Genomic DNA, 288,358 nt, shown 5'->3' with positions numbered 1-288,358 from the left:
AGACTTATTGTAGAGGTCACAAGGAGAAGTAGTAGAAATAAAGAACGCCCTGGACCACAAACCTGGAGATGCTACAAGGATAAGCAAAGTCCTAAACTCCAAGGAAAAATATGAGCTTGAGTAATTCAACATTGAGGATAGAACTAAAGTTGTCTTGGAGGCCAGAAAGCTTTTAACAAAGATAAATTTAACGCTACAACTCGAGAACAAGTGTCATACTTGGAGGTTCAGATTAAGAAATTTCACAGGAATTTCAATGCTTTACATCATTAAGGACTTCTAGCCTTGCAGGATAGAAGTGGCAAATTGATTCCACTTGAAGAGTATCAATAAAGGCTACATGATATAGCGGTGGACAAGTCCAAATTTTCCAAAACCAGAGGAGTTATTATAGGGAAATCCTTCATTGAAGGTTTAAGCTATGATTTATTAATTCAACATGAAATTATGCATTTTTTTCTAACCAAGCCCACTTTTGAAAAATATACTGAAGTCGATGAGTCATATAGAAAATTGTTAAAAAAAAATTATCCCTGATGAAAAGAGATGGGAAAAACTGTGTGAACTCATTGAATAAGAACAAAATGCAAAATTTCAAGAGAAGACAACACAATATTAGCAGCGAACAATAGAATTCCAGGGGAAATGAACATAAAAAAATAAAAAATAAAAAATTTCCAGTTACAACCATCAACAACAACCCTCGAAATTAGTTCAGATCCACTATTTTTGGTTCTATTGTTGTAATATCCAAAATATTTTTCATGATATTATATTTTGTAATAAATTTGATTCTAATTTAGATATGTTAGAAAGTTGAACTCTATAAATATTTTGTATTTCAAACAAGAAAGGGTTGAACCCTTATGATGAACCATCAAACATGCTTGTAATTTTATGATCTATTTCTAAAGATTAATAGAAGGATTATGGACTCATTCTAAACTCATTCTGAACAGCTTGTGTATCTCTGTGATTTCTTCTTATATTCATTTACGTTATCATTTTATATTTTCTCTTCACATGTTCAAGGTAACATAAAAGTCTGGGTAAGATTAGATTGAATATCAATCTATCTGAAAGCTCTTGCAAAGTTATCATTATTTAAAGAAATTAATTAATTGAAACTATTATTCTTAGTTAATTCCTCTAAATCAATAAATTGTTTCCTTTTGTCATCTCTTGCACATTTATTGTTTGTCTATAGAAAATTTCTATATGCATTTGTTATATATAAGTAATTATATATTCAGTTTGAATCTTTAAGAAATTATATATCTTATTTACTTCTAATTTTCATATCATTTTAAAGATTAATTTTGTGAAGAGTGAAGAATCAACCCTCCTGTTTTTTCATAAATAGTTAAGATTTACATTTGTTTTAAAGCTTAAACATTGGTCATCCATTAAAAATCAAAAACATTATTTTAGATGCTTTGGCATAGTCCCTTATTCTAGGACTATCTATAAAGGATAACAAGCCGGTCAGTTTAGCAAGGACTTCATAGGCTTCTCCACAGATGACAGTAACTCCGGAAGCAAAAACAACAAAATGCAACAATCTCATGGAGGAAAAGGGAAAGAGGAAGATTTCTGACAGTCCAAAGGGAGAACAAATTTGCAAGATGGAATCGGATCATGTTATCACTGAAGAAGCTTTAGCAGCAGCAGCAAAGATGAAGCAGAGGATACAGAGAGTAGAGCCAAGGAAGAGAGAAAAGCAAAGGTTGCAGGAAGCAGAATTGAAGCTGCAGGAAACAGAGCGGAATCTAAAGGAATATCAGGAGTTAAGGAGGAGAGAACAAGAAGAGAAGCAGAAGAAGAAAGAAGAACAAAGGTAGGGCACAATGACAGGGGAAGCAATGTTGATACAAGTTGAAGAGAAAGAACAAAACCAACCAGCAGCTGAGGAGGAAGGTGGACAGATGCAGGATCGGGAGCTTGCTCAGTAGATTTAGAATTTGATTGAAGTAACAGACATGGAGATGGAACAAAATCCGAAAAATGAAGATGTTCATTTGATGACGAGTGCATCACAGGTCATCCCTTAGTCTCTACCACCTCCAGTAGCAGAGCCAACCCTGAGCAAGCAAAGGAGTATTGTTTGCCTTGATGATGATCCAGTAATGGATGTGTACAATCTGTCATTTGACGAGTTCCAAAAGAGGATTGTACAAGCACGGAGAAAGAACTTTTCGGATGATCACACATCACCTGCATTTGTTAGAGAAAGGGTGATAGTGTCGAACACCAAGAAACATCCAAATTCCATTCCCGAAGCCATTTTGGCCTATGTAGGAGAAACATGATTGAACATTCAGTATTTTATGGCTGAGAATGAGAAATTGGCACAGAACTTGAAGGCCGCTAGGCAAGAAGCAGAACAACTCCGCGCAACTGCGCATAATGTATTTTCCGCACAGGTTTACTTAGAGGATATGAGAGCATCTATACTTGCTGAAGTATCAACACTTGGAGAAACCATGCAAAAGCTCTATGAGGGGTCTATCACCATACATAAAGAAGTTTTCTGTTTGCATGGCTGCAAAATAAGAGCAAAGAATTTATTAAAATTCTCATGAGCATAGAAGATTCCATTGCTAATGTGTAAGAGTGGAAAATGTGATACAAAGGGGGACCGCTTGAATTAGTAAAGAAAATGAAGCCACGGGCAGAGCTGGAGAAAGTGAAAGTTTGAATGTTGATTCAAAATAATAAGAAACTTGCCTCATTCATTGGTAGCATTCATGCCTCATATGTACTGTTGTTCAGTAGTTGTGATGTCTTGGTGAGAACATACCAGATTCCATTAGTGGATTCACTCACCAAAGCCAAACCCAAGAACCAATTCTGGTAGGAGATCAAAGAGTACTTGGAGCAACTGAGACAAAATGGTACCAGGGAAGACTTGGAGCTGAACAGATAGAACATGTTGAATTACATCAGTGGTCCTATCTAAGTTAAAATAATGTTTCTCATGCTTCAGAACAAACTTGAAACTGGTTCCAAGACATTGTACTCGGATGTCATGGAGGCGAGAGTCTGCTTCCAACCAAACACCATCATGCATATTGGGGACATCATCACACGGTACCAAGCTTGGCACCAATATGTGACTGAGAAGTAGTAAGTGGAGGTTATGAGCTAGATTTCTCCCAAACTCAAGAATCATAGTGTTATGTCTTGTTAGGTTGTCAAGTTGTCTCTACTCTTTTTTGTCTTATATGGGTACAAGTGTAAAATGTTATATTATTTGTAATGTTGTAAGTAAAATTCCAAGTGTCAATATTGGAATATGAAGAGTCATCATGTAATGTAATGAGCCATTTTTGTAAAGAAGTTGAAGAGTTGTGAGGGTAGTCCAAAGGTCACAAAGGGGAGTTGAAGATTCAGCCCCTCTTGTTATAAATAGAACCTCATAACTCTTGTAAAGGGCTTTAGGGAGCCAAGATTTTGGCTAGGCTTAAGCTTAGAAGGAGCTTGGGAGTATTGTGAAGAGCCTCGGCTTCTCCATAACGTAGAGTGAGTATACTTCTTTGAAAGAGAAGGTGTTCTTGACTTTAATCTTTCATTATTAGGGTTAGTGGTCATCAGTGGTGTATGTGTGAATGGGACTTTCACTTATAATAATAAAATCAAAGCTGACATTCTTTCATGCATATGTTGTGAATATAGTAGGACTATTTTTGTTGTATTTGCAATGTATGTTATTTAACTTACACTTATGCTTATGAACTATTTTGTTTGCATTTGTATGAATCTTGTTGAATGTGTGTTGTTGTATTAATTCATCACTTTAACTTGTGGACTATTCTGCATCTTAGCTTGTGATGTCATTATGCTCGTGTGTTCCTTTCTAGTTGTGTACTATTACAGGCTTCCAAGGGGTGCACTTCCTTTTCCCTTCGTGTGTTGGAACCTTCATGCATCACACTTGACTCTCTGTAGGGTCACACACTTTCTCTCACCCAAAGTTATCATACTTCACTTTGTGTTTTTTCATAGTCAAGGCATAATATTACCACCCACTGATGGGGCTCCTACTCCAAATGGTGTGAGGTCTAATTGGGACTTCATATCAGAGATATCCCCTAAATGTTGGTGGGTCTAGCACTATCAACACAACTCCTGGAAGCTTATAGAAGAGGAATATTCAGGATTCATTTTATTTTTCCTAAATTACTAAAATTAGCGCACCCCCAACAAGGGGAAACCTGCTCTGATCAGAGCAGGTGAAAAACTAAGCAACCTATTACTAAATGCAAGTCCTGTTGATGGTGTTGGACTCACCAACATTCAGGGGATCTCCCCAGTATGAAGTCCCAACTAGACCTCACACTGTTTGGCGTAGGAGTCCCATTCGATATGATGGCCTGGTTGCCATTATCTTAGAGATATGTCTTAGCTCTTGCTTGTCTGCACATGAGAGTGGTATACTTAGTCTTCAAACAGCGAGGTTCGTGTGTCTAGTGAGTGCTTAGTGTAACTTGTCTAATTTCTTTCATTGCAGAGGGAGAGGGTGAGAATGAGTCTCAAGTCGAAAGGGAATAGTCCCAACTTAGTTAGAGACACACAACACAACAGGACATGTGCAACTTCTGGCGGAGTAGTCAACACAGATGCGACAGTCACAAACACAAAGTGAATAGATAGCATGTACAACACCCAGCAGAATAGTCCACACGAGTGAGATGATTGTTATAACAAGTTTGCAAGGATGAACCTGTTGAGTGTCTGGTGGAGTAGTCACATGAGCGAGACAACCTTAACAACTGATAAAACACATTTCCAATAGCATATGAACTAAAACAATTGAAATAGTTCAATTTTCTTAATACAGGTTAACACAGCATGCATTACAAGCGTCCCAAGAATAGTCTTACAAATGAATACAATACATGTGTGAAAGCATGTTGGCCTGTTAACAGGCTTCTGAATTAAGTCAAAGTTCCAAGACACATCCGTACACCATACATCTCTAAACCCGATAGTGGGGCATTGGAGCCATTGTTTGCTCCTTAAATAAAAGACTACAGACTCTCAAGGCTATGTGGGAGGAGCCAAGGTGAAAATTCTTTTACATGTACAAATGAGGGGTATATATAGCCAAGGGTGCAACTAATTCTTGTGACTCTTCGAATTCCCTCATGACTGTTTGACTTACATGTCTCTTCAACTAACATGACTCTTAAACTTCGTATGTGGGTTTCTTGGACTTCCACGTTACATTACATTGATTATAGTAGTATGTCCCACAGTAGTGATGTGACCGAGATGATTCATGACATGAATCGACATGACAGTGTTGGTATGTTCATGCTAATGGTGGTTTCAATGTCGAGCAACATTGTTGTTGAATGATGAGTGTTCTCTTGGTCTATCATAGCTTCACCTCTGCATGACAAGGTGTGTGAAGTCTTCAATGTTCTTGGAGTTCACTTGATACTGCATGTGCATGTATTTCCTTTGCTGGTACTTGGCACGCTTCATGTGTTCATCCATTCGCGAACAAGTATCCTAGCATGCACTCCTTATTCATCCCCTTCGTCGTCGTGCCATGTCTCATCCATGTACCTATATCTGTAATCACTCATGAAAAGACGACATCAAACCCAAAAATCCCCTAGTATACCATGAAACATCATCTTTTGCTTTTGGGTGTAGGTGATCAAGAGAGAGGACAAGGATTTGAAACTACGAAAATCACATTTTAGGTCGGGATGCGGGACTTTGAGGCACTGTTAAGAAAACCCACACAGAGGTCATTGAGAGGTTGGGTTGAGCAGTCCAGAATAGAAATGACATTCTGCAGGATCTGGCTTAGCTGGGAGGTAAAATTGCACAATTATTTCCAGGAAGGCAATGCAGGCAGCAGGGAGCATTGGCAGTGAAAACTGCACAGATTTTCAGAGGAGGATGGGAGCGAGTTGCGGTAGCTTGCTGGCCAAAATTACGCAGAACTCGGAGAAAATTCATGCAGGACATGTCTGCATAGTCTCTGGGCTAAGCGGGGTGTCGAGCAGTTGGTGGACATTCCAATAAAACTGCACAATTTTCTGGAGGAGCAGCAGGTTGACTGGCAGTGGGACTGACTGATAGAACTGCACAATTTTCAGAGACAATATAGTGATAGGTGTTGGTTTGAGGGGTCCTAACCCAAGTTCAAAGTTAGCTGTGCCAAACAACAAAACCCTAAACTGTTGGCCCTTTCGGCAACAACCCATGTAGCGTAAGCTGCAGTCTCACTTGAAGCAGTATTGGGGGATGACAAAACCAAGTTTATGCATCCATAGGTCTATTTGATGGGTTTATGATACTTCTAGTGTTGGAAATAATACTAAGAGGGGGGGTGAATCAGTATTATCATATCAATAATTTGATTTTCCAAACAAATTTTTATACGCTATTTCAGCTAAGTGAACTAGCATGTATATGCGACTTTACTTAAGGCAACCAACGTATATGCAGAGAACTTTTGATTTACCCAATTTATCATGCATTGAACTTTAACCAGTATATCAGAGATTTATTAGACAGTGTAGTAAAAGCAGAATAAAGCATCACACATAAGCAAAACACATGAACACCAAGATATAAGGTGGAAACCCAATGTGGGTGAAAACCACCTACTGTTGTCATCTCTGTCTTCTTTTAATAATAAGAAAATATGTTTACAATTTTGTACTGGTGCAGAATTATACCAGTACACAGGCTTCTACCTGCAGAAGGTTACAACCTTCTCTCATTCTCCAGCTTCTCCTGGAAGGGAGCTACAACCCCCTAACTCTTATACTAGCCGATATGTTTACTAGTATGTAGGCTGCAACCTACAGAAGGCTACGACTTTCTTTATTCCTTCAAGGACCACGTTTCATAAATTTTTAGACTGGATCCATCAACAACATCATTACTTTAATTCAATCATCAAATACATCTGCATCAATCAATCACTTTCTGAACCAACCATAACCGAATCAATCAATCACTTTGAAAACCCATCAATCTAATCATTTAGAATATTGTTACCAGAATACAGTAACCAGATTCCAAACCAGAACTCAGAACTCTGCAACAACAAACAAAAACAACTAAAACATATTTTATAAGGTATACGCTACTTCCATGTGTCGAACTTGTGTGTATACGCGCTTTTCCCAAAGCCAACCAACGTATACATCTGCAAATATTAATTCATAATTCTACAGCTATTCCAGACTTCAATTATACCCAGATCATAATATTTACAGAACAACACATGTTTCAGTATACAGATCTAGAATAAACATGATCAAACCATAAAAGATAATTAGATCTCGATCCATCATTAGATCTTATTCTCCATCAACTGCTAAGGTTCATCCCTGGTTTAGATCAAGCACAACACCATAAGCCAATAACCTGCATGCTAGATCTCACACTTCATTAGATATTTGATACTTGCACACTTTGTCCTAATGATCTTCTCCTCCTTTTATAATTTTAGGCCTTTCTCAATACCATGGACCAAAACCACTTAGGACCAATACCTTGGACCAAATACCTAGGGTCAATACCTTGGACCAATACCATGGACCAAAAACTTAGTTTTCCAAGGTATACGCGCTTTTCCTTCTGTGAAAGTGCGTGTGTACATATACGCTACTTGAGGTCAGTGAACCTGCGTTATATGCACCTTGGTCAAGGTGAACCTGCGTATACCTCTCTTTCTTCATTCTGTGTAAACTGATATGTAATTATTTGTTGTTAACCTGTTGTACTGTGATCTTTCATCTAAGTGAGTTGCCATCAAGGACAATACCTGTATCATACTTCCAACAATCTCCCCCTTTAGACTTGATGGAAACAACAACACCAAGTCACTCTCCCCCTTTGACATCAAGAGAAAAGGGTCATGCTCCCCTTCTGACATACATTATGCTAGTCATGCTCCCCCTGAGTACATGCTGAATTCTCTGATATGCTGAAGTGTACTGATTGAGCTCCCATGATTGAGTCCATGCTCCCCCTAAGCACAAACAAATTTTGCAAACATGACTCTATACATACATCACCAATGACCTTCCTATCACCAATGACTCATACATACATCCATCTCCCAACCAAGTGGGGATATACCAAATTTGACTCATCCACCCAACCAAGTGGGGATATACCAATTGTTTATCCATGACAAAAACAAGAAATATTACATCATCCATCCCATGCATAGTGGGGTTACAAATTAGGACTTTTCATGACCTTTACATTAAATGATATACATGACATTTATAATAAGGACAACCGATCTAAACAAGACCATGATAGTCATCAGCAACTACCATGCACCATCAGCAACATCAGGATCAACAGCCTGTATATTTCCATCATCAAAAGAGTCACCTGAATTAAAACAATTATGGCAATTTGTACCAAGATCTTCTAAGATAATGCCAACAATGCATTATTAGAAGCATATGCTCCCCCTGAACCTGTACCAAATGTTCACTGTCAGATCTGATTATTGCATATATCAGTAAGAAATATCAAAGCATCATCATCAATCAGATATACATCAAGTTATCAACAACTTATGAGGACCAACATATTTCCACATGTTATCAGCAGATTGTATCCATCATCAAACAGAGTAGATAATTGACAGAACCATATCAGACCCCTTTTTCCTGAGTCTGGTCGACTTCTTTTCCTCAAACCAACATATACGCGACTGTGCCCACAGAAACCCGCGTATGTATGCGACTATGCTTTATGAAACTCGCGTATAACAACCTTTCTCTGAAAAATAGGATTTAACAACAGGATGATGCAGCAACTACTCCCAGCTTTTTTCTAAGATATTCAAATGTCTCTCTGGGTAGTGGTTTAGTGAATATATCAACAAGCTGTTCTTTGGAGGGAACATACTCCAAGTTGGCCTTTTGTTCAAGCACTTGTTCACATAGAAAATGATATTTGATGGGTATGTGCTTGGTCTTGGAGTGCATGATTGGATTCTTTGAAATATTGATGGCACTTGTATTATCACATAGAATGGAGATGGGTGGAGTACATGTGATCTGAATGTCTTGCAAGGTTTGCATCATCCAAAGTAGTTGTGTGTAGCAAGATGCAGCAGCCACATATTCTGCTTCAGCTATAGATAATGCAATTGAACTTTGTTTCTTGCTGAACCAAGACACTAACCTGGAACCCATATAGAATGCACCACCACTAGTGCTTTTTATGTCATCAACACTTCCTGCCCAATCTGCATCTGTATATGCATGAAGAGTAAGATCTGTATCTCTAGGATACCATAAACCAAAGTTCTATGTTCCTTGAAGTTATCTGAAAATCCTTTTGACTGCCTGCAGGTGTGATTCCTTTGGATTTTCTTAGAATCTTCCAATTATTCCTACTTCATGCATGATGTCAAGTCGGGTACCTGTTAGATAAAGTAGATTTCCAATCATGGATCTATAGGTTGGTTGATGTACTATTGTTGATTCATCATTTGTGCTGAGATTGTATCTTGTTACCATTGGGGTACATACTGGTTTAGAATCTTCCATGCCGTACTTTTTCAAGATCTGTTTGAGATATTTGGTTTGTGAAAGAAAAATACCATTTTTATTTTGTTGAACTTGCAGACCAAGAAAATAGGTAAGCTCACCAAGCAAGGACATTTCAAATTCTTATTGTGTTACTGAAGCAAAATTCTTACTCATGGATTCTTCATTGCTACCAAAAATGATGTCATCAACATAAACAACAATTATTAGCAATTTATCAGTGTCAATCTTTGTATATAGATTGTTATCTGCGGACCCCTTTGAAAAACCATGTTGGTGGAGATATTTGTCAAGATGGTAATACCAAGCCCTTGGAGCCTGTTTTAGACCATAGAGAGCCTTTTTGAATCTGCATACAAGTTTTGCATCATTTCCAAGAATGAATCCTTCTAGTTGTTTAATATAGACTTCTTCTTCTAAGTCTCCATTAAGGACGGTAGATTTTACATCCATTTGGTATACTTCGAATTTTTGAAAACTAGAAAGAGCAAGAAACATCCTTATGGCTTCAAGTCTAGCAACAGGTGCAAAAGTTTCTTCAAAATCTATACCTTCTTGTTGAGCATATCCTTTACAAACAAGTCTGGCCTTGTTTCTAATAACTTCTCCATTTTCATTCAACTTGTTTTTGAATATCCATTTAGTTCCTATGCTATTCTTTTCATGAGGTCTAGGAACTAATTCCCAAGTAATATTCTTTTCAATTTGCTCAAGTTCTTCATTCATGGCATTGACCCAACATTCATCTTTGCATGCTTCATTTACATTTTGAGGTTTGGTGGAGGATAGTAATGCTAGATAGCTTGGGGTTTCTGTAGTAGTCTTCTTGTTTGTACACCTGCCATTTTTTCCCCTAAAATTTGAGTTTCTGGATGATTTTTCTTAACATACCTGGACGGAGTGTTATCTTCTACCGTTATCTCTTCTTCTGGTGCTTCATTGGTGTTATCAGTGTGATTTGATGTGGGAAAATAATCCCCATCTTATTCATTGTAATAATCTTCGGTTTTTATCTGTTTTAGATTTTTGCATGCTTCATCAACCACAACATCAATACTTTCAATAATTTTCCCAAGTTTTATTATAACATTTATATCCTTTACTTCGGGAAGAGTAACAAAGAAGAATAGCTTCATCTGCTTTGGGTTCAAACTTACCAAATTTTTCATCAGTCCTTTTGATGTAACATTTGCTTCCAAAAACTTTAAAGTATTTTACAGTAGGAGTCTTACCTTACCAAAGTTCATGTGGAGTTTGAATGTTTTTTACCCAAACATTTTCTTCGTTGAGAATAGTGATGGCAGCGAATGCAACTTCACCCTAGAAGGTTGCAGGAGTTCCAGATTCATCTAGCATAGCTCGAGCCATTTTTTGAACAGTTCTGTTCATTCTTTCTACCACTCCATTTTGTTGAGGAGTCCTTGCGGTGGAGAACTACATTTTTATTCCATGTTGTTCACAAAATTCAATGAATTCATCCGAGTTAAATTCCCCTCCTCGATCAGATCTGGGGCATTTTATTTTGAGATCTGATTCATTTTCAACCAAAGCTTTGAAGGCTTTGAACTTTTCAAATACTTCATCTTTATGCTTTAGAAGACCTATCCAACACATTCTGGAAAAATCATCAATGAATAATATAAAGTATTCTTCTCCACGAGGTGACTTTTTCCTAGATGGTCCACATAAATCAGTCTGAACAAGTTCAAGAGGCTTACTAGCTGACCCTTATTTTTCAATGAAGTGAGATTTGGTTTTCTTACCGAATTGACATGGTTTGCATATTATAATTTCAGGAATGTTGATATCTGAAAGACCACGAACAACATGTAATCTACATGCTTTTCTTATTTGATAAAAGCTTAGATGTCCCAATCTTCTGTGCCATAGCCAGTTTTCATCATTTTTGCTTAGATAGCACTGTTGTTGTCCTCCCTTGAGTATGTATAAGTTGTTTGGAGTTCTTGTACCTTTCATCACGTTTCTTCTGTATCAAGCTCACAAACAACACATCCGTTTGATCGAAACACCACTTCATTTCCTTGATCACACATTTGACTGACACTCAACAGGTTATGCTTTAGACCATCTACATACATAACATTCCCAGCTTTAACCTTTTCTTTCAAGAAAATAGAGCCTTTACCTTTTATGACAGCAGGAGTGTCATTTCCAAATGAGACATTCTTTTCCTTTTCTAAGGCATTATATGAGTGAAGTTTTTCTTTGTCACCTGTCATGTGTTTTGAGCATCCACTGTCGATGTACCACTGATTTTCTTGTCCTTCTGCATACAAGGCTATACCACATATTTCTGTTTGTGGTTCTTTCTTTCTCCATATTTTGGTATTTAATGGAGTTTGCTCCTTTTGAGATATTTGCTGAAATTTACTTTTGCATTCAGATTCTTCATGGCCAAAGTTGTTACAGATTGAGCATTCTATTTCATTTTCAAGAAGAGAAAAGTTATTATAGGAACTTTTCTTGATCCCTGTCACATTCCTTTGATTTCGTGCTTCTCTAGTCATGATGGTTTTGTAAGCAACACATTGGGTAGCTTTGTGTCCAAAATTATGACATGAGAAACATTGACCATTAAAGAAGTTCATGCGATTATTGAATCTATTGACCTGGTGATTGTAGTTTCTATTGATATTCATCTTTGGAGAAAATTGAGTATGATTTACCTGAGGTTGGTTGTGTCTTCTTTTCATCCTTGAAGCAAATTGAGCCTAATTTACCTAGTGATCTACTTTATGCCTTTGCTAACGATTGTCATACTATTCGCTGTTTTTTGCAGCATCAAGATAGATTTTAGTGGAGGTTGATGGTTTATGTGATTGAGATGCTTCTTCAGTATATCCAAGACCTGTCTTTATCAGAGGAGAACATTGCACTTTCATAATTTCATTTAAGGTTTCTGATCCTTTAGCAAATCTAAGATTGAGAGATTTTTTTTTTTCAAGATCCTTTCTTAGACCCACAATTTCACATTCTGGTTTTTCATTGTGTTTTTCTCTTTCAGCAAGTTGGTATGTCAAGGTATCTATAATCATATTATTTTCTTCTAAACAGATTTTGAGTTTAGATATTTCTTCATGAAGGTCATCATCTTCTAAAGCATCCCAAAAATTATCATCTTCATAAGCCATTAGAAGTCTATAGTCATTACTATTTTCATCTTCATCATTATTTGACAAACCATTGCTATCTTCATGAGTATAGTAACTCTTTTTTACTTACACTTTGTTTTCTATTCCATTTTGCATATTCCTTCCCTTTATCATATTTATCTTTATGACGACATTTGGCAGCATAATGACTGACTCTACCACAGGCAAAACATTTGAAAGGTAGTTTACCTCTAAATCTTCCGAAACCCTGTTGAAGCTTCTTGACAAAATTTACTTCATCTTCTTCTTCTAAAATATGTCCCGATCCATTGAGTTCTTCCTTTCCTTTTGCTGAAGCTTTAAATGTGGCTTCTCTCATGTTTGATGGGCCTCCTTTTCTCATCTCAAAGGCAGTTAAGATTCTATGAAGCTATGTCATAGTGATAGTCTGTAGATCCTGTTTTTCTTCTATGGTAGATACTTTTGATTCAAATTTAGTAGACAAGGATCTTAAAACTTTCTCAACTAAGGTAACTTCCTTTATCTCTTCACCCAGATTCTTCATGCAATTAACAACCTCATCTATACGTAAAAAGTAACTAGCTATACTTTCATCATTGTGCATCTTAAGAGTTTCATATTGAATTCTGAGAGTTTGCAGTTTAGCACGTTTTACCTGAGAGTCTCCTTCGTAGCTTAGAATGATTTTGTCCCATATTTCTTTGGCTGATTTGAGGTGCATAACTTTGACAAACTTTTATTGTGACAGACTTCCCGATAATGTATTGATAGCCCTGGCATTGGTTTCATATTGATTTTTACCTATTGTATCTGTAGGAATTGCTGATGGAAATGTATATCCTCCTTCCACGATTTCCCAAACATCTGTTCCAAGTGATTGTAGATAGGTTGTGGTTCTTATATTCCAATAAACAAAGTTTCTCCCATCAAAGATTGGCGGTTTGATGGATCCCACACTTTCTTGATTACTCATGATGATGGATCTCCCTTCAAGCGATCAAGCTTCTTCTGAAGGACCTGCTCTGATACCAATTGTTGGAAATAATACTGAGAGGGGGGGTGAATCAGTATTATCAAATCAATAATTTAATTTTCCAAACATATTTGTATACACTACTTCAGCTAAGTGAACTAGCGTGTATACGCGACTGTACTTAAGGCAACCAGCGTATATGCAGAGAACTTTTGATTTACCCAATTTATCATGCATTGAACTTTAACCAGTATATCAAAGATTTATTAGACAGTGCAGTAAAAGCATAATAAAGCATCACACATAAGAAACACATATGAACACCAAGATATAAGTTGGAAACCCAATGTGGGTGAAAACCACCTGCTACTGTCGTCTCTGTCTTCTTTTAATTATAAGAAAATTTGTTTACAATTTTGTATTGGTGAAGACTTATACCAGTATGCAGGCTTCTACTTGCAGAAGGTTACAACCTTCTCTCATTCTCCAGATTCTCCTGGAAGGGAGCTACAACCCCCTAACTCTTGTACTAGCCGATATGTTTACTAGTACATAGGTTGCGACCTACAGAAGGCTACAACCTTATTTCTTCCTTCAAGGACCATGTTTCATAAATTTTCAGACTGGATCCATAAACAACATCATTTTTGTAATTCAACCATCAAATACATCTGCATCAATCAATCACTTTCTGAACCAACCACAACCGAATCAATCAATCACTTTGACAACCCATCAATCTGATCATTCAGAATACTGTCACCAAAATACGGTAACCAGAACCCAAACCAGAACTCAGAACTTTGCAACAGCAAACAGAAACATCTGAAACATATTTTATAAGGTATACACTACTTCCATGTGTCAAACCTACGTGTATACGCGCTTTTCCCAAAGCCAACCAGCGTATACATCTGCAAATATTAATTCATAATTATGCAACTATTCCAGACTTCAGTTATACCCAAATCATAATATTTACAGAACAACACATGTGTCAGTATATAGATCTAGAATAAACATGATCAAACCATATAAATATAATTAGATCTCGATCCATCATTAGATCTTATCCTCCATCAACCGCTAAGGTTCATCCCTGGTTCAAATCAAGCACAACACCATAAGCCAATAACCTGCATACTAGATCTCACACTTCATCAGATATTTGATACTTGCACACTTTGGCCTAATGATCTTCTCCTCTTTTTATATTTTTGGGCCTTTCTCAATACCATGGACCAAAACCACTTAGGACTAATACCTTGGACCAAATACCTAGGTTCAATACCTCAGACCAGATACCTTGGACCAATACCATGGATCAAAATATCATGGACCAAATACTTCGGACCAAAAACTTAGTTTTCCAAGGTATACGTGCTTTTCCTTCAGTGAAAGTGCGTGTGTACGTATACGCTACTTGAGGTTAATGAACTTGCGTGTATACGCTCCTTGGTCAAGGTGAACCTGCGTATACCTCTCTTTCTTCATTCTGTGTAAACTGATATGTAATTCTTTGTTGTTAACCTGTTGTACTGTGATCTTTCATCTGAGGGAGTTGCCATCAAGGACAACACCTGTATCATAATGCCAACATCTAGGGCTTATTCCCAACCTTCTCGAACCCTAACCCTTAAATTACAGAAATGATAGTAACTTAATATCAAGTAAACATGTAGATATACCACTTTCGCGCATCAATTAAGTGTTTCTTCAGATAAATGCATAAACAAAACAAATATACATAAATTTCATAAGTATAAAGGCACAAATACACAATTATTCTCCCAAAATAATCTTTATTAGATATAATCCTTCTGTTACAAAATCTTCTTCCCTGTGCACATAGTTGCAGGTGTTAGGATATTTCGACACGTAAGAAATAGTTAAGTATAACTTGGTCTAGTGTAGAGATAGGTAAAGTGTGTTTCTTTACTATGTGCTTTTGTAACTTACAATCCGACGGTCACGATGTGTAGTGATCCAACGATTCATTCTCTCCTCGGTATTACCAACACTTGATCCATGGCTTAACACCTAATTAGTCCATAATATCTATTTAAAGAGCATGGAGGGTCATTTGTACGGTAACTGTTCATGAGAGAAGCTTATGTAAATTTTCATTCTTTTATTAATAAATTGCCTGAAGTGGTTGCGTTGGCTCAGGCCGTGGACTGTTTCCCTCTTTGAGGGTTTTAACCACGTCAACAATACTGTTGTATTGATCTGTGATCTGTTTGTGAGCGGTGTCCTTTGGTGTTCTGTTTGAGGAACTTACCTTGTAACTTCCTACATGGTATCGGAGCTATTTGAGGGCCGCATCTATTGGTGATCGAAATCTGAAGCCAGTAGAACTACATTTGATTGTCGTTTCCTAGATCTATTGTTATTGACTGCTTTAGGGCTGAGAGGGGTACTCTATTGTGTTAGGAGAATCTATTCCAATGAGGAACCCCTTTTGTTTGATGCGAAAAGGTTTCCGGTAGCCCTAGCTACGTCACTTTTAAGATCTGGAGGTATACAATGTTATTTTGCAGTTTTTAGTTATTTTCTCTTTGTTTATTTCGGTTTATTTAGCTATTATTTTTTTTTATTACCGGATCTATACCTTTCATTTCTGCATATGCTCTTTGCCCCACGACTCTGTGTGATCTAGGCAAATCAGAAACAGAAAGGAAGGATTTTTCTCATGTGTATGCTCTTTTCTGTCGTAACTTAGTGTGATCTCGGAAAATCAGAAACATTGAGGAAAATATTTAGTTTCCGGCTAAAGCTAACTTCAAGCCGTGAGGTTTGTTTTTTTGTATGTCCGTGGGATTTTGTGTTTTTTGTTTTGTAGGCAAAAAAAGAGATTTCTCAAGTAAGCACGCACCCCAAAGCTTCAGTGACTTTAAAAAAAAAAAAAAAAAAACCCTTCCTCTTTTCCAAAAATTACAAACCTTTTAATCTAGCTCACTTGGTCCAAAGCTACTTTATGAGAGTAGAGGTCTTGAGTTCAAGTCTTTCTTTTTGTTGAACTAAGTAGATTAAGTTTGGAAATGGGGTGGAATTTTTTTTTAAATATAACACTATCATTCATTTCCGCACATTCCCACACTTTGTCGGCATCTTCAACAACTTTTCTTCAAAAAGCCATAAATTCTTCATCCGAAAGTCGTTTTCAGAGACGTTTTTTTTTTTAATCAGCCTAATTTTTCGAGATCTTTTCATTGGAACATTTAGTTTCAACATCTATAGCTTAATTTTCTGTTAAAATGGAAATTCCATGCCAAGTTATTCTTAACAGCACCAACTACTTCCAATGGTGGTCCTACATTGTGGATTTACTTATAAGTAAAAATCTTTACATAATAGCCTCAGGCTAAGAAACCAAACCGAAAGATGAAGATAAGGAAGCCAAATGGGAAAATAGGCAAGATCAAGCACGTGGGTTGATAGGGATGTCTATTTCTCTAGACCTTAGATTCCATATCGCATAAGTTGATACTCCTAATGAAGCAATGAGACAGATCACTAAAGTTTTTGGAATTAAAAATGAACTTAGAGCCCATCAACTCGAAAATGAGTTTCTTACATTGGACCCCAATAATTTTTCTTCCATTGAATATTTTTTGTCCAAGTTCAAGACCCTTAGACTTCTCTTGGAAGGTGTTAAGGTTAAGAAAGAAGATGGTAACCTTATCTATTCCATTCTTACTAAGTTGGGACCAGCCTAATCTGTGTTTGTTTCCACCTTCTTTTCTACAAGAGAAGCCTTCATTTCTCAGGGACAAGACTACAAGTCCCCTTCCTTTGATGCCTTTTGTGGTTCTTTGTTAGGATATTCCGACACATAGGAAATAGTTAAGTTCAACTTGGTCTAGTATAGAGTTAGGTATAGAGTTAGGTAAAGTGTGTTTCTTTACCGTTGTACATTTTGTAACTTACAATCCGACGGTCACGATATGTAGTGATCCGACGGTTCACTCTCTCCTCGGTATTACCGACACTTGATCCGTGGCTTGACACCCGATTGGTCCATGAGTTCTATTTAAAGCGCATGGAGGGTCATTGTTCGGGTAATCCGTGCATGAGAGAAGCTTATGTAAATTTTCATTCTTTGATTAATAAATTGCCTGTAGTAGCCACGTTGGCGCAGCCCGTGGACTGTTTCCCTCTTTGAGGGTTTTAACCACGTCAAAAATACTGGTGTATTGATCTGTGATCTGGTTGTGAGCGGTGTCCTTTTGGTGTTCTTTCTGAGGAACTTACCCTGTAAATTCCTACATGGTATCAGAGCGATTTGAGGGCCGCGTCCGTTGGTGATCCAAATCTGAAGCCGGTAGAACTGCATCCGACTGCCGTTTCCTAGATCTGCTGTTTCTGACTGCTTTCGGGCCGAGAGGACTGCTCTGTTGTGTTCGGAGCATCTGTTCCAGTGAGGAACCCCTTTCGTTTCACGCGAAAAGGTTTTGGTAGCCCTAGCTGCGTCATTTTTAAGATCTGGAGGTATACAGTCTTTATTTGCAGTTTACTGTTATTTTCTCTCGGCTTATTTCGGTTTTGGTTTATTTAGCTTTTTTGTTTAACCGGGTCTATACCTTTCATTTCTGCGTATGCTCTTTGCCCTGCGACTCTCTGCGATCTGGGCAAATCAGAAACAGAAAGGAAGGATTTTTCTCATGCGTATGCTCTTTTCTCTGCACCTTAGTGTGATCTCGGAAAATCAGAAACATTGAGAAAAATATTTAGTTTTTCGGCTAAAGCTAACTTTGAGCCGCAAGGTTCATTTTTGAAAATATCTAGTTTTTTGGCTAAAGCTAACTTCGAGCCATAAGGTTCGTTTTCTTTGCATGTCCGTGTTGGGTTTTGTGTTTTGTGTTTTGTAGGGAAAAAGAGCTTTCTCAAGGCAAGCACACAAACCAAGGCCCCTCCCTCTCTCTCTCTCTCTCTCTCTCTCTCTCTCAAATTTTTTGTATAGATCAATTGGTTCAAAGCTATTTTGAGAGAGTACCCCCCTCTCTCTCTCTCTCTCTCTCTCTCTCAAATTTTTTGTATAGATCAATTGGTTCAAATCTATTTTAAGAGAGTAGAGGTCTTGGGTTCAAGTCTCCATTTTGTGGGGGCGGATTATTTCATTCGCGCACTTTGCCGGCAACTTCAACAATTTTTTTTCAAAAAGCCATAACTTCTTCATCCGGAAGCCTTTTTCAGAGCCGTTTTTTTTTAAACAGCCTAATTTTTCGAGATCTATCCATTGGAACACTTACTTTCAGCATCTTCAGCTTCAGTTTTTTTTTAAATGGAAAGTCCATGCCAAGTCATTCTTGACAGCACTAACTACTTCCAATGGATATCCTACATGGAAGATTTACTTAGAAGTAAAGCTCTCTACAGAATAGCCATAGGCCAAGAGAAGAAACCTAAAGATGAAGACAAGGCTGCAAAATGGGAAAATAGACAAGATCAAGCACGTGGTTTGATAGGGATGTCTATTTCTCCTGATATTAGATTCCATATTGCAGAACTTGAAACTCCTCATGAAGCATTGGAACAAATCACTAAAGTTTTTGGGATTAAAAATGAAATTAGAGCCCATCAACTTGAAAATGAGTTGCTTACATTGGATCCTAATAATTTTTCTTGCATTGAAGATTTCTTGTCCAAATTCAAGACCCTTAGATATCTCTTGGAAGGTGTTAAGGTTAAGAAAGAATATAGTAACCTTATTTATTCCATCCTTACTAAGTTGGGACCAGCCTACTCTGTATTTGTTTCCACCTTCCATTCTACAAGGGAAGCTTTCATTTGTCAAGGAAAAGACTACAAGGCCCCTTCCTTTGACTCTTTTTGTGATTCTTTAATAAGAGAACAAGAAAAACTCTTACACCTTGGTCTTCTTAATCTTGGAAACTCTTCCAAGAAAGCGTTAGCCACCCAGCAGCAACCAAATTCAAAGAATCCTAAGAAGTCATATCCTAAAAAGAATGGTCCTAAACCAAACAAGGGTCCTAAGAAAACTCAGCCTCAAAATGAAAGATCATTTCAGCAAAATGATAAGACCAATAAAAACAAATGGAAGAAGACTGATAGACATTGTAACTTTTGTAATCGAGATGGCCACTTAGAATCTAAATGCTTTAAGAAGATGGAAACCTTGGAAGCCGCAATGAAGAAACATAACATCCATGTGGAGCATTCTTCAACTTCAACTTCAACTTCATCTTCAGGAATGGCACTTTCTACATGTCGTTGTCAATCATCTCAGTCTGGTTATGCATTAAATGTATCTTCTTCTTCTCATTCTCATGAGTGGCTCATTGATTCTGGAGCCTCTTATCACATGGCCAAAAACCAAGCCACATTTTCTTCTTTAAATGATTGTAACACCAAAAATATATATGTTGGTGATGATAGATCTCTTAATGTTGTAGGGACTGGAACTGTTCATCTAGACAATGGTCAGTTTAATGATGTATTATGTGTTCCAACCTTATCCTGCAACCTTCTATCTGTATATCAGATAACTCATTCAGGTGAAGGTAAAATTGTTGAATTTTCACCTCATGATGTTGTAATCAAGGATCTGAGAGATCCTAAACAGATTCTAGCTACTGGTATTGCTGATGATTCCACAAGGTTGTATAAGTTTCACAACTTTGGGTCATCAAATCTTCCCTCAGTATTTGTTGCTCATAATGATGAAGTGAGCAAACTTTGGCATGAGTGATTTGGTCACTTAAACTATTGCTCCCTTCAGCATCTATGTAAAGAAAATATGGTGACAGGTCTTCCTATGGTATCTTGCAGAGATGGTGTTTGTTCCGGATATGTACTCGGAAAACATCATCGGGACAGTTTTGAAAAATGTGCCTCTTGGCACGCCTCAGCCCCTTTACAGCTTGTGCATAGTGATTTATGTGGTCCACTTCCTGTTGCTTCATTCTCTGGCTACAAGTATTTCTTAACTTTCATTGATGATTTCTCCAGACGCACTTGGGTATACTTCTTAAAACTCAAGAGCAAAGTATTTAACACATTTTTGGCCTTCAAAGCCTTTGTTGAAAAACAATCTGGACATCAAATTCTTAAGCTAAGAACTGATAATGGTGGAGAATATGTTAAAACCACATTCATCAACTTTTGCACCGAAAATGGAATTCAAATGCAACATACTGTTCCATACACTCCACAACAAAATGGTGTAGCTGAAAGGAAAAATCGCACCTTAAAGGAAATGGCTAATTGTATGCTGCAATCTAAAGGACTCAGTCTTAGTTTTTGGGCCGAAGCAATTAATTGTGCAAATTATATAATCAATCGCACTCCTACTAAGGTTCTAAATAATATCACTCCAGAAGAAGCTTGGAGTTCCATTAAACCAGATGTAAGTCACTTTCGTGTTTTTGGAAGTGAAGCATGGGCCCATATTCCAGATGAAAAGCATAAAGCTTTAGAACCTAAGAGTGAGAAATGTACTTTTGTTGGATATTCTGAAGATGTAAAAGGTTATAGACTTATTCCATTTAAGTCCAAAAATGTTATCATTAGAAGAGATGTAAAATTTGATGAAAATAAATCGGCCTGCGAGCCTAGTCCGGCGGATGTGCCACCTCTTCCTATCTCTTCTACTTTTGAAAACATTTCTTCTTCAGATGATGAAAGTGAGGATGAAAATCCTCCCCCACCTTCTCAGGATCCTCAACTTCCAAGATGGGTCCGTGCTACTCGGGATGCAGCAGGTGATCTTGCCGGTGATCCTACAGATCAGCGACGTACACGTTCTTAGTTTGAAAGAGCCTCTTCTTTACTGGCTCAAGCTCCAGTAAATCATGATCCTGACACTTTTGCAGAAGCTTCAGGCCATCCACATTGGGAAGTAGCTATGAATGAAGAATATCATTCATTGTTGACAAATGATACATGGGATCTTGTTCCTCTACCAAAGGGACGCAAACTTGTTAGATGTAAATGGGTTTACAGAACCAAGTATGGACCAGATGGGAAAGTTGATAAACATAAAGCTCGTCTTGTTGCTAAGGGATTTTCACAGGTTGAAGGCATTGACTACACTGAAACCTTCTCCCCTGTTTCCAAAATGAACTCTATCCGCCTTGTTCTTTCCCTTGCTGCCTCTTTAAAATGGGAAGTCCATCAGATGGATGTTAAATCTGCCTTCTTGCATGGGGACTTGCATGAAGAAATCTATATGGAACAACCCATTGGCTTCATCCAAACAGACTCCAGCCTTGTATGTCGACTTAAGAAATCTCTTTATGGTCTCAAGCAAGCTCCTCGGGCTTGGTATGCCAAAATGGATAGCTTTCTTTTAGAATCGGGCGTTTCTAGGTGTTATTCTGACAATACTGTCTACACCAAGAAAGTGGGCAACTCTCTTATCATCCTTGTTCTTTATGTTGATGATCTTATTCTTACTGGTAGTGATCCCAACCTTATAAACCATGTGAAGTCCAGCCTTAAAAAGAAATTTGAAATGACAGACTTAGGACACTTACACTATTTTCTCGGTCTTCAAGTCTTGCAATCCAAGGAGGGTATTTCCCTTTCCCAGTCCAAGTATGCTTGTGATATTCTTCGTCATTTTCACATGGAAGACTGTAAGCCAGCCCCTTCTCCCTTTCAGTCTGGAGTCAAACTTTCAGTCTCTTGTACTTCTCCTAAAGTTGATGCTACCTTATACCGTCAACTTGTAGGAAAACTCTTGTATTTAACCCATACTCGTCCTGACATTTCCTTTGATGTTGGCCTTGTTGCTCGTTTTATGCAAAACCCCCGTGAAAGTCATTGGAAAGCAGCCAAAAGAATACTTCGTTATGTTCGAGGTACAGTACAGTTTGGGATTCATTACAGTGCCAAAGCAACTCCTCTATTAGTTGGTTTCACTGATTCTAATTGGGCTGGTGACCCTAATGATCGGAAGTCTACTGCCGGTTATGTCTTCACTCTTGGTTCAGGACCTATTACATGGGCTTGTAAGAAACAGGCTGCCATTTCTCTTTCGTCAGCAGAAGCAGAGTATCGTGGTGTCGTGGAAGCTAGTAAGGAAGCCTTGTGGCTTCGTCAAATCCTATCAGAGTTTGGCTTTGAGCAGCAGCATCCAACCACACTTTGGTGTGATAATCAAAGTGCCATTCAGCTATGCAAAGATCCAGTCCAGCATCAGCGCAGCAAACACATTGAACTACACATGAACTTCATCAGAAAGCTCATTCATGACCATGTTCTTGAAGTGCAATATTGTTCAACAGATGATCAGGTTGCAGACATCTTCACAAAGGCTCTCACAGAGGCGAAGTTCACTAAACTTCGATATATGCTTGGAGTTCAGGAAGTTGTCACTGAGGGGGGATAGGCTCTAGTGCCTCCTTCCTTCTCCTATTGTGTCATATTTGTAAATCCTTCAATCCTATCCCAAGTTGTTCTTAAGGGGGGATGTTAGGATATTCCGACACATAGGAAATAGTTAAGTTCAACTTGGTCTAGTATAGAGTTAGGTAAAATGTGTTTCTTTACCGTTGTACATTTTGTAACTTACAATCCGACGGTCACGATATGTAGTGATCCGACGGTTCACTCTCTCCTCGGTATTATCGACACTTGATTCGTGGCTTGACACCCGATTGGTCCATGAGTTCTATTTAAAGCGCATGGAGGGTCATTGTTTGGGTAATCCGTGCATGAGAGAAGCTTATGTAAATTTTCATTCTTTGATTAATAAATTGCCTGTAGTAGCCACGTTGGCGCAGGCCGTGGACTGTTTCCCTCTTTGAGGGTTTTAACCACGTCAAAAATACTGGTGTATTGATCTTGTGATCTGGTTGTGAGCGGTGTCCTTTTGGTGTTCTTTCTGAGGAACTTACCCTGTAAATTCCTACATTCTTTAATAAGAGAACAAGAAAAACTCTTACATCTTGGTCTTCTTAATCTTGGAAACTCTTCTAAGAAAGCCTTAGCCACTCAGCAATAACCAAATTCAAAGAATCCTAAGAAGTTATATCCTAAAAAGAATGGTCCTAAACCAAACAAGGGTCCTAAGCCATTTCAGTCTCAAAATGAAAAATCATTTCAACAAAATGATAAGGCAAATAAAAACAAAGGGAAGAAGACTGATAGGCATTGCCACTTTTGTAATCGAGATGGCCACTTAGAATCCAAATGCATTAATAATATGGAAGCCTTGGAAGCAGCAATGAAGAAGCATAACATCCATTTGGAGCACTCAACAACTTCAACTTCATCCTCAGGAATAACACTCTCTGCATGTGGTTTTCAAGCATCTCGGTCGGGATATGCACTAAATGTATCTTGTTCTTCTCATTCTCATGAGTGGCTCATTGATTCTAGAGCTTCTTATCACATGGCCAAAAACAAAGCCATGTTTTCTTCTTTAAGTGATTGTAACACCAAAAATATATATGTCGGTGATGATATATCTCTTAGTGTTGTAGGGACTGGAACTGTTCATATAGATAATGGTCAATTCAATGATGTATTATGTGTTCCAACCTTATCCTGCAACCTTCTATCTATATATCATATAACTCATTCAGGTGAAGGTAAAATCGTTGAATTTTCACCTCACGATGTTGTAATTAAGGACCTAAGAGATCCTAGATAGATTTTAGCTACTGGCATTACTGATGATTCTACAAGGTTGTATAAGTTTAACAACTTTAGGCCATCAAATCTTCCCTCGGTATTTGTTGCTCATAATGATGAAGTGAGCAAACTTTGGCATGAGCAATTTGGTCACTTAAACTATCACTCCCTTCAGAATCTATGTAAATAAAATATGGTGACAGGTCTTCCAATGGTATCTTACAGAGATGGTGTTTGTTCTGGATGTGTAATCAGAAAACATCATCGGGATAGTTTTGAAAAACGTGCATGTTGGCACGCCTTAGCCCCTTTACAGCTTGTGCATAGTGATTTATGTGGTCCACTTCCAGTTGTTTCATTCTCTGCTACAAGTATTTCTTAACTTTCATTGATTATTTCTCCAGGCGCACTTGGGTATACTTCTTAAAACTCAAGAGTGAAGTATTTAACATGTTCTTGGCCTTTAAGGCCTTTGTTGAAAAACAATGTGGACATCAAATTCTTAAGCTAAGATCTGATAATGGCGGAGAATATGTTAACAACAAATTCATCAACTTTTGTGCTGAGAATGGAATTCAAATGCAACATATTGTTCCATATACTCCACAACAAAATGGTGTAGCTAAAAGGAAGAATCTCACCTTAAAGGAAATGGCTAATTGTATGCTTCAATCTAAAGGACTTAGTCTTAATTTTTGGGAAGAAGCAATTAATTGTGAAAATTACATAATAAATCGCACTCCTACAAAGGTTTTAAAGAATATCACTCCAGAAGAAGCATGGAGCTCAATTAAACCAGATGTAAGTCACTTTCGTGTTTTTGGAAGTGAAGAATGGGCCCATATTCCAGATGAGAAACATAAAGATTTAGAACCTAAGAGCGAAAAATGTTTTTTTGTTGGATATTCTGAAGATGTCAAAGGATACAAACTTATTCCACTTAAGTCCAAAAATGTTATCATTAGAAGAGATGTAAATTTTGTTGAAAATATATCGGCCTACGAGCCTAGTTTGGTGGATGTGCCACCTCTCTCTATCCCTTCTACTTCTGAAAATATTTCTTCTTCAGATGATAACAGCGAGGATGAAAATCCTCCCCCACCTTCTCAGGATCCTCCTTCAACTCCTCAGCTTCCAAAATGGGTCTGTGCTACTCGGGATGCAACAAGTTCTCTTGCCGGTGATCCTATAGATTAGTGACGTACACATTCTCAGATCAATAGAGCCTCTTCTTTACTAGCTCAAGCTTCAGCTAATTATGATCCTAACACCTTTGCAGAAGCTTCAGGTTATCCAAATTGGGACGTAGCTATGAAAGAAGAATATCATTTATTATTGGCAAATGATACATGGGATCTTGTTCCCCTTCCAAAGGGACGAAAACTTGTTAGATGTAAATGGGTTTACAGAACAAAGTATGGACCAAATGGAAAAGTTGATAAACATAAAGCTCTTCTTATTGCTAAGGGCTTTTCACAAGTTGAAGTAATTGACTATATGAAACCTTCTCCCCTGTTGCCAAAATGAACTCTATCTGCCTTGTTCTTTCCATTGCCGCCTCTTTCAAATGGGAAGTCCATCAGATGGATGTTAAATCTACCTTCTTGCATGGGGACTTGCATGAATAAATCTATATGGAGCAACCTACTAGTTTTATACAAATATAATCTAGCCTTGTATGTCGGCTTAAGAAATCCCTTTATGGTCTCAAGCAAGCCCCTCATGTTTGGTATGCCAAAATGGATAGCTTTCTTTTAGAAACTAGATTTTCTAGGTGTCATTCTGATAATATTGTCTACACCAAGAAAGTGGGAAAGTCTCTTATCATTCTTGTTCTTTATGTTGATGATATTATCCTTACTGGTAGGGATCCCAACCTTATAAACCATGTGAACTCCAGCCTTAAAAAGAAGTTTGAAATGATAGACTTAGGACACTTGCATTATTTTCTTGGTCTTCAAGTCTTGTAATCCAAGGAAGGTATTTCCCTTTCCCAATCCAAGTATGCATGTGATATTCTATGCCATTTTTAGATGGAACACTGTAAGCTAACCCCTTCTCCCTTTCAGTCTGGAGCCAAACTTTTAGTCACTTGTACTTCCCCTAAAGTTGATGTTACCTTATACCGTCAACTTGTAGGAAAACTTTTGTATATGACCCATACTCGTCCTGACCTTTCCTTTGTTGTTGGTCTTATTGCTCAGTTTATGCAAAACCCACATGAAAGTCATTGGAAAGCAACTAAAAGAATACTTCGTTATGTTCGGGGTACAGTTCAATTTGGGATTCATTATAGTGCAGAAGCATCTCCTCTAATGGTTGGTTTCACTGATTCTGATTGGGCTGGTGACCTTGATGATCGGAAGCCTATTGCAGGTTATGTGTTCACTCTTGGTTCAGGACATATTACATGGGCTTGCAAGAAACAAAGTGCCATTTCTCTTTCTTCAGCAGAAGCATAATATCGTGGTGTCGTAGAAGCTAGTAAGGAAGCCATGTGGCTTCGTCAGAGTTTGGATTTCAGTAGCAGCAGCCGACTACACTTTGGTGTGATAATCAAAGTGCCATTCAACTATGCAAAGGTCCAGTCCAACATCAGCGCAACAAACACATTGAACTGCACATGCACTTCATCATAAATCTCATTCACGACCATGTTCTTGAAGTGCAATATTGTTCAATAGATGATCAAGTTGTAGACATCTTTACAAAGGCTCTCACAGGGGCGAAGTTTACTAAACTTCGATTTATGGTTGGAGTTCAGGAAGTTGTCACTAAGGGGGGATAGGCTATAATGCCTCCTTCCTTCTCCTATTGTGTCATATTTGTACATCCTTCAATCCTATCCCAAGTCATTCTTAAGGGGGGATGTTAGGATATTCCGACACATAGGAAATAGTTAAGTATAACTTGGTCTAGTGTAGAGTTAGGTAAAGTGTGTTTCTTTACTATGTACTTTTGTAACTTAAAATCTGACGGTCACGATATGTAGTGATCCAATGGTTCATTCTCTCCTCGGTATTACCGCCACTTGAACCATGGCTTAACACCCAATTAGTCCATGATCTCTATTTAAAGAGCATGGAGGGTCATTTGTATGGTAACCGTTCATGAGAGCAGCTTATGTAAATTTTCATTCTTTTATTAATAAATTTCCTAAAGTGGCTGCGTTGGCTCAGGACGTGGACTATTTCCCTCTTTGAGGGTTTTAACCACATCAACAATACTAGTGTATTGATCTATGATCTATTTGTGAGCAGTGTCCTTTGGTGTTCTGTTTGAGGAACTTACCCTGTAAATTCCTACATGGGGCCCATGCATTCAACTTGCGTACTTACCAAGGTCTCGGAGAACACAACTGTAGGAGCCTTCCCCTTCACCTAAGCATAGGAAATAGACTTTCCAGCCTTAAAATACTTGACCTTACAATGATCTTCAATTCTTGGTTACTTCCTATGACTCGCTATGACTTCTTTATATAGTTTCTTCCATTATAATACCATGGTTCGCGAACCATGGGCGGGTAACAAAACATCCTATCTTCTAACAAAATAAGGGACTAAATTCCCTTTTGACTCCTATGACCTTCGTGCTCCGCTCCCTCAAAATGCAAAGACTTTACATAATTAAAAAAATGATTACAAAATTTACCCCAGGAGACCCTATCCCAATAGGCCCCCAACACAATTTTGTGACTTGTCCTCGCGTTGCTCTACTCGTGGTGCCTCGATCTTCACCTATAGCTCATTAAAGTCAATATTTAACATCTGCAAGTCTGTTGTTCCCTGTGTAGCAGCTTGGCACACTTCCTCGACCAATTGTTCAGTGGTTGGGCCTTAAACTGCAAGGCCCATGGTCCTTTGTGTCTATTACATCCCTTTGAGCTTGCTCTGTATTGAGAATGTCAACTAACTGTCCTCATCTGTCCATGGTTGTGTCCTTGAAGATATGATCACTTCCTTGTAACGCAGCTCATCAATTTCATTCTAAATGAGCTTTCCTTCCTATAATCTAGTGAACATTTTTACTGGTGCCATGATTCGCGCAGTCGATCGGATTTCATTGAAATGACTCTGCTTTTCCTTGATATCTGCTCCAATATTTTGTAGAGTTGGCTCCTTCTGCAATGAGTTCCATAACTCCATGGCCTACTCAAATAGCTTAGTGCATCCCTTGACTGCATCTTCCAATGTGGCCACCATTCCTTCTTTGATAGAAACTTTGCTCTGCTCTCTAACTTCAGGAGGCGTAGTGGGTTGCAGCTTTAGTTGTAACTCTGAGATTCACAGCTGCAGCTCAAACCTGACTTGGCTGATTTCATCCTTAGAATCTTTAACTACAGTGGCTAGCTTTTGAAATTTCACTGTGGAGGCCGCTTCTACTGGGATCTTGAGCTATGGAAGCTCATTGCAGCCTTGTGCAATTATTGCTTCTAGATCTTGGCTTCACGTTGTGACCTCCTCCTTTTCCTTGATAGTATGCACCTTTCCCTCAAAGATATGTTGGTTATTAGTATTTACCTCATTGATTACCAATAGTGCACATTGCTCCCATATTCGTAGTTCATCTCATACAGAGTCTGAATCAAAAGAACAACCAAATTCAGACCCAGATTCTTCATCTGGAGCAGTTGTGCCTGCTCTTCAGCTGAGTCGTCGTGCAAGGACCCTTCTCGTAGTTGAACGTTGCGGAGATCCATGGTGAATTTTGCATCCAATATTGACCCACTCGCTTCTTGCTCACTTGTCCCACATTCACTTGGAGAAGATATGTTTGGTCCTACAAGTCCTGCAGGCCCTATCGTACCTTACTGAGTGACTACTAGTACCGCGCTTCGAAGTGGCTCATCATATCCGTTGTGGCATCACAGACCACATACCCAATCTCATCCAAGTCCCCCTCTATGAGGACCAAAGACATCACGCCCATTGTTTTGTCATACTTTTGCTTCTTGTCTTGCCCTATGGAAGTCATCTTTTTCCTCTTCTTGACAACAAAGGGGGACTCCAACTTTGCGCCCCCTTCTTCCACCTTTGTTTCTTCCTCCACTTGTGTTTTCTCAGTGTTAGACTCTTCGACGTCAATGGTGGTCTATAACGTAGTCTTTTCCTGTGCTGCTTCCTTTTCCTTGGTCGCTGCTTATTTATCCCTCGTAGCAACTTCTTTCTCCCTCACAACATCTTCTTTCTTTAGAGAAGCCTTTATCGAGTGGCAACTTTATGTTCCTCCTTATTCTTTTATGTTGTCGTGGTTTGCGTTGTTAAACCTTCAGCATTCGTGCTATTACCTGCGTCGGGATTAGAAGGGGTAAGCCAATCACTTGGCCACTTGCTGATAACCCCTACTATATTTTTGTCGGTAACCAAGTAAGTAAACTTGTGCCATATGCCCTGGGCATCCTTCTTTGCATGAATATGCAAATTATGGAAATCTGCCTTGAAATCAATGATGTTAGTGTATTGTGCATGTAAGGTGGGTGATGACCTTGGTTGCTGGTTGATCAACAACCTTATTTTTGTCTAAAAAAAAACCCATAATATGTTTATCTCTATTATGAGCGCGTGGTCTTTAGTAGCCCACATCGAAGTGAACTTCGTTGCCTCTGGTAGGTCCGAGCCTTGCTGAGAGAATTGGCTCTCTTCGGGCATCCTCCACGCCACTAAAGTGATCAACAACAACAACAAGGTGTAGTGAAACGCCTTGCCCTCATCTTCGGCCTCCCTGTAGTCCTCCAAAAACTCTCTACATAGATATTGAGCCCAGTTATACTGGACTCCTTTCACTCACTATGCAGCCAAAGAAACAACTGGCTCTGTCACTTCATCCGCGCGGCACTTTCTCATGATCTTACCAGCTAATATCTGCACAATAAACTACACCACACCATATGATATGGATTGAATAGAGTATCCACGTGACTTTTTGACCAGACCAAACTCACTCTTCATTAGGTTTGCCAACTTCTTCTCCTATGACTTTACACAAAAGCCTCCATAGGTTCCACTCCTTGGGATGGCAGCAACTTTATACGGTGGATCAACATGTCTATGATCGGGATGGGTTCTCCCAACCAGAGGCACCCATCATGCATTAGTGTTAGAAATTGGTGCACAAAAATTTTGTTAATAATGGTGTGACTAAAGTGCAACACACATAACATGTTTAGGAGCCCCATGCCCCCAACTCCAGCCACCCATTTCATTGGTTCAAGGCGCATGATGCCCAACTCCTCATAGTAGAACTTCTTGAGGTACTTGTTCGACACCAATTGTGGAAATTTCTCATGGTCCCCAAGGTCCCAATCCTCCATTTTTAGATTCGGTATACGGGCCAACAAGTTTCCCTCAAACAACACACTCTCTAGCAACAATGATGTGGAAACCATAAACTTCACATTGTTCGGATCTTTCAACACTTTAGTGGTGGCTTTTCGAGGTGGGATAGACTTCGACAACTGAGTTATTGGTTCAACATCTTATGCATCAATCTCTTGTATTCCTCCACATAGTTCTACCTCATCTAGATCCAATGTATTCATTGGTTGTTTGGTTGTTGAGGTTTCTTTTGCTTCATAGAAGTAGATGGCTTAGGCCTTGGCGACATAAGTGCAGTAGTAGGCACTCCTGTAGGTATAGGTTCGGTCGACATTGTCTCAGATTGGGCTGGCTCTATCTCAGGGTGAGTTGCAGTCATTCTCTCAAGGAAGTTATTACAATATCACTCAGGTAAGTTTATGAACACAGGTCGTGAAAGAAGTTCCTCCCAATTTGGATCAGACATACATCCCTTTACTTGGCGCAAAGAAAGGTGAAAAATCTTAAGGAAAAATCTCAGGAAATAATGTGTTCGAGTGCAGAGTGGTATGCCATATTTATAGACCAATTTTAATTCAAATCCAACCATTCACTCCAATTCCTAGTCCTTAATGCACATTTGGCGAAATATTTCCAAATACATGCTCCATAAATGCCCTCCCCCCCCCGGCTCCTATCAATGGAAAATTATCCATCCAATTAACTACAGTGCTTCCAACAGTCACTTTTTGGGCCAGCTGTGCGGGACCCACCATCACAGCGTAGCACCTTTGTCGCAACTCTCCTCTACACCTTGCCTAGATTTGTCACGTAGCCCCTTTGCTTCACCCAACCTTCCTTTTGGCGGTGTAGTTTAAAGTCCCTCGTTCCTTTAGCTGCCCAGTTATTCTCTTTTGTTTTATATACTTCTTAAGCATTTTTTATTTCTCAACAGGAAAATTATAAAAGGAGGCTTGGGGTTAGTTTGAGAATACACACAGAGAGAACAACACTTGAGCTAGATCAAAATTATGGGGCATGGTTTGCTGAGAATTTCAGAGTGAGCTTCTAGTGCGGATAGGGGAAGTTCGGCAGTGAGAATTTTTTCCAAGGCCGAGAATACATAACAGAGAGGCAGAGAAGCACCAGGGAGAGACAGTGTAGCTCCAGGAGGGTGACACATAAGCTAGAGGGTCTGACATAGTCACGCAGAGGTAGCGTTGGGGTTTCTGTGAGGCAGATCGGACATAGTCTGAAAGTAATTAGTCATAAGTTGGTCAAGCCATTTTGATGAACCTTGCTAGTGTCACATGCACAGGGGACCCGACATGCCTTGACTCAGGTGGATGCCCTAAGCGTGTGACAGATGGTATCAAAGTTTGTTACTAGGAAGAAGCAGCAAGAAGGTGCAACAACATGATGGAAGTATGTGAACCCGAAGGTATGTCTACATGTTTTGGTTTTCCTATGAGTATTGGTGTTCTAGGGGAGTAGAATGGCCAGTTACATAGGTTGTGTTTTGTGGACTTGGATATCCATGGGACTAGGAAGGTTGTACAAGCACTTATGGAGACAAGGGCCGTGTATAACTTCTTGAGAGTAGGTCTAGCGAGAGATATTGGGCAGAGTGTATCTTCCAGTGAAGTGGAGGTAAAGTCAGTGAACTCCGAGGGTAGACTAGTGAGTGGATTGGTTGTTGATGTGCTAGTTTAGACTGAAGATTGGAGTGGATCTCTTGACTTCATGGCCATGGAGATGGATGACTTTGATGTGATGTTGGGATAAGACTTTCTATGATGATATAAAGCAGTGATGGTTGTGAATAATCCATGATTGAAATAATTGGAAACTATTCTTCTAATTGATGCAGCTTATTTGTCTTCAATTCATTAACTAATGGAAAATAATGAATAGCTTGTGAAAAATCAGTTACCCGATTCCTACTGCAACAAATGATGTTAATTCTTCTAATCATTAATTTGATTAAACAATTTACTTGTCATGTGCTACAACAAATATCGAATTAACTACAATGTAGCCTACACCAATATACAGATCAAGTATTGAAAAATAAATGAGACAACCATGCAAAGGACACACTTATTTTTGGACTAAACATCCCAAGAAAAACCCATTGTGGGAAAACTCGTGCAGTAGATATGAGGGTTTTATTATTAAGCAGATTTATGAATACAACTAGGGTGTTAAATCTGGCTCGCCCAACAGAGAATAAACCCAATAGAAGTACCTCTATCAAGAGATAGATATTTTAGTGAATCTAGCAACTGGATGAACAAACCCCACAATTGACTGCGATGTCCCTAGTGTTGTGTAGTGATGGTTGCTCCCAGCTCTATGCTAGAACTGCATCACCTCCTCTAGGAGCTGCATCACCCTCCCAGTGAGTCTTCCTGACTTAGAAATTGATTTTGCTGAATTGATGTCTGATCTGCCTCATAGAAACCCCAACGCTACCTCTATGTGACTCTGTCAGCCCCTCTAGCTTCTGTGTCACCCTCTTGGAGCTGCGTTGTCTCTCCCTGGTACCGCTCTTCCTCTCTATTATGTATTCTTAGCCTTGGACAAACATCCCGCTGTCGAACTGCCCTCTCTGCACTAGAAGCTCACTCTGAAATTCTCAGCAAACCACACCCCAGACTTTCGATCTAGCTCAAGTGTTTCTCTCTCTGTGTGTATTCTCTAACTAACCCCAAGCCTCCTTTTATACTTTTCCTATTGAGAAATAAAAAATGCTTAAGAAGTGTAGAAAACAAAAGAGAATAATTGGCCAGCTAAGGATATGGTTGAAAGAAGCCATTAGATCCAGGAATTCGAAAGTAGAAAAAGAAACCATAGACAACCAGACATAACATTGTTCTGGAAAGGATGCTGAAACCCAAACTGAGGATATTTTGTCCTATCCACAGGAAACTTAGATAGAGCCATGTCTTGTAGAAGACGATGAATTGTAGACTGAAGACCCCTGTGTTTTCTCACAGGAGACCTAAATAGACTACCCTACCATGAATGATGTTGTTCAAACAGATGTTGAAGAGGACATTCAAATTGGTCCTTCCATGATTCAATAGGGAGTTGAAGCTATTGTTCAGACTAATCCCATGGAGACCTAGGATGGAGAAACCCAAACAGAGGAGACACCTACTTATATTCCCCTAGTAAGGGAGGCATTTATTAGCAGACTGCAGAATGAACTACTGAAGGTTCAGCAGGAATTAGCCTAGTATAAGGAGGAGGTAGTGCCCCTACGGATACATCAAGAGTTAAAGAAAACATTTGAGGCACTTACAGTGACTAAGGATGAGACCTTTGCTTAGTACAAGGCTGAATAGAAAAAGGTTGAGAAAGTACGAGACAAATTACAAAAGGCTAAAGAGCAATTGGAAACTGTCTTCTCTCTTTATTCAGACACCCTGTCATGCAGAGCCCCTGCTATAAATTATGCCTTATTCCTCCTAGAGAGATACCTCTTGCTGAAATTCAAAGTTGTTAAGGTTGGGAAGTCTATGGAAATCAAGACTACCCTGGATTTTGTCAAGTGCTTTAGAGAACAGAACGAGCAGGTACAACGCCTCCTTTGTGAACTTTATATGCACAATTTCTTTCTGAAAGATGACAGAGATAGCAACCCTGGCCCCTTTATAGGGGATGTACAACTCCAGGCATTTCTCTCTTTTGCCACTAATCAACTCAAGTGGGCTAAGGCTCACAATACTTTTAGGAAGCGTGAAGAAGAAATCAACCTATGGGTGAGAGGGGAACTAACCAAACTGCTGCATCTCTCAGTCAGACACAAGTAATTCATGAAGCGGGATGGTGTTGTGGGCCAACTGGGGCCATTTCAAACAGATATTGTACAAGATGGAAAGGAGTACTTCCAAGAGATTAAGGAGGAATCTTTGTCTGCAACTAGACATAGGTAGGAGGTCTCCAGCATTACTGTTAGAAATCGAGAACCATTTGGATATTGAAACTTTAAAGTTGCCTCCTCGTTTCTACAAGTACAATAACATGGTCTTAACCATGGGGCCTGAATGGATAGGATGTCGATATAGGACTCCAATTATATGGTATCCTCCAGAGAAGTATCATTGTGACTACACCTTGAAGGATCAAGACGTTACCCAGGTTTTTCTATACTAAGGAAGAAAAATGGCTTCAAAAATTATAAGGTGAAGTATATCTTTCCTATTCCCTAACTCAGCTACACATCAATTATTTAATTGCATGAGGACATGAAACAAGGTAAGTTGGGGAGTATGTTGGGTCAGGAAAAAGGTATGTTTTCTCTTCGTAAATAGCTTTATTCAACATTTATCATCACATGATTATCTTTGTTTATGGATCAAAGTAAAGGAAATAAAAACTAAAGTTGGGTAAAAGCACTTGGTAACAAATTAGATAAATCTAGCACGAGAAACTGACTTTTTGTTATCTTTATATGCAGAAGACGTGGATTGAACAATAGTTGTTCAATCGACAGAGCAACATCAAGCTGTAAAAGGAAAAAGATAGCGTCTAAGGCAGGCAAGGTAGCGAGAGACTAGGCAAACTGATGTTATTTCATGATAGAATCAGATTATGTATAGAGAAATCCTCAGGATCCCCTGATCTTGAGGATTCGCTTTTATCTATTTATTTTCTAAATGTAATATATAAGGTCGAAAGGAAAAATTGCACAGAGTTCAGAATTTCATAACTTGTAATTATTCTTTTGAGACATATAATATTGTTATCTCAGTGATGTTGTAACCGTGTTTCTTATTTTAATGAAGAAAGACTGCATTTGATCCATACTTATATTCTGAGTATTTCTTAGTGGAGACTTTTGGCGACTCTGGGCCCAGTCAAGAGAAGTTATACTGCTTTCTTGTGTTATAATATTTTCTATTTAGTCATTATTTATTGTTAATGTTAAGTTAATATCATTTCGCTTATTTGTGAAGATTGGCGATTCTGATTCATATTGCTATTCATTTAGATTCAAACTTAGTTGTGTGATATATCTAAGTAACGCTTTGATTGGATTGGTTATGTTAGTTTCAGTAGTAGACTGTTGTTCATTCTGAGTTATATTATCATAGATCTTAGAGATAGCATTAATAGATTTCCATAAATTGCTTCTATAAATCATTTGTTGTTTAGATATCATTTATCATTATATGTTCGCTTGTTGTTCAATTATCAGTTGTCGTTCAATTGAGATTTGTTGTTCAATTAGGATTTGTTGTTCAATTCGGATTTGCTATAGATTATCATTGTTGTTTAGTTGTTATAGTTCTCTTTCTTGATTGAGTGAGTTAGTCCTAATTCTATTTGAAGATTGTTGAGCATGATTCTTTGCACTTACATTCAGATTCATTTGATTTTGAAGTAAGTTAAATAGAGTTGCAGAGTGCGTTAAGATTTCTTTCAATAGTCACTTCCTCCATATTTATTTCTTTTAGAATTGTTTGGAGTGAGTTGAAGAAATAATTATTAGTGACTGCAAATATTTATCATTAGATAACCTCTGAATTCACTGCACATATAGTGTTGACACTCTTGAGATAAAAAGACTTACCTTGGGTTGATGATTAATGTAGGAATTAAGATTGCCTGTAAAAAGACATCTTAGTGCACCAACAACCTCTTCTCAATTTTCAAGTAATGTTGGTTTCGTAGCTCACTTGACGAACTGCGGAATACTGGTTGGAAGCGCAAATGTGTAATAGTCGACAGTGATGGAGTCATGAGGTTTAGTATCTTCTACAAACTTGTTCAATATGCGTAAAAACCTCTGATTAAGATCTTTCACTTTCTCCTTTGACTCCATCTTCAGACTGCCCAATAGTTTGGGCAACATGGCACAGGTCTTATCATCAACAAATTTTTCCAAAAACATTCTTTTGAACATACCCAAGTTCTGGATGGAATTGACAGGAAGGTTGTGATATCATACGGTTTTTCAGCCTTCCAAGGTACACAAAAACAATCTGCATGCAACATCGTCATGTCGTACCTCGAGTATCTGTAGTTGTAGGTAGAAGTTATCCAAGTGGTCTTATGCCTTCACTGTTCTGTCGTGGTCATACTTTGTCAACATCCTCTATGAATGCTTTGTGTTGAAAAATGTGCAACAAGAAATGTTAAATTTATAATGTGCTAAAAATAGACCTGCTAAAAATAGCAATTTGGCCAGTGAGGTCATTGGCCACATTAGGTGAGAGGTGAAACTGCTAAAAATAGAAAGTTCCAAAAATAGAATTTTTGGGTCCCTTCCTATTGATAGTAGTCCCTAGTCTATCTATAGGAAGTAAAATTAATTTTGGTCTTAACAATAGTTGGAAATATTAATTAATTAATTCAGTTGAGTTAATTAGTTAAGGAAATTTGAATTTGAAGTCTTTGTGAGCACGCACATGAGTTGTCCCACTGATTGAGGGAATAAGTATGAGTTCTATAATGAGAGAATCAGTTGACTTAGTTCTAACTAGTCAAGTCCAGTTAGATTATTTTAACAAGTTGTTAAAATAATAAAATATAGTTTGTTAATGCTTGCATGCATGTGACAACTATTATTTTAGATAACTGAGGATTCAGTCATGGATAATTGTTGCATGCCAGTTCTGTCAGAGACCCAATTGAGATCAGATGTGGGACAGTGTACTATCAGATGCTTGACTATTTCTAGTAAGTAGCTTTTGCATGATTGAGGAACTAGCGTCCTCGAGGATTGCGTAGTTGGACCATAGGTTGACTTGGTATGTTTGGAATTAATTGCATATGCTTTTGCTATTATTTCCTAAGAAAATTGTGCAAGGAAATAGGGATTGGACCATAGTTAAAGCCTTTATATAGAGGGCTTGGTTGGTTCATGAGACATATCTTCATATCTTCATAGTTCATTGAGAACTGAATAGCTTGAGAGCTAATTCTTTTTTTATTGTGAATAGGATTTCCACTTGATTGATAATACATGGTTGGCGTTTTATGTTGGTGCTTTCCCCTGGATATATCTTGTGTTATGTGTGATTATTTCTCTTGATCAGTTATGCATGTTTCTACTTGATGTTGCTCATGAATTCGATTATGCTTCCGCTTAATGTTTTGTAGAAGTAGAACAAGTATTATGCTTTAGGACATTGCATATATCGGTTTGTTCTACAGGTGAAATTTCTACATGGTATCGGAGCACAGGTGATCAAGCAAGAAAAATATGCTAGCAGGAGAAATTTGAAGTTTATTATTTGGGATATAGATCTCAAGTTATTATCACATCTATTTCGTTGATGGCGTTCTATGGTTTGAGGTTTGGGTATGCCCTTGATGGTAGCTCAAACTATATAGCTTGGAAGGATTGCATGGAGGTAGTTTTGGAAGATAATGGCCTTAAGGATTTCATTGATCAAGAAATTCCTAAGCCTACTGACAAGACTGAGAAGGTGGAAAGGAGGAAGTGTGTGGCTAGAGCTAGGAGAATTCTCTTGGAGGGAGTGCGAGATCACATTGTCTCGAGCCTCCATGCAAAGGAGACTCCGCATGCAATGTGGAAAACATTGAAAGATTTATACCAGAATAGCAGTGATCAGAGGAAGATGGCATTGAAGGACAAACTTCGAAAGATCAAGTGTGAAAGGGATGAGATGATCTCTATGTATTTGACCAAGCTCATCACATGCAGGGATGAGCTTGCAAGTGTAGGGGTCTTGACATCGGATGAGGATATGGTGAGTCTAGCACTCCTTGGCCTTCCAAAGAGCTGGCATAGCTACCAGGAAGGGAGAAACTGCCAGATTAGGAACGACTATGGTCGGATTTGATGCAGGAGGAGATCAGACAAAGCACCAGAGGCAGTTCTTCATCTATGCATGATGAGGAGAACTGTGCCTTAGCGAGTAAGGTGAAGAAGGGGAAGGAGAAGGTTTCTCTTTCCAAATCCAGTTCTTCCAATGATGGGAAGAAGGTTGATAAATCGAAAGTGCGATATCTGAAGGTGAGGCACTCGCTTCACAGTTTGAGTTGGATTTCACACTCTTCGCATGCATGGTTTCATCCATGATGGGCAGTGGTTGGTTTCTTGACAGTGGAGCTTCTTTCCACATGACCAACGACAATAGTTTGTTCAATACTTTGGAGGAGAAATATCTCCAGATACTCATAGTGATGGGTAATGATGAGAAGTATAGTGTCTCAGGTGTAGGCACGTTTATTTTTCAGAGGGAGCATGGAGCTCGCCTTACCTTGACCGATGTCAAGTATGTACCAGGACTGAAGAGAAACTTGGTGTCGATCGCAATGATTGAAGACAGAGGCTATGATGTAGTCTTCAGTAAGGGAAAGGTTTTCCTTAGACACATCATCACTAGAAAGGTGAAGCAGATTGGTTCACGGGTCAAGAACCTGTATGCTCTTGAGGTTCAAGATGCATGCAAAGCCTTGAGCAACAAGGCAACTGATGGAGACTTGGTGGTTGAGAGGGAGGGTATATTACCTCTTAGCATGCAGAGCCAGAATAAGTCTCAGACCATTGTGGAGGAGCCATGATTGGTGCAACAGCTTCAGGAGGTTGTGGAGCAACCACAATAGGGGAAGCTAAGTGGAGATCGAGTAGAGACATCTACTCATGCAGAGACCTCCAGTAGGGGGAAACTTCAAGCCAGGTGGGATAAGGGATCACATGCAGGCATACCTTGAGGTAGGAGCTGGGGCGATATAGAGTGATCGTCCCAAGGAGGAGGGGTAGGATCCTTGAGGTACCCAACCTCTTAGATGAGACCTTGCTACAGGAGCCTCGATGTGGAGTAGCAGGAACTGACTGATTGGGTAGAGACAGATGCGGATGGAGAAGTAGAGAGAGTGATAGTGCAGGGAATCCCAAGACAGTGCATAGCTAGCAGGCTACAGCAATGCGAGAGGCACAAGTGTTTTGCACAGTGCTAGGTGGCACAGAAAGGTCTGAAATGGTGCGAGATGCATGGAGATGTTGCAGTAGCGCAGATGTCAGAGAGGGAGCACTTTTCAGCAGCAGGTAGAGCTTCAGCATCATAGTATGTTCCTAGCCCAACAAAGTGGTCAGTTGGGAGTGTTTTTGTTCCAAGTGTTGTTGGAGCAAGTGGACCGGGTAGATGTGTTGCATGCAGAACATTCCAGAGTTACAGGATCAAGTTTGAGAGGAAGCCTTTCTTGTTGAGAGGAAGTGTTGAAAAATGTGCAACAATAAATGTTAAATTTAGAATGCGCTAAAAATAGACCTGCTAAAAATAGTAGTTTGGCCAGTGAGGTCATTGGCCACATTGGGTGAGAGGTGAAACTGCTAAAAATAGAAAGTTATAAAAATAGCATTTCTGGGTCCCTTCCTATTTATAGCAGTCCCTAGTCTATCTATAGGAAGTAAAATTAATTTTGGTCTTAACAGTAGTTGGAAGTATTAATTAGTTAAGGAAATTCGAATTTGAAGTCTTTGTGAGCATGCACATGAGTTATCCCACTGATTGAGGGAATAAGTATGAGTTCTATAATGAGAGAATCAGTTGACTTAGTTCTAAGTAGTCAAGTCCAGTTAGATTATTTTAACAAGTTGTTAAAATAATAAAATATAGTTTGTTAATGCTTGCATGCATGTGACAACTATTATTTTAGATAACTGAGGATTCAGTCATGGATAACTGTTGCATGTCAGTTATGTCAGAGACCTAGTTGAGATCAGATGTGGGACAGTGTACTATCAGATTCTTGACTATTTATAGTAAGTAGTTTTTGCATGATTGAGGAACTAGTGTCCTCAAGGATTGCGTAGTTGGACCATAGGTTGACTTGGTATGTTTGGAATTAATTGCATATGCTTTTGCTATTATTTCCTAAGAAAATTGCGCAAGGAAATAGGGATTGGACCATAGTTAAAGCCTTTATATAGAGGGCTTGGTTGGTTCATCAGACATATCTTCATATCTTCGTAGTTCATTGAGAACTGAATATCTTGAGAGCTAATTATTTTTTTATTGTGAATAGGATTTCCACTTGATTGATAATACATGGTTAGCGTTTTATGTTGGTGCTTTCCCCTGGATATATCTTGTGTTATGTGTGATTATTTCTCTTGATCAGTTATGCATGTTTCTACTTGATGTTGCTCATGAATTCGATTATGCTTCCGCTTAATGTTTTGTAGAAGTAGAACAAGTATTATGCTTTAGGACATTGCATATATCAGTTTGTTCTACAGGTGAAATTTCTACACTTTGGCATCTTGTGCAAAGCATCTGCGAGAGCCAATGGTCCCTGAGTCATCCATTCCAAGTTTTGGTCAGCCATGTCTTCTTCTTCTTCGTCCTCCTCCTCTTCTTCATAATCTTATGGTTCCACCTCTAAGTATGTTGGTTCATCTCTGCCTCCACCTCCTCCATTTCCTTCGCCTCTGTCTCCTATACTGGAGCCTAATCCCAAGATCACGAGAGTGTCCTGTTCTCCCTGTCGGAGACTGGAGGTTCCTCTCTATTCTCAACAGCTTCTGCGAGACCTTTGAGCATGGAAAGAATTGCTTCTTCCACTAATGAGACAACAACTCTTGTGGGAGAAGTCTTTGGCTTCTTTGATGCATATGGAAAATCTTGCATTCTTGGGATCAGTCTGACTGCTTTGGAAAACTGACGGGTGATGGGATGGCAGAGCGGAGGTGCTGATATGAAATTTCATTTTCACATCTGGGAGGTGAGGAGTAACCAACTTCAGAGTTGCGCGTATGTCAGAGGGATGAGTTACTGCCTTGACCAGATGATTGGTGAGTGGGAGTGAGAGGACATTCAGCCATAAACAATTGGCAACCCTCCTTCTAGCGCCAGAAATGTTGACAGTGTTGGACCCACCAACATTCAGAGGATCTCACCGGTGTGAAGTCCCAACTAAACCTCATAATGTTTGGTGTAGGAATCCCATCCGGTATGATGGCCCAGTTCCCATTATCTTAAAGATATCCCTTATCTCTTTCTTGTCAGCACATGAGAGTGGTATACTTAGTCTTCAAACTGCGAGGTTTGTGTGGATGGTGAGTGCTTAGTGTAACTTGTGTCTAAGTTCTTTCACTACAAAGGGAGAGGGTGAGAGTGAGTCTCAAGTCGAAATGGAATAGTCCCAACTAAGTTAGAGACACACAACACAACAAGACATGTGTAGCTTCCGGCAGAGTAGTCCACACAAATGCGGCAATCACAAACACAAAGTGAACAGATAGCACGTACAATACCTAGTAAAATATTCCACACGAGTGTGATGATCGTTATAACAAGTTTGCAAGGATGAATCTATCGAGTGTCCAACGAGTAGTCCACACGGACGAAGCAATGTTAACAAATGATACAACACATTTCCAATAGCATATGCACTAAAACAACTGAAATAGTTCAACTATCTTAATATAGGTTAAAGAAACATGCATTACAAGCTTCCAAAGAATAGTCTTACAAACGAATACAATACATGTGTGAAAATGTGCTAGCCTATTAACAGGATTTTGAATTAAGTGAAAGTTCCAAGACACATCCATATACCATACATCGCTAACCTTGATAGCAGGGCATTGGAGCCACTGCTCCCTCCTCAAAGAAAGGACTACAAAATCTTAAGGCTATGTGGGAGGAGCCAAGGTGAAAAATCTTTTGCATGTACAAATGAGGGGTGTATATAGCCAAGGGTGAAACTAACCCTTGTGACTCTTCGACTTCCCTCATGAATATTTGACTTACATGACTCTTCAACTTCATATGTGGGTCTCTTGGAATTCCACGCTACATTACATTAATTACAACAGTATGTCCCACACCAGTGATGTGGCCAAGATGACTCATGACATGAATCGACATGAAACGCTGGTATGTTCATGCTGATGGTGGTGTCCACGTCGAGTTGTAGTGCTACTGAATGATGAGTGTGCTCTTGGTGTATCATAGCTTCACCTCTGCATGACAAGGTGTGCAGAGTCTTTGATGGTCTTGGTGTTCGCTTGATGTTACATGTGTGTGTGTCCCCTTTGCTGGTACTTGGCATGATTCATGTATTCATCCATTTGCAAACAAGTCTCCTGCTCCTTGTTCATCTTGTTCGTCATCACGCCATGTCTCATCCATGTACTTGTATCTGCAATCACTCATGATGAGACAACATCAAATCCAAAAGTCCCCTAGTCTACCATGATGCATCATCTTTCACTTTTGGGTGCAGGTGGCCGGGAGAGAGGACAAGGCTCTGAAACTGTGCAAAGCACATTTCAGGCTGGGATGTGAGGCTCCAGGGCCTTGTCAAGAAAAACTGCGTAGAGTTCACTGAGAGGTTGGGTTGAGTAGTCTAGAACAATAGTGACATTCTGCAGAATATAGCTCAACTGGGAGGAAGAATTGCGCTATTTTTCCTGGGAAGGTAGTGCGGGCAACAGAGAGCACTGGCAGTGAAAACTAGGTAGATTTTTAGAGGAGGTTGGGAGCGGGCTGCAGTAGCTTGCTGGCCAAAATTGCGCAAAACTGGGAGACGATCATGCAGGACATGTCTACGCAGTTTCTGGGTTGAGCGGGGTGTCGAGCAACTGGTGGACAATCCAAGAAAATTGCACAATTTTTAGGAGGAGCAACAATCTAGCTGGTAGGGGGACTGACTGACAGAATTGCACATTTTCAAAGATAGGGCAGTGACAGACAGCGGGTGCCTGTCCCTCTTGTCTACACAATTTCTTCAGTCAGTGTAGGATGCTGACAGCTTCTACGCTATGTTTAGGAGGAGTGAAGCCCAGGGTCACTGCCCAGTTAAATTCTCTGGTTAACCAGCAGGAGGCTTGATGGATAAGCTTGCGTGAAACACATATTGAGATAGATTCTTGGGCAACTTTTACACCGTTTTGGGTGACAACCAACCGAGTCAATTCCATGATTGTGCAGTGCAAACTGCATAGGAGGAAGCCTCCAGCTCTGTGCAATTATGGGTAGTAGTACTTGGTCACTAAGGGTTGAGAAAAATCGACAGATCTTCAGAAAAATCGTCAAGTGTGTGAGCGAGTGAACTCGTGTATACATGACCTTGTGAACACACACTCAACATGACTTGACGACAAAACATCTCGAACCAACAAGACAACATATGCTCAATGTGACTGGCCAAAGGGTGTGAGCGACAAGCATGACACTTGAGATAGATTATTGAATGACCGTGATGACACTTGTCTGGCATTTCATATGACTTTGTGTGTGGGTGCGACAGATGATTACATAGTGAACACAACTTGTACACACAAAGATGGACCTTGAAGATAGCCATAACAAGACCGTAAACATGACATTGCAACAAAGATGTTAAAGATGACCGATGAACGATCAAGCAAAGAGGGTGTAACGACTCGACACGAGCTCATGGGATGAGCCTAGGTGCTTGCAAACATCAATGAAAACCTAAGCAAGGCTCTGAAATTGGATGCAGGCCAAAATTTTGGAGGGTGTTGCAGCCCTACAACAGGTCCCTAAAGGGTCAGGGTGCATTGGGCCTTAAAAGCACTAGAATGAAGCACTCAAGGTTAGAAACTTAGGGATTTCGGAGAGTCTACTTAGGGATTTTTTTAGGGATGATGACAAGGTGTTCATGGATGTTGATGGATTTAGTTTGTAGGCCTACAAAATCACCTATAACACACATCATCTCTAAGAGTGGAATCAATATTGACCTAGAAGGGTCAAGGTTATTACCCAGATCCCTTTTCCTGTGAATAAGAAAGAAATGCAATCTTTCTTGGGGAAGATTAATTTCCTACGTAGGTTCATCATTGACTATGCATAGATTGTCAAACACTACATGAGATGATGAAGAAGTATGCTACATATAAATGGGATGAGAGGTAAATATATGCTTTTGTTTGCATCAAGTAAGACATAGCTGAGGCTCCAACTTTATATAGCCTAGATTTTGGCAGAGATTTCGTGCTATACACTTTCACTTCTGATTCATCTATCGCAACCACATTGAAACATAAAGATAATCAAGGAAACAAAATCATATATCTTTCATGAGTGCTAGTTTATAGGGGTCATAATTGAATTATCCTACTATTGACAAGCAGACATACACAGTTTACAAAGCGGTTAATAATTTTAGGCCTTATCTCCTGAAAGTTCATATAATTATCTATGTGGCTCATCCAGCAGTTAGAACATTGTTTGTATAGGAAGAGTTGGGGCAGAGGAGGGAAAAATGGATGATGTACCTACACGAATATGATCTTAAGTTCAAGCTAATTCATAATGTCAAAGTCCATGGTCTTTGTTGACTAGCAGCTGAAGTGATGGATTCACCAAAAGAGGATACTTCAAGGTGAGAGCAATAAATATAATTGTATAATATTGAGAAAGTTCCTCCTACAAGTGCAACCACATCTTGTTATTTTGATATACGATAATATTTAGAGCATGGGACCTTGCATTCTCATAAATTGAATAAGTAAAAAATGGGAAAATGTCTTAAATATTTATCATACCAACTAATGCATAGTGTGCTCTATAGAAAACACCATAATGATGTCTTACTTAGATGCTTAGAGCAACAAGATTTAGAAAGGGTGTTAAAGGATATGCATGATGGACCAGCAGGTGGACACTTCATGGGATATACTACAACACAAAAATTTATGAGGGTTGGTTATTAATGGCCCACATTATTCAAGGATGCTCATGCCTATGCCAAAAAGTTCTTAATATGTCAAAGGTGTGTTGGTTGTGATCAAAAGTCAACGACCACATTGTTACCCATAGAATTTGAAGAACCATTCCAACAATGGGGATTTGATTTTATAGGTGAAATATTTCCTCATTTGTTAAAGAATCACTAATACATTCTAACCGCAACTGATTATTTCACTTGGTGGACCGAAGTAGTGCCATTAAGGTGATTTGATGATCAGGAAGTCATCCAATTTCTTAAAAAGAACATCTTAACCAAGTTCAACATTCCTACATTACTTATCTTTGATAACGCAACTTATTTTTCTTCGTTAAAGCTTTATGAGTTTGCATTGGAATATGGTATTGTTTTGAAGCATGCATCTAATTATTACCGATAGGGAAACAATTTAGTAGAGTCTACAATAAGAACCTTGTCTACATTATCAAGAAAACCATTTTCTCTTAACAGAAGAATTGGCACAATGCTTTGGTGAATGCATTATGGGCTAACCGTGTCACTCCCAAACCCTTGCTAAAAACATCTCCATACTTCCTTGTATATTGAAAAGAGGTTATCGTACCAGTGAACATTTACCTTCCCACATTGTAGCTTTTGCAAGAATCTCAAGGCAAACTCTGTCTCCTTGTTCAAATTCGGATAAACACTCTTCTTCAGCTTGAGGAAGAAAGGCTCAAAGTGAAAGAAAATTTTTCCATCCATCAGAATAGAATAAAATTTTGGTTTGATAACAAATCCATAGGGAATAAATAATTTAGTGTGAGTGACCTAGTATTGAAGTGGGACAAAGCCCATGAAAAGAAAGGCAAGCACACCAAGTTTCAACCCCTGTGGATTGGGCCTTATACCATGATTGAAGAACTTGGCTACCATTCATATAAGTTGAAATATTTAGATGGGAAGGCTGAACCTCTTCCTATAAATGGTTGAGACCTTAAACACTATTGCCAATAACAACCTCAGGTTGTGTTCCTTTTGTACAATTTTCTTTCTTTGTGTTTGTTGTTTTTTTTTTGCCATGTTTTGTTTCCTTTTATTGTTTGGTCAGTGTACATAAATAAGACCTATGTGTATGAATGTATAGCTCAAAAGGATTATGTGGTGAAACATTTAGGTATTTTGACAACTTCAATGCTTGGTTATCTATTAGTTATTCTTCTTTAATTGGGATGTGCCTCAAGTCAAGTAATGTCTAGACAGATAATACGATACATTCAAGAGGAAATCTTTGAGTAGAACTATGACACCTGCATCTACTTAACATCCTCATTCCTTCACTTGGTATTGAATTTCTTGGTGTTCTTCATGCTAATCCAATCAAGTAGAGAAGGGAAAGGGGAAAACCAATGGTTGGTAAACCTATACCAGAGGAAAATATACCCTTCTCTAAAGGAACAACCTCTTCTGCTCTTAGTAAGTTGGGATTCCTCTTCTACCCCATGAAATAATAAGTGCCTTAGCATAGTTACATATATAAATGAATAAAGAGTGATGAAGAGAAAGGATTCATGCACGGAGAGGTGAAGCAAGTAACTTCGTCGGGGTACTAAACATGCTCATTGGACGCGAAGCAAAGCTTGTGTTCCCATAGTGACTCGACAGGGGTATTGGACAGGCCTACTGGAAGCAAAGAAACACTAAAGATGAAAAATAAAACTTTGAATATCTTTAACTTGTAATTACATACTACCCTTCTGTTGGATCAAAACAGTTGTGAAACGACAAATTTTGTTGTGTGTGAAACCAAGAAAGGAAATGAGGGTACCACATCTATAACCGGTTTGAGTGGAGAAGCCAAGGAAAACCCCTTGGTGAATCAATACATCCTAAAGGGCTTATCCTTTGATACAAACTATTCCTAGACATAGAAGTTGAAGTTCGTCTAGTTTTCCAAGTGTTGTCGTTGCTACAATACTCTCCAAAAGTTTGCTATTTTCAAATTTTGGAGCCTACTTTCTGACATGTTAAGTGTCACTTCTAGTCGTCAAGTGTCATTTCATGTTTCTACACATATTCTAAGTGTCCATGTTACTTTACAAGTGTCATCACATCATCAAGAGAAATAATGGTGCACTTTAGGGTCATAGTATGCTTTCTAATCATAAAACGACACTTTTGGTCGCAACTGCACATAGTTTGTCTATTCTACTTGGAGAATGTTTGTAAACTGGCATTTTGATGTATAATTCTTAGTCTTAGGCCCTATATATGTTTTATCGATGATTTGATGTGTGTTGCACTTGATTTTACTTCTAACTTAGTGTGTTTTTCAGGGTTTCACCCTCCTAGACTTAGACAAATTTATGACTTTGCGAGCTATCCCTCTAATCTAGGAGAGTGCATTGCACACTCTCAAGGCTTAGTGGATCCCCCCTTGTCAGTTTTTACTATGCCCTACACCAAGAAATCCTTCCTCCAGTGCACAACACACTCTTAATCATTAAGACCCTTCCTTAATGCTTACTCCTACGCCTTGCACCAAGCCTAGCCCCAACCTCCAAGTTGAGTGCATTATGCACTCTCAGTGGGTAGTGGCCCCTTCCTTGTGCCTTATTGTTGTACCCTACAGCCTCTTTGTGGCCTTGGCTCTTCCTTCCAAGAGTACAAGGCATCATCAGTGGATAGTCATGATTTCTTGTCCCTTACAGTTGCGCCATATGCTCATTAGGCCTCCTCCTCCTCTAGTTGAGGACACAACACATCAACAATAGTCAATGAAGTGCCTCCTTGTTCCTTACAAGTGTGCCCTGCACCCAGAACCTTCTCTCTCTCCCCTTTGGCGCATTGTAGATCCACAAGCATAAATTTTGCATGAAACATGATAAAATAGGATATTTTCATGCTAATGTTTGCTTTCCATGAGTAATCTACATCTGTAGTTTTTTAATGAAGCATGGCAAAGATTTGTGAGGAGATTTGAAGAGAATGGTTTCCCAAGGAAGCATCCTGAAGATAATGGCACCATGTTGCAACAATTGAAAGAACAATGGATCCTGATGATCAAAGTGACTCATGAAGATTCCAAGATCTATATAGACCCTTTGGAGGGTAGATAGAAACATCAATGCAAGATCTGTTATGGGTATTGCCATAGTGGCAATGTTGTCACTTATCAAAGAACCTCATTGACAAGTCACCATGAGTCCAAGTCATCAATGTTACTGACTTATCATGTTGGAATCACATGATGATGTAATTATGGAAAATATTATAAATGTAAATATGTGTAAGTCCAAGAGTCATGTATGGACAAAGAGCCATATGGAGAAGTCCAAAAGTCAGATAGAAGTTCAAAAGTTATATAGAAGTCCAAAGGTCACATTAGAAGTCTAAGAGTCATGAGGAAGTTCATGAGTCATGGGAATAGGAAAGTCATTCCTCTTGTTATAAAATAGGCCTCATTACTCAAAGAGACAACTTTTAACCTTGGCTTCTCCATCCAAGTAGAGAGGAAGATAGTTCTTTTGGAGAGCAAGTAGTGGCTTAACACTCCACTATTGGAGCTAGTGGTGTTCATTGTATTAATGTATCTTGGAACTTTCGCCTAATATTTGAAGCTATTTGAGCCAACACATTTTCATGCGTATATTAGGAATGTTTTAGGACTATTCTTGGGATGTTTGTGGTATATGTATGCATTCATATGTACTGAAGAAATTGAAATATTTCGATGGATTCGGTGCTTATCTAATTGAATATGTGTTGTATTTGTTTTCATGAATGTTGCATCTATGTGAACTATTTCACTTGATGGCTAACGATTCTTTCATATGTATGTGTGTATATATTTATTAGATTAGTACTAATACTTCTCTTCTAAAGGCTCACTTTTTTTCCCTTCTAGTGAAAGAACCTTGATACAGATTACAATTGAACATTTCATAAGGCATACTCACTTGCTAATTCAAAAGTACATGTGCATTGCTCTCTATGCTAACAACCGCATCTTAGGAAAATATTTAAGTCAATGGAAGCCAAGCCATATTCTCGAATGGGACTCCTATACCAAATGGTGTGAGTTCTAATTGGGACTTCATATCTGGGAGATCCCCTGTATGTTGGCGGGTTTTGCACCATCAACACAAACCTAGGCCACAGAATAGGGCCTACCTTAGGCTTACCTTGTTGAAAGACCTTAAGTATTTTATTTATATCTAGATTGAGACACAGTGTTTCATCAATTTGTTAAGTGCATCAATCTCCCAAACACCTATTTTAGGTGTCAAAGCCTTGATCATTGAATTGAGGATTGTCTCTTTATGGTTAAAGGAAAAATTTCTTCTCCTAAAGATGCATTTGTACCCCGTACTTAGGATAACATTGTCTCGATAGAAGATGGGTGGTCTAGGTTGTCAAATAGTACTATTAGATTGTAAAAATTATTCTTGTATAGGAATCTCGATAAGTCAAGCCTTAGGCCTAGGGGTAGCACCCACGTAGTGCATGAGGGAAGGAAAGATACCCTCACTCTTCTTAGGCCACTAGCTCTCAAATGGATTGCTAAAGGGCTAGATCACCACCTTCATTAGTTCATTCACAAATAAATCTAGATGTTAAAGAATGTCCTAAATGATCAAGGAGATGTAAGCTTGATGATTGAATTCACCTTTGACTATAGAATGATTTTGAAATTCTAAATTAGATAGATGGATAATAATATATATACCTTCACACTTTTGGTTTTCCATGAAATTAGTCTTGGTAGATGTGAGAATCCTTGAGGGATAAAGGATGGATCGAAGTGACATTAACAAAAGACTAAGCTCACATGACTCTAATTAGTTCAAGAAAATGATTCATTTAAGTTATGGTTAACCTAATCAAAATTTTGAAAATGCCATTAGATAACGCTGAAGAAAATTAATAGAGCCATATTCTTGGAGAAAAGTATTTTCCTTTTTATAATATCTTAGGGGTTGTTGAAAAATGTAACTAGTTTTGGTCTTCGTAATTTGTACAATTGTGTATTTTATGTAAAAAGCAAAAGAAAATAAAAAGAAAAATTAGTATTATTTTCTAGATAAGAATGTTCTCCATCCTTCTAGGTTTTTGAGTCAAAGATTCAAAGTCCTATTTTGGACCTATTGTAAAAGAAAATGGAAAAAACAAAATTAAATGTAAATTTTGGGATAGAAACCCCTCTAGATGCCAAGTTAGCCTACATGTCATGTTGGTCTTGCCCCAATGTACATGTCTATTCACACCCCTCTAAACTGTATAAATAGAGGATGAATGGAGTTCATTTGGACACACACTTGGATGTCTTTGACCTGAAATAAGATAAAAGAGATAAAGGAGGCTGAAATTTGGAAGCAAGGGTTTCTTCTTAGACTAGGGTCAATGGTTGATATATCTCTGATTGTTGGCCTCTTGTTGTTGAATCTATTGGAAGGAAGGAAGGTTTGGCTTGGCATCTAGAGGTGGAAATTTATGTGGTTATGGGCCTTGGATATCTCATTTGATCAGATTCTATAAGAAGATAATTTTTGTGGGTTTTTCCCTGGATTGGATCCTATATCTTATTTTCTATTGTCTTCTATAATCTTCATGTTTTATGATAATTGCTTGATGAAAAAAAAATAAAAACATAATAATAAATTGCTAATAATCTCACAAATAATTATCATGTAATAGAAATGATTATCATATAAAAGAAATATGTTAATAAGATGAAATCGTCCCGATATCAGAGCTAAGGCTTGAGGAAGGAGGCCTGAAGATCACCCTGTTGGCATCTTGTCGAAGTCTCTATTGGACGAATTTCTGTGCTTACTATCCTGATCTCAGTAGTGATGCAGAAGTCTATCTTTGTCGCTGCTCTAGCTCGAATTTGCAATAAATAATGTTGTCACTCTATAAATGGCTTGCATTTGGAAAGTTATCAACACTTTTGGCATTGTTACATTACGCCAAGCATCGTTACACAGAAGTATGCAATTCTGGACTTATATTCACTATTTCGTATTGGAGTAGAAGTGGCACCTTATTATTGTGGAATTACCGAGTCTCGCTACTCAGATCCAGTGGATTGAATGAAATCATAGGGATGCTCAAATCTGAGATCGAATAGACTCACACTTAATTTCTCCATGGACAGCTTCACATTTTGGACCGCTTCACATTTTTATAGTGGCTCGATCCTAAAAGCTCGCATTCATGGCTAAATATTAAAGGCTTGTTTAACTTTCGTATAACCTCGGAGGCTCGCACAATCTGTGGCATCACAATTTATACACAGCTGTTCGACTAAACTACTATAGTTTGCACACAGTTCGGATACAAAATAGTGTGAAAGATGACTTACTCTGAATTGGCTTGCATCAATGTGTTTGATAGGATCATTGAAAACAATAAGACAATAATAAGGTCTTATGGATAATCTGTGATAGGGATCTATGACGATGATGGATTATAAAGCATGGGTGTCGACTAGAAGAAGTTAATACATTTGTTAAAGAAATGTTAACAATGATATATAGCAACTGTGAATAGAATACTGCGAAAAGTTGACTTCTTGAAGATTGTATAAATATCCTTGCGATTGTTTCTGTTCGTTCAAACTTGATGAACAATCAACGACATGAAGGCATATGTAAGAAACGTGATTGTATCATATATGACTATGACCGGATGGCCTTCATATCACAAAGACAGTGTTGTATGGCTTAACTATTGTTAAAAACAATGATTAATGAACAGTAGTATGGATCATCTCCAAAAGTGTGATCTAATTCAAGAAATGATGAGATCCATAAAATCGAAATAAAGCTTTGAAAGATAATTGATGGGCAGACGATTAAAGGTTTAAAATCGGCTCTATGAATCGAGAAGTTTATCCTTGAAGCAGTTTTGGTCAAAGCTATTTGAAGCACTTGTGTTGAAGAAATATAGAAGGACCGAATCTTTGGAAAGCATGCATGGAAAGAGGTATGTATATTTTTTAATTCTATGTCAATAGTCATTAGAAAGGTTGGTTGGGTAAAGTAATTAGGGTTTTGCAGCATATTTTGTATGATAAAATCTAGGGTTTATAGATCTTACATTTTTGCTGGATTTTGGTATCTATTGTTCATAAATTATAGAAAAGGTGAAAAACCTTAATTTTAATTGATTATTTTTTCTAAACTCTTGCTCTTAATGTTTAGGGTTTTCAAGAAGAATCTATGGTATATGGTAAAACCCTAGCAAGGGTTGAAGTGAAGAAATCCTTGGAATTGAAATTCGAAACTCTAGGGCTAATGTTTTCGCTAAAAGTAAAACCCTAAAAGGGTTTGTATCTAAAACCCTAAAGGTGAACCCTCTGAGAATCCATTGAACCCTAGAGGTGAATCCTCTGAGAATCAATGGAACCCTAGATTGACAATATTGACATCATGCTCCTATCTTTGTGTATTTTGCTTGGTTGTACTTGTTGGTAAAAATTGCAGGTACACAAAGGAAGCAAGATAAGAAGGATAACAACACTCATGCTTGTTGATTACTTCAAAATGATGAGCATGATGGAAGGAGGGAACTGTAAGGACAATGAAGGAATTAATTGATGATTAAGAGAGTAAGTATGCATCGTTGCATTTTCTAAAAGAGTCTTCGTTGTTATGAAACATGGCATCATGATTAAGTTGCTTTGGAAATAGTAATCTAGATGACATGAATGAGAAGATTTGAATCATCTTGCATATCACTATTCATTCAAGTATTTTCTAAATGTTAGAGGTAGTCATTTTGCAAAAAGGATCACCAAGATCCTCCGATGAGAATCGTCATTTAGGAAAGGTTCTTGGAAGAAGCATTATGACATGACTAAGTATATTCCATCTGGAGGGATGGAAGCATGCATATGATCGTGTTGCAACTTGAAGGGCATAATCGAAGTCTTTCTAAGGAAAGAAGTAACCTCATTCAAGGAAAGATGACTAGATAGGCATGTATAAGAAAGAAGGTAGAATTCATATCTATAAGAAGTTTGCAAAAAGAGTTGGTTATAAGAGCATAAGAAGTCTTCCATATACTTGGAATGAGGAGTTTGATATGCTTTAGATCAAGACTCTGTCATAAAAAAGTATGGCAAACATGATAATGTTGGTCAACATCAAGTATAGTATCTGAAAGAAAGAAAGGGAGTTAATATGACAACTCCAAGGAAGATATTACATCTTGGTAACTAAGATCGATCCATGGGCACTTTGATGACTGTATGGAGGAAGATTCATATGGAGATGAATCATGCAAAATGGTGTTGATCTCGAAGAACTCAATTAAGCTGATGCTTTTATGAGAAGGGCCATCATGACAAGGTAAGTCTGATATTTAACATTTTTGATATTGGTTATCTGGTTAAAATATTGTTTTTCTACCTGGTAAGATATTGCAGGAATGAATGATGATAGTTGAGGCAAATTCAACTATGGGTGCTAAATTCAATTCAACAAATACATGAATTGAGTATATGGTTTTGGAAATTAAATGTGTTAACATTATCACCTTGGGATTGAAAGGTAGTAGTGAAAGAAGATAACTTGATGTTCATCAACAGAGATCACTTTCATGAGGGAGCTACGATAGCTTGAAGTTTGAAAAGGCTCAATATAATGCCTTTATTGATGATGATGAAAAGAAAGTGATGTGAAAGGTTGATGGCCTAAACCCTATCAAAAGATTGAAAGAAAAAAGATGGATCTAGATGTCCTAGGAAGGAAGAAGTCTCGACATAATGAGATGCAAATGAAAGAGGAAGTAATGCAACTATCTCCATGAAGAACTAGTAGTTGATACATTTATGAAGAAAAGCTAGAGAGTGTGTGGCTATAACTTCCCAATTGAAAGGAAGTTTGGGATCTCCTCTCTAGTTAAGAGGGAGTGATGATAAACATCGCATGTGCATTCTCTTGTTCATGTGTCATGCACTTGATCGAGACTAACAACTGTAAGTATAAGTGAAGGTCATGGAGGGAGAATGGTGGAGGATTGGATAAGCATCTGTGGTTTTCTTGAGGATAGGAAACCCAAGACAGGAAAGGTGCAGACACTCTTTGAGGATAGAACATGTATCCAAGATAAGAGTGTTCGAAGAGGATCGATATTCTTTGAGGATTTGGGAAATACAAGATAAGAATAGTCCTAAAAGGACATACTCGGTGAACATTCAGATGGGGTATGTGCCTTAGAGGTAGTGCAGTATATCATGTAAAGCCTCCCAACATAATGCTCTTGAATGAAGTTGAGCTTGTCAAGTTAGGCCTCAATGAAAGTGTTGGTTATGATGTTGATGCTTATAGATGGCTTACCAACCCAACTCTTCTTATGAGAATATTTCAGTTTCAGAGTATCCATGTACTAGGCGTACAAATTGTGAATACCTCCCTAGTTAAGAGGGAGTGTTGAAAAATGTAACTAGTTTTGGTCTTCATAATTTGTACCATTGTGTATTTTATGTAAAAAGCAAAAGAAAAGAAAACGGAAAATTATTATTATTTTCTAGATAAGCATGTTCTTCGTTCTTCTAAGTTTTTGAGTCAAAGAGTCAAAGTCCTATTTTCAACCTATTGTAAAAGAAAATGGAAGAGAAATTTTAAATGTAAATTTTGGGATAGAAACCCCTCTAGATGCCAAGTCATCCTACATGTCAAGTCAGCCTTGCCCCAATGGACATATCTATTCGCACCCCTCTAAACTATATAAATAGAGGATGGATGAAGCTCATTTGGACACACACTTGGATGTCTTTGATATGAAATATCTAGAGAAGATAGAAAATATAAAGGGGGTCAAAATCTAGAAGCAAGGATTTCTTCTTGGGGCTAGGGTTTTTGGATGATCTACCTTGATATATATCTTGTTGTTGGTCTCTTGTTGATAATTTATTGAAAGGAAGGAAGGTTTGACTTGGCATCTAGAGGTGGAAATTTTTGTGGTTATGTGTCTTGGATATCTCATTTGATTTGATTCTATAAGAAGAGATTTTTTCTGGGTTTTCTCCTTGGAGGGGTTTTTCCCTAGCTTGGAGCCTATACTTTGTGTTTTATTGTCTTTTGCGATCTTCATGTTTTTTGGTAATTGCTTGATGAAAAAAAACATAATAATAAAACTACTAACAGTCTCACAAGTAATTATCATGTAATGGAAATTTGTTAATAAGATGAAATCCTCCCAATTTCCAACAAGCATTGCATTATTTTTTTTTTTTTGTGTAAATTTGACTACTGCTATTATATTATACAAAAATTGTTACAAAGGAGTACAACCGCCATGCTAAGATGGCCGCCACTGAACATTTGAGTGCGCTATGACTGAACATAAACCTGAAAACTGTGGAGCTAAGGAGTTGTCCACTGACTCTAGACCCGGACACATGACAAACTAGTTACACGCAGATAACAAACTAGTTACACGCAGATTGCTTTCTGTCCCTGCCAAAACGACACGGAACTTCCCAACGATCCAAAGACAAGACACGTAACAGACATTGAGCTATGCTACCCGCTCCCATTACAGACTCAGAGCTATCATTCATACTCGTCCCAAGACACTTGACCGACATTACATACGATGATAAGTATCGTGCAAAAACCATGGAGCCGCCATTCTGGAATTGAAAGCGCAGCCAAGCAGAGGACTTACTCATCCATGGAGGTGGACGGTTGTTCCTCCACCACTCGGCAGGCGTAGGGAACAGAGGCGCTCGTATCCGTGTGGGGAGGTTCATTGCGTGCAGGCTCGCTTGTTCCAGCCGTTGCTCCCGCAGCCGCACCCGAGGCCTCCGCAGGTTGCAGTCGAGAGCTTTGAACAGGCGAGGGTGGTCGTGGCTCCGCTGGAGCTGCTGGTAGGTCGGTGTGCTCGCATTTCTCGAGCCGAACAGTAACATAAAAGGTGGCGTTATCCAGAACACAGGGGAACCGGAACCGCGTGGAAGGGTGAGAGCCGAGCGAGCACATCGTTGTGCCACCCCGCCCTCGTCCTCTGCCGCGGCCCCTCCAAGCACCTGGAGAGTTAATTTCTTCGGAAGGAGAACCGAGTGAGGCTGAGGACCGCGGAGGAGAAGCTCGTCCACGAGCGCCACCTCTTGAGCCTCCCCGTCGGCAAGGTTGCCGCATTCGTTCTCGCGGCATTCTGGTATCGTGCTGCCTGGTGTACAAAGGAGCCTTTCGCCACACAAAAGCCGACCAGGTGAGGAAATATCAATTGAAATGACAGACAGGGAAAAACCAGAGCTTACCACCCCCGAATGCTGACCGAAGTGAACCAGGGCGACGCTGAGAGTATGGCACAGAGCCCAGAAACTTTGGAGCCAACGAGACCGCACAGGTGCCAAATTCTTTTGAAGCAGATAAACTAGAGAGCCAGAGCGAGCCAGGATGAAGACCAAGGCCTTCTGCACAGAGGGCCGAGGTCTAAAGCCTGGCACACTCGACCAAAACAATCTCATCCACAAGCTGAGCAAGTTGCAGGCTAAACCCCGAGACCAGTTACAGACCATACCCACCATTACCACCCTTGCATAATGCATCGTCGAGCCGATGGAGCCGAATGAAATAGAATGCCGCGTGACCATTCTCCCATGCGGAGTAATGGCTGCATTTAACTGAGCCGGACGAAGGAGGCGGTTTCGAGACGCTTCCGTCCACACGTCTGGAGCGGGCTGCCACTTGCCTTTTAATGAGGCGGCCCGTTCATTTATGGGCAGACTAATCACCCGCAGCCGGGGGTAGAAGGTCCTGATTTGCCAGAGAAAGGCAATCCTGTTGAAGTTGAGTGTCCTTTGATTCATTGAGATGACCTGAGAAGGGTGAGCTATTCAGATTAACTCCTTGGTTGGCCAGGCGATCTGCTACCTTGTTGGCGGATCTCTTAACATGTTGGAAGATAATGCTATTGGGGCTCCTGAGCCTGTCCTCTAGTGCTTCAAGTCTGCTGAGCAATCTCCAACTGGAAGCTACTTTGGCAGCAGGTGATCCTGCCTGAATTCGAATGGTTGCGTTGATGAGGATCAATGAGTCGCCTTCAACTACCAGCGGATAGTACCCTTGTTGATCGGCTATACAGATGCCTTTCCATAGGCCTTCCAGTTCTGCAACATTGTTGGTGTCATTACCTATGGAGCCAAAGATAATGTGCTGAATGATACCTTGATCGTTTCGAATGACACCTCCGTATCCAGCTGGTCCTGGATTTCCTTTTGCTGCACCGTCGAAATTAAGTTTGAAGACTGATGATACTGGGGGTGTCCAATGAATAGGGGAGCCAATCTTGGGAGGGGATGAAGAGGGGGCAGAAGGTGGGCAAGCAATGTGGAGATCCCATAATTTCCAGACCTGTAGCTCTTGTGGAGAAGAGGGCCAGTCTGTTTCTTGCCATGTTCTTATCTCCAAAGTTTCTTGGAAACTTTGTTTGAATAGTAGCCAAAGGATGTCAGGAGGGCGCTTTTTATTGTTGAATACTCTGTTATTCCGTTCCTTCCATAGGGACCAATAGAGGAATCCTGGGATGAGAGCCCACAAAGAGTTTAACAGCGGACTTTTATACGGCGATTTGTGCCAGGTTCTCAGCAGGTTTGCGATATCTCCCTGACGGTGTGCTCTTCGTTGATTGCATCGTTCTATTTGATTCCAGAGATGGGCTGCGAGGGGGCATGTCTCCATGAGGTGCAGTATGGTTTCCGACTGGAGAGCGCAATTTGGACATATTGATGGCCCAATGAATCCTCTTCTCTGCAAGTTGTCCCAAGTAAGGATGCGTTTTTTGCTCAACAACCATAGGAAGGTTGAAACTTTGGGCCAAAGTTTGGGCTGCCATATATTATTCCATAGCGGATCTCTGTTGTTTTGACTTGGAGCATATCGCAGTATATAAGCCTCTTTCGTGGTGAAGGTTCCCTTTGTTGTGTTCCCCCATCTCAGCTTATCCTGCTTATTTGACTGCTTGATTTTCCTATGGTTTAATTCTTCCTCAATATCTGCGTGGGTCTCTTCTTGCCATCCCGGTTGCCATGAGCAAGCTGGCTTCCATTGTTGGTAATCGCTGTTTGCCTGTTGTTGCCAGAATTGGGAGATGCGAACCAAACTGTGGCTCTGCATGTAAGTCTGCCAAAGTGGTTTGTGGAAAATCGTGGCAAGCTTTGGAAGTTGTTGCCACGAATCTTCCCAGAAACGCGCTGAGTTACCGGAATGAACTTCCCAGAAACTGTACTCCTGTATGAATGCACTGTGTAGCTTAGCCGCATTCCAGATCATGGAGCCAGAGATGCTTGGACTTATTCTGATGAGATCCTCCCATTGACTGCCAGGTGCATACTTGGCTTGCCAGAGTTTTGCCCATGGAATTAGAGGTTTGACCAGCCAGTTCCACCAAACTTTCGCGCCCATGGTATGATTACTTTGCATTGGATCCCGCAGGCCTAATCCTCCTTTTGATTTAAGTTGGCATACTTCTGACCATTTAACAAGGGCCCATTTCCTGTTGAGACCTGTGGATCCCCATAGAAAGTTCCGTTGAAGATTTCGAATGGCTTTGAGTACCCACTTGGGAGCAGCTAATATGGAAAAGAGGTAAAGAGGCATAGCCTGGAGCACGGACTTGATCATTACAAGTCGACTGGCTGTGTTTAGCGATCGGTATGTCCAGGATGAGAGTCTGGCTTCCAGCTTGTCCAGGAGCGTGCGCCAGGATGCATGCTTGAGAGCAGAGACCATAAGACGAGCACCCAAGTATTTGGATGGGAGCACTGCAATGGTGAAGCCAAGGATGCGCGCTATATTCCTTTGAATGGAGACAGGGGTATTGAAAAAGAAGAGCTGAGATTTAGAAGCATTGATGGAGGTCCCTGAGGCTTCAGAGAACAGCTCGAGCAAGGCTTTGAATGATTTAGCTTCAGAAGAAGAAGGATGGCCAAAGAGCATGGTATCGTCGACAAACTGTTGATGAGATAAGGGGGATAGGCCATGAAGCGTTATGCCTCTGATTGCTTGAGAGGAGATAGCATGGTGTATAAGGCGGCTGAGCCCTTCCGCCATCAGAACGAAAATGAAAGGCGAGAGGGGGTCCCCTTGCCGGATGCCTCGTGAGGAGCGGAAAGGCAAAGATGGGGAGCCATTGAGAAGAACCGAGAAACAGGGAGATGAGATAAGGCTCATGATCCATCTAGTCCATGTTGCATTAAAGCCAAAGGCTAGCAGCATCTTCTGAATATACTCCCAACTAAGCTTGTCAAAGGCTTTAGATAGATCAAGCTTCATAATCATACCAGGTTTCTTTAGGATTTTTAGGGAGTGGAGCACCTCATTAGAAAGGATGATGCCATCCATGATTTGGCGACCTTCGACATAACCCGTTTGTTCCGGAAGGACAAGAAGCGGCAGGAGGGGTTTGAGCCGATTGGCCACTACCTTGGAGATGAGTTTATAAATAATATTACAGAGGGCTATGGGCCTGAATTTGTCAGGCGTATTGGCTTCTTCCCCCTTGGGAACCAGAGCAATGAACGTGGAGTTGAGAGAGGGGAGGAGCCAGTGCATGGAGCGAGATTCTTCCACTAGTTCCCAGACCTCTGCGTGTATTAGTTCCCAGAAATCATGAAAAAAATTTGCAGTAAATCCATCAGGTCCAGGAGCCTTACCATCTTTTAACTGCGCCATTGCTTCCTCTACCTCTTGCTTTGTGACTGGTTGCAGCAAATTTTTGTTGTGTTCTTCTGTGATGAGCTTGGGGATGTGCCTAGTGACCTCTTGTATTGCTGTTGTTCTGCTTCTGGTTTGTTCCTTGAGTGCTTCCTGAAAGTAATCCCTTAGCTCTTTTTCCATATCTTCATGCGTTTCTAATTTCTCCCCTTGGTTATTGTTGATGAAGGCAATTTTATTGTGCATTCGCCGTTGAATGGTAGATCGATGAAAGAATTTTGTATTTTTCTCACCTTCTTTTAACCATTTTATTCTGGATTTTTGGCGCCAGAGGATTTCCTCTTGAGATCTCCGAGCTTCTAACGCTGTCCATGTGGCTTGCTCCTTGTCTGCCAATTCCTCTGTTCTGCCTTCTAGGATGATTGTTTGCTGTATTGTGCTCATTTCCTGTTCCAGTTTTTGCCTGGATTCCGTGATGTTCCCGAATTGAGTTTTATTCCACACCTCCAATACTTGCTTGAGACGTCGGAGTTTCTGTTGAAATATGAACATCTTTGCGCCTTCTGGAGGAGAGAATGATTTCCATGCCTCTTGGACCACCTCTTTGAATTTGGGATGACTGGCCCAAAAGGCTTCATATTTAAATGGTCGATTGCTGTGTTTACCAGGTCTCGTCCATTGCAGCATGATTGGCCAATGGTTCGATCCCCCCTGAGGTAGGATGGAAGCGTTAAAGTCTCCGCCCAGGTGGATAGCGTTGTCTGAGATGAGAAAGCGGTCAAGTCGCGAGGCAATATTGTGTACTCCCCTGCGCTTGTTCGTCCATGTGAAGGTGCCATTGGAAGTTTGTATGTCTATAAGCTGATTACTTCGAATGAAGTCTTTGAAACCGGCGCTGTCATCTTCTAGCTTCATGCGCCCGCCTTTTTTTTCTCCCAGATGAGTGATAAGATTGAAGTCGCCTCCACTTATCCACAATGGGAATTGTCTGGTTGAGTTTAGATCTGTTAATGCTTCCAGCACATCTAGCTTGTGGTGCATATCTTGCGGGAAGTATGTATTGGTGAGGAGTCCATGAATGTCCGTTCCAATAAGATGAAAATTAGCTTGAATGAAATGGTGGGTTGCATGAAAGTCTTGTAGCTTCAGGATCTGCGGATTCCATGCAATGGAGAGCCCGCCCGACGCCCCTACTGCGTCCATGGAAACTAATCTACTTCCGCTCCAGGCTTTGCGAAGGATCTTTTCAAGCGCTGTACTAATACTTTTTGTTTCTTGAAGGAATACCACTGCTGGTTTTTCCAACTGTATCATATTCTTCAACATTTTGTGTTTCGAAGGACTGTTGAGCCCACGCATGTTCCAGGAGATAAGCTTCATGGGGAACTTTGGGGGTGGGGTTTGTAAAACGTGGTCAACTTCAGAAATCTTCCAGATTCCATAAGTATTTCTCCTAGAATGATGGTTCTTTGCAAATCGGTTTTGTGTCCCCTTTTCTTGGTTTCTTTTTGGATTTTCTTGCCGTCCCATGGACTGCCTGCTTGTACTCCAAGACATTTGCTGTGCTGAGCTTTGGCAAGGACTCCTGCAAGTCTGTCTATTTCCCATGGGGGGATTGAATTATATTCTTTTTGCTTGCAGGCCTCTTCAAGTTTAAGTATATCCAGACCATCTATACTTACTGTTTCTTGATCTTCCTCCATAATAATGGGGATGTTCTGAGGGTCTTCTGTAGCCTCCTCATGCAAACTGAGGGCTAGTGCGGCATCAAGATCCATGGATGAGGGGTGTATATCAGCTTCTATGGTTGGCATTTTGGCATTCGAGTCAAGAGGAGCATTGGCCATTATAGAGGAGGAAGGATCCGAGGGGTTTTTTAGATCCTTGGATGATGATGGCTGCAGAGGCGAGGCAGGGGATACATTTGGCTGTGAGACTGAGGGATCTTGAGGAGCGAGGGCTTGAAATCTGTTTTGGGAGGCTAGCTTTTTGGGGCTTGAGGGAGTAGCAGCCTGTTTTTTAGTATGTCTGCGTCGAGAAGGCACTTTAATGAAACCCTCAGAGTCTTTGCTGGGTTCATTAACAGAAGATTTGAACTGGGAGGTCAGAGGGCAGTCTCGGAACAGATGACCATGTTCATGACATTTACGACAGCGGAATGGAATATGTTCATAATCAAGAGGTTGAGTCCATTCATAGTCATCGTGAAAAAGACTTACCGAGTCTGCAAGGGTCTTCTTGAGATGCATTTGGACGCAGAGCCTGGCATATGAGGTGAATCTTCTGTTCTTGGTTTCCTCAGCAACTTTTATAAAGGTGCCAATGCTATCGCCGATGTCCTTCAGCGTTTCTTCTCTCCAGTACTCCGTGGGGAGACCATACATGCGAATCCACACTGGAGCGTGACTTAGATCTTCTGTGTCTGGATTGAACCTCGGTTTCCAATCTCGCAGGAAGAGACCTGCGGAGTTGAAGAAGTAAGGGCCTCCTTCAAATACTCTTATTTTGTCCTCCAGGCAGGTGAATATAGCAGTGAAGAAGCCTTTAGGGCCTAGTAGCAGCGATACATGCCCTTTGGGTTTCCATTTGGAGGCGATCCATCCATATAAAGCTTTTTCTGTTGGCCAGAACCCGAGAAATTTTCCAATGAGTGCATGATCTTGCATGTATTGGATTTCGCCATTGATTCTATGGCTGGGAAGCTCAACTTTGATTCGTTCTGTTGCCTTGGGGATGCAAGTGGCCGATGTTGCCTTTCGCTGTGACGCCCTTGGAGTATTTGTCTCTTCCCCTTCCGTGTCTGGGTGTTGTACTGAAATGTCAGGTTGTTCGGAACTTTGGCCTTGTTCTAGAAATGAACCAGGTGGAGGCGAGGAGAACACGGGTGCGCCGTCATTCCGTTGTTGTTCATTTGAAGGAGGGGGGGCTTGAGATCTCGCCCCTCCCTTCTGAGAGGACATGACGCGGTGTCCTATATATTCCAGAATCGTTACTGCAAGCTATTCTGAGTATGATGAGATTCTGAGAAGGTCTGATAGCGCAGGGGCGCAGGACTGCGCATTGGCAGTAGGGTGCAGAGCTCAGAGCTCAGAAGCTAGGGTTTTTTTTGTCCTTCACTGAAGATATAACAAGCATTGCATTATTAAGTCATTGGGAAGCTACATTTTTAACCACTAGTTTACCTCTTTTTCCATCTCATGGGGAATTAGCTACATATGTTTAGAAGACCCAATTAGAAGATGACCTTCTTCTTAGACCACAAGGTTCTTAAGGTTGGATTACATGGTGGGGATATGCGCTTAATTAAATTATTGTTTTTCTCAAGGGATATGGGAGACAAATAGCCACAATAAGGGGAAAATAACACAAAATTGTAAAATAAGATATTAAAGAGATTAATTGAACATTGCAACTTACCTCTTTTAATAGATTAAGTGTAGGGTTGAGCCACCAAGCTCAAACATTTTCTAAAAATAGAGAATATTATATGGGCTCAAGGGGCTCATTTATGAGCCAACATTCATTGGATTAAGTTTGATGATGCATCAACCAAAGTTTTATTTAAATAACTAGCCACCAAAGAATCATTTGAGAAGATCACATGGATGCAATGTGTAGAAGGGAACCTAACTAATCTTAAAGAAATTAAAAGGGAAATTGTGTCTCATTATTGTATCATCTTCCAATCCATGGGATCACTAACGATAGGATAAAGGGCATGCACATGTGTCTTGATTTTACCCTTTTATGCTTTCTCTTGATAATGAAGAAATATATGAGTAGGAGCTAGCATTGGATGAGTTGACCACTTCTTTAAAGGAGATGGTTGGGGACAACTCACCTTGAGTTTATGGCTTCTTGTGTAAGTTCTATAAGTCGACCTGGGACTTTGTGTGTCCAAACTTACCCCAATTGAAGAAGAACTAGATAAACAATGTCTTAGAGAACATATTCACAGGGTCCTAATCATGTGTATTCCCAAAATAGGTTATTATGAACAAACTTCTAATTGGAGGCCCATTACTCTTCTTAATGCTTCTTATAAAATTCTATCCAAAGCCATGGCTTTGAGAATCAAACAAATAATCCTAGTGGTTATACCAATAGAGAAAAGTGGTTTTATTTGCAGTAGATTCACCATTGACAATGTTATTATAGTCCAGGAAAGGATGGAATGGGTAATATGCCTTGTTATTAAGTTAGGTTTTTTAAAAGAATATGACAAGGTGGAGTGGTTAATTTTTTCCCCATTTAAGACGCTTGGTTTTGGAAATCACTTTAGGTATGAAATTGGGATCTTATTTTCAAAGGTCTCAACCCCTCTTCTCATCAACTATGCCAAATATGATTGGTATTCTCGATTGATTAGACAAGATTGTCTTGTAGCACTTGCTTTGTATGTGATTGTAGTAAAAGTTGGCATTGACTACCTTATCCGTAATATAATGGCTTAAAGATTAATTATTACTTGGGCTTAATGAGAGGAAAATGATAAATTGGTAGTTTGTTGATGATTCCTTCTCGACCTTTTAGAGGGAAAGAGTTTAGTACATAACACTCTAACAATTTCTTTTTGGGTGAGGCCTCTTGATCCACAATCAAGAAGTAAAGGGTTCCATGTTATTTCCAAAATAAAAGTGAATTAACTAATTGATTGGTAGAGTAAGGTTGATCATGGATTCAACTAGCTCATATTTTTAAGTTTGTAGGGTTCCCATTTACCTATGAGACTTCCCCTAAGGAACTCTAAGAAGTGGTGATTAAAAAAAAGAAAACTAAGGCAAGATTGATAAATGTATTTTTATCTACTTTCTTTTATTGTTGACATTTTGGATTTGTACCAAGGTGTTTTTAGTAACCCATGTTTATTACTCCTCATATTAGGTTCCTTCCTAGAGTTCCTACTAAAGAATAGGGAAGATCCTTATAATTTTCCTTTAGTCCTATATTCAAGTTAATTTAGGGTTCACCCTCTACATTAGAATCTATGTTACCTACCAAGGGATTGGGGTGGGCTTGGAATTATCCACACACACATAGGGGCATTCTCTTTGTGCAAAATGGATCATTTTAGCTATTTATGGCAATGAGAACTAGAAAAATGTTCTTCGAAATTGCATTTCTTAGGGCACTTCCTGATGGGCAAAAGCATATGGAAGGCTTGGTAGGCCATTAAATTTAATTTATATTGGGAAGTAGATTCACTTTGGTCAGGGTCTCTTTCAATGATCATATCCTATGGTGGTGACATGTGGACCTCTTCAGTAACAAGCCTCAAGTGAGACCTGCAAATGATAACGAATATGTTACTTTTAGACCAAAGACTTGAAACATTGGCTAACCTTGAAAGAGGAATTTCATCTAGCTTATCTTAATAGGCTAATCTTAGATACGACTAAATTCCTTTTTCCTACTAGTGTCTTCATTAAATTTGGATTGTAGTCTCTCATGGCTTAGTGAGGCACTAACACTAGAATTAGTCCAAGGCCATATAACCTTGTTAATGGTTATCAATGGTTGTGCCAAAGCCAAATATTGACATTAGGCTAAACAAAACATGGCATCTTGAGTCAAAATATAGAACTTTTATGTTTTGAATCTCTTCCTTGTGGAAGTCTTTCATTGAGTCAATAACAATAATATTTGCTTTGTCCCAATGTTGGTAGGCCTTGCCTTAGTGCATATAGTGAAATATTTTAGAATCTTCAACCCAATATTTTCTTTATGGAAAGAACAAGACTATCAAGCATCTATGTTTCGTATTGTGATTTTGCTTAGTTATATTAGAAATGGGTTTACCTTATTTGTAGTTAAAACCTTCCCTCTCAAGTTTTGTGGAAGGTAGTTCTCTCAACAAACAAGCTTCTTTGTATTGATTTTCTTTGTTTCTTTCTTTATTTTTTAATTTGCAAATGTAATAATAGATTTTTTTTAAAGGTATTAAACATGAAAATAGGTTCACGTTTGCTTTGGTATGTGCTAATTCACACTTACTTTTATTTTTCTAGTTTTAAAAACTGTAGGTTAAGATGGATCATGTGCATCACTTGATTGAATACTAAAGTGGCTCTCATTGTACAATGATCAAGAAACCCCCTCCGAATAGTCCCTAGATGACACAACATGTATGTTCAAATTACACATGGCATCAAGTTGATCATAGTATGAATGGTGTCACAATTGCTTTGTCCTCTGTGACTAATTGAGGATAAGTTTCCAGTTATTCATAACCATCTTTGAAGGCCAAAAGCCTCACTCAAAGACACGATGGTGGAGGATCCATTGTTATAGATGTCAAACTAGCTTTTAGAGGATGGGGGCACCCCCACATTCGAATTTCTTCTTATTGTTTTGATCAAGTAAACTAGCCTTCTAGATCAATTACTTTAGCTTAGCCGAATGTGTTCATAATTTATATTCTTGGTGCTTCTGTAAATGTTGTATTAAGAGTAGAAAAATACATTTACAAACTAAGTAGATGTGAAACCACTCAATGTTAAGATAAATTGAAAAAAATGAGGTTCCAAAAAGTTAAAACACAACAACCATAATAATAATAATGATAATATCAATAATAATAAATGATGAATCTTACCAAGTTGTTTTAAGCACTGATAAATTTCTGTTTTGGATTTCTTTTTAATATATTTCTTAATATCTTCACAACTAAGATGAATATGTGTAGGTGTATTATGCTTGGCAAGCTCATAATCTCGTGACCATTTTTTAGAAGGTGGCAAAGTCTATTATAACATAGTTATCAATAGGGAGCGAGGACAACTATCACTAGTTGATACTAGTGAATTCAGGCTAACTCATAATCGTTATTCAAGAAAAATCACACCACTTAAAATGACTAATTGATAGCTCGTAAGGGGTTAGTGTCAACTGCCTCTAGGTCTTGGGTCATTAACTTATTTCCTTATGTCTAATGAAGACAAACTCTTAGTCAATCATGAGAATTTTTAGATCTTACTCCATGGCCAAAAGACAGTTTCAAGATAGATAAAATTTGAAAGAAAGTCAATATCCTTTATCGTCGTATGTGAAATTATCGTAATGAGGTCATATGCTTTCAAACAACATGTAACCTTTACTCGGTACATGAAACTATAGACTACCCATAATCACAATTTAACCACTTCTTGAAGAAAAATGAGGCACTCTAACCATTCAACATTTTTATCTTTTTGGTTGGAATCTAACTATAACATTTTTTGTGAGATTATGTATTTTTGTTATATAAAATGTATTTTCGAATACATAAATTGATTCAACACCCTGAAACCCCCTTGAACACCCAAATAGTGTAGATTATAGAACTCAAACTTAGCATTCCAAAAAATCCCCACCATATTTGAGGCAAAATCGACTAGAAAATATGCCAAAAAAATGTTTATAAATTAAACTAAGCTAAGAAATATCACAATCCATTTTTCATTCATTATAATTATTTCTATCTATCCTTCCATAATTTTAATTTAATTATCATCGATTATTAGGTGGATGGTAGACATTTAACCTCCATCAAATATGTCAGAATATTCACTCAAGGGTTAATATGTATCTCCAAGTTAGTTATGTTCTTTTAATTAATTTATCTCAAATTAATTAATTAAAAACAATGTGATATCAACACTTGTCCTATTGAACATGTGGTATTGATAAGCCATAATATTGTAACAAAAACTAATTACAAATTAAATATTTCCATAATAAAGTGGGAGTGAATCTCCATAGTTAAAAATATTATGACAAGTTTTTAAAATGAATATATGTTTAGCTCATAGTTAATTCTTTTTATAATAAATAGCAATAATAATTTAAAGTAAATTATAATTTAGTTAATTTTTATGGATTTTTTATTTTTTATTTTTTAAATATAAGCAATGTGAGATGTATTATAAAAACAAGTATTTTAGTATTTATCATATATTAATGACTATCTATATTTATCAACATTTAATTTATATAACTGCAATAATATTACTACACAAAAATATTTTATTTAAAAAAATAGTTATTAACAAAATTCACACCAAATGATAAACATGTCACTGTACTTAAAATTAACAGAGAGCCACAAGATTATTAAAATTATTAATTATTACATATCATAATCCATTTTTTATTTATTATAAATATCTATACCTATATTAATTTCATAAAATATGTTCTAAATATTTACTTATATTACTCCGGGAAAGCATTATATCTTTAAAAATAAAGTATGAAAGAGAGCCACCACATCATGCGCGAAGCAGCTGTCCCTGAATCTTATCATATCTGTACGAAGATCGTTAAAAATATTAAATTTACCAGATAAATCAAGTCAACGGTCTTGTCCATGAATCCTTCCTTCGGCTCTCACCCAAATTAGGAACCCCATCAAATATGACAAGGTTCCATAGCCAATACAAACACTGAGCAGGCAGAATATCAAGACAAAAGGATGGATATTCTCTGTAAATTTCCCATGCCTGCTATGCACCTCCGTTCTTACAGACTCAACAATCCCTGCCAGAGGTCAGGATTTCAATTCTCGCCGATAAAATTCGATGCTGTTATTACTAAGAAATCTTCGTTCGGAGCAGTTAAATTGCGCGTTCCATTCGTGGGGATCCGAGCTGCCGCTACAGTCGAAGCACCGGTACTCGTCATCCTCACTCACCCTGAACTCCCATGCGTATAAAATCCATGTAATATCAGTTATGCTATGTTAATGGAAATGAATATATAAACCATGAAATAAATTGGGTGCTTTACAAATTTGATAAGAACGTTAGTGCAATCGAATTGCAAAGCACCGGGTGTGATTGGCCTCAAATAGAGTTTGCAATTGCTTGCATTTCTTTTGAAATTTAAGGTTAACTGTTTCAAAGTTTGAAAGGCCTTAATTGCTCTATGTTCTAGATCAAAGTGAGCTTCTAAAACTCAATGCCTTTTTTTAATGATTTTATTTGGCGTTTGAGCTATGAAAATGAACTTGTAAAACGAAGTATCGAACTTGATTTTTATTTTAGTAGTTGAATTGGCTAATGCCCATCTTCTTAATGAGGTAGATTTGATTTTCAGATAGCAAAGCTCATAGCTCAACTGTTAAGGGCCCAAAATCCTAATGTGGAGCTCTGCACCTAAGTTACACGGTACCGGCACTGGTATACAGATTCCCAATCACAATATGACCTGTCTGTAAAAATATGTATGTATATGATAATTTTATGCAAATATTACAAAATTTATAAATAATATTTAAAAAATAAAATTATGCATAATTTTAACACTTCTCGACAGTCACTTTTATTCATATCACCATTCTCGCTCAATCTCAATCGACAACATACAAACAAACTTTAAACAGTTTTAATTTTTAAATGTCTCAAGGTCATGATTCAAACTAGAGTACAATAATTAAAAAGACACAATCGCCAAAGTTCAAACATGAATAGAAATCTATTCAAATGAATCTAAACATGTAGCAGGCCCTATACATCTAAACTTTTTGATGTTCATCTTTATACATAAAGCAATTTCCAAAATATAAATGCAAATAACAAAATGTTAAACACCAAGTAAAATTTATAGGGTGTGGTGCTTAGACTACTAAAGTTCAAAGGCAAGGGCTAGCAAATAAGATGCTTCCCATGTGCCCTAGCCATGGTTGCTCATGGTTGAGATATGCTTGAGGAACATTTGGAGGGATATTGTAACGTCCCTAGGTGTTCCTGAGCGCGCCCACCTTTGCACAATGACATCCCATCACAAACGAGTGCTTCGAGTGCTTGTGTAAAGCCACTGAGATGATACGAGGTAGAAGTCACACACGAGATGACTGAGATGTGGCTACGTGAGTGGTGCACGAGATGTGGCAAGAGACTGAATTGGGCGAGATGTGGCAACAGACCAAGTTGGGCGATTGAACACAGGTGACATGGGCAACCAGGTGAGGTCGTGCAAGGCGGGCAATTGAACGAGAATGCTAGACGAGGGTGCACAAATGGAATGAGTCGGCTTGAGCGCACGTCTAGATTGAGTCGACCCGGGCACCCAAGTGGAGTGGTTTGGCCCAAGTGGAACGAAGTGGAATGAGTTGGGTGGAACAGGGTCATACAAGGTCAGCCTGACCAAACCGCACACCTAACTACACGACCACACTGTTGAAAAGTGTAACTAGGTTCGGTCTTCATAATGACGTGTAATTGTGATTTTATGTCATTGATGCAAAGAAGAAACATAAAATTATTATTGTAATGCTTGTCTCATGGGTTTCATGAGCAAGGAATTTTATTTTTAGGTAAGGCTCCCATTGTGAGCCCTTAGGATTGGTCATAAAGTCAAATTGAGTCAATGTCATGTATGAAGAACCCTTCTTGGGCATGTTACATATTTGTATGAGTCATTAAAAGAATAAAAAGGTCCTCCAAGACCAAGGTAAATTATATCCTTCAAGTCGGCTTCAAGATGGAATAATGAAATTGCACCAAAAGACATGTCAACCTATTTGATGGGAAAACCACTATAAATAGGACAACTCGACCTCATTTCAGAGACATAATTTCAGTCAAGGAGAAGTCTGCAATAGAAAGTGCGAGAATCACTAAAGAAGGAGTCTTATAGCGAGCGAGAGGAAGGAAGGAAGAAAGTCATTTCAGATCTGTTCTAGGGCTATTTCTTGTCACACGTGCGAAGAATGAAGGCAACATTTGTTGCAGAAGAATCCGAGAAGATTGCTAGAAGAGTTGAGGCTAGTAAGATCACTTGTGAAGTCGAATCAAAGGAGAAGTCATACGAAGATCTCCTCTCCAAGTGAAGTGGTAGCGAAGTGCAGAAGTTGGTCACACATGCTGCAACTAGGGTTTCAAAAGAAGTTGTTGGTTGCAGGTCTGATCCTAGAAGTTGAGATCTAAGGGATAACCGAGAAGGAAGGAGAAGCAAGCAGTTTGACTATTGAAGAAAAGAGGTCTTGTGACTTGGTCTTGGAGAGGTCAATAGGTCAAGGGTCTTGGTCTTGGTATTCGTCAATTGAAGTCTCTATAAGAAGAAGAATTCGTTTGGGTTTTCCTCTCAAGTGGGAGAGGTTTTGGCCCTGGATGATAGCCTACATTCTGTGTCTCTTGTCTCTTTATTGTTTATGCTTTGGTAGTTGTTTGATGAAGAAGAACACTATAATAATCTAACTAAAGAGAAGATCCTAATCTATTGAAGTAAAAAGCATTCACAAGCAGTTATCATTAATAGAGAAATCACCTAATCTTGATGCCCTAGATTTCTCAACATGGTTTCAGAGCTAAGGTGACAAAGTCAAGGAAGGGCATCTTATCAAGGGACACTCAAGGATCAAATCTCAAGAAAGACATCAAAGCAAATCCAAGAAGATCATCAACAAAGTCAAGATCTACAAGGAAGTGACAAAACCCTAGATCGAAGAAAAGGTCTACATCAAAAGGAAGTCTTGGAACCTCCAGTCATCATCAAAAGACCACAAAGACCCTCATTAAGTTGAAGAGATCTACAAATCAAGGTAGCTTGAAGTTTATTCATTCAAGGGAAGCAAAGGATGTTGTCATCATCTTCAAAAGGTTCTAAGGCAATTTCCTCTCATTGAAGCAAGGATTTCATCCTTGAAGAAGATCATCCAAGAAGCATCAAGAAGTCATCATTGATCATCATCAACAAGGACAACACCATCAAAGGATCTAAAGTGATCTCCCTCCTTGTGGGGTCAAGGATCATTCTTGAAGAGTTCTATTTTCTCCAAGGACTTCTCTATCATCTATATTATCATCAAATTCAAGGAGGCAACAAGTGGAAGAAGCATCTTCACAAGTAAGTATATTTATGTCTGAATCTGTCAAAATGTCTTTTTGCAAGGAAAGCACAAATTGGCTGGGGCTTCAAACTATCTTGCATGGAAGAAGAAGACAGATCTGAATCTCATTGAAAATGAGGTTATGGAACATGTCAAAGGATCTATCACCAAACCAGCAAAAGAAGATGCTTAAGCACTTGCGAAATTTATGAAAGGGGAAGTGAGGGCTGCAACACCCTCCAAAATTTTGGCCTGCATCCAATTTCAGAGCCTTCCTTGGTTTTTTCCTTGATGTTTGCAAACACTCGGGCTCATCCCATGAGCTCGTGTCGAGTCTTTGCACCCTCCTTGCTTGACCGTTCATTGGTCGTCTTTTAGCATGTTGGTTACAATGTCATGCTTGCAGTCATGTTCTGGCTATGTTCAAGGTCCGTCTTCGTGTGTACAAGTTGTATTCGCTATGTAAGCATATGTCGCACTCACACACGAAGTTGTATGCAATGTTGTACAAGTGTCATCATGGTCGTTCAACGATCTATCTCAAGTGTTGCACTTGTCGCTCACACCCTTTGGTCAGTCACAATGAGCATATGTTGTCTTGTTGGTTCGAGGTGTCTTGTCATCAAGTCATGTTGAGTGTGTGTTCGCAAGGTCACGTATACACAAGTCCACTTATTTACACACTTAGTCATTCTGCCGAAAATCTATCGACTCGACCACAATACATCAGCCGGACCTCCGCTGAGCTGCACTACGCAGTCTCAGCCCTCAATGACCAAGTACTGCTGCCTAGAATTGCGCAGAGCTTGAGGCTACTTCCTAGGCAGTCTGCATTGTAATCCTGGAATCGACTTGGCTAACTGTCACCTAGAACAATGCAGAAGTTGCCCAAGAAGCCATCTCAATCTGCGTTGCCCGCAAGCCAATCCATCAAGCCTCCCGCTGGTCAATCGAAGAGTTTGACCGGGAAGTGACCCTGGGCTTCACTCCAAAAAATTGCGCAGAAATTGTCAGCATGCCGGCCTCCACTGACTTAAGAAATTGCACAGACATGAGGGACAGGCATCCGTTGCTTGTCACTGGACTGTCTTTGAAAATTGCGCAGTTCTGTCAGTCAGTCGCCCTGTCAGCCGGCCTGCTGCTCCTCCTGAAAATTGCGCAGTTTTCTTGGATTGTCCACCAGCTGCCTGACACCTTGCTCAGCCCGGAAACTGCGCAGGCATGTCTTGCATGACTGCCTCCCAGTTCTGCATAGTTTGGCCAGCAAGTGTCCCAACCTGAAATGTGCTTTTTGTAGTTTTAGAGCCTTGTCCTCTCTCCTGGTCACCTGCACCCAAAAACAAAAATGATGCATCATGGTAGACTAGGGGATTTCTAGATTTGATGTTGTCTCATCATGAGTGATTGCAGATACAGGTACATGGATGAGACATGGCGCGACAACGAACGGGATGAACAAGGAGCGCATGCTAGGAGACTTGTTCGCGAATGAATGAACACATGAAGCATGCCAAGTACCAACAAAGGGGATACATGTACATGCAACATCAAGCGAACACCAAGACCATCGAAGACTCCGCACACCTTGCCATGCGGAGGTGAAGCTATGATACACCAAGATCACACTCATCATTCAGCAGCACTGCAACTCGACATGGACACCACCATCAGCATGAACATACCAGCACTGTCATGTCGAGTCATGTCATGAGTCGTCTCAACCACATCACTATTGTGGGCCATACTGTTGTAATCAATGTAATGTAATGTGGAAGTCCAAGAGACCCACATACGAAGTTGAAGAGTCATGTCAGTTGAAGAGTCATGTAAGTCAAACAGTCATGAGGGAAGTCGAAGAGTCACAAGGGTCAAGTTCACCCTTGGCTATATATACCCCTCATTTGTACATGTAAAGGACTTTTCACCTTGGATCCTCCCACATAGCCTTGAGAGTCTGTAGTCTTTTATTTGAGGAGCGAGCAGTGGCTCCAACGCCCCGTTATCGGGGTTAGTGATGTAATGGTGTACGAATGTGTCTTGGAACTTTCGCTTAATTTAGAAGCCTGTTAACAGACCAACACGTTTTCACACATGTATTGTATTCGTTTGTAAGACTATTCTTTGGACGCTTGTAATGCATGTTGCTTTAACCTGTATTAAGACAAATGAACTACTTCGGTTGTTCTAGTACATATGCTGTTGGAAATGTGTTGTATCAGTTTTTAACGTTGTCTCACGCGTGTGGACTATTCCGCCAGACACTCGACAGATTCATTCTCGTAAACTTGTTATAACGACCATCGCACTTGTGTGGACTATTCCGTTGGGTGTTGTACGTGCTATCTGTTCACTTTGTGTTTGTGACTGTCGCATCTATGTGGACTACTCTGCCGGAAGTTGCGCATGTCCTGTTGTGTTGTGTGTCTCTAATAGAGTTGGGACTATTCCCTTTCGACTTGAGACTCACTCTCACCCTCTCCCTCTGCAGTGAAAGAACCTTGACACAAGCGACACTAAGCACTCACCAGGCACATGAACCTCGCTATTTGAAGACAAAGTAAACCACTCTCATGTGTTGACAAGAAAGAGGTAAGGCAAATATTTAAGATAATGGCAACCGGGCCATCATACTGGGTGAGACTCCTACACCAAATGGTGTGAGGTCTAGTTGGGACTTCAGACCGAGGAGATCCCCTGAATGTTGACGGGTTCGTCATCGTCAACATTTCTAGCGCTAGAAGGAAGGCTGCTAGTTGTTTATGGCTGAATGTCCTCTCACCCCCACTTATAAATCATTTGGTCATGGTAGTAACTCGTACTCCCTCTCACCTACGCGCAACTCTAAAGTTGGTTACTCCTCACCTCCTAGATGTGAACGCGGAATTTTGTATTAGCACCTCTGCTGTGTCCGTCCCATCACCCGTCAGTGGAAGAAGCAATTCTTGCCACGCTCAAAGGTTTGGCATAAGCTGTTGAGAACGAAGAGGAACCTTCAGTCTTCCGACAGGGAGAATAGGACACCCTCGTGATATTGGGCTCAGACTCCGATACAGGAGGCAGAGGGGAAGGCAGTGGAGGAGGTGGAGGCAGAGACGAACCAACAGACTCAGAGCTGGAACCATTTGATTCTGAAGAAGAGGAGGACGAAGAAGAAGACATGGTTGACCAAAACTTGGAATGGATGACTCAGGGACCATTGGCTCTGTTGGGCGCTTTGCACAGGATGCCAAAGAATTCGGAGAGGATGTTGACAAAGTATGACCCTGACAAAATAGTGAAGGCAAAAGACCACCTGGACAACTTCTACCTGCAACTGCAAACACTTGACGTACGACACGACGACATTGCATGCAAATTTTTTTCGTGTACCTTGGATGGCCAAGAAGCGGTATGGTATCACAACCTTCCTGTCAATTCCATCCATAACTAGGGTATGTTCAAAAGAATGTTTTTGGAAAAATTTGTTGATGACAAGACCCCTGCCATGTTACTTAAAGAGTTGGGCAGTCTGAAGATGGAGTTGAAAGAGAAAGTGAAAGATTTTAATCAGAGGTTTTTACGCATATTGAACAAGTTCGCAGCAGATACAAAACCTCATGACTCCATCACTGTCGACTATTATACGTCTGCACTGCCAACCAGTATTGCGCAGTTTGTCAAGCAAACTATGAAACCAACATTGCTTGAGAATTGCGAAGAGGTGATCACTGTGGAAAAAAACCTGCACACGATTGGAGTCGTCAAGGATGATGAACCTGCAAAAGACTCCAAAGATGTGAGCATGAAGCCCCAGGCTGTTGCGAGCAAGGGGAAAGACAAGGAAGCAAGTGACATTGAAACCCTTACTCGTCTTGTCAAGAACTTGACAACAGAGGTGTCTGAGCTAAAGCAATGAACGATCGAGACATCTGTGAGCAGTCGGCCTCCCAGACAATAGAAGGGGAGCATGTCATCAGGCAACAACCACTTCCCGGCTAAAATTGCGCAGAGCTCCAACTCAGTGTTCCAAATGAAATTGTGCATGAACGCCAAGTTTTGCTCATTCCATCAAGTCCATTACCCAGAAGAAACTTGTCCAGAATGGAAACGAGTTGTGGACTTGGTATGCAACAATATGAAAAATGCGGTAAACAATGTGCAGTGTCAACCAGAAGACGAAGATGATGAGGAAGATGCTGCATCTGATGAGGCACCCAACACTGGGCAGGTGATCAACATGTATCAATGCTCGCAAGAAACACAGAAAACGAACACCGAGAAGCAACCCCAAAATCAAAGTGGTCGATACAATCTCAGAAGTCAAGGGGCTCCCCCTACGATTGGGGAGATGCAAGAAAAGCTTGAATTGTTGAGGAAGGTTGATCCACCAGTCGTCCCAAAGCAGAAAGCAGAAAGCAAGCCCGAGAAGATAGCTGCAAACAAGAGTACGTCCATGAGCAGTAAACTTCAGAACACTCCGCCAGACAGTACAAACACGAGTCTAACCCCGGACATCTCGGTGAGTTTACCCACTCTTGATTACAATATTGTGGAAGATATGAAGAAAACTCGTGCAAACATCTCTTTGTTCGAGTTAGCTAAGATTCAGGGTCAACAAGATATTTTGCTGCGCGCATTGGGGCAAACATCCACATACAACATAACCTCTACTAGAAAGGGAGCAAGCACATCTCCCGGTTCACTCATAATTGTGCTCAACACACTTTGGATGGAAGAAGAAAACTTTGTTTTCCCTCCATTCTTGCTTTCATTTGAAATTTTTAACTGCAATGTTCACAACTGTTTGGTTGATTCTAGTGCATCAGCCAACATCATGCCACTCTCCATTGCCAAGCAGATCAATGTGCAATGGAGCAAGACATCTGCGCAGATCATCCAACTAGATCGAACGTGCGTACTAGCCATTGGTGAACTTCAGGATGTGATCATCCGATTATCTCATGATGGTCGAGTTCACCAGTGCATCAACATTGTCATTGTGGACATACCAGAAGCGTATGGCTTATTGCTTAGTCGAGACTGGTCCAACAAGTTGAATGGATACTTTCCCACAGACTGGTCACACTTATGGCTTCCTTACTAGGGTAAAATCAATCAGATCCGGGTGTTATCCGAGAGATACATGAAACACAATGTCACTCCCATTAATGCTGAGAACGAACAGTTGGCTTTTGCGGAACTCATGTTCGGCAACTGCCTCTTGGAAACACAGCTGGGGCGTCACTTCGCACAGCTAGCTCCAACCCCACCAGACACGCAGTTGGGTCTCCTTCCTTGCTTAACTGGTGGAAATGAAACATGTACAGTACATTGTAACACTAGTAGCAGTAGCAGTAGCAGTAGTAGTAGCAACAATAGTACTAGCGCATCAAGCGGTCCGTGTACAAACGAGTTGTGGACAATGTATTTTTATGGATCAAAGACACAGGATGGCTCTGGATCCGGGTGTGTCTTGATAGACTCGAAGCACAGGAAACACTTGATCACAAGCTGCTTGGAGTTCGACTGCACGAACAACACTGCTGAATATGAAGCACTCGTATTGGGCTTGCACAAAGCCATTAGCCTCAATGTTGCTGTGCGCAAAGTGGTAGGTGATTCAAAAATCATGGTACAATAGGTACATAACACCATACATTATTTATCACCTCATCTCAAAAGTTATCAGCAAGAGGTATGGCGACTAATCTCCAACTTCCAAGCATTCAATATCATTGTTATGCCAAATGCGTAATGCAGCTACTGGGATGTCAACGCTTAGGGATAGTTTTGTTATCACTCAGGTTGTTCCCTTTGACTCCTAAGGGAATACGACCTAGATAACCACAAACCAATCTTTGGATTGCAGGTCCTAACCTACCTGCAATCAGAGAGGGCTCTCTCTTTATGATTTAGCTTTGTTTTAGGGGTGATTTTAGGCTAGATATGATGTGCATGGGTTTGATTTATGTTTGGTGTATTGGTTGGTGTTTTTAGACAGAGTTGGCATGTAAAGTGTGAGAAGTTCAAACCATTGGGCATGGAGTCAAGGATAAGTGCTGCTGCTTCGTTTTCTTGGTCACAAGAGGAATACAGAGCAGGATAGCTACACATGGCACAATGTTAAATGTTGGAATTAAGATGAAATGGAAGTCAGGGGATGAGAGGCAATTAAGGATCTCTCATCCAGCCAAAGAGAGAAAGTGGATGAAGGCTAAATAGGAGCAATGAAGGATTCCTAGACAGCATTCAGAAGTGAGAGAAATAGCTTAAACATGATCAATTAAGTATGCATATTCATCACTAATTCAGAGGAAAACATATAAAACCACAGAAATTGAGCACAGAGCATATAGAAAGAGTTCTGAGCTATTCTTTCTTTCTGCAACTTAGATTGTGATATATAGATGATACAGACACATATAAACTGAAAAACAGAGGTAGGAAAGACTTATTGAACCATGAGGAAGCACGAGAATTCCATATTAAGCTCTTCAGCCATTAAAACCATAACCAGCCAGTTTAGAAGCAAATATTCTAGCAATCTTTGATTATAGAAACTCTCAGGCTTACAGAGCAAGTCTAGAATGAGAAAAATAACCAGCCAACCAACCCTTAATACATTGCTCAGGGTGGTATTTATAAGAAAAATATCTACAAAACAGATATGAGGGAAGATCTGGGGAAATAACTCTGATTAACCTAACTTCTGTTTGAAATAAATTCATAAAATATCTATCTAAGCTGCGCTGGAGGCAGCTGCATCAAAATGAGGCTTTGAGGTGTCCTTTTGGCTCTGTGTTGTTCATTCTTCAATAACTGTGCTTTGGGCTTTGCAGTGCTGCCCTTAGGTGGATTTGATGTGCATTAACTCTGGCCTGGTGAGCTTTCAATAGCTTTCACTGCTTCTTTGAATTTGCTGGGGGCCCTTTAATGTTATCTGCTTTGGAATTAAAGTCTTCCACTGATATTTCTAACTAATACTCTTTTACTGCTAAATCGGGGCCCTTTCTCCACTGCTGATACTCTTTAATCTGTCAAATCGCCCCCTTTCTGCTATTTTAAAGCAAAAATAGCTACTGCAATGTTTTCCATGGCCTTTAGAACTGTATCGGCGCTTGGCCGATCAAAACATCAAAAAAAATGAAGAAATCTTGCAAAAACGGCGGAGGAAACGCAACCAGATAACTGTGTTGGGCCGTGCTCGTTGTCCAGAGCAAAATCTGGGCTTGGAGCGATCAAAAATGGTTTAAAAATGCATGTTTTCCCTTGACTGGAGCGCGCACAGGCGCAGCTATGAAAATAGCCATTTTTCCTTTATAAAGAAAAAAGACCAAATTACACGTAAAATCCATGAAAAACCAAGGTGGGAGCGGCACTGTAGCTTAGAATTAATCCTGGCCATTGGATCGCGCGGAGGCAGATCCAACGACTAAGATTAAGTCGCAATATCGCTTATCGGCGGGGCGGCGGGGCGGGGCTTTATATATATGTGATGGAGCGATGGCCGATATCCCATTGACGATCGGCTATCGGGGAAGGCTTTTAAACATAAGCGATGGGCGATGCGATATGGGATGGAGCGATATGATCTGGACCGTTGATTTGGGCGGGGGCAATCGGACAGCTGAGATTAAGTCGCAATATCGCTATCGGGGAAACCCGGGGGGCGGGCCTTTATATATATATGCGGTAGCGATGCGATGAAGCGGGGTTTTGCGATAAAATGGGTTTTTACGATAAAACCTAAGTTTTATAAAAAACTTAGGTTTAATTGATAAAACGATAAAAAGGGGATTAACGATAGGAATGAATATATGCAGGATATATGGGAATATGCGGTAGGAAGGCTCCCGATAGCGATATCGCTTCGGATGCGATAGCGATATCGCATCGGGGCAAAGGGGAATGGAGGCATATATGTAAAGGGCCAATATTGCTACCACCTCCGACAGCAATATCGCGTCGGAGGGGGGGAATACCATCGGAGGAGGGTTTTTATAATAAAAAGGGGTTTTTTATGATCGGAGGAAGGGTTTAGTGCATTGGAAGGGTTTGTTTGCCTTGGAAAGGTAAACACAAGGTTTGAAAAGAGGGATTTTATATATGGGAGGAGGGATTTTATGCATAGGAAGAAGTCCTATGCATTGGAAGATGGTTTAAAGAGGAAAATGAGGGTTCTTACTAAGTTTCAAATAAACTTAGTAATTCCCAAAGCATATTTATGGTTATTTTTCAACCAAAGGGAGGGGATATGTATAAAAAGGGAATTTATCACATATCACATATTTCATTAAATATGGAATTTTTTTATTACAAGGACATCACTAGCCTTTGAGTTTTTTGGTAATTTTTAAATTCTAGATCCACCATTTAATTCCAAATTTAATGAAATATGTGTTACATATTTTTAGTAGGGGAAGGGAGAAATCATGGGATCTATATAATAAAGTTAGAAATTAATATGGAATTTAATCAGAAAGCGCTAAGGATAGAAATCTTAGGCTTCAAAGGGGAAATAGGACTTATAGAAGAAATATAAGCACTCCTAAGTAAAGCAGATCTTTACTTAGGCAAAAATGTTATGAAACATGATGAATTTTTAGAGATGTCAAGTAGATCTTAACATCTTTAGGGGAAGTTAGTGAATGATTTGGGGAAAAGGAAGAAGCGGAAGTTAGTCATACCTCGCTTGAGCTGCTCCAAGGGAAAAATTGCCTTGCACTTGTGATCTGAAGTCAATGAATACTTTGAAACACAAAATTGATCACAACTCTTCATTCTGCAACCTCAAAACTACCTACCCAGCCTACTTGCCTAACATTTTTTCTTCTTTTTGTTTGGGTGCACTTGAACTAGCAAACCCAACTTTTCATCTTTTCTTTTGGCTATGCTCCTATCTAAATCTACCCTTACTTTTTCCAGGGGCTCAGATTAAGCTGTTGAGCACCCTTGTTTCTCTACCTATCTAATAATCTGCCAAGATTAAACAGTTTGGAAAGATCTTTATTCTCTATCTTCTAAAACAAGCAATTTAAACCTAGGGAAGCCAAGATTAAGCTGTTTGACCTTCCCTTAACTGTGAAATCCTTCAAAAATGGAACTTTTGCAGCATGGAAAAGATGAACATTTTTGGCACTTCCAGTGTCAATCATGAAATATGAAACCTATTGGAATAGGAGGTTAACAGTGGCTCCACTTGGGGATGGCTTTTCCTTGTGAAAAGTCAAGAACAGCAGGTCAGATGGCCTTATTATTCAATTCTTGTTGTATTCTGAAAACTTCCCTTTGCTGGCTGCCTTATTTATATATATGACAACAGACTTGAAGAGCTTAGGGCCTTCACTTCGGGCTTCAACTGCAGCAAGCTTGCTATCCAAACAGAAAACTGAAATCCTACCTACTTACTCTAATCAGCACTTTCTTTGCTGGTTAGGTGAAATGAAACAGCCAATGCAGCCACTTAAGCATTATAAACATCAATGACCTTTGCTGCTTGTGTTTGTTGGTGCTTGAAATGGAGATCTTGCAATCTGATGTAGCTTTGTTAACCATTGAGAAGATCAGAAAAGTCCTGATCTCCTTTGCTGAATCTAAACACTGTACAAAAGGGTCCTGCAACATATATACACAATTGCTGAGCTGAATTAAAGAGTTGTACAAAGGTTTAGGATGACTATCATGCCTTTGAATTGGGAAATCACCAGCATCTTGATATTGAGCCTTACAGCCTGCTAATGGAGAAGAATTCTGATTTCCTCCATCATTCAACCTGTCAGCAGATGGATCATACAGAACCTGGAATGATACTTGCAATTCATTACATACAGGCTGAGATGGAACTTGGCAGATTTGCTCATGTTGCTCCTCCCTCTCTTTAGATAACTCAAAAGACTCAAAACAAAGCAGCAGGGAGTCATCTGGGGCTTGTTGGTCATATGTTGCTGCTTTCAAGTCTTCTTCTGAGATCTGACAGTTAGTGGCATTTTGGGGCTGCAAGACTAGAGGTAATGCATTATGAGCAAGGATTTGACTCTCCTCTAGATGGTCAGTATCAAAGCACGCTGACACTTGATTGTTAACTGCATGATAATTCTCCCTAATGAATTGAAAAGATTCAAAACAAAAAGGTAAAGTTCCTTTGCTGAAATCAAAATTCTCTGCATTTTCCTCCTCCTCTTCATAGCTGAAATGAGCAAGCTGATCACTGGGTTCAGGCTGCTGAACCTGAACTTTGCTTTCTGCCAAAATAGCACCTGATTCCTCTGCAAGGCTGATTTGGATTTGAGGCGCATAATCTTCATCATACAGATCATACTTGGGCAAACAACTGAAAGGAGAAAAGCTATCATATTCACACAGTATATCAGGAGACTGCTCCTTCACATATGGCTCTATGAATATGTCATCTGATTTGTGGTAGGTTTGTTCGTGAATATCACTACTTTCCTTCTGCAAAACAGATGTGTTCTGGTGCTCTACACATTCAACTTTCATTACGATCTGCTGCATCATTTCCTCTGTTTCTTTTAACAAATAAAGAAGTTTTTCTTCTTGCTCTGCCTTCCGCTTTTCTTCTCTAATCTTCAGATTAACCTCCCGTTTACTGCGATGTCCTGCATTTATTTCATAGTGGATGGGCTTCTTTCTCTTAGACGAAATTCAATCTCTGGATCAAAAGCTCTTGGATAATGCAATAGAGCTAAATCAGGGGGAGGCCTTATATTTAATGGCATTGAATAATAGATATGATTGAATCTGTCTGAAAATTGTTGAACTGTTTCATTTGGAAGCCTTTTTAACTGATTATATTCTTCTATGAGCATGAGGAAATTGACTTTGATCATCCATCTATCAAGGAAGAGTTTGAGAAACTGCTCAAGATTAGAGATGCTAGCCTTAGGCAAGGTCTTGAACCAAGTCCTAACTTCGCTTTGCAAAGAAAGGGCGAAAAGCCTAATACTAACATCCTCATCTTCCACTTCAAATATGTTAAGATAGTCTTCAAAAGCTTGGATATGCTTTTGAGCAGTAACTCCATTCTCTCCATCAAATCTCGGGAGATACTCAGGATGATCTTTAGGCAAAGGATTGAGCGTGGGAGGAAAAATGAGAGGCTTATATCTATCAGGAACCTTACGAGGCATGGGAATATGTACAGGGATTGGAAGATTGGGCTCGATTTTTGGTTCCTCCTTGACTGTGTGATGATCTTCAACAACAATAGAAAACTGCTGTTCTAATGTGCAAGGAGGCTTTTCAACAACATTTTTCAAAGGAAAATTATAAAAATTATCTCTTAAATACAATATACATAGCAAAATATTATGGATGAGAAAGAACATAATCTCTTGGATAACTATCCAGGTCAAAAGCCTGATCTTTTCATAGAGTTCTTTCGGGTTCATTTCTCCAGTGGAGTCTTTATTATGAAAATGATGTGGAGTCGCCAGGTGGATGATTTAACCTTGGTATGTCTGATCTCTGTCCACCGTCACAGATCAGATCTAAACGTGAAAATAACTCTGAAAAAAGTTTCACTTTCTCAAGAAAACAAGATATTTTAAAGATTTTTATGATTATTTTGACTTTTTGTGATTTTTCAAAAAACTGTTATGATTTATTCAAGAGGCAAACTGATCAAGTACTTAGATTTGCAGTGATAAACAAATGATTCAGTTCCCTAGTGGAGTCGCCAATGATGTTATCACTCAGGTTGTTCCCTTTGACTCCTAAGGGAATACGGCCGAGGTAACCACAGACCAATCTTTGGATTGCAGGTCTTAGCCTACCTGCAATCAGAGAGGGCTCTCTCTTTATGATTTAGCTTTGTTTTAGGGGTGATTTTAGGCTAGATATGATGTGCATGGGTTTGATTTATGTTTGGTGGATTGGTTGGTGTTTTCAGACAGAGTTGGCATGTAAAGTGTGAGAAGTTCAAACCATTGGGCATGGAGTCAAGGATAAGGGCTGCTGGTGCGTTTTCTTGGTCACAAGAGGAATACAGAGCAGGATAGCTACACATGGCACAATGTTAAATGCTGGAATTAAGATGAAATGGAGGTCAGGGGATGAGAGGCAATTAAGGATCTCTCATCCAGCCAAAGAGGGAAAGTGGATGAAGGCTAAATAGGAGCAATGAAGGATTCCTAGACAGCATTCAGAAATGAGAGAAATAGCTTAAACATGATCAATTAAGTATGCATATTCATCACTAATTCAGAGGAAAACATATAAAACCACAGAAATTGAGCACAGAGCATATAGAAAGAGTTCTGAGCTATTCTTTCTTTCTGCAGCTTAGATTGTGATATATAGATGATACAGACACATATAAACTGAAAAACAGAGGTAGGAAAGACTTATTGAACCATGAGGAAGCACGAGAATTCCATATTAAGCTCTTCAGCCATTAAAACCATAACCAACCAGTTCAGAAGCAAATATTCCAGCAATCTTTGATTATAGAAACTCTCAGGCTTACAGAGCAAGTCTAGAATGAGAAAAATAACCAACCAACCAACCCTTAATACATTGCTCAGGGTGGTATTTATAAGAAAAATATCTAAAAAACAGATCTGAGGGAAGATCTGGGGAAATAACTCTGATTAACCTAACTTCTGTTTGAAATAAATGCATAAAATATCTATCTAAGCTGCGTTGGAGGCAGCTGCATCAAAATGAGGCTTTGAGGTGTCCTTTTGGCTCTGTGTTGTTCATTCTTCAATAACTGTGCTTTGGGCTTTGCAGCGCTGCCCTTAGGTGGCTTTGATGTGCATTAACTCTGGTCTGGTGAGCTTTCAATAGCTTTCACTGCTTCTTTGACTTTGCTGGGGGCCCTTTAATGTTATCTGCTTTGGAATTAAAGTCTTCCACTGATATTTCTAACTGATACTCTTTTACTGCTAAATCGGGGCCCTTTCTCCACTGCTGATACTCTTTAATCTGTCAAATCGCCCCCTTTATGCTATTTTAAAGCAAAAATAGCTGCTGCAATGTTTTCCATGGCCTTTAGAACTGTATCGGCGCTTGGCCAATCAAAACATAAAAAAGAATGAAGAAATCCTGCAAAAACGGCGGAGGAAACGCAACCAGATAACTGTGCTGGGCCGTGCTCATTGTCCGGAGCAAAATCTGGGCTTGGAGTGATAAAAAATGGTTTAAAAATGCATGTTTTCCCTTGACTGGAGCGCGCACAAGCGCAGCTATGAAAATAGCCATTTTTCCTTTATAAAGAAAAAAGACCAAATTACACGTAAAATCCATGAAAAACCAAGGTGGGAGCGGCACTGTAGCTTAGAATTAATCCTGGCCGTTGGATTGCGTGGAGGCAGATCCAACGGCTAAGATTAAGTCGCAATATCGCTTATCGGCGGGGCGGAGGGGCGGGGCTTTATATATATGTGATGGAGCGATGGAGCGATCGCCGATATCACATCGGCGATCGGCTATCGGGGAAGGCTTTTAAACATAAGCGATGGGAGATGCGATATGGGATGGAGCGATATGATCTGGACCGTTGATTTGGGCGGGGGCGATCGGACGGCTGAGATTAAGTCGCAATATCGCTATCGGGGAAACCTGGGGGGCGGGCCTTTATATATATATGCGATAGCGATGCGATGAAGCAGGGTTTTGCGATGAAATGGGTTTTTACGATAAAACCTAAGTTTTATAAAAAACTTAGGTTTAATTGATAAAACGATAAAAAGGGGATTAACGATAGGAATGAATATATGCGGTATATATGGGAATATGCGGTAGGAAGGCTCCCGATAGCGATATCGCATCGGGGCAAAGGAGAATGGAGGCATATATGTAAAGGGCCAATATTGCTACCACCTCCGACAGCGATATTGCGTCGGAGGGGGGGAATACCATCGGAGGAGGGTTTTTATAACAATAAGGGGTTTTTTATGATCGGAGGAAGGGTTTAGTGCATCAGAAGGGTTTGTTTGCCTTGGAAAGGTAAACACAAGGTTTGAAAAGAGGGATTTTATATATGGGAGGAGGGATTTTATGCATAGGAAGAAGTCCTATGCATTGGAAGATGGTTTAAAGAGGAAAATGAGGGTTCTTACTAAGTTTCAAATAAACTTCGTAATTCCCAAGGCATATTTATGGTTATTTTTCAACCAAAGGGAGGGGATATGTATAAAAAGGGGATTTATAACATATTTTTAGTAAGGGAAGGGAGAAATCATGGGATTTATATAATAAAGTTAGAAGTTAATATGGACTTTGATCAGAAAGCGCTAAGGATAGAAATCTTAGGCTTCAAAGGGGAAATAGGACTTATAGAAGAAATATAAGCACTCCTAAGTAAAGCAGATCTTTACTTAGGCAAATGTTATGAAACATGATGAATTTTTAGAGATGTCAAGCAGATTTTAACATCTTTAGGGGAAGTTAGTGAATGATTTGGGGAAAAGGAAGAAGCGGAAGTTAGTCATGCCTCGCTTGAGTTGCTCCAAGGGAAAAATTGCCTTGCACTTGTGATCTGAAGTCAATGAATACTTTGAAACACAAAATTGATCACAACTCTTCATTCTGCAACCTCAAAACTACCTACCCAGCCTACTTGCCTAACATTTTTTCTTCTTTTTGTTTGGGTGCACTTGAACTAGCACACCCAGCTTTTCATCTTTTCTTTTGGCTATGCTCCTATCTAAATCTACCCTTAATTCTTCCAGGGGCTTAGATTAAGCTGTTGAGCACCCTTGTTTCTCTACCTATCTAATAATCTGCCAAGATTAAACAGTTTGGACAAATCTTTATTCTCTATCTTCTAAAACAAGCAATTTAAACCTAGGGAAGCCAAGATTAAGCTGTTTGACCTTCCCTTAACTGTGAAATCCTTAAAAAATGGAACTTTTGCAGCATGGAAAAGATGAACATTTTTGGCACTTCCACTGTCAATCATGAAATATGAAACCTATTGGAATAGGAGGCTAACAAGTTTTACTATTGAAATTTTGTATAAGCCTTCTATCCCTGATAACATAACTAATCTACGCATTTTTGACGATGATCAACAGATACTGCACTTCATGGCTAACACTGATGTCTTCAAGGACACAATGATTGACAAAGATGGGCACGAGTAGTCTTTTCAAGCTGCAACTGATGACAATAAAGGCAACCTCATCCCCAAGGGTGTGGTATATCTTGAAAAGCTCTATGACTTGCAGAACCGCTTTCAAGGGCCAAGGAACAACAAAACCCACAGTTCCACCATGATGTACGAACAGATTAACTTGGGGATGGAACGAGATCCGAAGTTCGCCAATCTCGATACGTGTTGCACATAGAAGGAGTGGCAAGTGTTTGTCCGCTTGTTCAAACAGTACCGAGATGTGTTCGCGTGGACATACGATGATCTGAAAACATACGACACGTGAATAATCCAACATGTGATTTCGATCAAAGAAGGGGTCAAGCCATTTCAGCAAAAGCTAAGAAAAGTACATCCGTCACTTGAACCCCTCATACAGAAAGAGATGACTAAGCTGTTGGATGCACAGATCATTTACGAAGTTCGCCATTCCACTTGGCTTTCTAACTTAGTTCCTATACAAAAGAAGTCTGGGGAGATCTGCTTGTGCGTTGATTTCTGAAACTTGAACCACGCCTCGAACAAAGACAACTACCTCATGCCGTCAATGGAGCATATTTAACAAACAATATCTGGGGCAAAAATGTTTTCCTTGCTCGATGGTTTTTAGGATATAACCAGGGTCTAGTAGCGAAACCTGATAGATTGAAAACTACCTTCCGTACCAAGTGGGTTACGCTCACCTACATGAGAATGCCATTTGGGCTCGTGAATGCAGGCACAACCTTTCAGTGCACCATGGACATTGCCTTTCGTGGAATTATCAGACAGAGCGTAGTGGTGTACCTTAATGACGTGACTGTATTTTCTAGAAAACGGTCAGACCACATACGCCACTTGAAGAAGATATTCAAGTAATTTCAAAAATATGGGATTTCCTTGAATCCAAAAAAGAGAGTATTTGTAGTGTCTGAGGGGAACCTCCTTGGGCACATCATTGCCAAAAGTGGGATCAAGGTTGATTCGGACCGAGTTCAGACGATTACACAGATTCCTCACCCAACCAACAAGAAAGCCATGCAATCCTTCTTGGGAAAGATAAACTTCCTCCGGAAGTTCATCTCGAATTATGTGCAGATAGTGAAACCTATGCAAGACATGATCAAGAAGGATGCAGTCTACAACTAGGGTAAGAAGGAAAAGAATGCATTCACCCGTATCAAGTAGGCTATAGTAGATGCGCCTGCACTTTATAGCCCAAATTTTAACAAATATTTCTTGCTATACACCTTCGCCTCCGATAACTCACTTGCTGCAGTACTCACTCAGAAGGATGAGTTGAACGACGAACGTTGCATCTCCTTCATGAGTGCAAGCATGTAGGGACCTTAACTCAACTACCCTGTCATTGACAAACAAGCATACGCAGTATACAAGGCGTGAAATACTTTAGACCCTACTTGTTGAAGAACCACTGCACAGTTTTTGTGCCACACCCAGCAGTCTGATCACTGCTTGTACAACAAGAGTTGGGTGAAAGACGTGCGAACTGGATGACAGGCTTGCAAGAGTATGATCTTGACATCAAGCCAGTTCACACTGTCAAGGGTCATGGTCTTTGCAGACTCGCAGCTGAAGCAATCCATGCACAGGAGGAAGAAGAAGAGCTTGCTCTTTGGGAGCAAGAAATCGAGATGTACGATGTAGAGCAAGCACCACCCACTTCATGCAGAAACTCTTGGTACAAAGATGTGCGCCAGTACCTTGAGCATGGCACCATACCCTCTCACTTCTCCATGAGACAAAAGAGGGCACTGCGCCTCAAAGCTTTACCTTATCAATTGGTGCATGGAGTGCTTTACAGAAAGCATAGTAACAAAATTTTTCTCAGGTTCCTGGAGGCACATGATTCAGAGAAGGTCTTGCATGATCTGCATGATGGACCAGCCAGGGGCCACTTTACGAGAAATACCACTGCGCACAAAGTTATGCGAGCCAGTTTCTACTAGCCCACATTATTCAAGGATGCACATGCTTATCCCTGCAAGTGCCCGGTCTATCAGTGACACACCGGCAGAACACGAAGGTTAGTAGCCCCGCTGCACCCTGTTGTAGTGACTGAACCGTTCCAACAATGGGGCCTAGACATCAATGGGAAATCTTTCCACATTTGTCAAAATAACACTGCTACATCTTGACAACTATGGATTACTTCACGCGGTGGACAGAAGAAGTTTCGTTTAAGCAAGTGAATGACCAGGAAGTCATAAGCTTCCTTCAATAGAACATCATCTCACGATTTGGCGTTCCAGCATAACTTGAGTTTGACAATGCAACTTACTTTTCGTCTTTAAAGATTTATGATTTTGCATTGCAATATGGTATCGTGCTTAAACACTCATCTAACTACTACCCGTAGGGAATGGTCTCGCAGAATTTACAAACAAAAACCTTATTCACATTATCAAGAAGACTATTTACTCTGAACAACGTAAGTGGCACTCTGCTTTGACAAATGCTTTATGGGCTAACCATGTAACACCAAAACTCTCTTTGAACCCTTCACCATATTTCTTGGTTTATGGGAAAGAAGCCATTCTTCTACCAAACATCTACTTGCCTGCGCTTCAATTGTCCCAAGAATCCCAAGGCAAGCCTTGTTTACTAGTTCAGCGTAGGATGGATACACTTCACAAGTTGCAGGAAGAAAGGATGAAAGAAAAAGAAAATTTCACACTCCACTAGATCCATATCAAGAGATGGTTCGACAAGAAGTTTGTAGGGAACACTAACTTCGATGTGGGAGACTTAGTCTTGAAATGGGACAAACCCCATGAAGATAAAGGCAAACATATGAAGTTCCAGTCCCTGTGGATTGGCCCGTATACTGTTCAAGATAAGCTTGACCCACACACGCACCGTCTGCAATCACTTGACAGGAGGATTAACAACCTTCCTGTCAATGGCCAAGATCTAAAACACTACTTTCAGTAAGCCAGGGCCGCGCCCCGCGCCATGTACATAGTCTATTTATTGCTTGTTGTCTTTTCCTTTTGCTTTGCTATTTTTGCCTTGTTTTGTTTTGTTTGCTTAGTATCATGCTATTTTTGGTTTTGTCAATAAGTGTTGCCCTCTACTGAGTTCTGGCTTTTGAATGAGTATGTGGTTGAGATCCAAAGGGTCTTGTGACGCTGCAACATTTGGCCAGTCCTGTGTCCGTCTTCTCTGTGCTTGGTTATAACCTTTGACTGATGAAGTCTTGATGGGAAATACGAGTCGTCTGCAATGGATGCTCTGGTCCAACCATGAACCTATGTCTACACTAGGAAACCCCATGCCTGTACTCAGTCTTCTGCTGTGTATTCAAGCTCATCCAACTAGTATAAACGGAGAAGGGGAAAGTCTAAACGAGCAAACCTATATCAAAGGTCTTACATGCTTCTCTGAAGGAACAACCTCTTCTGCTCTCAATAAGTCGGGATCCCTCTTCCGCCCCAAAAGTAAATAAGTGCCTATGCACAGTAAGGCCTCCTGCACAGAGAGGTGAAGCATGCAACGCCACCGGGGTACTAACCAGGCTCGCTAGCAATGGAGCAATGCATGTGTTCCTGCGTGAATCCACCGGGGTACTGTCCAGCGCAGTTCTATTAGTCAGTCCCCCTGTCAGCCGGCCTGCTGCTCCTCTTGAATATTGCGCAGTTTTCTTGGATTGTCCAACAGTTTCCCGACACCCCGCTCAGCATGGAAATTGCACAGACATGTCCTACATGACTGCCTCCGAGCTCCGCTCAGTTTTGGCCAGCAAGTGCCCCAGAGCCTCGCATCCCAACCTGAAATGTGCTTTGCGTAGTTTCAGAGACTTGTCCTCTCTCCTGGTCACCTGCACCTGAAAACGAAAATGATGCATCATGGCAGACTAGGGGATTTATGGATTTAATGTCGTCTCGTCATGAGTGATTGCAGATACAGGTACATGGGTAAGACATGGTGTGACGATGAACAAGGATCGCATGCTAGGAAACTTGTTCGCAAACAGATGAACACATGAAGCATGCCAAGTACTAGTGAAGGGGATACATGTACATGCAACATCAAGCGAACACCAAGACCATCAAAGACTATGCACACCTTGCCATGCGGAGGTGAAGCTATGATACACCAAGAGCACACTCATCATTCAGCAGCTCGACATGGACACCACCATCAGCATGAACATACCAGCACTGTCGTGTCGAGTCATGTCATGAGTCGTCTCGACCACATCACTATTGTCGGCCATACAGTTGTAATCAATGTAATGTAAGTCCAAGAGACCCACATACGAAGTTGAAGAGTCATGTCAATTGAAGATTCATGTAAGTCAAACGATCATGAGGGAAGTCGAAGAGTCACAACGGTCAAGTTCACCCTTGGCCCTATATACCCCTCATTTGTACATGTAAAGGACTTTTCACCTTGGCTCCTCCCACATAGCCTTGAGAGTCTGTAGTCATTTATTTGAGGAACGAACAGTGGCTCCAACGCCCTGCTGTCGGGGTTAGTGATGTAATGGTGTACGGATGTGTCTTGGAACTTTCGCTTAATTCAGAAGCCTGTTAACAGGCCAGCACATTTTCACACATGTATTGTATTCGTTTGTAAGACTATTCTTTGGACGCTTGTAATGCATGTTGCTTTAACCTGTATTAAGACAGTTGAACTATTTCGGTTGTTCTAGTACATATGTTGTTGGAAATGTGTTGTATCAGTTGTTAACACTGTCTCGCCCATGTGGACTATTCCACCGAACACTCGACAAATTCATTCTCGTAAACTTGTTATAACGACCGTCGCACTCGTGTGGACTATTCCGTTGGGTGTTGTACGTGCTATCTATTCACTTTGTGTTTGTGACTGCCGCATCCGTGTGGACTACTCCGCCAGAAGCTATGCATGTCTTGCTGTGTTGTGTGTCTCTAATAGAGTTGGGACTATTCCCTTTCAACTTGAGACTCACTCTCACCCTCTCCCTCTGCAGTGAAAGAACCTTGACACAAGCGACACTAAGCACTCACCAGGCACACAAGGCACATGAACCTCGTTGTTTGAATACAAAGTAAAGCACTTTCATGTGTTGACAAGCAAGAGCTAAGGAAAATCTTTAAGATAATGGCAACCGGGCCATCATACCGGATGGGACTCATACACCAAACAGTGTGAGGTCTAGTTGGGACTTCATACCAGGGAGATCCCCTGAATGTTGGCCAGTCCAACACCGTCAACAGGATGTCAACAATATGGGCATTACGAAAGAGATTGTCCTAAGATCAAGAAGGACAATAATAAAAGAGGTAGAGAAGAAGCTTATATCACCAAAGAAGTGGAGGAAGATGAAAATAAGAAGTCCAAGAAAGAGGAAGTAAGAGATCTCTACTATCACTGAGATAGTCTTCCTCACCTAAGTTCTTTTCAAGTTCCTAAGTCTTTTGTTGTAAGATATGGCTGTCATGAATCACTAAGAAAAATGATGGCATGCATCATGGCATCGTAGAAGCATTGAAAGCAAGAGCTCATGACATCATCAGAGAGAAGCATGAAAGATGGTTGAAATTGAAGTCTATGGCAGTGACCCATGGAAGGATATAGCTCTTGGAAACCTCATTAGTAACATAGGTGGTACTTATGGGAAAAGAAGAAAAAGTCCTCTAGTACAAGGCTCATCATACATCTGTCAAAATTAAACATGTGCTGGATGAGGATACTCAAGATCCTCTATTAGAATCTTCGTCGAAAGGTTCACCAATCAAAAGGAAGCAAGGGTTTCATCACGAATTCCAACTTGTGGAATTCATAGGATGAGGGTATGATGACAAAAGAGGTGAAGAAGATCAAGGGATTGAAGTTCTTTCAATCAAGGAAGCTACTGAAGGAATTCTAAGATGACCTAAACTAAAAATGAGATATGTATGCTTGTTTTCGATATTGAAGAGTCATGTCATATGATTGCAGGCAACATTTATAAATGCTCTATCTCAAGAGCATGATCAGAAGAAAGGGATCTCCTCCTTTGCAAGGATGTAGGAAGGCATGGGTCACACATTGTGTAAGTCAACATAATATGTCCTCATATGGAATATGAGGTGGTTGACTATAATTGGAGGAACTTTGATTGAAAGTTCCTGGGAAGAAAATGTGTGAAGAAAGAAAGGAAGAGATCATGAAATATGCAACTATAGAAAAAGACAATCAACACCTAAGGACTGAGAAATTTGACTAGAATATCTCCATAAAAGATATGAGGACTCTAATAAAGTCTGAAAAAAAAAGAGACCCTTGACAGTATATATCTTTTCGGGAGATGTGTTAATGTGTATGCAAGATGTTGATGCAAACTAGAAGATGTCATGATGAAAGACCATCACAAAGGTAATTTTGATTTAATGTTCATTCCTTTATTTTTGAATGATATTTGGATGGGCTTATGCAGGGCTACCAAGGGAAGATCTATGGATATATTCCACCACTGATGTCCATGTAGTAGGATGAAAGATCCTTAAGGAGACATGACATGAAGAAGGCAACATGGCATAAAGGAAAGCCAGATAGGAACTGATGGATCACTTTCTGATGAAAGGAATAATGACATGATTGACTCATGGATGAAAGTGATGGATGGTCTGTGCCCTACGAAGAAGTCCCAAAACATGAAGACTCTTGAATAAAGAAAAGAAGTTCATGACATTGTGAGGAGTTCTTCAAGCAGTTGGTTGTCCCATCATCTCCACTTGAGGAGTTGATGTAGGTCCCTAATTAAGAGGGAGCCTGGAAACAAGTTTCTTACTTGGTAGAAACTTGGAAGCAAAATTCCTAAGCCAAGAGGGAGCTTAGGTACATTCCTTCTGTAGGAATGAGTACATTCCTTCATTGGAATAGGTATGTCCTCCCTAATTAAGAGGGAGAGATAGACACATCATTCTTGTCTTCACTTGGGAAGACAGAATGGAGGATTGGATAAACATCTCGCATCCAATACTCGTTGAGGATGAGTTAGGACATCCAATATAAGAGTAGTCGTAGAGGACTGATATTCTTTGAGGACTGGGAATCCAAGATAAGATTAGTCCTAGTGGAACACACCTTGAGAACCCAAGAGGGGTATGTTCCGAGAGAGACAATGATAAGGGTGTCTATACATCATTGGTCTCGCCAACATTGAGCTCAAATCTTGTGGAGAGGTAGAGCTATTAGTCAAGGCCTTGCTATATGACCATGTTGGTTGATATGATGCTAAACAGATGGGTTACCAATCCGACTCTTCTTATGAGAAATCTTCAGATTGAGAATGACCAAGTACCATTATGAATACCTCCCTAGTTAAGAGGCAATGTTGAAAAGTGTAACTAGGTTCGGTGTTCATAATGACGTGTAATTGTGATTTTATGTAATTGATACAAAGAAGAAAAATAAAATTATTATTGTAATGCTTGTTTGATGGGTTTCATGAGCAAGGAATTTTATTTTTACATAAATCTCCCATCATGAGCCCTTAGGATTGGTCATAAAGTCAAATTGAGTCAATGCCATGTATGAAGAACCCTTCTTGGGCATGTTACATATTTGTATGTCATTAAAAGAATAAAAAGGCTCTCCAAAACCAAGCTAAAGCATCTCCTTCAAGTCGGCTTCAAGATGGAATAATGAAACTGCACCAAAAGACATGTCGGCTTATTTGATGGGAAAACCACTATAAATAGGGCAGGTTGGCCTTATTTCAGAGACAAATATTCGGTCAAGGAGAAGTCTGTAACAGAAAGTGCGAGAATCACTAAAGGAGTCTCATAGCTAGCGAGAGGAAGGAAGGAAGAGCGAAGTCGTTTCCGATCTGTTCTAGGGCTGTTTCTTGTCACACGTGTGAAGAAAGAAGGCAACATTTGTTGCAGAAGAATTCGAGAAGATTGCTAGAAGAGCCGAGGCTAGTAAGATCACTTGTGAAGTTGAATCAAAGGAGAAGCCATCAAGTTGAATCAAGGAAAAGTCATAAGAAGGTCTCCTCTCCAAGAAAAGTTGTAGCAAAGTGTAGAAGTTGGTTACACATGCTCCAACTAGGGTTTCAAAAGAAGCTGAGGGTTGCAAGTTTGATCCTAGAAGCCGAGATCTAAAGGATAACCGAGAAGGAAGGAGAGGCAAATAGTTTGACTATTAAAGAAAAGAGGCCTTATGACTTGGTCTTGGAGAGGTCAACAGGTCAAGGGTCTTGGTCTTGGTATTCGTTAATTGAAGTCTCCATAAGAAGAAGAATTCGTTTGGGTTTTTCTCTCAAGTGGGAGAGGTTTTGGCCTTGGATGATAGCCTACATTTCGTGTCTCTTGTCTCTTTATTGTTTCTACTTTGGTAGTTGTTTGATGAAGAACACTATAATAATCTAACTAAAGAGAAGATCCTAATCCATTGAAGTAAAAAGCATTCACAAGCAGTTATCATTAATAAAGAAATCATCTAATCTTGATGCCCTAGATTTCTCAATACGCACAATGGGTATAAGTAAGGAACGACTGGAATGATTTGGGCACAACCGAATGGAACAGAACGAAGACTCAACGGCATGACTCAGACCGATCGCATGGTGAACCGTAGCGAACGGAGGCACACAAGATGAGGGCGGGATGACTGCTAAACATAGGAGAAGTTCGTACGAGTATCTTGGAACTGGTTTGGATGTGGTTGGGCAGGACAACCACACGGTTGTGCAGGCAAGTTGAGGAAGACTGTGGCACAACTGTATGAGTTTGTTTGGTGGAAGTAAATGATGGTTGAAACCACACTATTGTAACATTGTGACATTACAGTTTTGTATAGTAAACGTAAGGGATTACCGTGGGGTTTCCCTCTCCTTTATGAAGATTGTTGTATGACTTAATCTTGTACTTGTATGGTTTCTGGTTGATGTTGATGATGTGGAGTGGCAATATACTTGTGACGTTGAATGAATGTTAATTCTGAAAACAAATGATTCACACACGTAATAGAATTATATGTCCTAGGACCTAGAGGCATAGTCTGGAAGTAATTAGTCATAAGTTGGTCAAGCCATTGCGATGAACCTTGCCAGTGTCACACGCACAGGGGACCTGACATGCCTTGACTCGGGTGGATGCCCTAAGCGCGTGACAGATGGTATCAAAGTTTGTTACCAGGAAGAAGTTGCAAGAAGGTGCAAAAACATGACGAAAGCATGTGAACCCGAAGGTATGTCTACATGGATTGGTTTTCCTATGAGTATTGGTGTTCTAGGGGAGCAGGATGGCCAATTACATAGGTTGTGTTTTGTGGACTTGGATATCCATGGGACTAGGAAGGTTGTCCAAGCACTTATGGAGACAAGGGCCGTGCATAACTTCGTGAGAGTAGTTCTGGCGAGAGAGATTGGGCGGAGTGTATCTTCCAATGAAGTGGAGGTAAAGGCAGTGAACTCCAAGGCTAGAGCAGTGAGTGGATTGGTTGTTGATGTGCTAGTTTAGATTGAAGATTGGAGTGGATCTCTTGACTTCACGGTCATGGAGATAGATGACTTTGATGTGATGTTAGGATAGGACTTTCTCTGATGATATAGAGCAGTGATGGTTGTGAATAATCCACGATTGAAATAACTGGAAACTATTCTTCTAACTGATGCAACTTCTTTTTCTTTAGTTCATTAATTAATGGAAAATAACGAATAGCTTGTGAAAAATCGGTTACCCGATTCCTACTACAACAATTGATGTTAATTCTTCTTGTTGACCACTACATGTCAACTACCCATAGCAGTACACCCCCTTTTTTTTTTGCAAAAGGAATAGCGCTTCATCGAGGTGTTCGTGCCATTCGACTTCCATCACCAATCGATCGTGTTATGCTATAAACCCAGTCTGCATGTGTACATTGTAAATAATCTTAGCAGATATGAGTCATGTATGTAAATTGCCTGGGTGGACCTAATTTTTTAGTGATAATCTACGTTCTAGAAGGTTTTCTATCTTACCGGTCCATGATCGGCAGAGTTTTCCTTTAGCCTAACCCCAAAGCCGGAATGAATTTTTCCATTAAAATCTTAGGGGAATCCTAGTGCGTTGATCTGCTAGATTATATTTGGTCGCAGAACTGGGTGGTCTATGAGGGTCTATGTCAAATGGGTTTTCCCCTTGAGATGTAAAATTGTAAAAGTCATGATGTAAAGTGTCTTGAGGGTTAGAAAATGTTTTAGTCCCCTCATAAGTCCTAAGTCCTAGGTCCTAGGTAATTTTTCCAAAGGCTAAGTTCGAGGATCCAAAAAATAAAAATTAGAAAATTAAAGAAATTTAAAAAAATTTAAAAAATAGATAAAAATAAATAAATAAATAATAATAATAATAATAAATAAAAAAATAAAATAAAACAAAATAATAAAATAAGACGAAATTTTGAGAAAACAGATGCAAAATTTTAATTTTTAATTTATTAAAATTTCGACAGATGAGATTAAAAGATATCTTGATCCTCATCGACGGTCGAGATCATTTTGACATGGATCACTCGAACTAGCCGTTGGGAATTTTTCCTTTAAATAGGGTGCTAGGGGTCATTTGAGATCATTCGATCTGTGAGTCTTGTGTTGAAGAAAGCTCTCTTGTAAACTTTTTCTGGTGCAAATAAAGAAAGGCTTTGGGGTTGAAATCTTGCTGGTGTTACTCTCCAGAAGAGTTGTTAGCTGTTTTATTTTCTACATAATTTTATTTTCAGCGATTAGTAATAGCTTGATGTAAAGTATTGTTGAACACAGGTATCTTGTTCACTTACTAGGGTTTGAATGGTAATAAAATTTCTGAAATAATGGTAGATATCTCCATTGCATCTGGAATTTAACACTGTTTTTTCCCTCTTTATTGATGGTTGAAGTGAGCTGTGCAGGAAACCCTTATTGAGAAAATCAGTGGGCGTTTGGGGAAGTTCTCAGTTGAACCAGCCAACTCCTGCAAAGCATTTTTTTTTGTAGAGCCCAGCTAGTTTCGATTTTGGGTTTGACATTTAATTTTTCTTTTTTTTGAATTGCATGAGATATTTCTGAAGCATCTCATAGTAAATCTGATATTCTGAAAATATTATGGAGGGTTACTGACAAATCTGGCTGTTGCAGAGTCACAAAGCTGTAAATTTTGTAGCTGGTTTTTAGGGTTTTATTTTTTGCATATATTCTGGGTGTTTTTCCTTTCCATTTACAGGTTGCAGGGTTTTCTGAAGACTTCCGAGGGTTTGATCAGCTCCCTGCTATTGCTCAGGGTTTTGTCATGTTACAGGTTTAATTGTGTTACAGGGACATTTTGGAATTTTTTTTGAGGCAAAGCTGCGTTCCAGCCTCTCCATATATTGCTGCTCTTTCAGCTTCTGCAATCAAATCGCTGCAATCCCTACGTTTCTACCACGCTTCTCCTTCAAACTTCGTTGATTTTCCCAGTTCTCTTCAAGCAGCACTACCCTTGCGTTTTCGCCCTCTTCCATTTCCTGGCATCAAAATTGCACATCTTCTGGGCATCCTGCGCTGCCATTCCTGCACTATTTCCATGCTCAGCTCAAGTTTTCACTTGCAAAATGTGTGATTTCCTCAGCTTCCGCCTCCACCCTGCATACTAACAGCAGCAAGAAAGCAAAGAAAATCGATTCTCAGCCTCAAAGCTGGATTGCAGCTCTAAACTGCTGCACTCACCTACAATCCGTCCACCTGCGTTCTGCCTTGAATGCTTTCCCTCATCTCCACATTGCCATTGCTATCGCCCTACGTGATTGTTCCTTCTGCGCATCTTCTCATCGCTCCACGACTCCACTACTCCTTCGATTGCTACCTTTCTTCCTCATCTGGAAACTTTTCCCCTCACGTGTTTCATTTTTTCGCCTTCACTGCTGTCACCAGCTCCCTGGTTACCTGCATATCGCCTCACCTTTCCATCCATCTTCTTCACATTCATTTGTTGTTGTCTCCCTGCCAGTTTCGCACAGCTCCACACTTCTTTCAACAGCTTCCATTCGACCTGTAGATCCGCTTCTCCTTCTTAGCTCCTCATACGCTGCCCTCCTCCTCGCATTTCTTTTCTACCACCCATTTACCTTACTCCATGCTGCTACTGAAATCTACAGCGGCTGCAACACACTGTTGTGGCTCCATTCATCTCCACGCTCGTCCAAACCTGCACCTGCAAACAAAATATATATATATATATATATATATATATATATATATATATATAAAGCCTGCAATCAGAACGTGCCCACTGCGAACTCCTGCGACTTCATCCCCCTGCCTGCGCGCTATTCTTCTTGCCTCTTCATTAACCTGCAAAACCAAGACGAAACACATTTCGATATTTTTCGTGTATATACGGGCTAGGGTTAATGTGGTTTTGTTTTTATTATATGCGTTGAGGTATACATTACTGATTTATGAACACAATTTTACTCTAGCGTAGATTCCATTTTTTATTTATTTAGTTTGGATATATTTAGGTTTTTATATCTATTTGATTTGCTTTTTTTTTGGGGGGTGAAGCTTTAGAATTTCGAAGTTTAGCTTTGTTCCAAATTTAAAGTAAATCAGAAAATCATAAAAAGTTATAAAATATAAAAAAATCTTAAATGTTCTAGTTTAGTTTAGACTGTAGCTTTGTTTTATTTCAATCTTTTAATTTAAAAAATAAAAAAATAAATTAGTTTTTGTTTTTGATTTTAAATTATGTGGTTATTTAAAGCACTTAATCTTTCGAATTTTAATTGCTGGAATATCATTAAGTCATTGAGCATTTATTGATTACCTCGCATTTGGTAAAAGTTAATTTTTGTTTGAGTTATTTGATGGTAAATGATTGTTAATGAGCTCATATTTCTGCAAGCATTTGATAAATAATTGCTTAATCATTTATTTCATAAGGCACTGGTCTATTAACTTAATAAAATCAATTAAGTGCTTGTTTCCCCTCGTGTCTCCCAACCCAACTAGTCCTTAGTTGGTCATCCATTATCCCATAGGGTCTACCCCCCTTAGACGTGGGAGACAGGCTTACACGAGAGATTGGGGATCAGGGTGACAGCCCCCGGTCTGAGCGTGGTTGTGACAATCTGTGCGACAACGTTTTTTGGCGTCGTTGCCGGGGATAGAGTTTTTCTGTCCTTGGTCCTTTCCTTTCGAGCTTTTCCGTGTTTCACTTCTTGTCTGGGTGGCGACTCCACTTCATATATTATCTACAAGAGTGTATACTAGAAGACATCCAAGCAGTCTGTGCAATCCTGCTCCTGATCCTGAAAGGGCTCTCAGGGTACGATTACACAAACTCTCTTCTCGTACACTTCTTGTTAATCTCGGACAAGAAGCCCTCTCTGATATCCATTTGCTTTTTACTAGTCAAGTTGGGCACAACATCATGGATATATACGCCCCTTGCGATTTTTCTAACATTCCAGGGTATCCCAATGATCTTCCATCACTTGGGATAGATAAGTTGCCTAACTTTCAGGGAGATAATGCGATTAGTGCTAATTCGCATTTGAGAGATTTTAGTATATGGATGGCTAAGTACGCAAGGTCTGCTGATTTCGATCATGAGGATGTTAGAATGACTCTTTTCATCTTAACTTTAGGGGGCGATGCCTATGATTGGTTTGCAGAAAAGCCTCAGAATTCATTTAATTCCTTACAATCGATCATTGATGCCTTTAAGGAAAAGTATGGAGATAAGAGAGAAGGAAGACACCTCGTAAAAGCTATTAGCATAATAAAAAAGAGAGAGAATGAAACTGTTGAAGAATTTAACAAAAGGTTTAATGGTATTGTTAGAGAATTACCGCAAGACTATAAACCTACAGACAAATCTCTCCGAGATTTTTACATTGATGCCTTTAGTCCTGAGCCATCTTATGAATTAAGGCGTGCTAGGCTTAATGATTATAGAGATTGCCAAGCCTTAGCTATAGAGCTTGAAAAGGACAAGGCAGCATCTGGGAAGTCTGAGATCCCAGGTTTCGATAGGGCTGCTACGAAACTAAAGGAACCTAAAGGAAAAGCAGTTCATAAACTTGAAAGCGAGCTTGTTCAGAAATTGCTTCAAAAGATTGAAAGCATGGAAATCAATCATAATAAGGAGATAGCTACTTTGCAGAATAGGTTGATCCAAATGGAAAGAGCGCAAACGCAAAATTTCCAACCTCGAAATAATAATAATAGAAATAACAATTGGCAAAAGAAGGGTCAGTCTAGTGAGCAGAGACCTCCTAATCCGTTAACTAATTTGGTTGATAATGCTCCTCCTTACTGTCGGGTTTGTGATGCTCTTCATGAAGAGGCCACTTGTCCCATCGTTAGAAGGATCTTAGATAACGAGATGTTTGGGGTAGGTGATCAAATAAATGTAGTGGGTAACAAATTTCCTTTGTCTATGGATGATTGGATAGAGGTCAAGGAAAATAGTCGTGACGTTATGAATCCTTCATCAGCGTTTAGCATAAATAACCTTGAAAATGAAGATGAAATTTTGGCTAGGTTATATGGTGAAAAACCCTCTCCTGAGCAAATCATGGAAATTGCTAGAGATAAAGGTTTGACCTATCAGAGAAGGGATAAAGATCAGAGCGGGAATCAAATTCCCGCTCGAACTTTTAACCCTGGTTTAAACTCTGGATTAGATGTCGATTTGGGAAGTTGGTTCAACAATGCGAAAATCTGGGTTCCTGTCTCCGAGATTGCTAAAATCCCTTCCCAAAGAGATAAGTTACTAAAAGCTATTCAAGGTCCTCAAGTAAATACTTCTCAACAGAAGACTCGGAAAGTTGACTATCATGATGCTCCCATATATTTGCAAAGCTTAGATTCATATAACAAAGATCACCAGCCATTCTTTATCACCTTGTTAGTTAATGGATATAAATTGAATAATTGCATGTTGGATTCTGGTGCATCAGCTTGTGTAATGACTAAAAGGGTCATGGAACAGCTTAACTTAAGAGTTTCTAGACCCTACTATAATATATGTGCCATGGATTCTAAAAAGATTGAAGTGCATGGTTTGATCAAAGATTTACAAGTTCATCTATCAGTTTACCCAGACATCATGATTGTTATGGATATAGTTGTTGTTGATGTGCCTGATGCCTGGGGTATGCTTTTATCCAGAAAGTGGGCCTTTGATCTAGGAGGAAGTATTCAAATGAATTGGTCATATGCTATGATTCCTTCTCCTAGAGGTGATGGTTTTGTAAGACTTAATAGAGAGCCCGAAAGAAAATTCCATGTTGAAGATCCTAAGAGACCTCACAACGAGATAATTAAAGAGCAATCTGACATTGGGAACTATGCCATTATGTCTAATTTCATAATTCCTCCCAATGATAAGATTAAGGATATCAATGATAGAGTTTGGTACATGTACTTTGATGGTGCATCGTCTAGGCATGGTAAAGGTGCTAGAATAGTGCTTAAATCTCCCCTTGATCACATTTTCAAGTTTGCCTATTGATTAGAATTTGAAGCAACCAACAATGTCGCTGAATATGAGGCTGTATTGTTGGGTCTTGTATTGGCGAAGTCTTTGAAGATTAAGTTGCTTAGCATTAAGGGAGATTCTGATTTAATTATCATGCAGCTTAAAAATAAATTCACATGTAAAAATCAAAGATTAAGAAATTATCGAAATGCTGTGTGGGATACCATGGAACATTTTGATGCCCTTGACCTCGAAGCAATCCCAAGAGAGCAAAATAGTTTGGCAGATGAACTTGTCGTAGATGCTACTACTTTCCAATTATCTGATGAGCTAATTAAGGATAAGATCAAAATGGAAGTAATATTTCGACCATCTGTTCCAGATAACTCAGAGCATTGGCAAGTCTTTAATGATGAAAAGCAAGTCATTCGTTTTCTTAATAGTTTGGATGAGTTTGAGGATTTCCGGATAGATTCTGAGGAGGATGGATCTTTAAATTATGAGCATATCATAAATCCTACTCCTAGGAATGTGGTTGCCTTAGAGCAACATTTTGATCGGCATGATGCCACGAAGTTGAGAGAAGAAAATAAGATGGACCCAGGCGAATATCTCGAGATAAACATTGGTACTTATGAGAACCCAAAGATTGTTAAAATTGGTAAAGGTACTAGTGTGGAGGAAAGAAAAAAGTTAACTAATTTACTGCGCGAATATCAAGATGTTTTAGCTTTTCCTTATGATGAATTAAAGGGCTATAGGGAAGACGTCATGGAACATACTATCCCCTTAAAAGATGAAAATGCTAAACCCTTTCCCCAGAAGCTTAGGCAGATTAATCCTAAGTTAGCCCCTTTGGTTCAGAAAGAGCTGGCGAAAATGCTTGCGGTGGGAATTATCGCTCAAACAAGGCATTCGACATGGTGTTCAAATCTGGTGATTGTTAGGAAAAAGAACGGTACGATAAGGCTTTGCGTCGATTTTCGAAATCTTAATCTAGCCTGCAAGAAAGGTAATTACCCTTTGCCAAACATGGAGACTTTATTGCAAAGAGTAATCGGTTCTGGAATGATGTCATTGCTAGATGGCTTTTCTAGGTACAATTAGGTGTGGGTTAAAAAGGAAGATCGTCATAAAACCACATTCACCACGCCATGGGGTACTTTCGAGTACATTAGAATGCTGTTTGGATTAACCAATGCTGGGGCTACATTTTAGAGAGCTATGGATTATGCCTTCAAGGGGTTAATCGGGAAATTTATTGAGATTTACCAAGATGATCTTACTGTATTTTCTAAAGATGGTATCAATCATATAAATCATCTTAAGCAAGTTTTCGATAGATGTAGAGAATACAGGATTTATTTGAATCCAACTAAGTCTGTTTTTGGAGTAACCGAAGGAAAATTACTTGGCCATATCATTTCTAAGGATGGAATCAAGATTGATCCTGAAAGAATTGAAGCAATCCAAAAGATTCATCTTCCTCATAATCTTAAATCCTTTCAGTCTTTCCTTGGAAAGACAAATTTTTTTAGAAGGTTTATTCCAAATTACGCAGAAATAGCTAAGCCTATTCAAAGTCTTCTGAAGAAAGATGCAAAATTTGTTTGGCGAGAAGACGGCAAAAAGTCTTTTCAAGAAATCAAATGCGCTATTGCAAGAGCTCCTGTCTTAGTTAGTCCCGATTATTCTAAGGATTTCATGATTTTTTCTTTCGCTTCCGAAGATACCATTTCTGGTGTCCTGTTACAAAAAAATAAAGATGGTCACGAGCAACGTATTGCTTTCATGAGTAGAGCGCTTCAAAATTCCGAATTGAAGTACAATACCATGGAAAAGCAAGCTTATGTCCTGGTCAAGTCTCTTAAGCACTTCAAAACTGTTGAAATTTGGTACCGGAGGACAGGTGGTTCCCTTAGGCTTTGATCTTTGGCCTAGGGAAAAGTGTCCAAAAGAATTTAATTTTTCTCCTAAAGTGACTTTATAATTTTATAAAGTTAAATCTAATTTAAAAGTGACTTTAAGTGATAAAGTTACTAAGTCTAATTTTAAAGTGACTTTTATAAAGTCAATGAAAAATTAGAAAGGAAAAGTGACTTTGGAAATAAATGACTAAGTGGGTCTTTATTAAAGTGGAGTGAATTAAAAAATAAAAAGTGAGATTTAAATGAGCATTTAATCTCAGCCATTGATCTAAATCTATTTCAGCCATTGGATTTAGAGATCACCCAAAAGTCACTTGGGTCACCCAAAAGTCATTTGGAGTTATATTAAGGGAGGAAAAGGAGGAAAAGATTACATTCGATTCAATTCTTTCATGAGCAGATTGGGAGAAGGAGAGCAAGAGAGCAAGAGAGATTTCTGAGCAGGGAGGAGAAGGAGACAGCAGCTTGGCACACATTCCAAGGCAGCAGTTGAGCAGATTTGTATAGCTGATTCAGCACACAGTGAAAGGCAGATTTTGGCACGATTTTCGAGGGGAGGTTTGCACAAAAATCGGGGAGCAGTTTGCTGGTTTTTCTGTATGCAAAACGAGGGCCATACAACAACATTTAATGTTGAAAGTGGGCACGAAAATCGAGGAGACCGTACAACATTTATTGCTGTCCTGTTTGCTGTAATTTCCAGTTTGTTGTGAAGCATGGGAAAAGAGATAAGTTGTAAATTTGCTTGCTGATTTTTTGCTGAAAATTTCTCACTGTAAAAGGCAATTTTCAGAAATAAAGAAGAGCTCTCAAACTGGTTTTCCCCAAGAGTTGTAGGGGTTTTTCCAGGGTCACATTGACCAAAAATCTCAGTGTTTAAATGTGTTTTAATGGCTGTTTATTACTGCTGATTTTTATTTCTGCAATTTCCAGCATTCTGTAAAATTTCCAGAATTTGTGTTTTCAGCAAATTTTTTTTTCAGCTTGTTAAATGTATGGTTATGGGAAATGGCATTTAACTATATGGGAGAAATAAGGAGAAACTGAAAACCGGGGTGGGAAATGAGAAATTTCTACATGGTATCAGAGCTTGAGTGCTGAAGGGCAGTTTGGGACAGCAAAAGGAAAAATTGCAGTTGCTGATTTTTCACTCAGAAAATTCCAGCAAGCTGATTTTTTCATAAACAACAGTTTTATCTTTACTACAACAGTGCTATTTTTCAGTTTTAGGACAGCAGGATGTCATTGGGATTGAGGGTGGAGGATAGGCTGGATGGGCATATAAATTACAGCGTTTGGAAGGAGAGAATGCAGAGTATCTTTGAGGAGGCAGAAATCTGGGATATCATGGTGCATACCACACAGAACCCTGTTGTTGTGCCTACTGATGCTACTCAGTTGACAACTTATAATAAAAAGAACAACAAGGGTAAGAGGCTGATTCTAGACGGAATCAAAGACCATTGCATTCCTTATGTGAGAGGAAAGAGCAATGCCCATGAGATGTGGACAGCATTGTCCAATCTCTACCAGAGTACCAATGAGAACCGGAAGATGGTCCTGAAGGAGAAGCTGAAGAACATTAAGATGGGTAATGATAGTGCAGCTGGATATCTCACAAAGATTACTAATGTGAGAGATGAGTTGACAGCGATTGGAGAGGCCATTCCACCCACTGAGTTGGTGCGAATTGCAGTGAATGGCCTCCCTCGTTCATGGTTGAACTTTGCTGATGGGGTTTGTGCACGTGAGACCCTTCCCACATGGGAGAGGTTTTGGGATGATTGCATTCAGACAGAGATCAGGAAAGGTCAGCTTGGGGCAGCCAAGCCAGTTGAGCAGGATGAGGATGTAGCACTGGTGGCATGAGGCAAGAAAGGCAAAAGGAAGAAGCAGGCTTCCACAAGCAGTGGTGGGGGCAAAGGCAAAGGTAAAGGTAAACAGGGGAACACACAGAAGGACTATTCCAAGGTGAAGTGTTGGAATTTTCAAAAGATGGGACACTATGCAGTGGTGTGTCCGGATAAGAAGAAGAAGAAGGGGAAGAACCAGGACGTGGCAGCTTCAGCAGAGATTGAGGACTTTGCTGGTCGTTTTGACCGAGAGTTTGCGTTCACTACGTGTGAGTCCTCTAGTGCAGGATCACCTGCCACACAGGTTTAGAGGGAGCATGCTTTTCCCTCGATTAGCGGAGCATCTTCAGGTATCTGGTATGTGGACAGTGGGGCTTCACGTCATATGACAGGAGTCCGTGAGTACTTCTCAGAGCTTTCAGAGAGTGGCACTGATATTGAGGTAGTACTCGGTGATGACAGAGTTGTTAGAGCAGTCGGGGTGGGGACAGTGACATTTCAGAGGGAGTCCAAACCTCCCTTGAAGGTGTCAGAGGTTCTTTATGTGCCAGGGATGAGGAAGAACCTCATATCCGTCTCAGCTTTGGAACATAGAGGATATGAGGTACTGTTCAGGGGAGGACAGGTGTTGATGTATCCCAGGGGCACTCCAGCTGATTCAGCTAGAGTGATAGGTGTACGCCATGCAAAGGTGTACAAGTTTGCATTCCAGCTCCTTTTGGCATTGAGCAGTAGTACCGACAGTAGAGCTAGCAGTTCTGAGCTGTGTGAGATTTGGCACCGCAGGATGGGACATATGTATCATGGAGCCTTGAGGACATTGCGGGAGATCACTACAGGTGTGCCAGATTTCAGTACTGATCACTTTGATACTTGCAGAGGTTGTGCGATGGGTAAATTTGCCAAATCCCCTTTTCCCAGCAGTGACAGCAGAGCGACGGGGATACTTGATTTGATTCATTCCGATGTGAGCGGTCGGATGTCTCATGTTTCCTTGAGTGGATATGAGTACTATGTTTTATTCATTGATGATCACTCCAGGAGGACCTGGATTTATTTTTTGAAGACCAAGAGTGAGGTCTTCAAGCGGTTTCAGGAGTTCAGAGCTCTTGTGGAGACTCAGACAGGTCGAAAGATCAAGTCCTTGAGGTCGGACAATGGAGAAGAGTACACCCTTGGAGAGTTTGTTGACTGTTGTGCGGAGGCAGGCATTAGGAGGGAGTTCACTGTTCCTTACAACCCCCAGCAGAACGAGGTTGCGGAGAGGAAGAACAGATCCATCATAGGGGCTGCCAAAGCCATGTTACATGATCAGGGGTTGCCATTGTTCTTGTGGGCAGAGGCCTGCAACACAGCTATTTACTTGCAGAACAGGAGTCCGCATCGTGCCTTGGGGCACATGACTCCGGAGGAGGCTTTCTCTGGGAAGAAGCCTGATATTGGTCATCTTCATATCTTTAGATGCATTACATACTCCTATATACCCAAGGAGAAGAGGACCAAACTAGAGCCCACCGCAGAGAATGGTATCTTTGTGGGCTACAGTGAGACCTCAAAGGCCTTTCGGATTTACATTCTTGCACAGAGGAGAGTTGTTGTCAGACGGGATGTGAAGTTCGAGGAGGACAGGGCCTTTAGGAGGTCACGGGATATAGAGTATCTGGATCAGCCAAACCCTCAGCAGCAGTTGAGTCAGTCGCAGGGATCCAGTGGGCAGGGATCAGGAGGATCCAGAGGTACATCTATGAGGATGTCAGGTCCGTCAGTGAGCAGTGGCTCGCCGAGCCAGAGGGGTGGTGCTCCGGGCAGCATGCAGAGCAGTTCACTAGGGAGTCCATTGATGGACAGTTCACACGGTGCCTCAGCTTCTACAGGTTCAGGTGCAGGCAGGAGGACAACAGACAGACAGTCAAGAGTTCAGGCTACTGATGGTGATGAGGAGGAGTGTCATTCTCCTCTGGGAGAAGCATGCTCAGGGAAGAGAAAGCCCAAGTGGCTTCAGGACACCTTGAGAGATGCCACATCTATTGCTGAGCCGAAGAGACCGGTCAGAGAGAGTAGACCACCTGAGAGGTTTTGTTACAAGCATCCTTGACTCTGAGCCTTCTAGCTATGAGGAGGCAGCTAGCCAGCAGGTCTGGAGAGAGGCCATGCAGGAGGAGTATTCTTCTATCATGAAGAATGATGTTTGGGAGGTGGTGCCGAGGCCTGAGGGCAAATCCGTGGTTACTTCCAGATGGCTTTACAAGGTAAAGCATGCTGCAGATGGCAGCATTGAGAAATTCAAAGCGAGGTTTGTGGCTAGAGGGTTCTCCCAGGTAGAGGGAGTTGATTACGAGGAGACCTTTGCTCCCGTGGCTCGATATACTTCGATCCGCTCCATTATATCGATAGCAGCAGAGATGGGTTGGAAGATCCACCAGATGGATGTGAAGACCGCATTTCTCAATGGCTTCATACAGGAGGAGGTGTATATTGAGCATCCACAGGGCTTTGAGGTGCATGGGAAGGAGTCCCATGTGTGCAGATTGAAGAAGCCCCTTTATGGCCTGAAGCAAGCTCCCAGAGCTTGGTACTCCATGATAGATACATATTTGCAGGGGATGGGTTTCACAAAGAGTGAGGCAGGTCTGAACCCTTACTTTATTGTGATTGGTGAGGAGCCTCTCATTCTGGTGCTGTATGTGGATGACTTGATCATTACAGGTGCAGAGAGACTCATAGAGCACTGCAAGAGAGATCTTGTGACGGAGTTTGAGATGAAGGACATCGGCTTGATGCATTACTTTTTGGGTTTGGAGGTGTGGCAGGAGGAGGGGCATTTCTTCTTGGGGCAGGGGAAGTATATTGTGGACATCCTTAGCAGATTCCACATGGAGGATTGTAGACCCATGTCGACACCAATGATCACCAACTGGAAGAAGCTTCATGCTTCGGATTCCGAGTTGGTGGATCCCACATTGTACAGGCAGCTGATTGGTTCCTTGATGTATTTGGTCAACACTAGAACAGATATCTGTTTTGCAGTCAACATGATAAGTCAGTTTATGTGTGAGACTAGGAAGGTTCACTGGGTGGCTGCAAAACACATTTTGCGATACTTGCAGGGGACAGTGGATTATGGTCTGGACTACACGCAGGGAGATGGAGTGAGATTGGCAGGATACACTGATTCTGATTGGGCAGGTTGTGCTTCTGATAAGAAGAGCACTTCAGGGTGTTGTTTTGGGTTGGGTTCAGCAGTAGTGTCATGGTTCAGCCGGAAGCAGCGGTCAGTAGCACTGAGTTCAGCGGAAGTAGAGTATATGGCAGCCAGTCTAGCTAGTTGTGAGGCTATCTGGCTTCGCAAGATGTTGTTTGGCTTATTTGGTCAGTCGTTGAGACCTTTAATGATTCATTGTGATAATCAGAGTTGCATTAAACTCATGGAGAATCCAGTATTTCATGACAGGTCAAAGCATATCGGGATCAGATATCATTTCATCAGAGACTATGTTCAGAAGGGAGTTGTGAAGCTTGAGTATATTTCCACTGATGAGCAGGTTGCAGATATCCTTACCAAAGCCTTACCACGGGGCAAGCATGTCTACTTCAGAGACAAGATGGGTGTGGTGAGGAACACCTTCCTCGGTAAGAGGGAGTGTTGAAATTTGGTACCGGAGGACAGGTGGTTCCCTTAGGCTTTGATCTTTGGCCTAGGGAAAAGTGTCCAAAAGAATTTAATTTTTCTCCTAAAATGACTTTATAATTTTATAAAGTTAAATCTAATTTAAAAGTGACTTTAAGTGATAAAGTTACTAAGTCTAATTTTAAAGTGACTTTTATAAAGTCAATGAAAAATTAGAAAGGAAAAGCGACTTTGGAAATAAATGACTAAGTGGGTCTTTATTAAAGTGGGGTGAATTAAAAAATAAAAAGTGAGATTTAAATGAGCATTTAATCTCAGCCATTGATCTAAATCTATTTCAGCCATTGGATTTAGAGATCACCCAAAAGTCACTTGGGTCACCCAAAAGTCATTTGGAGTTATATTAAGGGAGGAAAAGGAGGAAAAGATTACATTCGATTCAATTCTTTCATGAGCAGATTGGGAGAAGGAGAGCAAGAGAGCAAGAGAGATTTCTGACCAGGGAGGAGAAGGAAACAACAGTTTGGCACACATTCCAAGGCAGCAGTTGAGCAGATTTGTACAGTTGATTCAGCACACAGTGAAAGGCAGATTTTGGCACGATTTTCGAGGAGAGGTTTGCACAAAAATCGAGGAGCAGTTTGTTGGTTTTTCTGCACGCAAAACGAGGGCCATACAACAACATTTAATGCTGAAAGTGGGCACGAAAATCGAGGAGACCGTACAACATTTATTGCTGTCCTGTTTGCTGTAATTTCCAGTTTGCTGTGAAGCATGGGAAAAGAGATAAGTTGTAAATTTGCTTGCTGTTTTTTTGCTGAAAATTTCTCACTGTAAAAGGCAATTTTCAGAAATAAAGAAGAGCTCTCAAACTGGTTTTTCCCAAGAGTTGTAGGGGGTTTTTCCAGGGTCACATTGACCAAAAATCTCAGTGTTTAAATGTGTTTTAATGGCTGTTTATTATTGCTGATTTTTTTATTTCTGCAATTTCCAGCATTCTGTAAAATTTCCAGAATTTGTGTTTTCAGCAAATTTATTTTTTTCCAGCTTGTTGAATGTATGGTTATGGGAAAGGGCATTTAACTATATGGGAGAAATAAGGAGAAATTGAAAACCGGGGTGGAAAATGAGAAATTTCTACAAAAACTTATGTAGGTTATTCTAAAATCATTGCTTTCGTCCCACATTCTGTTGTTAAAGATATATTAACTCAAACCGATTGCTTAGGGACTCGTGCTAGGTGGGTTACTAAAATACAAGAATATGATCTAGAGATTAGACCCACCAAGCTAGTCAAAGGCCAAGGTTTGGCTCAAATGTTGACTGAAAGTAATGAAAAGACTCTTGGTTTGTTTTGTATTAGCAATCTATCTTCGCTGGAATTGCAAAGATTAGGAGAGCATGAGTGGTACAAGGACATCGTTTATTACTTGATGAATCTTACATGTCCTAACCATTTAGTTGCTCATAAGAGAAGGGCTCTTAGATTAAAAGCCACTAAGTACTGCCTTATGAAGGATGGCCTTGGATGGAGAAACACTGAGGTCATAGTGCTTAGGTGTGTTGATGACATTGAGTCCAAGAAATTAATCTCTGAGTTTCATTCAGGATTTTGTGGTGGTCATTATGCTGCTAGAACTACCGCCCACAAAATTCTGAGAGCTGGTTATTATTGGCCTTCAATTTTTTCTAATGTGCATAAGTTTGTTAGAACTTGTCAAGCCTGTCAACTATTCACTGGGAAACAGAAGCTTGCTGCCCTGCCCCTACAACCTGTCATTGTAGAGGCACCTTTTCAGCATTGGGGTCTGGACTTCATCGGGAAGTTCCGTGAAAATTCTAGCAATGGTTACTCATGGATTTTGACTGCTACGGATTATTTCACTAAATGGGTTGAAGCCATTCTTGCTAAGAATGTCACTGAAAAGGTTATTATGGATTTCATTGAAAATAATATCATTACTAGATTTGGTGTCCCTGCTAGGATCACTATTGATAATGCCAAGGCTTTTAGTTCTTCAGATTTTTCATCTTTTTGTTTCAAATATGGCATTATCCTATCTCATTCATCAAATTACTATCCTCAGGGTAATGGTCTGGCTGAATCAAGTAACAAAAATCTCATAACCATTATCAAGAAGATAGTAGGAGATAATAAGAGATCATGGGATAGCAAAATCAAGTATGCTTTATGGGTAGATAGAATCACTAAGAAGAAAGCTACTGGTAAATATCCCTTTGAAGTAGTTTATGGCTTGGATGTAACCATGCCTATGCACCTGAAATTGCCAGCTTATCAGCTCCTTCAGAATTTTTCTACTAATAAAGATGTTGTTCAGAATAGAATAGATCAGATTGTGGAGTTAGATGAAGCTCGTAGGACAACTTTTGATGCTATATGTAAAAATCAATCTAACATTAAGAAAAGCTTTGATAAATTCTCTCGATCTAGATCTTTGCAGGTGGGAGATATGGTACTTCTTTGGGATCGCAAGAATGAAAAACTAGGAAAACATAAGAAATTCGACAGTTTGTGGCTGGGACTGTACATCATTCGAGATATAGTTGGACCAAACTCATTCCACTTGAGCAGATTGGATGGCGAACCACTTGATCTACCTGCGAATGGCCAAATGCTCAAGTTGTTCTTCAAAGATGATATCTGATGCCATAGGGGCATCCTTTGTATTATATTTCTAACCCTACTCCTTGTCATTTCAACGTTTTATTTATGTTTTAGATTAGATTTACTTTCCTTGTTACTAGATAGTTAATAAATGAAGAGCTTGTATCTTTCATGTGCTTAATGTTATATGATGATTTTTTGGACGGACGCTACTTATTTTTGGTTGTGTGTCGCATGGGTGCAGATTCTAGATTCTCACATTCCTACAGTGCAGCAATGTGTCCCCCAGTAGAGCCAGATGTTGACCACTACGTGTCAACTACCCATAGCAGTACACCCCCTTTTTTTTTCGCAAAAGGGATAGCGCTTCATCGAGGTGTCCATGCCATTCAATTTCCATCATCAACCAATCGTGTTATGCTGTAAACCCAGTCTGCATGTGTACATTGTAAATAATCTTAGCAGATATGAGTCATGTATGTAAATTGCCTGGGTGGACCTAATTTTTTAGGGATAATCTACGTTCCGGAAGGTTTTCTGTCTCACCGATCCATGATCGGCAGAGTTTTCCTTCAGCCTAACCCCAAAGCCGGAATGAATTTTGCCATTAAAATCTTAGGGGAATCCTAGTGCGTTGATCTGTTAGATTATATTTGGTCGCAGAACTGGGTGGTCTATGAGGGTTTATGTCAAATGGGTTTTCCCCCTTGAGATGTAAAATTGTAAAAGTCATGATGTAAAGTGTCTTGAGGGTTAGAAAATGTTTTAGTCCCCTCATAAGTCCTAAGTCCTAGGTCCTAGGTAATTTTTCCAAAGGCTAAGTTCGAGGATTCAAAAAATAAAAATTAGAAAATTAAAGAAATTGAAAATTAAAAAAAAAAATAGATAAAAATAAATAAATAAATAATAATAATAAATAAAAAATAAAATAAAACAAAATAATAAAATAAGACGAAATTTTGAGAAAACAAATGCAAAATTTTAATTTTTAATTTATTAAAATTTCGACGGATGAGATTAAAAGATATCTTGATCCTCATCGACGATCGAGATCATTTTGACATGGATCACTCGAACTAGCCGTTAGGAATTTTTCCTTTAAATAGGGTGCTAGGGGTCATTTGAGATCATTCAATCTGTGAGTCTTGTGTTGAAGAAAGCTCCCTTGTAAACTTTTTCTGGTGCAAATAAAGAAAGACTTTGGGGTTGAAATCTAGTTGGTGTTATTCTCCAGAAGTGTTGTGAGTTGTTTTATTTTCTGCATAATTTTATTTTCAGCCATTAGTAATAGCTTGATGTAGAGTATTGTTGAACACAGGTATCTTGTTCACTTACTAGGGTTTGAATGGTAATAAAATTTCTGAAATAATGGCAGATATCTTCATTGCATCTGGAATTTAATATTGGCTTTCCCCTCTTTATTGATGGTTGAAGTGAGCTGTGCAGGAAACCGTTATTGAGAAAATCAGTGGGTGTTTGGGGAAGTTCTCAGCTGAACCAGCCAACTCCCGCACAACATTTTTTTTTTGTAGAGCCCAGCCAGTTTCGATTCTGGGTCTGACATTTAAAATTTAATTTTTTATTTTTTATTTTGAATTGCATGAGAGATTTCTGAAGCATCTCATAGTAAATCCGATATTCTGAAAATATTATGGAGGGTTACTGACAAATCTGGCTGTTGCAGAGTCACAAAGCTGTAAATTTTGTAGTTGGTTTTTAGGGTTTTATTTTTTGCATATACTCTGGGTGTTTTTCCTTTCCATTTACAGGTTGCAGGGTTTTCTGAAGACTTCTGAGGGTTTGATCAGCTCCCTGCTATTGCTCAGGGTTTTGTCATGTTACAGGTTTAATTGTGTTACAGAGACATTTTGGAATTTTTTTGAGGCAAAACTGCGTTCCAGCCTCTCCATATATTGTTGTTCTTTCAACTTCTGCAATCAAATCGCTGCAATCCCTACGTTTCTACCATGCTTCTCCTTCAAACTTCGTTGATTTTCCCAGTTCTCTTCAAGCAGCACAACCCTTGCGTTTTTGCCCTCATCCATTTCCTCGCATCGAAACTGCCCATCTTCTAGCCGTCCTGCGTTGCCATTCCTGCACTATTTCCATGCTCAACTCAAGTTTTCACCTGCAAAATGCGTGATTTCCTCAACTTCCGCCTCCAACCTGCATACTAACAGCAGCAAGCAAGCAAAGAAAATCGATTTTCAGCCTCAAAGCTGGATTGCAGCTCTAAACTGTTGCACGTACCTGCAATCTGTCCACCTGCGTTCTGCCTTCAATGCTTTCCCTCACCTCCACGTTGCCATTGCTATCGCCCTGTGTGATTGTTCCTTCCGCGCATCTTCTCATCGCTCCATGACTCCACTGCTCCTTCGATTGCTACCTTTCTTCCTCATCTGGAAACTTCTCCCCTCACGCGTTTCATTTTTTGGCCTTCACTTATGTCACCAGCTCCCTGTTTACCTGCATATCACCTCACCTTTCCATCCATCTTCTTCACATTCATTTGTTGTTGTCTCCCTGCCAGTTTCGCGCAACTCCACACTTCTTTCAACAGCTTCCATTCGACCTGCAGATCCGCTTCTCCTTCTTAGCTCCTCATACGCTGCCCTCCTCCTCGCATTTCTTTTCTGCCACCCATTTACCTTACTCCACGCTGCTACTGAAATCTACAGCGGCTGCAACACACTGCCGCGGCTCCATTCATCTCCACGCTCGTCCAAACCTGCACCTGCAAACAAAATATATATATATATATATATATATATATATATATATATATATATATATATATATATATATATATATATATAAAGTCTGCAATTAAAACGTGCCCATTGTGAACTCCTGTGACTTCATCCCCCTGCCTGCGCGCTATTCTCCTTGCCTCTTCATTAACCTGCAGAACCAAGACGAAACACATTTCGATTTTTTTTTGTGTATATATGGGCTAGGGTTAATGTGGTTTTGTTTTTATTATATGCGTTGAGGTATACATTACTGATTTATGAACGCAGTTTTACTCTAGCGTAGATTCCATTTTTTTTTTTTAGTTTAGTTTGGATATATTTAGGTTTTTATATCTATTTGATTTGCTTTTTTTTTTTTGGGTGAAGCTTTAGAATTTTCGAAGTTTAGCTTTGTTCCAAATTTAAAGTAAATCAGAAAATCATAAAAAGTTATAAAATATAAAAAAAATCTTAAATGTTCTAGTTTAGTTTAGACTTTAGTTTTGTTTTATTTCAATCTTTTAATTTAAAAAAATTAGTTTTTGTTTTTGATTTTAAAATAAAAAAATATAAAAAACTCTCATAAAAAATATGAAAAGTTTTCTTTTAACTTAGATTAGATATATATATATATATATATTTTTTTTTTTTTTTTATGTTATTCAAATGTTAGATTTAAAATTTCATTTAGACTTTAGTTAGCTTAGTCTTGTTTTATTTGAAAATATAAAAATATTTTGGAAATTTTTTGCCAGTTTCAGTCTTGGCTCAGGGATTTGTCATATATCTTTTCTGCTGAGGCTAAAATTTTGATGTGGGATTAATATTTATCATTTTCATGTCGTTAAATATGCTTGAATGATCATTTAAAGATTAACTATATGAATGCGATCTCTGGTTTGCATTTAAAATTACGTGGTTATTTAAAGCACTTAATCTTTCGAATTTTAATTGCTGGAATATCATTAAGCCATTGAGCATTTATTGATTACCTTGCATTTGGTAAAAGTTAATTTTTGTTTGAGTTATTTGATGGTAAATGATTGTTAATGAGCTCATATTTCTGCAAGCATTTGATAAATAATCGCTTAATCATTTATTTCATAAGGCACTAGTCTATTAACTTAATAAAATCAATTAAGTGCTTGTTTCCCCTCGTGTCAACCAACCCAACTGGTCCCCAGTTGGTCATCCATTATCCCATAGGGTCTACCCCCCTTAGCCGCAGGAGACAGGCTTAAACGGAGAGATCGAGGATCAGGGTGATAGCCCCCGGTCTGAGCGTTGTCGTGACAATCTGTGCGACAACACTTCTAATTATTAATTCGATTAAACAATTTACTTGTCGTGTGCTATAGCAAATATCGAATTAACTACAATGCAGCCTACACCAATATACAAATCAAGTATTGAAAAATAAATGAGACAACCATGCAAAGGACACTTATTTTTGGACTAAACGTCCCCGGAAAAACATAATGCGGGAAAACCCGTGCAGCAGATATGAGGGTTTTATTGTTAAGCAGATTTCTAAATAAAACTAGGGTGCCAAATTCGGCTCACCCAACAGAAAATAAACCCAATAGAAGTACCTCTATCTAGAGACAAATATTTTGGCGAATCCAACAACTGCATGAACAAACCCCACAGGTGACTACGCTGTCCCCAGTGTTGTGCAGCGATGGTTGCTCCCAGCTCTGCGCTGGAATTGCGTCACCTCCTCTACGAGCTGCGTCACCCTCCCAGTGAGTCTTCCCGGCTCAGAAATCGATTTTTCTAAACTGATGCCCGATCTGCCTCACAAAAACCCCAACGCTGCCTCTGCGTGACTGTGTCAGCCCCTCTAGCTTCTGCATCACCCTCCTGGAGCTGCGTTCTCTACCTGGTGCTGCTCTGCCTCTCTATTATGTATTCTCGGCCTTGGACAAAAGTCTCGCTGCCGAACTGCCCCTCTCTGCACTAGAAGCTCACTCCGAAATTCTCAACAAACCACGCCCCAAAATTTCGATCTAGCTCAAGTGTTGCTCTCTCTGTGTGTATTCTCCAATTGACCCCAATCCTCCTTTTATACTTTTCTTGTTGAGAAATCAACGACCGTGATCTAATCTCTAATCAACGACTAAGATTAAATTAGACTTGATCCTCGTCTCTTAAAAGCTTCTCACCCATATTTTCATTAATACCCATTAATATTTTAATTTTCCTAAGTAGACTTAGGAACCCCATTAAAAATATTAATTGTTTTAATAAAATACAATTTGGGTGGAATTTCACCAGACGATTTTTAGGTCTTGGAGATCTCATGTGTTCTAGCCCCTCCACAAAATTTTGGAGCTAGAGCACATTCGACGCTACCCAAAAATAAAGACTCCCTCTTAGCGAGGAATGTGCTCTAGCAATACTTCTTAGCAAAAGTATCACACTGATCCACGACATCGGTCCTCTGCGCTGCTGATGCTCGGCTTGTTTCCTTTCATCCACTGTGCTTCTGCATTTTGTACTGCGCTTCCCATGACATTGCCACTGCCACTGCTACATCCATATTGCAACTGCCTCTCAATATGTTGCATCATGTTGCCCATAGCACTGCCACTGCTAACTGTTGCACTACAACTCTGTTGTTGAGAAGTAAGCAATTGAAAAGCCACCCAAAGTTGACATATTGGTTAGTCTGGATGCCCCTTGACGGTGAAGCTACCTCTGCTGCTAATTTGTGCTGACCCTCTAATGCTACTGCGATGTTGTTGTATCTACTCTGTGTCATCCATACTACTGCAACACTCCACTGCGCTGCTTCAGACTTTGGCGCTCTAGCTCTGCCACTGTTGCTCCATCATCCATCGCACCAACTGACTCCCGTCATGCTGTTACTGTCATTAAGGGCTCCCGTAGCTGTATGTGATCCAAGAGTTTGGGCACCTCAAGGATCCTGCACACAGTAGCTCCAACTACAGTTCTATATCACCCAACCTCCCTCATGGAGTTGTGTCTGCCATCTCTACCAAAATGAATGTCGAACTGGTTCTCTTCTCCCTCTTTCGCTGTTGCCCCAGCAAAACTTGGATCTAGAATTCTTTGTCACTAGAACTCTTCTAAGGAATAAGCTCCCTCTGAATTTCGATTTCCTTCACGAAAATCCTTTTGCCAACCACTGTTGAACCACCCCTCTTTGATCTCTCTTTGCTGCTGCTCAGCACTGGATGAAATCTTCTGAGGAACTGATTCCCTCTACTTTGCTTCTGCCCCACTAGGTACTGTTTTGCACCAACAGAATCAGCACCCCACTAGCAACTCGAGATGAAATCTGCGCTGCTCCTCTAGCCATGACAACCAAAAAATGAGACTCAACTGTCTCTGCATTGGCCCCAACAACCACTGCGCTGCCCTTTGCAGCGACAGCGTCACCCAAATAGGCTGATGCAGGCTTTGCGTGAGCCTCCCTTGGTGACTCCATCAACCCTCCTCTGCTCTCTCGATCAGAAACTGTGTTGTCACTCGGGACAACTGCCTTCACGCACAAAATTTCTTTTGTCCTTTCTCTAATGGCTTCAGTCCTCCTTGATCTGCAATCGCTCTGATACCATGTGAAAAATTGGTTACCCGATTCTTACTGCAACAAGTGATGTTAATTCTTCTAATTATTAATTCGATTAAACAATTTACTTGTTGTGTGCTACGACAAATATTGAATTAACTACACTGCAGCCTACACCAATATACATATCATGTACTGAAAAATAAATGAGACAACCATGCAAAGGACACACTTATTTTTGGACTAAACATCCCCGGAAAAACCTAATGCGGGGAAATGGATGTAGCAGATATGAGAGTTTTAGTATTAAGCAGATTTATAAATGTAACTAGGGTGCCAAATCTGTCTCACCCAACAGAAAATAAACCCGGCAGAAGTACCTCTATCCGGAGACAGATATTTTGGCGAATCCAACAACTGGATGAACAAATCCCATAGGTCACTGCATTGTCCACATTGTTGTGCAACGATTGCTTCTCCCAGCTCTCCGATGGAACTACATCACCTCTTCTAGGAGCTACGTCACCCTCCCAGTGAGCCTTCCCAACTTAGAAATCGATTTGCTGAACTAATGCCCGATCTGCCTCACAGAAATCCCAGCGCTGCCTCTGCGTGACTGCGTCAGCTCCTCTAGCTTCTGCGTCACCCTCTTGGAGTTGTGCTGTCTCTTCCTGGCGCTGCTCTGCCTCTCTGTTATGTATTCTTAGCCTTGGAAAAAAGTCCTGCTGCCGAACTGCCCTCTCTACACTAGAAGCTCACTCCAAAATTCTCGGCAAACCACGCCCTAGAATTTCGATCTAGCTCAAGTGCTGCTCTCTTTGTGTGTATTCTCCAACTGAACCCAAGCCTCCTTTTATACTTTTCCTGTTGAGAAATCAACGACCGTGATCTAATCTCTAATCAATGGCTAAGATTAAATTAGACTTGATCCTCATCTCTTAGAATCTTCTCACCCATATTTTCATAAATACCCATTAATATTTTAATTTTCCTAAGTTTAGACTTACGAACCCATTAAAATATTAATTATTTTAATAAAATACAATCTGGGTGGAATTTCACCAAATGATTTCTGGGTCTTGGATATCTCATTTGTTCTAGCCCCTCCACAAAATTTCGGAGCTAGATCACATCCGTGCTAGCCAAAAATAACACTCCCTCTTAGCGAGGAATGTGCTATAGCAATACTTCCCAGCAGAAGTATCACACTGATCCATGACATCAGTCCTCTGCGCTACTGATGCTCAGCCTGCTACCCTTCATCCAATGCGCTGCTACATTCTGTATTGCTGCCCATGACATTGCCACTGCCACTGCTACATCTTTATTGCAGCTCCCTCTCAATATGTTGCATCATGTTGCCCATAACACTGGCACTGCTAACTGTTGCATTGCAACTCAGTTGCTGAGAACCAACTGAAAAGCCGCCCAAAAGCTGACATGTTGGTCTGTCTGGATGCCCCTTGACGCTGAAGCTACATCTGCTGCTAATCTGTGCTGACCCTCTGATGCTACTGCGCTGTTGTTGTATTTGCTCTGTTTCATCCGCACTGCTGCAACACTCCACTGCGCTGCTTTAGACTTTGGCGCTCTAGCTCTGCCACTGTTGCTCCATCATCCATCGCACCAATTGACTCGCGTCATGTTGTTACTGTCATTAAGGGCTCCCGTAGCCGTATGTGATGCAAGAGTTTGGGCACCTCAAGGATCTTGCCCTGTTTACTTCATTGTAGCTCCAACTACAGTTCTATATCACCCCACCTCCCTCCTGGAGATGCCACTGCCATCTCTGCCAAAATGAATGTCGAACTGGTTCTCTTCTCCCTCTTTCGTTGTTGCCCCAACAAAACTCGGATCTAGATTTCTTTTGTGCTAGAGCTCCTCTAAGGAACAAGCTCCCTCTGAATTTTTCGATTTCCTTCACGGAAATCTTTCTGCCAACCATTGTTGAACCATCTCTCTCTGATCTCTCTTTGTTGCTGCTCAGCACTGGATCTAGATTTCTTGGTAAGAAATCTTCTGAGGAACTAATTCCCTCTACTTTGCTTCTGCCCCACTAGGTATTGTTCTGCACCAACAGAATCAGCGCCCGACCAGTAACTCGAGATGAAATCTGCACTGCTCCTCTAGCCACAACAACCAGAAAATGAGACTCAACTGTCTTTGCGTTGGCCCCAACAACCACTGCGCTGCCTTTTGTAGCCACAACATCACCCAAATAGGTTGATGCAAGCTTTGCGTGAGCCTCCCTTGGTGACTGCGTCAACCCTCCTTTGCTCTCTCGACTAGAAACTGTGTAATCGCTCGGGACATCTGCCTTCACGCACAAAATTTCTTTTGTCCTTTCACTAATGGCTTCAATCCTCCTTGATCTGCAATCGCTCTGATACCATGTGAAAAATCGGTTACCCGATTCTTACTGTAGCAACTGATGTTAATTCTTCTAATCATTAATTCGATTAAACAGTTTTCTTGTTCTGTGCTACGACAAATATCAAATTAACTACACTGTAGCCTACACCAATATACAAATCAAGTACTGAAAAATAAATGAGACAACCATGCAAAGGACACACTTATTTTTGGACTAAATGTCCTCAGAAAAACCTAATGTGGGAAAACGGATGCAACAGATATGAGAGTTTTAGTATTAAGGAGATCTCTAAATATAACTAGGGTGCCGAATCCGTCTCACTCAACAGAAAAGAAACCTGACATAAGTACCTCTATCCGGAGACAGATATTTTGGCGAATCCAACAACTGGATGAACAAACCCAATAGGTCACTGCGTTGTCCACATTGTTGTGCAGTGATCGCTGCTCCTAGCTCTCCACTGGAACTGCGTCACCTCTTCTAGGAGCTGTGTCACCCTCCTAGTGAGCCTTCCCAACTCAGAAATCGATTTGCTGAACTAATGCCCGATCTGCCTCACAGAAACCCTAGCGCTGCCTTTGCGTGACTGCATCAACTCCTCTAGCTTCTGCGTTACCCTCCTGGAGTTGCGTTGTCTCTTCTTGGCACTGCTCTGCGTCTCTGTTATGTATTCTCAGCCTTGGACGAAAGTCCCGCTACCGAACTGCCCCTCTCTGCACTAGAAGCTCACTCCGAAATTCTCAGTAAACCATGCCCCAGAATTTCGTTCTAGCTCAAGTGTCGCTGTGTGTGTGTATTCTCCAACTGACCCCAAGCCTCCTTTTATACTTTTCCTGTTGAGAAATCAACGACCGTGGTCTAATCTCTAATCAATGGCTAAGATTAAATTAGACTTGATCCTCATCTCTTAGAAGCTTCTCACCTGTATTTTCATTAATACCCATTAATATTTTAATTTTCCTAAGTTTAGACTTAAGAACCCATTAAAAATATTAATTATTTTAATAAAATACAATCTGGGTGGAATTTCACCAAACGATTTCTAGGTCTTGAATATCTCATGTGTTCTAGCCCCTCCACAAAATTTTAGAGCTAGAGCACATCCGTGTTAGCCAAAAATAACACTCCCTCTTAGTGAGGAATGTGCTCTAGCAATACTTCCCAGCAGAAGTATCACACTGATCCACAACATCAGTCCTCTGCACTGCTGATGCTCGGCCTGCTGCCCTTCATCCACTGCGTTGTTGCATTCCGTACTGCTGCCCATGACATTGCCACTGCCACTGCTACATCCGTACTACACCTCCCTCTCAATATGCTGCATCATGCTGCCCATAACACTGCCACTGCTAACTGTTGCACTGCAACTCAGTTGCTAAGAAGTAAGCAACTGAAAATCCACCCAAAAGCTGACATGTTGACGCTGAAGCTACATCTGCTGCTAATCTGCGCTGACCCTCTGATGCTACTGCGTTGTTGTTGTATCTGCTCTGTGTCATCCGCACTGCTGCAACTCTCCACTGCGCTGCTTAGACTTTGGCGCTCTAGCTCTGCCACTATTGCTCCATCATCCATAGCACCAACTGACTCTCGTCATGTTGTTACTGTCATTAAGGGCTCCCGTAGCCGTATGTGATGCAAGAGTTTGGGCACCTCAAAATCCTGCCCCGTTTACTTCACTGTAGCTCCAACTATAGTTCTATATCACCCCACCTCCCTCCTGTAGATGTGGCTACCATCTCTGCCAAAATGAATATCGAACTGGTTCTCTTCTCCCTCTTTTGTTGTTGCCCCAACAAAACTTGGATCTGGATTTCTTTGGCGCTAGAACTCCTCTAAGGAACAAGATCCCTCTGAATTTCGATTTCCTTCACGGAAATCCTTTTGCCAACCACTTTCGAACCACCCCTCTGATCTCTCTTCGCTGCTGCTCAACACTGGATCTAGATTTCTTAGAAAGAAATATTTTGAGGAACTGATTCCACTTTTCTTCTGCCCCACTAGGTACTGTTCTGCACCAACAGAATCAACATCCCACCAATAACTCGATATGAAATCTGCGCTACTCCTCTAGCCACGACAACCAGAAAATGAGACTCAACTGTCTCTTTGTTGGGCCCAAAAACCACTACGCTGCCCTTTGCTGCCACAACGCCACCCAAATATGCTAACGCAGGCACTGCATGAGCCTCCCTTGGTGACTGCATCAACGCTCCTCTGCTCTCTCCGCCAGAAACTATGCTGTCACTTGGGACAACTGCCTTCACGCACAAAATTTCTTCTGTCCTTTCGCTGATGGCTTCAGTCCTCCTTGATCTGCAATTGCTCTGATACCATGTGAAAAATCGGTTACCCGATTCCTACTGCAGCAACTGATGTTAATTCTTCTAATTATTAATTCGATTAAACAATTTACTTGTTGTGTGCTATTATAGATATCAAATTAGCTACACTGCAGCTTACACCAATATACAGATCAAGTAGGGAAAAATAAATGAGACAACCATGCAAAAGACACAATTATTTTTGGACTAAACGTCCCCAGAAAAACCCAATGTGGGAAAACTAGTGTAGCAGATATGCAGGTTTTATTAGTAAGCAGATTTCTAAATATAACTAGGGTGCCAAATCTGGCTCACCCAACAGAGAATAAACCCGGCAGAAGTACCTTTATCCGGAGACAAATATTTTGGCGAATCCAGCAACTGGATGAACAAACCCCACAGGTGGCTGCGTTGTTCCCAGTGCTGTGCAGCGACAGCTGCTCCCAGCTCTGCGCTGGAACTACGCCACCTCCTCTAGGAGCTGCATCACCCTCCCAATGAGCCTTTCCGGCTCAGAAATCGTTTTGCTAAACTAATGCCCGACCTGCCTCACAGAAACCCCAAGTTGCCTCTGCGTCACTGCGTCAGCCCCTCTAGCTTCTGCGTCACCCTCCTAGAGCTGCATTGTCTCTCTTTGGTGTTGCTCTGCCTCTCTATTATGTATTCTCGGCCTTGGATGAAAGTCCCGCTGTCGAATTGCCCCTCACTGCACTAGAAGCTCACTCCGAAATTCTCAACAAACCACGACCCAGAATTTCGATCTAGCTCAAGTGCTGCTCTCTCTATGTGTATTCTCCCACTGACCCCAAGTCTCCTTTTATACTTTTCCTGTTGAGAAATCAACGGCTGTGATCTAATCTCTAATCAACGGCTAAGATTAAATTAGACTTGATCCTCGTCTCTTAGAAGCTTCTCACCCATATTTTGATTAATACCCATTAATAGTTTAATTTTCCTAAGTTTAGACTTGGGAACCCCATTAAAAATATTAATTATTTTAATAAAACACAAACCGGGTGGAATTTCACCAAACGATTTCTAGATCTTGGAGATCTCATGTGTTCTAGCCCCTCCACAAAATTTCGGAGCTAGAGCACATCTGATGCTACCTAAAAATTAACATAGCTCACTACTGCAATCTTCACAATTTAAAATAAACTAGGAATTGAGAAATAATAAACACACATAATATGGCACCAAAGTTTGGACTAACATCCCCGGAAAAGCCCCAAAGGGAAAGCCAATGCAACAGATGAGGGTTTATATTTTATTATCTTCAACAAATTAGAGAGTACATAGGTCTTCTTGCCAAAATACTAGCAAAGCTTGGGAAAATTCTCTTAACCACTCGAATTGGTAGATCGACCTAGAAACCCTATGTTTCCCTTGCAAAATCAAACTTGGTCTCCTCCAGTAAATGCACACAAAAAACGTTGTTGCGGGAAATACGCACTAGCTGGAAACTGAATATTGTGATCTTGCACTTCTTCTGGTGATCCTATCCTCGCACTAGGCAACTCGCTCTATCCTCCGGATTTCATCTCGAAAACTAGAAAACACAATTTGCTACGCAGATCTGCACAGTAGAGAAATTCGCACGGCCTTCCTGCTAGTGGACTTGGCCTCTGCAAATTTTTGTGAAAACCTCCCCTAGAAACCCTCTCTCCAATCTCTGTTGATCCTCTCACTGATGCTCTGTTGGCTTGACCTCTTCCCTCATTGAATGTTGCGCACTGGGAAATTCTCACTGCCGTGCTCTCTTGCTCCTTCAATGCGCTCTTTGATTTTGTCTTCTCCAAGCCTCATCAACTTGCTCTTATAATCTCTTGTTGGAGCACCAATGGCCAAGATCTAATCGTGATCGATGGCTAAGATCATCTTAGACTTGATCCAAATCACTTTTGGAAGTCTCTAGAGCATAAGTCAATCTCCTTAATTAATATACTTTAATTAACTAGTTTTCCTACGTCTAACTTAGGAAATTTGAATTATCCGGTCACTTAATTTAATTAAGGTTTTTCTTAGTCGTATCTCACAAAACTATTTCTGGGTATTGGACGTCTCATGTTCGTTAGCTCTTAGACGCTTCAAAGACTCGAACACCTGTCCGATGCTACACGATACTCCATCTCTAAAAACTAACACTCCTTCTTAGTGAAGGAAGGTGTTCGCTCTCGCCAACATATTCCTCTATTCTATTAAAGAACACCTATAGCTGGACTAATCAGGTTGTTGGTGTCTGACATTTGTGATACGACTAGCTCTCATTGTCCACCATGTTACTACACATACTTTGATCTACCTCACATTGTCGTTGCCTATGTCACAAGGTTCGTCAAACTTTAACCTCGAGGTTCGAATTTTGGCAAACCTTAAAAAATATGAGGTTCGGCGAACCTCATTGAACCTCATAGTCATTGACCAAGTCCATAGATCAAAACTCATAACTTCATGTTACAACTCAAGCTTGTAATTTATTCTTGCGGTTTCCATGTCAGTGATAGAATTTTTTATGTTTACTGATGTTGATTTCTTACTATTTTATCCTTTAATTTATTTTAAATTAATATATGTCTATATATATAGACCAACCTAATAGCGAACCTCTTCCGAACCTCATCAAAAAAGTTCGAACTCAAACTGAACCTAATCATTGTCGAACCCGAACTCGAATCCGAACCATGTGACATTGGCTGCTGCTACTGCTTTGTTGCTAATCCTGCACTGCCACCGCAATTACTGCAATAGTGAGATTGATATCCTTAGAAACTAAAGCTCTAATCTTCCATAGGGCTTCTCCCTTTGAAGCTAGACTCCCTTTGAGTCTCAATCTCCCAATGGAAATCACTCTGATTGGAACTGTATCTGCACACTGCAACTGAGCATTTCACACTGCATTTACCAATGCAACTAGCTTTGCACTATCTCTCAAGAACTGACTGCAACTAGCTCTACTGACACTGAACTTGCTAGTATGATACTGTGTGCCCCTGTAGCAAAGGTAATGGTCCTATTGCAACAATGGGAACTGATCTAATTGATCTCCATGTTGCATCTACAGTGGACCCTTCCCAACTTGGCACACTAAGGTATCAACTTATCAGGCACCTCCTCCACCTGGAGGTATAGCTTCTATCAAAGCAAACTCCTCCAATTTGGTGGTCAATTCATCGATCTTTGTCAAAACTGTTGTCTGCTCCTGCTTCTTCTTAGTTTTTTTAGCGTCAGATGGTGTGGCTAAGAAACGCTAGGATTCCATAACCTAGAAAAAGTTTAAGGAAAATCCACCTAGAAATGCCTTAATTAAGTTAATTAATCAATAATTAAAATTTTCCTAAGTCTAAGTTTCTAACTTAGGGAAAATGATTAATTAACAACAATTAATTGAGGAAGGTGATATTTCTCAATAAATTCACGTGGATCAACTCAGAAATGATCTCAGCGATTGATGAGTATTTAATTGTGGTCGTTGGTGATCCAACTGGAGATTATAAGAGGAGATCGATGGGGTTGGAGCAAGACACACTTGGAGGTCTAGTTCCTTGACAGTGATCGAGTTTCCCAACTGCAACGATTCGGTAGAAAGAAGTTCGAGGCAGAGAGGGGATGCACAGATAGTGAGGGGTAGATTCAGTGAGTCCAGAGGAAGTTTTCCAGTTCCAAAGAGTCAGCTATAGGAGGGCCGAGTTTCCTCAGTGAGGCTGCGTAGGGACTGCATAGGCATCTTTAGAGGTAGAGTTCTATCTAGCTAGAGTGAGGGTTGGTTCAGTTGTTGGAGGACGAGATATTTTTCGGAGGGGCTAGCGAGTCATTCTCAGAGGCTGAGTTAGGTTGGACAACTTGATTAGAGCAGCGTCTAGGCAGTGCATGTGAGGGCCTGCGTAGAGGTGAAGCAGAGGCTAAAGTAGGGGCTTTTGTGTGGCCTGTTTGTGGCAGTTGTGAAGTTGGATCACTGTTGGGTGAGACAAATTTTATCTCACTAATTTTTGTGGCCAATTTATCTTGTAGAGGATTGCCAGTTTTGGGCATCTAGTTGTACTCATAATTTCTCACTACTACTTGATAATAAAACCCTTAGCTACTGCACCAGTTTTCCCACATTGGTTTTTTCTGGGGACAATTGTCCAAAAATAGCTGTTTCAATTTTATGTGTGCGTGCTACCATTTCTTAGTTTCCAACATTTTATTTTCTGCAGTGTTTTTACAGTGAAAATTTGCAGTGTGATTTATTCGTTATTTGCCATAGAAAATAAACCGCATGATTAATTTATCAATTAGAAGAATAAATTTCTAGTTGCTGCAATTAGACTTGAAAATTTCATACTTCTTATCCTTCTTTCTTTTAGGACTCTGGGAGACATAGTGATTGAATTCACCACACCTGAAGAACTTGATATTCGACAGGCCTTTCTTCTTTTCTCCTCTCACTAAGCCTTGTCCCTGACTGGGACCCTTCTTCTCCTTTCCCTTACTTGCAAGGGCTATGTTCTCCTCATCCTCCTCCTCCTTTGGTCCATTACTGCTGTTGTTGATAGTACCTGCTGCTAGGCTGAGCTTCAACTCCTCTTGAGGGAAATCACTCCATAGACGATCCCATCCAGGTAGCGTATCTCGCCCAGAAATAACTTCGACGAAATTATGCCACTCTTGGTGAAACCGTTCAGAGTTGTTTGTAGTAGCTCACTATCATCAGGTTTCTCTCCTACTGCCGCAAGCTCATCTCTTACTGTCTGAAGTTTAGTAAGATAGGATGTAACACCTTCTCCCTTCAGCATCTTGGTGGTCCTTAGCTTCTCCTAGAGAATCATCTTCCGATTCTTTGATGGATTCTCATACAGCTTTATGATGACATCCAACATGTCCTTTGTCGTATTCTTGACTCCAATATGCAAGATTATGTGATCCTGAACCCCATCTAGGACCATCCTCTTAGATTTGGCCATTTCTTTCTTGAACGTAGCCAACTGCTGTTGGTCTACCAACTCTGCCATTACATTCGTCATTGATTCCTTTAGACCATGCTCATCCAATAGGAATTGCATTATGGCCTTCCATACGTGAAAGTTAGGCTTCGTCAAGTCTATATTGATCCCTAAGACAAGCTATGGCCATCTCTGCATAACTCGAATATGTTGGAGGTCAATAAGTTGGAACTCCCTTTTTCTCTTCCCAACAATTGGATCTGGCTTATATGCTACTCGCACTCCTCCTAGAATGCAAATATCTGGCTTCTAGAAATTCGTACAACCCCGGATATGCCTCTAGGTGAGACATCTAGCCTCCCTTTGCCTCTGGAAGAAATTCGCTCTGCCTTTCAGACACTGATCCGGCCTCCGGCAACAGATCAAACCATCTTCTGACAACTCACACTGCTAGACTGGCTAATTCAAATTGCAAAATTTGGTCTCCTGCTACTGGAATTTCAATCTCCTCTTCCTGACTGGAAAAACTGGAAACCCTTCTGAGAAATTGTTGGAAAGTCCTCCCGTGTGCTTTCCTCTTCCTTCCCTGCATAGATCTGTAGCTATAAACCCTTGCTGCAAATTTCTGCGCCCAAATCTGATAGATCTGCTTTGCAAAATCACTGATTTGCTCACTAGAGCCTTCACTTTGACAAATCTACTGCTCGCCGCTACAGATCTAAGACAATTCGAATTTTTCCACCACGCAAGGCCTAGAAATCAAACTCTTCTTCTCTGCTATACGCATTGTCTAGCAGATCTACACAGATCTAAAGAGAGTGCTTCAGATCTCCCTTTGAAACTGCATGATCTCTTCTTCTTTCACTTCTGAGCTTCAAATCTGATCAACACCACTCTGATACCATGTGAATAATCCATGATTTAAGTAACTGGAAACTCTTCTTCTAATTGAAGCGGTTTATTTGTCTTCAGTTAATTAATTAACGACAAATAACGAATATCTCACTACGACAATCTTCACAATTTAAAATAAATTAGGAACCGAGAAATAACGGACACACATAAAATGACACTAAAGTTTGGATTAACATCCCTAGAAAAAACTCGAAGGGAAAACTGGTGTAGCAGATGAGGGTTTATATTTTATTACCTTCAACAAATTAGAGAGTACATAGAGTTGCTTGCCAAAATACTGAAAAAGCTCCGAAAATTTTTCTTGCCACTCCAACAGGCAGATCGACCTGGGTAACCTTTGTTTTCCTTGCAAAATCAAAATCGACCTCCTCCAATAAATACACACAAAAAGCATTGTTGCAGGAAATACACTCTAGTTGGGGACCACAAGGGTGAGAGAGGAGAGCAACTACAAAAAGCAAAAACAAACTCATTTTTTGGGTTCCTTGTTCATTCATCTAATTTGAGAAGTTTGCTTGAGCAGCTAGCCAAGTCAATTGGTGCATGTGCACATGGATTTCCAAGGGGAAATTCCAACCTCTTTTTCAGTGGACTTCGAATGCCACCCTAGGAGAGAATTTCAAAACTTAGTGGGAGAAGATTTGTTGGAGTTTGTGTGTCATTTCAGCCTTTGACTCAGTTAGTTCGAACTTCTAGGGGGACGTGGGAGCAAAACTCGTCCCACTGAGCTGAGGGCTTTACAAGGGAAATTTTGGCCATCGAATTTAGGAGAAATTACCTTGAGGGTGGACCAAAGTTTGTGGAGAATTTCAAGGATGGAAGTTTCTGCTTTTGAAAGAGCCAAATTCACCATTTTAGGGCCTGCGCAGAAGTGTTACTGGGCAGAATTCGTGGGGCAGAATTCATCTCACTTGTGCTGGGGTTGTGGAGGAATTTCGCTTAGATCTTCTAGAGGGGAATTGCAGGGAAATCCCATAGCTTTTTGAGGAGGGTGTATGGCATATTTTAGCAGTAGCAGATTGTGGGGGATGCAGAACCTATCAAGGAGGGCGTAGCACCAAAATTGGGTAATACCGAGAGGTCGAAATTAGCCCAAAGCATTTATGTCTTTTGCTGGGCTAGCATCAAGGAGTCTACTCCTTTTTTTGCAGCACTTTCGGAGGGGTTTTTGGCCCTCAAATCTCAATTCACCTACAACAACAGTGGTAGAATTTTCTAGGTTGAACGCACAATTGGGAGGCGCCATTTTGAGTGGAGATTTTCAACCATTCTCACTTGGGTATTTGCTTGCTTATTGTAGCAAGCCCAGGTGCACACTTTCCATCTCCATTGTACTTAGATTCCATGGATTATTAATAAAATGGCTGAGAATTATTGTTGCTGCCTTATGGAGTTTTAATTTCTCTCTACGTGTGTTATTTTCATAATTTTCATGGTTATGCTTATACTGTAGCTAGTGCATGTTTTGGTATTTCACTGTAAATTTCTATTAGGAATATTATGTTATAATAAAATAATTTAGCCATGGTGTTATGATTATGAGGAACAATGCGCTAAAATTATTCCTAAACACACTTTTACAATAGACTTGATAAACACTAGGACTCACCTAAGACCTTGTCAACGAATTCCACCCTAGGTTTGGGGTTATAGCTGGAAGAAAAACTCTGCCGATTACTCGTTTTTACAAACGCACATAATTCAGGGAGGTAAAAAAACTTCCTAGGGTGAAATCCTTTGCCAAAATCAGAGGCTAACTTAGGTGTTGTTACATAATTAAATGGTCATACTAGCATCATTTACAGTAGACCTTGTAAAAATTGGGTTTACAATGATAAATTCATGCTGACTGATGACTCTGATCTTTTGAAAAAATTTCTCCATTTCTTTGTACACTACTTTCTCGGACTGTTGACAAAGTGTGGTCAACACACTTCATGAAAAAACCCGTATTCCTGCTCAAATAACCTAATGCCAACGTGGAATGAAGTAAATTATCCCAAGCACTCAACACAAGAAGCCTCCATGTGGTCAAAGCAAGGTCAACATACACACTGAGCTATTAAATCAACATGAACATGTCTGCATCAAGGTCATTCTCCATCAAGGGGATGTGTTTACGTCATAATGAGGTGGTTTAAGCATCATAATTCATCAACATAAATAGGGCGCTCTCTCATGAGGTTCCTTACCATGCTACCATAGAAAAATAACCACAAATATGGTGAGAGCAGTGTTGCACAAAACGACCCCTCAGAACGAAACCCGGATTTGCGATCCATATGGATTCGTGGGTTATTCGACCCCAAAAATGCGTCTTAGAAATTCAGAAACGCGGATCAGGCCAGAAAAAACGAATCATGGTCTGTGGGAACCATTTGGCTCGATCCTCGTTTTCGTACATCCGAGACGCGGTCCCGGGGCTGGATCACCCAGTGGATCCGCCGCGGATCGGGGCCGAATCACTCGGTGGATTCGCCGTGGATCGGGGCCGAATCACCCGGTGGATTCGTCATGGATCGGGGCCGACTCGGGGTGGATCCCGACCGGTTTTGTGGGCCGCCGGCCATTTCCACTGTGCAGATCCAAAAAACTCATCTTTTTAATTTTTTTTGTTTAATTGTGGTTGGGGGTGGGTTTAACTTGGGTTAGGGAAAAGAATGAAAGGAATAAAACTCTATTTCTCCTCTCATTTCCTCACTCTTGTATTTTTGGAGAGCTTGGAGAAGAGAGGAGAAAGAGAGGAGAAGAGAGCTTGGAGTAGAGAGACTTGAGGAGAGCTTGGAGTGAAGGAGGAGCTAGGAGTAGCGACGGAGGAGGAGCTTGGAGGAGTAAAGAAGGGATTCCATCTACAAGAGCTAAGGGAGTAAGTGCAAACCCCAAACTCCTTCATTTTTTTGTCATTGTTTTTTGTATTTTTTCTCCTCTCTTCTATTCTTTCCCATTCTTTTTTCTTGCTCATTTAATTCTAGGTTGTCCACCAGCTATATTCATATTCCAAGATGGTGTTCTTTTGGCTTCTATGTTGTTGATTTCGGGTAGCATTGGATGTGTTCTAGGCCTCAAATTTTGCAGGGAGGCTTGGGCACACGTATTCCAAAGAACCCAGAACGTGTTTTGGGAAATTCCACTCGGAGACAGTTTTATTAAAATAATTAATATTTTTTAATGGGGCCCTAAGTCTAAACTTAAGAAATTATAAATATTAATGGATATTAATCTAATTGTGGGTGTAACTTCTAGAAGAAGATGAAGATCAAGCCAAAATGATCTGAGCCTTTGATTAGGAGTTAATCTAGGCCGTTGGTTGTCCAACAAAAAGATATAAGAAGGGGCTTGAGGATCATTTGGAAAAAATACTGAGAGATTAAGAGATCGAATTTCTGAAGTGAGAAGTTCTTAGGAGGAAATTCAATTGAGGAGATTTCTTGCAATTGAGGGGCAGGGATAACATTCAGAGAGAGATATTTTCTCAGCTGGAGAATCATCAGCAGAGAGAGGCAAAGAGTGATCCAGTAGCCCAAATGCAGAGGCAAAGCAGAGGGTGAGAGAGAGTCCGAGATTTAGCTGAGGAGAGTCAGTTTTAGAAGCCAGGGTGTGAGATCGAGAGGCTAAGAGCAGAGACTCTAGGAAGCAAATCGATCAGCAGACTGAGTGACACAGTGCCTAGAGAGGTTGACGCAAGGGCTGTGTGAGGACTGTGCAGAGGCAACATAGGGCTTGCCAGAGGCATTTCATTTAGTATCCGAATCAACCAGAATTTTCTTAGTGATTGTGTGAGGTAATCTCACAAATCTTTCTGCCAGTATTTATCTCTCGGTAACTGAATAATCCAAGTGTATGCAGAGATGTATTCAGAATTTGCTACTGCTTAATAATAATAAACCCTCAGATTTTCTGCACTGGTTTTCCTGCATTGGGTTTTTCTGGGGACATTTGTCCAAAAATAATTGTGTCTATTGTGTTGTATTTTCTTTCTTGCTCAGTATCTTGTTTCCACATAATATTTAATTAAGTGAAGGCTGTAGTGTATGTATTACGATATTTTTTGTAGGAAGCTGCAAGTAATTTGTTTAAAGGAATTTAACAAATAGGAGTAATATCATCAGTTGTTGCAGTAGGGATTCATGTTGTGGAATTTTCACATGGTATCAGAGCTACAAGTGAAGCAAGAAGAGCAGAGCCGGTAGATCCAACGCTAAGTAGAAGAGGGAGTTCGAAAAAGCTATAGGAGGCAGCAGTTTGAAACCCCAGAGGGTTGACGTAGTTCTGGGTCGGAGGGAATATTTTCGAAGCAGTCTCTCTTCGAGTGAGTTGACGAAGAGGAGAACTCCCAATTCGAATTTTTTATGGCGCAGAGGGAGCAGCGCTAAAGCCTCAGCGTGAGAGAGCTGGTGGGAAGCAGATCTTCAGCAGGCAAATTGCTGGGCTGAAAAATGTCAGATGAGAGAAGAGAAGCACTCTGAGGGAATTTTTGCTCAACAGAACTAAGCAGTAGCAGTGAGAAGCAGAGAGGATATTTTCGACATTTTTTGGCAGATATGGCAACAAGTGGCTTGAGGGATTAGGACAAGCTGGATGGAGCATCCAACTACGTCATATGGAAGGCTAGAATGTCATTCCTTCTAGATGAGCATGCCCTCAAGATATACGTCGACAGCGTGGTGGCTGTCCCTACGGATGCAGATCTGTTGAAGAAGTACAGAGCTGAGATGGTGAAGGCCAAGAGGATGATCCTGGATGGAGTCAAGGATCACGTGGTGTGTCACATTTCTAGCAGAGGGACTGCTAAGGAGATGTGGGATGCCTTGGCCACATTATATCAGGGATCTTCTGAGCAGTGGAAGATGTACTTAGAGCAGAAGTTGGGATCTGCTCAGATGCAGAAGGGAGAGCATGTGGATCCATTCCTCATGAAGCTGAAGGAAACCTGTGATGAGTTGTCTGTTGTGGGGCATACACCTCAGGATTCATAGTTGGTTAGAATGGCCCTCAATTCTATCTCAAATGAGTGGCAAGTCTTTGTCCAGAGTATCCCGGGCAGAGCAACATTGCCGGAATGGGATGAGATGTGGGCAACTCTAAAACAAGAGGAGCTAAGGAGAGACTTAGTCAAGGTCAAACTTGACGGAAGCAACAATAGCATTGGGTCGAAGCCCAAGGAGGAGGAGGATAATGCAACCCTTGAATCGAAGGGACAATTGGAGCAGCGGAGATGTAAGAAGGACGTCTCGAAGATCAAGTGTTTCAGGTGTTGTGAGATGGGTCACTACGCTACTCAGTGTCCTCTCAAGAAGAAGGATAAGGATGAGAAACATGATTTGAAGGTTGCGCCCGCGAATATCGAAGAGGAGGAGTTCGCCATGACAACCGAGATATTTCCAGGAGGGAGGTGGGCTGATTTGGCGCTGTAGTTCGAAAGAGCTATAGATGGGTAGGATCCTTGAGGAGTCCACCTCTTGGATCAAAACCTTGCTACAGCAACCCTGATCAAGAGTAGCAGGATGGACTAGTGTTGTATGGTGCCGAGGAGTGTCAAAGAGACAGTTGTAATGAATAGGAGCACCAGAGTCCGGATCAGCCGAGATTTTCTCAGTGATTGTGTGAGGTAATCTCACAAATCTTTTTGCCAGTATTTCTCTCTCTGTAACTAAATAATCTCAGAGGCATTCAAAGATGTAGTCAGAAATTGCTACTACTTAATAATAATAAACCCTCAGATTTGTTGCACCAGTTTACCACATTGGGTTTTTCCGGGGACATTTGTCCAAAAATAATGTTGTCTATTGTGTTGTATTTTCTTTCTTGCTCAGTATCTTGTTTCCGCATAATATTTAATTAAGTGAAGGTTGCAGTGTATGTATTGCAATATTTTCCGTAGGAAATTGCAAGTAAATTGTTTAAAGGAGTTTAACAAATAGGAGGAATATCATCAGCTATTGTGGTAGGGGTTCCTATTGTGGAATTTTCACATATGTATCATGTTGAAATTTCTAAGTCTAACCCATTAGAATTTTTCTTGCACTATCTGGTTTATTTCGCCTACTTGTTTAATTACTGAACAAGTTATTTAACCATATAAATACTGAAATAAACATAATGCAGTCTCAACCATACAAATCAACAGCTGAAAGAAATAGACAAACACACAAGGGACACTGTTCTTTTTGTACAATCGTCCCCGGAAAAACCCAACTTGGGAAAACCGGTGCAGCAGTTCTGAGGGTTTTATTTTTAAGCAACTTTTCTTGAGTACAACTAGGTGCCAAATTGGTTCACCCGACAGAGAAATCTGTCTGGCAGTAATACCTCTCTTCCGAAGCAGATATTCTGAAAGTCTGTTCCATGAAACTCTCTCCAACACTTCTCTCAGGCTCAGCGTCAACCCTCCTAGCCTCTGCGTCAGCCCTCTGAGGCTCGGCACAGCCTCTCTAGCTCTGTGCGTCACTTATGCAACCTCTGCGTCACTCATGCAGGCCTCTAGCCATCTGCGCAGTTACTGCTGGCCTCTGTATGGCTCTCGCTGGCTCTGCATCTGCCTTTTTGCCTCTGCGCTAGTCTTCCAGCACTATCTATGCCTCTCTGCTATGCACTCACTGCCCCTCGCTGCAACTCTGATCACTATTTCGATTTCTCTTAGCAAACCCCACTCTAGAAAATTGAGCTGACTGATCAATCTAGTGTGTCTCCAATTGACCCTCAAGCCTCCTCTTATACTTTTTTTGTTGAGACTTCAATTACCGAGATTATATCTCTAATCAAGGACTAAGATTAGATTTGGCTGGATCCATGTCATTTATAACCTTCTAACCCAGTTTTATATTAATACCCATTAATATTTTTATTTTCCTAAGTTTAGACTTAGGAACCCATTAAAAATATTAATTATTTTAATATCTCCTTCATCGGGTAGAATTTCCTCAAACCATTTCTGGGTCTTGGAGATCTCATGTGCTTTAGCCTCTCCACCAATTTTGATGGCTATAGCACATCTGATGCTACCTCAAATCAACACTCCCTCTTAGCAAGGAATTTGCTCTAGTAATGCTCCACCACTGAGCATCACCCTGATCATCCGACACCGGTACCTGTGTTGATGCTTGGCCTTCCTGCCTAACATCCTCTGCACTGCAGCATCCTGTACTGCTGCCCATGGCTCTATCACTGCCACTGTCACATCTGTACGATAGCTCCCTCTGCATCCGTGTTGCTACTGGTCCTTTCTCCCAACATTGCTTCTGCACTGCAGCCCTCTCTCCTCATCCTGCATCATGCTGCCTATAGCACTACCACTCCTACTGCTGCACTGCAACTCGGTTATTGAGACGCTGATAACTGATCTACCCAACGACTGACATCCTTGTCAGGCTAGAAACCCTCTTGATGTTGAAGCTCTCTCTGTTGCTATCATGTACTCCCTCTGCTACCTCTACGCTGCTGCAACAACTATGTGCCTCTCGCACTTCTGCAAACAGCTCTATGCCTACTGCATTGTTGCAACCTCCTCTATGCCTCTCACACTGCTGCAACCCTCTTTGTGCTGCCAAGGACTACTGCACTCTAGCACTCCCTGCTGCTACATTCGCATCCGCTTCTACCGACATCTGCCATCCTGCTACTGTCACTTCGGGGCTCCCATAGCCGGATATGATCCAAGAGTTTGGGTACCTCAAGGATCTTGCCCCTCATCTCCTGTAGTCCCCCTCACTATAGCTCAATGTCTCTCCACCTCTTCTCTAGAGGTACATGAGCACTCATGGCACAATCATCATCATCCTCTACCTCCTTCTCTGCCTTAGCTGGCGCTGCCTTGGAGTCAGACGCCTCTCCCTTATTCTTCTTCCTAGGACACTAGGTTGCATAATGGCCCAATTCCCCACAGTTGAAGCACTTAATCTTGGAGAGGTCCTTTTTCTTCCTCTTCCCTTGCTGCCCCACAGATGCCAGAGCCGCATCCTCTTCCTCCTCTTTCTTGACCCGTGCTCCTTTGCCACTACTTCCTGCCTTGGTCAATCATTTGATCTCTTCTTAGCGAAGAACTGCCCATAGTTCTTCCCAATCTAGAAGATTCGCTCTGCCCAAAATGCTTTGGACAAATGTCTCCCATTCCTCGGACACTGCGTTCAGGGCGGTCCTCACCATCAACTCCTGATCCGGCGTGGCCCCTATGGAAATCAGTTGGTCCCGAATCTCTTGTAACCTGCTGAGGAAGTGATCTATCTGCTTCCCTTTCTGCATCTGATACGACCGCAATTGATTCTCCAGTAGCATCTTCCTCTACACGGAAGTGCCCTGATACAATGTCGTCAAGGTGTCCCACATCTCCTTTACTGTATTCTTCTTGGCAATATGCTGAACTACATGATCCTTGACCCCATCAAGGATTATGCACTTTGCCTTGGCCATCACATCCTCATACTTTTCGTTATCAGCTAGGTCGACTGGGATAGCCACAGTTCCCAAGGCGAAGGCCTTGATGCGATTTCTATCTATAACAAACATGATCCTGGCCTTCCGGATGACAAAGCTGGATGCCCCGTCTAGCCTATCCTGATCCCTCAGTCCGTTCATGGCCATCTCTGCTCTTCTTTTCGACTCCTCTGAGTCTCTACTTCCCTACTGGAAGTTCTCTCTTTGACTCCCTTTGAGTCTCTACTTCCCTCCTGAAAGTTCTCTTCTAGACTCCCTCTGAGTCTTTATTTCCCTCCTGGAAATCCTTCTGCCAACTATGGAATAGCACCTCTCCGATCTCCTTAGCTCCTGCAGCATTGATCTGGATTTCTTGGCTAGAAATCTGCCTAGGTAGCAACTCCCTTCTACCTTGGTTCTGTCCCGTTAAGTATTGTTCTGCCTCAACAACAACATCACCCCACCAGCTTCACACTCCACAATCTTCCCACAGCTTCCTATGCCCCAACAACTAAAGAACTGAGCCTCTAGGCTCTACGAAATCCTGACAGTGGATGAATTGCTCCACTAGCCAATTGCGTTACTCCTACTTGGCTGAGCAAGATGACGTGGCTCTTCGTGAGCCTCTTCTGCCTCTCACTACTTCTGCGCTGGCCCCTTCTTTGGCTCGAACTGATGACATAGGTCCTCTGCGTCACCCCTTCTCTGTTGCTTTCTGCTTAAAAACAACTTTTGTCACTTGGGACAATTGTTAATGCTACAAATTATCCGATTCAGCTGGTGCCTTCAACTCTCCTGTGATCTACAATGCTCTAATACCATGTTGAAATTTCTAATTCTAAGCCGTTAGAAATTTTCTTGCACTATCTGGTTTATTTCGCCTACTTGTTTAATTATTAAACAAGTTATTTAACCATATAAATACTGAAATAAACACAATGCAGTCTCAACCATCTACAGATCAACAACTGAAAGAAATAGACAAATACACAAGGGACACCGTTATTTTTGGACAATCGTCTTCAGAAAAACCCAACTTGGGAAAACCGGTGCAGCAGTTCTGAAGGTTTTATTATTAAGCAACTTTTCTTGAGTACAAATAGGTGCCAAACTGGCTCACCTGATAGAGAAATCTATCTGGCAGTAATACCTCTCTTCGGAAGCAGATATTCTGAAAGTCTGTTCCACAAAACTCTCTCCAGCACTTCTCTGAGGCTCAGTGTTAGCCCTCCTGGCCTCTGTGTTAGTTTGAAACCGTCTGTGCCAGTCCTCTGAGGCTCTGCACAACCTCTCTGGCTCTCTGCGTCACTCACGCAGGCCCTCTGGCCCTCCGCGCAGTTAGTGCAGGCCTCTGTGTGGCTCCTGCTGGCTCTGCGTCTGCCTCTCTGTCTTTGCGCTGGTCTTCTGACACTATCTCTGCCTCTCTGCTATGCACTCATTGCCTCTCGCTGCAACTCTGATCACTGGTTCGATTTCTCTTACCAAACCCCGCTCTAGAAAATCGAATTGACTGATCAATATGGTGTGTCTCCAACTGACCCTTAAGCCTCCTCTTATACTTTTTCTGTTGAGACTTCAACGGCTGAGATTATATTTCTAATCAACGGCTAAGATTAGATTTGGCTTGATCCATGTCATTTAGAACTTTTTAACCCAGTTTTATATTAACACCCATTAATATTTTTATTTTCCTAAGTTTAGACTTAGAAACCCATTAAAAATATTAATTATTTTAATATCTCCTTCATCGGGTAGAATTTCCTCAAACCATTTCTGGGCCTTGGAGATCTCATGTGCTTTAGCCTCTCCACCAATTTTGATGGCTAGAGCACATCCGATGCTACCCCAAATAAACATATCATTCTACTTTTGGTTTTCATGATGGCTAGGGGGAGTAAGAATAGAAGGGAAGAAGAACAATAGGATAGTGGTCCCCATATGAGTGACCCAATGTATGATGAGGAAGAAGGCTTTGAAGAGGAAGGGGATGAACTTGAAGAGAACATTGAAACACTAGAGGGCAAAGCTTCATTGACACCCTTGTGGAACTATGTGATGAAACTTGAAGGTGGAAAAAGTGGTGGAATCTACAAGTTTTTGTGCCCTCATGGTTGTCATGGAGGAAAACCATATAGTGATTCATATACCCATGTGAGGAGGCATCTTTGTGGGGTGTTGGATAGTGATGAGAAAAAGGGTGTCGTGGGGATACAAATTTGCCCAAACGTTTCAACTAAAAAAGAAGAAAATACATCCAAATAGGGGAGGTTGCACAACAAAAAGGAAAGAAACAAAAAACTCAATTTGAATCAAGTGCAACCTCTAGATTTGGTAGCTCATCTCCTCATGGTACTTTTGCAACCTGTAGAGGTAGAACAATAGGGTATTTCTTGAATGTTGTTGGGAGGGATGATGTGGATGGAAAGATAGTCAGATTTCTTTGTGTTTGAGGTGTACCATTCAATGTGCTTCTCTCTCCCTATTAGCATGATATGGTTAAGGTCGTCAATGAAGCCCCAAAATGATACAAGAGCCCCAACTATGAGAAAGCTAGAACAATGTTATTAGAGAGAGAAAAAGAAAAGGTTCAAAGAGCTTTGACACGTTTGAGAAATGAGTGGGTGGATTGTGGGGTTTCCTTTGTATCAGAGGGGTGGACAAATATTAGAAACCAACATTTGATAAATGTTCTTGGTGTTTCTGCTAGTGGTGCAATATTTATTACATGTCATGACTCCTCCTCCGTCAGTGCAACTTCCCAAAACATTGCAGATCTCCTATTGCAATCAATCAAGGATGTTGGTCCTAATATTGTGGTTCAAGTGATCACTGGTAATGGAACAAATTGTATGGCAGCAGGAAAAGTTATCGAGCATACTCATCCATACATCTTTTGGTTTGGGTGCTTGGTGCACACATTGAACCTTTTGATGCATGATATTGTGAAGCATAAAGAATGTGGATGGATTAATTATCTTTACAAGAGAGGGAAGCAACTCATTAAATTTATCACAGGGCATACAAGGGTAAACTACTTTTATGGAACTTACTCCAAGTTGCAGTTGCTTAAACTTGCAAAAACAAGATTTGCAAGTTATTACATCACCTTTAGGCGGCTAGTGAAGGTGAGACAAGATTTAACTAATATGGTGACCTCTGAATCATGGGAGGAAATTAACACTGATAGAGATGGTGCTAATGTAGCCAAGGACACTATTCTTGACATGTTCTCGTTGGAATTTCTAATTCTGACACGCTAGAAATCCCTACTGCATTATCTGGTTTATTTCACCTACTTGTTTATTTCTTAACAAGTTATTTATACATATAAATACTGAAAATAAACACAAATGCAGCAGATCAACAACTGAAATACTAGACAAACACACAAGGGACACCATTATTTTTAGGCAATCATCCTCAGAAAACCCAATGCGGGAAAATCGATGCAATCGTTCTGAGGGTTTAATTATTATGCAGGTTTCTTGAGTACAACTAGGGTGCCGTACTGGATCACCCAACAAAGATTGTTACACGGCAGTAATATCTCTTCTCGGAGACAGATATTCAACCTCTTAGCTTAGTTTGCCCCACGAAAAACCTTTTGGCGCTTCCTCTTGGCTCTACATCAGTCCTGCTAGCTTTAGATCAGCCCCTGAAGCCTCTGTGTCAGCCCTCTTGCCCTTTGCGTCCGCCCTTTGGCCCTCTGCGTCAACTCTCTGGCCTTCTGCGTCATCCACGCAAGCCCCTTAGCCTCTGCACAGTCTCTAGCCGCCTCTACATAGCTTCTGTTGCCTCTGCGTAGCTCTAGATGCCTCTGTGTCAGCCTCTCCAGTCTCCGCACTAACCCTCAGGCACTATCTATGCCTCTCTGTTATGTACTCACTGCCCCTTGCCGCAACAGATCACTTGTTTGAATTTTCTTAGCAACCCTTGCTCTAGAAAATCGAATTAACTGATCAATCTTGGTGTATCTCCAACTGACCTTCAACCCTCCTCTTCTACTTTTCTTGTTGAGTCTTCAATGACCAAGATTAAGTCTCTAATCAACGGCTAAGATTAGATTTGGCTTGATCCATGTCATTTAGAACATTCTCACCTAGTTTTATATTAATACCATTAATATTTTAATTTTCCTAAGTTTAGACTTAGGAATCCCATTAAAAATATTAATTATTTTAATATCTCTCTAACTGGGTGGAATTTCCCCAAACCATTTTTGGGTCTTGGAGATCTCATGTGCTTTAGCTTCTCCGCAAATTTTCATGGCTAGGGCACATCCAATGCTACGACAAATCAACACTCCCTCTTAGCGAGAAATGTGCTCTAGTAATGCTCCACCACTGAACATCACACTGATCCTCCCGCACTAGTACCTGTTGTAATGCTTGGCCTGCTGCCCAATATCCACTGCACTGTTGCTTCCTGTACTGTTGCCCATGAAATTGCCACTACCACTACAACATCTGTACTGCAGCTCCCTCTCAACAAGCTGCCCATGCTGCCCATAGCACTGCCACTGCTAACTGCTGCACTGCAACTCAGTTACCGAGAAGTAAGTAATTGATCTACCCAAATACTGACATCCTTGTCAATCTGGAAGCCTCCTGATGTTGAAGCTACCTTTGCTGCTATCTTGTGCTCCCTCTGCTGCCTCTGCGCTACTGCAAACATCTATGTGCCTCCCGCATTGCTGCAACCACCTTTATGCCTCTCGCACTGCTACAAACACCTTTGTGCTTCTCGCACTGCTGCAACCCCCACTGCGCTGCTACAGACCTCTGCACTCTAGCACTGCCTTGTCGCTCCATTACATCTTGCTTCTTCCCGACATCCATCATCCTGCTACTGTCGTTAAGGGCTCCCGTAGCTGGATATGATCCAAGAATTTGGGCACCTCAAGAATCCTGCCCCTCGTCTTCTGTAGTTCTCCTGAATACAGCGCGATGTCACCCCATCTCTTCTCTAGAGGTGCATGAGCACTCATGGCACATTCGTGATCAGTCTCAACTTCTTTCTCCGCCTTAGCCAGAGTTGCCTTGGAGTCAAAAGCCTCTTCCTTGTTCTTCTTCCTGGGACACTGGGATGCATAATGCCCCAGCTCCCCACAATGGAAGCACTTCACCTTGGAGATGTCCTTCTTCTTCCTCTTCCCTTGTTGTCCCACAGATGCTAGAACCGCATCCTCCTCCTCTTTCTTGATTTGACCTCCTTTGCCACTACTGCCTGCCTTGGTCAACCATATGATCTCTTCTTGGTGAAGAGCTGCCCACATCTCTTCCCATCTAGGATGAGTAGCTCTGCCCGAAATATCTTGGAAAAATGTCTCCCACTCCTTGGAAACTACATTCAGGGTGGTCCTCACCAGGAACTCTTGGCCCCTATGGAAGTAAGTTGGTCATGAATCTCTTGCAACCTGAGGAGGTATAGATCTAAGTATTAAGGGGTTTTCGCAGTGCATTTTGTTAGATATCATTTTTGGGATTCAACTGCATTAAGTAAGTCATTCATCTATGATCATTTCCATGAGAGGTAGTCGTAACTGATTAATTTCTCATGATTTTTTGAATAGTTCACCTAACACTCATTGCATTAGGTGATGCTCACAGGGGTGAAGAGGTGGGATTGAAACTAGTGAAATGAATCACATAGCGTCAATCATCACTTCTGGGGCTTGCATCCAGTAACTAGGACTTCCCGGGAGGTCACCCATCCGAGATCACCTCTGGCTCAAGCGCATTTAACTGTGGAGTTTCCCCACAGTCAAGCCCACTTAGCTTGCTACCCCATTTGCAAAACGTTAGCAAGTATTGTGCCTCATGAACCATTCAAGTAGAGATCCCTTCACTCTTTTGAATTTAAGTATTAAGGGGTTTTCGCAGTGCATTATATTAGATATCATTTTGGGATTCAACTGCGTTAAGTAAGTCATTCATCTATGACCATTTCCATGAGAGGTAGTCGTAACTGACTAATTTCTCATGATTTTTTGAATAGTTCACTTAGTACTCATTGCATCGGATGATGCTCATAGGGGTGAAGAGGTGGGATTGAAACTAGTGAAATGAATCACATAACGTCAATCATCACTTCCGGGGCTTGCACACGGTAACCAAGACTTCTCGGGAGGTCACCCATACCAGATCGCCTCTGGCTCAAGTGCACTTAACCGTGGAGTTTCCCCACAATCAAGCCCACTTAGCTTGCTATCCCATTTGCAAAACCTTAGCAAGTGTTGTGCCTCGTGAACCATTCAAGTAGAGATCCCTTCACTCTTTTGAACTTCAGTATTAAGGGGTTTTCGCAGTGCATTATATTAGATATCATTTTGGGATTCAACTGCGTTAAGTAAGTCATTCATCTATGACCATATCCATGAGAGGTAGTCGTAACTGACTAATTTCTCATGATTTTTTGAATAGTTCACTTAGCACTCATTACATCGGGTGATGCTCACAGGGGTGAAGAGGTGGGATTGAAACTAGTGAAATGAATCACATAGCATCAATCATCACTTCCGGAGCTTGCACCCGATAACCAGGACTTCCCAAGAGGTCACCCATCCCAAATCGCCTCTGGCTCAAGCGCGCTTAACTATGGAGTTTCCCCACAATCAAGCCCACTTAGCTTGCTACCCCATTTGCAAAACGTTAGCAAGTATTGTGCCTCATGAACCATTCAAGTAGAGATCCCTTCACTCTTTTGAATTTAAGTATTAAGGGGTTTTCGCAGTGCATTATATTAGATATCATTTTGGGATTCAACTGCATTAAGTAAGTCATTCATCTATGAGCATTTCCATGAGAGGTAGTCGTAACTAACTAATTTCTCATGATTTTTTTGAATAGTTCACTTAGCACTCATTGCATTGAGTGATGCTCACAGGGGTGAAGAGGTGCGATTGAAACTAGTGAAATGAATCACATAGCATCAATTATCACTTCCGGGGCTTGCACCTGATAACTAGGACTTCCTGGGAGGTCACCCATCCCAAATCACCTCACCCCCCCTTTTGCATCTGATACGACTGCAGTTGATTCTCTAATAGCATCTTCCGCTGCATGGAAGTGCCCTGATACAATGTTGTCAAAGTACCCCACATCTCCTTTGTTGTGTTCTTCTCAGCAATATGTGGCACGACATGATCCTTGACCCCATCAAGGATTATGCACTTTTCCCTCACCATTGCATCCTTATACTTCTCATTATCAGTTGGGTCTACTGGGATAGCCATGGTTCTCAAGGCGAAGCCATTGATGCGATGTCTATCTAGGACTGACAGGTTCCTGGCCTTCTAGATGACAAAGTTGGAAGCCCCGTCCAACCTGTCCTGATCCCTCAGTCTGTTCACTGCCATCTCCACTCCTCTTCTGGACTCCCTCTGAGTCTCAACTTCCCTCTTAGAGGTTCTCTCCTAGACTCCCTCTGAGTCCCGATTTCCCTCTTGGAAATCTTCCCCCCAAATGTCGAACCGCTCCTCTCCAATCCTCTTTGCAACTGCAACTCGAATCTGGATTTCTTGGCTAGAAATCTGTTAAGGCAGTGACTCCCTCTACCTTGGTTTTGTCCCATTAGGTACTACTTTGCTCCGACAAAAACAACACCCCACTAGCTTCCCAACCACAATCTGCCCACAGCTTCCTAGGCCCCGACAACTAAAGAAATTGAGCCTTCCAGCTCTGCGCAATCCCGACAAAGGGAGAATCGCTCCTCTGGCCAACTGCGTCAAGCCTACCTGGTAGAGTAGGATGACATGGCTCTTCGTGAGCCTCTTCTGCCTCTCTCTGCCTCTGTGTTGGCCTTCTCTCTAGCTCGAAATGATGACGCAGGCCCTTTGCATCACTCCTTCTATGTTGCCTTCTTCTTAGGAGCAGCTCTGTCTCTCGGGACAGCTGCTACTGCTGCAAATTTTCGATATTGCCGATGCCTTCAGTCCTCCTGTGATCTGCAATGCTCTGATACCATGTTGAAATTTCTAAGTCTGACACATTAGAAATCCCTACTGCATTATCTGGTTTATTTCACCTACTTGTTTATTCCTTAACAAGTTATTTATACATATAAATACTGGAAATAAACACAAATGCAGCCTTAACTCATATACAGATCAACAATTAAAATACTAGACAAACACACAAGGGACACTGTTATTTTTGGACAAACGTCCTCAGAAAAACCCAATGCGGGAAAATCGGTGCAACAGTTATGAGGGTTTTATTATTATGTAGATTCCTTGAGTACAACTAGGGTGCCGAACTGGCTCATCCAACAGATATTGTTACATGGCAGTAATACCTCTTCTCGGAGACAAATATTCAGCCTCTTAGCTTAGTCTGCCCCACGAAAAGCCTTCTGGCGCTTCCTCTTGGCTCTATGTCAGCCCTGCCAACTTCAGATCAGCCCCTGAAGCCTCTTCGTCAGCCCTCTGGCCCTCTGCATTGGCTCTCTAGCCCTCTGTGTCAACTCTATAGCCTTCTGCATCACCCACGCAGGCCCCTCAGCCTCTGTGCAGTCTCTAGTTGCCTCTGCGTAGCTTCTGCTGCCTTTGCGTAGCTCTAGCGGCCTCTGCGTCAGCCTCTCCAAGCTCTACACTAACCCTTAGGCACCATCTCTGCCTCCCTGCTATGTACTCACTGCCCCTCGCTGCAATAGATCACTTGTTTGAATTTTCTCAGCAAGCCTCGCTCCAGAAAATAGAACTGACTGATCAATCTTGGTGTATCTCCAACTGACCCTCAAGCCTCATCTTATACTTTTCCTGTTGAGTCTTCAACGGACGAGATTAAGTCTCTAATCAACGGCTAAGATTAGATTTGGCTTGATCCATGTCATTTAGAACATTCTCTCCCACTTTTATATTAATACCCATTAATATTTTTTTAATTTTCCTATGTTTAGACTTAGGAACCCCATTAAAAATATTAATTATTTTAATATCTCTCTAACCGGGTGGAATTTCCCCAAATTATTTATGGGTCTTGGAGATTTCATGTGCTTTAGCCTCTCCACCAATTTTCATGGTTAGAGCACATCAGGTGCTACCACAAATGAACAATTCTTTTGGTCAAAAATTAAATATGTTTTGCAACTCACCAAACCAATTTATTACATGATCAAGTTTGCAGATTCAGATCGGACAATAATTGGGGAGGTGTATGAGCAAATGGATAGCATATTCGGGCAGATTAATGACATTGTTGAACCTAGAGATATCACCTTGTACAATTATATTCGTGCAGAGGTGGAAAAACGATGAGATATGCTAAACGTTCCATTGCATGCCTTAGTATATGTTTTGACACCTAAATACTATCATCCGTCATGGCTTTCAACACAAACACCTGGGGGGGGGAGCAGGAGAAAACCACACCTAGATCTAGAGTTCTATCTAGTTACATGAGAGCATTGGATAAATTAGTCCTTGATGAGGAGGAGGCTGTCGTGGTACGAAAACAGTTGAGCAACTATACGCTTAGCACTGGTCCATTTGGGAGCATGCATGCAATTAGAGATCGAGAGACTTTTTCTTCTCTTGAGTGGTAGAACATGCATGGAGGTGCTACTCCACTTCTACAGACTTTGGCATTGCGGGTGCTATCACAGGTGGTAAACACTTCTTCTACAGAGAGGTGTTGGAGCTCTTATTCTTTCATCCATAGTGTTAAAATGAATAGGTTAAATTTAGACCAGGAAGAGAGCTTGGTTTATGTTCACTACAACTTGCGATTGTTGTCCCATTACTGTGATGATGCAAAGACTAATAAAGACCTTAAGGTTTGGGACAAAAATCCAAAGGATCTCAATTTGGAGGATGGAGTGTTGCAATTAAAGAAATTAGAGGATGGTCTTATCCAGGATGATGATGATCGAGTTGAGATGCCACCCCATTTGGTCCCTTGGTTCCTAGGTTCCATGCTTCAACACCAACAATAGGGGCTTCAGCTTCATTAGTTTTAGTGCCACAACTTCCACAACCACCATCTTCTTCATTGCCACCACATGGAGGCCCACCGCCACGTACTGTTCGTGGTGGAAGGAGGAGAGATTAGTAGATATATTCACAATTTACTACTTTTGTCATAGATTAGACTTGTAGGCTTGTTGTGAATTTGAACTTTTTTGTCTTACTCTTCCTAGTTCAATGTGTACTTGAGTCTTGGTGGTGGCCAAGTGGCCTATTTTGTAAACATTATTATTTGAATTTTGGACATGACTAATGTTGACAGTTGCTCACTTGCTAGATAAGTTACTTGAATGTTTGATGATTTTATCTTCTAAATGTTTTATGTTTTATAATATGCTTAAAAATTTGATTTATGTTTGTAATTGCTAGAATCTAGATGGTTGATATTCGAATAATTAATCATCGATGTACAATGGAATCATGGATGCCATATCTATCTTGATTTATGTAAAAATATGTATGTTTTCATGTCCTCTACAACTAATTTGGTATTTGGGATGTCTGTTTTGAATATAAATGCAATATATATATATATATATATATATATATATATACACTTCCAAGATGCTTCACTTCCTAGATTTTTGGGAAATGAAACTTCCGCGTCCGCACTTCGTGCAACGTTGGGTTAAGAGTAATGTGGAGGGAATACATGTGTTAACTAATCCACAAATGAACAAGGCCAATAATACAAAGGTGTTGACATGGACATAATGCAACGGAGATCCACCCAATCATCATGTACCACAGACAAGATCAAACCATATCTCCTAACCTAGTGGTGTGATGACTAGACAATCAAGAATAGAACCATGGAAAATGCCATTTTGAACAAGATATCAACTCAGAATATCGCCAAAGGCTGAATACATCATCACTGGAAACACTACTGATCTCTAGGGGCACCAGTCGATGACTCTGCACCATATAATTTCCTCTAGACATCACAACAGCTAATTGATGAGGCAGTTAGTTGGAACGAGCCATAAGGGTAATGCTGGTAAAAGTGTGTGTGGACCATAATAATCCAGAGTCTGAACAATCATTAATTAAAATCATCTGCAAATATCTCTTACATGTGATGGAAAGCACAAGGCAATGCTCATGTAGCATAATGTGTAACAGGCTGCACAGCTTATGGCTTTGGCATTTTAACTAGTATACCACATCTGATTTGCATGGATCTAAAATTCAGTTTATCATGAGTTCTTGTACAGTTTTAGGTAACTTAATTTTGGAAGTTGACCTGATTGCATATTGATTCCATTGGTATACGATTGCTTTATTCTTTGTTCAAGTGTGAGGGGATTACTTTTTGTTCTTATTCTTACAATGGATATCTCTCAAGCATTTCGTACTTCCATGCTGTTATATTTCTTTACAAATTAAGGTTTTAAATAATATATGTTACTTCAATTTTCAGATACAATTATGGAATTTTTGATCTGCTGTTTAGATAATTGCTGGGTTTTTTATTGTAGGATGTGAACGTAGACAGCAATGTGGTCACATCTGTAGACATTCTTGCATGTCCCATTTGTTATAAGCCTTTGATCAGAAAAGGTCCTTCAGGACTAAACATGTAAGACAATATTGACATGTCTGAATGCATGAGCTAATTATCGTTTACTTGAATCCAGTTGTAATTAAACTCAAAGCAGTGTTTAATAATTTTGTTCATTTTCCTGTCTGATACTGGTTGGGATGACGTGCATTGCATTGATACTCTTTATCAGATATCTTTGGCTGCCAACTTGCATTGCTGATGTTGTGTTTGCATTTCCCCTTTTGCTAGGTCCTCTTTATCGAGGTCTGGTTTTCAATGCGAAAAATGTAAAAAGGCATTCTCCAGCAGAGATGTTTATTTAGACCTCACTGTCACAGCCAGTTCAAGTGAATATGATGAGTACAAACCACTCGGAATAGAACTGTTCAGGTGTGAATAAATCCACTGACTTGTTTTTTTGAACTCTTTTATTTTGTTATTTATATTTTGAACAAGGGCCATGAGCACGAGTGTCAAGTGATGTTTTTCTACATGTTTAAAGAGTTAGGAGTGTAAAAGGCATATATATATTATTTTTTATGGCTATGGGAATAGACAACTAGGCCAGGCTCATACTCACATGACATGGGGTCGATTCTGACTCTTACCACTATAACCTCTAGGTGAAATCACACATACCCCAACACATAGATCACAACCTAAATTGGGGGGATTCAAACCTTGGATCAGATACTTAATACTCCATAACATGGTCATTGCCAATTGAGGTGACCCCTGGGGGCAAAGGAATATACAATATTAATCTCCAAAACAAAACGTCTTTTGATTTTATTGTGCCAATTACATCTTGAACAGTGATCTTGACATACAGATGGATGAACAACCTTGCAGACTGTAGTCATGAGGACATTGATTGCTAAATTGGCATAAAATTTTCATTGGACAACAGAAATATCATTAATTAAGCTACATCAGGTTTACGAAGGATGATTCACAAGTGGCTCTAAATTTGCATATTTTGTTTTTAAGCAATCATTTGATTCTATTATTATTGGTTGTTTAATATTTAATCTGTATGTCATTATAAGAAAGACATTAGGTGTTAAACTTTTAATTCCATATCTAATTTAATATCCCCAGTTGATTATTAACCCAGAAAAAGAAAAAACTAAATCTGAATCTACTGAATAAGAAATATTTTGCAGTTTTAACTTATAAATTTCCAGCAGAAGTAGACATAGGAAATAAATTCTCACACACATAAATTTACCCTCCAATTGAACTTCTTTTTATTTATGAAAATAGTGAAGGCTCCCTAACTGGGAAAACCAACCTTCTGTATGCCTATCCGTACTACTGCTTTCAAACAAGAAATGATCTGGCTAGATCATCTCTCACTGAGCCTTGTTCCTCTCTTTAGTTAGGAAGCAGAAAATTTGGAATTTACATCAATTAAACTTCGTTGAACACAGCCTAGAAAAAACCCCAAATTGCAGAAAATCACACTTGCACATTGTTGTACCAATTCTAGGCAGAAGATGGACTCAGCTGTATGGCCTGCACAATCCTCAAGCTGTGCACTAGCCACTTCCTCTACCTCTGCGATTTTGCTGTCTGAAAAACTCACTTGATCTCCACTGAAAAATATGGCCAGATTTGTCTTAAGCTCCTGGGCTCTTCTTTTCATTTATTGCTGATCCTTTTCCTCTTCTCCTCAGCTTGTGTTTTAACAATCACTATGTCTCACACTGACTGAGAAATTCTTTTGATAAACTCTATGTTCTTCTCTTTTTATTCTGCTTTTTATAATTCTTTATTGAGCTAAACCTCTAACGCTAATCTCCAAAGTGATTGACAGATGACATTAGATCTCACTTGAGATCAATGGTTGAGATTTAGTCTAAGTCACTAATGTAATTAACTTACATTTTCTTAGACTTTCCTAGCTCAATAGCCAACATTAATTTGACTTTAATTAACATGCTTTCCCTAAGTTAAACTTAGGAAATTATAAAAAATGATTTAATTAATTGAGGATAATTAAGCAAGTTTCCTAAGTGAGACTTGGGACTACTCCTGCATACTTGAAACCTATCTTATGCAGAAACATCTATCCATTGCTAAACTTCAACACTCCCTCTTAGTGAAGAAGGTATTTTGCACCAGTTTTAGCTTATCTATATAAACGAAAAACTTCCCTTTTATCAAGGGTTCGATCAGAATATTTGGAGCTTGCTTACCTATGGAGATACACTGAGGCTTCGATGAAGTGATACCTGAATTCGATATGCTTGGACTTGTCATGAAATAATAGATTCTTGGAAATTTTGATAGAACTTTTTTTGAAAATTGGAAGGTCAGGGATGAATTTCCTTAAATAATATCTCATTTCCTAGAATTTCGTAGCAACTTTCTAAAAATAGAAAGTCATGTCAAGCATCTCAATTATGACTTTCCAAAAATAGTAAATCACCTTGCTTCAATTGGTAATAAAGTATAGTTGATGGAAAATTACTCAACTTATCATTACTCAATCTTATTAGTTCGGTCTCGACTTAATCATCAATATTATTAATATTATTACTATTATCCTTTATGATACTATGATATTATTATTAAAAGGAATTTCAAGTCACCTTACCTTCATCACCTCAATCACTTCGCATCTCTCTCCTTGATGACTCACATGGCACTACGAAACTCTCTCTCTCTCTTAATGATACGTTACACTCTCTCTTACACACTCATTAAAGACATGGTATATTCCCCTTACACTCATTAAAGGCATGTCATAAAAGATTCCTCTTGTTGTCGCCCAAATTGTACATGTGAGATGCGACAATGCTCAGGACGGGGGTTTTCACTTTGATCGCCGCCCTCTCCAGTCTAGCTATCTCCCTACAATAAGCTATGGGGGGTAGTGTTGATTTCTAGTAGCATCGGATGTCCTCTAAGCCTCAAAATTTGCAGGGAGGCTAGAACACATATATTCTAGAATACCCAGAAATAGTTTTGGGAAATTCCATCTGGAGACAATTTTATTAAAATAATTAATTATTTTTAATGGATGCCTAAGTCTAAACTTAGGAAATTAAAATAATTAAAGGGTACTAATTAAACTGGGGGTGAAACTTCTAGAGGAAGACGAGGATCAAGTCAAAATGATCCGAGTCATTGATTAGAATCTAATCTGGGCCGTTGATTACTAAACAAGAAGATTATAAGAAGGATTTCGATGGGCATTTGGAAAACAGATCGAGTAAGAGATCAGAGCTTGAATTTCTCAAGAGTAGCAGTTTTTTGTTGCTGGAATAAGATCAAGTGATCTTCTTGTAGTGAGGGGCAGGGATAGTAGTCTGGAGGAGAGTTTTTCTAGATCCGGAGAGTGCAATGCAGAGAAGGCAGAGAGCAGTTCAGTGAGGCAACGCAAAGCTTCAGAGGGAGTTCGAATTCTAACTGAGAGAGACGAGATTCAATGCTAGAAGCCAGCTTGTGAGACCGGAGGGCCAGGAGGTCAAATTTCCAGACAACAAGAGGTCAGCAGAGGAGGTGACGCAGAGCCCAACCACAGTGACACAGATTTGCATAGGATTGATGCAGAAGTTGCGCAGAGGCAGCGTGGGGCCAGCCAGCCAACCCCTGATCAGTGTCGGATCTCCCGATTCAGTGGGAGTTTTTGTCTCACTAGCTCTTTACCAACATTTCTCTGTATCAAATAGCCAGTTTGGGCATCCATCGATTTGTACTCAGATTACTACTGCATAATAATAAAACCCTCAGTTGTTGCACCGGTTTTTCCAAGTTGGGTTTTTCTGGGGACATTATCCAAAAACAATTGTGTTGATGTGTGTGTTTATTTCTCTCCAATGCAGTGTTTAGTTTTCCACAGTGCTTATTTTGTGTAGGCTGCAGCGTATGTATTTTGACATTTTCTATAGAAAACTGCAAGTAATTTGTTTAAAGGAATTTAACAAATAGGAGAAATATCATTGGTTTGTTGCAGTAGGAATCGGGTCTCCGATTTTTCACATGGTATCAGAGCATAGATCATGATCAAAAGAGCTTAGTTGCAAAAGGAAGAGGGAATTCGAAATTATTGCAGAGGGAGTAATTTGAAACCCCAGAGGCAACACTCTCCTTGGGCCAAGGAGGTCAAAGTTTCGAGGAGAAATCGATTTCTCTGAGTGAGTCGATAGAGAAATTCGATTCTCCAGATAGAAGCTTTCCAGAGGCAGAAGGGAGCAACGTATTTCCATTGCAGAGCATATCTTTAGCTGGGACGCAGATATTTTGCAGTAGTTGTTGGCAGAATAGCGTTTGAAGGAGAGAATAGCACATACTGAGGGAATTTCTTCCTCAGAGGACTTCCAACCATGAAGTCTGAATTTTTCTAGCAGAGCAACAGTAGTTGTGTACGAGATTTCTCACTCTAGAAGGGAGTGCAAATAGTTTGGCAGCAACAGCACAGAGAAGAAGAGGAGGAATTTGAATTTTTGCAGAGATGGCTATAAACGGGCAGGATCCATGGAAGAGCAGCAATTAGATCCAGTTGCTGCAGATTTCTCACATGGATCAGTATCATTGCTATGGGAGCCCAACATAATCAGTAGCAGGAGTATCTTAGTGTCAGCAGACGTAATTAGTCATTCAAATGAAAGTTTCATAGCTAGTTGCAGTCAGTTTCTAGGAGACAGTTGTAGAACTAGTTGTAGTGACATACACAATGTGAACTACCCAGTTGCAGTATGCAGGTGTAGTCCAGCTAAGAGATTCCCTGCGTAGAGCTTTGCAGTCCAGTTTCTAGTGCAGGAGGACTGTGTGAGTTTCCAGGAGGGAATAGAGAGATTTCCCATAGGGAGATCAAGACTTAGAGGGAGTCTAGTTTCAAAGGGAGCAGCCCTATGGAAGCTAGTACTTCTGGATATGGGGAGATCAGATTCATTACTGCAGTAGTTCCAACAGCAATGCAGAAGCATCAGTAGAGCAGTGGTAGTCGTAGTTTGAGTAGATCATACTTTGCCATGATTGTTGAGATGCCTCTAGGGGTGAGGTGGGGAGCTATGAAATTGTAGCCCCAGAGAGCTACAAGATGGGAAGGATCCTTGAGGAGTCCACCTCTTGGATCAAGACCTTGCTACGGGAGCCCATAGTCAACAGTAGCAGGATGGACCAGTGTCAGGTGCCAGAGTGACAAATGCAGTGGCTAGTAGTAGTCAAATACTGAACAATGCAGAGCTAGTGTTGGTAGCAATGCAGTTGGCATAGAGCAGAGTCAACAACAACGTAGAGACTTCAGTGACAGCGTAGAGGCTAGCAGTAGTCAAAATTTGGACGACGGATGCATCATACTGAACACAGTTGGTTCAGTATTTTGGATGTTTTTCTGTTGCAGTTGTTGTAGAAGGCAACAACAACAATTGGAGCAGAGTTGCAGTGCAGATGCAGTTGACAGCAGCATGCAGAGTCAGTAGCAACACGGATGCAACATTTGTGCAGTAGTTGGTGGGCAGTGATGTCAGACATCAGCAGTGCAGAGGGAGATGTTACAGAGTCATGGTGATGCTTGAATAGGTTGCATTACTAGAGCACATTCCTTGCTAAGATGGAGTGTTAATTTCTGGTAGCATTGAATGTGCTCTATGCCTCAAAATTTGCAGGGAGGCTAGAACACATGTATTCCAAAATACATAGAAATCGTTTTGGGAAATTCCACCCAGAAATAGTTTTATTAAATTAATTAATTATTTTTAATGGATGTGTAAGTCTAAACTTAGGAAATTAAAATAATTAAAGGGTATTAATTAAACTGGGGGTGAAACTTCTAGAAGAAGACGAGGATCAAGTCAAAATGATCTGAGCCATTGATTAGAGTCTAATCTAGGTCGTTGATTACTCAACGAGAAGATTATAAGAAGGACTTCGATGGGCATTTGGAAAACAGATTGAGTGAGAGATCAGAGATCGAATTTCTCAAGAGTAGCAACGTTTTGTTGCCGGAGTAAGATCGAGTGATCTTCTTGTAGTGAAGGGCAAGGATAGTAGTCCGGAGGAGAGTTTTTCCAGATTTGGAGAGTGCAAGGCAAAGAAGGCAGAGAGAAGTTCAATGAGGCAGCGCAAAGCTTCAGAGGGAGTTCATATTCCAGCTAGGAGAGACGAGATTCAGTGCCAAACGTCGAGGGTGATACCGGAGGGCCAGAAGGTCGAATTTCCAAACAGCAGGAAGTCCACAAAGGAGGTGACGTAGAGCCCAACCAGGGTGATGCAGATCTGCGTAGGATCAACACAGAAGTTGCACAAAGGCAGCATGGGGCCAGCCAGCCAGCCCCTGATCAGTGTCGGATCTCCTGATTCAGTGTGAGATTTTTTCTCACTAACTCTTTGCCAGCATTTCTCTGTATCGGATAGCCAGTTTGGGCATCCAATGATTTGTACTCAGATTACTACTGCATAATAATAAAGCCCTCTGCTGTTGCACCGGTTCTCCCAAGTTGGATTTTTCCGGGGACATTGTCCAAAAACAACTGTGTTGATGTGTGTGTTTATTTCTCTGTGGTACAATGTTTAGTTTTCCACAATATTTATTTTGTGTAGGTTGTAGTGTATGTATTTCAATATTTTCCGTAGAAAACTGCAAGTAATTTGTTTAAAGCAATTTAACAAATAGGAGAAATATCATCAATTTGCTGCAGTAGGAATCGGGTCTCTGATTTCTCACAGGTAGTCCCTATGAAATGTGAAGATGGGAGACTTGTTGGCAACCAACAAGTCCAAGATGTTAGTTTTTGTAGCATCGAGATTCATATGTGTTCTAGCCACGAAATTTGGTGGAAAGGCCAGAATACATGAGATCTCCAAGACCTAGAAACTGTTTCTAGAAATGCCAACTAGAAGTGACTTAATTAGATTATTAACCAATTTTTTAATGTTCCCTAAATCTAAACTTAGGAAAACTGGTTAACTAATCAATATTAATTAAGTCAAGGTGAGAATCATCTAGAAACTCACATAGATTGATTCCAAGATTATCCTAGCCATCAATTAAGTTTTAATCTTGTCCGTTGGTGCTCCAACAATGGATTATAAGAGGACGTCGATGGGCACTTGGAGAACACACTTGAGAACACCATAAATTCTATTTCCTTGGCAAATCGATTTCTAGAGTAGAAGCAGTCAGCTTTCGGAGAGCCAGAGATCGAAGTAGTGAGGGAGGGGTAGGGATAGTGATTCAGAGGAAGTTTTCTAGATCCGGAGAGGCAGCAACAAAGGGTTCGTGTTATTCCATGTGAGGCAGCGAAGAGGACTGCACAGTAGAGAAATCCGTTCTCAGTTACGGAGCCAAGCAAAGGGTCCAGAGTGTCGGAGAGGCGATTTCCTTAGCAAAGGCAAGCAGAATGATTTCATCAAAGGCAAGTTGGAGGCTTCACGTCATAGGGTCTTCATAGAGGCTAACGTAGATGGTCTAGGAGACCGAGTTTTCTAAAGGAAGTTGTGTCGGGATTGCTTGTGGAAGAAGGGTATTTCCCTTGAAATAATTTGCTCAGATTTTCTTGCTGTTGGGATTTCCATTTGGGCATCCTAGATTGTACTCAGATTTTCATTGCTGCATAATAATAAAAACCCTCACTGTTGCACCGGTTTTCCGAAGTCGGGTTTTTTCGGGGATTTTTGTCCAAAAACAATGGTGTTAATTTTTATGTGTGTATGCTAGTATTTTCTCAGTTCCAATGTTATTTTTTTCCACAGTTTTTATTTGTGAAGGTTGCAGTGTGTTTATTTCGATGTTGTTGTAGCAATAAACCGAATAATTAATTTATTAGTTAAAATAAATAATACCAGTTGCTGCAATAGGATTCCGGTTTTCGGAATTTTCACATGGTATCAGAGCATAAGTGATCAGCCGGAAGCTCAAAAGCAAAGGAAATAATTTTACTGCTCAGAAGGAGCAGCAGGCCGAAATTCTTGAGGCAACATAGTTCATTGCCAAGCAGGCCGAGTTGCTTTGGGAAGTATGATTTTTCAATGCAAGAGGCATAAAAAGTTTGAATTTCCCAGATCAGTGATTCAAGCAGGCAGAGGGAGCAACACCAACTCAGTATTTCACTGAGCAGATTCCTGGTTGGATGCAGAGGGTTTTGTTGCAAGTTGTAGAAGCAGAATCCGCGTCAGGTGGAAGAGAAAAGCACACACAACAGAAGGAAAATTTTCCTCAGGGAACTTCGAGTCTCGGAAGTTCTAATTTTGAGTTGCAGATTGGTAGTAGCAACTTGCAAGACCACATATTCCAGAAGGGAGTGTGAGTAGCAGAGTAGCAACCGAGCACAGGGAAAGAGAGAGTTTTCGACTTGATTAGAGATGACCACAGTTGGGCTGAGAGATTAGGATAGGTTGGAGAGTTCCTCCAACTATGTCATCTGGAAGGCCATGATGTTTTTCCTATTGGATGAATATGGCCTGAAGCTCTACATAGACAGTGTTTTGGCAGTTCCCCGAGATGCGAATTGGTTGAAGGAATATAGTAAGGAGATGGGGGGGGTGAAGCGGTTGATCCTGGATGGAGTCTGGGACCATATAGTCTCACACATAGCTGGCAAGGATACTGCCAAAAGAGATGTTGGATTCGCCACGCTATATCAGAGCACTTCCTAGGAGCAGGAGATGTTCCTAGAGGAGAAGCTGAGATGCATCAGGATGCAGAAAGGGGAAGGCATAGATCCCTTCCTCACTAGGATTCAGGAGGTCTGGGACCAACTTGCCACTGTTGGGGCAGCGCCTCAACCAACAGAGCTAGTGAGGTTGGCACTGAATAGTGTCTCTGAGGAGTGGCGAGTATTTGTCCAAAGCATATTGGGCAGAGACAAGCTACCAGAATGGGATAGGATGTGGTCAGACTTGCAGCAGGAGGAGTTGAGGCGAGCTCTGTTAAAGAGCTCCATCAATGGTAGTAGTGACAATGGATTGAAGGTGGTGAAGGAAGAGGAAAATGTGGCCCTTGCATCAAAGGGTCCCGGTCAAGGGAAGGGGGAACAAAGAAGAAAGAAGGACCTGTCAAAGGTCAAATGCTTCAGATGTGGTGGGGTTGGTCACTACGGCACACAATGTCCTCTCAGGAAGAAAGACAAGTCAGAGAAGCAGGACTAGCAGGCAGATTTTGCAGAGATTGACAGGTTGTCCTCTAGATTGGAGGAAGACTTCATGATGTTCACAGATATACCTCCAAGAGTGAGGTGGGAAGATTTGGTACAGAGAATGGGCAGGGTTGTTGAGGAATCCACCTCATGGATCATTACCTGGCTGCTTGGGCCCACAATATTCAGTAGTAGGATGGATCAATGGCAGTAGATGTAGCTAGTACCAGAGTGACAGTTGCAGACTAGTGGCAGTCATATGCAGAGTAGTGCAGTGCAATGCTGACAGCATAGTAGGTGGCTTAGTGTAGAGTTGGCAACAATGCAGATTCTTCAATGACAATGATAATAGAAATGAAAAATAAGAGCATTGATCACAATGCCACTTAGAGCAATTAGCCAATCTAATTAAACAATTATCAAGTTAATTAGAGCACTTATGTGTGTTTATTTCAAGAGTGCAAATAGATGCCAATGGTGCAGTAATGCAATATGGATCAGTCAATAAACATATGATTGCAACAAAGAGAAAATCACCCAATTACTCAAGTAAACACTTATCCAAGATCCACAAGATGTAAGAAACAAGAGCCAAGTGAGATTAGATGACTTTCAACACTTTTTTCCACCACTATAATTTTTATATCAGACCTTTATGCAGTAAATTTCAGACCTCAAATTATTATTTCAGCCTTCAAAAAATGATCAAATATGCATAGAGATGCAAGCCCAAGGAGTGCAAGTGACAATATAATGATAAAATGTGACTGCCAATGAGTTATTATGCCACTGTTATGGAATTTAATCACTGTTGTAAGTGTTTTTATGTGGTTGTAGCAAAGATATTACATGGGAAATTAACCCAACAGTCCACAAGAAAACCACTTTATGCACTCAAATTAACTTAGGCTTTGTTACCCACCACCTATGGGTAGTGTATATAGGAGAAACGTTTTCTCCTAAATGGTCCTCAGCCGAGAGCCAACAGCGCCTTGCAGCCACCAGATAGCTCGATGTGCCATTACCTCCGACACCCGAGCTAGCCATGTGGTCCCTCTCTCACTTGTTATGATTGTATGTTTGAAGTTGGGCCTCCCGACCTCGAAGGTATGGATTTTCGTTGGTATCGTTGAGTAATTTTCCTTACTTGTCATGGGCACTTTTGGGCATGGATTGGTGGGGGGATTCGGCGTAAAGAGTAGGCAAGGTATATATTCTTGTCTCCATTGTTTGATTCTGTGGTTAACCTTGCATCTCTGAAAATTTCATCTATTGCAGTAACTGGAAACTATTCTCCTAACTATAAATTTAATTATGCAATTTATTTGATACGACAAACAATGAATAAATCACTACTACAATTTTCACCATAAAAATACTGCAGAAAATAAAAATGATGGAAACTGAGAAATTCTAGCACACACAAAAAATTTAACACTATTGTTTTTGGAAAATTGTCCTCGGGAAAACCCAATGTGGGAAAACGGGTTCAACAAATGAGGGTTTTATTATTATTCTTTAGCAGCAAATCTGAGTACAATAATTTTGATGTCAAACTGGCAATCCAATCTGAGAGAATCACTGGCAAAATTATTGTGAGGATTTTTTCTCACCCCACAATTGATTTCAGCTTCCAAAACTAGCCCCACAACAATACGTCCTTTCTTTTGCGTCAGCCTCTGCATAGTGCTTGCGTAGGCCTTGTTGGTGCTACCTCTGGAAACTTCTGAAATCTATAACTATGTTTCTCTCTGGCTCTGGAACTGATTCACTGGTCCTCCTGATCAAAATCCTGATCACCAGCTGTTGAATCAACTGCTCCCCCAACTAGATTGCACTGTTCTCTTGCTGTTGCCTACACAGTCCCTCCAGGCAAACTCACACTCCCTTAATCTGACTCTTCCGGCACTAGAAACCTGCACTGGAATACTGCCTCACTCTTCTCCGGCCTACTAATTGATCTCTAGTTCGAATTCTCCTTTTGAATTACTTTACTACTGGAAAATCAATCTGCCTAGATCACTGAGTGTCTGCTCTGGTGTATTCTCCATCACCACATCCATCCCTTCTTATATATTCCTGTTGGGACTCCAACGACCAAGCTTAAATCTTAATTGATGACTCAGATAATTTCTGAATCAATCCGTGTGAGTTTCTAGAGAATTCTCATTTTGACTTAATTAATTCTGATTAATTAGCCATATTCCCTAAGTTTAGACTTAGGAAATATTTAAAAATCGACTAATAATCTAATTAAACCATCTCTAGGTGGAATTTCTAGAAACGATTTTTGGGTTTTGGAGATCTCATGTATTCTAGCATCTCCACCAAATTTCGTGGCTAAAACACATCCAATGCTACAAAACTAACACTACCTCTTAGCGAGGAATGTGTTTTGGTGCTGCACATCCTGCGACAACACCTTGTCTCTGTATCACCTTTTGTCACACTGCTGGTGTCTGGCTATGGATTGCTTGCCATTGCCCACCAACCATTGTGAAACTCTGAGGCTGCATCTGTGTTGCTGTTGACACTGCTACCAACTTTGCATCTGCACTACAACTCGCTCTCATCTGTCCCTGATACTAAAATGGGTTCTCCACCATACCCATCTGTTCTTTGAAATAGACAAACTTAGCTCTCCCTAAAGCTTTTGTGAGTATATCTGCAACCTGATCTTTTGTGGGAACATATTGTAGTTGGACGGCACCACGCTGTACACAATCTCTAATGAAATGACATCGAATATCTATATGTTTCGACCTGTCATGGAACATTGGATTCTTAGAGAGCTTGATGCAACTCTGATTATCATAGTAGACATTGGGGTCCTCCATCCTTTGCCTAAACACAATCTCCAATGAAATTACATCGAATATCTATATGTTTTGAGTTGCCATGAAATATTGGATTCTCAAAGATCTTGATGCAACTCTGATTATCATAGTAGATATCGGTCGCCTCCATCCTCTACCTAAACAATCTTACTAACAGCCATCGAAGCCAAATGGCTTTGCACGTAGTTGTGCTTGCTGCCATGTACTTTGCTTTTGCAAAGCTCAGTGCTACTGACTTCTACTTCTTGCTGCACCATGAAACCATCCCTGATCCAACTCTCAAGCAGTACCCTGAAGTACTTTTCTTGTCTACTGAACATCCTGCCCAATCTGCATTTGTGAATCCACATACTTTGACGTCATTCCCTTGGGTATATCTGTTGATTTGGGGTAGCATCAAATGTGATCTAGCCACGAAAATTGGTGGAGAAGCTAAAGCACATGAGATCTCCAAGACCCAGAATGGTTTGGGTAGAATCTAACCGGTTTGGGAGATATTAAAAGAATTAATATTTTAAATGGAGTTCTTAAGTCTAAACTTAGGAAAAATAAAATATTAATGGGTATTAATATAAAACTGGGTTAGAAGGGTCCAAAAGTCATGGATCAAGCCAAATCTAATCCTAGCCGTTGATGGACCAAAGAGAAAAGTATAAGAGGAGGCTTGAGGGTCAATTGGAGAACACACCGAGAGAGATCAAGAACTCGATTTTCTCGGGAAGGGTTTGCTGAGGAAATTGAGTGAGTGATCAGAGTTGTAGCTAAGGGGCAGCGAATACATAGCAGAGAGGCAGAGTTAGTATTGGGAGGATTAGTGCAGAAGCCGAGAGAGGTTGATGCAGAGCCAACTAGAGGCCACGCAAAGCCAGCTAGAGGGCACGCAGAGCTAGAGAGGGCTAGCGTGTGAGACGTAGAGGCTCCAGAGGCTGACGCAGAGCCCAGAGAGGCTGATGCTGGGCTAGAGAGACTGACGTTGGGCCAGAGAGGCTGACGCAGGGCCTAGAGGCAGCGCTGGGAGATTTTTCGTGGGACAAACTGGAGCTGGAGAGCTGGATAGGGTGACACAGTCCCTATCAGAGTGACGTAGAGCAGCAGAAGCTGCATTGTTGTTGTGGGATCGTTCATCTGGTGATTTAGTCAGAATATCTGTCTTCGACTGAGAGGTACTACTGCCGAGGGCATTCTCTGTTGGGTGAGCCATTTCTGGCACCCAGGTTGTATTCTGAAATTGCATAATAATAAAACCCTCTAAATAGCTGCACCAATTTTCCCGCATTGGGTTTTTCTGGGGACATTAGTCCAAAAACAACGATGTCACTTGTGTGCTTGTTTACTTTTAGTTGATGATTTGTATGTGTTGATACTGTACTTGTATTTATTTTCAATATTTACATGGTAAATAACTTGATTAATTGAACAAGTAGGAAGAAATAAATCAGATAGTACAGGAAGAATTTCTAATGGGTTAAACTTAGAAATTCCAACATGGTATCAGAGCACGGTTGCAGATCACAGGATAACTAAAGGCATTAGCAGAGTAGAGTAGTAGCAACAGAAAACCACTGTCTCGAGTGACTGAAGTTGTTCCTAGCAGAAAGAAGCAAGGAAGGGGTGACGCAGAGTGCCTGTGTCATCAGTTCGAGCCAGGAGGAGGATCAGCGCAGTGGCAGAGAGGAGCAGACCTGACCTACGCAGTGCCCGGTCATCTTTCTCAGCCAGGAAGGATTGACGTTGTGGCCAGGAGGTGCAGATTTTGCCGGTGTCGAGATTGCGTAGAGCCTAGAGGCTCAGTTCTTCAAGTTGCTGAGGTATAGGGGGTTGCGGATAATTTGCAAAGCGAAGCTGGTGGGGTACTGTGGTCAGAACAGTACCTAATAGGGCAAGACCAAGGAGGAGGGATTTCCAGAAAGGAAATTGAGACTCAGAGGGAGTCTAACCAAGGAATTCCAGGAGGGAAGTAAAGAGTCTCAGAGGAGTCGGAAGAAGAGTAGCAAGATGGCAGTGAATGGGCTGAGAGATCAGGATAGACTAGACGGAGCTTCCAACTTCGTAGTCTGGAAGGCCAGGATCTTGTCCATTCTAGACAGGTATCGCATCAAGCACTTTGCCTTGAAAACGATAGCGATCCCAGTTGACCCAGCTGAAAATGAGAAGTACGAGGAGGTAATGGCTAGGGAAAAGTGCATCATCCTTGATGGGGTCAAGGATCATGTGGTGCCGCATATTGCCGAGAAGGAGATGGAAAATGAGATGTGGGAGGCCCTGAAGAAATTGTATTAGCATACTTCCGTGCAGAGGAAGATGTTACTTGAAAATCAGTTGCAGTCATACCAGATGCAGAAGGGAGAGCAGATAGATGTCTTCCTCGGTGGATTGAAGGAGATCTGTGATCAACTAACTTCCATAGGGGCCACGCCGGATCAGGAACTATTGGTGAGGACCGCATTGAATGCAGCCTCAGAGGATTGGGAGGTATTTGTCCAGAGCATACTGGGCAGGACGAGCCTTCCAGATTGGGAGGAACTGTGGATAGATATTCGTCAAGAAGAGATCAGAAGGGTGACCAAGGCAGCGATTAGCAGAAAAGGGGTAAGAATCAAGGAGGAAGAAGAAGACGCGGCTTTCGCATCTGAGGGAAAGCAGGAGAAGAGAAAGAAGAAGGACCTCTCCAAGGTCAAATGCTTCCATTGTGGGGAACTGGGTCACTATGCGAACCAGTGTCCTAGGAAGAAGAGCAAGGGAGAGGCTTATGAGACCAAGGCAGCGCCAACGAGGGTGGAAAAAGAAGTGGAGACAGATGATGATTGTGCCATGAGTGCTCATGTGCCACTTGAGAGGAAGTGGGGAGACATCGAGCTGTAGTCAGACGGACTACAGACGATGAGGGGAAGGATCCTTGAGGTACCCAACCTCTTGGATTATACCTTGCTATGGGAACCCCGAAGAGAAGTAGCAGGACTGGCGGATGTCGGTAAAGACAGATGCGGATGGAGTGACAGAGGGTGCTATAGTGAAGGAGTCCTGGGAGGCATGAGGCAACAGTGTGAGATGCATGGAGTTGTTGGAGAACACACTGAGAGCGATCAAGAACTCGATTTTCTGGGGCAGGGTTTGCTAAGGAAATTGAGTGAGTGATCAGAGTTGCAGCTGAGGGGCAGTGAATACATAGTAGAGAGGCAGAGTTAGTATCGGGAGGATCAGCGCAGAAGCCGAGAGAGGTTGACGTAGAGCCAGCTAGAGGCCATGCAGAGGTAGCCAGAGGCCACGCAGAGGCAGTCAAGAGCTGCGCAGAGCTAGAGAGAGCCATCGTGTGAGATGCAGAGGCTCCAGAGGCTGATGCAGAGCCCAGAGAGGCTGACGCTGGGCCAGAGAGGCTGACGCTGGGCTAGAGAGGCTGACGCAGGGCCTAGAGGCAGCGCTAGGAGATTTTTCGTGGGACAGACTAGAGTTGGAGTGCTGGATAGGGTGACACAGTCCCTATCAGAGTGACACAGAGCAGCAGAAGTTGCATTGTTGTTGTGGGATCGTTCATCCGATGATTTAGCCAGAATATCTGTCTCTGACTAAGAGGTACTACTGTCAAGGGCATTCTCTGTTGGGTGAGCCATTTCTGGCACCCAGGTTGTATTCTGAAACTGCATAATAATAAAACCCTCTGAATAGTTGCACCGGTTTTCCCACATTGGGTTTTTCCGGGGACATTAGTCCAAAAACAACGGTGTCATTTGTGTGCTTGTTTACTTTTAGTTGATGATCTGTATGTGTTGATACTATACTTGTATTTATTTTCAGTATTTACATGGTAAATAATTTGATTAATTGAACAAGTAGGAAGAAATAAATCAAATAGTACAGGAAGAATTTCTAACGGATAAACTTAGAAATTCCAACAATATCTCCACCCATACTCGACTGTGCCACGCACATATCTCAAAATATGCCTTGTGGCTACCCAATGTACCCTCTTTGGCTCTACCATACACTAACTGAGGGTATTTACTGCGAAGCAAATATCTGGCCTAGTGTTGACTAGATACATGAGAGACCCAGTAAGCTGTCTATACAAGGTGGGGTCGACATCCTTGTCATCTGATGCATCTATCTTCGTCTAGTTGGTGATCATGGGCGTAGACATCGGTCAACAATCCTGCATTCTGATCCTCTTTTGAATATCTGTAGCGTATCGTCCTTGCCCAAGGAAGATCTCCCCATCCTTCTGCCACACTTCCAATCCTAGGAAATAGTGCATCAACCCCAAATCCTTCATATCAAGCTCTGCTGTCAGGTTCCTCTTGCAGTCCTCTAGGAGCCCTGATGATCCTGTTAAGAAGAGATCATCCACATACAATACTAGGATGAGTGGCTCACCCTCTACCATCAAGTAGTAAAGGTTGGAATCTGCTTCACTCTTGACAAATCCTATCTGCTACAAGTAGCTGTCAATCCTACAATACCATGCCTTGGGAGCTTGCTTGAGCTCGTATAGAGATTTTTTTAGTCTACACACATAAGTGCACCTCTCATGAGTCTCGAAGCCCTCTGGCTATTATATGTACACCTCTTCCTTTATCACTTCGTTCAAGAATGTTGTCTTGACATCCATCTGGTGAATGTGCCATCCCATCTGAGCTGCTAGGGATATCACTGACCGGATAGAAGTGTATCTCGACACTGGGGCGAAGGTGTCCTCATAATCTATCCCTTCTTTCTGTGCATACCCCTTTGCCACAAACCTCGCCTTGTACTTTTCCACACTGCCATTTGCAGCATACTTGATCTTGTAGATCCATCTAGAACCTACAACTGAACTGTCTTTATGCCTTGGCACTACCTCCAAAACATCATTCGTCATGATAGAGCTATACTCTTCCACCATGGTATCTACCTGTTGACCCTGCCGCATACACCTACCTACAAGTTAGTGAGAAAAACCTTCAACCCCACAAGGTGTGGTTGGTGGCAGGGAACTCAGAGAAGGGGCTATCACACTAATCCCAACTCTCTCCATTTGAGTTATTTCCTAGGTTAGCTAAGGGGGGTGGTCCCTAATGAAAAGTTAAGTTAAAGAGATGTGAGTTTCTAGGAGAATTGTTAGAGTTAAATAGATTATTTCTTTAAAATTTATAAGCAAAATCTGATATGAGCAATAACCATCAATACACAAAATAAACCTAAAATACATAAACAACCAGTGCCTTCAAAGTATTGCTCTTTGAGAAATGAAATTGTATTTGCTTAAAATGAAGTGAAATGCTTTCAAATGGAAAACCAAAATAAAGCTGAAAAGTGAAACACTAAATTGTTAGCACAAGATATTATAAATGCTTTCAAGATGAATAAGTCTACAAATCAAAGCATAGAAACTATCTTGCTTAAAAGGATACAAAAATAACTCAAATGTTAGACCAAAATGACAACAAAGTATGTTAAAAAAATAATTTACAATAGGCTAGGCCAAAGAGTATGAGCGAGCTCTCCTCTTTGACTAGCCATGACTTAGCTCTTTGAAATAGCCAGATATTGATAAATGAAGTACAATACGTAAAAAATAAATTTTTCCAACTTTGATATTTTGATGCAAGAAATAAAAGCTTTTAAGAAACTTGAAGAATCCCTGTAAGACACAAATAAGATATAGATGATACTTTAGAATTCAAAACATGCGGGTTCTCCTTGAATATTTTTCAAGAATGGGTTGATTCCTACGAGAATTTCCCCACACTTGAAAATCTTGACCAAATAATGATTCATCTACAAAACTTCACCATAAATCATTAAATCGACATGAAATTAAATAAGCGCAGTGGAGAGAATTCGTAGAGATACATTTATTATCCACTAGAAGATTTATTTTCCTAAAGCAAATAATTAATTCTTATGCTAATATGAGATAGTTGCATACTAACATAACTTGAAACAAGAATGAAAGAAATAATGACATGAGAAAATAAATAGAAACATAACAAGAAGTCAAGAATTTACCACACATGAAAGGAGAAGAACACCATCACGCTTTACCCCAAAAGTTGTTGTATTATATTGCAAGTATTGAATACAATCCCGCAGAGTCTCGTCAAGCACAATAGCTCGTATTACATGATACAATATGAGAGCCCATGGCTCTATTATATAGAGAGTTGGGAGTGTTGTCGCACAAAATGTCTAGGCACCACGACAACAACTCAAATCGGGGGTTGTCACCTTGATCCCCAATCTTTCCATTTAAGATGTCTCCCTACAACAGGCTAAGGGGGGTAGACCCTATGGAAAAATCGAATGAAGAACTAGTTGGGAACCAACCAGTTCGGGAGACACAGTGAAGTTATTGAGTACTTGATTAAGATTTAGCAAGACTTATAGGATTTGATTAGATTTTAAATGATTGATATCAATGCCTTATGGAATCAACGATCTTGCTAGGGGAATTAAGACCAAGTAATCGATTAGCAACTGTTGCGTAGATGAATGACTATCTTATATGAAATGCAGATCTTAAAATTAATGTGAGATGCAAGAATCTTGGTTGATTTTAGTTAAACGCCTATGTGAATATCAATCCTTCGATCCTTTCTATGTTGAGCCTGATTTCGTAGTAATTGGCAGAGAGAAGATAAGGCAAAGCACACTAAGGTGTGATTAACAATACCTCTCCTGAAAATCTAACATACCTGGTGCCTCTGGCATTGCAAAGAGTTGTGGCTCTGAGGACTGCAAGGTCACCGTTTTAAGTACTATTAAAAGCATGCTTCTCAAGCAAAGATGAATGGATACCTATCTCTCTATCAACCAAGCTTATGCTTGGAAGTAAATTTTATTTATGAAAAGCTAACTTATATGCAAATGCATTGGATGATGAGATGAAGTTAGACTCGAGGATTAGAAAAACACTTGTGTCGCAGAAGCCTGCAATCACCAAAATTAAATGTTCGCTTTATTGGATGAAGACTTAAAATAAACCCCTGAAAATATTACAATTATACCACAAGCTTATTTCAAATCTTTCTGATACAATTATAGCTCAAAGGGAACAAAAAGTTCTTTGCAATTTAATATCAATGTCAACAGAGGTTCACAAATATACTCAGCGTAGGAAACAAAAGATATGCATTTTATCACAATTCCATGACAGAGTACTTAATTTTCAGAAATTAGTTTTTAGGACAGCAGTAAGAAAAACTTTATGACAACAGTAATATGACAAAGCTATCAATGATATCTTTATGCCAAAAATTTACCAAAAGGTTTCCAAACTTGCCCCCATGAATTATCAAAAACTTTCAGCTTGTTATGATGTGATTTCCAGAATTATATCAGATCTAATATACTTATTACAGGCAACAATTAAAACATGAAATAAGCTTAATGATGAATGTCCAACTCAAGAAATTAATTCCTTAATGTATTAGACAACTTAGGAACTGATTTTAGGTTAAGCCACATGAAATTTTGTCACTGTTACATTTCAGACTTCAGAAACAGAATTATTCGAAGATAACAGTCACCCAAAATGTAGATCTAGGCCAAATTTTTGATACACATCAAACATAAATGACTTATTAATGAATTTAACAAGTTTTTTAGTTAATTTTAGACTACTTAGATGTGTTTTTCGCCACTATTAGAAACGTGTATGACTGATGTAGCAAACAATGAGGAAAAAGATGGTTTAGAGATCAAACCCTTAGGCCCTAGGCCTTGAAGATCACTTGCCCAAGTTGCCAAAAATTATTTCAATACTTGAAACACAAATTTTTACCAAATTTTCTGCAAAAACCCACCAATGATTAGTTTCAGAAAATTAAATATTCAAATAAAAAATGCAGCAAGGGGAATGTAGGGCCAATGAGAGCTAGCACAGGACCAATAGAACTAGCGTTGGGCTAGGAGAAGGCAGATCTGGGCTTATGAGCCCCAAAACTTGAAACCCTTGTTCCGAAAAAATTATTTTGCTGAAGATCTTCAGATTTATTGCAAAATATTTAATGGTTGGTCCTGCAAACAAATTTCTGAGTCCAGATCTTGCCCTCCAGGGTCTAGATCTGGCCAAGATCTAAAGATCTCATTGGATAAAATTTTAGATCTATGCCTGCAAACAATCTTTGAGCCCAGATCTTACCCTTCAGGGTCTAGATCTTACTCAGATCTGAAGATTTCCTTGGCTGATTTCTCAGATTTATTCCTGCACAAGTGAAAAGAGAAAAGACCAATACCCAATATGTACAAAAATAGAGAAAATCCAAAAAACCCAATTGTTAAAATTCAAAATTATGTTACAAAATTTCATATCTACACAAGTAAATAACATATCTATACAAATAATTTACAGATCTATCAGATCTGAGGAGTATGAGTCCAACTCTGCTCCCAGATCTGATAATCTAAGGCTCTTAATAGCCAGATGTATCCAAATTTCCACAAAATATTTAAAAGATTTTGAAATTTTAGAGATGTACTAGCCCAAAAACACCCTGCAGAAAAAAAGATTATTGTTAGATAAATCTCGAGGCTTATATGAAGTAGGCTCTTCAGAAAATATGTGTTGAACCCCAAAGTCTTTATTGATATTTCTGAAAGTGTACAAGGCAACAGCGCTTCCGCAAGCACAATCGCTAGTAACAATCTTCTCAATGTGAGAGCCCATGGCTCTATTATATAGAGAGTTGGGAGCAAATCCCAATGAAGAATGACACTAACAAATGGCATTGGAGCTAATCCCAATATAGAAGTGGTTAAACAAGTGGCATGAGGTAACAATCCCAAAGAGAAATTCGAATTTGTTGAATGGAACTCCATTGCCAAGTATAAAAATCGAATTCTAGCAAGTGGACATCATTTTCTTCTTCCCTTATGTGCCAAATTCGAATTTTATGCTAGAATGACAAGTGTATATGGGTGGTAACCCATGTGGGGACAATTTCCCACAAAAATATCCACCAAATATTCTCCCGAATCCTCCCAAATGTGCATTAACTTCACAAATTCGAATTTCCAAGCAGCATTTTCATTTAATGCCAGAAATTCGATTCTATTTGAGCACATGTCCTTTCTTTGATTTTAGGAGTCCACGTCACCTTGAAACTTCACTTTAACTGCTCCATAATTTTCCACCTCATTTCCACAACATTTAGTATGTGTGGATATTTATTTTTCTCCATTTATTTAATTTATGACTTAATTAATTCCCAGATTTCCCACTAAACTTAGGAAAAGTGGGTTTTGAGGGTCCAAAACACATTATTAACCCCTCAAAGTATGTCATAGTAGAAAGTTGAGGGTGAGAGGTGTAATTTTGATAATTCATACCCCATACAACTTCTCTAAACTACACTTATTACAATTTAAATACAATTTTATTTGCAATTTTTAACTTGCGGGAAATCTAAAAAATTAAAAAATGACTACCTAGACCTAACCAAATTCCACGAAATTTTTTGTGTGATCTAGTATGGTAATATACATTGACTCTAGACACTAAGATGTGTCAGGGGCTCAACCTTCAAATCGTCACCCTGGCTTTGGGGTAAAACGTGAGTGAAAAAACTTAAAAAAATTATCTACCTCTGAAAAAGAAGAGATAATTAACCAAATAAAAAAAACACTCCAAGGTGTACTCGTTTGCTGATCGAGTCCCAACATCCTAGGCCTGTTACAGACTCAAAACTCATCATTACTAGTATCACTTATTACAATTCCCCGTAGGGTGTGGAATTTGGGTACAAGAAAGATGATGAGAAGATAAAAGTAGAGTGAAAAAACTTTGTTGACTAACGATGTCTGATGGTACAAGTGTCCTCTAGATCATCGTTGGGCATGGAGTTTTCATATAATCATCAAGTGCCATTCCAGTGGTCAACATTTGGCTCCATATGGGGATGCATGCTAGATACAAAGTGATAGTGTGCAAGAACCTGGAATCTGCATCAACCGACAAAAGACATATATCAACAGTATCCATTCAAAATATCATCAAATGAAATAAAGTACAGAAACGAAGAAATGGAAATTTATTCTAAGAGCATAAATGACAATTTATTCATGAAATAAAACTACTTAAACAAAAATGACACGAGATAAGGTTAGAAATATGATACAAAAAGATGCCCCATGGCATCAGATGTCTTCGGTGAAATCCATCTTGAGAACCTGCCTACTCACAGGCAAGTCCATAGGTTCTTTCTTTGATGTGCCTTGCCCAATTCTGACTATCTTGGGATTATGACTTGCCCCAATTTTAACATGTTTGTGGCCATCAGATATACCAAACCTCTTCCTTTTCCTTTTCCGACTATTGATGCGTTGAGGCTTGATCCTGCTCAAAACTGGTGGTTCATTTTTTATATCTTTTTCTCTTTTTTCGCTTTTTTCTTTTCTTCTTGGTTAGTTGCGATGGTGATGATGATGCATTTATTTCCAATCCTACTGCTTTGTCTTGAAAATGCTCTGATGGAAAATTTGAAGTACCCAATCTTTTTGAGCTATGCCTAATCTCTTCGTTTTGAATCTGTTCTGTTAAGGGGGGAAGGAAATTTGTCAACACTGCATCACTACCTGCCTGGCATGATCTATAGATAATCTCATTGTTGGGTTTCCTTGGATCTTCAATGTGATATCTTTTTTCTAACTCTCGATCAAGTCTGACAAAGGTATTATGAGGCATCGGGATGGTGGCATATGATAAGTCCATTTGAAGGTTGCCACCTAGATCTGATGCCCATTTTCTTGATAGGAGCATTCACCATGAATCTGGAACACCTATCACAACAATATCCATAGTCATTATTCTATTTGTGTATGCAGCTAGGAAAACTTGTAAATCTTTAATTATCCCCCACACTTCAATTCTTTTAGAATCCATTGAACATATGTTATAGGGCCTAGAAACCCTTAAATTCAGTTGCTCCATGACTTTCTTGGTCATGGCATTTGATGAAGCCCCTGAATCAAGCATGCAGTTGTGTAAGAGACGATCATTCACTATCAAAGAAACATAAAATGGTAGATGATCTTCATTCCACACATAACAGTTCATACTTTTCAATACAATTTCCTCATCTTCCTGTTCGTCACTAGGCTTTTCTTCCCTTTGAGTAACTTCATTGGCACTTAGTAACTTGGCCCTTTGAGATGGTATCTTTAAAAGTTCTGTCATTGGAACAAAAACCTTTGCATTATTCACCCAATTGGCCAAATCAAAATTCAATTCTGAAGTAGGAGGAGAAAAATTTCTGTGATTATTCTAGTCTTGGATATCCCTTCTCTAATAAATCATCCCTTTGTGTTTTGCCATAGCAAGAATCTATCCAGATGTAGGTTTTTCCCCAAAAATCTTAGTGACCTCGTCAAAATTTGCAATCATATTGTAAACCCCAAGATTATTAGGCCTATGGTCAATCTCTTGATTTCTCTCAAAGGTGTATATCTGATCTTCCATGGAGAACATATTGATTTGACCACTTGTCCCTCCTAACATGCCACTTTCCATGATTCTCTTCACATATGGGCATGTGGCTTCTTCATGGAACTCATTACATGGCCTACAAAAAGGGGGAATCTGATCTACCATGTTGGTGGATTCCAATGGATTTGGAGGCCTATGCTCCTGTTGAGGGCCTTTATTATTTTGCCATCTATCATTTGGCCTAGTTTGGAATCTTTGCACTTGTGATCTCTCCATGGCCACCAACCTATTTTGCATGGTTTGCATTTCTTTGATGTGATTTGCTTCCATGCTCTTGATGAGTTGAGTTAATTCTTTAATAGGATCATGTGTAGTCTCTTCCTTGGCATTGCCTTTGTAATCATTTGATTTTGATGGCCCTTTATTGAAACCAGGAATTTCAGATTTTCCTGACTACTTTCTAGCCCTTTCTATCTTCAAGGCTTCAGATTGAGCTACACTTAGATTTGTAGGCTCCTTCCTCCTCAACTCATAGGTAGTGTCAACCCCAAAAACATCTAGATATGAGCATAAAAGAAATTCATTAGGAGGTTTAACAGTAGCAGGCATGATTTTTACTAATTCATTGAATCTCTTGTTAAACTCCTCCATGGTCTCATTCTCATTATCCTTCTTCTCTCCAAACTTATCTAAAAATGCAGTCAGAATGGTTTGTAAAGAGTTATATGAGTTAGCAGGTTGCTCAGTGAGCCAATCAAGAGCATCTTCTTCTAAAGATAAAACAAAAAGCCTCATCTTCACATTCTCATAATTAGCAGTGTTACACCATTTAAAGATACAAACATTAAAGTTTTTCACATGTGATGTAGCGCTAATGGAATTGTTACCTTGAAAGGAAGGCAACTTTTCAATAGCCTTGTCAGGGGTATTGTGAGGATAGCCATTTATGTTAGTGAAGCCACAAGGAACAGGAAGATCATTCATGATGCTAGGCTCTACTTTTTCTTGAAAAAGCAAATGAATATCAGAAATAACCTCTTGCCCAAGACTAGCAAGAGCTCTACTTGAGAAAGTCTATTCAACCTCTCTCTAAAAACCCTTTCAAGATCAGGAGAGGGGCTAACTAGACCACCTGAATTTCTCCTAGTAGAGACTCTTGCAAAATTTGGATTGAGTGGAGTTGCCACTTGAGCAAGAATGTAAATCTAAAGTTCAAAATTGCTAGAACCGAAAGGTTAGTCGATTTCCCAGGTACAAGAAAGCTTGTCCCCGGCAACATTGCCAAAGATATTGACCCTGCCGCCTACACCTACCTACAAGTCAGTGAGAAAAGCCTTCAACCCCACAAGGTGTGGTTGGTGGCAGGGAACTCAGAGAAGGGGTTGTCACACTAATTCCGACTCTCTCCGTTTGAGCTATCTCCTAAGTTAGCTAAGGGATGTGGTCCCTAATGAAAAGTTAAGTTAAAAGATGTGAGTTTCTAGGAGAGTGTTATAGTGAAAATGGATTACTTTTAAGGATTTATGGGAAAATATGAAGTGAACAACTTGAAATATCAATGCCAATCATTAATATGATTAGAAACCATAAAACCGGTGCCTTATAAAGAATTTGCTCAAAGTAAAATGCAATGCTCTCAAAAGAGAAAACAAAGTAACCCTGAAATGTAAATAAGAATTGTTAGCACAAGATATCTAAGTTGCAAAATGTTTTTGAGATAATCAACTTTATAAATCAAAACATGTGAAACATATCTTGCCAAAACCCAAAAATTAGTAATTAACTTGGAAATGTAAAAGAAAGGAAGTGCTAAACCAAGACACCAATATGCAATTAGACTTGAAACATGAAAAGAAAACACTTGTCTGAAATGATTACAATACTTGCTTTTGGAATAGACTTTGCATATGAAAACTCAAACCATCAAGAGACAAGTAAAGTAAATGTAATGGAAAATGCTCTTGGTTAATTTTATTAATTAGCTCTACAACAAGATTACAATTTAACTCTTCAATCCTTAGAGCTCACCTTCGCTCAATGATATGGATCTCACAGTGAGGAGTCAATAGAGGAGTAGATGATCCCTAAGATGTCTACTTCAACCAACTTATGTTGGAGGCAAAATTTTAATGAAGCTTGGAGCCTTCCTACACTTAAAATGTCTAGATGAAATGCAAATTGTGTTAATTCCCCAAATTAAAATAATGTATACATGCAAATGCTTCAGAGAGATTGATTTGCAATGCTTGAAAATGAAATAGTGTTCAACATAAGTTGCAATTATAACTTCAATTGTAGAAATAAAATTAGTTTACAAGTGTTGCATGCGTTTCATCAATGAATTAAAATGAGACAAGTAATTTGCTTGAAAGTAAAATTTGTTTCAAATAGACAATGACAATAAATTGCTCCAATATTCAAGATAACAATGTAGCATAAAATTGAAGTATGTTTTCAAGTGCTCATGAAACAATTTAGCAAGGTAAATGGAAATGAATCAAAGTTTCTTAAGAATATAAAATGCTTGTATGTAAAGGATGAATTGCCCAAAGTAAAGTGTAAGCTTGTAGCTCCAAGTAACAATGAGAAAGAAAATGCAACTTGCTCAAATGAAATTGTAACAAACTTTAATTTAATGAAATGTGATAGTGAGGTTGTGCTAATTTGCAATTAAAACATGCATGTAAGTGAATGAAGTATGAAAGCTTAAACCATGCAAATGTCAATCCACCCAAGAGAAGCCTCCCTCTAAATGGGGAGATAGGATACCATGGGAGAAATCCCAATCTCCCACAAGCAAGTTAGATATTTTATTAATATTACAATGAGAAGAGGGCCCTTCAAAGTTCTCAACTATACTTCAAGGAGATTCCTCACAATAAATGCTTGAAACTTGGACAATAGACCTCCTTTCTTGAGAAAGTAGTGGCAAGATCTTACAAAACTTATGCAAGGGAAACAAGGTGTGAGTTTCCTACAAATGCCCACGGCTTAAAGAGAAAATGGGCAGCCCTCTAGTGAACTCGACTTGGCCAAAATAAGCCTCAAAAGGGCTCATGACATCCTTGGAAATCGAACCCCCAACACTTGCCAAAGGTCCTGCAAACACTTGTTAAATGTTGCGGAAAGTTGTTCTTCAAAATCTGCCACACGAGAGTTAGCAAACAATTCAAACAATGGCTGCAAAATAAGTTAAATATTAATGGAAAAATCGGCAAGATAAAATGTATATGTACAATTATAATTTACAAAAGGCTAAGCTAAAGAGTGAGAGTAAACTCTCGTTTTTTCTTAGCCATCTTCAAGCTCTTAGATAGAAAATGAAAGAAATGAAGTACAATGTTTTTCAAAAGAGATTTAAATTTAGAAGTTCTCGGCTTGTGTACAAGCTATGTGCCGGAATCCCTGCAAAACCACTTTGTAAGATAAGACTATGAAGTTTCAAAGAAGAAATGAGAGCTCCTTTAAGAATGTATCAAGAGTGGGTTGGTCTCTCCAAAGACTTCCCCTCATGCTTGATTCTGTAATCCCAACAAGATGTTCCCTTTACAAAACTTCAATCAAGAATTAGTTCCATATAGATTTAGCAATAAACAATGAGAAGAAACTCTAGATATTTATTTAAAACCAACTAGAGCATTCTATACCTAGAGCATACTTCTAAATCAAATGCCAATGCAAGATATCTCTACATTAACAAATCTATAAGAACATATGGAAGCAAATTAGATTAAAGCATGAGTAAAAGGAATTATACCAATGCACAACAATTCATCACACTCGAAAAAAAAGAACACTTCATGAATGAAACCCCAAAGTCTTTATTGATATTTCTGAAAGTGTACAAGGTAGCAGTGCTTCCGCAAGCACAATAGCTAGTAACAATATTCTCAATGTGAGAGCCCATGGCTCTATTATATAGAGAGTTGGGAGCAAATCCAATTGAAGAATGACAATGACAAATGGCATTGAGTTAATCCCAATGTAGAAGTGGTTAAACAAGTGGCATGAGGTGACAATCCCAAAGAGAATTTCGAATTTGTTGAATGGATCTCCAATGCTAAGTGTAAAAATCGAATTCAAGGAAGTGGACATCATTTTCTTCTTCCCTTATGTGCCAAATTCGAATTTTATGGTGGAATGACAAGTGTATATGGGTGGTAACCCATGTGGGGACAATTTCCCACAAAAATATCCACCAAATATTCTCCCGAATCCTCCCAAATGTGCATTAACTTCACAAATTCGAATTTCCAAGCAACATTTTCATTTAATGCTAGAAATTCGATTTTATTTGAGCAAATATCATTTCTTTGATTTTAGGAGTCCACATCACCTTGGGACTTCATTTTAACTCCCCCATAATTTTCCACCTCATTTCCACAACATTTAGCATGTGTGGATATTTATTTTTCTCTATTTATTTAATTTCTGGCTTAATTAATTGTCAGATTTCCCACTAAACTTAAGAAAAGTGGGTTTTGAGGGTCCAAAACACATTATTAACCCCTCAAAGTGTGTCATAGTAGAAAGTTGAGGGTGAGAGGTGTAATTTTGATTACTCATACCCCATACAATTTCTCTACACTACACTTATTACAATTTAAATACAATTTTATTTGTAATTTTTGACCTGCGGGAAATCTAAAAAATTAAAAAATGACTACCTAGACCTAACCAAATTCCACGAAATTTTTTGTGTGATCTAGTATGGTAATATACATCGACTCTAGACACTAAGATGTGTCAGGGGCTCAACTTTCAAACCGTCACCCTGACTTTGGGGTAAAATGTGAGTAAAAAAACCTAAAAAATTATCCGCCTCTGAAAAAGAAGGGATAATTAACTAGGAAAAAAAACAATCCAAGGTGTACTCGTTTGTTGATCGAGTCCCAACATTCTAGGCCTGTTACAGACTCAAAACTCATCATTACTAGTATCACTTATTACAATTCTCTGTAGGGTGTGGAATTTGGGTACAAGAAAGATGATGAGGAGATAGAAGTAGAGTTAAAAAACTTTGTTGAATGACGATATTTGATGGTACAAGTGTTCTCTAGATCATCCTTGTGCATAGAGTCTTCATATAATCATCAGGTGCCACTCTCGTGGTCAACAACGTCCATTCAAAAATCATGATATAACATTAAGCACATGAAAGATATAAGCTCTTCATTTATTAACTATCTAGTAACATGAAAAACACATCTAACTACAAAATGAAACCCTAAAATATCAAGGTATAAGGTTAGAAATACAATACAAAGATGCCCCATGGCATCAAATGTGTTAAATATAGTGCATACTAAGCATTTGCCTACTTTCAGGAAAATCTGTCGGTTGTTTCTCAGATGTGCCATGTCCAATTTTGCACCCTGCAGGACTTTTTCCTATTCGAAAATCAAGCTGCTCGCAGCCATCAAATGCATCAAACTGTTTTCTCATTCTCTTTCTCTTGCACTTTTTCTTTGTGGCAAACTGTATCACTGATGTTGTGGAACATTCTGCTTCAAAACTCTCAGATGAAGTATGTAAGATATGCATGACATGTCTTTCTTCATTCTGCATCTGCTCTGTCAAGCATGATGGATCAGTCTCACAGGCGTCATGAGTTATAACATGATCTTTTATGACCGGTGGATCAAACATGCAAGCATCAATCTGATTCTTATTAATTTCCATTTTATCCAAGTCACCTTTAATTAGCCACTTTTCAATGGAACAAATGACCTCATAATAAGATGGAGCTTGCTGCAGCAGATAGGGAGGCTTATGATCTGTTGACTTTTCCTTGTTTCTTTCATCCTCTGATTGATGTTGAAGTTTATGTACCTGTATTGTTATGGCATCTATCTGGGTAGAGTGTTCAACTTTCATAGCATTGACTTCCTTGGCATGGTTTTCCTCCATGGTCAATAACTTATTCTGAAGACATATCTGACCAACTTCCATATTTTTTATTACTTTGTCATTATTTGCTTTTATGGTCATCAAGCAATGTTGCATAGAGTTTATCTCTTTCTCATGATTTGCTTGTATGATAGCTAACTGATTATTATAATCGAATCTCATGATGGTCATTTCTTCATCCATAATTGACAATCTGTTCTGAATCAAACTTATTTCTTCTTGATAACTTGTTTCCATGGCAGTCATGTGATTTGAATGATTAAATTCCATGATCATCGTATTTTCTTCTAGGGCTAATAATTTGCTTTGCATAGAATTAATTTCTCTGTCATGATTAACTTTCATGGTTTCTATTTCCTTAGCATGCTGACTTTGCATGTCGGTCCTCATATCCTCCATATTCTGAGCACACTTTTCTACTACGGTGGCTAGGTGACCGGAGTGTTTAATTTTCATGTTTTCCATCTCCTCATCACATTTTTCCAGTTGAGTGTACAAAGTTCTCATATCCTTAATGTAATCAGTTATAATTTGTTCTTGATTAAGCTCCATATTTTTTACCAGCTGTGTTTGACTGAACTGCATGTCTTTAACCATCTGCTTTAGTTCCTCTATAAGATGCTTATCATTCTCCCTTTTATTGTCGACACTGATTTGATAACTTCTTCCTGCTTTTCCACTATCATGGATTTGTCTTGCAACAATACAAGTGGATGGCACATTCTGATATGGTGAATTGTCTTGAAATCTTTTATTGACAGTTGGATCCTTTACAAAATCACTTTTATTCTTTTGCATAGTATTAGGGGCACAAGGCGAGTCATCTTGATCACCATATCTATCTGTAAAAGCATTGATAATGTCTTGTAAAGAAGCGAAAGAATTTTCAGGACAATTATGAAACCAATTCAAAGCATCACCCTCTAAAGAAAAGGTAAATAGACGCATCTTGACATTTTCATGTTTATATTGGGAAGAACTACAATATTTGATTATTGTATGAGTAACCCTGCATAGATGCTTTCTAGCAGTGACTAAATCACCACCCAAGAACAAAGGCAATTTATGAATGGATTCTTCTGGCATATCATGGAGAAAATCAATAAAATGACAGGGGGTGAACAAATCATCCATGATGACTTGCTTGAAGGGATAAGGAGGGACCAAATAGATGCTAGAGAGAGACCCCTGCTCAAGAAAATGAAGAGATCCACAAGAAGTGAGCTTCTAGTAGAAATTCTTGTAAGAAATGAAAGAAGTGGAGTCGCCACTTGAACATGAATCTAGCTCTAAGATCCAAAAGGAAAACAATTGGATATAAGGGAGGGTTTCTTGTTTGAGAAATAATGGATGAATAAGTGGAGTCGCCACCCAAACAAGAAATGAACTGATATGTCCAGGTGCTAAAAGTGTAGATGAAACGATTAATGAGATGATGAAAGATAGGGCGATGAAAAGATCAAATGACGTCAGGAAATGTTGTGCTGGTGGGATAAGAAATGATGAAAGATTAGATGATTAGAAAAATGTCGTGAGGACCAAGGACGGAAAAACTTTATCCTCGGCAACGGCACCAAAATTTTTTGTCATTGCCAGCTCAAATGAAAAGATGAGAAATGAGAAGAATTATGAGGAAATGTCGTTGAAACGATGAGAATAAAATATTCCCCGACATTAGCGCCAAAAAATGTTGTCGCACATAATGTCTAGGCACCGCGACAACGGCTCAGATCGGGTGCTGTCACCTTGATCCCCAATCTCTTCTTTTAAGTTGTCTCCATACAACAGGCTAAGGGGGGTAGACCCTATGGAAAAATGGAATGAAGAAGAACTAGTTGGGAACCAACCAATTCGAGAGACACAGTGAAGCGACCGAGTACTTGATTGAGATTTAGCAAGACTTATAGGATTTGATTAGATTTTAAATGATCGATACCAGTGCCTTTTGGAGTCAACGATCTTGCTAGGGGAATTAAGACCAAGTAATTGATTAACAACTGCTGCTTAGATGAATGACTATCTTATATGAAATGTAGATCCTTAAGCTAATGTGAGATGCAAGAATCTTGGTTGATTTTAGTTAAATGACTATGTGAATGTGAATCCTTAAGTCCTTTCTATGTTGAGCCTGATTTCGTAGTAATTGTAAGAGAGAAGATAAGGCGAAGCACACTAAGGTGTGATTAACGATACCTCTCCTGAAAATCTAACATACCTGGTGCCTTCGACACTGCAGAGAGTTGTGGCTCTGAGGACTACAAGGTCACCGTTTTAAGTACTATTAAAAGCAAACTTCTCAAACAAAGATGGATGGATACCTATCTCTCTATCGACCAAGCTTATGCTTGGAAGTAAATTTTATTTATGCAAAGCTAACTTATATGCAAATGCACCAGATGATGAGATGAAGTTAGACTCGAGGATTAGAAAAACACTTGCATCACAAAATCCCTCAATCACCAAAATTAAATGTTCGCTTTATTGGATGAAGACTTAAAATAAGCCCTTGAAAATATTACAATTAAACCACAAGCTTATTTCATATCTTTCTAATACAATTATAGCACAAAGGGAACAAAAAATTCTTTGTAATTTAATATCAATGTCAACAGATGTTCACAAATATACTCAGCTTAGGAAACAAAAGATATGCATTTTATCACAATTCCATGACAGAGTACTTAATTTTCAAAAATTAGTTTTTAGGACAGCAGTAAGAAAAACTTTATGACAATAGCAATATGACAATGAAAACAATAAGCTATCAATGATATCCTCTGAAACCAGATTCGTCCAAAACAGGCCACGTGTCCAAATCCCACGAACCCGACACGATTTGATGGGAATTCGAATCCAAAAATGGGAGACGACATGTCTTAACGGGACACAATCGAATCCCGGTCGTGTCCCATTTAGGACACATCGTGTCCCGATTTTGGGATTCGAATCCCAAAAAAGTGAAACCCGCGACATAAAAACAACGTTGTTCTTTTCATTATTTACCATTTCTCTCATTCGTTTTTGCAAATAGTGAGTTGTGGGAAAGGAACTAAGGGTTTGAAGCATTCGGCAAGGAGATTCAAGTACCAAGGAAGTGCATTTCATCTCAATTTTTTTGCATTTCTATTACGGCAGTTTGTATTGATTTTTTTTTACAAATTTGTGCATGTTTTGTTTATTTTTTTTACAGTATTCGTGGCTCAATCAAAGGCAGCAGGTAGGGGGCAAAGGAAGGGGAAGAATGTCTCCATTGGAGATGCCTCTCCTCCCCCAATATCATCAGTCTGTTGCAAGTAAAGTTGAGGGAAGACTTCCTTCTAAAGACAACATTGAGAAATATCCCTTGTGGAAATATGTCACAAGAGAGGATGGGACAAGCACCAAGGGGAAAGGAGGCAATGTGAATTGGAGATGCAACTTTTGCCACAGTTCTTTCAAAAACACATATTACTATGTGAAAGGCCATTTGTTGGCTTTACCAAGTTGTGGAGTTGGAGCTTGTAAAGTTGTTCCTTTACAAAAGAGGAAGAAATGGAAAAAGAGTTCACTGTTGGTATGGAAAATGTGGCTGCAAAATCAAGAAAACCCAAGAATGAAGACCCCCTTCCATTTTTGAGGAAAGGCACCACCAAATTTCCATTTGAGATTTCTATTGGGAGACAAGCGGCAAAAAGAAAAGCAATTTCACTTGGTCCAATGGACAAGATTTTTCAAAAAGAGAAATGGGAAGAGCTTGATCTCACCATTGCCTTCTTTTTCTATCAAAACTTCATATCATTTAATGTTGCATGCTCACCTCTATTTATTGAGATGTGTTGAGCTCTAACTCACGGGTCTCTATCATGGTATGTGCCTCCTGGTTCAGAGAAGCTTAGAACCACATTGTTGACGAAGGCAAACAAAGAGGTGCAAAAAATGCTTGAGCCTATTAAAGCATCATGGCCAACATCTGGGGTTAGCATTGTTTCTAATAGATGGGCAGATCCAGCACGACACCCACTCATCAACTTCATGGTGTCTTCTTTGAATGGTCCAGTTTTCTTGAAAGTAGTGGATACACTTGGAGGATACAAGGATGCAGAAGTTATGGGTGAGTTATTTACTAAAGTTATCGAAGATGTAGGTGTTGATTCTTGTGTGCAAATCATTACAGATAATGCACCTGTTTGCAAGGCTGTTGGCATGATTGTGGAAGCTAAATATCCACAAGTGTTTTGGACACCTTGCATTGTCCATTCATTGAACTTAGCACTGAAATCCATTGCTTCTGATGTGCTTTGGATTGATAACATTATTGAGGATGCACGACATATCCGTAACTTTGTGCAAAATCATACAAATCCCCTCACTATCTACAAGGAGTACAACAATCTATCATTGTTGAAGATTGCTGATACACGGTTTACCTCTTCATTCATCATGTTGAAGAGGTTGAGGGAGGTCAAGACCGCTCTTGGGGCCATGGTTATTTCTGAGTTTTGGTCTTTTTGGAGAAAGATAGATCAAGTAGTCTCTAAAAGGGTGAAGGACACAGTGATAGATGATGCTTGATGGGAGAGGGTAGATTTGTAGTGACCCATCATTAATATAGAGAGCTCGAGAATATTAGCATGCATACGATGCATGCATATGATAGCTACATATGCATGTATCGCATGCACTGCACTAATAACTATATTCTAAATTACCTAAAATATTAAATATCCTGACACTCCGTCATATAGAAAAGTCACATTCACCCATCAGCACATATTACTTAATGCCTCATGATTAATGAGCGATTACCAATGATATTAAGTTTAAAAGTATAAATTAAAAGGGTTATAAAAAAAATAAATGTAAAGAATTATGTAAATTCTTAAAAATCAGGTTATATAATTATCTATCTCAGAATTTTAATAAAGTATGTCAATGAATTATTAAAGGGATAAATTAAATCAAAATAAAGTTCCTATGTATGAACTTAGGACATTTTAATTAAACATATAAAAATTTTAATCAAAGTAAAATAACACATGTCAATATATCCTTAAAAGAAAGATACGACTCAGCATGTTGAGGAGGTGTCGCTGAGAAAGGAAGCGGTGGGCTCATAGGTGGAGAGAGCAACCACCGCTAATAAACGGTACATAAGGAGAGGCCGAAGGGGAAGAAAGGGGGCTCTGTGTTCTTTGCCTGAGATGGTAATTGCTGTAAGTGGAAAAACTGATCCGGGTGCTGTTGGAGGAGGAAGGAGAGGAAATTTATACATACTGCCTATAATTCGGAACTATTGAGCCTTGCTTGTTTTGAAGTTTCTGGGCACGGGGGAACGGTATGCATCGGTTGAGCAACATACTGGATTGAGTATCAAGGTATACTTGGTTTGGCTGGGTGGTTTTGGTCATTCGGTAACGAGAGCGCTGGAGAAGTTCTGCAGCATCCTCATCGCAACATCTGTAGCAGACCAGGTAAGTACTTCATCAAATCGATTAATAAAATTTCAAACTCTTTCGGTAATCTTTACAGTTTCACAGTTTCAGTAACCTTTACAGTTCAGTAATGGCTCTTTAATTTAGCACAGTCATTACATATGGTATCAGAGCCGGTTCAACTTTCGGACCTGTTAAGTTTGTTAAAGATTTAAATTTATCAAAATAAGGTGGTGGTAAAGCCATTTAAATCATGCATCCAATAATAAATCTGACTCATTGTCTGTTAGCACTCTGCAAAACGTTAGGTAACCAGAACTGTAAGCTATTAATTACAAAGTAATCCAGAAACTGCTGTTTTGCAATCATCTAGGCAATCTGTTCAACAATCACAGCAGTCTACTGGGCAGTCAGTCCCCTGTTTGCTTTTGATCAGTATCAGCAGCTTGTTACCAGGCAGCAGCAGTCAGTGCAACATTCTGTTATGCAACAGCAACAGGTCGCATATCAACCATCACAGACGGCGCAGGCAGAGATACCCCTGTTCCAGAACCCGTCTTCTCCCTCGCCAGCCCCCGGAAAATCCAGGCGCTTGGCCAGCCGCCCCGGACTTGTCTTCAGAGGGAGCGAGCAGCCCGGGAAACCAGTTATCACAGGACAGTGAATTTAACTAAAGAATGGGCACAAGGCTTGCGATTCCCAGGTGATGAAACTGGCGTGCAAAGCTCATGTCAATGGATGGATTGCGGACTTGTCCGATGACATGTGAAAATTCAACACGAGAAATTTAGAAACATATCACATTAAAATTTTAACTGAGTGAGCTATGGATGGAGGTGACAAGGCTGTTGATGTGCAGCAAACCTTGCAAAGTACTTTAGATGGAACCCATGTTGCATCTGGAGCGGAGCAGGAGCTGCCCCAAATTCAGCATGAATGGATTGGGAAAGATCTGGGCGGAGTAGAAACGGAGGTTGTGGCATCCCATGGACATGGAAAAATTCATCTTATTGATACATCGCTGAATGTTCCCTTCGAACAAGGCAGTAAAAGCATGGTAAACAGTGGAAACGAAGAGAACAAGACAAGTCAAGAGATCGATGATAAAACATTGCAGCACCCCAAATCTGGCGTTCGTGATGTGATGGAAAACATAAGGACAATGGACAGTTTGAGGGTAATGCAGTCTGAAAGTGGGAATGGTTTGAGAACAGTTGAATCTAAACAAAGGGGTGCTTCTGAGTCGATAATGGCACAATCTGTGGATGATTTGAAAGTAATTACACCAGAAAAGGGGCTTCGGGATTTCGATCTCGCAACACCTGAAGGCCACCATTAATAACACAGGCATGATATTCGACACCTGCCTAGCTAAACGATTGCGTGTTAAATTAAGGCGTGAGTTTGGTAGTTTATTTGACGCGTAAAGAATTACATGCCCCGTGGGCTCTTATGAGCCATTATACGCCGATATTCCATTAATAAACAGGATGAGCGGTTAGAGATGATACTTTTAAAGGTATAGGATTTCATTATTTAAAAAAAAATATACATATATATATATATATATATATATATATATATATATCCAGTTATATTTAATTATTGTATTGAATTTCAATAATTTAAATTAAATAATTTAAATTCGTTCGGCTGAGAATCGCCATAATTGCTAACCGAGAAGAAGGAGCAACAACTTAATAATCTTTATTTAATTAAATGAAAATAAATTTAACAATAAAAGAGACAGTGATGTAAGGACTGTGTCTGGAGCCATGGTTTTCGGCTCGGAAACTGTCTGGTGAGAGTCCGGAACTGGTCTCGATCGGACTGGCGAAGGAGCGGAACCGGCTTTTTCGGACACTAAGGTAAAATAGTATCTGAATATATAAAAGAGGTAGGCGAATGGGCAAGGCCCAAATGATATCTAGATGTATTCGGGTGTTGCAGTTGATCGAACCCGTGACCTGCATCGTGGTATTTATAATTTTCACCATCCCAGTACGTGTCGGGGATGAAAGCCCTTGGGTACCTTGGAGATTGGACGAAAAACCATCTCTATCAATCCCTTATCATTTCCAGTTTTAGTTTTGGAAGCCAGATTCAACACTGTAGCGGATATTCTGAAGGGCGTCACCACAGTTATTTTCTATTTTCTATTTAGAGTTTTAAAACTGGACAGAGGGGCGGACACCGAAACAAATGGATGGCGAAGACAAATTTTGTTGAAATTCGATCATACTGGCATCTTTTTAGAAGTTTTGATAGAATGTGGACCCTTCTTATATTGGCTCTACAGGCAATGATAATCATAGCATGGCATGGTACAGGCTCACCAACCGAACTATTCTCAGGATCTGTCTTTAAAGAGGTCCTAAGTATCTTTATAACAGCTTCAATACTGAAGTTTCTACAAGGTACATATTCTTCATGTTTACGTAGTTAGCAGACAGTGGATGTCACATAATAAGTGCTTACGATAGTCTTTGGTTCTCTTTTTATGATTTAATTTTGTCTATAAGAGATTCGTATTCCTATCTTACCAGACATTGTGATGCGCTCAATCCATTCTCAAAAAAAAAAAAAAACACATTTTCGAATGTTTCTTGATACATAGGTCACAATTTTATATAATATTTTCTAGGAATGTCCTTCGGCATTCTGAGGCTTTATAGATAACAGTTTAAATATTCAAATGCACTCCCTAGTTAAAATAATTACAATGTTTATTTGACCTACCTTTTCTGATCTGAAGTAACGGGATATTATTTACTCTAAGAACTTGCAATCTTTTGTTTTCCTTCTAAAGAATATTTCATATATTAAACAGAGAATATTACATAGAGCAAAGATATATACTAGGAACAATACAACAGAATTCAATTGAAATAAAATCAGAATAAGTGAAAGCATATCTCTAATAAGCTGAGAACCGTTAACCCTGATGCTGTGCACATAGCTCTTTGTACCAGATCCTAAGAGAATGAACGAACAAAACTAACCTCATCGTCAATGATACATATTAATTTCCAGGCAAAGAACAAGCAGTGACTAGTAGAATATTGTCGGCTATTAGAATTTACAGGCTTAATTATTTGTGTTCAGGAGTTGATATTAAGCTCTTCACATTCTAGAATAACTGTGAAAATGTATTTATTGGACATATTATGTGCAAATTTTACTTTTAAAACGAGGCTCATTCAACTATATGTCGAGGCCATAGATGGTCCATACTAAAAAGTCAGGTTTGTGTGAACTATTCTTGTGCCCCTTACATTGAATATAACTACATGAAATCAACACAAGAAAGTGAAGATGGGGTTGCATTACAGTAGCATATTATTCACAGTTTCCCCTACTTATTCTTACAGCAATGGAATGGAAGTCAAAGGCTCAACTGAGTGATAATTCTACAAGGGGATTACTTCCAATTTCAACTTGTTCCTTCTACAAGATTGAAGCTTAGTCTTCTGGAGAGAGCAAAACATGCACTCTTTTTCAATGGCCTGGTTACAGTTACAAATAGCTTTTCCAGAAACGTAGGCCATGAGGATTGCAGCTATACGTCTTCGGAGGCACCTGGAAATCTTTGATCACCGAGCTGTTCTGCAGTCTACAGGAACTGAAGGATGGAAAGATGAACATAGAAGGCAGATCGATCTGGTGAGAGGGAGACAGAGTCTATTGGTGAGATTGATCTGGTGGATACAACGTATGATCTAATGCCCCTCGGAGAAATGATCGAACTACAAATTGAAGTCTGATTGCCATGGATGCTGGATAAAGATCATCAACATATTCATTCTATAATATGAGTATAGACTCAGATCTATTTTGCACTAGTATGATAGTAAAGTTTTGTAGATGTTCTATGCTAAGAGCAATTTCACTTTTCTCACAGCAATCATACGTAGATAAGCAAAATGCAGATAGAACATATAAGCAGATCTTACAGAAGACAAATCAGAAACAAGAAAAATGAATGTGTTCGTTTTGGCGGTCAACATGATGCTTCAACCAACAAAGTCTCCTTTGGTCAGCCAGCCCAGCATGTGTCACAACAACCCTCCTGGTAGCTCGTACTTTTAGGATGAGAGAGGAAGATGTGAGTTGAGTTGTGTTCAAATTCTCTCCAACTTTTCCTGTATATATATCCATCAATGAGGGTGTGTGACACATCTGTTGGGCATGTGAGCCTACATTCCAAAACTGGCTGACCTTGCACATATAATTTATTAAGAATAATAAATTCAAATTATAAGTTCTGCTCATCGGATTAAGACTAATTTTATATGGATTTTACACCTCTCAGAAAGAGGAATCCAACAAAAATATTAGCCTCTTAATCTGAGCATCAGAACATGGAGTTTGGACCTAGTTGTCCAATTTTAACACTCCCTCTCAACTAGGGAGAACTCCATCTATTAGTGCAATTAACATCGTGAGTCATCCCGCCGAAACTTGCTTTGCTGGCTTCTTTATTTCAGAACAGAAGTGGGTCAGTCACAAAGACATCATTCCCCGACTGACATAATCAGTCCAGAGGTCCCAGACCTCACAAATCTTGATCCCAGATCAAGTGGTTGGACCATGCCATCCTAGATAGAGAGTACGGCAATCTCTGATGCGTCCATCAGTCTTTGCTAATAGTCTCTAGCTTTTCCACACCTCATTGGCCAAATGAGAGGTACTTCCCATGAGCCCTGAACTCAATGGGTAGGATGCATACGGGGCACAGATTAAATGAGTGGCGAACCAGCTCAATAATCACAAGGGTGGGGCAGAAGCATTATGAGTGCTTATAGCTCCGAGAAGCTATCCCCAAAGCCCCCCAGAGCTCCCAGAGCTCATCGTCCAACAGGACCCATATCATAGGGTCTTTCCACGACACCAAGACTCTCACGGAAGGTTAGGAACTTGACCTTCCCCAGGGGCTTAGTGAGAGTATCCGCGACCTGCTCATCAGTTCCTATATGATCGAGCCTTACGGCGCCTCGCTGTACCATATCCCGGATAAAGTGGTACCTGATATCAATATGCTTGGATCGGTCGTGGAACACAGGATTCTCAGTCATACGAATCCCACTCTGATTATCACAGAGTATTACAGTGGTATCTAGCACATGTTGGAACAGCTCACTAAAGAGCTTCCTCAACCAAACTGCTTCACAACAGGCCATACTAGCAGCAATGTATTCGGCCTCCGCGGTGCTCAAAGCCACCGACTTCTGCTTCCTGCTCATCCATGAGATCGAAGCAGAACCAAGATTGAAACAGCATCCAGATGTGCTCTTACGATCCACCACACTGCCAGCCCAATCGGCATCAGTATATCCCCGGAGTATCACACTCCCGGCAGTGTATCTCAGCCCATGGTTTATCGTGCCCCGAAGATATCTCAAAAGATTCTTGGCACCAACCCAGTGAAAATGATGAGGCTCAACCATCTGTTGACTCAAAGTATTCACTGCAAAACATATGTCCGGACGGGTGTTCACTAAGAACATCAGAGCTCCTATGAGTTGACGATACTCAGTAGGATTGGCCAAGATAGGCCCTGCAGCGTTGCCACTCAACTTCTTAGAGTTGAGTTCCATTGGTGTCGGCATGGACTTACAGTCCACCATCCCAAATCTTTCCAGAAGCTTCACAATATACTTTCCTTGAGAAAGGAGAATCTCTCCAGGTCTCTGCCAGACCTCCAGGCCTAGGAAATAGTGCATCAGTCCTAGGTCTTTCATCTCGAACTCAGCAGCAAGCTCCCTCTTACATTGATGAATGAGAGGGTCATCACCTGTCAAGAAGAGGTCGTCCACATACAACACTAGAATGAGAGGCTTTCCTTCCTCAACCTTAAAGTAAAGGTTTGGATCAGCATTGCTTCGAGTGAAGCCCAGCTTCATCAAGTAACTATCCATCCTCTCATACCATGCTCTGGGTGCTTGCTTTAACCCATAGAGGGCTTTCTTCAACCTGCAGACATAAGTGTCTTGATCTTGAACTTCAAATCCCAGAGGTTGTTCTACATACACCTCTTCCTTTATTGCACCATGCAGAAAAGTGGTCTTGACATCCATCTGATGAAGACTCCATCCTTGCGTAGCAGCAAGGGCTATGATGGATCGGATGGTGGTATGTCGAGCCACAGGTGCAAATATATCGTCATAGTCAATTCCTTCCTTTTGAGAGAAGCCACGGGCAACAAATCTTGCCTTAAACTCTTCAGCACTCCCATCAAATCCATGTTTAATCTTGTAGAGTCATTTAGCGGTGACAACAGATTTGTCCTTCGGTCTCGGGACCACATCCCAGACATCATTCTTCATAATAGCCTCATAGCATCCTTCCAGACTTGATGCTTGATGGCTTCCTCAAAAGATCCAGGTTCAGATTGTATAATAGTACTCATGGCAGCTAGATACCCTTGGTATCTACACGGCTTCTTGCTTTCTCGGAATGTTCCCCTTGGGGCAGCATGACCCTCAGCATCTTCGAGGGTGTCCCTGAGCCATGATGGCCTCTTTCCTAGAGAAGGGGAAGGATCAATAGGGTCCATTGGCCCTTCAACATCAGGCATAGTCTCAGCCTGGGGTTCTTCCAGATTTCCAGGTCTTTCTTCATGGTTTTCTTCAGATCTAGGAAGATCTACTACTTTCTTCAGGGAAGCATCTTCGTCAAAAGTGACATCATGGCTTATCTCTACTTCCCTTTGACCAGGTACATAGACTCTATATGCCTTAGAAGTCTCACTGTAGCCCACAAACATTCCTTTCTTCCCAGTAGCATCCAGCTTACTTCTCTTTTCTTTCGGCACATGAAAATAGACAGGACATCCAAAAATTCTAAAATGTGAGACATCAGGTTTCTTACCAGAGAAAAACTCTTCGGGAGTTTTGGAGTCCAAAGCGGAATGAGGGCATTGGTTTTGAATGTACACAGCAGTATTTGCAGCTTCTCCCCACAGAAACTTTGGAAGACCCTGGTCACATAGCATGGCACGGGCAGCTTCCACAATAGTCCTATTTTTGCATTCAGCAACACCATTCTGCTCAGGAGTATATGCAGTGGTAGTCTCCCTCTTAATGCCAGCTTCTCTGCAAAAGTCTTTGAACTCATTTGATGTCCATCCAGGTGGCATCAATAGGAAGCTCATCAAACTGTGTCGAACATAGTTAAACCTTGACTCAATATAATTTCCAGAACACTGTGATCTTCTTGCTGTACTAACTGACACTGCTTCAGCAGTTATCCTTTTCATCAATAATGAAGGCCTTCAAGTCTGCAATAGGCCACGCAGTCCAAGACTGATAGAACAACCTATGCTGCTCGCTATGGCCTGCGGCCTAGCCCAGCAGCAAGATAGGCCTATGATCCTCAAACAGTCAGCAACTAATAACATATGCTGATCTGATGACAGTGACTTATCAACCTTGAAACAGTCCTAAGGAACAACCCTTATCAATGTGCTGTCACCATGCTTCTTTTATTTATAGCAACCGAAACACTGTCCTTCCAGACCTCCTTATACTGTGAATGCGTATAGGGTCAACAGACTGCGGATTCAGGCCTTCTAAAGCTGCGGATTATGAGTCTCTTTCTTGAGCACTGCTGAGATCACCATCTTGCTGCTCCTCTAACATCATTGCATCACCAAGAACTTCATTGTTGTCGCAATATCTTTTAGTGTATCATTGTTACGCTATGGTTGCCCTTAGGATCTCTGCACCATAAAGACTACGACAACACTTCGCTGTACTGCTTCTTTCATTATACTTAAATTGTAATAATCATGTTATTACTTCTTGTGATCCTTGTCATTGTGACTGCTTCTGAGATCATATTCATGTCGAGATCACTAGATCCGAATACAATGGAGACTATTGATATGGTATATCTCCTTTTTCAGGGATGCCAAGAATCAATGTCATCACCGAAACATACTTCATTAATCTGGTTATGCTGAGACAATAATATATATGAAATAGAGATAATATTCAAAATGACCTTCGTTGATCCGAGAGAGTAGATCCATCACTGCTCCCTTGGAGTATACCGAGACTGCAGCTCTTGATTTGATTGTCACTGCTCAGATTGCAGTAGACACAGTCATTATTGAAATTCTCTTCAACGAGATTATATGCCGAGACTGATACAAGAATATCTCTGAAAGAGCGGAGATATCTTTATGCTGAGATTGTCATATCAATCTATTCATGTAATGCAGAGACTTTCATTATAAGGATTAGGTCTCTGTTGAGAATTTATATAGCTCAGACCTCATTGCAGTGTCCTTATCCGAGATCTTCATTTCCTTATCCATCCGAGTTTTGTGCCTTTAATTCATAGGTATGCCGAGAGAATATTTAGCCCAGTTCATGGATCAATTCTGCGTCCTCATCATACCTTCGAGTTCTGGTCATGAATGCACCTCATACCCTAACCGAGGTGCAGTCAGATCCAGCTTCTCCATGCGAGATCTAGCATGTGTGATTTCTGCGTTCTAGACTGCGGCTCCACTACTGCTTCATTCCCTTAATAGTATGATTATTATAGTGGACAGAGTTCCGACATTTATCATGTAACTGTTCTTCAAAATATCAGAAGTATCGGAGTTCATATGACTGTCTCCGTGACTGCACATAGGTTTTCACTGCAGCTTCATTAACTGTGCGTATATATGTATGGACTGCGTCTTCATTCCAAAGATTGCGGCTTCATTAATTGTGCGTATATATATATAGACTGCAGCTTCATTAACTGTGCGTATATATATATAGACTGCAGCTTCATTAATTGTGCGTATATATATATAGACTGCAGCTTCATTATTCCAGCGTATATATGTATGGACTGCGGCTCCATTATTCCAGCGTATATATTGTATGGACTGCGGCTTCATTATTCCAGCGTATATATGTATGGACTGCGGCTCCATTATTCCAGCGTATATATTGTATGGACTGTGGCTTCATTATTCCAGCGTATATATGTATAACCATTCCCAGCGTATAAAGTGGTTCCATATTGCGTATACAACATAAACAATATTGGATATATGAACAACGTATCATAACTGTTCTTTATGTCCTGTGTTTACTTATATGCGGCTTCATTATTTCTTCAACTGCGTATTAGTACTCCTCTTGACAGCTACAGGTCTCCTTTTGCACTGCGTCCAGACCTCCTTGTAAGACATGACTGCGGCTTGACTGCAGCTACGTTAGCCTTATTGCGGTTGTCCCTTATATGAACACACGTTAACCTTTAACCTTACTGCGGTTTTTCCTTATATGACTGCGGCTTCCTGCGGTTAGGGCATCACCCTTGGGCCAACGTATCTGTTTGTTCTCTCCTTCCAAAAACCCAGACGTGGAGAGGAGATCACCTCAAGAATACCTGTTCTTCGATGATGATTGCTATAGATAGAGTTTGTCTTCACCTCAGCTCTGATACCATGTAAAGTTTTGTAGATGTTCTATGCTAAGAGCAATTTCACTTTTCTCACAGCAATCATACGTAGATAAGCAAAATGCAGATAGAACATATAAGCAGATCTTACAGAAGACAAATCAGAAACAAGAAAAATGAATGTGTTCGTTTTGGCGGTCAACAGGATGCTTCAACCAGCAAAGTCTCCTTTGGTCAGCCTGCCCAGCATGTGTCACAACAACCCTCCTGGTAGCTCGTACTTTTAGGATGAGAGAGGAAGATGTGAGTTGAGTTGTGTTCAAATTCTCTCCAACTTTTCCTGTATATATATCCATCAATGAGGGTGTGTGACACATCTGTTGGGCATGTGAGCCTACATTCCAAAACTGGCTGACCTTGCACATATAATTTATTAAGAATAATAAATTCAAATTATAAGTTCTGCTCATCGGATTAAGACTAATTTTATATGGATTTTACACCTCTCAGAAAGAGGAATCCAACAAAAATATTAGCCTCTTAATCTGAGCATCAGAACATGGAGTTTGGACCTAGTTGTCCAATTTTAACAGGATGTCACATAATAAGTGCGTACGATAGTCTTTGGTTCTCTTTTTATGATTTAATTTTGTCTATAAGAGATTCCTATTCCTATCTTACCAGACATTGTGATGCGTTCAATCCATTCTCAAAAAAAAAAAAAAAAAACACATTTTCGAATGTTTCTTGATACATAGGTCACAATTTTATATAATATTTTCTAGGAATGTCCTTCGGCATTCTGAGGCTTTATAGATAACAGTTTAAATATTCAAATGCACTCCCTAGTTAAAATAATTACAATGTTTATTTGACCTACCTTTTCTGATCTGAAGTAACGGGATATTATTTACTCTAAGAACTTGCAATCTTTTGTTTTCCTTCTAAAGAATATTTCATATATTAAACAGAGAATATTACATAGAGCAGAGATATATACTAGGAACAATACAACAGAATTCAATTGAAATAAAATCAGAATAAGTGAAAGCATATCTCTAATAAGCCGAGAACCGTTACCCTGATGCTGTGCACATAGCTCTTTGTACCAGATCCTAAGAGAATGAACGAACAAAACTAACCTCATCGTCAATGATACATATTAATTTCCAGGCAAAGAACAAGCAGTGACTAGTAGAATATTGTCGGCTATTAGAATTTACAGGCTTAATTATTTGTGTTCAGGAGTTGATATTAAGCTCTTCACATTCTAGAATAACTGTGAAAATGTATTTATTGGACATATTATGTGCAAATTTTACTTTTAAAACGAGGCTCATTCAACTATATGTCGAGGCCATAGATGGTCCATACTAAAAAGTCAGGTTTGTGTGAACTATTCTTGTGCCCCTTACATTGAATATAACTACATGAAATCAACACAAGAAAGTGAAGAGGGGTTTGCATTACAGTAGCATATTATTCACAGTTTCCCCTACTTATTCTTACAGCAATGGAATGGAAGTCAAAGGCTCAACTAAGTGATAATTCTACAAGGGGATTACTTCCAATTTCAACTTGTTCCTTCTACAAGATTGAAGCTTAGTCTTCTGGAGAGAGCAAAACATGCACTCTTTTTCAATGGCCTGGTTACAGTTACAAATAGCTTTTCCAGAAACGTAGGCCATGAGGATTGCAGCTATACGTCTTCGGAGGCACCTGGAAATCTTTGATCACCGAGCTGTTCGGCAGTCTATAGGAACTGAAGGATGGAAAGATGAACATAGAAGGCAGATCGATCTGGTGAGAGGGAGACAGAGTCTATTGGTGAGATTGATCTGGTGGATACAACGTATGATCTAATGCCCCTCAGAGAAATGATCGAACTACAAATTGAAGTCTGATTGCCATGGATGCTGGATAAAGATCATCAACATATTCATTCTATAATATGAGTATAGACTCAGATCTATTTTGCACTAGTATGATAGCTCCGAGGCGAAGAACGCTTTGCTAACCGCATTCTAGATATCAAAATAGCATCTTATCACTCTGCTACAGTTTTGATGTATCGATTTGACTTAAATTCTGAAGGTGCATTGTTCATATTCTAGGTTCAAATCGAGATCTGAGTTTATAATACGAAGTAAGTGAAGTTTTGATGATAACAAAGGAACTAAGGTCACTTTATTTCTGCATATCATCATATGAAGAAGAAGGCATACCATTTGAGGCTTGTATTTCTAGTGTTGGCCTTGCCTCCATATCTCTGTGACATTGATGAGAAGAAGGAAACTTGTTTCCATTCAAGGAAACTGAGGATTGGAGCCGTTAGGAATGAGACTTATTATTTAAATTTCTCTGAAGTTCAAAAATTGCCTTCATATCTATGTTATGAAGTCGAGATATGAGCCATCTCTGAGCTATGTTCTCATGATCGAGACTCAGTAAAGAACCTAACCATTCTTAGAGAACTTTGAGAGATATTATGTCATGGACTGATATATCTACTAAATCTTTTGGATGCACTGCAAGGAGCTGACCAAAGGAATGAGGAAGAGGCTTATGTTTCAAGCTGTAAAGATATTTGAAGAACTATGGATGGGCAATACTAAGATTGAACCAAATATGGGAACTGAATTCTCTCAAAAGTATATCTGATGTCAAGACTCTATTGTGGAGGAAGGATTGGTCCACAGATTTGATGAACATTGAGGTTCCACAGATTTGAAAAAAAAAAAAATTGAGGTTGTATTAACCCCTGATAATCTTAGATCTTAATGAAAGACTTCTATATGTTATTGTAGACATAAATATGAATAATCCTCAAAGTTTGAGATGTAAGTAAATAATAAATGACCTATTCGGAAAGAAGAACATCACTGGCAAGAGTCTCGACTTCAATGAAGAGAAAGGCCAAGTCCCTGTGTTATTTCTATGGAAGGACAAAAGTTGCAAGATATTTAAGTCTGCCACAGTAAGCTAGCTACAAGTCTGAGACACATAATCTTAAAGCCTTTAAAAGACATTAAAAAAATGGTCAAAATTGGAAGTTTGGTATACATCTTAAAATGAGGAGCCTTCACATAGGTGTTGTTGTCGCGCGGATTGACACGACAACCCTCAGACCGGGGGCTGTCACTCTGATCCCCGATCCCTCCGTTTAAGCCTGTCTCCCACGGCTAAGGGGGGTAGACCCTGTGAAATGATGAAGGCCAACTGCCAAACAGTTGGGCTGGGAGACGAGATGCACTAAAATGATTTTATTAATTTGATAGACCAGTGCCTTATGAGATTGGTGCTTAAATGATTACTTGCTAGACGATATAAGAACATGAACCATAAACAGCAATCATTTATCATCAAATAATGAGAACAATGCTTTAAATATCCAGTAAAACCACAAAGTTCCTCAAATAACGATATCCAGCGACTAAAAAGAAATAAATGCTTTAATCAATCACACAGTCATTGACTAGATACCACATGCAGCTAACATTCATGTACGAGTAAATATTCATTCCACATCAGTAACTTTTGAATCTGAACATAAAAATTTCTGCAAGCAAGAAAATTTTCCAAAAGTTTTTTTTTTTTTTTTTTTTTTTAATAGAAAATGAAAATTCTAAATCTAAACTAAACTAAAAGTAAACAAATTAAAATCTAAAAAAAAATAAAATGAAGTTAAATTCTAAAATCAAATAAAGCCTAAACAACGAAATGCCCTTTTTATTCGATTTTTTATGAATTTTAATGCAACTATTTAAAAAGAATTAAAATCTAAACATTTAAATCTAAAAAGAACTAACCTAAAATCTATGGAACGAAACTATTCAAAACCTATTAAATAAATTAAAACCTAAATAAAATCTATGCTACGTAAACTTATTAACATAACATTCAGCATCTAAAGAAATCGAAACTATGATTAAAACCATAAATCCAAAGAACTGAGGAAACACGAAAACGTGAAACGCAATTTGGCTGAGCGTAAATCGATGGGTAATACGATGGCAAACAAAGGATGCGTTGATGGCGTAAGACTCAGACTCAAAACGTGAAAACGAATTTTGTGAAAGGGATTTTTCAAAGGGGCGTGAACGCAAGTATCACTGACGTCTGAGACACATGAACTTTTAAAACGACTGCACCTTGATTTAGAAGAAACAGATTCGGCCACACGAGATCGAATATCATCAATATCTAGCCAAAACGCTGAGCGGTATAGCCAACACCAGAGGAAAGATAGCGTAACCCTGCGTTAACGCCAAAGGAGAGATAGATATACAAAGAAATTTTCGTGCGGCTCAAGTGACAACGGCAATCTGAACAGGAGAACGCACGGATGGGTCTGAGGTTGCAGGCCGATGCAAAAGAAAACCAAAAAAGGGCTCATGTAAAAAAACTGCTTAGATGCTGCACAGGTTGACGTGATTAGGGACACAAACAATAAGAAAACTTAATCGATGCACGCTGATGATCATCAGAAACACTGAATCGGAGTTTTGAATACGCAGAGGAAGACGCCCAGCGATGAAATCATACATAAAAATTAGCGTGGGTGGCTCAAATTCGAGGGAACTGCAGGCAGGAAAGAAACTATACACAGGCGGTGCGTCTGACAGTCCTGAGGATCAGTTTTGGACGTATAACGACACGATGATCCCTTCATGCGTTGCCAGCAAGGATAAAAATTTGTAAAATGTTTTAGAACTTACCTGAGCAATAGAATATTGTTGCCAGACTTTGGTTTGAATCTGATCTTCTTACCTGGTAGGGAAACGTTCCACGTTTGTGTCACCTCGAGTGATAAAATTTTAAGCACGCAGGGCCACGAAAATGTGAATAAAATAGTTTTGACGAACCCTTAAAAATTTTCAGAACAACCCAGGGCCAAAATCAGCTGGGCTCTGCAAAGAAGAAGCTGTGGGAGTCGGCTGGTTCAGCCTAGAACTTCCCCAAATGCCCACCAATATTCTTTACCAAAAATTTTTCCTACACACTTCAAGCAACCATCAGCAGAGAGAGCAAGAATGCTGCTAGATCTTAGGAAATAATGGAGATACCTGCCATTATTTCAGAAACCCTAGCAACACTCAAACCCTAGCAAGTGAACAAGATACCTGTGCTCACAATACTCTAAAAACAAGCTATTATTAATGGCTGAAAACTGAAATATGCAAAAAATTAAAGATCTCACAGCAATTCCAGAGAGTAACACCAGCAAGATTTGGACTCCAAAGTCTTCTTTTATTAACCAGAAATCAGATTTACAAGAGAGGGCTTTTTCAGTACAGACTCACAGATCCAATGTTCTGAAAATGACCCCTAGCACCCTATTTAAACGAAATGATCCCAACGGCTAGTTCGAGTGATCCATGTAGAAATGATCTCGACCGCTGATGAGGATCAAGACATCTCTTGATCTCATCCGTCGATTTATTCACTTAAAATATTATTATTTTATTAGTTAGGGTTTTTGCTTTATTTTTTTAATTTTTTATTATTTTTTATTTATTTCATTTTTTAATTTTTATTTATTTTCTCAAATGGATCATCGAACTAAGCCTTCGGAAACATCACCTAGGACCTAGGACTTAGGACTTATGAGGGGATTTAAAACATTTTTCAACCCTCAAGACACATTACATGATGACTTTTTACAATTTACATCTCAAGGGGACAAACCCACTTAATACAGACCCTCACAAATCACCCAGTTTCTGCGACACACCTATAATCTAGCAGATCAACATACTAGGATTCTCCTAAAATTCTAATGACAAAATCCATCCCGGCTTTGGGGTCAAGTTTGAAGGAAAACTCTGCCAATCCATGGATCGGTGAGACGAAAAACCTTCCGGGACGTAGATTACCACTAGAAAGTTAGGTCCACCTAGGCAATTTACATACATGACTCATGTCTGCTAAGATTATTTACAATTCATATATGCAGACTGGGTTTACAATCAAAATGATTAAGCTGCTGATGACTGCAGGATGGCACGGACATGCTGATCAGGTGCTGCCCCTTTTTGCAAAGAAAAGGGGGGTGTACTGCATGGGGGGTTGACTAGTAGTGGTCAACATCTGGCTCTACTTGGGGACACGTTGCTGCTTGCAAAAATGTGAGAATCCAGAATCTGCATCCATACAACACAGAAATAAGTAGCGTCCATCCAAAAATCATCATATAACATTAAGCACAGGAAAGATAAAATCTCTTCATTTATTGACTATCTAAAGCATAAATAAAAATGCGGAAAAAAAACAAGGAGTAGGGTTAGAAATACGATACAAAGGATGCCCTACGGCATCAGATGTTTTCAATATAGTTCATATTGAGCATTTGACTGCTTTTAGGCAAATCTGTCGGCTGCTTGTCGGATGTGCCATGTCCAATTTTGCATATGGTAGGACTTTTTCCTATCCGAAAATCAAGCTGCTCACGGCCATCTGATGCATCAAATCTTCTTCTTATTTTCTTTCTCTTACGTTTTTTCTTTCTGGCAAGTTGAATTACTGATGACCTGGAACTTTCTGTTTCAAAACTATCAGATGAAGTATGTAAGATATGCATGCTAAGTCTTTTTGTGTCTTGCATATGATTTTTATCGTTTTTAAGCTTATCTGGATCACCTTCAATTAACCACCTAATGACCTCCTCATAATAAAATGGAACTTGTTGCGGCAAATGAGAAGGCTCCTAGTTTCTCTTATCATCTGACCATTGTTGAATCTTTTGAACTTGTATTCTAATGGCATCCATCTGTCTAGAGCATTCATCCCTTACAGCACTGATTTGTATGGCATGGTGTTCTTGCATGTGTTTTATTACTTTATCATTCTTTTCCTTTATGTCCATCAAGCAATGTTGCATGAAATTTATTTCTTCTTTATGATTCGCTTGCATGTCAGCCAACTGATGATCCATAATTAATAACTTGTTTTGCATAGAGTCAATTTCCCTATCATGATCAGCTTTCATGGTCACCATATTTTCCTCTAAGACGGACATCTTGCTTTGCATGCTTCTAATTTCTGTTTCATATTTAATTTTCATGGCCTCAATTTCCTTAGCATGCTGATTTTGTGTGACCTCCAACTCCCTATTACGTTTTTCCAGGTGGGTGCATAAAGTTTTAACATCATTGATAAGACTAGTTTGATTGCTTTCCATATTTCTTACCAGCATCATTAGATCTTGTATAATTTGCTTTTGTTCTTCCCTTTCACTATTATTTGTCCCTGATTTTTCACTATCATGAACTTGGTCTGCGATATTTCCGGTGGATGACACATTCTGATCTTGAAAACTTTCTTTAACAGCTGGATTTTTTATAAGATTACTTTCTTTCTTTTGCACAATTTTAGAGGTAGAAGGCAAGTTGTTTGGACTATCATATCTATCTTTAAAAGCATTGAGAATGTCTTGTAAAGAAGTGAAAAAACCATTAGGAAAATTATTAAACCAATTCAAGGCATTACCCTCTAAAGAATGGACAAATAGACGCATCTTGAAATCTTCATGATTATATTGAGGAAATCTACAATATAAGATCATTACACAAGTAAACATGTTTAAATGATGTCTAACAGCGACTGAATCACCACCCGAGAACTTAAATAATTTAGAAATGGCCTCTTTCGGAAGATCATGGAGATTATCAGTAAAATGACATGGTTTAAATGAATAATCCATGATGAACAATAAGGGATCAAATGGATGATAGAAAGAGATTTCTGCTCAAGAAAATTAAGAGATGAAAGAAATGGAGTCGCCACTTGAACAATGAATCTGATTCTAGGATCCAAAAAGTAACCACAAACAGATATGAGGAAAGCTTCTTGTCTGGGAAGAATGAGAAAGTGGAGTCGCCACCCAAACAAGAAACAAACCAAAGAGATGCTGCTGATATGGGATGAAAAGATGCCAAAAATATTGAATCTGCCAGCTCAACTGAGAGATGAGAAAGACGAGAAGATGAATGTCGATGAAACACCGAGAACAAAGTGTCCCCGGCAACGGCGCCAAAAAATGTTGGCGTTGTCGGGCCAGATGAAAAGATAAGAAATGAGAAAAAATGATTTGTCGTTTGAAACACCGAGAAAAAGTATCCCTGGCAGCGGCGCCAAAAAATGTTGTCGTGCGGATTGACACGACAACCCTCAGACCGAGGGCTGTCACTCTGATCCCCGATCCCTCCGTTTAAGCCTGTCTCCCATGGCTAAGGGGGGTAGACCCTGTGAAATGATGAAGGCCAACTGCCAAACAGTTGGGCTGGGAGACGAGATGCACTAAAATGATTGTATTAATTTGATAGACCAGTGCCTTATTTGATTGGTGCTTAAATGATTACTTGCTAGACGATATAAAAAACATGAACCATAAACAACAATCATTTATCATCAAATAATGAGAACAATGCTTTAAATATCCAGTAAAACCACAAAGTTCCTCAAATAACGATATCCAGCGACTAAAAATAAATAAATGCTTTAATCAATCACACAGTCATTGACTAGATACCACATGCAGCTAACATTCATGTACGAGTAAATATTCATTCCACATCAGTAACTTTTGAATCTGAACATAAAAATTTCTGCAAGCAAGAAAATTTTCCAAAAGTTTTTTTTTTTTTTTTTTTTTTTTTATAGAAAATGAAAATTCTAAATCTAAACTAAACTAAAAGTAAACAAATTAAAATCTAAAAAAAAATAAAATGAAGTTAAATTCTAAAATCAAATAAAGCCTAAACAACGAAATGCCCTTTTTATTTGATTTTTTATGAATTTTAATGCAACTATTTAAAAAGAATTAAAATCTAAACATTTAAATCTAAAAAGAACTAACATAAAATCTATGGAACAAAACTATTCAAAACCTATTAAATAAATTAAAACCTAAATAAAATCTATGCTACGTAAACTTATTAACATAACATTCAGCATCTAAAGAAATCGAAACTATGATTAAAACCCTAAATCCAAAGAACTGAGGAAACAAGAAAACGTGAAACGCAATTTGGCTGAGCGTAAATCGATGGGTAATACGATGGCAAACAAAGGATGCGTTGATGGCGTAAGACTCAGACTCAAAACGTGAAAACGAAATTCGTGAAAGGGATTTTTCAAAGGGGCGTGAACGCAGGTATCACTGACGTCTGAGACACATGAACTTTTAGAACGACTGCACCCTGACTTAGAAGAAACAGATTCGGCCACACGAGATCGAATATCATCAATATCTAGCCAAAACGCTGAGCGGTATAGCCAACACCAGAGGAAAGATAGCGTAACCCTGCGTTAACGCCAAAGGAGAGATAGATATACAAAGAAATTTTCGTGCGGCTCAAGTGACAACGACAATCTGAACAGGAGAATGCACGGATGGGTCTGAGGTTGCAGGCCGATGCAAAAGAAAACCAAAAAAGGGCTCATGTAAAAAAACTGCTTAGACGCTGCACAGGTTGACGTGATTAGGGACACAAACAATAAGAAAACTTAATCGATGCACGCTGATGATCATCAGAAACACTGAATCGGAGTTTTGAATACGCAAAGGAAGACGCCCAGCGATGAAATCATACATAAAAATTAGCGTGGGTGGCTCAAATTCGAGGGAACTGCAGGCAGGAAAGAAACTATACACAGGCGGTGCGTCTGACAGTCCTGAGGATCAGTTTTGGACGTATAACGACACGATGATCCCTTCATGCGTTGCCAGCAAGGATATAAATTTGTAAAATGTTTTTAGAACTTACCTGAGCAATAGAATATTGTTGCCAGACTTTGGTTTGAATCTGATCTTCTTACCTGGTAGGGAAACGTTCCATGTTTGTGTCATCTCGAGTGATAAAATTTTAAGCACGCAGGGCCACGAAAATGTGAATAAAATAGTTTTGACGAACCCTTAAAATTTTTCAGAACAACCCAGGGCCAAAATCAGCTGGGCTCTGCAAAGAAGAGCCTGTGGGAGTCGGCTGGTTCAGCCTAGAACTTCCCCAAACGCCCACCAATATTCTTTACTAAAAAATTTTCCTGCACACTTCAAGCAACCATCAACAAAGAGAGCAAGAATGCTGCTAGATCTCAGGAAATAATGGAGATACCTGCCATTATTTCAGAAACCCTAGCAACACTCAAACCCTAGCAAGTGAACAAGATACCTGTGCTCACAATACTCTAAAAAACAAGCTATTATTAATGGCTGAAAACTGAAATATGCAGAAAATTAAAGATCTCACAGCAATTCCAGAGAGTAACACCAGCAAGATTTGGACCCCAAAGTCTTCTTTTATTAACCAGAAATCAGATTACAAGAGAGAGCTTTTTCAGTACAGACTCACAGATCCAATGATCTGAAAATGACCCCTAGCACCCTATTTAAAGGAAATGATCCCAACGGCTAGTTCGAGTGATCCATGTAGAAATGATCTCGACCGCTGATGAGGATCAAGACATATCTTGATCTCATCCGTCGATTTATTCACTTAAAATATTATTATTTTATTAGTTAGGGTTTTTGCTTTATTTTTTTAATTTTTTATTATTTTTTATTTATTTCATTTTTTAATTTTTATTTATTTTATTATTTTTATTTATTTTCTCAAATGGATCATCGAACTAAGCCTTCGGAAACATCACCTAGGACCTAGGACTTAGGACTTATGAGGGATTTAAAACATTTTTCAACCCTCAAGACACATTACATGATGACTTTTTACAATTTACATCTCAAGGGGACAAACCCACTTAATACAGACCCTCACAAATCACCCAGTTTCTGCGACACACCTATAATCTAGCAGATCAACATACTAGGATTCTCCTAAAATTCTAATGACAAAATCCATCCCGGCTTTGGGGTTAGGTTTGAAGGAAAACTCTGCCGATCCATGGATCGGTGAGACGAAAAACCTTCCGGGACGTAGATTACCACTAGAAAGTTAGGTCCACCTAGGCAATTTACATACATGACTCATGTCTGTTAAGATTATTTACAATTCATATATGCAGACTGGGTTTACAATCAAAATGATTAAGCTGTTGATGACTGCAGGATGGCACAGACACGCTGATCAGGTGCTGCCCCTTTTTGCAAAGAAAAGGGGGGTGTACTGCATGGGGGGTTGACCAGTAGTGGTCAACAGGTGTGTTAAGCTAAATGTTGAAACTATCATCTGTTTTCGTGGAATTTGATGAAGTCATGCCTTCTAACAAAAAAAAAAGGATCCCTATAACTGTTGGATGCAAGAAATCTAAAGATTAAGAAGGAGCTCAAAAAATGAGTATCTTGTATTTTTTGATGTGGACAAGGTCCATAATGATATGGACTCCTTGATGCTGTGAATTCCTTGATGATATGGACTTCTTGATGATGATAATATGGACGGGATTAACTCCTTGAAGAGTTGAACGAAAAGGAGTTGACGTATTCTCTAGAGATAAGTACTTTCTTGAATATTTTGATATTATTCTTTTAATTATTATTAGTCTCTTGTATTTGTAAATTTTGCTTGAATGGATTCGTTTTTATTATTATTTATGCTCCTATAACAAACAATTGGTAATGATGTTTATATTCTTACAATCTTCTAGATATTCCTTTTAATTGTTTAGTCATGTTTAAAACGAAGGAATTGAGATTGTCTTTGCTAATGACTATCCATATGATGCATTTTGTTACCAAGTAAGACAATAACCCAGCTAGTTGTTACTGGAGCAAACACATACAGATCAATGAATGTTTGAAACATAACGATATGTGCTCGTAAGATCAAATATCAAGTGTCAGTTAGCAATCTAAAGTCATAAGTTTTATGCACAAACAATACACGAAAGAATGATTATATTTTAATATGAAAGCCAATGACATGAATAGATTATGGCAAAGTATGTTATACTTTAGATGACATGTATGAAATATACATAAGCTATGTGTTTTTGAAAATATTAATGCACATGTTATAAATGCATGGACAAGTGTTTATGATTGCAGATCAAATCCGTTACCAAAATGACCACGTGATGACAGAAACTTCAGAACAATTAAGGCTCAAAGAGATTCCATGATAGGGTATTAACCCTGATTCTACTGGGAGGGGTGGAGGTGTTGCCCACCGTTTATCCTTCGAACCCTGGAGTCATGGGAGGACTGTGCGAGTCACGCTCCCCTAGACGTGTGATGATGACTGCCAGATGCCTACTAGGGATCAGGTCGGTATAGCCAACGCTGTCACCCTTGGAGTTTATGAATGGTTAGGTCAGTATAACTGACGCCATGGCATACTCCAGTAGAGGACGGATAGGATGAGAGCGGAAGAGATTAGGAAGGATAGGATGATGTTGTGATAGCCTGGGGAGCCTGATGAAGTAAAACCTGATCATTAAGTTATAAACCTAAAAGTATTCAAAACACCAATTTTATAGTGTCCTCACATTATGTAAGAATTTAACCTCAATACACAATCCGAACAAGAATGTACTAATCACTATTATAAGTATTGATATAAATAAATAAATAAAAGAAAAAAAAAACTCTAAACTTCGGGACGAAGTTTTCTGAAGGAGGGGTGTATGTAGTGACCCATCATTAATATAGAGAGCTCGAGAATATTAGCATGCATACGATGCATGCATATGATAGCTACATATACATGTATCGCATGCACTGCACTAGTAACTATATTCTAAATTACCTAAAATATTAAATATCCTGACACTCCATATAGAAAAGTCACATTCACCCATCAACACATATTACTTAATGCCTCATGATTAATGAGCGATTACCAATGATATTAAGTTTAAAAGTATAAATTAAAAGGGTTATAAAGAAAATAAATGTAAAGAATTATGTAAATTCTTAAAAATCAGGTTATATAATTATCTATCTCAGAATTTTAATAAAGTATGTCAATGAATTATTAAAGGGATAAATTAAATCAAAATAAAGTTCCTATGTATGAACTTAGGACATTTTAATTAAACATATAAAAATTTTAATCAAAGTAAAATAACACATGTCAATATATCCTTAAAAGAAAGATACGACTCAGCATGTTGAGGAGGTGTCGCTGAGAAAGGAAGTGGTGGGTTCATAGGTGGAGAGAGCAACCACCGCTAATAAACGGTACATAAGGAGAGGCCGAAGGGGAAGAGAGGGGGCTCTGTGTTCTTTGCCTGAGAGGGTAATTGCTGTAAGTGGAAAAACTGATCCGGGTGCTGTTGGAGGAGGAAGGAGAGGAAATTTATACATACTGCCTATAATTCGGAACTATTGAGCTTTGCTTGTTTTGAAGTTTCTGGGCACGGGGGAACGGTATGCATCGGTTGAGCAACATACTGGATTGAGTATCAAGGTATACTTGGTTTCGCTGGGTGGTTTTGGTCATTCGGTAATGAGAGCGCTGGAGAAGTTCTGCAGCATCCTCATCGCAACATCTGTAGCAGCCCAGGTAAGTACTTCATCAAATCGATTAATACAATTTCAAACTCTTTCGGTAATCTTTACAGTTTCACAGTTTCAGTAACCTTTACAGTTCAGTAATGGCTCTTTAATTTAGCACAGTCATTACAAGATTTAATTATTCAGATCATGGACCCTATCATTTCTTTGCTTCGATTTGCATATACAGGCAAACCATCCTAGGAGAGGTTTATGAGGAATGGGATTCCATGATTGAGTCTGTGAGGAGCATTATTCTACAAAGTGAGTGCCCCAAGTATGAGACATCACCAGAGGCATTTTGTGGTACTATACAAGATATTCTTCTCAGCAAATGGGACAAGAATTGCGCACCTTTACATTGTTTGGCTCACTCATTGAACTCAAAATACTATAGCCATGAGTGGTTGAATGGTGGACCTTCCCGCAGATTCCCTCCTCACATGGATGGTGAAATCTCACAGTGGAGGAAAGATGCATTCAGGCGGGTTTTCTAGGATAGAGCATTGCTTGATGAGGTGGAGGATGCCTTTGCAGAGTTTTTCACTGGCATTGGTCGATTTGCAGGATATGATGTGATTAGAGATAGGGGGAATAAGAAGCCCTATTCTTGGTGGGCAAATCATGGGGTAACAAGCCCTCCTCTTCAGTAGTTAGCCATGAGGCTCGTCTCTCAGGTGACTTCATCCTCTTGTTGTGAGAGGAATTGGAGTACATATGGGAATTTGTATAGTGTGAAGAAGAGCAGGCTTGAGCAGTCCAGGGCAGAGACAATGGTGTATGTGCACACCAACTTTCGTCTTATTTACAAGCAGAGGGAAAAGTGGTTGAGGGAAAAGACAAAGATGTGGGATATCTTTCCTGATGATATGGGTCTGGACAACAGTGTTGAGTTGACATTAGCCAACATGGATCTCAATGATCTGTGCTAGAGCCTGTTAGATTTGATGACAGTGATATTTTAGAGGGGTCATCCTCCACACCAGCAGATGCAGAGGCGACTATGGATATAGGTGAGGAGGAGGACGCGGAGGAGAGCAGTGGTGACCATGATGATGAGGACATTGATGCTGATTCTAATGATGACTATGAGGATTGATGACTCATGAGTCATGGGCTACCTATTGCCTTGAGGCTTGTATACCTGTAGTTATTTTATATTTTCTATTTCTATTTGCCATTGGCATTGCACTACTTATGTAACACATTTTGATTTGATTTCTCATATCTATTCCTGCAAAAGTGAAAAGAGAAAAACCCAATACCCAATATGTACAAAAATAGAGAAAATCCCAAAAGCCCAAGTGTTAAAATTCAAAATTATGTTACAAAATTTCAGATCTACACAAGTAAATAGAAGATCTATACAAATAGTTTACAGATCTATCAGATTTGAGGAGTATGAGTCCAACTCTGCTCCCAGATCTGATAATCTAAGGCTCTTAATAGCCAGATCTATCAAAATTTCCACAAAATACTTAAAATATTTTGAAATTATAGAGAGGTACTAGCCGAAAAACACCCTGCAGAAGAAAAAAAATAAATAAAAAAAAATAAAATTATCGTTAGATAAATCCCGAGGCTTATATGAAGTAGGCTTTTCAAAAAATATCTGTTGAGAGTTGGCTGGTCCAACTGAGGACTATCCCCAAACGCTCAATAAGAACCTAAGAGATCCTCTGCAAACACTAGATGAACCATCAAATCAAGTAGAGAAATATAACAACAATAAAATTATGAAGAAATAGAGATACTTGCTACTTCAATCAAAATTAAAAATGTTACTCTAGATCCAACAAACTGAATAAGATACTTGTATTCAAATTATTCTAAGAGAGCTATTGATTGATAGTTTTCACATAATATTAAGCAAACATTAAGACAATGTTACCATAAATTGATGAAGAGGAACACCACAGCGCGTTGAAATCTCAAAGACCATTGCATTAATTCAAAAAAGTATACAAGAGAGCTTGAGAGTTTGGTACACGATTTAGATATCGGATGAATTGACTAACAAATGACTTCCTATTTAAAGATAAATCCCCCAACGACTAGCTCGAGTGATTCTTGTCAAAGATATCTCGACCGTTGATGAGGATCAAAATTTCTTTTAATCTCATGGGTCGAAATTTTAAATTCTTGAGGAAATTCGAATTTTTCAATTAAATGCATTTTAATTAATTCAAAAATTAAAATTTTGAATTAATTTTCTCAAAATTTTGACTTTGACTTAATCCCAGGGACCAAAGGCTTAAAATTTAGCAAAATAATTAATTTACCTTAGTACCAGGACCTTTTAAAATTTGAATTTTAAAGGACCGACGAATTTTGCCTTTGGAGAATTTAAATTTACCTAGGACCTAGAATTAATTAAATTTCTGACTTAGGATTTTAATTAATTTTTTGGCCAAAAAATTTAATTAATTAACCTATGAGGGGATAAATTATTTTTCCAACCCTCAATACACTTTACATCATAATTTTCATATTTTTTACATCTCAATGGGGAAAACCCATCTGTAATAGACTCTCATAGACTACCCATTTCTGCGACACAAATATAATCCAACAGACCAAGCAATTTGTAATAAAATAACCTAACCAAATAGTTAGGATTATTCTCAAATCACTTTTACATAGACTTGATCTATAACACTAGGACTCGCCTAAGATCCTAGTGACAAAATACATTTCGACTTTGGGGTAAGACTGAAGGAAAACTCTGCCGACCATTCAAGAATGGATCAGTGAGACAAAATATCTCCCAGAATGTAGATCGTCACAAAAAAAGTAGGTTTACCTAGGCAATTATATACATGACACATATCTGCTGAGATTATTTACATCATATACATGTAGAATGGGTTTACATTGTAACATGATAATCAGACTGATGATGATATCTGGATGGCACAGACACATCGATCAGGTGCTATCCCTTTTGCGGAAAAAATGTGTACTGCTAGTGGTAGTTGACATGCAGTGGTCAATAGGGACTAAATCCCAATGAAGAATAACAATGACAAATGGCATTGGAGCCAATCCAAATGTAAAAGTGATTAAACAAGTGGCATGAGATAGACAATCCCAAAGAAAAATTCGAATTTGTTGAATAGAGATCCAATGCCAAGTGTAAAAATCGAATTCTGGCAAGTGGACATCAGTTTCTTCTTCCCTTATGTGCCAAATTCGAATTTTATGATAGAATGACAAGTGTATATGGGTGGTAACCCATGTGGGGACAATGTCCCACAAAAATCTCCACCAAATATTTTCCCAAATCCTCCCAAATGTGCATTTTTCACAAATTCGAATTTCCCAGTAACGCTTTCTCTTTTAATGCCAAAAATTTGATTTTATTTGAGCACATGTCATTTCCTTGATTTTAGGAGTCCACATCACCCTGAGACTTCAATTTAACTCCCCCATAATTTTCCAACTCATTTCCATAACATTTAGCATGTGTGAATATTTATTTTTCTCTATTTATTTAATTTTTGGCTTAATTAATTGCCAGATTTCCCACTAAACTTAGAAAAAGTGGGTTTTGAGAGTTTAAAACACATTTTTAACCCAACAAAGTGTGTTATAGCAGAAAGTTGAGGGTAAGAGGTGCAAATTTCGTTACTCATACCCATACAACTTCTCTAGAGATCACTTATTACATTACAAATACAATTTTATTAGCAATTTCCACAGTGTGGAAAATCTAAAAAATTAAAAAATGACTACCTAGACTGAACCAAATTCCACGAAATTTTTTGTGTGATCTATTATGGTAATTTATATCGACTCTAGGCACTAAGATGTGTTAGGGGCTCAACCTTTAAACTATTACCTCGACTTTGGGGTAAAAAGTGAGTGAAAAAGCCCAGAAAATTTTCCATCTCTGAAAAAGAAGGGATAATTAGCGAGATAAAAAAAACACTCCAAGGTGTACTCATTTGTAGATCGAGTCTCAACATCCTAGGCCTGTTACAGACTCAAAACTCATTATTACTAGTATCACTTATTACAATTCCCCGTAGGGTGTGGAATCTGGGTACAAGAAAGATGATGATAAAATAGAAGTAGAGTTAAAAAATTTTGTTGAATGATGACAAATGATGGTACAAGTGTCGTCTTGATCATCTTTGGGCATGGAGTCTTCATATAATCTTCAAGTGCCACTCCAGTGGTCAACATTTGGCTCCATATGGGGATGCATGGATATGAAGTGATAGTGTGCAAGAACTTGGAATCTTCATCCACCGGCAAAAGACATATATTAGCAGTATCCATTCAAAATATCATCAAATGAAATCAAGTACGAAAATGAAGAATTGAAATTTATTCTAAGAGCATATATGAATTTATTCATGAAATAAAACTGATTAAACAAAAATGACAAGGGATAAGGTTAGAAATATGATACAAAAAGATACCCCATGGCATTGAATGTCCTTAATGAAGTTCATGCTGAGAACCTACTTACTTTCAAGCAGATCCATGGGCTTCTTTTCTGATGTGCCCTGTCCAATTTTGAATATTTGAGGACTTTGATCAATCCCAACACTGTGTTGTACATGGTCATCAGATTTACCAAATCCTTTCTGCTTTTTTCTTTTCTTCTTAATAGATTGTGATGTTGAGGTGATCAAAGTGGATCTTTTTGCCCGATTTTGTAGATGCTCCGATGGAAAATTCAAAGTATCCAAGACTTCTTTGACTTGCCTTTGTCCATTTTGCTTCTGCTTTGACATGGGTGATGGATCAATCTCATAAGTATAAACTTGATTCTCCTTAGCCTCCTTGTTATCCAAGTCTCCATAAATTATCCATTTTTAAATGGAGTAAATGACCTCCTCATAATGAGATGAAGATTGCTTCAGTGGATCGGGAGGCTTATGATTTGTTCCTTTGTTCTTTTCCCATTCGTCATTTAGCCTAAGTTGGAATTTTTGTACCTGTAATATTTCCATTTCATCCAACCTATTCTGAAAAGTGACACGGTTAACCTTCATAACACTTATTTCCTTGGCATGATTCGTTTCCATGGCATTGATTAATTGCACTTGTTTTACTTCCATGGTGAGCAACCTATTTTGAAAGTTGGCCATTTGATTAGAATGATTGACTTCCATGGATTTTATTGCTTGTGCATGATTTTCCTCCGTGGTCTTAATGAGTTGAACTTGGTTAAGTTGCATATCCTTAATCATTTGAGTCAACCCCTTGATGAGATCCTTATCATTCCCATTTGCTTGAGTTTTGATCTTTCTTTCATCTCCATATTTTTCTTCAAAGGCATCAATGATTGATTCTACAGAATCAAAATTATTAGCAGGTAAGTCTATGAACCAATCCATAGCATCGCCATCTAATGAAAATATGAAAAGTCTCATTTTAACGTCCTCATGGTTAATATCATGGCACCATTTTCTCACACAAAGGTGGAAATTCCTAAGGTGAGTTTCAGTACTGATGGCATTGTTACCTAGAAAACAAAGTAACTCTTTAATAGCCTCAACGGCTTCATCCAGAATGAAATTTGGATAGCCTGAAATGTTAGTAAAATTACAAGGAGCAAACAAATCATTCATGATGTCATGCTCACTTCACCCTGAAAGAGAAAATGGATATTAGAGAGAGGCTCTTGTCCAAGATTAGTAAGAAATCTACAAGAAGCAAGCTTCAAGCGAAAATCCTTGCGAAAAATGAAATAAGTGGAGTCGCCACTTGAACAAGAATCTAAGTCTAAAATCCAACATGCAAAAACCAAAAGTTAGTCGTATTTCCCAGGTACAAGAAGACTTGTCCCTGGAAACGGCGCCAAAGATGTTGACCCTGCCGCCTACGCCTATCTACAAATTAGTGAGAAAAGCCTTCAACCCCACAAGGTGTGGTTGGTGCTAGGGAACTCAGAAAAGGGGCTATCACACTAATCCCAACTCTCTTCGTTTGAGCTTTCTCCTAGGTCAGCTAAGGGGGGTGGTCCCTAATGAAAAGTTAAGTTAAAGAGATGTGAGTTTCTAGGAGAATTGTTAGAGTTAAATAGATTATTTCTTTAAGATTTATAAGCAAAAACTGATATGAGCAATAACCATTAATACACAAGATAAGCCTGAAATACATAAACAACCAGTGCCTTCAAAGTATTGCTCTTTAATAAATGAAATTGTATTTGCTTAAAATAAAGTGAAATGCTTTCAAATGGAAAGCTAAAATAAACATGAAAAGTGAAACACTAAATTGTTAGCACAAGATATTATAAATGCTTTCAAGATGAATAAGTCTACAAATCAAAGCATGGAAACTATCTTGCTCAAAAGGATACAAAAATAACTCAAATGTTAAACCAAGATGACAACAAAGTATGTTACAAAAATAATCTACAAGAGGCTAGGCCAAAGAGTATGAGCAAGCTCTCCTATTTGACTAGCCATGACTTAGCTCTTTGAAATAGCCAGATATTGATAAATGAAGTACAATATGTAAAAAATAAAATTTTCCAAGTTTGATATTTTGATGAAAGAAATAAAATCTTTAAGAAACTTGAAAGAATCCCTGTAAGACACAAATAAGATATAGATGAGACTTTGAAATTCAAAACATGTGGGTTCTCCTTGAATATTTTTCAAGAATGGGTTGATTCCTCTAAGAATCTCCCCTCATGTTTGAAAAGCTTGACCAAATAATGAGTCGTCTACAAAACTTCACCACAAATCACTAAATCGACATGAAATTAAATAAGTTTAGTGGAAAGAATTCCTAGAGATACATTTATTATCCACTATAAGATTTCTTTTCCTAAAGCAAATAATTAATTCTTATGCTAATATGAGATAGCTGCATACTAACATAACTTGAAACAAACATGAAAGAAATAATGACACGAGGAAATAAATAGAAGCATAACAAGAAGTCAAGAATTTACCACATATGTAAGAAGAAGAACACCATTACGCTTTACCCCAAAGACTGTTGTATTATATTGCAAGTAGTGAAAACAATCTCGTAGAGTCTCCTCAAGCACAATTGCTCGTATTACATGATACAATATGAGAGCCCATGGCTCTATTATATAGAGAGTTGGGAGCAAATCCCAATGAAGAATGACAATGACAAATGGCATTGGATCCAATCCCAATGAGGAAGTGATTAAACAAGTGGCATGAGGTGACAATCCCAAAGAGAAATTCGAATATGTTGAATGGAGCTCCAATGCCAAGTGTAAAAATCGAATTTTGGCAAGTAGACATCATTTTCTTATTCCCTTATGTGCCAAATTTTAATTTTATGATAGAATGACAAGTGTATATGGGTGGTAACCCATGTGGGGACAATTTCCCACAAAAATCTCCACCAAATATTTCCCAAATCCTCCCAAATGTGCATTAACTTCACAAATTCGAATTTCCAAGTAAGCAACTTTTTCATTTAATGCCAGAAATTTGATTTTATTTGAGCACATGCCATTTCCTTGATTTTAGGAGTCCACATCACCTTGGGACTTCACTTTAACTCTTCCATAATTTTCCACCTCATTTCCACAACATTTAGCATGTGTGGATATTTATTTTTCTCCATTTATTTAATTTCTCGCTTAATTAACTGCCAGATTTCCCACTAAACTTAAAAAAAGTGAGTCATAGTAGAAAGTTGAGGGTGAGAGGTGAAAATTTCATTACTCATAGCCCATACAACGTCTCTAGACATCACTTATTACATTACAAATACAATTTTATTAGCAATTTCCACAGTGCGGAAAATATAAAAAATAAAAAATGACTACCTAGACCTAACCAAATTCCATGAATTTTTTTTTGTGATCTAGTATGATAATATACATCAACTCTAGACACTAAAATGTGTTAGGGGCTCAACCTTCAAACCATCACCCCAGATTTGGAGTAAAAAGTGAGTGAAAAACCCCAGAAAATTATTGCCTCTAAAAGAGAAGGGATAATTGACCAGATAAAAAAAATACTCAAAGGTGTACTTGTTTGCGGATCGAGTCCCAACATCCTAGGCGTTTTATAGACTCAAAACTCATCATTACTAGTATCAGTTATTACAATTCCCCGCAGGGTGTGGAATCTGGGTACAAGAAAGATGATGAGAAAATAGAAGTAGAGTTAAAAAAATCTGTTGACTGATGACATCTGATGGTACAAATATCCTCTTGATCATCCTTGGGCATGGAATCTTCATATAATCATCAAGTGCCACTCCTGTGGTCAACACTACCCACACCTGATGCTGTGCAGCCTCCTGAAAGCTGGAAGGTTCTGCAACCTGAGCCGCCAATGTTTTGTACTTATCAGGTTATCTGCGTTGTCTCTTGTTCGTCCTAGGAGTTCCAATAAACTCCTCTCCATCTCTCAATATGTGACGAACCTCTTTACTAGCACGACCACTAGTGGTGGGAGGTTCAACCAACTCCTCCTCGTCCTACCTCTGTTGGATTGTCTGCTGTGAACTCCCTAGATCTCCTGCACCAGAGGAAATACGGGTACTAGTCACTGTACTTGATCCCTGTGATAGTGCTACTGCCAGTCCCACTCGTTGCCCCTGCTGTTGGACCAAAGGAGCTTCTGCTGACTGATTCTGATCACCTACAGGCATCTCACGAGATCTCCTAAAATCTTGGTCCTCCATGAACTTCACATCTTGTCTCACCACAATCTTCCTACTGCTAGGAATGTAGATCCTGTATGCCTTTGAGGTTTCACTATACCCAACGAGAAACCCATTCTCTATAGTCTGATCCAATTTGGTACACTTTTCATCTGGCACATGGCAATAAGCAACGCTGCCAAAGATCCTGAAGTGACTAACTTATGGCTTCTTCCCTGTGAAGACCCTTTCTAGCATTTTCTTCCCCAATGCTTTGAGGAGTCCTATTCTGAATATACACTGGCGTGTTACATGCCTCTGCCCATAAAAACCTAGGCAAATCCTAGTCATACAACATAACTTTTGCAGCCCCAACTATGGTTATGTTTTTCTGCTCCGCTACCCCATTCTACTGTGGATTATATGGAGTTGTCCATTCTCTTCTGATGCCTTCCTTTGCGCAAAAATCTGTGAAGTCTTTATCAATATATTCTCCACCATTATCTGAGCAAAACACCTTGATATTCTTCCCTGTCGCATTCTCCACGAGAGCCTTAAACTCTCTTAAACGACCGAAGACCTCATCTTTGGTCTTCAACAAGTAGATCCAAGTTTTCTTGGAATAGTCATCAATAAAGGTGGCGACATATTCAACACCACTAAGAGATCTAGTGGACATCGAGCCACAAATATTTGAATGTATAAGTCCTAACACGCCATTTGCTCTGTTGTCACATCTTGGTAATGCTGCCTTAGCATTGTGAAAATTTCTAACATGAAATTCTACTGCAATAACTGATTTATTTCTCCTACTTATTTTCCACAATAAGTTATTTACAAAACCCTTCAGTAAACATCAAAGTAAATTCTACTACAATTGTTACATAATAGCATAGAGAGAAAGAACAAGTGAAATGAAAGCACAAAAATCAATCACATCAACACAGTTGTTTTTGGACAATAATCCTTGGAAAAGCCCAATGCGGGAAACTGGTGCAGCAAAGGAGGGTTTATTTATTATTCTTCAACAACAATCTCTTTACAAGGAATGATTTGCAGAACATAGAGAAACCTTTGTGAAAACACCTGAGATAATTTTCCTCCACCCTTTGGAGAAATTCTGACACCCAAGAGACCCTCCAGCCTCCACTGCGTCACCTCTGCGTCATCTCTGCATGAGGACTGCATCCCTTGCTGTGCTGCCTCTCTGAGTTGTCCCTCTGCGTTGTCCCTCTAATGCACTATGTCCCCTCCTCCTCAGTCTTCGACTGATGTTGATACCCTCCTCTTCCTTCACCCTGCAACTCTCCCTCTGAAATCAAACTCTAACTTCTTGAGAATCGATTTCCCTCGGGTTACTGAGTATTTTCCCCGGTGTATCTCCAAATGAATCTCAAGTCTTCATTTATACTTTTCCTATTGTGATATCTGTTAGTTTTTGGTAGCATTAGAAGTGCTCTAGCCTTGAAAATTGGTGGAGAGGCTAAGGCACATGAGTTATAAAGAACTCAGAAACTGTTTGGTGAAATTACACCTGGATTGTATTTTATTAAAATAATTAATATTCTTAATGGAGTTCTTAAGTCTAAACTTAGGGAAATTAAAATATTAATTGGTATTAATTAAAATATGGGTGAGAATGATGTAGAAGGCGGATCAAGTCATGTTTTAATCTTAGTCGTTTATTAGAGACTTAATCTCAGCCGTTGAAGGCTCAATAGGAAAAGTATAAAATGGAGGCTTAGGGTTCATTTGGAAACACACAGATAGATTGAGCAAATCGATTTTCTGAGGTGAGAAGTTCTCAGAAGGAAAATCGTTTGGGGAGATCTTGTAGCTGTGAGGGGCAGAGATAATCCAGGAGAAGGACTTTCCAGAAAATACAGAATAGATAAGCGGAGAGAGCTTGTACAGAGGTAGCGCAGTAGCCAGGAGAGCTGACGTTGGGCCAATCTAGGCCCATGCAGTCTTGATGCAAAGCCAGAAGGGCCAGTGCAGAGAAGAAAAGTTGTCTGTCACGCAGAATCCAGAACTGCCGGAACTCCTAGGAACTTGCCGGAACAGCCGGGAGAGCTGACGCAGAGGGTAAAGAAGGTGACACAGGGTTGACGCAGAGCCAGCGCAGAAATAGTCAGGGTTAGCCAGTCTTGTGTCGGATCAGCTAGAATTCTACCAGGTGAAGTGAGGTAAAACTCACTCAGATTTTCCACCAGTATTTTCTCTGTAAAGGATTGCTAGATGAGCATCCCATATTGTATTGAGATATTTACTTCCAATAATAAGAATTCTCAAATCTGCTGCACCAGTTTTCCCACATTGGGTTTTTTTGAGGACGATTGTTCATATGCTGATGTTTCTCTTGCCGTTTAATTTTTAGTTTTGTTTGTGAAGTCTGCAACTGAATTTATTTTGGTATTTACCGAAGTATTGGTAAATAACTTATCATAAATAAGTAGGAGAAATAAATCAATTATTGCTGCGAATTTTCACATGGTATCAAAGAAAGGTTCAGGCAAGATGGAAGCAAAGAAAAAGGGCATGGAGAACAATAGGGATCAAAATATTTCCGAATTAGCTTCCAGGTTGGAAGATGAGTTTGCTTGGCTATCAAGTTTTGCATCAGCCAAGGACTAGTTCATTGATAGCGGGATTTCAGGTCATATGACTGGAGAATGAGAATATTTCTTGAGCTATCAGGAGGAGTAGAAGAACTTTCAAATCACATTGGGTAACAGGACGAAGTGCACCCCGGTAGGAAAAGGAACTATTATATTCCAGACAACAACAGGAGATAGTCTTCAGGCCACAAATGTACTGCATGTGTCAGGTATGGGAACGAATTTGATTTTTGTCTCTCAATTACAAGATAAGGGATATGATATATACTTCATTGGTAATAGAGTATATGTCAAGCAACAACTTATACAAGTTGCAACTCGAGTCTCCTATGACACGGATAAGCATTAATGTCGATGGAGAAAAAGAATTAAATGAGTTGTGGCATAGGAGGATGGGACACTTACATCATGGGGCATTACAAATGCTCAAGGAAACTGTTACAGGGGTTCCAATGCTTACTACCAAGCATGATGATACATGCAGAGGCTGCATGCTAGGTAAGTACACCAAAGCAGCATATTCCAGAAGCAACAATAGAGCTAAGAGTGTATTGGGATTAATACACTCAGACATTTGCGGTTCGATGTCTACAAGGGCCATCAGTGGAGCTGAGTATTTTGTTACGTTCATAGATGACCATTCCAGGAAAACTTGGATCTGTTGTTTGAGAACGAAGAATGAGGTCTTTGATCGGTTTAAAGAGTTTAAGTCTCTAGCGGAAAACCTGACAGGAAGGAAGATCAATATATTGTGCTCACGCAATGACGGAGAATACACAGATAAGAACTTCACTGATTTTTGTGCAAGAGAATGGACAACACTCTATAATCCATAACAGAATGTAGTCGCAGAAATGAAGAACAAAACTATTATTGGAGCAACAAAGGCGATGTTATATGATCAGAATCTACCCAAGTTTTTATGGGCGGAAGCATTCAACACGACTGTACACATTCAGAACAAGACTCCTTGCAGGGTTTTAGGAAAGAAGACACCAGAGGGATTTTTCACGGGAAAGAAGCCAGAAGTAAGTCACCTTAGGATATTCAGAAGTGTAGCTTATTACCATATTCTAGAAGAGCAGGGGAGCAAGTTAGAGCAGACTGCTGAAGTTGGGTATCTAGTAGGTTACAACAAGACTTCAAGGTGTATCAGATCTACATTTTGAGCAAGAGAAAGATTGTAGTAAGGCTGGATGCCAAGTTCATGGAAGATGCCTTTAGGAAATCTCGTGAGATGCCATTTGAAGAACAGGATGAGGATGCTCCTTGAGTCTAGCAACAGAGATCAGATCTGGTAGGAAGACAAGCATCTGGTTCAAGCACAGTAACTAGTACTAGCATCTCCTCAAGAGAAGAGGAGCCAAGAGTGTCATAGCAGGTACAGGAAGAGGAATAGATGGAACCTCCCACCACTAGTGAAAGAACTAGCCGAGAAGTATGATAGAGTCTGAGGGATGCAGAGGAATTCGTTGGAGCTCCTAGATGATGAAAATGAGAAATTGGGGGTGAATCAAAATCCCATTTTCTAAAAATATCGATCTTGAAGCCTGTGGGTTATGGCCCACAAAGCCTATCAGAAGTGTTCTTAGGCATTAATCCTTTAAACCGTGGACTTATATTAGAATCGGAGCCTTATGCTATTGGGTCTTTACACTATCAGAGGCTTACATATGGGCATTCGGGCCTGTTGACCACTACGTGTCAACTACCCATAGCAGTACATTCCCTTTTCTCGCAAAAGGGTAACGCTTGATCATCGTGTCCGTGCCATTCGACTATCATCATCAGCCCGACCGTGTTATGTTGTAATCCCAGTTTGCATGTGTAAATTGTAAATAATATTAGGAGACCCGTGTTATGTATGTAAATTTCCTAGGAAAACCTTATTTTCTAGTGATGATCTATGTTTCGGAAGGTTTTTTGTCTAACCGATCCATGATCGGCAGAGTTTTCCTTCAGCCAACCCCAAAACCGGAATGGATTTTGTCATTAGAATCTTAGGGGAATCCTAGTGTGCTTCGTGTCTATGTAAAAGTAATTTGGAAATAATCCTAATTATTTGGTTAGGTTATTTCAAATTGCTTGATCTGCTCGATTATGTTTGTGTTGCAGAACTGGGTGGTCTATGAGGGTCTATGTCAAATGGGTTTTCTCCCTTGAGATGTAAAAGTGTAAAAGTCATGATGTAAATTATCTTGAGGGTTAGAAAATGTTTTGTCCCCTCATAAGTCCTAGGTCCTAGGTGATTTTTCCAAAGGCTAAATTCGAGGATCCAAAAATAAAAAAAAATAAAAAAATAATAAAAATAAAAAAATAATAAAAAAATAAAAAAAATAAAACAATAAAATAAAATTCAAAAATAAATAAAAAATTTTGAAAAATAAAATAAAATAATAATAAGTCAAAAGTTTTGAGGAAATAAATGCAAAATTTAAATTTTTAATATATTAAAATGCATTTAAAAAATTTCGATGGATGAGATTAAAAGGGATTTTGATTCTCATCGATAGTTGAGATCATTTTGACATGGATCACTTGAACTAGCCATTGGGAAATTTTCCTTTAAATACGGTGTCAGGGGTCATTTGAGATCATTCGATTTGAGAGTCTGGTGCTAAAGAAAGCTCTCTTGTAGTCATTTTTTGTGCAATAAAGAAAGACTTTGGGGTTGAAAATCTTGTTGTTGTCACTCTTCTGGAAATGCTGTAAGATGTTTTATTCTTTTGCATAAATTTAGTTTCAGCCATTGATGATAGCTTGATGAAGATTGATTTAGGCACAGGTATCTTGTCTGATCTTTGGGGTTTGAATGATAGTTTAATTTCTGAAATATAATGGCAGGTATCTCCATTTGATCTGAATTTCGCTGTTGTTTTCTCCCTCTATGTTAATGGTTGATTAAGCTGTGCAAGATATCCTTAATTTTGAGTTCACTGGGCGTTAGGGGAAGTTCTCGGCTGAACGACCTAACTTCCGAATTGCGTTTTTTGAAAGAGCCCAGCCAGTTTTTGATCCTGGGCTTATCATTTGAATTTTTTTTTATGAATGCATGAAGGGTTTTCTGAAGCATCTCACACTAAATTTAAAATTTTGAAAATATTTCTGTGGCATATTGACAAATCTGGCTAGTTAGAGCCTCTAATTTGTAGTTACTATAATTATTTCGTTGATTTCTGTTAGGGTTTTAGGTTTCTTCCTTGCACATTTTATTTCTGGGTGTTCGGTTTTTGCAGGTTGCAAGTACAGATTTTAAAATCTTTTCAGGATTTCTATCAGGCAATCTGGAGCAGGAAAGATTTAAAATTTTGATTAAGTTTCTGGATTACGAGTTTGTTACCTCCGGTTTAAGTTTCTCTACTGCCCAAGATCGATTTTCTTTAGCCTGCTCCATCAAAACGCAACTTCATTTTACTGCGCCATTCCATTACGCCCCTTCGCTGTCACCTCTGCACCTGCATATTGCTTGTATCTGCCCAACTCATCGCTGCCAAACCGCAGCTCGATTCTTCTTTGCGTTGTCAAGTCGATCCTCCCTCAACGATGCTATCCAACCTCCAATCTGCACCCTTCTCAGCGTTCCATCCCATGTAGCAGTTTGTAACACCTTCATGCATTTCCCTCTGGCGTCCTCAGCTACTCCTCATCGCTGTTCAACCTGCAAAAATCTCCCACGTTTCCATGCTCATCTGCACGGTGTGCCTCCTTGCCTACTCCAAAACCTGCAAGCAAACCCTTGGAACTTTGTAGCAAGCAAACGATCAAACGCAGATTCCTCGCCATTGATCTCCCGTCAACCACACCTGCAAACGCATAACAAAAAATAATAAAAAGGCGCTCGATTTTTTTTTTACATGCTACACGTATGGCTGTAGCTTAGGGTTAATTCCTTTGAGTCTTATTTAAGCATAAATTTGCATATAGTTCGATTTTTTTTTTATTTGTTTCATTTTTTTATTTTATTTAAAATCAATGAAATTTTTAAGTTCCATCTTTATTTGGTTTAGATTTAGATTTAACTTTTTGTTTTCATTTAGATTTAGATTAGATTAATTTTTAGGATTTTGAGTTGTTTTGTCTATAAAAAAAAAAGAAGATTTTGTTTTCATTTTGTTTCATAATAGTGTAGGTCCCAATTTTGTTTATTTGGTTTGGCTTTATACAAATAAAAATAAAAATTCAATTTTCATAATTAGATTAGATTTTGATTTTTAAGTTAGTCTTTAGTTTTAGTTTAGTCTAAGTTTCATTTTAATTTCCATTTTATTTTAGTAAGTTAGTTTCAATTTTGAATTTGGTTTTGTTTAGAATTTTTATATAAAATTTTGAAAAGTTAAAAATAAATATAACATTAAAAATAAAAATAAAAAAATAAAACTTAAAAAAAAATCCTAAAAAATTTTAAATTAAAAAAAAAAAATCTATAAATTTATAAAAATATTTAAAAAATTAAAATTAAAAAAAAAATTGAAAATTCATTTTTGGTGTCTTTCGTGGTATCTATGTTCCACTTAAATGTTTATTTAAAGTTAGCTATTTGAAAGTGGTAATTGGTTAGCATTTAAATTGTATGGTTGTTTAAAGCATTTAATCTTTAGAAATTTAATTGTTGGATCATTATTAAAGCATTGTGCATTTATTGAATATCTTGCATTGCTTAGGTTATTTGATGATAAATGATTGTTTTACAAGGTTCATATTTCTGCAACATTTAATAAATAATCGTTTAATCATTAACTCCATAAGGCACTGGTACATTAATTTCTAAAATCAATCAGGTGCTAAATTGCCTTATTGTGTCTCCCAACCCAACTAGTCTACAGTTGGTCTTCCTTTATCCCATAGGGTCTACCCTCCTTAGGCTCGGGAGACGGCTTAAACGGAGAGATCGGGGATCAGGGTGACAGTCCCCAGCAACGACACCAAAAAATGTTGTCGCACACCCATAGTTAATAACTTGTTTTGCATAGAATTAATTTCCCTATCATGATTAGCTTTCATGGTTGTCATATTTTCCTCTAAGCCTGATAACTTGCTTTGCATAAAACTAATTTCTGTGTCATGATTAGTTTTCATGGCCTCAATTTCCTTAGCATGCTGATTTTGCATGTCGGTTATGTGATCAGAGTGTTTAATTTTCATGATCTCCATCTCCTTATTACGTTTTTCCAAGTGGGTACATAAAGTTCTCACATCATTGGCGTAATTAGTTTGATTGATCTCCATATTTTTTACCAGCCGCATTAGTTCTTGTATAATTTGCTGCTGATCTTCCTTTTCATTGTCAACACTGTTTTTACAATTTGTCCCTGCTTTTCCACTGTCATGGATTTGATCTGCAATGGTACAGGTGGATGGCACATTCTGATATGAAGAATTGTCTTGAAATCTTTCATCGACAGCTGGACTTTTTATAAGATTACTTTCATCCTGTTGCACAATTTTAGGGGCACAAGGCGAGTTATTTGGATAACCATATCTATCTTTAAAAGCATTGAAAATGTCTTGTAAAGAAGTGAAAGAGTCTTCAGGACAATTATTAAACCAATTCAAAGCATCACCCTCTAAAGAAAGGACAAATAGACGCATTTTGACATCTTCATGATTATATTGAGGAAGTCTACAATATATGAACGTTATACGATAAAAACTCCATAAATGCCTTCTAATAGCAACTGAATCACCACCCGAGAACAAAGGTAATCTAGAAATGGCCACTTCCGGAAAATCATGGAGATCATCAGTAAAATGACATGGTTTAAACGAATAATCCATGATGAATAATGAGGGACCAAATGGATGATAGAAAGAGATCTCTGCTCAAGAAAATCAAGAGATGAAAGAAGTGAAGTTGCCACTTGAACAATGAATCTAATTCTAGGATCCAAAAAGCAACAAACAAGCTGATATGAAGGAGGCTTCTTGTCTGGGAAAAATAAGCTCCATCTTATTATGAGGTCCTTTGTTCCATTGAAAAGTGGATAATTGAAGGTGACCTGGATAAAAGGGAAATTAATAATCAGGTTGAAGCTCAGACGGTGTTGTCGCGCAGATTGACACGACAACGCTCAGACCGGGGGCTGTCACTCTGATCCCCGATCCCTCCGTTTAAGCCTGTCTCCCGCGGCTAAGGGGGGTAGACCCTGCGAGATAGTGAAGACCAACTGCGAAACAGTTGGGTGGGAGACACGAGATACGATATAAAAGCACTTGAAAGATTTAATTAATTGAGCAGACCAGTGCCTTAAGAGACTGATGTAGAAACGATTACTTTTTAAATGATATAAAAACATGGATCATGAACAGCAACCATCTATCATCAGCTAAATCATGATGCTCTTAAAACGACCAAAACGATATCCAGCAACTGAAAAATTTAAAAGATAAATGCTTTAAGCCACCACGAAAATTTTAAACCATTAACCAGATATCAATTCGTATCTCAACTCAGAATATTCAGCATGAAAGATATAGCATGATAATAACTGAATCTCGCAAAAATAATTTTCCACAAAATTTTAATATTTTTTCAAAATTTATTATTATTTTTTTTTTTTTTTTTTTTTTTTTTTTTTTGGTGTTAAAATAAAAAAAATCTAAACTATGAAAATTTAAAACTAAATCTAAAAAAGAAACTAAAGAAATTTTTATTTTTTTTATATTTTAAAACAAAAATATAAAATCTGAAAATCTAATTAAAGCTAAATCTAAAAAATTTAAAATCTAAACACTAATTAAAAACTATACAAAACTAAAAGTTAAATAAATTAAAATCTAATAAAACATTAAATCTAAATGTAACTTAACTAAAATTTAAATAAAACAAAGAAAAACTACGTTAAAATAAAAATGGGGCGGAATCACATTTTTTTTTTGTTTTCATAATATAATTTTTGAAAGAAATAAATAAAACAAAACTAATACCTAACCATAATCTAAAACGATAAAGCTCTAAACCTGACGTAAAAACTACACTACGGGCTTTGCTTCTGAGAAAACGAAGGCGGAAAAAAGAAAACGAAAATGAGAACGGAACCCTAACCTAAAAAGATAAATCAAACAAAGACTATGGATACAGCAACGCACATGGATACAGCAGTCGAACGACGGGCTTATGAATCAACCTGGGACAAATCGAATGGCATATGGGAATCCATTTTGATGACCCACGCAGAGCAATGACTTACGATATTACCTGAGGCGCGGATCAAAATCGAAACCAGCTTGCGGCTTGATGGAACACTGAACAGGATTTATGCTGAGCGTTTGATTGATGACGGGTTCACAAATGAAAGGGTTCACAAATGAAAACTTGCGTAACTGATTTAAATGCGTCATCGAAGCCCTAACCTGGCCCGTCAATAAAATTCGAACTGCTTCCCTTCTCTTTTTTGTGATGTTTCTGGGTGTGTGCAGGTCGGCGGAAGATGGCAGCGTGGGAAATGAGAACCCGTTGCAGAGAAATCCTTGCGGATAGCCAGCATTATCACTTGAATGCAGAGCTGAGGGTTTGCAAATGGAACGAAGAGGCTGTAGGAGATACGTTTGCTGGTCAACCGTGAGAGAGAGTCGAGCCACGCAGATATGCCACTCAGGACTTCATTTCTCAGTGAAACCCCAGGCGTATTCCAAAACTGCGTTGACCCTCAAAAAATTTTGAATCAAAATTCTCGTTTATCGCTGGCATTGAAAAGTCTGATGCGTTTTTGAATGAACAAGTTTCTTGACTGTAGCAGCAGCGTGAGTATTCTGTAGGTTCACAGATTACTCTGGCAGTGGCAGCGTATGGTGTATTGCAACGATTTGAATCAGATTTCTCCACTTGATGCTCACAGGATAACACAATTTCGAATTTTTACTTGATAATGCTCAATGCAGTGAGGGTCAAGGAGATTGACGGCGGTCCTGCAAAAACAAAACCCTATATCAAAACTGTACAAAGCAAACTCTTGAAACCCTAAAAAAAAAAAAATTGTGAAAAGCAGAAGATCTAAAAACCCAAAAAAAAAAAATGAAACCCTAAGATAGCTTAACAATTTACAGATTTGGCCCCTTTAACAGCCAGATTTAACAATAAGAACAGAGAAATTTTAAATAAAAGAAATTTCAGATTGTCACTGTGAAAAAGCTTCAGAAATTCTCTCATGCAGATCAGAAAGATAAAACCGAATGATAAACCCAGGATCAAATCCAACTGGGCTCAACAAAAACGCTTGTGGGAGTTGGCTGGTTCAGCCGAGAACTTCCCCTAACGCCCACCAAATCTTCTTCACTAAAAGGTTTTCCTGCACATCTCAAGCAGCCATCAGCAAAGAGAGAGAGAATGCTGCTAGATCTCAGGAAATAATGGAGATACCTGCCATTATTTCAGAGACCCTAACAGCACCCAAACCCTAGCAGGTGAACAAGATACCTGTGCTCACAATACTCTTAAAAAAAGCTATTATCGATGACTGAAAGTAAAATATGCAGAAACTAAAACAATCTCACAGCATTTAAGAGAGTAACACCAGCAAGATATGGACCCCAAAGTCTTCTTTATTAACCAGAAACAAATTTACAAGAGAGCTTCTTCAGTCTTTGACTCACAGATCAGATGATCTCAAATGACCCCCTAAGACCCTATATAAAGGAAATGATCCTAACGGCTAGTTCGAGTGATCCATGTAGAAATGATCTCGACCGTTGATGAGGATCAAGACATCTCTTGATCTCATCCGTCGATTTATTAACTTAAAATATTATTATTTTATTAGTTAGGGTTTTTGCTTGATTTTTTAATTTTTTATTATTTTTCATTATTTTATTATTTTTATTCATTTTTTAATTTTTTAATTCATTTTAACATGGATCACTGAACTAAGCCTTCGGAAACATCACCTAGGACCTAGGACTTAGGACTCATGAGGGGATTTAAAACATTTCTCGACCCTCAGGACACATTACATCATGACTTTTACAAAATTACATCTTTAAGGGACAAACCCGTTTAATACAGACCCTCACAAAACACCCAGCTCTGCGACACAACGATAATCTAGCAGATCAACACACTAGGATTCTCCTAAAGTTCTAATGACAAAATCAATCCCGGCTTTGGGGTCAGGTTTGAAGGAAAACTCTGCCGATCCGTGGATCGGTGAGACAAAAAACCTTCCGGGACGTAGATTATCATCAGGAAGTTAGGTCCACCTAGGCAAATTACATACATGACTTCATGTCTGCTAACATTATTTACAGTTAATACATGCAGACTGGGTTTACAATCAGAAAGATCAAACTGCTGATGATGGCAGGATGGCATGGACATGCTGATCAGGTGCTGCTTCTTCTTGTCAAGAAAAGACGGGGTGCACTGCATGGGTAGTTGACCAGTAGGGGTCAACAGACGGCTAATCCACCAATCATTGAAGGTCAAGTTATAAATCATGGCACCTGTGAGATTGATCCATCATCCTTGACAGCGTAGATGCAGAATGAAGAAAGACATGTCACGCATATCTTACATACTTCATCTGAGAGCTTTGAAGCAGAAAGTCCCACATCATCAGTGATACAACTTGCCATAAAGAAAAAACGCAAGAGAAAGAAAATGAGAAAAAGATTTGATGCATCAGACGGCCGCAAGCAACTTGATTTTCGGATAGGGAAAAGTCCTACTGTATGCAGAATTGGACATGGCACATCCGACAAGCAGCCGACAGATTTGCCTGAAAGCAGGCAAATGCTCAGTATACACTATATTGAACACATCTGATGCCATGGGGCATCCTCTGTATTTCTAACCCTACTCCTTGTTTTTTCAACATTTTCATTTCTGTTTTAGGATTAGATTTACTTTTCATGTTACTAGATAGTTAATAAATGAAGAGCTTATATCTTTCATGTGCTTAATGTTATATGATGATTTTTGGATGGATGCTACTTATGTTTTGTTGTGTGTTGCGTGGATGCAGATTCTGGATTCTCACATTCCTACAATGCAGCAACGTGTCCCCAAGTAGAGCCAGATGTTGACCACTACATGTCAACTACCCATAGCAGTACACTCCCTTTTTCGCAAAAGGGTAACGCTTGATCGTCGTGTCCGTGCCATTCGACTATCATCATCAGCCCGATTGTGTTATGTTGTAAACCCAGTCTGCATGTGTAAATTGTAAATAATCTTAGCAGATCTGAGTTATGTATGTAAATTGCCTAGGCAAACCTAATTTTCTAGTGATCATCTACGTTTCGGAAGGTTTTTTGTCTCACCGATCCATGATCGGCAGAGTTTTCCTTCAGCGTAACCCCAAATCAGGAATGGATTTTGTCATTAGAATCTTAGGGGAATCCTAGTGTGCTTCGGGTCTATGTAAAAGTAATTTGGAAATAATGTTGACAGCTAATCCTTGTGATTGGGTGAACTATTGTAAATAGATAGATAGGAATACGAACAGTCATCGGGAGACGAACTGAATAGTCTCTCCCTCATGTATATAATGAGGACCTACCTGATGGAATAATACAGTCAATTAATTTCTGCCCCATGGAGTTACTGCCTAGCCTGACATGGTATCAAAGCCAGCTCCTTTTTAGCTCTCATGCTCCTTGTAACTCCTCTGTCTGTCTGCCATATTCCTTTACCTGCGCTCTCTGTCAGCTAGAAGGTGTCTGTCCATGAATGTTTGTTGTTCTGCCATATTCCATTTATAAGAACTGCGCCTAGCATTAAACCGTCGCCTGACATTCTGCTAAACGTTGGTAGCATGTTCATTTGGATGCGTTGACAGTCTCCCAACACCAAATTCATGTGGCTATCAAATGCCATGAATTTTCACGCCATGAACGCCTGTCCTGTATCATCATCAACCGCCTTTGCTACTCAACTTCTTGTTTGTATCCCATTACAGTAAGGCCATTAAACCGTCGCCTGAAAGAAAAGTGGTGGTCGAGAGTGCCGTTGCGGTTCGAGCTGTAGAAACCGGGTCTCGCAGCGTGGTTTGGCAGTCAGGGTCGCTGTCGATTAGGCATCTTCTGCGCCACGGAGTTTGCATTCTCCGGTGTCATTTGAGACGGGACGTAAAGTTGCTGGAGGATTCGAATAGCCACTCGCCTAGCTTGTCTTTGTCTGGCTCAGGCCATTAACAGCTTATTCTTGTTTCTGTCATTGTTTATTTATTTCAAAGATCTTGAAAAGCTAAGCCTCAGTTGGCCTGGATTGCTTGGAGGACTATTGAGTTGTATATGAAACGATTCACTATTGAAGCGTGGGGATCCGAGCAAGAAAACAGTGTTTTCGATTGCTTACTTCCGAGCTCGTTTGCGCCTCCTGGGGCGTATGACTGTCGATTGTAGTTGCAAATAACCTTGTCTCAATGTATATGCAAATAACCTTGTGCATATAGCGTATCTCTCTGCATTTTGATGGTCGTAGCATGTCCTTTTTTAAGGTTGGTTTGATAGATTGAAAGACTATTAACTACAGATTGGTATATTGTATGACTGCCATTGCTGGGAGTTGGAGAAGAGCTGTGGGTGATGCGCGCCATAAAAAGGATTTTTGTATCTTGGTTTACAAGATGCAAAGATAGTATCCTCTGAATGCCATTTTGGAGGATATCTTAGTTCTCTGGAAACTAAATTTGGAGAAGCGCTTAAGCTTTTTGCAGTTTTGTGGCGTATTTCATGTGGCTTAAAATCAGAGATACATCTGTCTCAAATTATTCTAAATATTTCTCTGTATGACACAATATCTAAGAGTCCAAATACGTCTGGACTACATTCTTCAGTTTTTCTTTGGTGAACGTAGTGCTGTTGAGGGTATTTTATACTGCCATATTTTGTGCTTTAACATTGTGCAGAAGCATGCAAATTGATATTTGAATCTGCTGTCCCATTATATTAGAACTATATTTTTTTCTCATTAAGAGTAAAAGTTTTGCAGCCAAAATTTTATTTGCTACAATATGCATTCAATCATATCTATGGTAGGAATAGTTCTCACTGGCAAGGAGAACTATCCTGAATGGTCTCGGATGATAAAACACACCCTAATTTTCAATGAGTTGTGGAAAGGAGTGTTTGTCGGAGACGGAGACAATGATCCAGTACAGCCTACCTCAGACAAAGAGCTAGTCATTTGCGAAAACAAGAACAGCAAAGCTTATGCATTAATCGCAGCATCCGTAAATGAAGAGGTGAGTCGCCATATTTTGTCATATTCAACTGCCTTTGAAGCCTTACAAAAGCTGAAAGAACTCTATGACTCACATTCTGCACTTGAAGTTGTCCAACTCATGATTAAACTCTTCACTCTTGAACTGCAAAATAATGATCCTCTTGCTCTTGCATCTGAAGTAAAGTCTATAATGCATGATATCAAATCCACTAAGGTTGAATTGGATATTCCTCTTATCGCTTTTCTCAAGGCACTTTATCCTACTTACTCCAATTATCTTGAGTCATTGCAAGCAAATGGAAATCTCAAAGATATAACCTTTGACTCTCTTGTGAAAAAGTTTGCTGAAAGAGAGAAAGATTTTGGAAAGAAGATAGCCCCCGAATCTTTTGAAGAGACTGTCTGCTTTGCTCATAAAGAAAAGCATCCTGCTCAAGATTCTACAAGAGGAAGAGGTGGACGAAGAGGAAGAGGAAGATATTTCAGAGGCAGCGGGGGCAGACATTCTCAAGGAGAAAAGGCAGATTTTCACTGCATTCATTGCAAAAGAAATGGATCACATGATGCCTCTACATGCAAGCTACCATGGGACAAAATTGAGCAGAAAAGAAACCAACAGAAAGGTAAAACTGATGATACAGACAAAGGTAAAGCACCTGAATCCGCTCACTATGTTGAGGCACAATGTAACATTGGAGTAAATGAAGATTTGTTTAATGCTTCACTTGCTTCATGGAAAAATGATTGGTTGCTTGATTCAGGAGCAACCTGCCACATGACTTATAAAAAAGATTTTTTTGAAGATTTCACTAACAATGTTGATGAAGCAGTATACTTTGCAGATCAATCAAAAATCAAGCCATCAGGGCTTGGCACAATCAGGCTTAAACTGCCTGGTCTTCCAGAATTTTTCTGGATCACGTTCTATATCTCCCACAGCGCAAGAGAAACTTGCTGTCCTTGGTCCACATCCGCCAGCAAGGTCACTCCATTCATATGTTTGATGGCAAGCTTGAGGTAAGAAAAGCATCTGACCACTCACTTGTCATGAGGGGAATAGAAGAAGAAAGACTTCTCAAATTGCAAGGAACCTCTGCTCATGCACAACATTTCTCATACAATGCTCATCATGAAGAAGGTACACTTCCATCAAGTTTATTATGGCATGCTAGATTTGGACATTTGAACTATGACAGTCTCCGCTTGTTGAAGAAAAATGGTGTTGTTGGTTTGCCTACAATTCCTAGGAAACTTAAGCAATGTGATGCTTGCATTCTAGGAAAGCATAGCAAACAAATTTTTCATGATTCACTTTCAATAGCACATAGGAAACTTGAACTCATTCATTCAGATTTATGTGGTCCAATGCCTGTTCCTTCTGCAAATGGAAATAAATATATCATGACATTTATTGATGACTACACCAGAATGTGTTGGGTTTATATATTGAAGAACAAATCTGATGCTTTTCAAACATTCAAGAATTTTCATAAATGGATTGAAAATGATGCACAATCTCATATTGGGTCTATTCCAACTGATAATGGAAAAGAATACACATCAAATGAATTTGAAAATTATCTTCACCAACATGGGATCAAACATCAAACAACTATGCCTTATAATCCCCAACAGAATGGTGTAGCTGAAAGAATGAATAGGACAATCTTAAATATGGTACGATCCATGCTCTTCTTCAAAAATGTAAAGATAATGTTTTGGGCTGATGCTGTTCTATGTGCTGCATATATAAAGAATAGATGTCCATCTAATGCTATAATAAACAAGACTCCATATGAAATGTGGTATGGACATGTTCCTTCGGTAAAGCATCTCAGGGTCTTTGGTTCCACCTGTTATGCTTTGATACCAAAGGTACATAGAAACAAACTTGGTGCTAGAAGTCGTAAGTGTATCTTCCTGGGGTATTCAAACACCTCTAAAGCATATCGCCTCTATGATGAAGTAAATAAGAAATTTGTTGTATCTAGAGATGTAATTTTCCTTGAATCATCCAAAATTGACAATGTTGTTGAGCGACAACTTGATCGCTTGGATAGATTCGCAAAAGCAAAATCATTTCAAGAATTTGATAATCAGATTCCACATCTTGAAGGGGGGATTCCTATACTAGATCAACATGTGGAATCTTCTTCTGAAGAACACTCTCCTCCGCATGAAACTCCAACAACGAATGATGCTTTAAGTGATTTAATTGATAGAATTGGGACACTCAATCTTGATTCAATCCCAACTCAATCAACGGAGCAGCCTGGACCATCTCAGAAAGGTCCCCCAAAGTGGTTGACAAAGACACTTGAAAGTGTTCATCTTGATGAAGTTGGAAAGACAGGAACCAGAAATTCAAACCGGCAAAATGTAGGTGATGTAGATGACTCTAATTCACCTGTTGTTATGGATGTTTCTTATGATTGTGAATTGAACTTGTCTACAGATTTTGAACCAACTTCCTTCAAAGAAGCTGCTTCTGGTTCCTAATTATTTGGTTAGGTTATTTCAAATTGCTTGATCTGCTAGATTATATTTGTGTCACAGCACTGGGTGGTCTATGAGGGTCTATGTCAAATGGGTTTTCCCCCTTGAGATGTAAAAGTGTAAAAGTCATGATGTAAAGTGTCTTGAGGGTTAGAAAATGTTTTATCCTCTCATAAGTCCTAGGTCCTAGGTGATTTTTCCGAAGGCTAAGTTCAAGGATCCAAAAATAAAAAAATAATAAAATCAAAAAATTAAATAATAATTAAAAAAATAAAAATAAAAAATAAAAATAAAAAATAAAATTTAAAAATAAATTTAAAAATAAATAAAAAAATTTGAAAAATAAAATAAAATAATAATAAGTCAAAAGTTTTGAGGAAATAAATGCAAAATTTAAATTTTTAATATATTAAAATGCATTTAAAAAATTTCGACGGATGAGATTAAAAGGGATTTTGATCATCATCGACAGTCGAGATCATTTTGACATGGATCACTCGAACTAGCCGTTGGGAAATTTTCCTTTAAATAAGGTGTTAGGGGTCATTTGAGATCATTCGATCTGAGAGTCTGATGCTAAAGAAAGCTCTCTTGTAGTCATTTTTTGTGCAATAAAGAAAGACTTTGGGGTTGAAAATCTTGCTGGTGTTACTCTTCTAGAAATGTTGTAAGATGTTTTATTTTTCTGCATAAATTTAGTTTGAACTATTGATGATAGCTTGATGAAGATTGATTTAGGCACAGGTATCTTGTCTGATCTCTGGGGTTTGAATGATAGTTTAATTTCTGAAATATAACGGCAGGTATCTCCATTTGATCTGAATTTCACTGTTGTTTTCTCCCTCTATGTTAATGGTTGATTTAAGCTGTGTAGGATATCCTTAATTTTGAGTTTATCGGGCATTAGGAGAAGTTATTGGCTGAACCAGCCAACTCCCATGTTTTCTGAAAGAGCCCAACCAGTTTTTGATCCTGGGCTTATCATTTGAATTTTTTTTTATAAATGCATGAAGCGATTTCTGAAGCATCTCACATTAAATTTAAAATTCTGAAAATATTTCTGTGGTATATTGACAAATCTAGCTAGTTAGAGCCTCTAATTTGTAATTATTTAGCTGATTTTTTTAGGGTTTTAGGTTTCTTCCTTGCACATTTTATTTCTGGGTGTTTGGTTTTTGTAGGTCGCAGGTACAGATTTTAAATTTTTTTCAGGGTTTCTATTAGGCAATCTCGAGCAGGAAGGATTTAAAATTTTGATTAAGTTTCTGGAGTACGGGTTTGTTACCTCTGGTTTAAGTTTCTTTGTTGCCCAAGATCGATTTTCTTTAGCCTACTTCGTCAAAATGCAGCTTCATTTCACTGCGCAATTCCATTACGCCCCTTCGCTATCGCCTCTGCACCTGCATATTGCTTGCATCCGCCCAACCCATTGCTGCCAAACCGCAACTCGATTCTTCTTTGCGCTGTCAAGTTGATCCTCCCTCAACGCTGCTATCCAACCTCCAATCCGCAACGTTCTCAGCCTTCCATCCCACGAAGTAGTTTGTAACACCTTCATGTATTTCCCTCTGGCGTCCTCAGCTACTCCTCATCGCTGTTCAACCTGCAAAAATCTCCCACGCTGCGATAGTCATCTGCACGGTGTGCCTCCTTGCCTACTGCAAAACCTGAAAGCAAACCCTCGGAACTATGTAGAAAGCAAACGATCAAACGCAGATTCCTCGCTATCGATCTCCCGTCAACCACACCTACAAACGCATAACAAAAAATAATAAAAAGGCATTCGATTTTTTTTTACATGCTATACTTATGGCTGTAGCTTAGGGTTAATTCCTTTGAGTCTTATTTAAGCATAAATTTGCATATAGTTCGATATTTTTTTTATTTGTTTCATTTTTTTTTTTAAATCAATGAAAATTTTAAGTTAGATCTTTATTTGGTTTAGATTTAGATTTAAATTTTTGTTTTCATTTAGATTTAGATTAGATTAATTTTTAGGATTTTGAGTTATTTTGTCTAGAAAAAAAAAATGATTTTGTTTTCATTTTGTTTCATAATAGTGTAGGTCCCGATTTTGTTTATTTGGTTTGGCTTTATAAAAATAAAAATTCAATTTTCATAATTAGATTAGATTTTGATTTTTAAGTTAGTCTTTAGTTTTAGTTTAGTCTAAGTTTCATTTTAATTTCCATTTTATTTTAGTAAGTTTCAATTTTGAATTTGGTTTTGTTTAGAATCTTTATACAGAATTTTGAAAAGTTAAAAATTAATATAACATTAAAAAATAAATAAATAATTAATTAAATAAAACTTAAAAAAAAAAAAAAAAAACCTAAAAAATTTTAAATTTTCAAAATTAAAAAAAAAAATCTAAAATTTATAAAAATCATATAAAAATATTTAATTTTTTTTTTTTTAATTGAAAATTCATTTTTGGTGTCTTTCATGGTATCTATGTTCCACTTTTCTCTAGTTAAATGCACTTAAATGTTTATTTAAAGTTAGCTATTTGAAGTGGTAATTGGTTAGCATTTAAATTGTATGGTTGTTTTAAGCGTTTAATTTTTAGAAATTTAATTGCTGGATCATTATTAAAGCATTGTGCGTTTATTGAATATCTTGCATTGCTTGGGTTATTTGATGATAAATGATTGTTTTACAAGGTTCATATTTCTGCAACATTTAATAAATAATCATTTAATCATTAACTCCATAAGGCACTGGTACATTAATTTCTAAAATCAATCAGGTGCTAAATTACCTTGCTGTGTCTCCCAACCCAACTGGTCCACAGTTGGTCTTCCTTTATCCCATAGGGTCTACCCCCCTTAGCCTCGGGAGATGGCTTAAACGGAGAGATCGGGGATCAGGGTGACAGCCCCCGGTCTAAGCGTTGTCGTGCTGCCTAGACAATTTGTGCGACAACAGGGCCTTAACCCCGCCTTTACCATAAAAACTCCAATCCAATACATCTATCGGAAATAACGGAACAAAGGGAATTACAAAGAAAACCCTGCCGGAACACAAACAGTCGGACTTCAAAAATAATAGATCCGCCTCTATAAATATTGGCGGGTCCGCACCATTCATCGCCCATAGCACTACTCCAATCTCCGATCGCCGATCAGCTTTATCGCCATCGGCGAATCGCCCTTCGTAGCTCAACTGTTCCGATCGCCGATTGATCCTTCGCCGATTGTTGATTGGCCTATCGGCAATCGCTATCAGTGATTTCAACACTCCGATGCTAGGCTCTTCCGCTCACCGATCTGCGATTAGCGAGTTGATCGCAACCGTCGATCCTGGATCTGATCCGACGATTGACGTTCAATCGCGTATCGCTATCGCTCCATTTCAAAGGCCTGTTCTGACCGCTCAAATGCGTCGACCCAATATGCATTCCGGACCCAATAAGGGTATAAGTCGGCCCTTATAATATTTCACGTCCAGAACTCAGTTCCTCTAAGAACATTTGTGTTGTTTCTTAATGTAAACAACAATTTGGCTCGCCTTCGATGGGACCTGCACTTAACGCAGATCTTTGCCATATCATATTCACACGCGACATGCATGTATATATTTTTGATCGCCATCGATCCTACAGTGATCGATGGTCGATCAACACACTCACCCTTGGGAATTAAAGCCCTCGGCACATATACACATGAAAGCTGGGGTTCAAACCACTAAAGCATATATACATATAGAACACAGACAACGCATAGTCAACACATAAACACACATATATTATATAAGAACAGCATGGCTACAAATCTAAGGCATTTTAGCCTTAGCGCAGAGTCTCTCTCAACTACATCTTGTCTCTATCACTCTGGCTCTCTCCTCCCTTAACTCTTGAACACGCAGGTTCAACACACACACACACACATATATATATAAGGAAGCATTGTTGGATCGAATCACGGAAGGATCCGATCAACCCTCTAACAAAAAGCCCTTAAAGCTCTCATTACGCATGCATGCATGTAACACATGGCAGATTACATTAAAAGTCTTCGAGACTTATCCATTTCCTCCGAAAAATCTTTTTTTCTACTTTAAAATAGATTTTTATTTGTTTTGCTCCGCTGGTCCACGTTCGCTTACTTTGGATTCCTCCCTTTGTCTAAGGGTGCTGGATGCTCCTGCATCAAACTCCCGAGGCACAAAATTTTTATGACCTCCTGGTCATATGCTTCTCCTAGTCCTTCGCAATTCTACCCACTGCATTCTTCAGTGGAATTGCCTTCATGATCTTTGTGAGCTGCAACCAATCTCTGCGGTAACAGTTTTCCTCTGCTACACGATACCTCATCAAGCCCTCCTAACTCGGTCTTTTGGCATCCTTCTGGTTCTCTTCTCTGGAACCAATTGAGCGCACCTTGCTCTAGGTTTGCTGCAATCTTCTCACCTTCTGCTGTCACTCTCTATGCGACAGTAAGATCATAAACTCTCCAGCTTTAACCAACTATACCTCCTTTCCCTTCTGTTTTCTGGAATCCTTTTTCACGCAGGAAAACTTTCCCTGCCTTGATACCACTTGATGAAAATGAGAAATTGGGGGTGAATCAAAATCCCATTTTCTAAAAAGATCGATCTTGAGGCTTGTGGGTTATGGCCCACAAAGCCTATTGGAAGCGTTCTTAGGCATTAAGCCTTTAAACCGTGGACTTATATTAGAATCAGAGCCTTACACTATCGGGTCTTTACACTGTCGGAGGCTTACATATGGGCATTCGGGCCTTAACCCTGCCTTTACCATGAAAACCCCAATCCAATACGTCTATCGAAAATAACGGAACAAAGGGAATTACAAAGAAAACCCTGCCGCAACAAAAATAGCCGGACTTCAAAAATAATAGACCCGCCTCTATAAATATCGGCGGGTCCGCACCATTCTTCGTCCATAGCACTGCTCCAACCTCCGATCGCCGATCAACTTTATCGTCGATATTGCCATCAACGGATCGCCCTTCAGAGCTCAAATGTTCCGATCGCCGATTGATCCTTCGCCGATTGCCGATTGGCCTATCAGCAATCGCTATCGGCGATTTCAACACTCCGATGCCAGGCTCTTCCGCTCGTTGATCTGCAATTAGCGAGTTGATCGCAACTGCCGATCCTGGATCTTATCCGATGGTTGACGTTCAATCGCATATCGCTATCGCTCCATTTCAAAGGCCTCTTCCGACTGCTCAAATGCACCGACCCGATAAGGGTATAAGCCGACCCTTATAATATTTCACGTCCGGAACTCAGTTCCGCTAAGAACATTTGTGTTGTTTCTTAATGTAGACAGAAATTCGGCTCGCCTTCGATGGGACCTGCACTTAATGTAGATCTCTGCCATATCATATTCACACGCGACATGCATATATATATTTTCGATCGCCATTGATCCTACAGTGATCGATGGTCGATCAACACACTCACCCTTGGGACTTAAATCCCTCGGCACATATACACATGAAAGTTGGGGTTCAAACCACTAAAGCATATATACATATAGAACACAGACAGCGCACAGTCAACACATAAACGCACATATATTATATAAGAACAACATGGCTACAAATCTAAGGCATTTTAGCCTTAGCGCAGAGTCTCTCTTGACTACATCTTGTCTCTATCACTCTGGCTCTCTCCTCCCTTAACTCATGAACACGCAAGTTCAACACATATATATATAAGGAAGCATTGTTGGATCAGATCACGGAAGGATCCGATCAACCCTCTAACAAAAAGCCCTTAAAGCTCTCATTACGCATGCATGCATGTAACACATGGCAGATTACATTAAAAGTCTTCGAGACTTATCCATTTCCTCTAAAAAATCTTTTTTTTTGCTTTAAAACAGATTTTTATCTGTTTTGCTCCCCTAGTCCACATTCACTTACTTTGGATTCCTCCCTTTGTCTAAGGGTGTTGGATGCTCCTGCATCACTAGAGCTGAGAAAAGGCAGCGTAGACAACCCGATAGGTACCAAGCATTAGTAGCTCAGTACGAAGAACCATCTAGTTTTCAAGAAGCCATACAACACCAGGTATGGGTGGATGCCATGGTAGAATAGTACAATTCTATCATGACAAATGATGTCTAGGAAATTGTACCAAGACTAAAGAATAGATCAGTTGTAGGTTCATTGAATATTTTTGAATCTAACACACCAAAAACCCCTACTGCAATTTCTAGTTTACTATCTCCTACTTGTTCTTCACATTAACAAGTTATTTAATTGCATAAATATCAAAGTAAACAAAAATGCATTCTTCATAGATATACAGATCATACACTGAAGTAAGCAGAAACAATAACACAATGGACACCGTTATTTTTGGACAATCGTCTCTGGAAAAACCCAATGCGGGAAAACTGGTGTAGTATATATGAGGGTTTTATTATTAAGCAAGTTTCTGAATACAACTAGGGTGCCAGAAATGGCCCACCCTTCAAAGAATATCCTTGGCAGTAGTACCTCTCTCTGGAGACAGATATTCCGGAAAATCAGCAACCGGATGATCAACCCCACAGTGACTCTGACTGTTCCTTGTGCTAGATAGTGAAAGCTACTCCAAGCACTACTCTGGAATTATGTCACCCTCTCTAGAACTGCATCATCCTCTCCCGGCTCTATTAGGTCCCTATACTACTAGTGTAACCCCTTATTGTTATTAGTGCAACCCCCTTATTATATTGTTGTGCTCATGTAGTCCCCATATTGTTATTATTGTGCCCCATAGAATCCCACTATTGTTATTGTTGTGCCCTTACATTATTATTGTTATGTTGGCTCTGATTATATTATGACCCCTTAGACTCCTATATATAGAAAGGAGGTCTTGTCATTTGTATCATCCAAGAATTGTTCATTTGTGTAATGTAAAGGAGGTTTCTCCCTCGAACAGGCTTATTTCTAAGTCGTTGATCTATCTTTTCTATCTTTTTGTGAGCTGATTTCATAACATTTGGTATCAAAGCTTTGGATTCTAGGGTTTCGCTGCTCCAAACAGGCCATCGTGACAGTTTCGCTATAACTTTTTCTGTATGAAGTTTTAGATGCTAACAAAAAAACCATTTGAGACGAGATCGTTTTGAATCTTGGGTCCAAATTTCAGATCTTTTCTCGCTATAGTTTCAGAGATATGATCTGAGGAAGTTAGGGTTTTTGCAAGCTCCAAAATTCCATCTCAAATAGGTCATCATGGAATTTTCGCTATAAATGTTTTTCTACGAAGGTTCAGACTTTGAAATTAAAACCCATTTGAGCCAAAATCTTTCTTAAGCTCGGGTCTAAATTTCAGGTCTTGTCTCGCTGTATTTTCAGAGATATGATCCAAGGAAGTTAGGATTTTTGCAGGCTCCCGAATTACATCCCAAATAGGCGACCTTGGGAAAATTGTCTAACTTTCTCTCTGAGCATCAGATTGAAATTTCGTAGGAAGTTACAGAAAGAGGACAGACTATAGTTTTCTGTGTATCAGTTTCAGGTCCTTAGGTTGAAAGAGTGACACGTGGAACTTTGTACAAGTTAGCTCTACTGAAAAAGTATATCATCAAGTCATCTTGGGATATTGGGCATAACTCTTTCTTGGAGAATCCAATTTCGATCAGACTGGTGGCATTGGAAAGAGGACACAGAGGGCTACCGCAAGTTGCAATTTCAGAATTTGGAGATTTGAAACTACAGAGTTACATTCGTTTCAAGATTGAGCTCCTAAAAGAAAGAAAAAGAGATATGAGGAAGTTTGATGGCAAGGATCCGGTAACATGGATACTACAGATGGAGAAATATTTTGATCTACATGATGTTTATCTATTACAAAAGGTACATATTTCATCTTTATATTTAGAACCGAATCAATTTGTATGGTATAGAGGGCTTTGTTCTCGTAAAGCACTTGTCACCTGGTCAATTTTCACGGAGGAAATGATAGCACATTATGAGGAGACAAAGAGCAACACCTTCTTTAGCCAATTGATAAATCTCAAACAAAAGGGTTCAATGGCAAAGCACATTGAGGAATTCCAAAAATTGAATATAAGGGTAAATGATATTCCAGAGAAGCAGAGGATTGATGTCTTCATAGGGACTTTAAAGGATAACATCCAACATGAGGTTTTCCTTTGGGAACCTCATTCATTGGAGAAGGCATACAGGTTGGCAAGACAAGTGGAAAGAAAAATTATGGAAACAAGGAAGCCTACCACTCACAACTATAAAGATGGAAGTGTTGTTTCTCCTAGCCTTCCACAACCTACAAGGTTGACACCACAACAATTGGAAGAAAAAAGAGCAAAAGGGCTTTGTTACAATTGTGATAGCAAATACATTAAAGGTCATAAGTGTGCTGAGAAGAAATTATTTTACATAGATTGTGAAGAGGAGGAAGAAAATGATCAAGAAACGTCAAAAGAAGAGGATATAGACCAAGAACCAACCCTAGAGAAAGAAGAAATGAATCCGACCATATCTTGTACTACAATGGCAGGATTTACCACTCCTCAAACTCTCAAGATAGAAGGACATATCAAGAAGAAGAAGGCTCAAGCAGTGAAATATTAAGAAGAAAAGGGTCAAGGAACGTCAAAAGAAAAGGATACTCACCAGGAATTCTTACATAGGTATAAGTGATCGTTGTACCATAACGAATCATTTTTCCAGCTAAATGTATCAAATGTACTAGGATCTTGTTGTAACTTTTGAATAAGTTCCCACACTTATTCTGGTATTGTATGTGGATGATTTATTTTTGACAAGATCATCCAGACTCGTAGAGGATTGTAAGAAGAACCTGGAATTGAGTTTGATATGAAGGATTTGGAGCTAATGCACTATTTTCTGGGATTGGAAGTTTCGTAGCAGGATGGTTGGATCTTCCTTGGCCAAGGAAGACATGCATCAGAAATTCTGAAAAGATTCAGAATGCGGGATTGTCGACCTATGGCTACACCTATGATTACCAATTGGAAGAAAATAGATGCTTCGGGAGACAAGGAAGTGGACGCCACCTTATACAGACAACTCATTGGATCACTTATGTATCTGGTCAACACCAAGCCAAACTTGTGTTATGCTGTCAACACACTTAGTCAGTTTATGGTGGAACCAAAAAAGGCACACTGGGCAGCAACAAAGTACATTCTCAGGTGTGTGCATGGAACAATAAATTTTGGATTAAGGTACACCAAGGGCAATGATATCACATTGAGTGGATTCACTGATGCAGATTAGGCAGGAAGTTCAGTAGAGAGGAAAAGTACCACTAGGTATTGCTTTGGTATTGGATCTTGGATGACCTCCTGGTGCAGTAAAAAGCAAAAGTCTATAGCTCTAAGCTCTGCTGAAACTGAGTATATGGCAGCTATCAAAGCAACATGTGAAGCTATATGGCTCTAGAAAATTCTTGTAAATCTATTTAAGAGAAGGATGGAAGCGACAAGGATCTTCTGTGATAATCAGAGTTGTATCAAGCTCTCTGAAAATCCAGTATTTCATGATTGCTCCAAACACATCGATATTCAGTGTCACTTTATCAGAGACTATGTTCAGTGCGAAGCGATACAATTGGAGTACACTCCCACAGGAAATCAGGTCGCAGACATACTCACTAAGGCTCTAGCAAGAGCCAAGTTTATTCAATTTCGAGAACAGATGGGTATGTTGGAAAATCCCTTTCAATAGAATGATGCAACATTTGAGAGGGAGCTGTAGTACAGATGCAGCAGTGGCAGTGGCAGTGTCATGGGCAACATTACAATAGCAGCAATAGCACAGTGTTGGCCACAACAACAGTGCAGAAAGGAGATGTTTCAGAAACAAAGCAGCATGAAGGTAGACATTGTTGCTAGAGCACTTTCCTTGCTAAGAGGGAGTGTTAGTTTTTGCTAGCATCGAAAGTGCTCTAGCCTTGAAAATTGGTGGAGAGGCTAAGGCACATGAGTTCTAAAGAACCCAAAAACTGTTTGGTGAAATTCCACCCGGATTGTATTTTATTAAAATAATTAATATTTTAATGGGGTTCCTAAGTCTAAACTTAGAGAAATTAAAATATTAATGGGTATTAATCAAAATATGGGTGAGAATGATCTAGAAGGCGGATCAAGTCATGTTTTAATCTTAGCCGTTGATTAGAGACTTAATCTCGGCCGTTGAAGACTTAACAGGAAAATTATAAAATGGAGGCTTGGAGTTCATTTGGAAATACACAAAGAGATTTAGGAAATTGATTTTTTGAGGTGAGAAATTCTCAGGAGGAAAATAGATTGGGGAGATATTGCAGCTAAGGAGCAGAGAGAATCCGAGAGGAGGACTTTCCGTAAAATATAGAACAGAGAGGCGGAGAGAGCTTGCAGAGAGGCAGCGTAGTAGTCGGGAGAGCTTATGCTAGGCCAGTTTGGGCCCATGCAGTCTTGACATAGAGCTAGAAGGGCTAGCGTAGAGCAGAAAAGCTGCCTGTCTTGCAGAATCCGGAACAGTCGGAACTGCCGGGAACTGTCGGAACCATTGGGAACTGCCGAAACAGCTGGGAGAGCTGATGCAGAGGGAAAAGGAGGTGACGCAGGGTTGACGTAGAGCCAATGTAGAAATAGTCGGGGTTAGCAAGTCTTGTGCCAGATCAACTGGAATTCTGCCGGGTGAAGTGAGGTGAAACTCAGATTTTCTGCCAGTATTTTCTTTGTAAAGGATTGCTAGATGAGCATCGTAGATTATATTCAGATATTTATTGCTAATAATAAGAATCCTTAGATCTGTTGCACCAGTTTTCCCACAATGGGTTTTTCCAGGGACGATTGTCCAAAAACAAGTGTGTCAATGTGATTGTTCATATGTTGATGTTTCTCTTGCCGTTTAATTTTCAGTTCTAGTTTGTGAAGTCTGCAACTGATTTTATTTTGGTATTTACTGAAGTACTGGTAAATAACTTATCATAAATAAGTAGGAGAAATAAATCAATTATTGCAACACATTTTCACAATCTCAAAAGCCAAAGAATAGCTCCATAAGCAAAAATCCTCAATAGATCATATCTCCACAAATACAAGATCACAATTCAGCTAGGCAAAATTCTTTAACAGGGCTGAAATCAATCACAAGTGATGATGAAAATTATTTAAGCCTATCCTCTATTTATGTGAGGATTGGGTCTCCTAATTTAGCCTACAAAGCCCCTAAAAACAAGTTTTATCATTGAATGAACTTGGGTTACAAGCCAACCCATTAGCTAATAACAAAATAAGCCAAATTATCCCACACGTGTGAGTCATTGCCTCTCTAGATGCTTACGTCATACATAATAAATGCTCCAAATGCCATGCAAAGTGTGATGAGGTGTCAAATTGTGTGTAGATGCCTCAATGATCCAAAATTTGAGGGATGGCACTCAAATCCACCTTAATGTCTCTTGTGGGTCCCAAAGGTCATCTAGGGCACCATCAAGTGGTCGCCATGGGTTTCCAACTGTCAAATTAGTCATCTTTCTCTCCATCATTAGGGCTTCCTCTAGTGCAACAAACCCATCCTAGTCTCTCAATGAGAGACCATCCTCATCTAGGCTTTTGATCAGCTCCAGCCCATTAGGTTGTGTCAAGGTCAACCTAGGGGTATACTAGGTCGAGTGGTGTCATCATGAAGAAACCTCAAAACCATGTCAAAGTAGGCCAATGTCCTGGGTCTTTGAGGTACTCTGAGACACGTGTCATCTATTGATGCTATCAGGAGGCTCCAGTCTCTAATTGTTGCACCTGCTTAATGCATATGTACTTCTCTAAAGGGCTTGGGTACCTGTGTAGTGGGTGCCCAAAGCTTAGGTAGTGGAACCACTTGACAAGAACAACATGGATTCTAGTGAAGGCAACTATCCTTCAGAGACTAAGATCAATAATGCATCTAAGTGAACTAAACTTGAATGTTAAGGGCAATTTAATACCTCAAAGGAATATCCCCTTCTAAAATTAGGACCAAGTCCTCGCAAAGGTGTTTTCTCCCTTGGTAGGGGTGGTTAATGGTAAACCTTATTAGGTTCTTCTAGCCCCTTAGGGGAAGTGACATTCCCTAGTCCACCCTTTAATTGATGGTGTTAGTGTATAATAATGTGGTACTAGAGGGGATAAGACTTCATGGTCAAGTGCCATGGTCAAAGGGACCAACTGATGTGGGTGTCCACATCTTCAGTGTATAAATGTGAGGGAACATTCATCGATGCATGAGTTAGCAACTTTACCTAATTTTCCACCCCTCTTATGGGCCTTTTACTTCTTTTTGATTATTCCTTGTATCACTGCTTATAGCCCAAGGGTTAGAGGTTGCTTTTTATGATATAGCAGTTTTATTAGCCCTTTAAGATGAGCCAGTTTATAGCTCATCGAGGTTGCAACATGCAAGGGTTCCTTCTTTTGTTGTAATGGAGCAACATGTGCTCAAGAACCGGGTGATGGCCATATGAGGGATGTAGAGCGCATGCTAGGCTTTTTCCCATGTGCTAATCTTTATGTTCTTGGCCATCTTTTGCATTTTGATTTTCTTTCTTTGTTTTATTGTGGCTATGGTATGCTCTTCCTTTCTTTTAGCTGCATCAACCTCCAAGGGAAAATTTTCTGGGCCCTACTCAAGGTATGTGAACATATGAGTGCCAAATCTCCAAGAACCAATGACAAGTTGTACCTGAAGAATCGAGGTGAGATATGGGGCTTGTAATGTGGCATGGAAAGTGTTATGGTGTAGGGAAAATAGAACACGCTATCTCAATCATGGCTTTCCAAGTAGTGCCCCTCCTATAACCTGAAGGGCCTTAAGGGAGGTTGCTTTGGACTAGGGTCAAAGATTAAACCCCTTGGTAAAGTGAGACAACAAAATTATGGTCAAGGTTTGTCAATCTTCTGAATCACCCCATCATCCACACTAAATGCCCAAAATCAAACAAGTATAAGCACCTGATTGCAAAATGATCAAAGTAGCTTTTGAACAACAAATCACCTTCAGCCAAGTGTCAACGTCAGATGCTTAGAAGCATATGGCTGATGCAAATGGCACAGGCACATAGCATATCATCGTCTAACGGTGGCTGGTAGATGCTGCTGGCTGTCTGGCTATCCATTGTAGGAGAAAAATTTCCTCCTATGGGGTTACCCATTTTGGTGGGTAACAGGGACCAGTTGCATTGGGAAATATGAACTGCCTTGGGAAGCGTGAAATGTTGCTAATTGTGAGATTGCCATGTTTAAGAAACATTTGAGGGATACTACACCAAAGTGAAGACTTCCTATAGATTTAATAGTTTCAAAGCCATGTGGTAAGACAGGTGCACCTCACGTGGGTTGGTATGACCCCTACAGTAGTGATCACCTCTGGAAAAGTAAGGCTTCTCTAAAACCATGAGACCTCAAGTCATCCCATCCAAGGTCCTCCAATCCTATCTATGATGACAGGAACATAAATGAACTCAAAGGGACCGGCCATGGTCTGACCCAACAGGGTCTAGGAAATTTGATATAGGGCTTCACATGGTTGTTACAAGTCTTTAACTTGTGACCTTGGGCTTACAATGGTGTGAAAAGTGCTGCAATAGATATGCAGGTGCCACTACTAGTATAAGGGTAACAAAGCCTTCTATTTCTCATCAAATTTCTGCTAAAATTTTGAGGATAGTATGGTTATATTTGTTGAATATTCTAGTCTGAAGTCCATTTGTCTTTTTGTCCAAACGCTGTTGTATTTTCAAAATTGTACCTTACACATTCCATATTAGTGGCATTATCAAGACTGTATGGATGTTCTAGCATAATGTTTTTTTTTTCAAAATGATCAAATCATAAAAATTAGCTTTAAAAACTTTCTTGCAATTATGGGTTGGTGCAAACCTCCTCTGGAAAACAACTATTTATGACAAAATGGAAATATGTAACATATGCTACATATTTCAAAAAAAAAATCTCATAGATAAAAAATATCCATTGCAATTATCTCAGATGGAATCTTAACAACCTTTTTTTTTCTGTGACAAGATAGCATCAGTATCTTTAACTAGACTTGTAAATAGATGTGATCAGGGATGTTTTCTAACGTTCTTTCTTACAATACATTTACATTCAGAAAGTTTTTTGTTTTGGGTTTCTTTTTCAACTACACACAATTGTTCAACGTTAGCTCAAGAAGTGCTGCATTTTATTTGTCTGATATCTTTTATTTGTTCACCATCCTATGCATAAGCAGGAGTCCACTGGTTTCATTTATTTATGAACGAGGTTGGAGGCAAAGCTTTGCAAGAAGAGGCTTTCCAGGTCCTGATGAAGAGGTGCCTACTTTTGAATTCTTTGATTGCCTGTAAACTGTAGTTTGGTACATCATAAAACACGCTGCTTTTGTCTTTTTCTGGATAATTCCTGTTATGCATTATGCATCTGTAATTTACAGTTAACTTGGAATTCTGCTCTGAATGAATGAGGGACACAGAATTATCTGGACTTTTGTTTGTAGCTCAATCATGATTCCCTTTTTCCCCACTCTTTTCTTACCTTCTATAATTTGATGAGGAGGAATGGCAGGGAATGCTATGGTTAGAATGGGAAAAAGAGCAGTCAGTCACTGTTTAGAACACCTCTTCTCCCTCTTAGCAGTAAATAGGCTTTTTCATTTATTGAGTTGAACTGAATAGTATCTAAGAAAAGTTTATGCTTCCAACCTGCAGTTCAAAATGGCACAAAAATATTTGGAGCCTGCTGCTGGGGGTTTACTAGTGGATGCCAGCTGTGGAAGCGGATTATTTTCCCGACGATTCGCCAAGTGTGGGCTTTATTCGGGTGTAGTGGCTCTTGATTTCTCAGAAAACATGTTGCGCCAATGCTATGAGTTCATTAAACAGGATAAATCTCTGTCTACAGTGTATGACATTATAACTTATATCCATGCTTTAAATACAATGTTGCAGTGGTAAAATAAAATGTTTATTATTCTTTCATTGGTTATAAATAGCTTTTTTCTGTGATTGTATTTTATAACAGTTTTTCTCTTGCAGTTGTGAAAAGGAAGAGTCATGTATAACTTTTGGTTTGGTGGGTTTTTGTGTATTTTTTTTGTCAGGAACCTAGCTCTGGTTAGAGCAGATATTTCAAGGCTTCCTTTTGCAACAGGGTCTGTGGATGCTGTACATGCAGGCGCTGCATTGCACTGTTGGCCATCTCCTTCTAATGCTGTAAGACTCACACCCTTTTTTCAAAACAGAATCTGTAGAAAACAAAATCAAAATTGAATCTGCAAAGATTTCTATTTTCTTTACTATTTTCTCTTCCATTTTATTTTCTTATCTTCCAATTTGTTCACTTTGATATCTTTGCAGTATCAACCTAATATTCAATTATCTTCCTAGCCTTGATTGTTGAAAACTTCATGCAGGTGCATAAACATTTGATAATGAATGTGAATCATAGTACTTCTTGTTACAGATCATATTGTATGAGTTTTCACATTGTGATTTTTATCACTTTTGATGGATATTTTCTGCTGGTATCTTGGAGCTTTGGAAAACTTGGGCGGTTACATGTTCATGGAACCCTTTCTCTTCATGGAATTAGATCATTTGATGGAGGTCTTTGGTTGGGAGAGTCTCATTTCTCCTTGGTTGGATGATTGTGCTTGCTGATTTGCTGGTCTACTCACATGTAATTGCATTGTTGGTCACCCCTTGGTTGCATATTTGCTGGTAACTTGGAGCATGCTATCTCATTATCGTGTGGTTTGGTGTATATGTTTTTCATGGTTGTGCTACATCTTGTTCATAGATGGTGGTTCTGAGGACCCAAAGGGTTAGATGATGGTATTAGGAAGTATAGATGCTTCATGATATTGCTAGAGTTTCCTAGTGACTTTTGCATGGTGATGTGGTAGTATTTGTGTTACTAGGAGAGGTGTTCTACATGTCCCTTTTTATGTTGAATGTGGTGTGGGCATCGTTAACCCATTGCTTGCATAAATATTGTTGGTCCTATTATCCCTCTGTCAGTGGGGGTACATAGATTTTTTTTCAGTGCATCATTCGCCAACATTATAAGACCAAGGTCACAAATTAATGGCATGTAAAAGCCATGTGAGACCCTATTTTAGGTCTCCTAGACCTGTGTCTTGGCATTTTGAGTCTCTATCCATTTTGTTTGGTCAAACCATGTCCCGCCCTTGAAATCTTCATCTAGGCAATCGCGTCCATAATTGGATTTGACCTTGGTGGGCTTCTCATGAGGACTCATGATTTTATGGGAGCCTATATTTGTAGGGGTGATGACTAGTGTATAGCCCAGTCCATGTTGGAATTTCTAAATCTGACGCGTTAGAAACCCTTCATGCACTTTACTGATTTATTCCTACCTACTTGTTCTGTTAATTAACAAGTTATTTACCATGTAAATACTGGAAATAAATACAAGTACATGCTCAACACATTACAGATAATCAATTGAAGGAAATAGAAACAAGCACACAAATGACACCGTTGTTTTTGGACTACTGTCCCCAGAAAAACCCAATGCGGGAAAACTGGTGCAGCTATTTGAGGGTTTGATTTATTAAGCAGTTTCAGAATACAATCTGGGTGCCAAATCCGGCTCACCCAACAGAGAAAAATCTCGGCAGTAGTACCTCTCTACTCGGAAGCAGATATTCCGGCTGAAACCTCGGATAAACACTCTGACAACTCCACTTTGCCCCACGAAACCCCAACGTTAGCCTTTAGGGACTGCGTCAGCCTCTCTTTGGCCCAGCGTTAGCCCAACGTCACTCTAGCTTGGCCCACATCAACCTCTGGAGGCACTGCGTCAGTCCTCTCACCCTCTACATCACCCACGCTGGCCCTCTAAGGCACTCCGCAGCTCCTGGCTGCCTCTACGTGATCTCTGGCTGGCTCTACGTGAACCCTTGACTGCTTCTGTGTCCCTCTCTCCGGCTACTGCGCTGATCCTTCTGGTGCTATCTATGCCTCTCTGCTTCTGTATTCACTGCCCCTCAGCTGCAACTCTGATCACTCTCTCAACTTTCTCAGCAAACCCAGCCCCAGAAAGTCGAAATCTTGATCTCTTGGTGTAGTCTCCAAGTGACCCTCAAGCCTCCTCTTATACTTTTCTCGTTGACAAATCAACGGCTGAGATTAAGTCCCTAATCAATGGCTAAGATTAGATCTGGTTTGATCCATGTCTTTTGGACCTTTCTAACACAGTTTGATATTAATTCACATTAATATTTTATTTTTCCCTAAGTTTAGACTTAGGGACTCCATTAAAGATATTAATTATTTTAATATCTCCCAAACTGTTTAGAATCTGCCCAAACCCTTTCTGGGTATTGGAGATCTCATGTGCCTTAGCCTCTCCACCAATTTTCATGGCTACAGCACATCCGATGCTACCCCAAATCAACAATCCATCCTGTGTCAAGGTGCACTAGTGTCTATAAAGTTTGTAAGTGACCTTGGCCTTAATGTAGTATTACTCAAGACAACTCTCACAATATAGCAATCTCTTGTGACAAATTTCACGTTTCCCAAGGTAGTTCACACTTCCTAATGCAAAATTGTCTAAGTGGTCAAAAGGTCAATGTTATGAAACCAGCTCAAGAAAAGATAGAAAAGATAGATCAATGCCTTAGAATTCAGTCTCTTCGAGGGGGCAACCTCCTTTACATTACATAAATGAACAATTCTTGGATGATACAAATGACAAAACCTCCTTTCTATATATAGGAGTCTAAGGAGTCACAATATAATCCAGCCGACCTAACAATAATAATATAAAGCCACAAAAATAACAATAGAGGGATTTTATGGGGCACAAAAATAACAATATGGGGATAATAGGGGCACAACAATATAAATAAGGGGTATAACTACAATAGTAATGGGGTAATCACTAGTATTATAGGGACCCAACATGCCCCTCTCCTTCAAAAAAGTGTTGTCCTCAACGCTTGAGTAGTTCTGGATACTTCTGCATAAAATTCTCATCCTCCCATGTGGAATCTTCAGCGGATAAGTTCTTCCACTTGATAAGATACTCTGAAATTGATCGATTTCGTAGCTGTCGAGTTCTTGTTTCTGTGACTGCTTCCGGTTCCAATATAATTTTTCCTTCCTCGTCAAGTTCTGGCAATATTGTTTGAATTGGGAGCTTGTCGCCTATAACCTTCTTTAAACATGAAACATGGAAAACTGGGTGCAATCGAGAAGCTGCAGGAAGCTCCAATTTGTATGCCATAGTACCAATCTTTTGCAACACCTTGTACGGACCATAATACTTTGGTGATAATTTATTATCCTTCTTAGCTTGCTTTAGGGACATTTGCTTATATGGTTGTAGCCGTAGGAATACCCAATCACCTACATCAAAACTTCTTTCACTGCGATGTTGATCTGCCTGTTGTTTCATTCTATTTTGTGCCAACACGAGGTTATCCTTTAAGAGTTGGAGGACTTGTTGTTGATGTTCGATGTGATGTTCCACTGCCTGAACCTTAGAATTTTCTCTTAAATATGATGTGATGGATGGTGGTTGATACCCATAAAGTGCCATAAATGGGGTCATTTTTGTTGTTGTATGGAAGGAAGTGTTATACCACCATTCAGCCAGAGGCAACCATTTGACCCATTGTGTCTGTTTATCAGATACAAAGCAACGAAGATATCCTTCCAAACATTTGTTTACTATCTCAGTTTGCCCATCAGATTGAGGATGATAAGATGAGCTATGAGCTAACTGAGTACCAAGACAAGAAAATAATTCTGTCCAAAAATTTCCAGTGAAAATGGGATCTCTGTCACTTACAATAATCTTTGGGTTTCCATGTAGCTTTTGAATTGTTTCCATAAATGCAGTAGAAACTGTACTGGCTTTAAATGGATGTGATAATGCACAAAAGTGTGCATACTTGGTAAGTCTGTCAACTACCACCATGATGACACTCTTTCCCTCAGACTTGGGTAAACCTGTGATAAAATCCATTGAAACCTCCTCCCAACGTTGGCTTGGAATGGATAAAGGTTGTAATAGACCCGGTGTCTTAATTGTTTCAACTTTATTTTGTTGGCAAACCAAACATTCCGCCACAAACTTTTGAATATCTGATTTAAGGCCATCCCAAAAAAATTCCTTCTTAACCCTGTGGTAAGTTTTTAAAAATCCTGAGTGCCCTCCTAAGGGAGAAGTGTGCAATTCCATAAGAATCTTTTGTTTTAGCTGGGAATTCTTACAGAGGTATAAGCGATCTTTGTACCATAACGAATCATTTTGCCAGCTAAATGTATCAGAAGTACTGGAATCTTGTTGTAGCTTTCGAATAAGTGCCCACACTTCTTCGTCATTCTTCCATTCCTCCCTTGCTTCGTTTATCCAATCTGGTTGGATAATAGAAATGGCACACAACAATGCTTCCACATCCTCATCCTTTCTTGAGAGTGCATCTGCCACCACATTTTGCTTCCCTTTTTTGTAGATGATTTCAAAGTCATAACCCAACATCTTTGTGACCCACTTTTGTTGCTCTTCAGAGGATAATCTTTGTTCTAAAAAGTATTTAAGGCTATCATGATCCGTTTTTACCTTGAAGTGTCTTCCCATTAGGTAGGGTCGCCATTTCTTAAGTGCATGGAGTATTGCCAACATTTCCTTCTCATAAATAGCTTTGCTTAAAAACTTTCCCTTGATTGGACGACTTTCAAAAGCAATGGGTCTTTCATCTTGCATTAGAACAACACCAATTCCATTTCCTGAAGCATCACATTCCACAATAAAGGTTTTTGTGAAGTCCGGTGTAGCTAAGACCGGTGCTTGGCACATTGCCTCTTTAAGATGTTCAAAGGCCTTTGTTGCTTCCGGAGTCCATGAAAATGAATCTTTCTTCAATAATGTTGTTAGAGGTGCTGCTATTCTCCCATAATTCTTAACAAACTTGCGATAATACCCTGTCAACCCAAGAAATCCTCGCAGATGCTTTATGGATGTGGGGATTTTCCATTCCTTAATGGCTTTAATTTTGCTAGGGTCTACCTTAACTCCTTCATGAGATACAATATGACCCAAATATTCCACCTCCTGGACTCCAAAGAAACATTTGGATCTTTTTGCATATAATTGTTTCTCCTCCAATAGTTGTAGCACCTTGTCAACATGTTCAACATGATCCTTCCAAGACTTGTTGTAGATTAGTATATCATCAAAAAATACTAACACAAATTTTCTAAGGAATGGTTTGAAAATTGAATTCATCAAACCTTGAAATGTTGAAGGTGCATTGGTAAGGCCAAAAGGCATGACCAAAAATTCATAATGACCCTCATGAGTTCTAAATGCCATTTTCGGAATGTCTTCAATCTTCATTCTGATTTGATGATATCCCGAACGAAGATCCAACTTGGTGAAGTAAATTGATCCATGCAATTCATCCAGTAATTCATCAATGACAGGAATGGGGAACTTATCTTTAATAGTGAGCTTGTTGAGCTCCCTATAATCCGGACACATGCGCCATGATCCATCCTTCTTGTGCACCAATACTACTGGAGCTGAGAAAGAACTTTGACTCGGTTGAATTATACCAGCCTCTAGCATTTCTGCAACCATACGTTCAATTTCACTTTTTTGGACATAGGGATATCTGTACGGCCTGATGTTTGGAGGAACACTTCCTGGAATCAGATGAATAGCATGATCATGATCACGCATAGGTGGGAGACCTTTGGGAGTCTCAAATACCTTGGAATGATTGTCCAGGACTTTTTGGAGATCTGGAGAAATAGATGATTTCAATGTGGAAACATCTAGCGAACATAATTGTGCAATTACACCTCTTTGCTCCTTTTTTAGAAGCTTTGTCATGCCATTAGAGCTGATTATCTTTCCTGGTTTTCCTGCAATACCCCTTAATTCAACTTCCTTTCCTTCCATAGAAAATTTGATGAAAAGTTCTTGAAAATTAAAAGCTATTGTACCCAAGGATTGTAGCCATTGGACTCCTAGTACAACATCAGCACCTCCCATTGGAATGGAAAGCATTGGGCTAGTCAATACATATTCTCCCATGGATAGCTTGATATTATGGCACTTTCCAGAGCAATTTATTGTTCCTCCATTTGCAATCATCACTTGACACTCTGGTGCTGGATATAGGAAGCAATTCAATTCTTTTGCTACCCTACAATGAATAAAATTGTGGGTGCTTCCTGAATCAATCAACACTATTACCTTTTTCTTCTTGATTTGTCCTTCTATCTTGATGGTTTGAGGAGTGGTAATTCCCGCCAATGCATTACAAGATATGGTCGGATTTATTTGTTCTTCATCTAGGCTTTGTTCCTGGAGTATATCCTCTTCTTTTGACCTTTCTTGCTCCTTTTCTTCTTCCTCTTCACAATCTATGTAGAATAATTTCTTCTCAGCACACTTATGACCTTTTGTGTATTTGCTATCACAACTGTAACAAAGCCCTTTTGCTCTTTTTTCTTCCAATTGTTGTGGTGTCAACCTTGTAGGTTGTGGAAGACTAGGGGCAACAACACTTCCGTCTTTATAGTTGTGAGTGGTATGCTTCCTAGTTGCCATAATTTTGCTTTCCATTTTTCTTGCTAACCTGAATGCCTTCTCTAATGAATCAGGTTCCCAAAGGCGAACATCATGTTGGATATTATCCTTTAAAGACCCTATGAACACATCAATCCTATGCTCCTCTGGAATATCTTTTACCCTTATGTTCAATTTTTGGAACTCCTCAATGTGCTCCATTATTGAACCTTTTTGTTTGAGACTTATCAATTGGCTAAAAAAGTGTTGCTTTTTGTATCCTCATAATGTGCTATCAATTCTTCCGTAAAAATTGCCCAAGTGATAAATTGTTTACGAGAACAAAGCCATTGATACCATACAAACTGATTTGGTTCCAAATATACAGTTGCCATACGTACCTTTTGTGCATTTTGCACATTATTGAGATCGAAGAATTGCTCCATCTGTAATATCCATGTGGCGGGATCCTTGCCATCAAACTTCCTCATATCGATTTTTGGAATATGGTGATTCTTCGATCCAACATTAGCGTCTATGGAATCATGATTAACATTTCTTTTGTTCTCATCATGAGTTTCCTTTACTACCTTTTCACCATTAGTAAGTATTTCTTGTAGAAAATTTGTCAAATCTGTCTTCAAATCTGCCATGCCTGTCTTCAAATTTGTGTTCAAATCTATCTTCAAATTGTCCATCTTAGCTTCCATGCCATTCATCTTAGCTTCCACGCCATTTATCTTAGCTTTTGTTAACTTTTGTGAGCGTGACATTTGTTGCACTTGTTCTTGTAATTTTGATATATCATGTAGCATTTCTTCCTCTTCTTCATGAGTCATGCTAGAGCTTTCAGGTTCCTTACTAGGTGTTTGCATTTTCTTTCCTCGGGGCATCAGTTACCGATAATAATGCTCTACTATGCCCTTTGAATTCCTTCAAAATAAAATTTCAAACCAAACTTAATCAAAAATTTAAAAAAATCTACACACCTTTTTTCACTTTTTAGGAGCTTGATATTGCCTCTGATGTATCTCTGTACTTTCCAATCATCTAGTTTTGAATTTTTGACCTGTAGTAGCTCTCTGTGTCCTCTTTCCAATGCCACCAGTCTGATCCAAATTGGATTCTCCAAGAAAGAGTTATGCACAATCTCCCAAGATGACCTGATTATAGACCTTTCCAGAAGAGCAAACTTGTATGAAGTGCCACGTGTACAATTTTCGATATTTGGTTCTGAAAAAGATATACAAGAAACTACAGTCCGTCCTCTTTCTATAACTTCTTACGAAATTTCAATCTGATTCCCAGAGAGAAATTTATGACGATTTTCCCCAGGTCACCTGTTTTGAATGTAATTTAGGAGTCTGCAAAAAGACCAACTTCCTCAGATCATATCTCCGCAAATATCGCGCGAAAAGCTCTAAAATTCAGACCCAAGGTTCAACGCGGTTTCTTCTCAAATGGGTTTTTTTGTGACTTCTGAAACGTCACAGAAAAAAAGTTATAGCGAAAATGCCACGATGACCTGTTTGGAGCAGCGAAACCCTAGAATCCAAAGCTCTGATACCAAATGTTATGAAACCAGCTCAAGAAAAGATAGAAAAGATAGATCAACGCCTTAGAATTCAGCCTCTTCAAGGGGGCAACCTCCTTTACATTACATAAATGAACAATTCTTGGATGATACAAATGACAAAACCTCCTTTCTATATATAGGAGTCTGAGGAGTCACAATATAATCCAGCCGACCTAACAATAATAATATAAAGCCACAAAAATAACAATAGAGGGATTCTATGGGGCACAGAAATAACAATATGGGGGTAATAGGGGCACAACAATATAAATAGTGGGTATAACTACAATAGTAATGGGGTAATCACTAGTATTATAGGGACCCAACAGTCAACCTAGGATCAGATTGCAGAACAGGACTAGAGGATTCCTTGTCACATGAAAAATTTTCAATCAAAGCATTCAGTTAAAATTAATGGCTTGGTCAAACTTGGTTAGTAGGACAGGGGAATGTTCTAGGTGGATTTCCAGGTAGAGCATTGGGTAGAATCTTGCATATGTTGTGTCAAAAGTGATCTACATGATGAGATGAAGGAAATCCAAGTGTCAGAATCTTGAGACCATGTAAGGCATTGGAGATTAGGCATAAGGGAAGGATGATGTAGCAATCAAGGTGATGATGTGGCAAGGCCCTATAAGATGGGGGCAAACAAAGATATACCCAGTACAAATTAGGACCCAAGCAGCAAAACCCATGTTTTGGATTTGCCAGGAAGGAAAGGGCACTAGAGATCTAGTCTCAGGGTCCAAGTCGAATTGTGCAAGTGAAGGTCAATGTGGAATTAAGTCAAAAAGTAGTTGTTGGATCACATCTAGCAGTTGAAAGGATTCTATTAGTTGTTGCAACTCCCTTGGACCAAGAAAATAAGAGAAAGGATGAAAACTCTAGCCATTTGAATGGAATAACTGTTGATTTATGGTAGCATTGGATGTGCTTTAAGTCTCAAAATTCATAGGGAGGCTTAGACACATGCATTCTCCAATACTCAGAAATTGTTTTGGGAAATTCCACTCGGAGACAGTTTTATCAAAATAATTAATTATTTTTAATGCGACCCTAAGTCTAAACTTTGGAACTTAAAATAATTAATGGGTATTAATCTAAACTATGGGTGTAACTTTTAGAATAAGACGAGGATCAAGCCAAAATGATCTAAGCCATTGATTAGAAGTTAATCTAGGCCGTTGGTTGTCCAACAGAAAGATATAAGAAGAGGCTTGAGGGGCACTTGGAGGATACACAGAGGAGAGTTCAGAAGATCGAATTTCTGAAGCGAAGCAGCTGCTGGAGGGAAATTCGAAGTGAGTTTTTGCAATGAGGGGTAGGGATAGTTCCGGTTGGAGATTTCCCCTAATCTGAGAATACTCAGCAGAGGAGGCAGAGAGAGATCTGGGAGAGGCAGTGCAGAGCTAAGAGAGGTTGATGCAGAGCCATGCAGGGCCATGCAGAGGCAGCATACACTGACGCAAAGGCAGCGCAGAAGCTTTGAGGGAGTTCGAAATTTGATGGAGGGTTCGATTTTTGTAGCTAGAAGTTGGGGTGTGAGATCGGGAGAGCAAAAGTCTGAATCTCAGAGGCAAATCGATCAGCCGGGAGGAGTGACACAGTTCCTACGCTGGGTTAATGCAGACACTGCATAGAGGCAGCCAGGGACTATTCATTCAAGGGTTGGATCAACGAAGACTTCTAGTGATAGTGTGAGGTAATCTCACAAATGTTGATTTGGGGTAGCATCGAATGTTCTCTAAGTCTCAAATTTTGTAGGGAGGCTTGGGCACATGCATTCCAAAGAACCCAGAAACCGTTTTCGGAAATTCCACCCAGAGACAATTATATTAAAATAATTAATATTTTTAATGGGGTTCCTAAGTCTAAACTTAGGGAAATTAAAATATTAATGGGTATTAATCTAATTGTGGGTGAATCTTCTAGAAAAAGATGAAGATCAAGTCAAAACGACCTGAGCCTTTGATTAGGAGTTAATCTAGGCCGTTGGTTGTCAAACAGGAAGATATATGAAGGGACTTGAGGGTCATTTGGAAGATACACCAGAGGCAGATACTCAGTTACCCGAGTAAGATCGTTTTCTCACTGGTCGAAGTTCGGCAAGAGAATCAATTTAGAGGGAGAGTTGCAAGTGAGACAGAGAGAGAGGGCATTAGCACATTCAGAGAGTGCAAGGTAGCAAGACACAAAGTAGGAACAGGGTGACGCAGAAAGAGGCAGCACAAAGGCAGTTTGACGCAGAGCTTGCGTGGGCAGCTTGACGCTTAGCTTGGGAGAGCAGTTTGACGCATAGAGGATCAGGAGGATTCCAGGGAAGAAGTGCTTCATCTGGGGTAGAACTTGGTCAAGAAGTGTCTGTAAATTTCCTCATACCTATTTTGCTGGCTATAATTTTGTACAAGAGAATTTGTTGAAGAATAATAAAAACCCTCATACGCTGCACCGATTTTCACACATTGGGTTTTTTCGGGGATGATTGTCCAAAAATAACTATCATTGTGATTGTATTTGTGCCAGTGTATTTTCTTACATTTACCTTCTGCAATGTTTTAATTGTGAAGGTTGCAGTAGAATATATTTAGATATTTGCCGTGAGAATACTGTAGATAACTTATTTCTGAGGTAATAAGTAGAAAAAATAATATTAATCACTGCAGTAGGATTTCTATTTAGAATTTTTCACATGGTATCAAAGCTACAAGGAAGCAAAAGAGAGAAGCCAGAGGACCCAACATTGATCAGAGAAGGGAATTTGAAATTCTTGCAGGGGCATAAATTTGAATCTCCCAGAGGATTGCGCAGTTCAAGCCAAGGAGATTGGATTTTGTGGGAAAATGTAATGTTCCTAAACGGGAATATAAGTGATATAAAAAGCATGCAAACAATCGAGCAATCAGAAAAACGAAATATACTTTGAGCACCGATGGAAACACTGGAAATAGAGAATTGTTAAGCCATTTTATTACTTCTTCAGGAGCAAATACAATAGTAAAATAATATGGTGCACTTGGGCTTGTCTCAATGGACAAGGTGAGAAAATTTTGAACTGAAGGCTGCTACAACTACTACACCAAATTGAATTGCGTTGCCCTAGAAAACTGTTTTGTCTGCTGACTTCGAAGGGCTGGAATCACTACTTCCCGTGCTCAGAAAATTATGAGATTTTAGCTCCCTTCTCCTTGGCCTAAACCCAGAAAAACCCACGAAGGAATTGACCAAATGTTGACCTTAGAATTTTGGCCCACGTTCCCCTTAGCTCCTCGAGCTACTTGCTCAATTGGGACCCCTGTTTGACCCCTTAGATCTGCTTAGAAAATTCTATAAAATTAGGAGTGTGATCCTTGCCCAAAACCCAGAAAAACCCAGAAAGGAATTTGGCTGGTTTAGACTTCTGAAATTCGACCCCCTTGGAGCCCAGCTTCAGCTGCAACTGCAAAACTTGGCCTGCTGGAATCTGCCTGTAAATCCTCCTGGAAATGGACCCAAAGTGTTGGGCTGACCTCTGCTATCAATCCCCTAACTTCCTGGATGGGCTTCCGGCCTATGGCACCTGCTCCTTAGCTCCACGAAATTGCTGGACTAGCCCTCTATGCTGTCCCTTGTGAAAATTCTATCATTGCAACATCTGTTTTACTTTGCCTACCTATTTTCAATAAGTTGTTTATGAAATTCCTTCAATAAACATTAAAATAAATTCTGCTACAGATATCACACCATAATACAGAAATAAACACATGCACAAGAATCAACACATCGACACAGATATTTTGGACAACAGTCCCCAGAAAAACCCAATGTGGAAAAACCGGTGCAGCAAGGGAGGATTTTATTATTCAACAATTCTTCAGTACAACCGGGTGCCAAACTGACTTACTCAACAGAGAGAAAAATTCTCCAGCGTTTCTCCCAGTCGCAGTCCCAGCGTTAGCCTGGCTGACCTCTGTGTAGCTCCCAGACACTCTACATCAGCCCCTGCTTATCTGTGTCAGTCCTGGGCCTCTCTGCGTCACCCATGTAGGCCCTCTCGTGACTGCACAGTCTCCTACTGCCTCAGCTTCTGCCTTCCCTGCCTCTGCGCTAGTCTTCTGTTACTGATCCTGACTCTCGGCTTCGTATTTGCTGCCTCCTGTTGCTCTCTAGACCACTAGTTCGAATTTCTCAACTAACCCCGCTCTAGAAATCAAATTGACTGGTCTCCCTCAGTGTGTTCTCCAACTAACCCTCAAGCCTCTTCTTATACTTTTCTCGTTGGTCCATTGGGTTTTTTCGAGGACATTTGTCCAAAAATAACGGTGTCAATTGTGTTGTATTTTCTTTCTTGCTTAATCTCTTCTTTCCGCATAATATTTAATTAAGTGAAGGTTGCAGTGTATGTATTACGATATTTGTCGTAGGAAACTGTAAGTAATTTGTTTAAAGCAATTTAACAAATAAGAGTAATATCATCAGTTGCTGCAGTAGGGATTCCGGTTGAGGAATTTTCACAATAATCACATGTTTTTCCAACAATTTCATTTCTCTTATGTCCATGCTTCAATGTCAGTTTGCATTGAAGGAAATGCTTGTTTGTGATGGGTGGTGTGATTGTGCATTTAGATCAAGATAGGATGGGAGAGCCATCACTAAACTAGTCTACACTAATTCCTTTTGAGGAGTGCAAGAAGTGTGAATGATAAGTGAACCTCTTGTAAAGGTTATCCACTTGGTTTGATGGGAATAACCCCGCAATTGGTTGCTTGTATGAGGCATTGGATAAGGCCAAAGAAGCTATTCAATCTTATTACGTGGGCAAGGGTACCCCCGAATATGATAAATACATGATGATATGGGATTTGATTGATTGTTGATGGACCAAGATGCTCCATCAGCCCATTCATGCAGCAACACTTTTCCTCAACCCCACCTATGCTTACTCATGCAACTTTGATTTTGATGGCTAGATGATGGAAAAACTCCTAAAATTTCTATAGAGGATGGTACCTAATGTCGATGTTCATAGAACAATTAATTGTGAGATGGAGATGTATCTTGAGGCTAGCAGATTAATTAGCTTTGTTAATGTTTTTAATGCAAGGAGCATTTTTTAAGCCACATAAGCGACTCTAATTTAAAATTTTAATTATATGTTCTATTCGAAAGTTGATTACGTTTTAATGATATGTAATTTAAGTTTTTTTCCCCTTTAAATATGTTGTAGATGTTTGGTGGCAAAATTACAATGCAACAGAACCAAATTAATGAAAATTTTCCATTCTGGTCTCAGCCAAACCTATAGCACTTTCAAATGGAAGGGAAACTGAAGTCTATTTGAAAAAATACACTCAAAATAAGGAAACATGTTATAACTTCAACTAAGTAATTACAATTATTATAATTTATGACCGTCTAACATATTTATGACCCTCAAGGATCATTAAATTTATTTATGATGTTCTTGCAGGTTGGATTTCCCATGTCTTAACGGGTTTGGTATATGTCCACTACAATCATTGATTGTGGGTGAGGCAATTGGAGAATATACTTGATGTGGACAACATTTCCTTGGACAATATTAACGTATTGTTTGATTTGAGGGTTGAATTTGAGGCACCTACTATGGAGAACTTTGCATGATTAGAGGAGGGGCAACATTAGCCAGGGGGAGGGTAGGAGAAACAAGAGTGGGAAATAGAGGAGGAATTTGACATCATATAGAATGATGTGGTTGCATTAGGACCACCTTCTACAAATATTGATATAGCAACACCCACCAATCAGCTGCAATAGATGACGTGGGAACTTCTTGTGGCAAACTTGCCATGACATTTTCCGATAATAGGAGGAGAGGGAATTGATACTAGATAGCTAGTTGCTAGATTTTTCATTGTAGATGACTCATGATAATGAGATACATTTATGTATTTCATGTCATTTTTTTGTTGATTGTCCAATTTTGAGTCTTTGATTGGACAATTATTAGGATTTAATGTCGAATTTGATGTATCATTTTTTATTTGGCATCCACTACATATATATGAGTGGTTTTATCGTTTTTATGTGCTAATGTGTTTATTTAATGTTTTTGTAGGTTTGTATGTTTAAAAATTTGAAAAAAAATGGATTTATTTGTATTTTTTAATACTTGCCACAGTTTGCCAATTTTTTTGCCAATGTTGCCGAGAAGTTATATTTCAGAGCCTCACCGATTTTTTACCAATGCCGATCTTTTCAACAATAGTTAGAACTCAGCAAATTAGAAGCACATCTAATCAATGAGCGTTGAGCACATTAATTCCCCACTAGATTATCTAATACTTCACCACTAAATGTTAAAGTAAAATTGTGTGTCTTTATATCATCATTTTCCGCTCGACAATCCTTGCCGGTGCACTACTTACCCTCATTTTAGGAATAAACACCAACCAGGGACACATATGCTAATATAGATAAAATAGATGCAAACTGTTTTTGGCAAATTTTATTGAATTATATCACTCAAGATATCACTGGATCTAATTATTTTTGAAACTCACGAGCAAGTTATTTTGTGAGAAAAATATAGCTGTTTGTTTTCCGAGTAAATGCCATTCAGATCTTGGGAGGCCCATAAAATGCATCTTGATATGAGTGAAACCTGTGAGATTTATTTTTCAGATGCTTTCCATTTGCAGTGCAACATTTGAGCATTGACACTGTCAATGCTATCATGTGTCTTTGTAACATATTGTTTAGCTGATTATACCGTCTTCATCTCTAGTGGTTTGTAGAATGTTTAAGCTGGAAGTGTGATTCGTTGAGCATCTCTGAACATTTAAGATATGCTTGGTTAATAGTGCTTCTTGAGCATGTGCAGAAAATATTCATTTGCTGAATAAAAGACACTCTCAAGTGCGCAGTATTTGATAGAAGAATCAGATTTATTCCTAATTATTTATAAAATGTTTATAGGTAGCAGAAATCAGTCGTGTTCTGAGACCTGGTGGTGTGTTTGTGGCAACAACCTTCGTTTTGACTGGGATCCTAGATTTGGATATTGCGAAGCCATTACGTCAGGTAGTTCTCTAGTTTCTACATGTCATTGAAGGGGTAGGGAAAATGGATGAAAATATCATTTTATGCTGCTTATTCTATCTAATAAAATGAATGCATAAATGATTTACAAATGCAAGAACACTCATCTTTATCACCATCTTTAATCTGCCTACAGAAAGGAGGGAAACAATCAAGAAATGTAAGTTATAATGCACTGTACACACACATTCATGTATATTTGATCATACACAGTAATCAAAGAGGACAAAAAGGAAAAGTTTGATTTGCAACAACATTAGCTACAGTAATTTGGTCAGTAGAGAAGTAAAGGTCAGTTGAATAATCTGATGTGAGATTTTTTTGGTTAGGCCGTACAACCAGCAACCTACAGTTATTTGAGGGAAACAGAGTTGAAAGATCTCTGCAAGACTTGTGGGCTTGTTGACTATTCATGCATAAGGCGACAGGCATTCATAATGATATCTGCCCGAAAGCCAGAGTAACTCCCAGTATTGTGGCAGATCTGCACTAATGCCATTACCTAGTTTTAAGTTGTTGATTATGTTGGCTTTTAAATCTCTCAGTATCAGTGGCTCATAAATCACCAGGTAAAAATCAAATACTAATTCAAATGCCTGGTACATGGTGGTTTCCGAGCGATTGGAATATCTAATATCATAATTAGGCTTTACTGCTAATTAGCTATTTATGCAGATTCTGAAGGTGATTTTTTTAATAAGCGGACAGTTAAAGCCCTATTTATAATGACGAGCAGATAAACTTGCATCCAGGAACTGTGCCAATGTTGTTATTGGCAAGGTTTGGCTATTCAGAAGGCAAATCAGGAATCAAAACAGTCAGGTCCATGCATTATTTATTATATTGGTTGAAAAAAGGCTAGCTTGTAATCCATAATTTCTTCTCTCATCTAAAAATACATAATGTAGATTGTTATATTATGTATACAGAAGTTTGATACATTTACATTTCTAGTATGTGCATAGGATAGCAAGGGTTTTATATTGTCAGAGTTGCCTCTTTACTGCAAAAGCTTTCATCATGGGCTTTGTAATGAGGACTAGAGCTCAGGTTTTAAGAAACTTATTTCGGACTTCTTTATAAGTATTAGAAAATTTGTTGGGAAGAAATTCTACAAATAGAGAGGACAAGAAGCTATGAATCTGCTACTGTTAACGTCCTAATTGATCATGATATGAAAGCATTCCACAAACAGAAAGGCCATGAATACTTATCTGCACATAAAGCCATGTCCACCAAACTGGTTGCTCATGACTGATTTTCCACTCAGACATAGGAATTCGCTATGGATTCCACCCCCAAGCCAGACTATGATACCCCCAAGGTGATGGAATCCCCTACAGGGCCCTGAATTCACTTAGCCCAGCCCATTGTTCTCATGGCAAGCCATCTTCCCAGTAGAAAGCTTTTCAGGTCCTCTTCTGGCAATCAAACCATCCATGGCGCTGCCCTCCACTATCCTACACAACTCAAGGAAGACCTACTCCTTCTCTACTCAACAATCCCTCGTAGTACCCTTCCTTTTCAATAGATTTTGGTATGTGCAAAAAGAGCCCAAATTTTCATAAGTCTTTTAGTAATAACATGGGATAAAAAACACTTAACCTCAAGATAGTCAATGAGTAGCCGTAACACGGTCACATGTTTGAAGTTTTTACCTCAACTACAGTGGATATTTTAGGGATGGTATCTCTCTCCAACCAGCCCATTTTCTTCCATGTTTTGAACTGCAAACTTCCCCAACTTCTATGGGTTCTTACCAGCCACAGCCACATGGGAAACTCTTGCCATAATACCCATACTAACCATAACAACTTTGACAACAACAGGGAAAACATCCCTCTCCTAATGATTGGCTGCCTCATCATAATGTAAGAATGCATGAAAGTTGAAAAGGATGTTTTAAGACATTTCCATGCATGAGATCTACTCTCTTCCCAAGAATAAGATACTTAAACTTAGATTACACTCACAAGTCAAAGGTTGATGTGAAAGTTGTAAGGAAACATGGGTAGAAAAGGTAATACTTCCAAAGGACAATAACAAGGTCAAATCGCATAACAATCCCCTTTCCTCTTCCCCTCTTGTGGTATCATATTCTCCTTGTTGCTCCTTCATGCAGCTATTTTGGCGGATTTATATTATCATGCATTTTTCTTTTTACTTGCTTTTACATATACATGAGCATATCATGGAAAATACACCCACCACATTGTAAACCTAGCCCACCACTTCAGAATCTTATGTATTCACTGGTTGTGTAGAAAATCTGTGATAAGTTAATCCGATAATGCAATATAAATCAAAGCAGAATACTATAACCTACTTCTACTATCAATTTGCGGAAGCTTAAAGATCGAGCTGAACAATATAACTAGAAGAAGAAGAATCAATGGCACAATACACATGAAAATACTTTGGGGAAAGCCTCAACTAAAAACCATACACTATTGTATTGTCATACATGGTGGAAATACATAGGAATTATACAAAGCCTTAACTCTCACAGCTAGCCAGCTCTCAGTACAATCCTCACAGATGCTCACAAGCAATCTTAGCTTCTCTCTAGCCTTCTTCTCTGCCCTCCAAGCTCCTATTTCCTTGTGTTGTTCCTTGTGGATGATTAGCCTATTACCAAGTGGAAAACCAACCCTCAAAACTGTGCAATCCTCAAGGAAGAATCCTTGACTGCATGCATGAGTTTTTTCCATGAGAAAACACATGCAACTGATAGTACACTGTCCTTGAACATTAATCTCAACTGGGTCTTTCTCAGAATAGACATGCATGAGTTTCTCATGAGAAAATCTTCAGTTAACCGGAGTAGCACTAGTTGAGTGCATTAATGTATCAACTGACTATTAACTCACTATTAGTTCCTCAAATAGTTTGGAACTAATTTAACTGGACTTAACTCAGTAAACTGAGTTAACTAATTACAAATCAAATATAACTCAATCTTATCTCCTTAATTTAAGGGATAACTCTTGCATGACTTCAGAAAGACTTCTAACTTGAATTTCTCCAACTAATTAATTTAAAATAAATTAATTAATTATTTCCAAGTAGATGTTAAGACTAAATTCGATTTTAATTCACAATTTAATTCAAGGACAAATTAAATTGGAATATTATTGTTGCCATATTTCAACACTCCCTCTCAACAAGAAAGGGATTATCTGCCACTCTGATCCTATCTCTATGGAACTTGAATTTACACTTTGACAATGCCTTTGTCAAAATGTCAACATCTTGCTCCTCTGTTGAAATACACTGCAGCAACATGATCCTCTTGACCTGTGAAAAGCCACGGGCAACAAATCTTGCCTTATGCTTCTCCACACTACCACAGTAGCTTGCTTTACCTCGTAAAGCCAACAGGAACTCACAAGTGACTTGTTCTCTGGTCTTGGAAATATGTCTCAAACATTGTTACGAACTATGGAGTCATACTCCTCCACCATAGCATCAACCCAAATCGGCTGCTGCACTGCTTCCTCAAAGGAAGATGGCTCGGCCTCAACACATTCCCCAGCAAAGGCTATGTATCCAATGTACCTCTCAGGTGACCTCCTCTGTCTACGCTGAGAAGATGGTGCTCCCATATTCTCTCTCGCATCCTCCAACAATCTGTCAGCTTCTCTTGTGCGCTTTCGTCCATCTCTGGAAGATTCTGCTTGAGTGGATGTCTCCACTCCTGGAACCTCTGCATGCAGCTGCTCCACATCAATCTGAGGCTTCTCCTCCTTAGGAACCAACAGTTCCTCCACAGCCTGTAGTTGGAGCTCCCTCTCAAGGGAAACTCGCATGGCCTTCTGCTCATCAAACTTGAGATCTCTGCGAACCACTATCCTCCGACTGGTAGGAAAGTACACCCAATAGTTGTGAGGTGTATCAGTGTATTCCACAAATATCCCCAACTCTGTTGTCAGCTCAAGCTTCTTCCATGCATCCTTTGTCACATGGCAATATACCGATGAGCCAAAGATCCTGAAGTGACCCACATCTGGTCTCTTACCGAAGAAAGCTTCCTCTGGTGTCTTCATCGCAACTACGCGATGTGGGCTTCTATTTTGCAAATAGACCGCTATGTTGCATGCCTCAGCCCACAAGTGAAGTGGTAGGCCTTGGTCATGCAGCATTGCCCGTGCTGCCCCTACAATAGTTTTGTTATTCCTCTCGGCCACCCCATTCTGTTGTGGGTTATGAGGTGTCATCATCTCTCGTTTAATTCCTTCCGCTGCACAGAAGTCCTTAAACTCTTGACATACATATTCTCCACCGTTGTCACTTCTCAAGGCCTTGATCTTCTTCCCTGACTATTTCTCGACCAAAGCTTTGAACTAACAAAACTTTGTGAAAGTTTGGTCCTTCTTCTCCATGAAATAAATCCAGCATTTACGAGAATAGTCATCAATGAAAATCACATAATACCTTTGCTTCGCTATGGATGCCGTCGAGAATGGTCCACACAAATCAATATGAACTCGCTCTAAGATAGCCTCTGCTCAACCTTCTCGATCATGAAAGGAAGACTTGGTGTACTTTCCCAAGGTACAACCTTTGCATGTGTCAACTTGCTCAAGTTTACCTTTGGGAAGTCTTGTAGATATCTGTTGCATTATCTTCAAAGCCCCATGATGCAAATGGCCCAACCATCTGTGCCACAACTCTCCAATGTCTTGGCTTTGCACCAATTCCGCTTTCGTACTCAATGCTGCACAATCATCTACCTCTAGTTTATAAAGATTCTTCACCCGAATCCCTATCCTCTTCATCTGACCCGTGGCTATGTGTCTTAGGAACACCTTTCCTTTACTGAAGACGACATCGTAGCCTTTGTCCTCCCACATCGCGTCCGATACCAAGTTCTTCTTCAGTCCAGGCACATACATCACATCTATCAAGGTGAGAGGAGCTCCATGCTCCCTCTGAAAAGCAACCGTGCCCACTCTTAAAACACTATACCTTTTGTCATCACCCATCTCTATGCGCATCTTGAGGTCTTTCTATTCCAAGGCAATGAACAAATTTTTATCACCGGTCATGTGGAATGAGGCTCCACTGTCAAGATACTAGACACAACCCATCATCGATGACACCATGCATGCGATGAGGGTAAAGTCCATTTCAAACTGAGAAGCTAATGCCTCACCTTCCGATCCTTTCGAGGATACCTTCTTGGACTTCTTTGATGGGCAATTAGTCATATAATGTCCCATCTTGTGACAATTAAAGCATCTTACTTTAGACATGTCACCCTTCTTCCCTCCATGAGAAGAATTCAATTTGAAATGGGAAGCCTTCCCCTTCCCTTTTCTTGCCTTACTTGCTAAGACCAGATTTTCTTCATCATCATTCTTGGATGAAGAGCCATCTCGTGTGCTCCTCCTGATCTCCTCCTAAATAAGATCTGACCACAGTCGTTCCCAATCCGGTAGTTTCTCCCTTCCATTCACAGAGTCCTGGTAGTTATTCCAACTCTTTGGAAGGCCAAGGAGAGTGAGGCTCACCATATCATCATCGGCAGTAGTTATTTCCACACTGCCAAGCTCATCTCTGCAGGTGGTGAGCTTGTTCAGATATGTGGAAATAGTATCGCCCTCCTCCATCTTGATTCTTCGAAGTTTATCCTTGAGCGCCAATTTCCTCTGGTCACTATTGTTCTGGTAGAGGTCCTTCAATGTCTTCCACATTGAAAATGGAGTATCCTTCCCATGGAGACTCGAGACAATATGGTCTCGAACTCCCTCAATGATGATCCGTCTCGCCTTCGCCACACACTTCTTCCACTCAGCCAACTCTTATGCATTAGTTGAAGTTGGCTTTGGGATTTCTTGATCAATGAATTCCTTCAAGCCATTGTCTTCTAATACAGCATCCATTCTATCTTTCCATGCTATGTAATTCGAGCTACCTTCCAAGGCATACTCGAGTCTCAAGCCATAGAACGCCATTGGCCAACCTTGAAGTATGATATGAATTCGATTTGCACTTGCAACCCCGAACTTCAAACTTCGAATTCTCTTTTCAGTATACTGTTCAAAGCTCCAATACCATGTAGAAAATTTGTGATCGATTAACCCGATAATGCAATATAAATCAAAGCAGAATACTATAACCTACTTCTACTATCAATTTGCGAAAGCTTAAAGATCAAGTTGAACAATATAACCAAAAGAAGAAGAACCAATGGCACAATACACATGAAAATACTTTGGGGAAAGCCTCAGCTAAAAACCCCACACTATTGTATTATCATACATGGTGGAAATACATAGGAATTATATAAAGCCTTAGCTCTCACAGCTAGCCAGCTCTCAGTACAATCCTCACAGATGCTCACAGGCAATCTTGGCTTCTCTCCAGCCTTCCTCTCTGCCCTTCAAGCTCCTATTTCCTTGCGTTGTTCCTTGTGGATGATTAGCCTATTACCAAGTGGAAAACCAACCTTCAAAACTGCGCAATCCTCAAGGATGAATCCTTGACTGCATGCATGAGTTTTTTCCATGAGAAAACACATGCAACTGATAGTACACTGTCCTTGAACATTAATCTCAACTGGGTCTTTCTCAGAATAGACATGCATGAGTTTCTCATGAGAAAATCTTCAGTTAACCGGAGTAGCACTAGTTGAGTGCATTAATGCATCAACTGACTATTAACTCACTATTAGTTCCTCAAACAGTTTGGAACTAATTTAACTAGACTTAACTCAATAAATTGAGTTAACTAATTACAACTCAAATATAACTCAATCTTATCTCCTTAATTTAAGGGATAACTCTTGCATGACTTCAGAAAGACTTCTAACTTGAATTTCTCCAACTAATTAATTTAAAATTAATTAATTAATTATTTCCAAGTAGCTGTTAAGACTAAATTCGATTTTAATTCACAATTTAATTCAAGGACAAATTAAATTGGAATATTATTGTTGCCATATTTCAACAAGTTGGGCCTTGGCTTGAGCTCCACACTAGGAAATTTACAATGCATTTCACGTCTTTACTACACATGATCATTATATCTCAATCCACATGGCTTGATTCCCATCCCGTAAACCTCATTATATAAATAATATATGATTAATAAATATAACATTCCAGGGGTTAAAACTAGGATATTACACAACCCTTATTTTGACACAAAAAATAAACCAAAATATACTAATTTCTCTTTGAAGAATGCACACTTCAAATTGATCTACAATTTTTCTTTCCTCAATATCGCAAAAACTAACTGCAAATGTTGCAAATGTTCTCCTTTAGTCATATTAAAAACAAGAATATTTTCAAGGTAAACAAGAAGGAACTTACCAATGTACAATCTTAATTATTTTGTTAACAACCTCATGAATGTGTTGGGTACATGATTAAACCAAAAGGCATAACCAACCACTTTGACAACTTATTCTTCATCTCAAAGGTGCTCGTCCACTCATAATCATCTCTAGTGTCTAATTTGATTATATCTACTCTTCAAAAATATGTTGGGAAATTAACTAGCTCCTCATAATCAATCTATGAAACCATGCATCTTAGGAAATTAAAATCCATACTTGATTGTGACCTTGTTTCATGACCAAGAATCTGAACGCATTCCCATGCTCTAGAATTTGAACACATTCTCCAAGTTCCATCTTAGTTGGTGTTTAATCGATGTTGAAACTGTCACCCACCAAAAGTGGGTAACCCATGGAGAAATATTTTTCTCCTCATTTGATAGTCAGTCAACCAACAACACTCTGATGGCCCACAAGTAGATTTACATAAGAGCTCTTCACTTATGCTCTGATGAGTTCTCTCTCCCATTTGCATGCTTCTTGAAGGAATGTGGGTCATATATTGGAAGGTACATTAACCATTCTTGTAATCATGTGCTTTGATTTAATGTTTTGGAGCATACTAATATGGGTCATAAGCCAAGATTGGTGATTGACTCCTCTTGAGTAGACCCTTGTTCCCATGCTTCACTTGGGAGGTTATCCTTTGTTCCTAGTCCAATGTGACCTCCCTTGTCCTTCCTTCAAGAGGGGCACTAATAGGAGGAACTAATTGAAGTAGCGTGCCCAAGGTACTCCGTACTTACCACATTCCATATATCTCTTATTATCCATATCCATTCCTTGGGTTGTTTGTCAGTAGTCATTGCGACTTCCACCGTTTACACTCATCTTTGAGTCAAGTCCTAGAAACTTTCCGTTGGAGGTTGATGTAGCTAAAAGAATGATAAAAGCATATGAAGCCACAATTAAAGAAAAGAAAATGCAAAAGATGGCTGAGACATAGTAAGCACATGGGAAAAGCCTAGCATGAGCTCTATGTTGAAGTTTCTAAGTTTACTTAGTTAGAAACCCTCCATGCACTTTATCTGATTTATTCCTACCTACTTGTTATTTTTCCTTAACAAGTTATTTACAATGTAAATACTGAAAATAAACACTAGTGCATGCTCAACATACTACAGATCAGCAACTAAAAGGAACAAGAACAAACACACCGTATGACACCATTATTTTTGGACTAATGTTCTCGAAAAAACCCAATTCAGGAAAACCGGTGCGCAACTATCTAAGGGTTTCCTTATTAAGCAATATCAGAGTACAATCTGGGTGTTGAAATTGGCCTACCCAACAGAGAATTTCCTTAGCAGTAATACCTCTCTATTTCTGACAAATCTACTAGCTGAAACCCTAGATAATCCTTCCAGCAGCGACTCAGCACCAATCTGCCCCAGAAACCCCAGCGTCTGCCCAATCTAGACTGCATCAGCCTCTCCTGGCCTAGTGTTGGCCTTGCGTCAGCCTATCTTGGCCTGCGTCAGCTCCAAGGGCCTTGTGTCAGCTCTCTAAGCCTCTACGTCAGCTACGTTGGCCCCTCTAGTGCTCTGCGCAACACTTAGCTGCCTCTGCGTGGCCCTGCGTGAACAGTGGTTTCTCCTACGTCTCTCTCTCTGGCTGCTCTGCTGCTATCCCGAAAATATCTTTGCCTCTCTATCTCTCTATACTCAATGCTCCTTAGCTACTCTCCCGATCACTGATTCTATCTCTCTTAGCAAACCCCGCTCTAGAGAATAGAATGACTGATCACTTTGGTGTATTCTCCAAGTGACCCTCAAGCCTCCTCTTATACTTTTCCTGTTGACATCTCAACGGCCAAGATTAAGTCCCTAATCAACGACTAAGATTAGATCTGGCTTGATCCATGTCTTTTAGACCATTCTAACAGATATTCATATTAATACACATTAATATTTTACTTTCCCTAAGTTTAGACTTAGGGACTCCATTAAAAATATTAATTATTTTAATATCTCCTGAACTGTTTAGAATCTGCCCAAATCCTTTCTGGGTATTGGAGGTCTCATGTTCCCCAACCTCTCCACCCAATTTCGTGGCTAGAGCACATATGATGCTACCCCAAATCAACACTCCCTCTTTGCGAGGATTGTGCTCTAGCAATACTCCTCACTGAGTATTACTCTAATCATCCGACATTGGTACCTGTGTTGATGCTAGGCCTTCCTGCCCAACATCCTCTACACTGCTGCCTCCTGTACTGCTACCCATGGTTCTGCCATTGCCACTGTTGCATCTGTATGATAGCTCCCTCTGCATCTGTGCTACTGCTGGTCCTTTCTCCCAACACTGCACCTCCTCTCATCATGTTGCATCGTGCTGCCCACTGCTACACTACAACTCAGTTACTAAGAAGTAAATAACTGATCTCCCAATTGACCTCCCTGTTGGGCTAGAAACACCCACTGATGCTGAAGCTCCCTCTGTCGCTGACAAGTGCTCCGTCTCTCTGACCTCTACGCTATTGTAGCAACTCCCTGCATCTCGCACTGTAGCACACCTCGCTGTGCCTTCCTACACTCGAGCAACACTCTTGTGCCTCTCGCACTGCTGCAGCCTGCTAGCTCTGCGTTGTCTCGGGACTCTTGCACTGTAGCTCTCTCTGTCGCTCCATCCACATTTGTCTCTACCCACTCAGCCAGTCCTGCTACTCCTTGTCGAGGCTCCCGTAGCAAGGTCTAATCCAAGAGGCCGGGTACCTCAAGGATCCTGCCCCTCATCACCTGTAGTCCGCCTGACTACAAATCGATGTCTCCCCACTTCTGCTCAAGTGGCGCATGTGCACTCATGGCATAGTCATCGTCTGTCAAAACTTCCTTCTCTGCCCGTGCTGGCGCTGCCTTAGTCTCGCAAGACTCTCCCTTACTCTTCTTCCTTGGACACTAGGTCGCATAATGACCCAGCTCCCCACAATGGAAGCACTTGATCTTGGAGAGATCTTTCTTCTTCCACTTTTTCTGCTTTCCCTCAGATGCTAGGGCCACATCTTCCTCCTCCTGCTTTACTTTGATTCCCTTGCTGCTGCTACCTGTCTTCGACTGTCGTCTAATCTCTTCTTAGTGAAGAGCTGCCCACATCTCGTCCCACGGTGGAAGTGTCCCTCTACCCAGTATACTCTGGACAAACACTTCCCAGTCTTCTGAGACAGCATTCACGGCAGTCCTCTGAGGAAGGTGTCTATCGATTGTCTCTTCTTCATTTGATACGACCTCGTCTGATTCTTGAGCAACATTCTTCTCTGCACATAAGTATGTTGTTACAGCTTCTTGAGAGCCTCCCACATCTCAAATGTCGATTCCTTCTTAGCTATATGTGGTACCACATGATCCTTGACCTCGTCAAGGATAATGCACTTGGCCCTCGCCATCGCCTCCTCATACCTATCATTATCACTGGGGTCGACTGGGACAGCTATTACCTTCAAGGTGAAGTTCTTGACATGATTCCTGTCAAGCACTTATAAGATTCTAGCCTTCCAGACTGCAAAGTTCGATGCTCCGTCCAATCTATCCTGGTCTCTTACCCCGTGTAGTGCCATGATACTCCTCTACTTCCTTCCTGGAAGTTCTCTGTTCGACTCCTCTGAGTCTCTATTGCCCGTCTGGAAGTTCTCTTCTGGACTCCCTCTGAGTCCTGATTTCCCTCCTGAAATCCTTCTATCGCTTGTCGAGATGCCCCCTACTCTGATCGTCTTATGCAACTGCACTGCTGATCCGCGTTCCTCGGCCAGAAACCCTCAATAACAACTCCTCTGTCCCTGCTCTGTCAGGTATTGTTCTGACTACAGTACCTCACCAGCTCCACTCTACAATATTCCTGCAGCGTTCTAGACCCCAGCAACTGCCTCTCTGTAAACTGCGTCAGCCCCTCTCTGCCTCACGCTGGCCCTGTATCAACCCAGATGTGTCCGTGTCAGCCCTGGGATGCCCTGTGTCAGTCCTTTGGCCTTCGACGTCAACAACGCTGGCCTTTCTGAGGCTCTGCGTAGCGCCCGACTTCCTTTGCGTGGCTCTGGTTGGCTCTGTGTCACACTCCTTGGTCTTTACACTGCTAGAAACAGATTTGTCACCTCGAGACAGCTGTTTTCTGCCGCTATTGCTCCGCTCGGCTGATGTCTCTTAGTCCTCCTGTGGTTTGCAATCACGCTCTGATACCGTGTTGAAGTTTCTAAGTTTATTTAGTTAGAAACCCTCCATGCACTTTATCTGATTTATTCCTACCTACTTGTTATTTTTCCTTAACAAGTTATTTACAATGTAAATACTGAAAATAAACACTAGTGCATGCTCAACATATTACAAATTAGCAACTAAAAGGAACAAGAACAAACACACCATATGACACCATTATTTTTGGACTAATGTCCCCGGAAAAACCTAATGCGGGAAAACCGGTGCAGCTATCTCAGGGTTTTCTTATTAAGAAATATTAGAGTACAATCTAGGTGCCGAAACTGGCCTACCCAACAGAGAATTTCCTTAGCAGGAATACCTCTCCGTTTGTGACAAATCTATTGGCTAAAACCCCGAATAATCCTTCCGGCAGCTACTCAGCACCAATCTGCCCTAGAAACCCCAGCGTCTGCCCAATCTAGACTGCATTAGCCTCTCCTAGCCCAATGTTGTCCCTGCGTCAGCCTATCTTGGCCTGCGTCAGCCCTAGGAAACCCTACGTCAACTCTCTGATCCCGATCACTGATTCTATCTCTCTTAGCAAACCCCGCTCTAGAGAATAGAATGACTTATCACTCTGGTGTATTCTCCAAGTGACCCTCAAGCCTCCTCTTATACTTTTTCTGTTGACATCTCAACGGCCGAGATTAAGTCCCTAATCAACGGCTAAGATTAGATCTGGCTTTATCCATGTCTTTTGGGATCTGGGTTTAGAATCTGCCCAAACGTTGGGCCCTCTAGTGCTCTACGCAACACTTAGCTGCCTTTGTGTGGCCCTGCGTGAACAGTGGCTGCTCCTGCATCTCTCTCTCTGGCTGCTCTGCTGCTATCCCGGCACTATCTCTACCTCTCTATCCCTTTGTACTCAATGCCCCTCATCTGCTCTCCCGATCACTGATTCTATCTCTCTTAGCAAACGCCGCTCTAGAGAATAGAATGAATGATCACTCTGGTGTATTCTCCAAGTGACCCTCAAGCCTCCTCTTATACTTTTTCCTGTTGACATCTCAACGGTCGAGATTAAGTCCCTAATCAACGGCTAAGATTAGATCTGGCTTGATCCATGTGTTTCGGACCATTCTAACACAGATTCATTTTAATACACATTAATATTTTATTTTCCCTAAGTTTAGACTTAGGGACTCCATTAAAAATATTAATTATTTTAATATCTCCTGATCTGTTTAGAATCTGCCCAAACCCTTTCTGTGTATTGGAGATCTCATATGCCCCAACCTCTCCACCCAATTTCGTGGCTAGAGCACATCCGATGCTACCCCAAATCAACACTCCCTCTCAACGAAGATTGTGCTCTAGCAATAGTCCTCACTAAGTATTACTCTGATCATCCGACATCGGTACCTGTGCTGATGCTAAGCCCTCCTACCCAACATCCTCTACTCTACTGTCTCCTGTACTGCTTCCCATGGTTCTGCCATTGCCACTGCTACATCTGTACGACAGCTCCCTCTGCATCTGTGCTGCTACTGGTCCTTTCTCCCAACACTGCATCCGCACTGCACCTCCTCTCATCATGTTGCATCGTGCTGCCCACTGCTACACTGAAACTCAGTTACTGAGAAGTAAGTAACTGATCTCCCAACTGACCTCCCTGTTGGGCTAGAAACACCAACTGATGTTGAAGCTCCCTCTGTCGCTGACAAGTGCTCTGTCTCTCTGACCTTTGCGCTGCTGCAGCAACTCCTTACATCTCGCACTGTAGCACACCTCGTTGTGCCTTCCTACACTGGTGCAACACTCCTGTGCCTCTCGCACTGTTGTAGCCTGTTAGCTCTGTGTTGTCTTGGGATTCCTGCACTGCAACTCTCTCTGCCGCTCCATCTGCATCCGTCTCTACCCACTCAGCCAGTCCTGCTACTCCTCGTCGGGACTCCCGTAGCAAGGTCTAATCCAAGAGGCCGGGTACCTCAAGGATCCTGCCCCTCATCGCCTATAGTCCACCTCACTACAAATCAATGTCTCCCCACTCCGCTCAAGTGGCGCATGTGCACTCGTGGCATAGTCATCGTCTGTCAAAACTTCCTTCTCTGCTCGTGCTGGCGCTACCTTAGTCTCGCAAGACTCTGCCTTACTCTTCTTCCTTGGACACTGGGTCGCATAATGACCCAGCTCCCCACAATGGAAGCACTTGATCTTGGAGAAATCTTTCTTCTTCCGCTTTTCCTGCTTTCCCTCAGATGCTAGGGCCAAATCTTCCTCCTCCTGCTTTACTTTGATTTCTTTGCTGCTGCTACCTGTCTTCGACTGCCGTCTGATCTCTTCTCGGCGAAGAGTTGCCCACATCTCATCCCATGGTGGAAGTGTCCCTCTACCCAGTATACTCTGGACAAACACTTCCCAGTCTTCTGAGACAACATTCAGGGTTTTCCTCACCATTAGCTCCTGATCCGATGTCACTCATATAGCAGTCAACTGGTCTCGGATCTCATATAGTCCTCTGAGGAAAGTGGCTATCGATTGTCCCTTCTTCATCTTATACGACCTCATCTGATTCTCAAGCAGCATTCTTCTCTGCACATAAGTACGCTAGTACAGCTTTTTGAGAGCCTCTCACTTCTCAAATGTCATTTCCTTCTCAGCTATATGTGGTACCACATGATCCTTGACCCCATCAAGGATAATGCACTTGGCCCTCGCCATCGCCTCCTTGTACCTATCATAATTACTGGGGTCGACTGGGACAGCTATTACCTTCAAGGTGAAGTTCTTGACACGATTCCTGTCAAGCACTGATAAGATTCTGGCCTTCGAGACTGCGAAGTTCGATGCTCCGTCCAATCTATCCTGGTCTCTTACCTCGTGTAGTGCCATGATGCTCCTCTACTTCCTTCTTAGAAGTTCTCTGTTCGACTCCTCTGAGTCTCTACTTCCTGTCTGGAAGTTCTCTTCTGGACTCCCTCGAGTCCTGATTTCCCTCCTGAAAATCCTTTTGTTGCTTGTCGAGATGCCCCATACTCTGATCATATTATGCAACTGCACTGCGGATCTGGGTTCCTCGGCTAGAAACCCTCGGTAACAACTCCTTTGGCCTGCTCTGTCAAGTATTGTTCTCACTACAGTACCTCGCCAGCTCCATTCTGCAACAGCCTTCTAGACCCCAGCAAATCCCTCTCTATGAACTGCATCAGCCCCTCTCTACCTCACGTTGGCCCTGCGTCACCCTGGATGGGTCTGCGTCAGCCCTGAGATGCCCTGCGTCAGTCCTCTGGCCTTCTGCGTTAGCAACGGTGGCCTCTCTGAGGCTCTACATCACACTCCTTGGCCTTTACGCTGCTAGAAACAAATTTTGTCACCTCGGGACAACTGTTTTCTGTTGTTATTGCTCTGCTTGGTTGATATCTCTTAGTTGTGTGATTTGCAATCACGCTCTGATTCCATGTTGAAGTTTCTAAGTTTACTTAGTTAGAAACCCTCCATGCACTTTATCTGATTTATTCCTACCTCCTTGTTATTTTTCTGTAACAAGTTATTTACAATGTAAATACTGAAAAAATAAAATAAAAAAATAAAATAATAAAAAGAAAAAGAAAAATAAAATAAAATAAAATAAAAATTTAAAAGTAATTCATTTTATATAATTTTTAATTTAATTCAATTTAATTTTTTCAACTTATTTGAAATTATTTATTTTTAATTTACTTATTATTAATTTTAATTTTAAAAGAAAATATTATTAATAATAATTATAATATGTTTGAGTTTATAACTAACTATTAAAATTTTTTAAAAGTAGTTCATTTTATATAATTTTTAATTTAATTCATTTTAATTTTTTCAACATATTTGAAATTATTAATTTTTGATTTACTTATTATTAATTTTAAAAGAAAATATTATTGATAATAATATTAATATTATTATTATTAATTTCCCTTTATCTTGGTCAAACTAGCCGTTATCATGTCATTTCTAGCTGTTATTTTTTAGCCGTTGAGTCATGGATTCTCTGCCCTGTCTATTTAATGTGCTAAATGAGATCTGCTCATTCAACTTGTCCTGACGATGAACCACACTGGATGGTTCGAAACGCGTCGACATAAGTTTTTCTATGTGATTTTCGCCGAAGATTCTCCAAAAAAATAAACACTAGTGTATGCTCAACATATTACAGATCAGCAACTAAAAGGAACGAGAACAAACACACCATATGACACCATTATTTTTTGACTAATGTCCTTGGAAAAACCCAATGCAGGAAAACCGGTGCAACTATCTGAGGGTTTTCTTATTAACCAATATCAGAGTACAAGTTGCGTGCCGAAACTAGCCAACCCAACAAAGAATTTCCTTAGCAGTAATACCTCTCCGTTTCTGACAAATCTACTGGCTGAAACCCCGGATAATCCTTCTGGCAGCTACTCAGCAACAATCTACCCCAGAAACCTGAGCATCTGCCCAATCTGGACTGAGTCAACCTCTCCTAGCCTAGCGTTGGCCCTGTGTCAGCCTATCTTGGCCTGCGTCAGCCCTAAGAGGCCCTGCGTCAGCCTATCTTGGCCTGCGTCAGCCCTAGGAGGCCCTGCGTCAGCTCTCTAATCCTGATCACTGATTCTATCTCTCTTAGCAAACCCTGCTCTAGAGAATAGAATGACTGATCACTCTAGTGAATTCTCCAAGTGACCCTCAAGCCTCCTCTTATACTTTTCCTATTGACATCTCAACAGCCGAAATTAAGTCCCTAATCAACGGCTAAGATTAGATCTAGCTTGATCCATGTCTTTTGGACCATTCTAACACAGATTCATATTAATACACATTAATATTTTATTTTCCCTAAGTTTATACTTAGGGACTCCATTAAAAATATTAATTATTTTAATATCTCTTGATCTGTTTAGAATCTTCCCAAACCCTTTCTGAGTATTGGATATCTCATGTGCCCCAACCTCTCCACCCAATTTCGTGGCTAGAGCACATCTGATGCTACCCCAAATCAACACTCTAGCCCCCTCATTAGCGATCACCCAGTTCCTTGGTATTCCATGCTACATCACAAAGTAAGTCTTGAATGTCCCATCCCGGATGAGTGAGAAACTGCTACATCTTGAAAGGGGTATTGGAAAAGCATAAAGCAATCTTGGTCTCCTAACCTCTACAAGAAGAAAGATAAATCAATAAAGTAAAAGGGAACACTAGAGGGCTGGAAAAAGCAGACCGAGAAAAGAGTTAACTCATGCCTCCACCATTTCTCCCCTTTCTCATTATAGTAGTCAGATATGTTGGTGTGAAAATTTCTAAATCTATACATCAGAAATCCTACTGCAATCACTGGTTTATCATCTCCTAGTTTTTACGTTCAACAAGTTATTTAATTGTTTAAACAACGATGAAAACACTATTGCAGACTATACATACATACAGATCATGAACTGAAAATAGAACGAGACAAATATACAAGGGACACAATTATTTTTGGACAAACGTCCCCAGAAAAACCCAATACGGGAAAGTCGGTGCAGCAACCCTGAGGGTTTTCTATCATTAAGCAGTAGTTCTGAATACAACTCTGGATGCCCTCTCAGCTATCCAGCTGTAGATATAAAATATACTGGTAGAAAGGTAAGTGAGGTTACCTCACTTCACCCGACAAAATCTCTCTATTCCGGCAACTGGACTGGCTGTCCCCTGCTACAATTGCGTTGCCCCTTCGCAGTAGCTGCATGGGCCTGCGTGGAGCACACTCGGACACTACATCAGCACAGCGGTGCCTCCTCTGCCTCCTGGAGCTCTGAAGTCAACCTTCTCGGCTGATCTTGCTACTCCCCGCTGAATTCGGACCTCTGATGGAGGGTGGCTCTACCCCTGCGCTCGCACTTTGTCAAGCAATGTGTGGGCCCTCCTACCGTCAGCCTCCTCGGGTCTGTGCTTCCTCCTCTGGCATCTCTCTGCCTCTCTCTATTGTGTATTTGAGGTCTCGGAGAAGATCCTCTAACCTCAACTATCCCTGCCCCTCTACTGCAATAGATCACTTGTTCGATTTTCTCAGCAAACCTCGCCCCAAAAAAATCGAACTAACTGATCTCTTAAGTGTAATTCCAACTAACCCTCAAGCCTCCTCTTATACTTTTCCTGTTGATGAATCAACAGCCGAGATTAAATCCCTAATCAACGGCTAAGATTAAAACAGGGTTGATCCTCGTCACTTAGAAATTTCTCACCCATATTCTTATTAATACCCATTAATATTTTTATTTTCCTAAGTTTAGACTTAGGAACCCATTAAAAATATTAATTATTTTAATAACTCCTCATCTGGGTGGAATTTCTCCAAACGATTTCTAAGTCTTGGAGATTTCATATGTTCTAGCCCCTCTACAAAATTTTGGAGCTAGAGCACATCCGATGCTACCCAAAATCAACACTCCCTCTTAGCAAAGAATGTGCTCTAGTAACACTTCTCAAATAGAAGCATCGCACTGATCCATTGCATCGGTCCTTTGTGATGCTGATGCTTGGCCTGATACCCTTCATCCACTGCACTGTTGCTTCCTGTACTGCTACCCATGACTCTGCCACTGTCACTGCTATCTGTACTACAACGCCCTCTCAAAATGCTTCCCATAACACTGCCACTACTAACTGTTGCACTGCAACTCCGTCACTGAGAAGTAAGCAACTGAAAATTCATCCAAACACTGATATGTTGGTCAGTATGGATGCCTTGTGATGCTGAATCTACCTCTGCTGCTAATCTATGTTGACCCTCTGCTGCTACTGCGCTGCTGCAAACTGCTTTGTGCCTCTTGCATTGCTACAACATCCATTGCGCTGCTACATACTTTGGCACTCTAGTTTTGCCATTGTTGCTCCATCACACCTCGCACCAACAGGCACCTGTCATTTTTCTTCTGTCGTTAAGGGTTCCCATAGCCGTATGTAATCCAAGAGTTTGGGCACCTCAAGGATCTTGCCCGTCGTGTAGTCATCTCGACTACAACTCCATGTCGCCCCACCTCTTCTCTAGAGGCGCATGAGCACTCATGGAACAATCGCCATCCTCACCTTCCTTGTCAACTTTCGCTAGAGCAGCCTTTGAATCAGAAGCCTCCTCCTTGCCCTTCTTCTGGGGTCACTGAGTAGCGAAATGTCCAAGTTCCCCACACTTGAAGCATCTGACCTTGGAAATATCCTTCTTCTTTCTCTTTTGTTTCCCTTGTTGTCCCGATGATGCAATAGTTGCATCCTCCTCCTCCTCCTTCTTGACCCAGGCTCCTTTGTCGCTACTCCCTACCTTGGTCAACTTCCTGATCTCTTCCTATCGAAGAGATGCCCACATCTCCTCCCGACTTGGGAGAGAAGCTCTGCCCAAGATACTCTGGACAAATGTCTCCCAGTCTTCGGTGACTGCATTCAAGATAGTCCTGACCATGAACTCAGGATCTGGTGTAGACCCCATGCAAGTCAACTGGTCTCGAATCCCTTGCAACCTAAGAAGGAAGGGATCGGTCTCTTCTCCTTTCTTTATTTGGTACTGTCTCAGCTGATTCTCCAATAGCATCTTTCGTTGAATGGAAGTCTCCTGGTACAAGGTGGGAAGTGTCTCCTACATCTCCCTTGATGTTTCGTTCTCAGCAATGTGTGGTACTACATGATCTTTGACCCCGTCTAGGATCATGCACTTGGCCTTCGCCTAGGCCTCCTCATACTTCTTTAACAGATCAGTGTCGACCAGAACAACAACTACTTTCAAGGCATAGTCCTTGATGTGATGTTTGTCTAGGATTGCTAGGATCCTAGCCTTTCAGATGACAAAATTGGATGCTCCATCCAATCCGTCCTAATCCGTTAGTCCATTGACTACCATCTCTGCTAAAAAAATAGGAATGGTTCTCTTCTCCCTCTCCTGATGCTAATCTAGCAAGACTTGGAACTGGATTTCTTTGGCACAACCTCTAGACTCCCTCTAAGTCTTGATTTCCTTCAAGGAAATCCTCCGACCAAATGTCAAATCACTCCTCTCCAATCCTCTTTTGCTATTGCAACCCGGATCTAGATTTCTTTGACTAGAAATATGTCAAGGCAGTGACTCCCTCTACCTCAGCTTTGTCTCCATAGACATTGTTCTGCACCAACAGCAACATCGTCCCACCAACTCCACTAATCGAATCTACACTGGTTCTCCAGCCCCAACAACTAACTGAATTAAGCCTCTCAGGCTCTGCGCTGGCCTAGAGAGCTGACGCAGTCACTGCGTGAGATCCTCTTGGGTACTACGTCACCCTCTACAGGCTCGGAATGCTGACGCAGGCACTGCGTGAGTCTCTGCATCACTCCTCTGGCTCTGTGTCACTCATGTAGCCGTTGCTCTGCCTCTGAAATAACGCTATCACTCGGGACAACTGCTTCTCTGCAGCAAATTCTCTGGATCTCCCGACTGGTGTCTTCAGTCTCCTATGATCTGCAATGCTTTGATACCATGTGAAAATTTTTGAATCTACACATCAGAAATCCTACTGCAATCATTGGTTTATCATATCCTACTTGTTTTTACATTCAACAAGTTATTTAATTGTTTAAACAACAATGAAAACACTGTTGTAGACTACACATACATACAAATAGTGAACTGAAAATAGAATGAGACAAATACACAAGGGACACCGTTATTTTTGGACAAACGTCCCCGTAAAAACCCAATGCGAGAAAACTGGTGCAGCAGCTCCGAGGGTTTTCTACTATTAAGCAGTAGTTCTAAATACAACTCTGGATTTCCTCCCGGCTATCTAGTTACAGAGATAAAATATACTGGCAGAAACCTAAGTGAGATTACCTCACTTCACCCAGCAAAATCTCTTCATTCTGGCAACTAGACTGACTGTCCCCGACTACAACTGTGTTGCCCCTTCACAGTAGCTGCGTGGGCCTGCATGGAGCACACTGGGACACTGCATCAGCATAGCGTTGCCTCCTCTGCCTCCTAGAGCTCTGACATCAGCCTTCTCAGTTGATCCTGCTGCTCCCCGGTTGGATTCAGACTTCTCCTGGAGGGTGGCTCTACCCCTGCGCTGGCATTGCGTCAAGCAATGTGTGGGCCCTCCTGGCCCAGCATCAGCCTCCTTGGGTTTGGCTGCCTCCTTTGGCATCTCTCTGCCTCTCTTTGTTGTGTATTCGAGGTCCTGGAGAAAATCCTCCAACCCTAACTATCCCCTCCACTTTACTGCAACAGATCACTTGTTCGATTTTCTTAGCAAACCTCGCCCCAGAAAAATCGAACTCACTGATCTCTCAAGTGTAATTCCAACTGACCCTCAAGCCTCCTCTTATAATTTTCATGTTGATGAATCAACGACCGAGATTAAGTCCCTAATCAACGACTAAGATTAATACAGGCTTGATCCTCGTAACTTAGAAGTTTCTCACCCATATTCTCATTAATATGCATTAATATTTTTATTTTCGTAAGTTTAGACTTAGGAACCCATTACAAATATTAATTATTTTAATAACTCCTCATTCGGATGGAATTTCTCCAAACGATTTTTGGGTCTTGGAGATCTCATGTGTTCTAGCCCCTCCACAAAATTTCGAAGCTAGAGCACATCCGATGCTACCCAAAATCAACAGTTGGATCCCTTCCAGCTGGCACCATGACTATGGCTATCTTCCTTGAAGTCATTCCCATTTCATTACCATCATTCTCACATGCACATATATATTGATGGGCCTACTTGTGACATGTCCTTTCCTTCAGGGACTGGAAGCACCTAATAGGGCTGAAGCTATAATCATCCCTAACACGTGTGGTAACTTGCCTACAAATCTTGAGATAGAAAGACATTGGAAGGATTTTTTTTGTGAACTGTTACCCACCACCAGTGGGTGACCCCTATAGGAGAAATTTTCTCCTAGATATGTCTTCAACCAACAGCCAACAACCCCTTGCATCCACTTCATAGCTTGATGTGCTAACTTTCTCTGCTACCTGAGCCAGCCATTGTGTGCCCTCGCTCATTTCTTATGATCATGTGTTTGAAGGCGAGCCTTCCAACCCCGAAGGTATAATTTTTCATTATGTAATTGGGTGTTTTTGCTTGTTTTTCTTGGGCACATTTGGGCATTGATTAGTAGGGGGATTCGGAGAAAGAACAAGCTTTGGTTGTACTCTTGTTCCCTTACCTCAACTAGGGGGATTAATCTTGTATCCTAGTCTCGTGGGATTTCCTCTACTGGCTACTAGCTTTAGGAGTGGCACTACATGTGAAACCTTGATTTTGGTTGTGTGGTCTCGCTTCCTGATACCATATATTTCACTCCCCTCTGCTCATTACAAGCCCTTTTCACGTTATCACATTTTGGGTCGACAAGGTGTTAGCCTCTCCCTACCCTTTCCCACACCTTGGGTCGAGCCTAGAACTGTTAGTTTTTGTAGCATCAGAGGTGTTTTAGTCTCGAAACTTTGTAGAGAGGCTAAAACATAGGAGTTCTCCATAACGCAAAAATTGTTTCTAGAAATTCCACCTACAAGTGTCTCAATTAGATTATTAGCCTATTTTTAAATATTTTCCAAGTCTAAACTTAGGAAAAGTGGTTAATTAATCTGTATTAATTGAAAAATGTGTGAATCATCTAGAAACTCACACGGATTGACTAGGAAATAATCTCAGCCATTGATTAAGGTATAATCTTGGTTGTTGGAGTCCCAACTAGAGATTATAAGAAGTCGATGGGTAGACGGAGAAACACACTTGAGATCGATTTCCTTGGTCAGTTGAACTTTTTAGAGAGCAGAAGTTGTTGCTGGAGGAATTTGAGCTAGAGAAGGAAACAGAGACAGAGAGGGGCAAGGACAATGAGTCTGTAGGAAGTATACCAAATCCAGAGAGTCAGCTACAGGAGGGTCGAGTTTCCTCAGTGAGGCTACATAGTGCTGGCATAGAAGCTTCAGAGGTAGAGTTCGATTTATCCAGACAGAGGGTCGATTTAGTTGTTGGAGGCCAGGAGAATTTCCGAAAGGGACCAACAAGTTATTCTTAGAGGCGGGATTGGGAAAATGACTTGATCAGTTGCAGTTCTAGGCAGAGTGTTCTAGTGCCTGCGCATATTTGACACAGAGGCTGATGTAGTGGTTTTGTGGAGCCTATTTTGTGCCAGTTTCGGAGCTAGATCAGTGTCGAGTGAGACAAAATTTGTCTCACTAATTTTAGTGGCCAGTTTTTTGTAGTGGATTACAAGTTTGGGCATCCAATTGTTCTCAGATTATTTCACTACGGGTTAATAATTAAAACCCTTAGTTGTTTCATTGGTTTTCCCAGTTGGGTTTTTCCAACATTTGTCCAAAAATAACTATGTCAATATTTTGTGTGCTAGCATTTCTCAGTTTCTAGTTCATCTTCTGCAGAATTTAATTTGGTGAAAATTGCAGTTGTGAATAATTCGTTGTTTGTGTGGGAAAATAAATTGTTAATTCATTTAGAGTTAGAAGAATAATTTCCAGTTGTTGCAATAATTGAAATTTTCACAAGAACGATGCCCCAGAGGTTGATGCAACTAAAAAGAAAGATAAAAGCATAATATGGCCACATACAACAGGAAATGTACCACACAATGCAAAAGATGGTCAGGGCAATCAAATTTAGCACGTGGGCCAAATCCAACCATGAACTCTACCCCCTATCATTATGGCCATCACCATGGTTCCTAGGGCCCTTGTGAGTGCCCCTCTCATCATTAGGGAACCCATGATTGTCTCTAACCCTAGTGGGCAATGAAATGCCCCACCTTAAGGGGATAATCACTGCTACATCTTACACATCATGCTCCCATCCCCTAGGGCCCTGAGCAATAAAATGAAGAAAATCAATAAAAAGTCAAAAGGCATGTGAAGAAGGGTGGAAAAACAAAGGTTGGGGTAACTCATGCATCATGATTGCTCCGTCCTACATTCATACACCCAGGATATGGGCTTCCCTCGTCATAGCTGCCCTTGTACCATGGCATGTGGCTTGGAGCCTCCCCTATTGCCCCCATTCTGTTCCATCACTATTTCACATGACCCCTGCCATTTGATGGATGTACCATGGACCTGTCACTCCCTTAGAGGTTGAAACCACCTAATAGGATCCTCCATTAACCTCTCTTGTCAAGGAAAGTAACACCAGTACATGTTCAAAGCCCATTTGGAAGGGCACGCCACTAGGAAGTCTCCACTTTTGCCCCTGATTAGAAATCTTATTTACTCAATTGCACTAATGTATTATTATACTGGAAGGTGAGGAGATGCATTGGATCTTATACAGGATTGTAGGTGGGTTTTCATCTTGGAGTTGGCCTCCCTATATGGGATCCAAGCTCTCTAGAGGGTCATAATGGCATTTGTAGGGTGATCATTGAGAGCTATGGGCCTCCAACCATGTAGCGCATTGATTGCCACACCATGGGCTTCTTCAGCACCGCCACATTACTTGTTCATGTCCAATTATACAAAGATGATGGTGCACTTGGACCACGTTGCCTATCCGACTACACATTGCACTCGACACTTCGCAGTTGATCTAGGGCCTAGAGGAGGTTTTGTCTTTCCTGGGGTGACATGGGAGGGAATGTGTCATCTTCTAGCCCTCATTGATGGAGAATCGACTTGATATTGAGCCATTTAGAGACCCATTTGGAGCCCAAAGAGCCCAAATTGGGGTTTGGAGTTGTTTTGCAGCATTTGGAGGGCATCCCCCTCTTATTCACCATTTTTGAGGCCCTAACTCTCATCATCGGCACATGAGGCCTCATCATTGCCATTCGAGGCCTCCACGTCATCGTATCATGCCCCTAAGAAGGCGTATTGGATATATATTATGAGTTATCATGGTTGGCTTGTAACCATGTGTGGGTTCTTAGACATTTTAGGCATTGGAATGCCTTTTCTTTTTATTTTTGAACTCTTAGATCATGTATAAATAGATGAGGCCTGGTCTCATTCTAGCCGTCATAACTTGGAATTCGATATCTCCTCTTGAGAAATTTTGGACCTGCAATTGTTGGACGAATTTAGATGATTGGATGCATTTTGACATTTGGAAAAATTCTGCTATCTTTCTTGGAGTTGCTCTTTCAGAGATTCTCGGACCCTCGCCGACTTTTTCAGGTACCCCGATCAGAGATGTTTGGCCCTATATATGCAGGAGGCTCTTAGGTTCCAAGCGCATATTCTTCAGCCTCCCATCAGACCAGACCCCACACAAAGGATTACAACATTTTTCAGGGTACTACCTTCAAACAGGGGTACCAAGAGATCGATTGATACCAGTACATATCCAGACTCCAAATCAGTGAAGATCCATGGGACCTCACCCTGCCACATGAGATCTCAACAGCAGTTCCGTCTCAGATCCGTTCCTGGGAGACAAACTAGGTCCTCCAGCATTCAACGGCGTGTGAACCTCCCCAGGGCACGATTTAGTGGACAGTTTGCACTTGCCATCGACTCTTCATCGGGACAACAAACATTGTTGAGTTTCTTCAACGTTATTCATTCAGCCTCAGATGTTAGGAGAGATGGGTTTGATCCTCAGACCTATTAGGTCCTGCATCTTCTCTGCTAGGGCCAGATGTTGATTTACTCATGCATTGTATCTTTGATTTACTTCATGCATTGTATCTTTTATAGGATATTGTTTGGTTCTCCCGCTTTGTATCTACATTAGTGTACTCAACAGTCCCTTTGACCTACTTTGTGGTCATTAGTTGGACATAAATATAATTGTCTTATCTTATCTTATCTTTGGCAGTTTTTGGATGGATATATTCTTCATTGTCTTGTAAGTGCCTTTTAATGCTATATTTCTGCCCCAATGAATGTCTAATGTATGGAATATTGTTTCATGATCTTTAATGTGCCCTAATTAAATGAAATTTTGTTAGAACTTTGAAGCTGTTGGACATTTTTCATGCATTATTCATGGATAATGATGGTTGAATGTTCCTAGAGGATATTTTTGCATAATACAGCCTTGAAACTCCATCAATTATTGCCAACAAAGTGTAAATTTCTAGAATACCCGTGTAGCTGCCTCCACTAGGGCTAGCGAAGCTGCCTCTAGGACTCCTTGAAGAGTGAAGCCATCAAATCAAGATAATCCTTGACTCTAATTCTCCCAGTTGGTAGGCACTGCTCTTAATCCTTGGTGATCAAACCTAAATTGATAAATCATCTTTCTCTCACCTACTTTTACCTATTTTTCTTTGTCCCTTTAAAGATAGGGAGGCCCCTCTAGGGCTTGGTGCAAATTTCAATAGGAGAGTGTGTTTTGTATTCTGTCCGAACATGTTTCATTCTTAGTGTATTCTCTAGGCATCAACAAGTTTTGAATGAATTTTGATGGTGGAATCTCAATATAATTGATGCCCT

At 39.8% G+C, this 288,358-nt stretch overlaps 1 protein-coding gene across 5 annotated transcripts; it reads left to right on the top strand.

Annotated features, from left to right (window-relative positions):
* Positions 1 to 68,099: 68,099 nt before the first annotated feature.
* On the top strand, positions 68,100 to 263,417 carry LOC149197455 (putative methyltransferase At2g41040, chloroplastic). Of its 5 annotated transcripts, none has more exons than XR_016254767.1 (10): positions 68,100 to 68,518; positions 148,861 to 148,961; positions 149,175 to 149,315; positions 246,514 to 246,595; positions 246,989 to 247,182; positions 247,381 to 247,492; positions 262,342 to 262,446; positions 262,601 to 262,624; positions 262,794 to 263,033; positions 263,217 to 263,417. XR_016254767.1 is itself a non-coding variant. In XM_089405841.1 (9 exons), exons 1-9 carry the CDS (start codon positions 68,321 to 68,323, stop codon positions 262,926 to 262,928), a joined length of 1,092 nt encoding a protein of 363 aa, XP_089261967.1. In that variant the 5' UTR covers positions 68,100 to 68,320; the 3' UTR covers positions 262,929 to 263,417. The 5 variants fall into 5 exon arrangements, 2 of the variants coding, with proteins under 2 accessions (XP_089261967.1, XP_089261968.1); XR_016254766.1 differs by having other exon boundaries at positions 263,201 to 263,417; XR_016254765.1 differs by having other exon boundaries at positions 263,140 to 263,417.
* The last annotated feature ends 24,941 nt before the right edge of the window (positions 263,418 to 288,358 follow it).

The sequence above is a fragment of the Pinus tabuliformis genome, chromosome 2_2 (genome assembly GCF_031772625.1).
Source record: "Pinus tabuliformis cultivar Carrire ecotype Pingquan chromosome 2_2, CPIR1, whole genome shotgun sequence".
In the NCBI taxonomy this organism is placed as follows: Eukaryota; Viridiplantae; Streptophyta; class Pinopsida; order Pinales; family Pinaceae; genus Pinus; species Pinus tabuliformis.
This window is presented reverse-complemented; position numbering and strand designations above follow the sequence as displayed.

Coding starts and splice junctions, on each gene's coding strand:
- LOC149197455 (XM_089405841.1), top strand. CDS start 68,321: ATGGATATTCTCTGTAAATTTCCCATGCCTGCTATGCACCTCCGTTCT. Junction 148,962..149,174: donor GGTCCTTCAGGACTAAACAT/GTAAGACAATAT, acceptor CCCTTTTGCTAG/GTCCTCTTTATCGAGGTCTG. Junction 246,596..246,988: donor TTCCAGGTCCTGATGAAGAG/GTGCCTACTTTT, acceptor TCCAACCTGCAG/TTCAAAATGGCACAAAAATA.